This window comes from Mauremys reevesii, linkage group 12, assembly GCF_016161935.1.
Source record: "Mauremys reevesii isolate NIE-2019 linkage group 12, ASM1616193v1, whole genome shotgun sequence".
NCBI lineage: Eukaryota > Metazoa > Chordata > Testudines > Geoemydidae > Mauremys > Mauremys reevesii.
The window spans coordinates 45,649,133-45,905,959 of record NC_052634.1 but is presented as its reverse complement, the minus strand read 5'-3'; the positions used below and the strand labels follow the sequence as shown (position 1 = coordinate 45,905,959).

General features: G+C 53.9%; 2 long non-coding RNA genes, 30 other non-coding genes and 3 pseudogenes across 32 annotated transcripts; 13 read left to right on the top strand and 22 right to left on the bottom strand.

Moving 5' to 3' along the window:
- The first annotated feature begins 30,464 nt into the window (after window positions 1-30,464).
- Window positions 30,465-30,536, top strand: TRNAG-UCC. The gene has a single exon. It is a non-coding gene; the product is annotated as a tRNA-Gly (tRNA).
- A 1,930-nt stretch (window positions 30,537-32,466) lies between these two features.
- Window positions 32,467-32,539, bottom strand: TRNAV-AAC. Its single transcript has one exon. It is a non-coding gene; the product is annotated as a tRNA-Val (tRNA).
- A 13,863-nt stretch (window positions 32,540-46,402) lies between these two features.
- TRNAE-UUC lies at window positions 46,403-46,474 on the bottom strand. Its single transcript has one exon. It is a non-coding gene; the product is annotated as a tRNA-Glu (tRNA).
- Window positions 46,475-53,536: 7,062 nt separating this feature from the next.
- Window positions 53,537-53,610, top strand: TRNAT-AGU. Its single transcript has one exon. It is a non-coding gene; the product is annotated as a tRNA-Thr (tRNA).
- Window positions 53,611-66,144: 12,534 nt separating this feature from the next.
- Window positions 66,145-66,397, bottom strand: LOC120376483 (annotated as a pseudogene).
- A 17,043-nt stretch (window positions 66,398-83,440) lies between these two features.
- Window positions 83,441-83,512, bottom strand: TRNAC-GCA. Its single transcript has one exon. It is a non-coding gene; the product is annotated as a tRNA-Cys (tRNA).
- Window positions 83,513-84,757: 1,245 nt separating this feature from the next.
- TRNAS-AGA lies at window positions 84,758-84,839 on the top strand. Its single transcript has one exon. It is a non-coding gene; the product is annotated as a tRNA-Ser (tRNA).
- Window positions 84,840-100,200: 15,361 nt separating this feature from the next.
- LOC120376338 lies at window positions 100,201-100,390 on the bottom strand. The gene has a single exon (XR_005587224.1). It is a non-coding gene; the product is annotated as a U2 spliceosomal RNA (small nuclear RNA).
- Window positions 100,391-113,947: 13,557 nt separating this feature from the next.
- TRNAI-AAU lies at window positions 113,948-114,021 on the bottom strand. The gene has a single exon. It is a non-coding gene; the product is annotated as a tRNA-Ile (tRNA).
- An 11,449-nt stretch (window positions 114,022-125,470) lies between these two features.
- On the bottom strand, window positions 125,471-125,542 carry TRNAA-UGC. Its single transcript has one exon. It is a non-coding gene; the product is annotated as a tRNA-Ala (tRNA).
- A 1,616-nt stretch (window positions 125,543-127,158) lies between these two features.
- TRNAE-CUC lies at window positions 127,159-127,230 on the bottom strand. The gene has a single exon. It is a non-coding gene; the product is annotated as a tRNA-Glu (tRNA).
- Window positions 127,231-134,475: 7,245 nt separating this feature from the next.
- TRNAM-CAU lies at window positions 134,476-134,547 on the bottom strand. Its single transcript has one exon. It is a non-coding gene; the product is annotated as a tRNA-Met (tRNA).
- Window positions 134,548-140,123: 5,576 nt separating this feature from the next.
- Window positions 140,124-143,902, top strand: LOC120375789. Its single transcript, XR_005586776.1, has 4 exons — window positions 140,124-140,151; window positions 140,452-140,484; window positions 141,349-141,456; window positions 143,827-143,902. It is a non-coding gene; the product is annotated as an uncharacterized LOC120375789 (long non-coding RNA).
- Window positions 143,903-153,301: 9,399 nt separating this feature from the next.
- Window positions 153,302-160,149, top strand: LOC120375612 (annotated as a pseudogene).
- A 5,131-nt stretch (window positions 160,150-165,280) lies between these two features.
- TRNAI-AAU lies at window positions 165,281-165,354 on the bottom strand. Its single transcript has one exon. It is a non-coding gene; the product is annotated as a tRNA-Ile (tRNA).
- A 17,027-nt stretch (window positions 165,355-182,381) lies between these two features.
- On the bottom strand, window positions 182,382-182,454 carry TRNAA-CGC. The gene has a single exon. It is a non-coding gene; the product is annotated as a tRNA-Ala (tRNA).
- A 112-nt stretch (window positions 182,455-182,566) lies between these two features.
- Window positions 182,567-182,640, top strand: TRNAI-AAU. The gene has a single exon. It is a non-coding gene; the product is annotated as a tRNA-Ile (tRNA).
- A 2,561-nt stretch (window positions 182,641-185,201) lies between these two features.
- Window positions 185,202-185,274, bottom strand: TRNAA-CGC. The gene has a single exon. It is a non-coding gene; the product is annotated as a tRNA-Ala (tRNA).
- Window positions 185,275-185,386: 112 nt separating this feature from the next.
- On the top strand, window positions 185,387-185,460 carry TRNAI-AAU. The gene has a single exon. It is a non-coding gene; the product is annotated as a tRNA-Ile (tRNA).
- A 1,673-nt stretch (window positions 185,461-187,133) lies between these two features.
- TRNAQ-UUG lies at window positions 187,134-187,205 on the top strand. The gene has a single exon. It is a non-coding gene; the product is annotated as a tRNA-Gln (tRNA).
- A 1,011-nt stretch (window positions 187,206-188,216) lies between these two features.
- Window positions 188,217-188,289, bottom strand: TRNAR-UCG. The gene has a single exon. It is a non-coding gene; the product is annotated as a tRNA-Arg (tRNA).
- A 6,097-nt stretch (window positions 188,290-194,386) lies between these two features.
- Window positions 194,387-194,572, bottom strand: LOC120376414. Its single transcript, XR_005587294.1, has one exon. It is a non-coding gene; the product is annotated as a U2 spliceosomal RNA (small nuclear RNA).
- A 1,458-nt stretch (window positions 194,573-196,030) lies between these two features.
- LOC120376522 lies at window positions 196,031-196,224 on the bottom strand. The gene has a single exon (XR_005587383.1). It is a non-coding gene; the product is annotated as a U2 spliceosomal RNA (small nuclear RNA).
- A 2,322-nt stretch (window positions 196,225-198,546) lies between these two features.
- On the bottom strand, window positions 198,547-198,732 carry LOC120376448. The gene has a single exon (XR_005587325.1). It is a non-coding gene; the product is annotated as a U2 spliceosomal RNA (small nuclear RNA).
- Window positions 198,733-199,482: 750 nt separating this feature from the next.
- LOC120376138 lies at window positions 199,483-199,646 on the top strand. The gene has a single exon (XR_005587047.1). It is a non-coding gene; the product is annotated as a U1 spliceosomal RNA (small nuclear RNA).
- A 1,928-nt stretch (window positions 199,647-201,574) lies between these two features.
- LOC120376030 lies at window positions 201,575-201,690 on the bottom strand. The gene has a single exon (XR_005586955.1). It is a non-coding gene; the product is annotated as a U5 spliceosomal RNA (small nuclear RNA).
- A 3,678-nt stretch (window positions 201,691-205,368) lies between these two features.
- Window positions 205,369-205,532, top strand: LOC120376144. Its single transcript, XR_005587053.1, has one exon. It is a non-coding gene; the product is annotated as a U1 spliceosomal RNA (small nuclear RNA).
- A 1,629-nt stretch (window positions 205,533-207,161) lies between these two features.
- LOC120376089 lies at window positions 207,162-207,213 on the bottom strand (annotated as a pseudogene).
- A 908-nt stretch (window positions 207,214-208,121) lies between these two features.
- Window positions 208,122-208,195, top strand: TRNAN-GUU. The gene has a single exon. It is a non-coding gene; the product is annotated as a tRNA-Asn (tRNA).
- Window positions 208,196-208,954: 759 nt separating this feature from the next.
- On the bottom strand, window positions 208,955-209,026 carry TRNAM-CAU. The gene has a single exon. It is a non-coding gene; the product is annotated as a tRNA-Met (tRNA).
- A 4,788-nt stretch (window positions 209,027-213,814) lies between these two features.
- Window positions 213,815-213,888, top strand: TRNAN-GUU. The gene has a single exon. It is a non-coding gene; the product is annotated as a tRNA-Asn (tRNA).
- Window positions 213,889-214,655: 767 nt separating this feature from the next.
- Window positions 214,656-214,727, bottom strand: TRNAM-CAU. Its single transcript has one exon. It is a non-coding gene; the product is annotated as a tRNA-Met (tRNA).
- A 6,427-nt stretch (window positions 214,728-221,154) lies between these two features.
- TRNAS-CGA lies at window positions 221,155-221,225 on the bottom strand. Its single transcript has one exon. It is a non-coding gene; the product is annotated as a tRNA-Ser (tRNA).
- Window positions 221,226-222,740: 1,515 nt separating this feature from the next.
- Window positions 222,741-222,812, top strand: TRNAQ-CUG. Its single transcript has one exon. It is a non-coding gene; the product is annotated as a tRNA-Gln (tRNA).
- A 16,355-nt stretch (window positions 222,813-239,167) lies between these two features.
- Window positions 239,168-247,881, bottom strand: LOC120375790. The gene is made up of 3 exons (XR_005586777.1): window positions 247,843-247,881; window positions 242,331-242,412; window positions 239,168-239,194 (listed from the first exon to the last, which is right to left on the bottom strand). It is a non-coding gene; the product is annotated as an uncharacterized LOC120375790 (long non-coding RNA).
- Between the last annotated feature and the right edge of the window lie 8,946 nt (window positions 247,882-256,827).

Here is a 256,827-nt window from a genome sequence, read left to right as displayed (position 1 = left end):
TGCTTCCCGCAGTGCGAAGATGTAGCTAGTGACAGGGCATGGACCTTTGTTGCCCTTCCATTCTCCTGTTAAAGCAGCACCCCCCAGGGATCCCTCTGCCCGTGTGACTGGCCAGCAGGGGGCAGTGATAACTTTCTATCCACTTAGCAGACACAGTGAGGTGACTGTTGCTGGGGTAGGGGGTGGGGTGTCTGTGTGGGGAGATTGCAGCTGGAGCTGAAGGGGCACTGTGGGAGGGGGAGGCCTCTGGGTGACTGGGCAGGGGGTTCTGGAGGTTTGGGGGGGTGGGTTCTGATGTGCCCAGCCCTGAGGCTGTGGGTCCTGGAGGTGGGTAGCACTGGGGACTTGGTGCAGAACAGTGAGGGTGGGCGTCTCTTGGGGAGGCGGGGCAGGGGGCTGGAGGGAGCCTGGTGCTGTGCCAGGGGCTCAGTCGTGCCCAATGCACAGAACTGGGTGGGGGAGTGCCAGGCGCTAGGTCGGGATGCCCGGCAAGCAGAGGGAGGGGTCCCGTTGTAAAGCATCAGGGGGTCCCAGGCAAATGGCCTGGCAGGTCCTGCTGGAGGACAGGTGGGGTCCTAGGCAGGCAGTAGGGGAATCCTGGGCAGGCAGTGAGGGACTGAATTCCCAGTGAGGGGTCCCCTGGGGGGGTGGTCCCTGGCTGTTGGGGGCTCTTGGTGGGGGGAACCTTTAGGATTCCCAGCCTGCCAGTGATGGTCTGGTGGGGGTTCTCTGGCCAGTGGGGTGCTGAGGGGTATCTGGAGTCCCTGTTCAGGGATTTGGGGGTTGGGTCCCAGGGAATATCTGGTGGGACTCTGGCTGCGGGGTCTGGGTACTGGGGGTGTCTGGGGGGCCCTGGATGGAGGCTCTGGGGGCTGCTACTAACCATGCTCCTTCTCTCTGATCAGCTTGTGCCAGAATCCTGACTCCAAGCACATCCCAGCATTCCCCAGCCAGGCCCAGTCACCATGATAACTTTCTAGCCACTTATCAAACATCTTGAAAACTCCAGGACCTTCCAGTTCCATTGGGAAAATTTGTGCCCCGAGTCCTTATACTAGATCTTGGGGGTGCGGCAGGTGGGAAGGGGGCTAGAAATGCCACACAATGGTTTCTTCCACAGCATTCTGGACTCATTCATTCTGAAATCTGGTTTCATTGAGACCATTGTTAATCCAGAGTCACTGTATGGAAAGACAGAGAGTGATTCCAGATGGACAGTGGGGCAAATGAGATCAGCAGTTCTCCCTGGGAGGAGGGGCTCTCATTAGCTGCTCTCCCCAGAGAGCTAAAGGACGGAAGCTGCTCAAACGCTCTGTCCCTCTCTGCCCAGGATATTGGGGTTCAGCTTCCTGGGTCAGACGCTGCAGCCTCCATTGTGATCTGGGAGACCAGGCTTAGCAGCTGCTGCTCCCCCAGCGGGGCTCTGTGCTGGGATGTGACCTTAATTAAAGCTGCTTCTCTGCCTGGCCAAGGTGATGACTTGCTCCAGCTGGTCCTAGACCCTTGGGGCAGCCCTGGGCCCTGTTAATACAAATTCTACCACAGATTCCAGGTAACTGAAAGTCCTCTGGGAAAGTGCTGGGGACTGGCAAGAAAGTGACTCTGCACAAACAGCCTCTCCTCCCATTAGCAATTGCCAGGAGCAAATCCAGCCATGGGAGAGCAAAGCCCCCAGGAATGGGACTTTCCCAGCCAGAGGGACAGGGAGAGAGGACAGGGGAAGGAGAGACTGAAAGGGGCAGTGGGAGAAATCAGTCAGGGGGAGAGATTTCCAGCTCTCTAGTGCACCCAGACACATGTATTGCAGCATCCCTGGGCAGAACCACTTTCCAGTGATCAAGAAAAGGATCAGACAGAGGAAAAGCCAGTTCTTGACTCCATATTCCCCCTGCTGGGGTGTGACTGCCGTGGGGTCAGTGTCCGAGGGAATGCCCCACAGTGACTCCTTTGGTTCTGCTCTTTTCTAGCCTTGTGTTCAGAGACTTTGTTATGAAATTGGGGGATGGAGAAGGAAGGTTAAAAATCTCTCTGTGGGCTTAACCTGGCAGGAGGGACCAGCTCCACACTGTAATAAAGAGATTGAGCATTTTCCCAGGATGGCAGAATCTAGGATGTCTGTCTGCAGGGAAAGGGCCTGGGGGAATCATCCTGTGACATTAACTAAAGCCTGTTCTGTAACCCCCACAACTGCCCTTCTCACCCTCCCACGCTGCAGAATGACGTCCATGTTTCGCTCCAGCTGATTCCATCCTGCCATGGGACAGGGGAGAGAAATGGCTGCAGAGGAGGCTGTTCAGGTAGGGATTATCGGGGGGTAGCTGGTGGGTTCCTGCAGGAGGGAAAGGGACAGCAAATACACCGGAGATGGGAAGATTTGCACAGTCTGGTTTGGAGCAGGGCAGGAAATGCACAAGGTGGGGAAGGGAGGAGGACAGCTTATGACATTCCTGCTGGGGGGAGTTTAATAAATGGCCCAGATTCTAGGAACAGACCCATGAGATTAGGAGGTGGAAATACCCCAATTTGTGAAACAGAAAATAACCCTCCTACATGGGGCTAGGAAAACTGACCAGACTCCCAGTGCTGGAGCCTGACCTGACTAACCAGTGGCTGCTGTGAGATATGAAGGGGGCACCCACCAGTGAGGTTTAGGGGAGATTCCCCTCCCTTCATATCCAGCTCCTCACAATGGGGAGGGTGTTGGGCTTCCTACCAGGGAGCTCTCCCTGGTCCCTGCTAGGGGCTCCATCTCCTTTATCCGTCTGTGGCTAGTAGGAGTGTGATGGATCTGCTGGGAGAGAAAAGGGGCTTTCGCTTCATCCCCTTAACCTGGTGTTTCCAGGATGCTCTGAGTGGGGTGGAGGTGGGACTCTGACTGTGATCCACCCAGAGCTTGCATTTGATTGACTTCTCTCCCCCACAAATAGTGGGGCTGTGTGTGAGGCAGCAGGTACTGAGTGTTGGACTCTTGCTCTTTCAGGGGCCAGTGACCTTCAAGGAGGTGGCTGTGCATTTCTCCAGGGAAGAGTGGGCTCTGCTGGACCCTGCTCAGAGAGCCCTCTACAGAGACGTCATGCAGGAGAACTATGAGAATGTGACCTCGCTGGGTAAGGATTCCTGTCCCCTCAGTTCTTGGAAGGGGAAATGAAGAGATACGGTTCACGCCAGCCCCACAATGCCACCTCTGCTCTGTCCTGTCTCTGCATCACCCCAATATGCCAGGGACCCACACACTGCCACAGACCCTCCCCTGCTGCAGAACACAGGAACAGTATCGCACAGTGTCAAATATCTCCTGTTTGCATAAGTAAACTTCTTTGAGATGGGGCAACCACATCTGCATGCAGCGTTATGCTCCTACAAAGCACACGGGATCTTTATAGAGGAAGGTAAATACGCACACACACACACACACACACATGCCCTCTGCCAGAGCAGTTCATAGTTACCAGTCCCTTGTAGCTCGAGTCAATCTAATGGCCAATTACACTGAGCACGAGTGTGGGGCTGGGCTCTTGTCGGTCGCAATCCAATGCTCCGGGAGTGTGGCAAGATGAACCGAACTCCCATGGCCAAGCACCCTGGTTCTTATAGGGTTTTTTCCTTTGTTGAAGTCTATGGATTTTGCTGTATCAGTTTGTGATCGGTTACTTCTTAACTGGTGTAAACATTCCAGTGCACCTCTGAGAGGGTCAGCCTGTCCTTTGTTCTGATTTAATCAATTGTCCTCAGGGGTGCCAGCCTTTACCTCAGAGTTATCAATCTGCCCTTCATTATGGATGCGCGTTGATGATTCTTTGATGTCCTTTAAGTCTCTTGACTCCTTCTTCCTTGACTCTGTCTATAACAATGGCCTTTACACCTTCTCTTTTCCTGATGCATACATCCTCATTCACACAAACCCACTGAGAATACAAACAGTAGTATTTTATATCGAGCAAAAAGGCATTGCAAATGAAACCTCGCCTTCAATGTTTCTCTAATCTACTTAACATAGACACAATAGAGAATCCTGTGTCTTATTTACTAAACCTTAAAACAAAGACATATAGATTTAACTAGAGTGCCTAATTTGTAATACATAGAGGAAACCATAGTAGACAGTGTAACTTATCGTAAAACAAAAGGTGACCATAATCAGTCAGAAGGATTGTTCTGGTCTGTCATTCCTTTCTGCTATTCAAACAGGGTGGCTGACAGGATGAAATCAAATTATACATTAAATTCTCCCAGTACATTATAAAATCCAGCTCCTACAGCCGTATGCGAGATGTGGGCGTACCATAGATTTGTATACAGGCAATACGATATTTTCTGTCTTTTCTATCCCTTGCTTTATGATTCCCAACATTCCACTCGCTTTTTGCTGCTGCTGCACATTGAGTGGATGTTTTCAGAGAACTATCCATAGTGACTCCAAGATCTCTCTCTTGAGTGGAAACAGCTAATTTAGACCTCATCGTTTTATATGTCTAGTTGGGATTATGTTTCCCAATGGGCTGCACTATGTGCTATCCTGACATCTAGTACTGCTGAGATCCTGCATTCAGTACTATCCCTGCCCTTCCTGTTCCCTTTCTCCACTGAACCCCACCAGCCCATGGTTACTGTTCCCAGCTTCCCCAGGACTCTCTCATTGTCTCTGGACCTCTCCGTCAGCAAGAAGCAGAGCCAGGGAGACTTGCCCTCTCTCTGGAGTCTTGGATTTCTGGGACATGGATTTACTTTCTCTGTGTTTTGGGAGCCTCTTTGAAATTGAGTGTCTGTGACATTAACCACAGTGCAATCTGGAGTGTTGAACAGCTGTGTCCCCTCAGTTCCCCAGGCTGGGGTGACTTTTACACTGTTTTACTGTGAGAGCAGCCGCTCCTGGGCAGGTAACACACAGTCTCCAGCATGTAACTCGCTCCCAGCTGCACAGTATTTAGTGCTGCTAGTCAGCGACTCAGGAGTTACAGTGCAGCACAGGAAAACCCCAGAAAAGTCTCTATTCCCAGACTTCCCCCAGAAATGTGCATCTTTCCCTGTCCAGCACACCACTGAACAAGGCAAGCTCATATGAAGTCTGTCATTTCATCAGTGGAAACTGACATGCACCAGCCTTGTTATCCCATGTAGATGAGTGGACTCATCCCTGCGGCACCCCCTGCTGGTGACTTCTGGGAATTAGCTCATTCCAGCTCCAGCACACCCTCTGCAGGCCAGTGATCCGCCTGTCCTCTGGCCCCCCGTGTCCCTCTCTGGACCTGATACCCCTTTTACCTGGGGTGCTGCCCTCTGGCAGTAACCCCTCAGTCTTAGGGTCTCCCCTCCCCAGGGAACTCCCACCCTCTATGTTTATGTATTGGACTGTAATATAAAATCCAATCAAACAGTCCCCCTTTTCCCTCTAGTTATTCAATAGCTGCCCAGCCCAGGTGATGACTTTCTGCAGCTGGTACTAGCCCCTTGGGGCAGCCCTGGGCCCCGTTAATACAAATTCTACCAGAGTCCAGGTAACTGAAAGACCTCTAAGAAAGTGCTGGGGACTGGCAAGAAAGTGACTCTACACAAACAGCCTCTCCTCCCGTTAGCAATTGCCAGGAGCAAATCCAGCCCTGGGAGAGCAAAGCCCCCAGGAATGGGACTGTCCCAGCCAGAGGGGCAGGGAGACAGGACAGGGGAAGGAGAGACTGAAAGGGGCAGTTGGAGAAATGAGTGGGGGGAGAGATTTCCAGCTCTCTAGTCCACCCAGACACATGTATTGCAGCATCCCTGGGCAGAACCACTTTCCAGTGAACAAGCAAAGGATCAGACAGAGGAAAAGCTGGTTCTTGACTCCATATTCCCCCTGCTGGGGTGTGACTGCCGGGAGGTCAGTGTCCGAGGGAATCCCCCACAGTGACTCCTTTGGTTCTGCTCTTTTCTAGCCTTGTGTTCAGAGACTTTGTTATCCGATTGGGGGATGGAGAAGGAAGGTTAAAAATCTCTCTCTGGGTTTAGCCTGGCAGGAGGGGCCAGCTCCACACTGTAATAAAGAGATTGAGCATTTTCCCAGCATGGCAGAGTCTAGGATGTCTGTCTGCAGGGAAAGGGCCTGGGGGAATCATCCTGTGAAATTAACTAAAGCCTGTTCTGTAACCCCCACAACTGCCCTTCTCACCCTCCCAGGCTGCAGAATGACGTCCATGTTTCACTCCAGCTCATCCCATCCTGCCATGGGACAGGGGAGAGAAATGGCTGCAGAGGAGCCTGTTCAGGTAGGGATTATCGGGGGGTAGCTGGTGGGTTCCTGCAGGAGGGAGAGGGACAGCAAATACACCGGAGATGGGAAGATTTGCACAGTCTGGTTTGGAGCAGGGCAGGAAATGCACAGGGTGGGGAAGGGAGGAGGACAGCTTGTGACATTCCTGCTGGGGGGAGTTTAATGAGTGGCCCAGATTCTAGGAACAGACCCATGAGATTAGGAGGTAGAAATACCCTAATTTGTGAATCAGAAAATAACCCTCCTACATGGGGCTAGGAAAACTGACCAGACTCCCAGTGCTGGAGCCTGACCTGACTAACTAGTGGCTGCTGTGAGATATGAAGCGGACACCCACTAGTGAGGTTTAGGGGAGATTCCCCTCCTTTCGTATCCAGCTCTGCACAATGAGGAGGGTGTTGGGCTTCCTACCGGAGATCTCTCCCTGGTCCCTGCTAGGGGCTCCATCTCCTTTATCCGTCTGTGGCTAGTAGGAGTGTGATGGATCTGCTGGGAGAGAAAAGGGACTCTCTATTCGTCCCCTTAACCTGGTGTTTCCAGGATGCTCTGAGTGGGGTGGAGGTGGGACTCTGACTGTGATCCACCCAAAGCTTGCATTTGATTGGCTTCTCTCCCCCACAAATAGTGGGGCTGTGAGTGAGGCAGCAGGTACTGAGTGTTGGATTCTTGCTCTTTCAGAGGCCAGTGACCTTCAAGGAGGTGGCTGTGTATTTCTCCAGGGAAGAGTGGGCTCTGCTGGACTCTGCTCAGAGAGCCCTCTACAGAGACGTCATGCAGGAGAACTATGAGAATGTGACCTTGCTGGGTAAGGATTCCTGTCCCCTCAGTTCTTGGAAGGGGAAATGAAGAGATACGGTTCACGCCAGCCCCACAATGCCACCTCTGCTCTGCCCTGTCTCTGCATCACCCCAATATGCCAGTGACCCACACACTGCCACAGATCCTCCCCTGCTGCAGAACACAGGAACAGTATTGCACAGTGTCAAATATCTCCTGTGTTATGCTCCTACAAAGCACATGGGATCTTTATAGAGGAAGACACACACACACACACACACACACACACACACACACACACACACACACACACACACACACACACACACACACACACACACACACACACACACACACACACACACACACACACACACACACACTGCCAGAGCTGTTCATAGTTACCAGTCTGTTGTAGCTCGAGTCAATCTAATGGCCAATTACACTGAGCACGAGTGTGTGGCAAGATGAACCCAAACTCCCATGGCCAAGCACCCTGGTTCTTATAGGGTTTTTTCCTTTGTTGAAGTCTATGGATTTTGCTGTATCAGTTTGTGATCGGTTACTTCTTAACTGGTGTAAACATTCCAGTGCACCTCCGAGAGGGTCAGCCTGTCCTTTGTTCTGATTTAATCAATTGTCCTCAGGGGTGCCAGCCTTGACCTCAGGGTCATCAGTCTGCCCTTCATTATGGATGCGCCTTGATGATTCTTTGATGTCCTTTAAGTCTCTTGACTCCTTCTTCCTTGACTCTGGCTAATAACAATGGCCTTTACACCTTCTCTTTTCCTGATGCATACATCCTCATTCACACAAACCCACTGAGAATACAAACAGTAGTGTTTTATATCGAGCAAAAAGGCATTGCAAATGAAACCTTGCCTTCAATGTTTCTCTAATCTACTTAACATAGACACAATAGTGAATCCTGTCTTTTACTTACTAAACCTTAAAACAAAGACATGTAGATTTAACTAGAGTGCCTAATTTGTAATACATAGAGGAAACCATAGTAGACAGTGTAACTTATCCTAAAACAAAAGGTGAACATAATCAGTCAGGATTGTTCTGGTCTGTCATTCCTTTCTGCTATTCAAACAGGGTGGCTGACAGGATGAAATCAAATCGTACATTAAATTCTCTCAGTACATTATAAAATCCAGCTCCTACAGCCGTATTCGAGATGTGGGCGTACCATAGATTTATAGACAGGCAATATGATATTTTCTGTCTTATCTATCCCTTGCTTAATGATTCCCAAGATTCTGTTAATTTTTTGACTGCCGCTTCACATTGAGTGGATGTTTTCAGAGAACTATCCATGACTCCAAGATCTCTCTCTTGAGTGGAAACAGCTAATTTAGACCTCATCATTTTATATGTCTAGTTGGGATTATGTTTTCCAATGGGCTGCACTATGTGATATCCCTGCCCTTCCTGTTCCCTTTCTCCACTGAACCCCACCAGCCCATGCTTCCTGTTCCCAGCTTCTCCAGGACTCTCTCATTGTCTCTGGACCTCTCCGTCAGCAAGAAGCACTGGCAGGGAGACTTGCCCTCTCTCTGGAGTCTTGGATTTCTGGGACGTGGATTTACTTTCTCTGTGTTTTGGGAGCCTCTTTGAAATTGAGTGTCTGTGACATTAACCACAGTGCAATCTGGAGTGTTGAACAGCTGTGTCCCCTCAGTTCCCCAGGCTGGGGTGACTTTTACACTGTTTTACTGTGGGAGCAGCCACTCCTGGGCAGTTAACACACAGTCTTCAGCATGTAACTCGCTCCCAGCTACACAGTATTTAGTGCTGCTAGCCAGCGACTCATGAGTTACAGTGCAGCACAGGAAAACCCCAGAAAAGTCTCTGCTCCCAGACTTCCCCCAGAAATGTGCATCTTTCCCTGTCCAGCACACTACTGAACAAGGCAAGCTCATATGAAGTCTGTCATTTCATCAGTCGAAAATGACATGCACCAGCCTTGTTATCCCATGTGCATGAGTGGACTCACCCCTGCGGCACCCCCTGCTGGTGACTTCTGGGAATTAGCTCATTCCAGCTCCAGTGCACCCTCTGCAGGCTGGTGATCCGCCTGTCCCCTGGCCTCCAGTGTCCCTCTCTGGACCTGGTGCCCCTTTTACCTGGGGTGCTGCCCTCTGGCAGTAACCCCTCAGTCTTAGGGTCTCCCCTCCCCAGGGAACTCCCACCCACTATTCCCACCTCGGCTCAGTATAAGGCCAGTCATCGTCTAGCCCCACACCCTGGGGCAGGCTGCAGGATCAGCCACTCATCACTGGCAAGGAGGGTTTGGACCTGCTGCCTTTGCCTACCGCTGGGCTGCCCTCTGCCTATTGCCTTCTGCTAGGCCGCGGCCTGGGGCTTTCCAGGCTGGAGCTCCCCAGCTCCTCTGCCTTTCCCCAGCCCTGCTCCACTCAGGTACCCTGTGTCCAGCTCCCTGCAGCCAGGCCCATCTCCCTCTACAAACAGAGAGAGATTCTATCTGCCCCTGGCTTCTCTGCCTTTATAGGGCAGCTGAGTCTGTTTGGGGCGTGGCCCCAGCTGCAGCCACTTCCCCCAATCAGCCCAGCCTAAAAGCTGCTTTCTCCAGCCACAGCCCCCTCCCAGGGCTGTTTTTAACCCTTCAGACCAGAAGCAGGGGTCCCCCCTGTTACCGGGCCTGCTCTGCCTGCTTGGGCTGCCCTGCTGGCTGGAGTGCTCCCCCTTCTCTGGCTGCCTTGCTGGCTGGAGCTCCTTCTCCCTTCCTGGGCTGCTCCTGCTGGCTGGAGTGCACCTTCCCTGGACTGCTGCTGCTGCCACTACTGCTGAGTGGGTGAGTGAGGGGGGGGGCCTTGCTGGCCGGCCCCCACTCACCCCCCCCCTCTGGAGGGAGAAGCCAGGACCCCACCACCACCGCCACCACTCCAGCTACCACCTGTGGGGGGTCCTTCCTGCCTGACCATCGAGGCTGCTGGAGAAGGAGGAGCTGCTGCTGCTGCTGCTGCTGGAGCTGTGTTTGTCCTGGGGAGCTGCTAGAGCCTGGAGTAGGAGGAGGATTGAGAAGACCACCGGCTGCTGGGGAGCACACAGACCTCTAAAGACCACTGTGGAGGGGGCCTTACAGACTGAGTGACTCTCTAACTGTGCTCTAGTGGTGGGGGTTTAGACTGTGTTTGTGGGGGCACAGGGGGTGTGGCGTGGAGCCTGCCCCCTGGTCCATCTGTGTCCCCCCTCTAACCCCCACCACCATCGCTGCCCCCTCCACCACCCCCGCAGGCCGCCTACCATCTGCCTCAGTTCCTGCCTCTGGGACTCGGCTGCTCACCTGGCCTGCCACGCCCTGTTGCCACCGTTTGGGCCTCCAGCAGCAGCCGGCCACCTATCGACTGTGCACAAGTGTTCATGGGTGCACGCACCCCCCCTTCCCCTGGACTGGCCCCTTCCCCTCTGCAACAGGCCCCCCAGCTTTGCCCCTGGTTGCCTGCTCCGTGTGCCTCTCGTCGCCTTCCCCCCACCCCGCCCAGCTTCAGTTTGCTTGCCTGCCCCCCCCGTCTCCCTTTGCTGCTCTGTTTGTCCCGCCCCAGCCCTGAAGCCAGCCCCTCGGTCCCTCTGCCCCACTCCCAGCCTGGTTGCTCCCCTCCCTCCGTGGCCCCTTGCCCTGATTAACCCCTCCCCTCGTGCACCCATAGCCCCATCAGTGCGCTTGTGTTTCTCCCCTGTTTAAGTTTGCCCCCATTGCACTGCACACCCCCCCATTGCTTTTGTTTCCCCTCCCCTCCCCTAGTGCAGCTAGGGGAGCCGGGTTTCGATCCTGTGTCGGTGACCGACCCCCCCGGCCCAAGTCCTTGATAGTCCCGATATCTGCCCCCCCCTCCCCATTGTTGGCACCCTCCTCCCTGCCCACAGCCTAGCAGGGAGGAGTGGGTGACCTGTTCTTCCCCCCCCGTCCCCGTTCTCCGGTGTTTGCCCTCCCTCCCCACTCAGCATGGAGGGAGACGCGGCGGGTGGGATTCGCAGGACAACGCCTGTCCCCCTCCCTCGCCTGCTCCCCCCAACCGCCTCCCGGTCTCGACCTCAACCGCCGCTGCCGGACCACCTGCCACCGCTCCCGCTGAGGCGCCGGCAGCGGCGACCGACGGGGTGCCCTCTGCTGCTGCCACGTCCCTCGCCCCTTCCGCCTCTGGGGGAGCCCCCCCAGCCGGCGGAAAGGGCCAGGGCAAAAAGAAGGGAAAGGGCCCTGCTAGAAAGACTAAGCCCTCCATGGCGGAGCCTGCCACCGCTGCCGCGGCCCCGCCACCGGCCGCGGCGCCCCTCCCCGCTGTCCCCTCCACCAGCTCTGCGGGTGTCCCTCCCTCGGCCCCCAGAGCGTACGCTCAGGTGGCGGCGACGCCCCTGCCCGCCGCTACGTCATCTCCCCCGACCGCCGCCTCCGCTACCATCTACAGCGGCCGGGGCCCCTTCCCCACCTTGACCAGGAAGCACGGCGTCCGCTGCCTCCTGGTGCCCGCCTCGCCCCACGTGGAGACCTACGTGCGGGCGTTGGCGAGGGTGGTGGGGCCCACGGCCATCGTGGCGGCCTCCAAAATGTACGGCAAGGTGGTCTTCTTCCTTGCCTCGGAGGCCGCCGCACAGGAGGCGGTGGAGAAGGGCCTGGCGGTGGGGGGCGTGTTCGTCCCCCTGGAGCCGCTAGAGGACCTGGGGGTCCGTGTGGTCCTGACCTCCGTCCCTCCTTTCCTTCCCAATGCCGCCCTGTTACCCGCCCTCTCGACCCTAGGGAAGCCCATTTCCGTTGTGAGCCCTCTCCCCTTGGGCTGCAAAGACCCCGCCCTCCGTCACGTCCTCTCGTTCCACCGGCAGGTGTAGCTTCAGCTGCCGCCGGCGGCACGTGGCGGAGAGGCGCTCGAGGGGTCCTTCCTGGTCCCCTATCAGGGGGCCCAGTACTGGGTGCATTACGCCACGGGGGAGGCCTGGTGCTACCTCTGCCGGGCGACGGGGCACGTCCGGAGAGACTGCCCCTTGGCCCGGCTCAGAGGAGTTCTCGGGACCCCCGAGCCCCGGCAGGGTGCCGGCCCCGCCATCGCCGGTGCCCCTGACCGCCCGGTACCCAGAGCCGCCCCTCCTCCCCCTCGGTCCGTCACTGCTCCCGCTCAGGCCTCAGGGGTACGTTCTCCGGGGCGCCCAGATGGGCGGGAGAGCCCCGCCTCCGCTGCCTGCACTCTGGCGGGGCCTGTGGAGGAGGGTGCGGCAGGTGTACTGCCGGGCGTGGGAGGGGGCTCTCCCCAGGGGGACTCATCCCTCCCTCCTGTTGTTCCACCAGTGCCTCTCCCAGCCCCCAAACTGTCTTCCCTGCCCCCTGACCCAATCCCTGTTGACATGCCCGCGGGCGATGCCATGGAGGGCTGGACCTGGGTGGAGGGTAAGCGGGGTAAGCGGAAGGCTCGGGCTCAACTCGTGCCATCTGCTGTGGAAGCCCCCCGTAAGACCAGACGGGGGGCCGCAGGCACCGAGCCTTCCGCCATGCCCACGGGGACAACCCATCTGCCGACGACGGCTAGGGAAGACGTGGCAGCGCCGGAGGGTACCACCATCCCTCCTCCGCAGTCTCTCCCTGCGGAGGCCCCCGATGCAGCCCCTCCTGTTCCCTTGCCACCTGTGCCCCCCGCAATACCCGAGGTGAGCGTCGCCTCGGGCGCAAGTGGGGAGGACTCTGGGGTGGTGGGTGGTGAGCTCCCCTCCATCTTTGCGGAGATTGAGGCCCTGGGTCTGACCCCGGTCACCCCGGGGGAGGACGACCCTCTACCAATGGGCCTCGACCTGGCCGACCTCACCCCAGCTCCCCCTTCCCCATGCTCCACCATCCCTCCTGCTACGTCCGCTCCCGCCTCCGAGGGTCCCCTGGACTCCTCGACCTGCCCGGCTGCGGATGGCACCCTGCTGCTGGCCGCCGAGCCTGTTGAGGCGACGGCCGGTGCCTCGTGGCCGGGTGACAAGCTACTGGGGGTGTCCCTCGGTGGTGCGGGGCGATCGACTTCCTTCCCAGGTGGGGGCCCCCCTGAGGGTTCCACGTCTCCCCGTGCCGAGGCTGCTCTGCCTGCCATTGAGCCCGAGCCCGGTGTCACTGGGGACCCCCTCCTTACCCCTCAACCCCCCGTGCCTGGCCGCGAGGAGCCGCTTACCGATGGTCCTGCTCCTGCGGCCCAGGGTCCCATCACTGTCCCTCCCCCCAACACTGCTCCTGACCCCAGCCCTACCCCCTCCACCTCCTGTAATGTTATTGCCGCCCCTGGGGCTGTCTCCTTCCCTTTCCCGGAGGATGACTCCCAGGAGCGGCCTTTATGCTCTCAGTCCGGACCCACTAGGGGCTGTGCTCTTCCCTCCGCCCCCCCCCCCATTGAGCCAAGGTCCGGGGCGGACCAGGTGGCGCCGGTCCATCGGGCGCCATGTCGCGGGTCCGCCCCTTGTTTACCCATCCCAGCGGGCCACGGGGCTGCGCCAGAGGCCTCACTGGTGGACCCCCGGAGGCCAGTGACCCCGCCCCCCCATACGCTGCGAGAGGAGTTGCGGGAGTTCTTGGAGGACGTCCGGGGCTCCCGCAACAAGGTTGTGCTTGCTCTCCAGCGCTGGGGGGACTTCCACCGGATCCTCCTGGCCACGCGGGCCCTCATAGGGGAGGGCAAGGGGACCGGGAAGCAGAATGTCGCGGCTTACCACCGGGCGCGCGGCTTCCGTGACTCCCTGCTCGCCTTCGGGGTGGGCCACGGTTTGCTGCGCGGCCCAACGGGGTCCGTGAGCGCCCCTGCTGACGTGGATCCCCCCCAGCCCTCCTCATGGCAGTCATCACCTTTGCCACACTAAACACCCGGAGCTGTAGGGTGGGTTTCCGCAGGAGCCAGGTGCTCTCCTTCCTTCGGGAGGGGGGGTACTCCGTGGTTTTCCTGCAGGAGACCCACACGGATCCGGCCGCCGAAGCTAGCTGGCGGCTGGAGTGGGGGGACGGGGTCTCACCACCCGTCAGGCTGGAGTGGCTACCCTGTTCTCCCCCGACCTATGGCCAGAGGTGCTGGGGGTCGCCGAGGCTGTGCCGGGCCGCCTGCTGCACCTCCGGGTCCGCATGGCGGGGCTTGTGGTCAACCTCATCAACGTCTATGCCCCGACATCGGCCCCAGAGCGGCTGCAGTTCTATCGGCAGGCGTCCGCCTTCCTCAGCTCCCTGGATCCTCGCGACTGCCTGGTCCTGGGCGGGGACTTTAACACCGTCCTCGAGGAGCGGGACCGCTCGGGGACCGAGCATAGCCCGGCCGCCGCGGACGTCCTCAGGGAGATCGTCGCCCATCACTCCCTGGTGGACGTCTGGCGCGACCACCACCCGGACGACGCCTCCACGTACACCTATGTCTGGGTGGAAGCCCATCGGTCGTGCCACTCCCAGTTGGACCGCATCTATCTGTCCCGGTTCCATCTCTCACGGGCCCAGTCCTCCAGCATCCGGCCGGCCCCTTTTTCGGACCACCACCTCGTCACCGTGACGGCCTCTCTCTGCGCGGAGAGGCCGGGGCCGGCCTATTGGCACTTCAACAACAGCTTGCTGGAGGATGGGGGCTTCGTGGCGTCCTTCCGGGAGTTCTGGATGGCCTGGCGAGGGCAGCGGCGCGCCTTTCCCTCGGCGTGGCGGTGGTGGGATGTGGGGAAGGTGCGCGCCTGGCTCTTCTGCCGTGACTACACCCGGGGCGCCAGCCGACGGAGGGATGCGGCGATAGGGCAGTTGGAGCGGGAGGTCTTAGAGCTGGAGAGGCGTCTGGCCACCAGCCCCGAGGATCCATCCCTTTGTGGAGCGTGCCAGGAGAAGTGGGAGGAGCTCCGGGTCCTCGAAGACCATCGGGCCCGGGGCGCCTTTGTTCGATCCCGCATCCGCCTCCTTCGGGAGATGGATCGCGGCTCCCGCTTCTTCTACGCCCTGGAGAAACGGAGGGGGGCCAAGAAGCACGTCACCTGCCTCCTGGCGGAGGACGGCTCCCCCCTCACAGATCCGGCGGAGATGTGCGAGAGGGCCCGGACCTTCTACGCGCGCCTTTTCTCCCCGGATCCGACCGATCCTGCCACTTGCAAAGTGCTCTGGGACGGACTCCTGACGGTCAGCGCGGGCGACCGGGACCGGCTAGAGCTGCCTCTCACTCTGGCCGAGTTCTCGGAAGCCCTCCGTCGCATGCCCACCAATAAATCCCCGGGCATGGACGGGCTGACCGTGGAGTTCTACCGCATGTTCTGGGACGTCCTTGGCCCAGACCTAGTCACCGTCTGGGCCGAGTCCTTGCGGGGCGGGGTCCTCCCTTTTTCGTGCAGGCGAGCCGTGCTCGCTTTATTGCCGAAGAGGGGGGACCTCCGCGATTTACGGAATTGGCGTCCCATCTCGCTCCTCAGCACGGACTACAAGATCGTAGCCAAGGCCATCTCGCTGCAGCTGGGGGCCATGCTGGAGGACGTGATCCACCCAGACCAGACCTACACCGTCCCGGGCCGTAGCATCTTCGACAACCTGTATCTGGTCCGGGATCTCTTGGAGCTTGGGTGCAGGGATGGTCTGTCGTTCGCCCTCCTGTCCCTGGTTCAGGAGAAGGCGTTCGACAGGGTGGACCACGGGTATCTCCTGGGCACTCTGCAGGCGTTAGGCTTCGGGTCCCAGTTTGTGGGTTTTCTCCAGGTGCTGTATGCTTCTGCGGAGTGTCTGGTCAGGCTCAACTGGACCCTGACCGAGCCGGTCAGCTTCGGGCGGGGAGTGTGGCAGGGGTGCCCCCTCTCGGGCCAGCTGTACGCCCTGGCGATCGAGCCCTTCCTCTGTCTCCTCCGCAGGAGGTTGATGGGGTTGGTGCTTCGGGAGCCGGAGCTGCGGCTGGTCCTGTCAGCGTACGCCAACGATGTGCTCCTCGTGGTCCAGGACCCGGGCGACTTGGCGCGGGTGGAGGCCTGCCAGGCCGTGTACTCGGCGGCCTCCTCTGCCCGGGTCAACTGGGTCAAGAGCTCTGGCCTAGTGGTCGGGGACGGGTGGCAGGCGAGCTCCCTCCCACCCGCGCTTCAGGCCATCCGGTGGAGCGCGGGTCCACTGCTCTATCTCGGCGTTTACCTTTCTGCCACGCATCCCTCTCCGCCGGAGAACTGGCATGGTTTGCAGGGCAGGGTGGCGGAGCGGCTCCGGAAATGGACAGGACTCCTCCGGTGCCTTTCCCTCTGAGGGAGGGCACTGGTGCTCAATCAACTGGTCCTGTCCATGCTCTGGTACCGGCTCAACACCCTGGTCCCGGCCCCGGGGTTCCTGACCGACCTCCGGAAGGTGGTTCTGGAGTTCTTTTAGCCAGGACTGCACTGGGTCCCTGCAGGGGTGCTCCACCTACCCCTGGAGGAGGGCAGGCAGGGCCTGAAGTGCCTCCGCACTCAGGTCCACGTCTTCCGCCTCCAGGCACTGCAGAGGCTCCTTTATGGTGCGGGTAGTCCGGCGTGGAGAGCCCTGGCGCACGCCTTCCTGCGCCGCTTCCGAGGGCTCCGATACGACCGGCAGCTCCTTTATCTCGATCCGAGGGGTCTTTTGCGAGACCTCTCCGGGCTGCCGGTCTTCTACCAGGACCTCCTCCGGACCTGGAAGCTGTTCTCTGCGACCAGGTCCGTGGCGGCCACCGAGGGGCAGATCTCCTCACAGAGCCCCTGCTACACAACCCCCAGCTCCGTGTGCAGGTGGCGGAGTTCCCCGCGGTGCGCCAGAGGTTGGTCCTGGCGGAAGCTACCAGGGTCAGAGACCTCCTGGACTACGACCGTGGAGACTGGCTGGATCCCCTGACGCTCGCTCGGCGGATGGGGCTCTCCAGACCGTGTACTCCCCGGCGCGTACTTCAGGAGGTGAGGGCCGCTTTGCCGCCCGCTGCTCGGGCCTACCTCGACCGGGTCCTGCGTGAGGGCACGCCCCACTCCCCTCCCCGGGCCCTCCGGACCTTTTCATTGGGCCCCTGCCCCGTAGACCCGACCGCCCCCCCCGCCCCTTCTCCGCAAGCCGGCTGCACGATCTGCAGCCGGTCCGTTTTCAAACCGCGCCAAGGAAACAACTCTACGTGCTTGTGCTCCATACCGTTCACTTCCTCACCCTCGTGTCCCGCCCCGACACCAAGTGGCGGGACCTCTCACCACCTGTGGCGGGTGAGGAGCCCCGGTGGGCCAGCCTGTACTCCACCCTGGTCCCGAGGCCCGCCGGGGATATCAGCTTGCGGCTCCTTCACGGGGCCGTGAGCACGGGTGTGTACTTGGCGCGGTTCACCCCTGTCCCGGACACCTGCCCCTTCTGCGGCGTGAGGGAGACCCTGGCGCATGTTTACCTAGAGTGTGCCAGGTTGCAGCCCCTATACCGGCTCCTCACCGACATTCTGTTACGTTTCTGGCTGCACTTTTCCCCTCACCTCCTTATCCATGCACTCCCTATCCGTGGCCCCACAAAGTCGCGGGACCTCCTGGTCAACCTCCTCCTCGCCCTGGCTAAAAAGGCCATCCACGCGACCAGGGAGAGGCAGTTGGCCGACGGAGACTGCTGCGACTGTGGGGCTTGTTTCCGATCCCTCGTCCGCTTACGTCTCCGGGCGGAGTTCCTCTGGGCGGCGTCCGCTGGCTCCCTTGACGCCTTCGAGGAGCAGTGGGCGCTGTCCGGTGTTCTCTGCTCGGTGTCCCCGTCGGGATCCCTTCTTATGACCCTTTGACCACACTCCTGTCCCTGTTCTTTTATTAGTTGTCCCCCGCAATTAGTGGGTTTCTGAGGCCCTGTGGTACCTCCCCTTAGGCTGAGGGGGGGGGTTCCGTTAGCATGGGGCGGGCTTTGCCCGCCCCGTTTCCCGGAAACCCAATAGATACATCCCAAATGCAGTTTCCAACACACTTTAATCCAAACACACTAGTTGGATAAAACAATAAAACAAAATTGTTAATTACCAAAAAAAAAAAAGATTTTAAGTGACTACAGGTAACGAGTCATAAAAGTCAGAATTGTTTACAAAAGAAATGCAAGATAAACCTCAAATAAATGTGTTAGTCTCTAAGGTGCCACAAGTACTTCTGTTCTTTTTACAAACTAACGTGTAAGTCAGGGGTGGGTAAACTACGGCCCACAGGCCACATCCGGCCTGCAGGCCCAGCCTGCCCGGCCCCTGAGCTCCCAGCCGGGGAGGCTCCCCCCTCCCCTCACCTGTTGTCCCCTCGCCCCCGCTGTCCGCCTGCAGCCTCAACATGCCGTGCCACCAGCGCTCTGGCCCACGGTTCCTGGGCAGTGCTGCAGCGGTGGGGCTGCGAGCTCCTACTGCTCTGAGTGGCATGGTAAGGGGGCTGGTCTGTGCGTTCCTGAGGGACCTTGTGTCTAGCTCCGGCGGGTCGCATGGCTGTGGTAAGGGGGCCAGGGCCAGGGGGTTGGATAAGGGGCAGAGAGTCCTGGGGGGTGGTCAGGGGACGGTTGGGCAGACGGTCAGGGGATGGGGAACTGGGGGGTTGGATAGGCGTAGGAGTCCTGGGGTCTGTCGGGGGTGGGGGTGTGGATATGGGTTCATATCCAGGACCCCACCCCCGACCCAACCCCGCTGCTACCTGTCCCTTGACTGATCTGACCTCTATCCACCCCCCTGCCCACTGACAGACCCCTGGGACTCCCACACCTATCCAGCCCCCGTCCTCCCAGAACCTCCGCCCCATCCAACTGTCCCCTGACTGCCCCCCGGGCCTCCCTGCCCCGTATCTAACCCCCCGACCCCCTTACCATGCCGCTCAGAGCAGCGTGTCTGGCAGCCACATGGACCACGCAGAGCCAGACACTGCCCCGCAGGAGCGCACAGCCCCACCCCGCAGCAGCTCTGCCCACGCGGTGGTGTGGCTGTGGGGGAGGGACTAGCCTCCCTAGCCGGGAGCTCAGGGACCGGGCTGGATGTGGCCCGTGGGCCGTAGTTTGCCCACCCCGGTCAAGGGCATAAACCTATTGAGTCAGCAAGACCTGCAGGGGTATGTCTGTGTGCTGAGACCTCCAAGGCTTTTCCATGCCATGTGCTGTGAAGCTTGTGTTTGGGATACAGGAAGTACAACCCACATGGAAAAGGGAATATAAAGGGCAGCTGCATCATCTCCATTTTGTCTTCAGTCCCTCTTCCTACCTCTGGAGCAACTTCTCTACAAATTGAGCCTTGAACAAAGGACTGAATGACCCATCCAAGCTGTGGATGTTTTCCAGATGGACTTTCAAGCCAGCAACTCACCAATACTGCTAATAACCTGATATATAGATTTCTGAATGCATCTCACTGCTTTCCCATTTAACAACTTTTTTTTTGTCGTGTTGTGTCTTGCCTTTCCATGCTAAAGGATTGGCTGGCAGTGTGGTCTTTTGGGTAAGATCCAAACCTATAGTGATCTTGTAATGTGGCTGACCCTTTGGGGTCAGAAAAACATTTTGTATATGAGCAGAGTTTTTAAATAACCTCTCACTGTACGGGACCTACGTGCTGACTGGGAGTTGGAGAACTGGAATGCAATAAAGGGGGCCCTGTGATTTCTTTTTTCAGCTTCTTGATAACCCGTGTGTGGGATCAGAAGCACAGTTTGTGACTGGTCAGTGAGTTTAACTTCAGTGTTAACCACCAGTTTTAGGAGCATCGGCTCTCCCTTTTTCAGCCTGCCCTGACCTTGGCATTTTCAGTGTGGCCTGCCTCAGGCACACCGGCTCACACTAAGCACTGAAGTTAAATTAATAGAGTATTTTTTTTATGACAGTCTTGTGAAATCAACTGAACTCCTTTGTTTTCTTTCATCTGAGCAGGGTTTCCAGTTTCCAAACCTGATGTGATCTCCCAGTTGGAACAAGGGGAAGAGCCATGTGTCCCAGACCTCCAGGGTTCAGAGGAAAGAGAGATCCTGAGAGCTCCCTGCACAGGTGAGGAAAGATTAAACCAACTCAGAATCTGTAAGTGCCTGAAGGAAACATCTGGGATGCCCTACAAAGCCCTTGGAAGGTCTCTCAGTTCATTATTGTCCCTAGCAGGGGTCGTATCCTTAGGGTAAATATAGCTCATGGCTTCCTGTAGACCCTAGCAGACACCAGACAGTAGCTTCGTCCCTTCCCCCTGTGAATTAGGATGGGATGTGAAGGCTGAATTGATCCCCTCCTCTCTCCTGTTTGGGGGAAGAACTTGGGGGAGTTCAGTTCCTGATTTTTATTTGACCTCTCTCCAGTACTTGTATTGGTTTGGCCTTCCCCTTTCCATCCCTGTCTGAGGTTTCTGTCTCTATCACAGCAGCTGACGCAAGGGTTTGTGAGAAAGAGGAGCAGAATTCTCAGCAGGAAAATGTTGAGCAAGTGGATAAACACAGAGCATTATCACAAAGATCGAAAAGGAATGTGTCCAGGAGTCATGAGCAGGAAAAATCCCATGACATTCAGCACAGACCAGAAAGAGAGCAGGGAAACCAGCCAGGGGAGAAAGTGGGTAAATGTATTTCCTGTCAGGAAATTCAGAAGGACCTCAAGGAAACCACAACACAACAGGAAATCCTCAGTGGAAAGAGAAAAAATACATGCACTGAGTTTGGGAAAAACGTATGTGATTACTCCATCCTTATAAAGCATCAGAGAATCCACACAGGGAAGAGGCCCTATGAATGCAGTGAGTGTGGAAAATGCTTCCCTAGCAGCTCAGCCCTTTCTAAACATCAGAGAATCCACACAGGGAAGAGGCCCTATGAATGCAGTGAATGTGGGAAAAACTTCAACTGCAGTTGGAACCTTATTAGGCATCAAAGAATCCACACAGGGGAGAAGCCCTATGAATGCAGTGAGTGTGGGAAAAACTTCAATTGCATCTCAGGCCTTTGTCAACATCAGAGAATCCACACGGGTGAGAGGCCCTATGAATGCAGTGAGTGTGGGAAAACCTTCAGTCGCAGTTCACACCTTATTAGGCATCAGAGAATCCACACCGGTGAGAGACCCTATAAATGCAGTGAGTGCGGGAAAACCTTCTGTGGGCACTTAGCCCATGTTAGTCATCAAAGAATCTGCAAGGTAGATCAACAACATAAACACCTCTAGGGCTATCAATACTTTTTTTTTCTTTAATAATTTTCCTGATTCCCACATAGTAAATTTTAAAGCTGTTTGAACTGTTTGCAGCATGGTTATCCCTCAGTTTGACCAGATGAGTGGCCCATTTTTGCCTTTTGCAGTTTGCCCTGTTTTGAGGTGGACCCATTTGTCCTTTCTATCAACTCCATTATCCCATGAGTAATTTGAGTGTGCCCTTCCTATCAGGAACCAGAGAGCATCACATTTATACCATTCCTCCTATTGCAAAGTTATTGTTAGTCACCAGTGATAGATTGTATCATTGCCACTTGTTCTACGTTGCTCTGGGTTGTGCTGAAGAGCAGATATAATGGGAATTTTTCAAATTATAGTTAAATGAAGAGGAGCAGGGGCAGGAAAAAAAAGTGTAATTTCAGCCTCTGTGACACTGGAAGGAGATGGGGAGACGCAGAGATTCCCTCCTTCCCCATCACTGCAGAACTGTTACCTTTTGCCTGAGCCATGCAGAGGTTATCATCATCACATTCTATCCATCCACTTCTCAAAGTGTCCTGTGAGGAACAGTTCTCATCTGTCTGTGCTTGGAGATGATGCTTTGAGTTCTTTAATCCTATATCAGTGTCGCTATGACTGGAGATGAAAGTGTCAAAGATCTGGAAGGGGAATTCAAGTGGATCCCAAACAGTGTGCTCATTGGGAGTTGAAATCCCAGGTTCCATCTATTGGTAAAGCCACTTCTGGCAAGGTGTGAGTGGTTTTGTCTCCCATTATGGCAATGCTCGGATACTAAAAGTTTTGTAAATAACATAACTGGCTATTGAGACAGTGCTGAGTGAAGTATGTTTGAATGGATCAGAGGAGAATGTGATGGGAGAGTCTCTTGTCCTGATTCTGAATAATCAGATGTAACCTGCTCTGGAATTTCACTTCACACTTTCATTGCCATGTATTCTACCTCTCTGTGATGTGGGTTTCTATCTTTCCTAAAGGCTGTTTGGTCACTCAATTGGATATTAGTTCAGTTTAATAGGATGTAGCTCAGATTTATTGGAGAATTTAAGACAAATGACTATTTGTCAAAGTCATCATTTCTCACTTCAGCTTTGCTTTTTCCCCACCCGTCAATGATGACATGGAGAAAGTTGAAGTGCAGTTCTGTCTGCATTAGAGAACTCTCCAATTTACTGGACAGGCTAACAAAGAAACAGCAATGATTTAAAATTTCCACTTGGAAATGGTGAACAACAGCAGAACCCCAACTAACTGAAGGAAGTGCATATGATCATGGTGTAGTTCAATTGTTTAAGTCAATATTGTCCCAGATGATCTGGGGAGAGAATTCCATGGTAAGTGATTTTGAACTAGGCAAAATGCCCATGTATTTGGTTCAAAGCCTTTGTAACCCAGGTGCTACAGAAGATCTTTCCTAGCTCATCCTATGGTATCGGAGCTGCTGCCCTTCATGATGCAGACGTTGATTAAATAGAAGTGGGGTTTTTGTTGAATTTATCCTTTGTAGGTGCTAAAAATGTATATCGAATCAAATCAGTTTTGGAAATCTAATAGCTGCAGAAAAATAGCTATTTTTGAATAGAAACTCCAACTCTGGTCACTAATGAAGATTGTGATCCAGCGCCTTATCCAGTCCCTTGCCTGGAACTGTGCTATCTACACAGGGGATTAGGGCTGTGTAACTACATTGCTCAGTGGTGTGGATTTTTCACACATCGGAGTAATATAGTTAACCGATAAATGTGTTTAGTGTAGACCAGACAGTTCTCTCTTGTGTTTTATGCATTTACATCACTTCTCCTCTATCTTCTCTCACTTTGAAAGATTAAAAGTGTGACACGAGAGGTATTTTTCCTCATGATGCAAAGATTCCCACATAGGAGACCCCTTCCACCAACACATACTGCAGAAGATCCTGAGATATATGAACTCACAGAAAGTGAGTTAAAGAAAAGTGTAGATTCAAATGAAGTAAAAATCTTAGGCGAATCCACAGGTTCCATAGAGTCTCTATGGATAGAAATTTCATGCTCTAGTAAAAATATAACAGTAGGGATCTATTATCGACCACCTGACCAGGACAGTAATAGTGATGATGAAATGCTAAGGGAAATTAGAGAGGCTATCAAAATTAAGAACCCAATAATAGGGGGGGATTTCAATTATCCCCATATTGACTGGGAACATTTCACTTCAGGACGAAATGCAGAGATAAAATTTCTCGATACTTTAAATGACTGCTTCATGGAGCAGCTGGTACGGGAACCCACAAGGGGAGAGGCGACTCTAGATTTAATCCTGAGTGGAGCGCAGGAGCTGGTCCAAGAGGTAACTATAGCAGGACCGCTTGGAAATAGTGACCATAATACAATAGCATTCAACATCCCTGTGGTGGGAAGAACATCTCAACTGCCCAACACTGTGGCCTTTAATTTCAAAAGGGGGAACTATACAAAAATGAGGGGGTTAGTTAGACAAAAGTTAAAAGGTACAGTGACTAAAGTGAAATCCCTGCAAGTTGCATGGGCCCTTTTAAAAGACACCATAATAGAGGCCCAACTTCAATGTATACCCCAAATTAAGAAAAACAGTAAAAGAACTAAAAAAGAGCCACCGTGGCTTAACAACCATGTAAAAGAAGCAGTGAGAGATAAAAAGACTTCCTTTAAAAAGTGGAAGTCAAATCCCAGTGAGGCAAATAGAAAGAAGCACAAACACTGCCAACTTAAGTGCAAGAGTGTAATAAGAAAAGCCAAAGAGGAGTTTGAAGAACGGCTAGCCAAAAACTCCAAAGGTAATAACAAAATGTTTTTTAAGTACATCAGAAGCAGGAAGCCTGCTAAACAACCAGTGGGGCCCCTTGACGATGAAAATACAAAAGGAGCGCTTAAAGATGATAAAGTCATTGCGGAGAAACTAAATGGATTCTTTGCTTCAGTCTTCACGGCTGAGGATGTTAGGGAGATTCCCAAACCTGAGCTGGCTTTTGTAGGTGACAAATCTGAGGAACTGTCACAGATTGAAGTGTCACTAGAGGAGGTTTTGGAATTAATTGATAAACTCAACATTAACAAGTCACCAGGACCAGATGGCATTCACCCAAGAGTTCTGAAAGAACTCAAATGTGAAGTTGCGGAACTATTAACCAAGGTTTGTAACCTGTCCTTTAAATCGGCTTCGGTACCCAATGACTGGAAGTTAGCTAATGTAACGCCAATATTTAAAAAGGGCTCTAGGGGTGATCCTGGCAATTACAGACCTTAAAGTCTAACGTCGGTACCGGGCAAATTAGTTGAAACAATAGTAAAGAATAAAATTGTCAGACACATAGAAAAACATAAACTCTTGAGCAATAGTCAACATGGTTTCTGTAAAGGGAAATCGTGTCTTACTAATCTATTAGAGTTCTTTGAAGAGGTCAACAAACATGTGGACAAGGGGGATCCGGTAGACATAGTGTACTTAGATTTCCAGAAAGCCTTTGACAAGGTCCCTCACCAAAGGCTCTTACGTAAATTAAGCTGTCATGGGATAAAAGGGAAGGTCCTTTCATGGATTGAGAACTGGTTAAAGGACAGGGAACAAAGGGTAGGAATTAATGGTAAATTCTCAGAATGGAGAGGGGTAACTAGTGGTGTTCCCCAAGGGTCAGTCCTAGGACCAATCCTATTCAATTTATTCATAAATGATCTGGAGAAAGGGGTAAACAGTGAGGTGGCAAAGTTTGCAGATGACCCTAAACTACTCAAGATAGTTAAGACCAAAGCAGATTGTGAAGAACTTCAAAAAGATCTCACAAAACTAAGTGATTGGGCAACAAAATGGCAAATGAAATTTAATGTGGATAAATGTAAAGTAATGCACATTGGAAAAAATAACCCCAACTATACATACAACATGATGGGGGCTAATTTAGCTACAACGAGTCAGGAAAAGATCTTGGAGTTATCGTGGATAGTTCTCTGAAGATGTCCACGCAGTGTGCAGAGGCGGTCAAAAAGCAAACAGGATGTTAGGAATAATTAAAAAGGGATAGAGAATAAGACTGAGAATATATTATTGCCCTTATATAAATCCATGGTACGCCCACATCTCGAATACTGTGTACAGATGTGGTCTCCTCACCTCAAAAAGATATTCTAGCACTAGAAAAGGTTCAGAAAAGAGCAACTAAAATGATTAGGGGTTTAGAGAGGGTCCCATATGAGGAAAGATTAAAGAGGCTAGGACTCTTCAGTTTGGAAAAGAGGAGACTAAGGGGGGACATGATAGAGGTATATAAAATCATGAGTGATGTTGAGAAAGTGGATAAGGAAAAGTTATTTACTTATTCCCATAATACAAGAACTAGGGGTCACCAAATGAAATTAATAGGCAGCAGGTTTAAAACAAATAAAAGGAAGTTCTTCTTCACGCAGCGCACAGTCAACTTGTGGAACTCCTTACCTGAGGAGGTTGTGAAGGCTAGGACTATAACAATGTTTAAAAGGGGACTGGATAAATTCATGGTGGCTAAGTCCATAAATGGCTATTAGCCAGGATGGGTAAGAATGGTGTCCCTAGCCTCTGTTCGTCAGAGGATGGAGATGGATGGCAGGAGAGAGATCACTTGATCATTGCCTGTTAGGTTCACTCCCTCAGGGACACCTGGCATTGGCCACTGTCGGTAGACAGATACTGGGCTAGATGGACCTTTGGTCTGACCCGGTACGGCCTTTCTTATGTTCTTATGTTCTTAGAAGTGGTTGGGACAAACCACATCTTGAGCCAAGGTTCAGTTGTTGGCAATGGGCATTAGAAGAAAACTAACATATATGATAAGAATTTGTGATCTTTGAATATGTTTTTATCTATTAAAATGAGATTATTGGTGAAGTTATTGGTTAAAGAAGAAGAGACTAAATGTGTGATAATCTGAAGTATTTTGGAAAACTGAAAGTTGTTTTTTTTTTTTGTTTTGATAGTCGTACAGGAAATGGTGGCTAATCTTGAATAGTTAATTTGATTTAATTTACCCCCTGTAGTATAAAGAGTTCTGGTAGAAAACCTGACTCCAAAGGTTGGGGTGGGAGAATGTGTGTGAGAAAGTGTGTATAAGAGAATATTAGCCCAGTATAGATTTTAGTATTTTGTTTTCAAATAGAATTTATTTTGTTTAGTTTCTAAGTCAATTTCTATTCAAAGGAAAGCTACTCGAGGTGACAAGTTGTATAAGTTTTTACCCACTTAGACTGTAAGGGTCACTGTCTTCCCCACTTCTCTAATTTGCAAAGGAAAGGCCTGACATCTGTCACAGGATGTGTCCAGCAGGTAGGACAGCTGCACTCATCAACCATCAATATAAAGAATAAGACTGAAATCCATTGTCTTTCAGGTCAATAAGCCATCTAAAGGCTGGTCGATGTAGAAAAGCTCTGTTGGCATAGCCACATCTCTCAGGGGTGTGAAAAGTCCTCTCCACTGAGAGAAGTAGTTAATGTGACCTGAGCCCCAGTGTAGGCAGTGTTGGGTTGTCAGAAGAATATTTCCAGTGTTTGAAGTGTAGACACAGCCTTAACATCAATTCCAATTTTGACCCATCTCCCTATATGTGAGAAAGTTACTCGTATGGAGGGCTGAGCCTGCTGTCTGCTCACCTGGTTCCTCAGCTGTAGCTACAGCTCTTAGTGCCCATGAATGCAAAGACTGAGAGAAATGGAGAGTTCCAGCCATTGTCATTTTAGTATCTTATTGTTCCTCTCTCTGTTTTTTGTGCTGGCCTTTCTGTTCTATCAGGGGGTGACTGTATAGCTCAGTGCATCTGTGACAAAAGCTCATTGGTGCCAATTGGCAAAGGGGTCACTGTTCTTCACAAGCAACTCCTGTGTCAGACCTGACAAACTCCCCACAGCTAATACACTGCTTTTATGATAGTTATCCAGGAAGCATAGCAGTGAGATCTCTACTGAAAGCTTGTAAATTATTGATACTCCTACTCACTGCGAGAGGTGTGTCCAAGTCATAGTTAAGGGGTAATGTAAGTACATGGAAAATTATGCCCATATGGTATTGTTGTGAAAGTGAGTCACCCCAATCATAGGTCTTGGTGGGGACGGCCCATTCCAGTGGGAGGGAATTGGCACCTCTCCCTTGCTAGCCAGTTATGTGATGTATTGCTCCATTGTCAGCCTCTGCACCAACCTAGAAAAGCCAATGGAAAACCATCAAAGACCAATTATAGACATCAAAACCCTGTGGAAGTGACAAGGACAATATGAGAATGAGGAGATCGTCCTTTCTGTGAATAAAGACAAAAGACTGATTCAGTTCATAACAGGGTGGAGAAAAACACTCTGGGTCCGTTCACCAAGGAGATTCCTAATGACCAGTGGCGTTTCATGAAAGGCAGGGCCGTGGCGCCTAGGGACTAACAATCAGTGAAATTGACTGAAGTGTGAGGTGAGACTCTACTTAGATAGGAAAGCTAACTATTAAAAAGTGTAGGTTGCATTTTCTGATTTTGTTTAGTTGGTAACAGTTGGTTTCCATCACTCACATTTGTTTGTTTAAATCTCTATCGGTTGTTAAATAAATTTCTGCTTGTTTGATAACTATACTCAAGTGCGGTGTGAGATACAGTAGCAGTGGTCCACAGTAAAACTAGTAACCTGGGATATACCATTGCTTTGGGCAGAGAGAATCTGGGATTTCTCTGAGTATCTGGTGAGCCGGGCTGGACCCCAGAGGGGGACACATTGAAGGAACTCAGGGGTTAAGGTGGCTGCTGTAGCTCAGAGGAGGGTCCTTGAGTGCCTGATGGGCTGGGTGAGTTTGGTCACTAACATCCAGCTGCCAAATGCAAAACTCCCTCTTCCTAGTGGAAGGTGGCAACAAGGAAACTCGCAGCCCTCAGCTCCCTGAGAAGGGTTACAATGTGTCTCTATGTTGATTCACCTGTCAAATTCACACAGGGAAAGCTCCCTATAGCATAAAACTCTGCCATATGAAATCATGGAACATGTGCTCTTCACTCTGTGAAAGCATGTAAAGAATCCAAGCGCTGGAGGACAGGGTTTGGATCCAGAGTGACCTAGACAAATTGGAGGATTGGGCCAAAAGAAATCTGAGGAGGTTCAACAAGGAGAAGTGCAGAGTCCTGCACTGAGGAAGGAAGAATCCCCTGCACTGCTACAGCCTGGGGACCGACTGGCTAAGCAGCAGTTCTTCAGAAAAGGACCTGGGGATTACAGTGGATGAGAAGCTGGATATGAGTCAACAGTACCCCTGTTGCCAAGAAGGCTAACAGCTGATTGGGCTGCGTTAGTAGAAGCATTGCCAGCAGATTGAGGGAAGTTTGTTCATTTCAAACCTTCAGCTTATTCATTTCATGTGGTGACCCCTCCTAGTTCTTGTGTTATGAGAAGGAGTAAATAATACTCCCTTCCTTGGTCCTTTAAAAGATATTATGTGACCCCCTCCTCATTGTGTCTCGTGTCTTAGGACCAACATGCAGGGCTGCCTCCAGACCCCAGCGCGCCAAGCGCGAGCTTGGGGCAGCGTGCCGTGGGAGGGCGGCAGGCGGCTCTGGTGGACCTCCCGCAGACGTGCCTGCGGAGGGTCCGCTGGTCCCGCGGCTTTGGTGGAGCATCCGCAGGCACGTCTGCGGGAGGTCCACCGGAGCCGCTGAACGAGCGACCGCCAGAGCGTCCCCTGCGGCGTGCCGCCCTGCTTCAGGCAGCGGAAATCCTAGAGCCGCCCCTGCCAACATGGATACCAGGGGCGGCTCCAGGCCCCAGCACACCAAGCACATGCTTGGGGCAGCATGCCACGGGGGGCACGTCTGTGGGAGGTCCACCAGAGCCGCGAGACCGGCGACCAGCAGAGCGCCCCCCGCGGCGTGCCACCGTGCTTGGGGTGGCAAAATGGCTAAAGCCTGATGGATACAACAACACCGCAAACAACAAGGTTCCAAGTCAATGCACATGGGAGAAGCATCTTGTGTTTCATTCCTTATGTCCTAGTCCCATTGTGTGGCCATTTCCTTTTCTTCCTTTCTGTCAAAAGCTTTGGTGTTTTGCACAGAAACATTATTTCCCCAGGAGAGACTCAGGAGTGGGGGCTGCATTCCTGTACCAAACAGTCCCTAGAAGGGGGCAGACAAAGGCCTTTAGGACGAGGCGTCCGTCACTGTCAAAAATCATCTCCCTCCTGTGGTTCCGTGGGCAGCAGGAGCAGCCACAGCTCGGTGGCCCCTGGCAGCAGCACTCCTGGGGTGGCCGGAGCAGCAGCAGGCCCCCTGGGGCTCCCCCCCACCAGGGCAGCAGCTGGAGTGGCAGCAGGTTGTTAGGGCTTCTCCCCTGGTAGCTGGTGCTCATTATCCATCAAGTAAATCAAAACACTTCCCCCTGCAAGTGGAATTAGCCCAGGACCCTGAGAGTCAGCAGCTCTTACACCCCCCCCCCCCCCCGAGCTCTCTGGTCAGGTGTCCTAGCACCGGAAGCCTCCTGTTTAGATCCTCAAATAGCATTTTTGCACTGGGGGGGGGGGCTGAAATTTTGGACTGGACATTGTAGCTCCCCCGTTATTTTATTGAATTGCTTCAAAACAGCAAGTGTAGAAAGTCTCCGAAGTGCCAGGCTCTCTGCCATGGAAACAGCTGCTCCTGCTCTCCAGGAGTCTGTGCATTCCACCCAACAAAGTACAAACCTCTGAACTGAAGGGGGGTCAGACAGTGATGGTAACACAAATCTTCCGACTGTTAACCCAAGTCCCTTCCTTTCTTTAACCCAGGACGTGCCAGTCAACTGTTAGCCATGGTGTTATCTTCATCTTAAAATACCTCTCAGGACATTGAACAGAAGAAGTGAAACCTCCTCCCCCAAATGGCTCCCTGTTGAGGCGTTGTACCGTACCTGCCCGTGGAGACTGGTTTTATATCCTTAGAGCTTTTTCTCTTCAAACCCCTTATCCCAATCTATGGGCCACCTCCACATTTCAGAGTTTAGAATTTGCTCTCATCACCCTCATATGGCAGTTTCCATGTGAATTAGACAAAGTGAGTGGGGGAAGCTCCATGGCTACTGAAAACGGATGCTTTGGGTGAGGCCTGAACTCATAACCCCAGCAGTGCGCCTCCCTCACTAGCCAGGTGTGCCCCTGTAGGTGCTTCATAGACAAGCTTGGGAAGTAGGGTAGTTACCTGTGTCTGTGATTAACCACTTTGGTGACCTAATTGAGAGGCTGATGGTTCAAACCCAGGTGGAGATAGAGGTAGGTTTTTTTTTAGTGATGAGACTCCAGTACATTTTAACAGGTAGTAAAACGCCTCAATTCTGCTCTAGCCTCATTGGGCAAGCATAAGCAGCATTTTTGCCAGATGCATTGGTGGTATAGTGGTGAGCATAGCTGCCTTCCAAGCAGTTGACCTGGGTTCAATTCCCAGCCAATGCAGCGATGTGATGTTTTTGCTGCTGGGAATTGGTTTAATTTCAGTCACATTGTATCAGTTTAGCAATGGAAGGAGAGAATCAATGTCCTGCAGGTCATTCAACACACAATGGAGGAAGAAAGGGGCAGGACTATACAATGAGCAGGTGGAGTCATCCTGGTATTACAACATTTGGATTATTTTTTATTTTTTTCCCTTTACTTCCCTCTCCCTTTTAGACTCAGAGCCTTTAAGGTCAGAAGGGACCAGTGTGATCATCTAGTCCGACGTGTTGCACCTTATAGGCCAAAACACCCCACCCATCCACTCCTGTAATAGACCCGGGAGGGGAGGCAGCTCTGTGCACTGCCCCTACCCCAGGCAGCACATGGAGGCCCTCTGCTCCCCTCCCCCAATGGGTGTGCAGAGATGTGCCAGCAGCACTGAGGTGGCTCCCTGCCCACTCTGCCTCCGTCCCTCCATGCCACTCCCAGAAATGGCCGGCATGTCCCAGCATCCCCTGGGGCGGGGGGACTGTCTCCATGCACTGCCCCTGCCCCGAGTACCAACTCCGCAGCACCCATTGGCCAGGAACTGCAGCAAATTGGAGCTCTGGGGGCAGCGCCTGCAGGCAGTGGCGCACGGAGACCCCCTGGCCTCGCCCACCTAGGAGCTGCTGCCGCAGGGTTGTGTGTACCGGTCACTTTGGGAGCTGCACTGCCCGGGGTAAGCGCCACCCCTCCTGCACCCCAACCCCCTCCCCCAGCGCAGAGCCCGCACCCCGCACCCAAACTTCCTCCCAGAGCTTTGCTTGTCTTCCTTTCACCCAGAACCATCCTTCTCCTGGGCTGCAAGTAGCCATCCCTGGGAAGCCAAGAGGCAGGCACAGGATTCTGCCTCCCAGCAGCCAACCGCACCTCCCCAGGCTTTGCAGAACGAATGGTGACGCTCTACTAACCCCACTTAGCCGCATTGAGGCACTTAGCTTCTGCCCTGCCTTCCTCAGCTCGACTTTCCTCTTTTGCCCCATTCCCACCTCACTCCCTCCTTTGGCAAGTCACACAGAGGAGGCCAGCAGGAAGAGCCGTCCGCCATAGGCCAACCTCCAAGGGCAGAGGAGACCAAGCCACAAGGCTTCAAAGGGTGACTGGCCAAGGTCCTCTAGCTTTCCCATACTGATGCTAAGGCTTTTTCCCAGCTCATTTCACCACCCTCTATCCTGCAGGGGTTGGGGTTATCACAGGTGTTACCCAAAATTGGGCCAGCTAGTCAGTGTAGGGAGGACTAATGACCCAACAGAGTTTGGCAGAAAGCAGCACGTTTATTATACTGACAGCTAAGCTCAAAAGAAGAAGGGGGGGGGGGGGTGTCACACTCACACTTGCATACTCATGCTCCCAGGACAGGCATGGCACTGGAGATGTCAGGATTCTGCAAGGTAAGTGTCCCACAGCACAGCTATGGACGGTGCGATGAAGGTAAGTCTTCCTGAGGCACAATGAAATACAACGCAGAGAACCACTGGCCAGGCGGTCTGGGCAAAGGGCATTCACTGGAGGTACAAGCTTATGAGTGCTCTCCTGAGCACATGGCCCCTTCCCCTTTTAAGGGCCTGCACCTCATGGCCTGCGACTAGAGATGACTTGGCTGCATCCGGTTGGTCACACTCCACCTTGGGCAGTGTCCATGCTCTGGGTGTGTGATTGCTGCCTAATTAGAGTCCCAGACACCTTGTCTACCTGGGAGCTCTTCTGCTCTTCAACCAGAACATTCATCCCACAAGCATTCCAGGAGGGAGCGGGATGGGGAAAGCCACTTCACAGGCATTCAGAGAGGGAGAGGAGACAAAAGTGGGAGCGGGGGAAGTATAACAGACCTTTTGAGCATAGAAATCACTGCTGCTGCTACAACAGCAGGGACAGGCCAGTAGGAGCTGGGAAAATTAAGCCAGTGTGTTTCTGCCTGGTTTCGAACCAGGGACCTTTTGCGTGTTAGACAAACGTGATAACCACTACACTACAGAAACTCTATCACAGGGCTTTACCCCTCTCTTCATAAGTACAGAAGAATGGCCATACTGGGTCAGACCAAAAGTCCATCCAACCCCACATCCTATCTGCCAACAGTGGCCAATGCCAGGTACCCCAGAGGGACTGAACAGGTAATGATCAAGTGATTTCTCTCCTACCATCCATCTCAACCCTCTGACAAACAGAGGCTAGGGACACCATTCCTTACCCATCCTGGCTAATAGCAATTCATGGACTTATCCTCCATTAATTTATCTGCAAAAAGAAAGAGGAGTACTTGTGGCACCTTAGAGACTAACAAATTTATTTGAGCATAAGCTTTGCTGGGCTAAAACCCACTTCATTGGATACATGCAGTGGAAATACAGCAGGAAGATATATATATACACAGAGAACATGAAAAAAAATGGGTGTTGCCATACACACTATAACGAGAGTGAACAGTTAAGGTGAGTTATTATCAGCAGGAGAAAAAAACCTTTTGTAGTGATAATCAGGATGGCCCATTACCAACAGTTGACAGGAAGGTGTGAGTAACAGTAGGGGGACAAATAAATATGGGGAAATAGTTTGACTTTGTGTAATGACCCATCCACTCCCAGTCTTTATTCAAGCCTAATTTAATGGTGTCCAGTTTGCAAATTAATTCCAATTCAGCAGTCTCTCGTGGGAGTCTGTTGTTGAAGGTTTTTTGTTGTAATATTGCAACTTTTAGGTATGTAAATGCGTGACCAGGAGATTGAGGTGTTCTCCAACTGGTTTTTGAATGTTATAATTCTTGACATGTGATTTGTGTCCATTTATTATTTTACATGGAGACTGTCTGGTTTGGCCAATGTACATGGCAGAGGGGCATTGCTGGCACATGATGGCATATATCACATTGGTAGATATGCAGGTGAACGAGCCTCTGATAGTGTGGCTAATGTGATTAGGTCCTATGATGGTGTCCCCTGAATAGATATGTGGACAGAGATGGCAATGGGCTTTGTTGCATGGATAGGTTCCTGGGTTAGTGTTTTTGTTGTGTGGTTGCTGGTAAGTATTTGCTTCAGGTTGGGGGGGTTGTCTGTAAGCAAGGACTGGCCTGTCTCCCAAGATCTGTGAGAGTGAGGGATCATCCTTCAGGATAGGTTGTAGATCCTTGATGATGCCCTGGAGAGGTTTTAGTTGGAGGCTGAAGGTGACGGCTAGTGGTGTTCTGTTACTTTCTTTGTTGGGCCTGTCCTGTAGTAGGTGACTTCTGGGTACTCTTCTGGCTCTGTCAATCTGTTTCTTCACTTCAGCTGGTGGGTACTGTAGTTGTAAGAACGCTTGATAGAGATCTTATAGGTGTTTTTCTCTCTGAGGGTGTGGAGCATTTATGTTTGTATCTTAGAGCTTGGCTGTAGACAATGGATTGTGTGATGTGGTCTGGGTGAAAGCTGGAGGCATGTAGGTAAGTATAGCGGTCAGTATGTTTCTGGTATAGGGTGGTGTTTCTGTGACCATCGCTTATTAGCACAGTAGTGTCCAGGAAGTGGATCTCTTGTGTGGAATGGTCCAGGCTGAGGTTGACGGTGGGATGGAAATTGTTGAACTCATGGTGGAATTGTTCAAGGGTTTTCTTTTCCATGGGTCCAGATGATGAAGATGTCATCAGTGTAGGGCAAGTAGAGTAGGGGCATTAGGGGATGAGAGCTGAGGAAGCGTTGTTCTAAGTCAGCCATAGAAATGTTGGCATACTGTGGGACCATGCAGGTACCCATAGCAGTGCTGCTGACTTGAAGGTATGCATTGTCCCCAAATCTGAAATAGTTATGGGTGAGGACAAAGTCACAAAGTTCAGCCACCAGGTTTGCTGTGACATTATCGGGGATACTGTTCCTGAGGGCTTGTAGTCCATCTTTGTGTGGAACGTTGGTGTAGAGGGCTTCTCCCTCCATAGTGGCCAGGATGGTGTTTTCTGGAAGATCACCAATGGATTGTAGTTTCCTCAGGAAGTCAGTGGCGTCTCGAAGATAGCTGGGAGTGCTGGTAGCATAGGGCCTGAGAAGGGAGTCTACACAGCCAGACAATCCTGCTGTCAGGGTGCCATTGCCTGAGATGATGGGGCATCCAGGATTTCCAGGTTTATGGATCTTGGGTAGCAGATAGAATAACCCTGCTGCTTTTTTGGCCTGCTGCTTCTCTGTCTGAGAGGTTTTTGTCAGCCCTGGCACACAAAAAGGGCATCATTGCGAGTGCCCACGAAGGCAAGATGAATTTTTGCCTGCCTTGCTCAGCTTGACTTGCTTCCTCACCCCATTCCTGGCTTAGATCCTGGGTCGTCTGGTGGCTGAAGTTGGTCCATTGTCTCAAGCGGTGCCAGAGCCTGACACAGTGCCCCTGGGCAGCCTTTGCTCTGCACATGCCGGCCGTGCACATTTGCAAATACTTTAAAGCTCTTGTCAGTAAGTTCTGGGGACAGTTGCTCACCTTCAGAGGAAGCTCCCTAAAATTGGCCTGTCTCACCCAGTGGTACATTGACCTCTGTTCAGACTGAGCCGAAGGGGGGGGGACTCACTGCTGTGGCCGCCACTGCTGTGAGGGCGGCCACTGTTGCGGATGAAGCCATCCTGGAAGCACCTTCCACCTAGCCACCCACTGAAAATCCTGTAGGCTGTAAGGTGGGGGTAGAAGAACACTAGAGGGGGGGGGCCTCCCCCTTCCCCCACCATCGGCTATCTCATACCCGGCGCTGCACCCAGTGGGGTAAAAAGAAAATACGGCCATATCGGAAGAGTCAGTTGCATTCTTTGCGGTTGCCCCACCATTCCCCTCGGGCCTGACCTGACCGCCAGCTCAGCCACCACTGAAAATTGAAACACAAAACAGTAGAGCCGTATGAGGCTTCAAAGCCCACCAGGCCCAACCCCCCTTCTAATACAGCAGAAAAGCTGCACTTCTCCTGACTAGGTAGGGACGTCCTATGGCCCCACAAGAAGTGGAAGGCCATCGTGTTTGGTTTCAGCAGCACTCATGGAGCAGGGGGAAATACCTGGCTGCGGAAATTCCCCACAGATGGATCTTGAGCATGACAACCTTGTAGGTAATGACAAGGTCCACTTACGCCACCAGCTGAGCCATTCCTCACAGGCCAGCAACCATTTCTCCCAGTTCGCATTCCCCACCCAAACGCTAGAAGGCCCAGCCATCAACCTGCCCACTCTTGCAGCCCTCCTCTTCCGCCCTGACTGATAGGGGGGAGTATTGAGCCTCCCTCCCTTAGGCCCTTCAGCATCCCTGGGGAACACCAACACCGCCCAAGTGACTTTGGGCCAGTAGGTCAACCAATAGGACTGCCTCCTAGGCCAGGCTGCAGCCCAGCTTCAGGACTCAGAGAAAATGGAGCTCACATCCCTGCCTACAGGACTCCAGGCACGGCCAGGCTTCTGGATCAAACATCCCCTCTTGTGCTCAAGTCACAACAGCTAGCGGGCAAAAGACAGGCTTTCATGGCATTTGAGAAAGCAAGACAGAGCCTTGGATGACCCAGCAAAGTTTGTGGCACAGGAATTGTCCTCAGATCCCACTGAGACTTCAGCTCAGATTGCAGGATTCAAAGTCCCGAGTGCTGCCTTTACACCATGGAACCAATAGGAAACCCCCAGACCTCTGCTGAGCTCTGGGGTGGATGACCCTGTGTGGGCAGCCCTGCATTTGCTCACCAAGTTGTCATGCAGCAGTTTGCTGCAGCTCCCAGAGGCCTTTCTTAATCCAGACTTAGAGGCCAGTGGGCATGTGAGGAAGTTGCCCCTTCAGTCCCAGGCAGTACATGGCCCTTCCTAGGGAAGGCCAAGTCCTGGGGAAAAAAGGTGATGTCAAATAACACCCTGGAGAGACATCTTCTTTCTTTTTGTGGGGAATGGTTGCCTTTTCACCTGACCAGGGACTTGAACTCTGGATTCTCAGATTAAAAGTCTGATGCTCTACCAACTGAGCTAGTCAGGCTCACATTCACAAGTGACAAATTTCATGCATTAGAGAAACTAGTCATGAAAATGAGGGCAGGAAACAATACAGAAAACCTGCAACTCTCACTCTCTTAGCAGTCCTAGCCCCAGCCTGCTCCTCCATCTGGAGCACTGAGGCCTTTTTCTTTTTTTAGTTAACTATCAAATCCAGGAGAAAACACAGTTATACAAAGCAAAACGAAATCACAAACAGAAATGTCATTGGAAATACAAAACTAAAAAAGGAAAATGCAATTCCCATCACTTTATCGTGTCGGGGCCATTCCTGTATCGAGAGCACCCGCGAAGGTCCCTGTGTGCTCATGAGAAACCTGGAGGATCTCATACCACAGCCTGAAGATGAAACTCAACTGCTCCCAGGTGCCGCAGTAAAACCCTTTCCCTGCTGTGACCTTGCACTCCCTAGGATTTTATGAAAATATGCTAATGAGTGTGAATATAATAGGAGTACTTCTGGCATCCGAAGAAGTGAGCTGTAGCCCATGAAAGCTTATGCTGAAATAATTTTGTTAGTCTCTAAGGCCTGGTCTACACTAGGACTTTAATTCGAATTTAGCAGCATTAATTCAAATTAACCGTGTACCCGTCCACACCAGGAAGCCATTTAATTCAACCTAGAGGGCTCTTTAGTTCGAATTTGGTACTCCACCCCGACGAGGGGAGTAGCGCTAAATTCGACATGGCTATGTCGAATTAGGCTAGGTGTGGGTGCAAATCGAACTTACTAGCTCCGGGAGCTATCCCACACTGCACCACTCTGTTGACGCTCTGGACAGCAGTCCGAGCTTGGATGCTCTGACCAGCCACACAGGAAAAATCCCGGGAAAATTTGAATTCTTTTTCCTGTCTGGACAGTTAGAATCTCATTTCATGGTTGGACATCGGGGCGAGCTCAGCAGCACCGGCAGCGATGCAGAGCTCTCCAGCAGAGGAGTTCATGTAATCTCTGAATAGAAAGAGGGACCCAGCATAGACTGACCGGGAACTCTTGGATCTTATCGGTGTGTGGGGCGATGAGTCTGTGCTTTCGGAGCTGCGCTCCAAAAAACAGAATGCAAAGACCTATGAGAAGGTCTCTAAAGCCATGAGAGACAGAGGATACAGCCAGGATGCAACGCAGCGCCACGTGAAAATCAAGGACCCCAGACAAGGCTACCAAAAAATCAAAGCGGCAAACGGACGCTACGGAGCCTGCCACCACTGGCCCACCAGTGACCATGGACTCTGACGATGGGACAGTGTCGACGGCCAGTTCCTCGGCGATGTTCGCGGATGGGGAAGATGAGGAAGGGTTTGTGGAGGATGAGGCAGGCGACAGCGCTTACAACGCTGGTTTCCCCGACAGCCAGGATCTCTTCATCACCGTCACGGAGATCCCCTACCATCCGTCCCCGGCCGTTAACCCGGACCCTGAATCAGGGGAAGGAGCAGTCGGTAAGTGCTTTAACCATGTAAACTTTTATTCTTAATATAACAGGAATCTGAAGTATGTGAAAAGGAGGTCTCTCTATATATGGGGATAGAACAGAAATCCTCCTGGGAGATCTCCACGAAGCTCTCCTGGAGGTAATCGAAAAGCCTCCGCAGGAAGTTCCTGGGGAGAGCTGCCTTATTGGGTGCTCCGTGGTAGCACACTTTTCCGCGCGAGGCTTTCATGAGGTACTCAGGGAGCATTGCCTCCCCGAGCACGGCTGCATAGGGCCCTGGTTTGTGCTGGCTTTCATGCAGCATGCGCTCTCTATCTCCTTCAGTGACCGTCCTCAGGGTGATCTCGCTCGGAGACTCCTGCATCTAATTAGGGGAATTACTGTAATGTTACGCCTGGTCCAAAGTATTTTTAAAAAATCTCCGGACAGACAGCATAGCAGAGACTCAGCACGCTGCTGCGTGACAAGCGTAACGGAAAGCCAAAGAATCAAATGGACGCTCATGGAGGGAGGGGGGACTGAGGACGCAAGGTATCCCACAGTTCCTGCTGTCTCCGAAAAGCATTTGCATTCTTGGCTGAGCTCCAAATGCTTCTAGGGTCAAAAACTGTCCGCGGTGGGTCAGGGCATAGCTAGGCAATTTACGCAGCCCCCTACCCAGCCCCAGAAGTGAAAGGGAAAACAATCCTCTCTTGACTCTTTTACATGTCACCCTATCTTTACTGAATGCTGCAGATAGACACGATGGTGCAGCACTCAACACCAACATCCTTGCTCCCCCCATGCTATGGATGGCTGATGGTACAATATGGCTGGTATCCGTTCTCATCATCAGCCTATTGGCACATGGGGCAGTGCAAAAGGACTGGTAACCATGCTGACTACCTTCTGTCAGGTCCTCCAGTGTCAGGTGAACCTAATTTTTCATGGTAGATGGTGTAGTATGGCTGGTAACCATCGTCATCATAGCAAGAGGGGGCTGAGCTTCATCAGCCCCCACCCTTCATGTGTAAAGAAAAGATTCAATTGCCCCTGGACTAGCAGCAGGATGCTGGGCTCCTCTCCTCCACACTCCTTAATGTCCTATCTGGACTATCATAGCAACTGGAGGCTGCCTTCCACTCATTTCTCACTAACAAGTCACAGTGTCTTATTCCTGCATTCTTTATTACTTCATCACACAAGTGGGGGGACAATGCTATGGTAGCCCAGGAAGGCTGGGGAAGAATGGAATCAACAGGTGGGGTTGTTGCAGGAGCACACCCTGTGAATAGCATACAGCTCATAATCTATGCAGGATCTGACACAGAGCAGCTGTGCTCTCTGGTTCTCTGATACAGTGGTTCTCTAAAAGCAACAAAGAATCCTGTGGCACCTTATAGACTAATAGATGTTTTGCAGCATGAGCTTTCATGGGTGAATACCCACTTCTTTGGATGTGGTTCTCTAGTACACTTGCCCATATTCTAGGCAGGACTGATTCTATTTTTAGATACCAAAAAGAAGGGATTGACTCAGTGAGTCATTCCCAATTTTGGCTTTTGTGCCCCTGGCTAAGAGCAGCCAGGGGCACTTATGATAGCAGCAAATGGTGCAGTGCAAAAGGACTGGTAACCATGCCCATCTTATTACCAATTTATGGTATGGTTGATGGTACAATATGGCTGGTAACCATCTCTGCTGTCATGCAAAAGCAAGAGCATGCTGCTATGTAGCGCTGCTGGACCGCCTCTGTCAGCGGCATCTAGTACACATACGGTGACAGGCACAAAAGGCAAAACAGGATCCATGGTTTCCACGCTGTGGCGTCTGCCAGGGCAATCCAGGGAAAATGGGCTTGAAATGATTGTCTGCCGTAGCTTTCCCGGAGGAAGGGATGACTGACGACATTTACCCAGAACCACCCACGAAAATGGTTTTTGCCCCATCAGGCACTGGGATCTCAACCCAGAATTCACAGAGACAGACTAGACTGTGTTCATTGTTCGCAAAAATTTATCTTTGCAAGGAATTCACTCCCTTTTTCCCATCACACAGCTTCGACTGTCTCCAGACCTGCCACAGCATCCCCCTCACAGAGGCTGGCAAAGATTAGGCGGCGAAAGAAAAAGACATGGGACGAGATGTTTGCTGAACTTATGGGGTGCTCCTGAGACGAGGCAGACCAGCAGAGCCAGTGGAGGGAGACCCTCTCTCTGTACCAGCGCTCACACAGCGAACGGGAGGAGAGGTGGCATGAGGAAGACAAGCAGGCGACTCAAACGCTGCTTGGACTAATGAGGGAGCAAATGGACATGCTCCTGCGCCTTGTGCATGTTCTGCAGGACCTCAGGCAGGAGGACAGAGCTCCCCTGCAGTGTATCTGCAACCACCCTCCCCCGCCACAAAGTCCCATACCCCCCTCACCCAAAATAACCAGAAGGAGGGGCGCCAGAGGCCGTGTAAACTGTCACTGCACCCCAGCAGAGTGCTCAAGTACCCAAAAGCTCTCATAGCCTAAATTTTGAGAAGTCCTTTCCTTCCCGCCTCACCCAAGCCCCCATCCCAGTTTCATCCCCTAACTGTCTAGTTGATAATAAAAAATACTTTTCTGTTAATTACTGTTTCCGTCATGTTCTTTTAGAGGAGACTGTGTTTGAAGGGGGGGAAGGGGGTTGGTAATTTGACAGGACAATCACCTTTACCAGGGTACAGACATGGGGGCAGGATCAGCAGCACGTCACACACACACTGCAGTCAGTACGCACCCTGGTCGGTATGGGAGGTGGTTTGCAGGTTCTGTGTGGGTGGGGGGGTACGTGACTTTGTAGCGGGGGAAGGGGGTTACAGATCTCATGCAACGGTCCCTGTCCTGGACCACAGAGCCACGCAGCAGAGGAATCTGTATCCGTCCTCCCCCGCCAAAAGGCCACATAGCCCCCGCACACAGAGTCCCAAAAAGGAGGGATGGCAGGCTCCGTTGAAACATCCAGTCCGGCACTGCAGACCGCTCTGGGAGCAGGAGCCTGTTATTCCTCGAGTTTACAGGCGGTCTTTACATCACTGCACACCCTACCCAGCACAGTCCGTGTCCCAGTTTCAACCCTGTAACGCAAAGTCATCAATAAAGAAACCTTTGTAAAGTTACAGTGGAACATGTATTTTATTTTTAAACGTGTGTTGGAAGTTGGGGAAGCGGGGTGGGCGGGGTATGTAACTGCAGATGCTAGTCAACAGTCACTTGGTAAAGAAACAGGGGCAGGTTCAACTTCTCTGTAAAGAAACTGAACAGTCACAGGTCACGCTGCTCACTGCTCGCTGGTACTTGAAGAGTTCCTTGTCGCTGTGCAAGGCGCCTGCACAGAGCTTCACGAGCCAGGGCATTAGTGGGTAGGCTGGGTCCCCGACAATCACTATAGGCATCTGCACATCCCCAAGACTTATTTTGTGGTCCGGGAAGAAACTACCTTCCTGCAGGCGTCTAAACAGACCAGAGTTCCTGAAAACACGAACGTCATGAACTTTGCCTGGCCACCCGACGTTGATGTTAGTAAAACATCCCCCATGGTCCACCAATGCTCGCAGCACCATTGAAAAGTAGCCCTATTTCTCAGCAGCTGACTGTGGAAGAGGTGGACGATAAGGTGCGAGGAGTTGACAACGGCCATAACTGCAGCGGGATCCATGCTCAAAGTGCTGTGGCGCCCGCGCTGTCACTGAGCAGAAAAGTGCATGAACAGATTGCCCGCAGGCGCTTTCAGGGAGGGAGGGAGGGAGGGCGTGATTGACGGTTCAATGATGACAGTTACCCAAAGCCACCCTCGACACATTTTTCCCCCCAGCATGCATTGGGGGGAAATCCCAGAATTCCAATGGGCAGCGGGGAGTGCGGGAACTGTGGGATAGCTTCCCACAGTGCACCGCTTCCAAAGTCGACACTGGCCCCGTTACTGTGGACTCACACAGTCGAACTAGTGTATTTAGTGTGGATACACAACTTCGACTTCATAAGGTCGATTCCACAAATTCGAATTAAGTTGATTCGAAATAGTCTTGTAGTGTAGATGTACCCTAAGGTGCCACAAGTACTCCTGTTCTTTTTGCGGAAACAGACTAACATGGCTGCTACTCTGAAACCTGTGAATATAATGTAACTGGAACATGCTTCATGCAAAAGTCTCTTGTACAGTATCATTACAAAGCTTATTATCTATTCTGTGTGTTCATCCTATTTGTATGACTCGATCTTTCTTGTATCTGAAACTAGAAATATGAACTATAACTCTGAGGTCCTGTTGTAATGATGCAAAGTGTGGGCCATTAGTAGTGGTTTGGAATCTTGATGGCTCCCATTAACCAGGATAATTGACTGGAGATGGCTCTGTCCTGCACCATCTGTGAGTCAGACCAGGAAGAATGAAGGCTTGGGGGTCTCACAGGACATGTGACCATGTCACCTGGTACAGGAATCCATCTTAAACCTGGGGCTCTTCCCCAGGAGAGAGACAAAAAATTCCTGCCTTGTACCAAAGCTATATAAGGGGGTGGAACAGAAGAAAAGTGGCTGCAGTCATGAGACATCCCCTAGCTACCACCTGAGCTGGAACAAGGACTATACGAGGTGAAAAGATTGGGCCCAGACATGAAATAAGTCTAGTCTGCAAAAGAAGCTTATTGGAAGAGCTCTGAGGGTGAGATTTTATCTGTATTGAGTTTTGTACTGTATTAGGCTTACACTTGCATGTTTTTGGCTTATTTTGCTCTATGGAGAATACAAACTGCACAGAGAAGGAAAAGTTAATGCCTTGGAAAAGCCTCTGTGTGTTAGATGGGTGGGAGGGTGTCTAAAAACCACTTTCCTCTACTTTCTTTTCTCTGAATTCCTTTAGAAAATCCAAAGCAGGAAACAGAATCATTTCTTTCTCTGAGGCTTGAGCTTCGAGACTTTCAAATTATGAGACTGACATGCTGCCAACTGTGCTAAGAAGGCCCAGTGAAATGTTTAGGCTCAGTACATATAGGATCCTCCTACAGCAGTGACTGGGGCAGGGAAGGAGCCAGGGGTGTGCTGGAAAAAGCAGGGAGCTCTGCTGCCCACAGACCTGTCCTGGCGGCTTTCACAGGAGCAAATAAATCAATTCTCCCTGCCAGTGAATAATGTACTGGCTAATGGCAGCACAGGGGGGATGTTTCCAAGTTGTACACTCACTGCCACATGTTAAAACTCAATCTCCTTTCCCTATGCATTGGGCAAAGCAAGCTGGGGAAACTACATGGATAATGAACACCAGTGCTTCAGACAAGGCTTGAACTCATAACCCCAGCAGTAGCCCCCTTTATACCAACCAATTGCACCACTGCAGGTGCTTTTTAGAGCAAGCTGGGAAGCAGGCAGTGATCAGTCTCTGGGGTTCACACCTTTGCCTGGTAATTGAAAGGCTGATGCATCAAACCTAACTCAAGATGCAGCTTTTCAGTGATGAGACTCCAGGACATTTTAACAGGAAGAAAATCTCCTCGATTCTGGTTTAGTCCCATTTGACTCCTGCCCATCTTCTCCCCCCGCCTCCCCGCCCTGCCCCACCCCTTCTCTTTCTTTCCCCACTGGGGCTGTGCAGAGAGGAGCCCCAGTCAGTCTCTGTCACAGAGAGTCTGTATCCCATCAAGGGAGGGAGGGGTCGCTCCAAAACACTGATAATGGGGAGGGGAGGGGTGTCTGTGATTAGGAGGAGAAAGGATGGAGAACTAACAGTGGGGCCCAGAGAGATTCCCCCAGATTGGGGAGATCCCCTGCTGCCCCCCATCAGCCAGCTGTGGGAAGAACAACTTGGGATTGCTTGGGGAAGCCACCTTTAAAAACACAAGTGTAACATGCTAGTTACATTTTAATAAGACCAAAGCCTCCTCAAACCCACGGTCACAATCACTGCAATGATTTTGGCTTGATATTTTACCGGCCACAGACACAAAGTGAGTCAAATTACAGTTTCCGTTCGGAGTCAGTGCACACACAAGAATCCGGAGGCTTTTAATTCCTTAGGTTCTGCCGCCATTTCATTTCTGTCCTGTTCCAAGATTTATTGTTGTGCAAAGCAACGTTAGGCCCTTGGGAGTGTCCCCCCTGGTCCTGCCTGCTGCCCCGGTCAAGTTAAAAGAGCCGGAGGACCCCTGCCACCACCAGCACAAGGGGGCTAAGGCGGTTTCCTGCCCACCCTCGCTCCATGTGGCACGCCACTCCCGGAAGCGGCTGGCACGTCCCTGCGGCCCCTGGGGTGGGGGGTGGGGTCTCCACGTGCTGCCCCCGCCCCGAGAGCCAACTCTGAGAACTGTGGCAATGGGAGCTTCAGGGGTGGAGTCTGCGGGCAGCCATGCTCAGAGATGCCCCCTGCCCTCCCGCTTAGGGGCTGCTGCCAGAAGGGGGTGCGGGTTGCTTTCGGGAGATGCCCGAGGTAAAGGTTGCACCCCTCACCCTCTCCTGCACCCCCAACCCAGACCCCACACCTGCACCCAAACTCTCTCCAAGACCCTGCCCCCCACACACCCTGCTGCAGCACAATCCCCTGACTGATATCAGACCCTGCACCCAAACTCTCTCCTAGAGCCCAATCCCTCTCCCTCCCACACCCAAACTCCCCCCCAGAGCCTTACACAGCTGTGGGGTGGGGCAGGACTTAGTCCCATTCTGGGAACGACCAAAAATTATACAAACCTGCCTCCCGTGTCCAGCCCAACCTTCTGCTAACGCACCTCAGCCCACACCCGTGCAGGGTTTGAAGCTTCCATTGCTTAAATTCCAGGACACTGAGGGACTTCAGCTCCCCTTTGCCCAGAGGGAACCTTCACCCAACTCCCAGCCAGGTTCCTGTCCATGGGATCACTGTAGGGGGGCTGGGTCCCTCCGTGTCTTTTCTCTCTCTGTGACAGGCCAGGGTGCAATAACTGGGGCATCTGAGCACCCAGGACCTTCTGTGGGGCTGCCATTCCCCTTCCCCTTCTGTGGTCTCATCAGTCATTGACTCCAGCCTTTTTTCTATCCATCGTCAGCACCATCCCAAGCCAGCTGCACTCGCCTCAAAAAGACAAAGAGTCCTGTGGCACCTTACAGAGTAACAGACATATTGGAGCATAAGCTTTCTTGGGTGAATCCCCACTTTGTCAGATGAATGTCATGGAAATTTCCAGGGGCAGGTATAAATATGCAGGTAAGAATCAGTCTAGAGATAAGGCGGTTAGTTCAATCAGGGAGGATGAGGCCCTCTTCTAGCAGCTGAGGTGCGAACACCAAGGGAGGAGAAATTGCTTTTGTAGTTGGCTAGCCAGGCACAGAATTCCCACTCCATTCATCTGACGAAGTGGGGATTCACCCACGAAAGCTTATGCTCCTGTACGTCTGTTAGTCTATAAGGTGCCACAGGACTCTGTCGCTTTTTACACTGCTTGCATCCGAAGAAGTGGGTGTTCACCCACGAAAGCTCATGCTACAAAACATCTGTTAGTCTATAAGGTGCCACAGGATTCTTTGCTGCTTTTACAGATCCAGACTAACACAGCTACCCCTGTGGTACTCAAAAAGACAGTGTCCCCTGGTGGGTGTAAATCACTGACCTCTCTCCTCTCTGAGCACTGACTGCCCCTCTGTTTCCTTGCCTCTCAGTCTGAGCAGATGGGACCTTTCCCTCCAGTGCTGGAGGATTCGCCCTTCTCATCTACCCTTGTCCCAAGCAGCACAGCAGGTGGGAATCTTACATGTACTGAGGTGACTTAGGAGCAGAAACCGCCCCCGACCTTCCATGCAATTGGCACTTGCCCCTCACTGAGCAGGACTGAAACTCCTGCAGGGAGACTGCTGGGCCACATCCCCTCTGGGCATGAGCAAAGTAGCAGGGTGAAAAGAAGAACCTGGAGATGCTGGGGATTGAACCCAGGACCTTACACATGGAAAGCTTGTGCTCTACCGCTGCACTACATCCCCAGCTGGGCTGCTGGTTACACTCAGAGCTGTCCTATTCCCAGAGCATCCAGTGGCCTAAGAGCAGCATGGGGGACACATTCCCTCCTCTGAGGGCCAAACCTGCTGTCCTGGAGGTTGCTGGTTCTTAGGGTCACTGAGAACTGATAGAACTCCACTCATCTGGGATTTAACAAATTGTCTTCCATGGAGCAGGGCCAGATCCAGTATTTTTGGCACCCCAAGCGGAAAAAAAAATAAAAAAGCTGCAATCAACTGCAGCTCTACCACTGCCGCTTTTGGCCTCAAGTCCTTCCCTCTGAGAGGGACCAATTGCTGCTGAAGCCTCCCCTTTCCGTTGACCACCCCACAGACCTGCTTGCTGTGCTGGTGTCTGGAGCCAGCCCTGCCATGGAGACACTGGGAAGATGGGGGAATCAGGAAAATACCAGGGATTTGTTTATGTTGTAAGTGAAGAATAATTGAAGCAGTTTTAGTTTAAAGTCACTTTTCCCTGACTGGGAATTGAACCCAGGCCGTGGCAGTGAAAGTGCCAAATCCTAACCACTAGACCACTAGGGAGGTGATGATGCTGTTTTTCTTCTCACTTATGTTACACTTTCTTAGACTACTTTCTATCCAATTTCTGAAGCAGCTCCATTGTCCATTCCCTGAAGGGCTAAGAGCAGAAAGTGCAGGAATCCCTGTACTCAGGGTCACAACCTGAGACCAACCCAAGCCACTGAAACAAACTCAAATCATGCTTCCTCCAGCAGGATCACAAAGCAACACAAAGAAACCCCATCAGGAACAATCCTCCTCTGCCTTCATTTATCCCATCGCAACCCTCTCAGCAGCCGACTCTTGCAGGAAGGACACTGAGCTGATAGGAGCTCTGGCACAGAGACCAAGGGAGGGGTGTTGCACCCCCTCAGTGGGAGCTGATCACATTCTGACTCTGGAGGAGGAGGGAAAAGCGATGGCCACATGATGGGGCCAGTATGTACCACAACATGGTTGTTTTATGTGGGATAACTCTGAACATTGACTGATCTCCACTCCCTTGGATTTGAAGAGATGTTTAGTTGGGCACTTAGGAGTGTGGAAGGGTCCTGGACAGGTCTCTCAACTGGTAAACAATTACATCAAGCCTTTATACCGTTGTTTCAGACAATTTCTAGCAATAATACAGACAGTAAAAAGCAACAAATACATTTTGTTTATACATAAGCTTTTCTGCTATCTCACTAGAAAAACAAGACTGCAAGACTGCATATTGCAAGGTCGTAATAACTTTCACACAGTCTTACATTATCTTGCGATGGGCCCCTCCCCTTTCATCGCTCTGGGAAGTTCTGACAGCTGAGCCTGCTGCTCTGCTCCGGCAGCCAGGAGCAAATCACTGCCGTGGATGCTGCTCTCTCCCACCCTGCAAACACAGAGCAGGGTGGTGGGAACTTCCTTACAAAGCGGGGAGGGGCACCGGCATCTGAAAGTGACACCCCCATGACACCACTTCCCTCAAGGAGGCTCTTACCGTCTAAATAGGGACGTCTGTTTTCTAGTAAAATCAGGAAAAGGGAAGGAGAAAACTCGAAAGAGGTTCCTCCTGGCGCTCACGTCCGTGAACCCGAATACTCTCTCAGTCCTCAAAGAGAGACCTGGAGAAGGAGACTTGCTGAAGCAAAGCCACAGGGGTCTCTGAGGTTTCCCTGGCCCCTCGCCCCTGTCCTGCCTGGCTGATGTCAGCATCTCTCTGTGAGGTCACCACCTCCCTACCACCTTTGACCAATAGCCTGAGGTCCTGCAAAAGGCCTTTGTGATGTCACTGCCACACCCCTCCCTTGCTGTGCTAATGTCCTGCCCCTGGCCAGGCACTTTGGAGGTTTGAGCTACTCCCTGTGGATCACCCCACTCAAGAAGCATTCATTCTAGGAAGCAAGCCAGCTAGACAGGAAAACATCAGACGCTGCTCCCAATACTACACTCAGTTTTTTCAGAAATTAGTCGACTTTATGGCCAGAAGAGACCATTAGAGCATCTAATCTGACCCCCTGCATATCACAGGCCTCCTGTATGACACAAGAGCTACTTTTGGGGCAAACACATCCCAGAAAGGCATCTAGTCTTCATTAACTGATATCAAGAGATGGTGAATCCACCTCTTTCCTTGGTAGCTTGTTCCTGTGGTGAAACATCCTCGCTGTTGAATTTTTGTGTCTTAGTTGTAATATGAATTTTTCTCTTTTCACCTTCCAGCCATTGGGTCTTGTTATGTCTTTCTCCTGCTAAATTCAAGAGCCCTTTAATAGCCAATCTTTTCTCTCCATTAAGGGCCTTCAACACTTCAATGAAGTCACCTTTCAATCTTCTTTTGATATGCTAAACAGGTTGAGGTCTTTCAATAGCTCCCTAGAAGACATTTTTCTCCAGCCCTCAGAACATTTGGTGGCTCTTTGCTGCCCCAGCTCCAGTTTCACAACATCTTTTTCAAATGAGGACACCAAAACTGGAGGCAGTATTCCAGTATCAGTCTCACTGGTGGCGTGTCACCTCCTGTGACATTATTGACATAATCTGTAACTGTATAGATCACCGTTGCAACCACTGTTCTATATTTGCAGCCAATATTGTAGAAAGGTTGTTGTGTAAGGGGTCTATGGAGAGGTTCTGATTGGCTGATTATAATGATGCTATCTCTATATGTGTATCATTTTTGTAGTTGACGTTATGAATATTGGCTCTATGCTGCCCGTATTTCAAACTTGTGCTCTGCTTCTGGGGAACACCCCAGCCATACAAGTTGGTGTCAGTTCTGCCTAGCCTGCTTGATGGCCCATTAAGGACCATCAGCTACACAATTGACCCATTGAGAGAAGGCAAATACCGCTGGAGGGACTTTGCTACAAACTGAAGCTCTACAAAGGACTGAATGACCCATCCCAGCTATGGATGTACTCCAGAGACTTGATTTGGACCTGCAGATTTTGCTGCGGAAGCTGTGCGGCTCTGTTCATGATGGCCAAGAGATGGCGGGGAATTGTTGCCTTCTGTAGCTTCCACGGGAGCCCAGCACAGACAATCTGGAGAAAGTGTTGGAAGCTGTGAGGCTCTGTTCACGATGACCGAGAAATGGTGCGAAATGATTAGATGAAAATGTAGACAGAAAGAGGAGAGGACATTTGAAGTGGATTCAACATACCAGGAGACAGTTGGTGCACTGTGCTGCACCGTATGCTGGCAACATGGCTCTGCCGTAGCTTTCACGGAGGGAGGAGTGAGTGACGGCACACACCCAGAAACGCCTGTGAGAATATTTTTGCCCCATCATGTACTGGGAGCTTAACCCACAATTCCAATGGGTGGCAGAGACTGCGGGAATTGTGGGATAGCTACCACAGTGCAATGCTCTGCCACTCGATGCAGCCTCGGTACTGTGGACGCACTCCCCCGAATTCACACGCTTTAGTGGGGACACATAACATTGAATGTATGAACTCGATTCAGGAAATTCGAATAAAATAACTTTGGGGCACTTCGGCGGCGGGTCCCGGAGCGGAAGGACCCCCCCGCTGCCGAATTGCTGCCAAAGCGGAAGAATCTCCGGGGGCCCGGGTCCCACGAGAGTTTTCCGGGGCCCCCAGAGTTAGTGAAGGACCCCACTCCAGGAACCCCAAAAAACTCTTGTGGGGGCTCCTGCTGGGCCCAAGGCAAATTGCTCCACTTACCCTCCCCCCTGGGTGGCCCTGATGGGACCTGGAGCTACTGTTATTTCAGGACTCCTGTGAAACCCTCAGCTGGTTGGTTTGCACTCTGCTCTCATTGCTTCTCTCTCAGGACTCTCTCTCCTCCTGCGTCTCTGCTGCTCTCCTCTCCTAGACATTGAACCCAGCCCTTGCTGCTGCCAACGCCAACTGGCAGAACGGCCTATAAGTCCCCTGTCTGAGGGGAGGCCAATGCATGTGGGGGGCCATAAGCAATATGATAGTTTCTGTCTTATTCTCTAGCCCTTTCTTAATGATCCCCAAGATTCTCTTTGCTTTTTTGACCGTCGTTGCACACTGAGTTTTCAGAGAACTATCCCCAGTGACTCCAAGATCTCTCTTGAGTGGCAACAGCTATTTTTGGCCTCGACATTTTATATGTATAGTTGGGATTATGTTTTCCAATGTTCATCACTTTGCATTCATCAACAAATCTACCATTTTGTTGCCCTTTCACCCAGTTTTGTGAGCTCTTTTTGTAACTCTTTGCAGGCTGCTTTGGACTTAAATTTCCTGAGTAGTTTTGGATCATCTGCACATTTAGCCACCTCGCTGTTTACCCCTTTTTCCAGATCGTTTATGAATATGTTGAATAGCACTTGTCCCAGACCCCCTGGGGGACACCACTATTGACCTCTCTGCATTTTGAAACCTGACCATTTATTCCTACCTTGTAACTAGTTATTTATCCATGAGACGACCTTCCCTCTCCTCCCATGAGAGTGTAATAGAGCAGAATGGGGCTTCCTTGGGAGGGGGCGTGAATTGAGAATATATCAGGGGGTTGTGCACATTTACTGCCCTGGTGAAAAAGTGTGTCTGATACTCAGTCTTTGCTGCTCCTGCCAGCTGTGACTGCTGAGGACATTTTCCTTCTCTGCTCCAGGGTCTCTCTTCTGCCAGATTCTCAGCAAGTCAGGCCCCCTACAGACTATGGCAGAGCAGTTTGGTAATAGGCTGCAGGACTCAGCATGTAAGAATGTAGCTGCTGTAGCACCTTGACTGTCCATGGGCCAAATCCTGCAGCCCAGGATAACCTCCCACTGCTGGTGATGGGAATTGAGCCTTTGTAACTAGCTGCTGGTACCTGAGGTCTCAGCTACGGATTAAACTGGTGGCAAACACAGCTTCAGCCAAAGCAGTGAAGATGTAAGGGAAAGAGCAAAACTAGCCAGCCAGGTTTTTTTTTTTTTTTTTAAGTACATCAGAAGCAGGAAGCCTGCTAAACAACCAGTGGGGCCCCTTGACGATGAAAATACAAAAGGAGCGCTTAAAGATGATAAAGTCATTGCGGAGAAACTAAATGGATTCTTTGCTTCAGTCTTCACGGCTGAGGATGTTAGGGAGATTCCCAAACCTGAGCTGGCTTTTGTAGGTGACAAATCTGAGGAACTGTCACAGATTGAAGTGTCACTAGAGGAGGTTTTGGAATTAATTGATAAACTCAACATTAACAAGTCACCAGGACCAGATGGCATTCACCCAAGAGTTCTGAAAGAACTCAAATGTGAAGTTATGAACTATTAACCAAGGTTTGTAACCTGTCCTTTAAATCGCTTCGTACCCAATGACTGGAAGTTAGCTAATGTAACGCCAATATTTAAAAAGGGCTCTAGGGGTGATCCTGGCAATTACAGACCAGTAAGTCTAACGTCGGTACCGGGCAAATTAGTTGAAACAATAGTAAAGAATAAAATTGTCAGACACATAGAAAAACATAAACTCTTGAGCAATAGTCAACATGGTTTCTGTAAAGGGAAATCGTGTCTTACTAATCTATTAGAGTTCTTTGAAGAGGTCAACAAACATGTGGACAAGGGGATCCGGTAGACATAGTGTACTTAGATTTCCAGAAAGCCTTTGACAAGGTCCTCACCAAAGGCTCTTACGTAAATTAAGCTGTCATGGGATAAAAGGGAAGGTCCTTTCATGGATTGAGAACTGGTTAAAGGACAGGGAACAAAGGGTAGGAATTAATGGTAAATTCTCAGAATGGAGAGGGGTAACTAGTGGTGTTCCCCAAGGGTCAGTCCTAGGACCAATCCTATTCAATTTATTCATAAATGATCTGGAGAAAGGGTAAACAGTGAGGTGGCAAAGTTTGCAGATGACACTAAACTACTCAAGATAGTTAAGACTAAAGCAGATTGTGAAGAACTTCAAAAGATCTCACAAAACTAAGTGATTGGGCAACAAAATGGCAAATGAAATTTAATGTGGATAAATGTAAAGTAATGCACATTGGAAAAAATAACCCCAACTATACATACAACATGATGGGGGCTAATTTAGCTACAACGAGTCAGGAAAAAGATCTTGGAGTTATCGTGGATAGTTCTCTGAAGATGTCCACGCAGTGTGCAGAGGTGGTCAAAAAAGCAAACAGGATGTTAGGAATAATTAAAAAGGGGATAGAGAATAAGACTGAGAATATATTATTGCCCTTATATAAATCCATGGTACGCCCACATCTCGAATACTGTGTACAGATGTGGTCTCCTCACCTCAAAAAGATATTCTAGCACTAGAAAAGGTTCAGAAAAGAGCAACTAAAATGATTAGGGGTTTAGAGAGGGTCCCATATGAGGAAAGATTAAAGAGGCTAGGACTCTTCAGTTTGGAAAAGAGGAGACTAAGGGGGGACATGATAGAGGTATATAAAATCATGAGTGATGTTGAGAAAGTGGATAAGGAAAAGTTATTTACTTATTCCCATAATACAAGAACTAGGGGTCACCAAATGAAATTAATAGGCAGCAGGTTTAAAACAAATAAAAGGAAGTTCTTCTTCACGCAGCGCACAGTCAACTTGTGGAACTCCTTACCTGAGGAGGTTGTGAAGGCTAGGACTATAACAATGTTTAAAAGGGGACTGGATAAATTCATGGTGGCTAAGTCCATAAATGGCTATTAGCCAGGATGGGTAAGAATGGTGTCCCTAGCCTCTGTTCGTCAGAGGATGGAGATGGATGGCAGGAGAGAGATCACTTGATCATTGCCTGTTAGGTTCACTCCCTCAGGGGCACCTGGCATTGGCCACTGTCGGTAGACAGATACTGGGCTAGATGGACCTTTGGTCTGACCCGGTACGGCCTTTCTTATGTTCTTATGTTCTTATGAGCTGCTGCAGTCCCATCACCACAGCTGGAAGGGAGAAGAGGAAAAGCTCCCTAAAGTGCTGGGAGCAGCCCCGAGAAAAGGAAGTTTGTCAGTGAGATCAGTAGCAATAACTATGAAATGATAGAGTGCTTTGTCCTCTGTGCCAACATGGCTGAATTGTGTTACTTTACTGTGAGAATAAGCTTTAAAATATCCTGCTCTAATTTCAGGATGGGTCTGTAACCATAACTGGACTCTGTGGGAAGTGGCCTCTGGCTAGTGGCCTTTGGGCAGAGCTGGCTGAAGAGCCTTCCTACTCACCAGGAGATCCTGGCTTGGCCTGACAGTTCTTCCTTGCTGAACCTAGTTTGTCTGTCAGGCGCCTTTCTTTTATTTCTTCTAATGAAAAGAAAAGAAAAGACCTCACTGCACAATCCTTGTAAGTGCTTGTTCAAGACACAGAGACCCTTCCTTGCAGCTAAGTCTTGGAAAGTGTTAAGTGGTAAATCTGGAGCTGATGGAAAGGTTACCATGACTCAGAGTTGAGCTGAAGCTGCTGTGACTGGAACACAGAGCACTAATCAGTATCTGATCACAGCAGCTTGTGGGAGAAGCACATGTTAGAAGCCTTCTGTCAGCTCAGCTGTGGCTTTCTGTGCACTGAGCCAGCCTGCTCAAGGTCTGCAAGTCTTGAGGGAAATGGGGCACATTTTTACTTTGGAATTTGAAGGTGTAGTCTTGGACCATCAAGTGGAGTGGTTGCAAACAGCTTGCCGGAGAAGGCACCATGGCTTAGTAGGCTAAAGCACCTGTTTAGTAAACAGGAGATCCTGGGTTCAACTCCCAGTGGTGCCTTGTTCTATTGCTTTTGTCTCCTCTGCTCACATTTTCCTGTGTCTTCCTAGGAAACAGAAGAGACCTCTCTTGACAATCCAAGTAATTGCTTGTGAAGAAAAAGGCTTCTTTCCAACGGAGCATTGGAGAGAATCAAATCCTCAGTCTGGTGTTGATGAAAAGGCTATTGGCATTGGCAAGGAGGTTGCTTCCGCTGCAATTTGCTGTGACAGGAGACCCTGTGTTGTGCGGCCATGCAATTCACTGGGGATATCTGTGCACAGAGCCCCTTCTAGAGGGTTCTCTGCAGGGCTTGCAGGAAATGGAGAATTACTGTCCTTTCACTTTTCATGTTATTGTTGATGAAAAATGGAGCAGTTAGGGGAGAAGTCCCAGAGCGTGGCACCATGGCAGAGCTTGCCAAGAGAGCTGCTGGATAAAGAGCAGATTCAGGATCCAGCATCCAGTGCTGCCTTGCTGAACGTGCCTCCTCTTGTCCCTTTTTGATCAATCTTTTTTGTTAATGGAGAAGCTCGACTCTGGCTAGCCATACAAATGCTTGCAAAAGAAACGGGTCTTTTTGCTGACAACTGTCAAAAGGAGGCTTTGGATAAACATGGAAACAAGGTCAAGGTCACTGTAACTCATCTTGCATGTGCAGCTGTTGAAGCTACAAGGCAGGGCACTAAGCACAGTATTACCACGGCTGGTCACAGCAGGATCTCTGTGTGGTGGGATCCGTGGGGTACAATCCCAAACTGTGGAACTGCTCTGTCCTCTTCTCTCTCCAGCCTGGGCTGTGTCTTACAATGCTGCACTAGTGACAAGCAGCAAAACCCCCTCCATGTGCTGTGATCACTCAGCCACCAACATGCAGCAATGCACCCAACTAAGTTGCATGAATGCTCTATAAGCCACTCCTCAATTATACATAGAGAGATACCAGCATATCTCCCCAGCCCTCAGCCTTGCACCTCAGAAATGTACCATCTTACACTGCTCAAAACCTCTTGAAAAGTGCAAGCTCATTAATTAATTCACCACTTCCTCAAAAAGAAAGTGAACATGCACCAGCCTTTTTAATCTGAGCAGCTTTCCCAAGCACTTTGGACAATTTCACAAGTAAGTATAAAACATTAAAAGAAGTTTATTAACTACAGAAAGATAGATTGTAAGTGATTATAAGTGTTAGGCAGAGAGGTCAAAGCTGGTTATGTAAATGAAAATAGAATCTTAGTGTGACATTCTAGACCTTTCGGGGAGCGGCTGTAACCCCCATATTCCTCATTTTCATATAATCGTGATCTTACATATAGAGCATGACTTGTAAGGTATCAGGGGAAAGGATATGATCTGCTGAAAGTCATTTCTCTACCCATAGATGTATACCATTCATGCATATGAAGTTATGAGAATTGTGTAGTATGGTTGTCACTATGCTGTAAGCAGTGATGAGCTGCCAAAATATTAACAACCGGTTCCCTCCTTCTCACCTCACGAGGGGGTCGTGCCCCCCCGGGAGGTCATGCCCCATCCAACCCCCCATGTTTTTGACACCCCACCCAGGACCCCTGACCCATCCCCCCCTTTCCCTGTCCCCTGACTGCCCTTTGCAGCCCCATCCAACCCCTCCTCTCATTCTTGATGGCCCCCCAGGGACCCTGCCCCATCCAACCACCCCATCTCTCTGTCCCTGAGTGCCCCCACCACCTCATACAACCCCTGTTCCTTCCTGATTGCCCCCGGGATCCTTGCCCCATTCAATCCCCTGTTCCCTGCCCTCTGACCGCCCTGACCCTATCCACACCTCCACAGCCAACCAAATACCCCCTCCCTGCTCCCTGCCCCCTTACCACACTGCCTGGGACCGGGACCGGGTCCACTCCGCTGGGACCTCAACCGGCCCTGTGGGGCCCGACTCTCCAGGCCGGGCCGGCACCGGGGCCAGAGCCGCTCCGCCGGCACCGGGGCCGGAGCCGCTCCGCCGGCACCGGGCCGAGCCGCGCCCAACTCCCCGGGCTGGGCCTGAGCTGGGGGTGCTTGGCTGGGACCGGGCTGGGGCACTTGGCCAGGACCAGAGGGAGCCATTCTGCCCCCGCGCCCAGCTTACCTGCCTGCTGCTTTTTTCTGGTTTCCCATGAACATTTGATTTGCGGGAAGCAGAGGAGAAGGAGGGCGGAGCATTCAGGGGAGAGAGGGAGGTGAGCTGGGACTGGGCAGACAGCTGCCTGAGCCTTTGTTAAATTTAAAAGCTTTTTAGAACCGGTTGTCCCGGAACCACGGGTTCTAAAAAAGCTTCTAAATTTAACAACCGGTTCTTGTGAATGGGTGTGAACTGGCTGGAGCTCACCACTGGCTGTAAGTTGGGGGAATCAGCCATCACCTGAATGAGACCACACATGGGAAATTGCTCAACCTTGCTTGGAAAGACACATGGTGCTGAGCCCCCAATCCAACTGAAGTCTTCAGTGTCACAGTGACCCAAGGTGTGTGCACAGAATGGGGATGGTGTATGTGTGGGTGGGTGGATGGATGGATGGATGAATTGATTTCTGCATGTGTTTGTGTGGTTTTCTGCAAGGGTTTTGTGCGGGGGAGGTGTTATTACAGCTCTGGGGGTTGTGTTTGTGGCTGTGAAAATGTGTGTGTGTTCATGTGGCTGGATTTGTGCATGTGTTTGCATCTGTTAGTAGTTGTGTTGATTTTGGCTGGATTTATGTGGGTGTTTGTGTATATTAGCAATTGTGTGTGTGTGTGTGGCTGGATTCATGCATGTGTTCGTGTATGTTTGCAATTGTGTGTGTGTGTGTATGTGTGTGCGAATGCTCAGCTGCCCTCTGCCGGTGCAACAACCATTTCTCTATATGTCACAGCCCCCATACCGTCGACCCCGGTGGTGATTTCCCCATCTTACAAGGGCTGGCTGGCCTGACCCTTCTCCCCTCTGTGGAGTGTGGCGGGGGCTGCAGCTCACCCTCTGTGGGGCAGGAGGGCCCAGGTGTGGGGCACTGGGCTCTGATGCACCTGGAAAGCAGCTACGATGAGGTGGGGTAGGGCATGTGGTGTCTGTTCTGCGTTGCCTGGTGCTGGACCATTGCACAATCCCCAGCCACGCCGCACAGCGCGCCCCGAGAGGGGACAGGGGGCCAAGCAGATGATCCAGCCCGAGGGGGGAGAGGATGTGTGGTTGGGGGGAGGAAAAGCCTTGGGCTGCACTGGGGGAATGCAGAGCAGGGGTGACACCCCAGAAACCTGCAGCAAAGGGATGGACAGGTGGGGTGGGTGGATAGAAGAGGCAGCGGGACTAAAATCTAAAAGGGGAGTGTGGGGTCTAGTGGTCAGAACGGGGGAGGGGGGTTGGTGATCAGAATTCCTGGGTTCTATCTCCAGCCCTGGGAGGGGAGCGGGGTCCAGTCGTTAGGGTGTGTGTCGGGGGGGGAGCCAGGACTCCTGGGTTCTCTCCCTGGCTCTGACTCTCTCTTGTGCAATCCCTTGGCAGTTACCCAACTCACCAGCGTGTGGGAGCGAGGGGCTGGGGCCGGGTTGTGACACAGCCCAGAGTCCCATACTGCCCCTTTGTTACCCAACCCAGGGCAGGGTGGGGGATGGCCTGGGAGACCCGCTAAGAAAGGCGCTTCTGGTGGGTCTGTGTGTGGGTCACGCTGCCTCCTGCTGGATAGACCCCTCTAGGTCAGAACCAGTCTCAGCCTGGGTCAGACCCTGGGAGCCCAGCCCCCTCTGTCGCCATGGCCATGTCTATTGGTCTCCTGGAAAGGTCCATTCTCATGGGTAGCTGTCCAGTGGCAGTGAGTTCCACAGGCCTCGGCACAGGCTGTGTGGGGCAGGAGGTCCTTGTGTTGGGAGGAGTGGGAGTGAAATGTGTGCAGTTGTGTCTCTGAGCACAATTGCAAATATTCTGGTGTGTGTGTGTGATTGTGAGTGTGGCTGGGGGTGTGATTGTTTCTCTCTTTGGGGATTGGGCTAGCATGCCCCTCTGGGTGCGTTGTGTGTGAGTGTTCTTGGGATTGAGAGTCCCGTTGTGCGTCAATGTGTGTGTGTGTGTCACTTGCTGCAGGATACAAAATCCTTTGGTCACTATGCAGCAATCACTGCCCCAAGTGACTCCGGCGCAGGCACCCACAGCACGAACTCCCCACACCGGATTCTGTCCACACGCAGAGAATTCTCTCCGCCGGGCTCCTTCGGTTCCTCTCGCTGCTCCCCGTCCTGCCGCCAGACACTGCTCATCTGCATAGCCCCGCCCATGGACACGTGACACCTTCTGTCGTTTTGGTCTCCAGTGAATGAGTTGCCTGCGGGGAGTGAGCACGTCACCGCACGTCACAGCCCCAGCGCACGTCACAGCTGCCGGGCGGGGACTGTCTGCGAGCCCCGCGCTGGGGGCGGGGCTTCAGGGAGAGACCCAGCCCCATAGACAGCCTGGGGCAGGGAGATATTGGGGGAGGGGATGAGGGGAGAAGGGGGAAGGGAGAGACCCAGCCCCATAGACCTGCAGGAGCAGGGGATCTTGGGGTCAGGGGAGAAGGGGGTTGGCAGAGACCCAGCCTCGGGTGCAGGGGAAATGGGGTGGGGTGGAGGGAGACATGTCGGGTGGGGTGGGGTGTGTGAAATGTTGGTCCAGGAAAACTGAGTCACTCCCAGGACATCGTGTGCAGGGGCGAGCACAGGGGCAGGGAGAGAGCCCCAGCCCCACAGAGCCCCAGAGGGATATTTGGGGCAGGGGAGGGGATGGAGGGAGGAGAGACCCACCCTCATAGACCCGTCGAGGCAGCGGGCGAGGGGGCGGGGGAGGAGAGGGGAGGACAGAGAAGCCACCCATCTCCATAGACAGGAAATGAGGGGAGAAGGGGGAAGGGAGCGACCCAGCCCCATAGACCTGTAGGAGCAGGGAGATATAGGGGCAGGAGGAGAGAAGGGGTTGGCAGAGACCCAGCCCAGGGTGCAGGGAAATGGGCTGGTTTGGAGGGAGCTGGGGAGGAGAAGAGACACAGGGCAGGACACATGTTGGGACAGGGAAACTGACTCACTCCGAGTACATGCGGAGCAGGGCAGGGCGGAGGCAGATCATGCTGGTCCCAGGGTAATTTGGGGGGGTTCTGATTCCCCACTCAGCCGGGGGGCTCCCCTCTGGGCTGAGGAGCCCTGGGGTGGGGCGGGTGCAGGGGCTGGGTGTGTGTGTCAGGCTGGGGGAGCTGCCTGGGCAGAGCGGCTGGAACCCGGGGCGGCTCCAGGCACCAGCACACCAAGGGCATGGTGTGGGGGGGGGGCAAGCTGCAGGGGGCTCTGCTGGTCGCCGCGAGGGCAGCAGGCACCCCAGCCCCTCCCCCACTCTACCCCCCTCCCAGAGCTGGGGGAGAACCCAGGAGTCCTGGCTCCCAGCCCTGCCCCTCCCCCATATGTCCAGATGGCTCCATCCAACAGCTGCCCCACGAGTGGGGCGAGACGAGGCCAGGGAGAAGCAGGTGGGGAGGGCGCTGCCGGGCAGGGGTGGGGAGGCAGGGCCGCGACCCGAGACACGCGAGTTCGCGTCAGGAGCCGGAGGGGGCGGGGCCGGGGCTCTCTGGGGCGGGGCGGGATGAGGAGTTGCGCTGGGGGGGAGGTGTCAGGTTGACCCAGGGACCCGCCCTTACCTAGGCTGGAGAGAAGGAGGCGCCCCGGGGCAGGCTGGGAGTTGTAGTTCCTGGCTCGTCTCAGAGCGGAAGTGACGGAACGGGAGCTGAGACAACGCGCCCACTCCCGGTGCACTCTGGGAAGCGTAGTTCTCTCTCTCTCTCTCTCTCTCTCTCTGTCAAACACACGCGGCCTCTATTGGAGGAGGAGCCGTAACCCGTCACTTCGCCGCGCCCCTCCCCGCTCCCTGATTGGCGGAGAGAGCACGGGACAGAGACTCGGCGCGTGGGGGGAGGCCCCGTTTCCCTCGCCCCGAGGCTTCGCTGCCCCCGGCCCCCGGCGCGCGCTGCGACCCTTGGGATCCGGGCTGGGGGGGGCACAGGGCAGAGGCAGCGCGGAGTGAAAGGGCTTCACCCCCCCCCGAGCTGGGCCTGGGGGGGGGCAGCGGGGGGGGGCTGAGCTGCCTGGGAGCAGCCCCACAAGCGGCAGCCTGGGGCCGCGGGGCCCCTAAGCCCCCCCCAACCTGCCCCCCGCAGTGTCCCCCCCCCCGCTGTGACCCTCCCGCCAGCCCCACCCCCGGCGTCCCCTCCCCCACCCTGTCCACTCTGCCCGGCCTTGCCCTTCGCCCCCCCCGCCCTCCTCCCCCCCATCCCTGTCCTCAGCACCCTGCCCCCCCTCCGCGCCCCGACCTCCTCCTCCCGCCCCACCCCCGACCTCAGCACCCCACCCCCCTCCCCGTCCGCCCCAGCACCCCACCCTCCTTCTCCTCCCCATCCTCAGCACCCCGGCCCCCTTCCTCCTCCTCCCCCATCCCCATCCTCAGCACTCCTACCCTCCTCCCCTCTGTAGGGCCCCGACAGCCCCTTCAAGCCCCCGTGTCTCCCCTTCTGTTGTGACCCTCTCGCCAGCCCCACCCCCCTCTGTGGAGATCCCTCAGCCCCCAGCGTCCCCACCCCCAACCTGTACACTCTGCCTGGCCTTTCCCGTTGCCCTCCTCCTCCTCCCCTGCTCCCCCCATCCTCAGTGCCCCGACGCCGACCTCCTCCTCTCACCCCACCCCGATGACCTTCTCCTCCTCCTCCCCTGTCCTCAGCACCCCATCCCCCTTCCTCCTGCCCCTCCCCGTCCTCAGCGCCCTGCCCCTAATTGATTCCAGCCCATTTCCCCATTGCTGGGCCCCACTTTCCCATCCCCCCACTGCCCCAGTCCATCCCCAGGGTGGGGGGTTCCTCATCTCCAATCTCTGCTGCCCCCCAACCTGCCGGGTTCCCCTTTTCAGCCACTGTGGGGTCCTCCAACCCGCCCCCACCCATCCACTCTGGGCTCTAAATCCCACATTCCCACAATGCACCTTGGTAACCCCACCCTCCTCTATCCCTAATCCCCCTAGTCCCTTCCCTGGGATCCTCCTGGACACCCCAACCCACAGTCTGGCCCCCACATACACCCCAGTCACTCATCACACGCTGAGCTAGTACTTCAGGGGCCCCCACAGCCCCCCAAACTCCTCCATCCATGAGCCCCGTGGGCCTGTGGCCGGGAAGTGGGGGAAGCTCCCACTTTGGCTGGGCTGGGGGTGGGTGTTAATCTTTTCCTGGCTTGTGTGTGCTGAGCTCACAAAGGCTTTTTGCTCCCTCGGGGTGGGGGGTGGTTTTGGCTGAAGGTGACGTGGTTTGGTAGCCCTGTGGATGCTGCGTGGTGTCTGGAATGGGGTGTGTGTTCCCATCATGCCCCTTCCCCTCTGCCTGCAGAGCTGAGCACAGACAGGTCTGAGGAGCAGAGCAGCAGCTCTGGGAAGGAGAAGAGCAATATGAAGATGGAGTCTAAGACGAGGCCAGGTGACTTCTGTGGAGGGAGACATGCTGGACAGCGCCAAAGATTGGGGAGACAACCAGGTGTGAGCCCAGGGCTCAGATTTCTAATTGTAGCTGTGATGGCAGAATGGGAGGAGGGTTGAAGCCGGAGCCCTGGGGTGCGGGAGTAGCGAGAAGAGGAGCCTCGCCACCATTGCTTTTTCTTTTCCTTTTGTGTTGTGTTTCATACCAAGGGAAAAGAAGTCGCGGGGACGGAGTCCAGCCCCGAGGTGAGATGGAAAGTGAGCGAGAGCAGTAACCTCGTGAATCCTGTTGATGCCAGGCAAGACCTACCCAGCTGGGATGAGAGTAGCTGTCTCTATCGGTGAGAGAAGTATCTGGTTTGGGAAGGGCTCTGGTCACAGCCCCCCTGGCTCCAGGCAGGGACGTCCCGTTACCTGGGTGTGGGTTTCCGGACTAGCTGTGGCTTCAAGGGAGATGATGTTGCCATTTGCGGGGGCTGATCATCTCTCTGGCCCGGAGTGGTGTGTGCTCCCTAGCAGAAAGTTGGATCCATGAGGGTGACTCCCCCCGTTCTGAGTTTCTTTCTTCCTCCGAGGTTTCTCTCTCTGTGTTGGCCAACTTACACTCAAACTCTCTCTCTCCTTTCATGGACACCTGTCATATTCAGTTGCCTGCATCCTCTTCCTCTGCTCCCCCTCCCCCAGTCTCCTATGGGCTCAGCTGGGTCTATCTGCCCACGGGCAAGGTCTCTGCCATACTGGGAAGGATGTGTCCTGCCTGCCAGGATAAGGGGGTTGCTCCTCCCACCCCCTATCTTCGGGGAGACCTCATTGCTGTCCCTTAAGCTGCCAAACCTCCCCTGGAGCCCAACCCTGGAGGGGGGCACCTCACCTGAAAACCCTACGGCACCATGGGAGTGGTAGTGTCCACTGCCTCCATCTCCCACCAGCCAGGGTGGGCCCTCCTGCACCATAGGAGTGGTAGTGTCCACTGCCTCCATCTCCCACCAGCCACGACAGGCCCCACAGCACCATGGGAGTGGTCGTGTCTCCTGCTTCCATTTCCTGACAGCCGCTGCCAGGCCCAGCCCAGACTTCCCATTTCTGGTGTGAGTCTGGAAGCAGATGCTGCCATGAGGCAGTGCTGGGAAGGGTGGTGCTGGTGTCAGGAGAAAGCAGGAGGAGTAGGTGGGGTCTGTGCTACTGCGGGGAGGTGCTGCCCTTGCTGTGAAAAGGCCCCGCCCTTAGGGGAGATGTCATCTCCCGGCCCTGCCACGCTCTGCACCAGCCCCTGCTTGTCACGGGCTGGCTCCAGGCACCGGTGAAGCAAGCAGGTGCTTGGAGCGGCCAATTCAGAGGTGCGGCCCGTCCGGTATCGGGGCAGCACGTCTGGGTCTTTGGCAGAAATTCGGCGGCGGGTCCCTCATTCCTTGTCTTAGTCTTTGAGCTGCTGCCAAATGTCTACCGAAGAGGAAGGGAGGGAGGACTCGCCGCCGAACTGCCGTAGAAGAAGCAGTGTGGTTGAGCTGCCGCCGAAGAGCCACAGCTTTTTTTTTTCCCCCTCCTGCTTGGGGCGGCAGAAAAGCTGGAGCTGGCCCTGCACAGGAGAGCGCGTACCGGAGCAATTTAACTTCCATTCGCTGTTCCCTTCATAAGCATGGTCAAAACTCTCACAGGCTGGGCAGCAAGGAGCTGATGCAGTTTTTCTCACCCCAGTGGATATTGCAGCCCTTGGTATAGAGGTTTGTTCTTTAAACATGGGGTCAATCTCCTATGGGGTTGGGCCACAGGCGAGCCCCATGCCCCTTCCTGTGCTTCTAACCCTGCACGGTTCACCCTGCGTCCTCCCCCACGCCCCTAACCCTGTGCCCCCCTCTGGCACCCCTAACCTCTGCACCCCTAACCCTGTGCTCCCCCCTGCACTAACCCCTACATCCCCAACCTCTGGCACCCCAACCTCTGCACCCCTAACCCTGTGCTCCCCCCTACACACCCTCCTGCATCCCCCTCCTGCACCCCTCACCCTGCCTCCTAACCTATTCACCCCTAACCCCTGTGCCCACTCCTGTCCCCTAACCCCTGCGCTCCCCCTCTGGCACCCAACCCCTGAACCCCCTCTGGTGCCCCCAAGCTCTGCACCCCAAGCTCTGCACCCCTAACCCCTGCCTCCTCCCACACCCCTAATCCCTGCACTGAGACCCCTTTCCCCTAACCCCTGCACCCCCTCCTGTGCCCACTTGGGGAAACTGACTTGGATGCACGGAGTAGCTGGCATTGCTGCTCGCTCCCCCCGCCGCCCCTGAATACTGCTCTTCTGCACATGGCTAGGGGGCTGTGAGGGGGGAGCAAGGAGCGACATCAGGGCTCCCTGCATCCAGGTCACCTTCCCCACCTGGGCTGCTGCTCTCTGTCCTCCCCTTATGCAGCCCAGGTGGGGAAGGTGACCTGGATGCAGGGAGCCCTGATGTCGCTCCTTGCTCCCCCTCTCACAGCCCCCTAGGGGGGCATGGAGGAACATTGGGGGGAGCAGTATCCGCTCATCACCGCTCTCTACCCCTTCTCTTCCCCTCCCTCCCCGCATGTTCCTATGCCGGGAGGGAGCAGGCAGAAATCTGGGCACCACCCCAAGCAGCACTCCCCTGCCAGCCGGGAGCAGTTTCTGACTTTACACCAGCAGCACACGCCTCTCTGCTACCGTACAGCACTGCCCTTGACCATGGTACCCCTGGGCAATTCCCTGGTGGCACCCACCCCTAAGGCTGGCCCTGGCTATGGGCTTCAGAGGGAGTGACCAGACCAGGCGGCCATGGAGAGCTCCAGCCCCTGTTCTCCCCTCCCAGCTTCTAGCAATCAGAGACCAGGGACATGCTTCCATGCTGATGACAGGTACTGCTCGATAACGATCCAAAGTACATTCATATTCCTCATCTGAGTCAGATGCCACCAACCGAAGATTGATTTTCCTGTCTAGTGGTTCAGGTTCTGTAGTGTCTGCATCAGAGTGTTGCTCTTTGAGGACTTCTGACAACATGTTTCACACCTCGTCCCTCTTGGATTTTGGAAGGCGCTTCAGATTCTTAAACCTTGGGTCGAGCGCTGTAGCTATCTCTAGAAATCTCCCGTTGTACCTTCTTTGTGTTTTTTGTCAAATTTATAGTGAAAGTGTTCTTAAAGTGAACAACATGTGCTGGGGCATCACCCAAGACTGCCATAAAACGAAATATACGGCAGAATGCGGATAGAACCATGGAGCAGGAGACATACAGTTCTTCATCAAGGTCTTCAGTCACAAATTAACGCATTATTTTTTTAACAAGCGTTATCAGCATGGAAGCATGTCCTCTGGAATGGTGGTTGAAGTATGAAGGCATATGGATGTTAGCATATCTGGCACGTTAATACCTTGCAACGCTGGCTACAAAAGTGCCATGAGAGAGCCTGTTCTCACTTTTAGGTGACGTATATAAGACACGGGCAGCATTATCTCCAGTAAATGTAAACAAACTTGTTTGTCTTAGCGATTGGCTGAACAAGAAGTAGGACTGACTGGACTCTAAAGTTTTACATTGTTTTCTTTTTGAGTCCACTTATGCAACAAAAAAATCTACATATGCAAGTTGCACTTTAATGATAAAGAGATTGCACTGCAGTACTTTATATTTTACAGTGTAAATATTTGTAATAAAACTATATATAGTGAGCACTGTACACTTCGTATTCTGTGTTGTAATTGAAATCAATATATTGAAAATGTAGAAAAACAAAAATAAATTTAAATTGGTATTCTATTGTTTAACAATGTGATTAAAAGAGATTAATCGTGATTTTTTTAAAGTTAATTGTGTAAGTTAACTGCGATTAATTGACAGCCCTAGATTTGAATTTTTCTGTCACATGCAGGACAAGCTGGAATAGCTGTGTCTATTGGGTTTCCGGAAAACCCAAAGCCCGCCCCATGCTAACGCATCCCCCCCCCCCAGCGTAAGGGGAGGTTCCACAGGGCCTCAGAAACCCACTAATTGCGGGGGACAACTAATAAAAGAACAGGGACAGGAGTGCGGTCAAAGGGTCATAAGAAGGGAGCCTGACGGGGACACTGAGCAGAGAAGCAGAGAAGCAGCCTCCACTGCTCCTCGAAGGCGTCAAGGGAGCCAGCGGATGCCGCCCAGAGGAACTCTGCCCGGATACGTGAACGGACTAAGGATCGGAAACAAGCCCCACAGTCGCAGGAGCCTGGGGGGAATTGTGCTGTGAAATGGTTTCCTGTTCTGACATGTCCCCAATTGCCCTTTTTGCCCTAACAGGCTGCAGCGCAACATCCATGTTTTGCTCCAGCTCATTCCGTCCTCCCAGGGGCCGGGGAAGGGAAATGGCTGCGGTGGAGCCAGTTGAGGGAGGGATTAGCAGGGAGTTGCTGGCGGGTTCCCTTTGCGGGGAGAAAGGGCCGTAAATACATAGGGGGTGGGAACTTCCAGGAAGGTTGGTCTGGGTGGGAGAGGGCAGGAAATCCCCAGGGTGGGGGACAGGGTGTGACAAACCTGCTGGGATTTGTTTACTGTGAGGCTCCAGCATTTCTCATGTGGCCACCAGGGGCTTTTATTGTGGCCACAGCCTCCCGGGCTGTAACTGAGGGAGTGCGGTGGGGCTCAGGCTTCAGGCTTCTGCTCTGGGATGGTGGGCGGCAGGCTCAGTCAAGATACATGGAACGTAGGCTGGGTGGGGAGAAGTCTGTGTAACTCATCCAGTTATTGATATACATGTGACCTCAAATATTACCAATCTGTGTGTCCCCCCACACACAACCCCCCCCCCAACCAACCATCTCCCAAACAGACCCTCAGTCCGGAAAACATTCATCCCTCATATTGTTAAAAAGATTCAAAGGAAACAGAAGAATCCCAGCTTTTAAAACAATCCTCTAGCAAGACAAAGAAACTCACATCTGTAGACTCAGAAAACACTCCCAAGAAATTTTAACAATATGTTGTTATGAAGAAACCAAAGTGATAAAGAAACCTGATTTTTCAACTACTTTAAAAAAATCTTCTCAAATCAGCATCTTTAAACTGAAACTTTTTCTGCTTTTTAACCAGACAATTCTCCGCAGAAGGAGAGGCACTGGTCCTGGAGACACTGCAATACCAGGTCAATGCATGGGGTGGACAGAGCAAGCCCCTATTCCATCCCCTTGTTTCAAAAATCAATTTAATATACAGTCCTCAAATAAAGGACCTATCAGATACAACTTTAGATAATGTTTCTTCAAGGTTCCCAAGACACAGACCAGGTTTTCATCTCGAGGCCAAAAGACCAATAACATCAAGACAATTGATCACGGCCTTGGATAGGCCAAGAGACTACTCACCCCATCTGAGCTCAACGAGCCAACTGATAAGAACAGATTTAAATTTTATTAGAGAATATTTAAAATAAACGATACAAAGTGTTTGAAGCGTTAGTTATTGTGTCATTGGGGGTAACATACAGGTTGTGGGGGGATGTTAGCATTTTGGTGTTAGGCAGCATATACAGATACACAGTCTGTCATGTCCCCAATGCGGGGTATACGGTGAGAGAGTTCAAGGTACAGCCAGCAAGCAGTGAGGGCACATCACTCATACAAACAGGTTATGGATAGTCGTGGGCGTGAGTAAATGAGCGGACTGGGTAATGATGATAGGGTGCCCCTCACAGGGCAGAGTTCAGTGTGGTTGGTTCAGGGCTCAGGGGATAAAGTCCAACAGGGGAAGTTTACAGGTCTCTTCCCCCTTGCGGGTGCGTGGAGTCACGCCGGCTCACTCTTGGTATTGACGGTGGCCGGTGACGTGCTCTGTGTAAATGTCTCTGGACCACCGAATAGCGTCCGAGACCATTAGGCATCTCATGAGCCGCGCGTAGCGACGGCCCACCCCACAGGTCCGCAGCACGCGCTCATTAAGGGGGTCCCAGGCACCCAAGGCCCCAACGATCAGAGCGTCAGTGTAGACCTCGTAGCCCTTTGCTCGCAGGGTGTCAGCCAGGGGAGCGTACTTTTCGAGTTTGCAGGCTCGGGCTTGGCGGAAGGCCGTGGTCCTATTCTCGAACGGGACCGTCACGTCGACGAGGATGATCTTTTTCCGGTCCTCATCCGTGATGACGATGTCCGGGCGCAGCGGGCTGTCGGTGCCGGGGATGGCGCGATTGACAGCGATCTCTCCCAGGTGCGGGGCGATGGCCTTCACCAGGCGGTCCTGGACGGCGTTGTGGCGCAGCTGCCAGGCTCTGCCGTGGGGTCTACAGCTGCACAGGACGTGGGGCAAGGTCTCCATGGCATACCCGCACCTCTGGCAGCGTTTGTCCGGGTTCCCGTGGCGGATGGCTCCGTTGAGAGGGACGCAGTTCAGCCGGGCGCGGTGTATGAACCGCCAGTCGGCGAAACGGATGAAGCTGCCTGAGGGGAGGAAGTGGTTGCTGGAGTCCCACTTGCTGGTGACCTCAAAAGCCTTGCCCTGGTCCGGCTTTTTCTTCAGGGTGTCCACGTAGAGCGCGCGGGTGGCGGCCTTCAGCGACCTCTCCAGCATGCCTCTGGCTCCAGGGCTGACGATGGTGTTGTCCTCCGTCCCGATCTGCGGTATCAGGACTCCTGGCTCCCGCCGATCTTCGCTCCATACCCAGCGGCAGCCCAGTCGCTTTCCCAGTCGGCGGGTGGCGTTGCGGGCGCGGGACCACAGCGAGGCGACGTCGCCCCTGAACGGGCCGAATTCTCCATCCAGGGAGCCGCTCAGGAAGGTGGCCACGTCTTGGTCGGAGGGGGGGTCTGCCGATTCGCCTCGCGGTGGCAGCGCGCAGGGCGGTCGTCGCGATGTTCTTAACTGTGGCGTCCGGGCACGTCAGGAGGCGGAAGGCATGCGTGACGACCGCGATGTCGCAGAGGTCTCCCATGCGGGGGACGTTGGCGCCGCCGTGACGGTGGGCGATGTATACGAGCTCATTGCTGGCGTTCTGGGGTAGGGACAGCCACTTCTTCACCAGCTGCCAGATGTTGTTGTCCGCCTTGTTGAGGGGCACCTTTGCCACGGCGGATCCTCTCAGGACGAAGGCGATGCCGGGGATCAGGAAGGTGTTGAGGGCATTGATTTTCTGCCACGGCGTCAGCAGGGATGCGTCGATCTTGGCGGCGTCCTGCAGGATCTCCCGGATGGTGTCCTCGGGGGTCTGCCGGATGCGGAAGCCTGTCGGCATGCCGAGGTGCTGGTACGCCTGCCCCTCCGCCATGGGGACAACGGACTCGCCCTGGATAAGGAACTCCGTCGTCAGCACTGAGTCCCTCTTGTTCCCGTCAACGTGGAGGGACGCGCACTTCTTGGCGTTGAAGCGGAGTCCCGTCCAGTCTGCGGCTCTCCCAATGGTGTCGAGCATGCCCTGGAGTCTCTCGGGGTCGTCTGCGATCAGGACCAGGTCGTCCGCGTAGGCCAAGACGCTCACTCTCTCGCCATGTAGGTCGAAGCCGTCAGTGCTGTTGGAGATCGCCCGCAGGAGCGGCTCCATGGTGAGGTTGAAGACGATGGGGCTGAGGGGGCAGCCCTGCTTCACGCCACTGCGGATAGGGATCTCGGCGGTCTCTCCTTCCACCGAGCGGATGGTGGTGCTGCAGCCCTCGTAGAGTTCCCGGATCAGGCGAAGGAAGGTCTCCGGCATCCCGAACTCCCGTAGCGTGCTGAAGATGTGGTGGTGGGGGATGGACCCGAAGGCGTTGGCCAGGTCGAGCCATGCTACCGTGCACTGCTTCCGCTCCCTCCTGGTCGACTGGAGGACGGTCTGGAGCAGGAAGTTGTGCTCGTAGCACCCCTCCGACGGCATGAAGCCCTTCTGGGCCGGGCTGATGGCTCCCCCGGTCGTCGCCCACTCCGTGACCCTGGCTGCCAAGCAGCTGGCGTACAGTTTGTACATCGTGGAGCAGAGGGAGATGGGTCTCCAGTTGCTGGGGTCATCTCGCTCGCCCTTTTTGTGGATCAGGACGGTCATGGCCTTCTTCCAGGAGGTGGGCGACCGGCCGAAGCGCCGACACAGGTTAAAGATGCCGGAGAGCACGAGGCAGCCGGGGTCTCGCTTCTTGAGGAGGCTGTAGGGGATGCCATCTTTTCCGGGCGCGGTGTTTTTGGTTCTGGAGAGCTGCGCCGACACCTCTTTGGACGTGAAGTCGGCCTCTAGACCGTCTGTGTTGGCGACGCGGGGCAGCGGACGGAGGCACTCCGGGCGCTGCGCGTCGTTCCTGGGCGGAAGCAGAGGCTGAATGAGCTCCCCCTTCACATCTAGTGAGGAGCTGGGGGAAAGACTTCAGGAACAGACCGCGTTTGCATAGACACACCTACTCTGCCTAGCTATGCAGCATGATGGGGACACTTTCCCAAAATGACCAGTTTTGGCTGGTGGCAGGTTACAAATCACTTTAGGATTGAGTGGAATGAAATGTTGTTATCCTTCCTGCATGAGTGAAGGGCAGCAGAACATACCTAGTCGGTCCTGATGGAGGGGTAGGTGGGTGAGGAATAGCTTTCATTGGACTTCATAGAAGTGATTGAGAACGTCACCCTAAAACAGTGGTCCCCAAACATTTCACACTGTGCCCTCTTATCCAGTTGGGGAAGGGCAAAACCAGAGCTTGAGGCATTCAGCCCTGGGTGGTGGAGCTCAGACTTTTGGCTTCAGCCCCAGGCACTAATGCCAGCCCTGGCAACCCCATTAAAACAGGGTTATGACCCACTTTGGGGTCCTGACCCGCAGCTTCAGAACCACTGCTCTATGCTGAGGGGAGAGAGTTTTCCTGTGGGTGTAGTTAATCCACTTCCCCAAGAGGTGGCAGCTATGTCAGTGGGAGAAGCTATATCGGTGGGTGTGCAAGCTGTGGTGTTCACCACATTTAAGAAGTTTAATCAAACCCCATTTTTAAAACCACTTCTGGTCTGGGAATGGCAAAGGATCTCGAGGAAGCAGGGTCTGTCCTTCAAAGTCTTGGAGATCATGAGTCCATGGTCATCGGGGTATAGCTTAGTGGTACAGTGCTTGATGGTAGATCAAGTGATCCTTGATTCAAGCCCCAGTGTTCTCTTATAACCTTCTTTCTTTTTTTTTAAAAAAGGAAAACATTTTCATTTCCATTCTTCATTCTGTTCAGGGGCTCCACTATACAGGGGTGCTTGATATGAATGTAAACACTCAACATTTCACTGTCCAAATGCACAAAAACCTAGCAAAGCTGTCCATCAGCTGAAATCAGTTCCAATCCTCTAAGTGTCTAGTTTATGTTTTCATCAATTAAACAAAGGTATCATAGGAATGTACATTTGAAGATCCCTCTTCTCCAGGAGCTGTGCTGTGCAGAAGAACAAGAGCCACATCCAGCTACAGTTCAGGAGTCTGATGACCAAAGAGCCAATAAATGTTCTGAGGGATGGAGAAAAATGCCTTCTAGTGAGCTCAACCTGTTTCGCTTATCAAAAGAAGATTGAAAGGTGACTTCATTGAAGTGTTGAAGGGCCTTAATGGAGAGAAAAGGTTGTGTATTAAAGGGCTCTTTAATCTAGCAGAGAAAGGAATAACAAGACCCAGTGGCTGGAAGGTGAAAAGAGACAAATTCATATTACAACTAAGGCACAAATATTCAACAGCGAGGATGATTCACCACAGGAACAATCTACCAAGGAAAGTGGTGGATTCACCATCTCCTGATGTCATTTCATGAAGACTAGATGCCTTTCTGGAATGTGTTTGCTCCAAAAGTAGCTCTTGTGTCATACAGGAGGCCTGTGATATGCAGGGGTCAGATTAGATGCTCTAATGGTCTCTTCTGGCCATAAAGTCGACTAATTTCTCAAAAACTGAGTGTAGCATTGGGAGCAGCGTCTGATGTTTTCCTGTCTAGCCGGCTTGCTGCCTAGAACGAACGCTCCTTGAGTGGGGTGATCCACAGGGAGTAGCTCAAACCTCCCAAGTGCCTGGCCAGGGGCAGGACATTAGCCCAGCAAGGGAGGGGTGTGGCAGTGACATCACAAAGGCTTTTGCAGGACCTCAGACTATTGGTCAAAGGTGGTGGGGAGGTGGTGACCTCACAGAGAGATGCTGACATCAGCCAGGCAGGACAGGGGCGAGGGGCCAGGGAAACCTCAGAGACCCCTGTGGCTTTGCTTCAGCAAGTCTCCTTCTCCAGGTCTCTCTTTGAGGACTGAGAGAGTATTCGGGTTCACGGACGTGAGCGCCAGGAGGAACCTCTTTCGAGTTTTCTCCTTCCCTTTTCCTGATTTTACTAGAAAACAGCCGTCCCTGTTTAGAAGGTAAGAGCCTCCTTGAGGTTTGAAACCTGTTCAGTCTGATCCATCTGGTGATGAAATCTAAGCATGGAAAACACGAGCTTAAGGAGGCAGAATTTTATTCCGTACCTGGGATTTTGTCCCTTAAAATCACTGGGGACATTAGGGTTTGTTCTCTTTGTTTCACCTTTTCCTCCATCCATCCCTCCCTCCTTTCTCTTCGTCTCTTGCTTCTTTTGTCCTTTCTCCTGTTCCCCTCCCAACACCAGGAACAGTGTCGGAGTGTGTTTGAGGCGGGGCAGAAGAGGGGATGGGCAGCACTGGGGAGGGGAAGCTTGGGGGTGTTGGGGCGGGGCAGAGATGGGGATGGGCGGCACTGGGGAGGGGAGCTTGGGGGTGTTGGGGGCGGGGGCAGAAGAGGGGATGGGCGGCATCGGGAGGGGGAGCTCTGGGGGTTGAGCACGGGGCAGAGAGGGGATGGACGGCACTGGGGATTGGGAGCTTGGGGGTGTTTGGGGAGGGGTAGAGAGGGGATGGGCGGCACTTGGGGAGGGGGAGCTCGGGGTGTTTGAGTGTGGGAGCAGAAGAGGGGATGGGCGGCATCGAGGAGCTCTGGGGTGTTGGGGCGGGGGCAGAGAGGGGATGGGTGGCACTGGGGAGGGGGAGATCGGGGTGTTGGGGCGGGGTCAGAGAGGGGAGGGGCGGCACTGGGGAGGGGGAGCTCGGGGATGGGCGGCACTGGGGAGGGGCGCTGGGGGTGTTTGGGGCAGGGGCAGAGAGGGGATGGCGGCGCTGGGGAGGGGACCACGGGGTGGGGTTGGGGTGGGGACAGAGAGGGGATGGGCGGCACTGGGGAGGGGGAGCCTGGGGGTTGGGGGCGGGGCAGAGAGGGGAGGGGCGGCACTGGGGGTGGTGGAGCTTGGGGGTTGGGGCGGGGCAGAGAGGGGATGGGTGGCACTGGGGAGGGGGAGCTCTGGGGTGTTGGGGCGGGGCAGAGAGGGGATGGGCGGCACTGGGGAGGGAGAGCTCGAGCGGGTTGGGGGCGGGGCAGAGAGGGGATGGGCGGCACTGGGGAGGGGAGCTCGGGGGTGTTGGGGCGGGGCAGAGAGGGGATGGGCGGCAGTGGGGAGGGGTAGCTCGGGGGTGTTGGGGGCAGGGGCAGAGAGGGGATGGGCGGCACCGGGAGGGGGAGCCTGGGGGTGGGGTCGGGGCAGAGAGGGGATGGGCGGCAGTGGGGAGGGGAGCCTGGGGTTTGGGGCGGGGCGGAGGGGAGGGGCGGCACTGGGGTGGGGAGCTCGGGGAGGGTTGGGGCGGGGCAGAGAGGGGAGGCGGCACTGGGGTGGGGAGCTCAGGGGTTGGGGGCGGGGCAGGGAGGGGATGGGCGGCAGTGGGGAGGGAGCTCGGGGGTTGGGGCGGGGCAGAGACGGGGATGGGCGGCACTGGGGAGGGGAGCCTGGGGGTTGGGGGCGGGGCAGAGAGGGGAGGGGCGGCAGTGGGGAGGGGCAGAGAGGGGATGGGCGGCACTGGGGAGGGGAGCCTGGGGGTTGGGGCGGGGCAGAGAGGGGAGGGGCGGCATTGGGGAGGGGGAGCAGGGGTGTTGGGGGCGGGGCAGAGAGGGGATGGGCGGCACTGGGGAGGGGAGCTCGGGGGTTGGGGCGGGGTCAGAGAGGGGAGGGGCGGCATTGGGGAGGGGGAGCAGGGGGTTGGGGGCGGGGCAGAGAGGGGAGGGGCGGCACTGGGGAGGGGAGCTCAGGGGTTGGGGGCGGGGCAGAGAGGGGAGGGGCGGCACTGGGGAGGGGGAGCTCAGGGGTGTTAGGGGTGGGGGCAGAGAGGGGATGGGCGGCACTGGGGAGGGGGAGCTCAGGGGGTTGGGGGCGGGGCAGAGAGGGGAGGGGCGGCAGTGGGGAGGGGAGCTCAGGGGTTGGGCTGCTCAGGAGCCGCCTCGCGAACGCTTCAAGGCCACGTGACGCCCTCTCGAAACTCCGCCTCCCGAGACAGCCAATAGGAAGAGGAGGCAGAGCCCTGACCAATGGGAGCGCGAGAAGAAACCTTCCCCGCCCAGTTCCAGTGTGAGGTTGGGGGCTGCAGTGACCAGAGCCCCCAGCAGGGTGCAGGGGGGCTGCAGTGACCACAGCCCCCAGCAGGGTGCATCGGGGGGGGGGCTGCAGTGACCAGAGCCCCAGCAGGGTGCATCGGGGGCTGCAGTGACCAGAGCCCCAGCAGGGTGCAGCGGGGGCTGCAGTGACTAGAGCCCCAGCAGGGTGCAGCGGGGGCTGCAGTGACCAGAGCCCCAGCAGGGTGCAGCGGGGGCTGCAGTGACCAGAGCCCCAGCAGGGTGCAGCGGGGGCTGCAGTGACCAGAGCCCCAGCAGGGTGCAGCGGGGCTGCAGTGACCAGAGCCCCAGCAGGGTGCAGCGGGGGCTGCAGTGACTAGACCCCCCAGCAGGGTGCAGCGGGGGGGGGCTGCAGTGACCAGAGCCCCCAGCAGGGTGCAGCGGGGGGGGGGGGCTGCAGGGACTAGACCCCCCAGCAGGGTGCAGCGGGGGGGGCTGCAGTGACCAGACCCCCCAGCAGTGTGCATCGGGGGGGGGCTGCACTGACCAGACCCCCCAGCAGGGGGGCTGCCGGCCGGTGGGTTCCCTGCAGTCTGGTGCCATTCACAGGGAGACCCGCAATGGCCTGACCCCCCCACCCCTGTCCGAGCTCCCGCCCTGCCCCCAGCCCACTGCCTCTTGAGCAGCCCCCTGCGGTGTCACCACTACCCCCGGCTGTGTGTCCCCGCAGCTTCCCAGCCCCAGCTCCTCCGGTGGCCCCCACACTTCCTCCCTGCAGCCTGCCCCATTCCCCTGAGTCCCAGCTTCACCCCCGACATCTCTCCAACCCACCTCCCCATCGCAGCCTCTGCCCCCAGTGCCCGGCCCTGCTCCCCGGGGCTTGAGAGGCCCCCACCCCCGGCCGCTCCACTCCCCACAATGGGCAGCTGCTGGCGCTGAGGAAGGGGGGTCTGGGCCAGGCCAGGTGCTGGGCCGATCCTGGTGAAAGAGAGACGAGCCGGCAAGGCTGAGAGGCCCCTCCCTTGTCTGGGGGGGGGACAGGGGCTCCCACAATTTGGCCAGTGTCACCCTCCCCCATCCAGAGGAGACGTCCGCTCACAGCAGGCCGTGCTCCATCTACATCCCGCTGGGGGGAGCCCCCAGTCCAGCAGTGCCCCCCCCCCATCAGCAGCCAAGCCAGGAACCTGCCCCTTCTCCCCTGCGAGGGCTTCAGGACTCCCTGCCCCCGCAGCACCAGCCTCCCCCCATGTCCCCGGGGTGGGGTGGGGGAAGGGGGGATTCCTTCTTCCCATTGCCCAGACCCCACCCCCACCCCGGGCTGCCCAGACGGGAGCCAGGGGCTGCAGCAGTTGGCTGCTTCCCCAGGGCTACCAAGGAGCCGCCAGGAGAAGGGACGAGATTCTCCACGGCGCTGCAGCCGTTCACACTGGGACCCGCCTCACACGGGGGAAACTGAGGCACCAGGGAGGGCGAGATGGGCTGCACCAGCTCAGATTGGGAGTCTGTGGGAGAGCCAGGAATAGAACCCAGGAGTCCTGGCTCCATGGGCAGCTTGGGACTCCTCCACTTGGGGAGGATGGGCGGGCCCGGACTGTGGCCCTGCCCCAAGGCCTGCTGCCACTCAGCCGCCTCCTGCCAAAGCCCCGCCCACACGCCCCTTCAGCCCCGCCCACACGCCCCTTCCACCCCGCCCACACGCCCCTTCAGCCCCGCCCACATGCCCCCCTCAGGACCCCTTTGTTCCACTCCCCTGACCCCCCCCGCCCACCTCTCATGTCTCTTCCCCCGAGGCCCTGCCACTTGTGCCTCTTCGCCCCCACCCCAAGGCCCCCCCCGCCTGCCTCTCTGCCGTTTGCACCCCCGGCCTCTCCCCCCACGGCCCCATGTGGCCGGATGGAGCTTGGGAAAGGGCGAAGTGAGGATGGGGCCTTGCGGGGGAGAGGACGAGTGGGAGCAGGGCCTCTGGGTGGAGCACAGGCCAGGTGCCTCCCCGGGCCCCTTATACCCACCGCCCCTGCCTGGCTCCCGGCCTCCCCGGCTCTAACCACTAGACCCAGCGGCACTGGGACAATTTGTATAGCGGGAGGTGCTGAGAGCCAGTGAACAAACCTGTAAACCCTGCACAGGATGGAAACCACTTCAAGCCCGGGGGTGCACAAGACTGGCCCCCACTCCCTTCCCAGAGCCAGCGGTGGGACCCGGATACCCTGGCTCCCAACCCCCACTCTAACCACTAGCCTGCACTGCCCTCCCACAGCAGGGGAGAAGAACCAGGAGTCCTGGCTCCCAGCCCGGCTGTGGGTGGAGCAGGACGTACTGGCCATGGGCTCAGCTGGGCATCGCTTACCACCAGGCTGGATGGTATCCCAGTGCTGACCTCCAGCCCCACAGCTCTGCTGGTGCCCCTCACTCCCGACCCGCAGCCCCTGCTATCCCAGTCCTGACCTCCAGACTCACAGCTCTGCTGGTGCCCCTCACTCCTGACCCACAGCCCCCTGGTCTCCCTCCAGCTCTGCCGGTGCCCCTCACTCCCGACCCGCAGCCCCTCCTATCCCACTCCTGATCTCCAGACCCACAGCTCTGCTGGTGCCCCTCACTCCCGACCCGCAGCCCCCTGGATTCCTCGCTGAGCTCCCCAGTTACTGCGCTGCCGGTGCCCCTCACTCCCGACCCGCAGCCCCTGCCATCCCAGTCCTGACCTCCAGCCTCACAGCTCTGCTGGTGCCCCTCACTCCCGACCCGCAGCCCCTTAGGCGTCCACCAGCTCTGCTGGTGCCCCTCACTCCCGACCCGCAGACCCCTGGTCTCCCTCCTGCTCTGCCGGTGCCCCTCACTCCAAACTCGCAGCCCCTGCTATCCCAGTCCTGACCTCCAGACTCACAGTTCTGCTGCTGCCCCTCACTCCCGACCCGCAGCCCCTCCTATCCCAATCCTGATCTCCAGATCCACAGCTCTGCTGGTGCCCCTCACTCCCGACTTGCAGCGACTGGGCTTCCCGCAGAGCTCCCCAGTCACTGTGCTGCCGGTGCCCCTCACTCCCGACCCGCAGCCCCTACTATCCCAGTCCTGACCTCCAGACTCACAGCTCTGCTGGTGCCCCTCACTCCTGACCCACGGACCCCTGGGCTTCCTTCAGCTCTACTGGTGCCCCTCACTCCTGACCCGCAGCCCCTGCTATCCCAGTCCTGACCTCCAGACTCACAGTTCTGCTGCTGCCCCTCACTCCCGACCCGCAGCCCCTCCTATCCCAGTCCTGACCTCCAGACTCACAGCTCTGCCGGTGCCCCTCACTCCCGACCCGCAGCCCCTCCTATCCCAGTCCTGACCTCCAGACTCACAGCTCTGCCGGTGCCCCTCACTCCCGACCTGCAGCCCCTGCTATCCCAGTCCTGACCTGCAGACCCACAGCTCTGCTGGTGCCCCTCACTCCCGACCCGCAGCCCCTTAGGCGTCAACCAGCTCTGCTGGTGCCCCTCACTCCCGACCCTCATGGGTCACCCCTGGAGCAGGTTAAAGCTGCAGGTTGACAGTGGGGCTGCTGCCCCTGTGAACATCTGCTGTAGCACCGCATGGGCAGGACAGGGAGACCCAGTTATACCCCTCCCCTGCCCCAGCCTGTATCGGGGGATGGGAGCACTCACACCCTGGGGCCCCTGAGTTGGGACGGAGGGAGGCCCCCGTGCACCGGGGATGCTGTAAGGGCGAACAGGGGCACCCACCCACGCACCCGAGATCTTCTAGGGGGGGAAAGTGGCACCCACACACCCAGGATCTTGTAAGGGGGGACAAGGGCATCCACACTCCGGGATCCTCTGCAGAGGGACGGACACCCACACATCCAGGATCTTGTAGGGGGGCAGAGGTACCCGGACACCTGGGCGGGGGAAGGGGGCACCGAAACATCCGGGATCTTACCTGGGAGGACAGCGACGCCTGCAGCTCGACATGAGACGGGGGCGGGGGAAGCAGGAGCATTTCCCAGTTCCAGGCTGTCCCCGTCTGGCCAAGGCACAGAGCTCACAAGCAGAGTTTAAAGCTCCAGCTGCCAAGCAGCAAAATAAGCCGGGCTCCCTGGCTGGTGCCTTTGATCCCAGCGCCTGGGGAGACTGAGGCTGGCAGATCGCTTGAGCTCAGAAGTTCTGGGCTGCAGGGGGCTGTGCCGATCAGGTGTCCGCACTAAGTTCAGCATCAATATGGTGATCCCGGGGAAGCTTGGGGTCCCCAGGTTGCCTAAGGAGGGGTGAACCGGCCCAGGTCAGAAACGGAGCAGGTCAAAACTCCTGTGCTGATCAGTAGTGGGGTTGTGCCTGTGAATAGCCCCTGCAGCGTAGCCTGGGCAAGACAGTGAGACAAGGTCTCTTTTTAGACACCCCCCACAGAGCCTGGCTGGGGGGATGGGAGCACCCACACGCTGGGGATTCTGACTTGGGGGGAGGGATGCCCCCCCCTGCAACACGGGTCTTGAAAAGCGGAACAGTGACACCCACAGAGCCTGGATGGGAGCAGGGGAACCATACATGGGAGCTAGTTCATGGGGTGGGGGACACACCCATATGCTCCATTGCACCATTCTTAATGAGAAGAACGGGGGCATCCGCACAACACGGATCCTTAACGAGCTGGGGGACACCCACACACTCCACTATTAACCAGGAGGGACAGGGGCACCAGACACCCCCAGTAGCATGGAGAACACCCACATCCACCGGATCCCTCATGGGGGGTAAGACAGAGGGGATTGTAATGGGGCCCAGTGCACCCACGCACCAGGGATTGTTAAGGGTTGAAGGGACAGGGACACCCACACACACTGAGATCACGTCCTTGGAGGAACGCAAACCCTCCACAGAAGGACCTGGTCTGTTCCATGATGGCAGCCCAGCCTGGGTGAGTCAAAGTCTCCTTTTATACAGCCACGCCCCAGAGATCCTGACTAGGCGGAGAGAGACACCCACCCACCCGAGATCCTTAATGGTCTGGGTGCACCCACACACCAGGGATTCTTATGGGTGGGAGGAATGGAGACAGCCAGACACACTGAGATCACTTCCTCCCAGGAGCCTGGGCCAGACAGGGAGACACAGTCCCCCTTCACATATCTGCCAGACAACCTTCCTCCCACTCCCTCCACACAATGTTCTTATCTGGAGGTGAAGCCAGGGAAACCACATGGAGGACTCTTATCTGGGGAACTGGGGGGACCCACTTACCACCAGAGATTCTTAAGGGCAGGAGGAACAGGGACTCCCACCTCTGTAGCATGGGGGTGGGTCGCCTGCTGGGATCATCGGGGCATATTTCACCTCGTCAGTTCCCTGCCATTGCCTTGGGGGCCCCTTGTTCGCTGCCTCTGGCACCCAGTTTAGCCTCCTTCCTGAGGGCTGAAACGCTTTGATCTGTCTAAGGTCTGTGGGATCAATACGTGTCATGGTGTAATTCTGTGTTATTCGGGGTCAGACTAGCTGAGCTAATGGCCCCTTCTGCCCTTAAACGCCATGAAAACATTTCCCTGGTTTCTCCTTGCGCCTGACAGACACCACGGTGAGGGGCCCAAGAGAAGATCCTGGACACAGCGCTCTGGCTCTTACGTTACTTGGGGACGTCAGCGCTTTCCTAGCAAAGCTGCTGCTAAAGCGCTGGATTTGGGGAATGGTTCGGCTCCGATTCAGAGATCTGCCTGCGGGGTGTGAACCTGCCACGAGGAGCGGGAAACGCAACCAGCAACGGGAGGCGTTGGCTGAGCTCCAGGCTGCCCCCGTGTGGCCAAAGCTTAGAACTGAGCAGCTGAGTTTAAAGCTGGCGCTGGGAGGGACCTGAACACGCGGGGCACGAAGGCTCCTGCGTGTAACGCTTGTTGGGTGGGCAGCTGAGCGTAGCTGATTGCCGGGGTTCAGGGCTGCACCCCGGGGTGCTGAGCAGGTGTCTGTGCTCAGGTTGGCCTCGCTATGATGGTTTCTGGGAAGTTTGGGGCCACCAGTTCCCCCTAGGGAGAGGGGAGCCAGCCCAGGAAAGGAGGCCGGCAAAACTCTGGTACCAATTGGCAGTGGGACTGCCCCTGTGAAGAGCCGCTGCAGCCCCGCCAGGGAGAGCCGGTCTCTCTTTATGCAGCCCCCCCCGACCCCATTCCTCAGGACGAGGGTTGTGCTCAAAGATCTGTGCCCCGTGTTTTCACCTCCATGTGAAGCGCACAGTGCAAATAACCTTCAGTGCATCAGCTCAGTGCCAGGCTCCACTTCCACCCGCTCAGAGCGCAGCGCTCCCAGGCTGAGCCTGAAATTGGAAGCGGGAAACCTTGAAACCAGCCAGGCCCCGTGGCTGAGCCTGTGATCCCAGCGCCAGGGGAGGCTGAGGCAGGCGGGTCGCTTGAGCTCAGGAGTTCTGGGCTGCAGCAGGCTGTGCCGATCAGGTGTCCGCACTAAGTTCAGCATCAATATGGTAATCCCGGGGGAGCTTGGGGTCCCCAGGTTGCCTAAGGAGGGGTGAACCGGCCCAGGTCGGAAACAGAGTAGGTCAAAACTCCTGTGCCAATCAGTAGTGGGATCGTGCCTGTGAGTAGCCCCTGCAGCGTAGCCTGGGCAAGACAGTGAGACACGGTCTCTTTTTATACAGACACCCCCCGCAGAGCCTGGAGGGGGGCTGGGAGCACCCACACGCTGGGGATTCTGACTTGGGGGGAGGGATGCCCCCCTGCAACACAGATCTTGAAAAGGGGAACAGAGACACCCACAGAGCCTGGGGGTAGGCAGGGGAAACCACACACGGGAGCTAGTTCATGGGGTGGGGGACAGAGACACCCACCAGAGATCCTGGATGGGAGCACCCACAAGATGGGGATCTTGAACTGGGAGGAGGGAAGCACCATGTACCAGAGGTTCTGAAGGGGGAACAGGGACACCCACACACCAGGTGTCTTGCAGCAAGAGCTGCGGTCTTCATTTACACAGGGCAGTGATGGGGAATTAACTAAATCCCGTGTGGAGCTTGTTCCACTAGATGATTAGCCTCATTGAAGTACCCAGACCTTTTAACAATAAGAAGTGAAATGAAATGGCCACATGATGGCAACAGAACCTCAGAAACGTGTTAGTCTCTATGGTGCCACACGTACTCCTGTTCTTTTTGAGGATACAGACTAACACGGCTGCTCCTCTGAAACCGAAGAGATGAGAAGCCATGTTCTTGTTCAATGTGCATTGAAGCTGAAAAGGGAGATGTTTCCTCTTTGATTCCTAAGCCCCCAACTCTAATCCACTAAACAGCCCTTTCCTCCCACAGCCAGGACTAAAACCCAGGAGTCATAACTAGTGGCCCCCCTTAACCTTCTCTCTGTGAAGAAGAAGCTCTGAGACCCCTGGGCTGTCCCCTTGCCACCCTGCCTGGGCTGCACTTGAAACCCAATGGGGTTTCCTTGGGCAGTTCTGAATCTTGCTCCCAGGAAGGGTGTAATTTTAGGAGCAGGTTCCAAATAGTGCAATTAACCAGCCAGAAGGGGCAGCAGGTATCGGTGTAGGAGCCATTGAAATAATCACAGCAAAGTAGTTCAGGGAAACTGTTATTAATGAAGTGTGAGTGAAAGGTGAGAATCTGATGGTGTCAGTGTCACACTAGAGAGCGCTGAGATGGTTTTAAATTTGTCATCCAAACCCAGCCACCACCTAGCACATGGTTTAACCTCTTCTTCTCTTACCGTAGCTCCTTATCAGGGAAGGGGAGAGAGCAAACGAGCAATAGAAACAGAGACCTAGTGACCGGAGCAAACATTTCTTTGCTCCTTGCTTGGCTCTGTCAGTTATTTGGGTACAAACTCACCCCCACCCACTGTCTGGGCTGGGCTCAGTGGGCAGGAAGAGCTCAGCTGTCAGTGGGACTTGGGGAGCTCGGGACATTACTGTGAGCTGCTTGAACGTTTAATTGAAAACCACCTAAACACGGACACAAGGTCTAGGCTGCAGTAACTCATCTTGATCTGCGGCTGTTGAAGCTACAAGGCAGAGGACTAAGTACAACATTTAAACTTACGTTTGACCTCAGAGAATAAAACAAATCTGTCTGTGAAAAGAGGGGAGTCGAGTTCAATCCCTTGTCACCATCAGTGTGCAAACCAAGAACCTGTTGCTTTGTATTCCTGATGTGTCGCCCTCATGTGGCTATTCTCAGAGACTTTAAGGGCAGAAGGGACCATTATGATCATCTAGTCTGACCTCCTGCACAACGCAGGCCACAGAATCTCACCCACCCACTCCTGTAACAAACCCCTAACCTATGTCTGAGTAACCTTTTCTCTTTCAGTCCCTTTAATTAAAAAAATGTGTTTTTTCATAGAAACTATATTTTCCTTGTAGCGACACAGGGGCAGATTAATCTACAAAGGGAAGGTGACTCTAAGGCAGTTCTGGAGGAGAAGGGAACGTTTTCAGCATCACTAAATTATTTCATTGTGCCTCACAGAGAGAGAAAGAGAGAGAGAAAATAAACCTATTAATTTGAGCTACCAACACAGTTCACAGCATGAAATACACAATTTTGTGTTTGATGAGTTGTGTTCATTTACATAATATGATAATATGTATTAGGCAATGCATGAAAACCTCACTGCATTGAACAACCCACTTGATCTAGTCAATGTACTACAGAATATTTAAAGAAGTTAAGAAAGATGTGCTTATAAATTAACGTGTTGTGCCATTTACACATGCACAAGACACAGCAGAAACTGAATTATTTGAGCTACTAAAATTTCCACTTTCTCACAGCATTTTAGTTCTCAAGGTTGTTTTAATTTGCTTATTTTTTTGGAACTAGAAATGGGGAAAGAGCACATTGAAGTCAGTGGAATTACCGCAATGAGGGATTAGTCTCATTATTTGCCACTAACAAAACCTTTGTTAACACAGAGTTAACTTTGACTGTGACTATCTCTTACCTTCCAGAACATCGAGTTCAGTAAAACTCAGACTCTAGAAAAACAGGGAATACAGAGTGAGGGTACATGCCCAGATAACCTTAACTCTGCCCTCTAGAAGAGAATCCCTGATAGCATATGAGAACAAGGAAAGGTTTAGGGAAAAATTACAGCTATTTCCCAAGAGTTTGTTTCTTCTGTAATTAATTGATCCTGGCCCCATCCATTGATCCTGGCCTGGTGTCTGGCTGTGGAATTTACTATTTACTATTTTTATCCCAGCATATTTAAAGATGAAACTGCTTTACAAAAGCTCCTTTATTCTAGGTTATACAAACAGGTCACTTCCCAGCTATTTCAAGGAGATGGAATTTTCCTGACCCACAGGGAACTTAAACTAACATGCTCAAGATCACACATTCCTTAGGAGAAAACGAAGGGGAAAAAAACAAACCCCACCAAACCGTTGCTGTTTCTACCCAAATGATCAATGAGACCAGAAAGTGAGACTGTGCAATTAACTGTCTGGGACTACACTGACTCTGCAGTTACTTGGGTGCAGACACACCCAGCTCTACGGCTGGTAAACGTACAGAGACTCTGCTGCTGCTCATGAACTAGCAGCACATGACCTCTGAACAGCTGCCATTCGAATGTATCTGAAAGTCACAAGGAACAACGATCTGTGTTAAAGGAAGGCTGCCATTTACTAGAGCCCCAATTGATGCCGTGTGCACAAACAAAGGATTGAATGTGTAACAGGGAGTTTGGTAAATCTTGGATATTTTAGTTTGTAACAGGCTCCTGTCCACCTCCCGTAGAGTTTTCAGTCCCAATGGCAACTTACTTACCAAATGTAATACAGACTAGTCCATTGCTCCCAAGTGGATGTGGTTCTTGTTCTTCTGCACATTGTAGCCCATGGAGGCCAAGGACCTGCAAATGTGTCTTCATGTGCCTTTGTTTAATTGATGAAAACAAACCTAGACACTTAGAGGATTGGAACTGATTTCAGCTGGGGGACATGTTTGCTAGGTTTTTATGCATTTGCACAGGAAAACATTGAGTGTGTCCATTCATTTCAGGGATCCCTCTTCAGTGGAGCTCCTGAACATAATAGAAATAGATATGCAGTTTTTTTTTATTGAAGGACCAGGCTTATAAGAGGGCAGTTGGATTTGAACCAAGGGCCACTTGATCTGCAGTCAAACACTCTACCACTGAGCTATACCCCCATGACATTGGTATTGGCAAGTCTGTGATCTTAAGGATTTTGAAGGACGGGCTCTGCCTCAGAGAGCTCCTTTTCTATTCCCAGACCACAGGGGTTTAAAAAATGGGGTTTGATTAAACTTTATATACATATGTAGACACCACAGTTTGCACACCCACCAACATAGCTTCCCCCCACTGACATAGCTACCACCTCTCGGGGAGATGGGTTAACTGCACGGACGGGACAGCTCTCTCCCCTCCGCTTAGAGCAGCTTCATTATTTATGAATAGGTGGGAAATAACCTCCTGAATGGACAGGAACCAATGTATCAGATATTGCTGTGTCTGCATTCAATATGGGTATCTGGTCATATTGGGCTGGATTAGTGGGAGCATTGCAAGCAGATCGAGGGAAGTGATTATTCCCCTCTAGTCAGCACTGGTGAGGCCACATCTGGAGCATTGCGTCCAGTTTTCGCTTGCTCCTCTCCTCCCCCAAGGCCTCCTCGCACCTCTCCACCCTCTACCCCAAGGTCTGCCTGCTGCCCACACCTCTCTGCCCCCTCCCCTGAGACCTGCCCTGCCCACCATTTGCACCTCTCTACCCCTCCCCTCCCCTTCCCACCACCCACACCTCTCTGCCCCTGTCCTGAGACCTGACCTGCCCACCCCCTCACCTCTGTGACCTCTCCTCTGAAAACCACCCTGCTCACCACCCATGCCTTTCTGCCCCCTCCCCTAAGACCTGCCCTGCCCACCGCCCACACCTCTCTGCACCCTCCCCTGTCCTGCCCACCTCTCGAACCTCTCTGCCCCTCCCCTGAGACCCACCCTCTCCACCTCTTTCTTTGGTCATCTGTTGTTATTCCTTGAAACATCAAGGATGGAATAAAAAGCTGAGTTTACTCCAGGGTGAGGAAAGAAAGGAGCCACCAACCCCCTGGCAAAGCTCAGTGCCCCAGAGAAAACCTGCCCCCTGCTATCGCAATCACTGATGTACTGGGGATATGACGGAAAGGGACTGTCTGAATGATCAAGGCAGAAAATGGACAACAAGCTACAGCAACGTCATTAGCCACAAACACACTCTCCTCATGCTCCAGCCAGAAGGGAAAGGAGCAGGAATTCTTGCTGTTCAGCCATGGACACACTTACACAAGGGCACAGCAGAGTGTGTCTAGTGGAAGCTGGTTTGAGGAAACAACTGGAATTGATCACTCAGTGAGAACAGAACTAGAGTGCAGTGAGAGCCACATCTCCAGCAAGTAGTTGTGGCCAAGTGGTTAAGGCGATGGACTAGAAATCCATTGGGGTCCCCCTGCACAGGTTCAAATCCTGCCAACTGCAGAAAAGGCTATGGCTCTTTAGTTTCAGTGAAGCTGGGTATTGTCTCACTCTTAAGCTATGTCTACATGAAAGAGTAACATGGCTTTAGTTACAGTGTTTTAATTGAACAGCTGTTGCATGTCCACCCTATGCCCCTGTGTCACCAGAGCACATCCATGCTAGCATCTCTTGGATTGCCACAGAGAAAAGTGCACTGTGGGTAGCTATCCCACTGTGCTGCAGGGTGCTTTGGGAAGGGTTTGCAATGCCTCACAGGCTGGTACAGCATCACATGATGCAGGTTTCTATCCCATTGGTTCATGGGCATCCTGCTAGATTGCCAGCTGCTTTCCAACTGCAATGTGCGTGGTGGGGTCAGGGCCAGCTCCAGACCCCAGCGCACCAAGCGCGCGCTTGGGGCGGCGTCCCGCGGGAGGGCAGCAGGTGGCTCCGGTGGACCTCCCGCAGACGTGCCTGCGGAGGGTCTGCTGGTCCCACGGCTCTGGGGGAGCATCCGCAGGCATGCCTGCGGGAGGTCCACCAGAGCCGCGGGACCGGTAATTGCCAGAGCGCTCCCCCGCGGCGTGCCACCGTGCTTGGGGCAGCGCAAATCATAGAGCCGCCCCTGGGTGGGGTAGAGAGCGTGGGGGGGGGGGAAGAGACAGTGTGTGCGTTGCGGAAGAGTGAGTGCGTTGTCACACTGTCTCTAAGTTCAGACAGCTGCTGGAAGCAACCAGTCCTGAGGCAGGGGACAGCCCCAACATCAGCCCCCTTCTCTCCCTGGCTCAGCTCAGCACAGCACTCTCTGTCACACACACACACACACTGCTGCCTGCTTAGCTCTGTGTCAGGGGTGCTGGAAGAGGGGGTTTAGAGGGCCATGGCCCCACCACCCTTTACTGGCTGTTAGGACAAATGATGGAGTGGAGGGGAGGGAAAGGGGGCAGTCTTGGGGAAGAGGCATTCTGTGGGTGTGGCCTCAGGGGGAGAGGTGGTGTGAGTGGGGGTCCTTGGGGAAGGGGTGTCATGGGGGTGCCACAGTTCAAACAACGGTGCCCTCCCCCACTGTAAGGAAGCTCCTGCCACCTTGCTCTGTGTTGGCAGAGCGGGACAGAGCAGCATCCATGGCAGTGATTTGCTCCCTGGGGCTCTCGCAGGGGGGCTCTGGAGGTGATTTAAAGTGCCCGGGGCTCCAGCCGCTGCAGGGAGCCCTGGGCCCTTTAAATCACCAGCCTGGGAAGCCAGGCTGGGCTGGCACAGCGTAACGGCTCTTGCCGGTACCCCATACCAGAACATACTGGCTTACTTTCACCTCTGGAAGGTCCTCACGTGGATCAATAACTGGTTAAAAGATAGGAAACAAAGGGTAGGACTAAATGGTCAGTTTTCAGGATGGAAACAGGTAACTAGTGGTGTCTGTACTGGGACCAGTACTAGTCAACATATTCATAAATGGTCTGCTAAAAAGTGAGGTGACAAAATTTGCAGATGATCAAAAACTACTGGGAGCAGTGTCTGATGTTTTCCTGTCTAGCCGGCTTGCTTCCTAGAACGAACGCTCCTTGAGTGGGGTGATCCACAGGGAGTAGCTCAAACCTCCAAAGTGCCTGGCCAGGGGCAGGACATTAGCACAGCAAGGGAGGGGTGTGGCAGTGACATCACAAAGGCCTTTTACAGGACCTCAGACTATTGGTCAAAGGTGGTGGGGAGGTGGTGACCTCACAGAGAGATGCTGACATAAGCCAGGCAGGACAGGGGCGAGGGGCCAGGGAAACCTCAGAGACCCCTGTGGCTTTGCTTCAGCAAGTCTCCTTCTCCAGGTCTCTCTTTGAGGACTGAGAGGGTATTCGGGTTCACGGATGTGAGCGCCAGGAGGAACCTCTTTCGAGTTTTCTCCTTCCCTTTTCCTGATTTTACTAGAAAACAGCCGTCCCTGTTTAGAAGGTAAGAGCCTCCTCGAGGTTTGAAACCTGTTCAGTCTGATCCATCTGGTGACAGTTGAATTTTAGGCATGGAAAACACGAGCTTAAGGAGGCAGAATTTTATTCTGCACCTGGGATTTTGTCCCTTAGAACCACTGGGGACATTATTGTTTGTCCTTTTTGTTTCACCTTTTCCTTCATCCATCCCTTCCTCCTTTCTCTGTCTCTTGCTCCTTTCACCTGTTCCCCTCCCAACACCAAGAGTGGGGTGTGTGTATGTGTTGCTGGGGAGTGCTCTGCAGCTCCCACTCTGGGAGGTCCACCCAAAAATGTGGGGCTGAAATAGTGCTCGGGCAGTGATCCCCACCAGTGACCTGGGCCATCCTTTGGGCTCTCTGGTGAGAACCCTCAGCCTCCCGTCCTCAGTCTCTACCCTGATTGGCTGAGCAGGGGGTTATTGACAGGGAGGAGACTCAGGTCCTTGTTGTTCTCTTTTAAGACCAAGGAAATAAGTCATAACCAGTTCTATGTTTGATGAATTTTGCTGCTTCTCTGCATTAATGGTCTCTGAGCAGTTCATGATTCTCTCTAACATTGCAGTTCTCCTCAAATACTTGCTGAATAATTACTGTCACTGTTGTTGGTCTGGAGCTCATCTGAGAGCACTTTATTCAGGTCATTCAGTGTCTGAAATTCAAGATCCGATGGTTAGTTTGAAAATCAGGGCTCTTGGGTCCTATTCCCAACTCTGCCACTGACTGGCTGTGTGACCTAAGACAAGTCAATTTTCCTTTCTCAGCCTTAGCTTCTCCCTCGTTCAAGGAGGGATAATAATGATCCGCTCCTACCTACCTAAACACACTCACTCTTCCCCAACACACACACTGTCTCTCCCCACACACAAACAGTCTCCACACTGCAGTTGAAAAGCAGCTGGCAATCTAGTAGGATGCCCATGGAACATTACACCATGGGACCAGCTCATGCTGCTGTCTCTGTGCATCGGTGACCCTCACGGGGCCGGCTCATGTAAGGGATTGTTGGCCCCTTACTAAAACTTAGTGGGGGGTTTGGTTGGCTAGTTCCCAGTCCCAATAGAAGGGGGAAGGGCCAATGAGAAATCAGGACCCTGAGACTGACAGTCCCCAGGGGCAATGGGGAGAGGCCAAAGCTCCAAGTTAGCCGGACTGACAGGCCAGGCAGTGTAATGAGGGAGTCACCAGGCCAGGGGGTCCCATTCTCCGTGGGAGCTGGTCCAGAGGAAGGGAGCCAGTTCCTACCATGGATCTTTCCTTTCACACCTTAACATCAAGTGCCTCCTCTTGGGCCTCTGAATCCCTGCCACATTCCACGTGCCAGATGCCCCTTCCCCAGTACTGTCGTCACTCAGCTTTGCAGAGGAGCTTTCCTCCCAAGTCCCTGGCCCCTCTGGCACCATCTCCTCATTGCCCCTGCACTCAGGACTCTGAATCCTCCAATCTCAGTGGGACCTTGTGTTGGCTTGTGGTAAAGCCCAGGTGCTCACAGTGCTCAACTTCCCTGTCTCCAGCTGTGCAAGAGCAAATCTTTCCCCTCCTGCTGGGTGACTCGCCCACTAGGACCAGGTCATCATGGCCACAATGGGTTGAGGCTCTAAAACTTGTTACCCTGGTTGCTGATACCTGCAGTCCTGTGGTTTGACCAGACGCTTGGGATTCTCACAGCTTCACCTGATGCCTACAAGTTTGGCCATTTTGCTTGCAGCCACGTTACCTCTTGCCCACCTGGCACTTGAAGGAAGGAGGGCCAGGGCCAGGCTTCATAGTCAGGGCTAGGCAGGAGGGAAGCAGAGTCCCAGGTTGGAGCCCAACACACCTTTCCTGCTCAGGGCACCTAGAGCAGAGGCGGCTGGTGCTGACAGCTCCAAGGGAAGGCTTAAAAGCTACAGAGCAACTGAGGGCAGGGCCAAAGGAGGGGAGAACCATGCCTATGCGTGGCAAGCAGACAGCCACAAAGACACCCGGCCAGCCTGCTCCCTGCCCAGGGGCGGCTCCAGGCCCCAGCACGCCAAGCGCTTGAGGCGGCAAGCCACTGGGGGTGCTCTGCCGGTCGCCGCGAGGGCAGCAGGCAGGTTGCCTTCCGTGGCTTGCCTGCGGAGGGTCCGCTGGTCCCGTGACTTGGCAGACCTCCCGCAGACAAGCCACCGAAGGCAGCCTGCCTGCCGTGCTTGGGGCGGCAAAATGCCTAGAGCCGCCCCTGTCCTTGCCTTGCCAAACCCCCACTGAAGACGTGCTTAATCCACTTGCTGATCAGGAGGAAAACCTGTCAAAATCTGTGTGCGAGGGGAACTCACTTGGCTTGGAAGGGAGCGAGGAAATAGAGCGAGTGAAAAAAATAACCAGCGAGACAGAGAGTGAAAAGAACATGAAAGGCAGAGAAAGAAATAAAGGGAGAGAAAAAACATTAGAAAAAGAAGGAAAGAAAGGAAGAGCATGAAAGGGAGAGGGGAAAAAAGAAAGCAAGAACATACAAGCCAGAGAAGGAAAGGAATGAAAAAGAACGAATGAACCACAAGCGCTAGTTGAAGCTGGAATGGGACAGTCAGAGAAAGGACAGACTGACCCGTTAAGTAAGGTTACACCCCAGATTCTCCATGTTGGGGGAACAGGCCTCCCATTTCCGTCCTGGCCCTGCTTGGGTTGACCATCCATAGGTGCCTACTGGCACCTCCATGCTCCGTGGAGGGGGCAAGCCCCCCCATCCTCCCCTCTGGACACGGGCTCTCCCCAATCATGACTCCCTTCCTGCACACTCCTGGGAATGGGGGGGGGGGAAGGTGCGGGGAAGGCGTGTGCTGAGCAGCACCATGGGTGTCTCTCTCTGGGGTGAAGGAAGAGGATATTTTTTGTACCAGAAGGAAAGAGCAGGGGGCGGGGGCATTTGTGAAGCCGGGGCGCACACCAGAGAGAGGAACTGAACGCAGCCCAGCGTGAGCCCAGTGCCAGTTGGAGCCAAGACGCCCACACCTGGAGGACCATCTCCAGAACCTACCTTGATGGTGCCAGCCATCACCGCTCCCACATGGAGCTTCCCGCCTAGACCTCCCTGGACGAGGTGAGGTGGTGCATTGGCAAAGGGGGCTCTTTGAGAGAGAGAGAGAGAGAGTCTGTGTGTGTGTGTCTAATTTTGGAAAGTGAAGTCACAAACTGCCGGGGCTGGTTTCCTCTTGGTGTGAGGTTTTTGGGGGTTTTTTTGGTCATCTTCTTGTTTTAGAGCTAGGGCTGGGTGGCTTTTTGTGCTGCCATTGACGAAGGCAGCGGCACAAGCGGCTCAGGGTGGAGAATCGGGGAGGGGGAAGGGTGCACGGGAGGTCACAGGGATAAGAATCACATTTAGCCCTTGCACGGCAATGGTGGTGCACTCTCGCACTGCCACACCTTCTAGTATCACAACTACTTATCTGTACAACAGCAGCACCTACAGAGACCGGGGCAGAATCAAGGCCCCCATTGGGCCAGGCGCTGCCCAGACACAGCGAGAGACAGGCCCTGCCCCAGAGTTTACAGGCTCCACACCCAAAAAGTGGGAGGAGAAACAGAGGCCCAGTGTCACACAGCAGTGCTGAGAGTAGAACCCAGGAGTCCTGGCTCCTCCTGCTCTAACCACTAGACCCCACTCTGCTCCCAGAGTTGGGGACAGAACCCAGGAGTCCTGGCTCCCAAGAAGGGCAGCAATGGGGTCTAGTGGTTAGAGGAAAGGAAGATGGGTGTCAGGACTCCTAGGTTCCAGTCCCAGCGCTGGGGTTAGAGTGGAGTCTCGTACGTTAGCACAGGTGGGGCTGGGAGCCAGGACTCCTGGGTTCTTCCCATCCCGCACTGAACCATCTTGCACAGCAGGAGGGGGCTGGGCAGGAAGCGGTGATGGGGTGAAAGCTACCAAGAAATGCAAATCCTGGAAGGAGCCCGTGCCAGGTGGTACAGAAACAACGCCCCCCCCCTTTGCTGGCACTGGATTGTGCCACCTGTGCCCCCAATTCCACCCCCTGTGAGCCCTGGGGTGCAGGGAATAGCCATGGTGCTGGGCCCCCCATTGAATTGAAGTTTTCAGTGTCACAGTGACCCCAGGTGTGTGCACAGAATGGGGATGGTGGGTGGATGGATGGATTTCTGCATAAGTTTGTATGTGTTGTTTTCTGTAAAGGTTTTGTGTGGGGGGGAGGTGTTATTATAGCTGTGGGGGTTGTGTTTGTGACTATGCAAGTGTGTGTGTTCATGTGGCTGGATTTGTGCATGTGTTTGCATCTGTTAGCAGTTGTGTTGATGTTGGCTGGATTTGTGCAGGAGTTTGTGTATATTAGCAATTGTGTGTGTGTGTGGCTGGATTCATGCATGTGTTTGTGTATGTTTGCAAGTGTGTGTGTGTGTGTGTGTGTGTGCTCTGCTGCCCTCTTTTGGTGCAACAATCGTTTCTCCGTATGTCACAGCCCCCATACCATCGACCCCGGTGGTATTTCCCCATCTTACAAGGGCTGGTTGGCCTGACCCTTCTCCCCTCTGCGGAGTGTGGCGGGGGCTGCAGCTCACCCCCTGTGGGGCAGAAGTGCCAAGGTGCGGGGCGCTGGGTTCCGATGCACCTGGAGAGCAGCTCAGGTGAGGTGGGGCAGGGCGTGTGGTGTCCGTTCTGTGTTGCCTGGTGCTGGGCCATTGCACAATCCCCAGCCACGCCGCACAGCGCACCCCGAGAGGGGGCAGGGGGCCAAGCAGACGATCCAGCACGAGGGGGGAGAGGATGTGTGGTTGGGGGGAGGAAAAGCCTTGGGCTGCACTGGGGGAATGCAGAGCAGGGGTGACGCCCCAGAAACCTGCAGCAAAGGGATGGACAGGTGGGCTGGGTGGATAGAAGAGGCAGCGAGATTAAAATCTAAAAGGGGAGTGTGGGGTCTGGTGGTCAGAGCGGGGGTGGGGGGGAGGGTTGGTGGTCAGAATTCCTGGGTTCTATCTCCAGCCCTGGGAGGGGAGTGGGAGCCCGTGGTTAGGGGGTGTGTCAGGGGGAGAACCAGGACTCCTGGGTTCTCTCCCTGGCTCTGACTTTCTCTTGTGCAATCCCTCGGCAGTTACCCAACTCACCAGCATGTGGGAGCGAGGGGCTGGGGCCGGGTTGCAACATGGCCCAGAGTCCCGTACTGCCCCTTTGTTACCCAACCCGGGGCAGGGTGGGGGATGGCCTGGGAGACCCGCTAAGAAAGGCGCTTCTGGTGGGTTTGTCTGTGGGTCACACTGCCCCGGCTGGATAGACCCCTCTAGGTCAGAACCAGTCTCAGCCCGGGTCAGACCCCGGGAGCCCAGCCCCCTCTGTCGCTACGGCCATGTCTATTGGTCTCCTGGAAAGGTCCATTCTCATTGGTAGCTGTCCAGTGGCAGTGAGTTCCACAGGCCTCGGCACACGCTGTGTGGGGCAGGAGGTCCTTGTGTTGGGAGCAGTGGGAGTGAACTGTGTGCGGTTGTGTCTCTGAGCACGATTCTGAATAGTCTGGTGTGTGTGATTGTGAGTGTGGCTGGGGGTGTGATTGTTTCTCTCTTTGGGGGTTGGGCTAGCATGCCCCTCTGGGTGTGTTGTGTGTGAGTGTTTTTGGGATTGTGTGAGTCCCTTTGTGCGTCAATGTGTGTGTGTGTGTCACTTGCTGCAGGATACAAAATCCTGCAAAGCCACCACACACACACACACACACAGAGCAGGGCTCAGCCCCACCAGCAGGGGGCAGCAGGGACACACACGTCTCTCCTGGGCCAGCTTGGACAATTTCCCATCACGACCCGGCACAGTGCTGGTGCCCCCACACGGGGGTGGGCAGTAACCGGGCCAGGGGGAGGGGGAGCAGATGTGCTGGATTCAGAAGGAAGCACTTTGGGAAAATCAGTCAAGGCCCTTAGCAGAGCTGAGACACAGACCCAGTGACCCCTGCACCACCCTGGGAGGGGAGTGGGGTTGAGTGGTCAGAGCAGGGAGGCAGCTGGGCACCAGGACCCCTGAGTTCTATCCCTGGCTGTGGGAGTGGAGGGGGTCTAGAGCAGGGGGACTGGGAGCCAGGACTCCTGGGTTCCATACGGGGGACGGTTTTTTCCTGTGTTTCCCTCCCTAGAGATCCCAGCCCCATAGTAGAGAGTGAGTGGGAGCAGGGGAAGTTGCTCTCCTACTTCAGAAACATGATTCAAACCTCCCCAACCCCCCATTGTCTGTGACATCATGGAACCCCCCCCTCCTCAAGGCAGACAGTAGAAGCCCTGCCCCACCACAGAAGGGGGAGTCTAATTGCACCCACAACAAGCCCACTCACGGTTGCAAAGAAACCCCACTCAACCCTCTGCTAGGACAGGATCTCCTGCTCCCACCTCTTTCTTTTCACCATGAGCTGCTCCCCGCCAGGCACCACACCCCATTCACACACCTTTGGTCACTACGTAGCTCAGTGGCAATCACTGCCCCGAAGTGACTCCGGCGCAGGCACCCACAGCACGAACTCCCCACACCGGATTCTGTCCACACGCAGAGAATTCTCTCCGCCGGGCTCCTTCGGTTCCTCTCGCTGCTCTCCGTCCTGCCGCCAGACACTGCTCATCTGCATAGCCCCGCCCATGGACACGTGACACCTTCTGTCATTTTGGTCTCCAGTGAATGAGTTGCCTGCGGGGAGTGAGCCCGTCAGCGCACGTCACAGCCCCAGCGCACGTCACAGCCGCCGGGCGGGGATTGTCTGTGAGCCCCGCGCTGGGGGCGGGGCTTCAGGGAGAGACCCAGCCCCATAGACAGCCTGGGGCAGGGAGATATTGGGGGAAGGGATGAGGGGAGGGAGAGACCCAGCCCCATAGACCCATAGGGGCAGGAAATGAGGGGAGAAGGGGGGAGGGAGGGATCCAGCCCTATAGACCTGTAGGGGCAGAGGATCTTGGAGTCAGGAGGGGAGAAGGGAGATTGGCAGAGACCCAGCCTGGGGTGGAGGGAGACATGTCGGGGGGTGTGTGTGAAATGTTGGTCCAGGGAAACTGAGTCACTCCCAGGACATGCTGTGCAGGGTGGGAGTACAGGGGCAGGGAGAGAGCCCCAGCCCCACAGAGCCCCAGAGGGATATTGGGGGCAGGGGAAGGGAGGGAGGGGGGAGAGACCCAGCCCCATAGAGGCAGCGGGATATGGGGGGGCAGGAGAGGGGATGGCAGAGAAGACACCCATCTCCATAGGCCCCCAGAGGCAGGAAATGAGGGGAGAAGGGGGGAGGGAGGGATCCAGCCCTATAGACCTGTAGGGGCAGGGAGATATTGGGGTCAGGAGGGGAGAAGGGGGGTGGGCAGAGACCCAGCCTGGGGTGCAGTGGAAATGGGGTGGTTTGGAGAGAACTGGGGAGGAGAAGAGACACAGGGCAGGACACATGTTGGGACAGGGAAACTGACTCACTCCGAATACATGCGGAGCAGGGCAGGGCGGAGGCAGATCATGTTGGTCCCAGGGTAATTTCGGGGGGGGGGGGCTCTGATTCCCCACTCAGCCGGGGGGCTCCCCTCTGGGCGGCGGCGCCCGGGGGTGGGGCGGGTGCAGGGGCTGTGTGTGTGTGTCAGGCTGGGGAGCTGCCTGGGCAGAGGGGCTGGAACCAGGGGCGGCTCCAGGCACCAGCACACCCAGCGCGTGGTTGGGGGGGGCAAGCTGCAGGGGGGGCTCTGCTGGTCACCGCGAGGGCAGCAGGCACCCCAGCCCCTCCCCTCCCAGAGCTGGGGGAGAACCCAGGAGTCCTGGCTCCCAGCCCTGCCCCTCCCCCGTATTTCCATATGGCTCCATCCAACGAGACAAGGGCGAGTCCGCGTCAGGAGCCGGAGGGGGCGGGGCCGGGGCTCTCTGGGGGGCGGGGCGGGGATAAGGAGTTGCGTTGGGGGGGGGAGGTGTCAGGTTGACCCAGGGACGCGCCCTCACCTGGGCTGGAGAGGACGGAGGCGCCCCGGGGCAGGCTGGGAGTTGTAGTTCCTGGCTCGTCTCAGAGCGGAAGTGACGGAGGTTGCTCAGGCAACGCGCCCCCTCCCGGTGCACTCTGGGAAGCGTAGTTCTCTCTCTCTCTCTCTCACACGCGGCCTCTATTGGAGGAGGGGCCGTAACTCGTCACTTCGCCGCGCCCCTCCCCGCTCCCTGATTGGCGGAGAGAGCGCGGGACAGAGACTCGGCGCGTGGGGGGAGGCCCCGGTTCCCTCGCTCCGCGTGGGAGCCGGGCTGGGGGGGCGCAGGGCAGAGGCAGCGCGGTGTGAAAGGGCGTCCCCCCCCCCCCCCCGCTGGGCCTGGGGGGCAGCAGCGGGGGGGGGGCTGAGCTGCCTGGGAGCAGCCCCACAAGCGGCAGCCTGGGGCCACGGGGCCCCTGAGCCCCCCCCCAACCTGCCCCCGTAGCGTCCCCCCCCCCCGCTGTGACCCTCCCGCCAGCCCCGCCCCCGGTGTCCCCTCCCCACCCTGTCCGCTCTGCCCGGCCTTTCCCTTCGCCCCGTCCTCAGCACCCCCTTCCTCCCCTCAGTGCCCCGCCCCTAATTGCCTCCAGCCCATTTCCCCATGGCTGGGCCCCACTCTCCCATCCCCCCACTGCCCCAGTCCATCCCCAGGGTGTGAGGTTCCTCATCTCCAATCTCTGCTGCCCCCCAACCTGCCGGGTTCCCCTTTTCAGCCACTGTGGGGTCCTCCAACCCGCCCCACCCATCCACTCTGGGCTCTCTAAATCCCACATTCCCACAATGCACCTTGGTAACCCCACCCTCCTCTATCCCTAATCCCCCTAGTCCCTTCCCTTGGGTCCCCCTGGACACCCCAACCCACAGTCCGGCCCCCACATACATCCCAGTCCCTCATCACACGCTGAGCTAGTCCTTCATGGGCCCCCACAGCCCCCCAAACTCCTCCATCCAGGAGCCCCGTGGGCCTGTGGCCGGGAAGTGGGGGAAGCTCCCACTCTGATGCCCAGAACCCCCCTTATCACCCGCTAGCTCCTGGTATTCTGGCCAGTGTCCAACTTCCCCTTCGCTGTTGGTCCTCAAACCTCCTCCAAGCAACCCCCCCCCCCAGTCCCTTAAGCTGCCAAACTTCCCCTGGAGCCCAACCCTGGCAGGGGGGCACCCCACCTGAAAACCCCACAGCACCATGGGAGTGGTAGTGTCCACTGCCTCCATCTCCCACCAGCCAGGACGGTCCCCACAGCACCATGGGAGTGGTCGTGTCTCCTGCTTCCATTTCCTGACAGCCGCTGCCAGGCCCGGCCCGGCCCAGACTTCCCGTTTCTGGTGCGAGTCCGGAAGCAGATGCTGCCATGAGGCGGTGCTGGGAAGGGTGGTGCTGGTGTCAGGAGAAAGCAGGAGGAGTAGGTGGGGTCTGTGCTCCTGCGGGGAGGTGCTGCCCTTGCTGTGAAAAGGCCCCGCCGTTAGGGGAGATGTCATCTCCCTGCCCTGCCACGCTCTGCACCAGCCCCTGCTTGTCACGGGAGCAGGTCTGGCTCCAGGCACCAGTGTAGCAAGCAGGCGCTTGGAGCGGCCAATTCAAAGGGGCGGCCCGTCCGGTATCGGGGCAGCACGGCTGGGTCTTTGGTGGAAATTCGGCGGCAGGTCCCTCATTCCCTGTCTTAGTCTTTGAGCTGCCGCCGAATTGCTGCCAAAGAGGAAGGGGGGGAGGACTCGCCGCCGAACTGCCGCAGAAGCAGCAGTGTGGCTGAGCTGCCGCCGAAGAGCCACAGCTTGTCCTTTTTCTTTTTTTTCCTCCTGCTTCGGGCAGCTGAAAAGCTGGAGCTGGCCCTGCACAGGAGGAGCAGGCTCCAGTCTGCGGAGCTGCAGCAGGGAACCCCGCAGCAGGGAACGTGCAGCCCAACGCCTGTCAGGCACCCCCGTTCTCCATGCCCCTAATCCCTGCTGCCCCCCCCATCAGTTATAGAACAGGAGGCAACTTAACTTCTGCTCCCTGTTCCCGGTGGGACTCTAACAGAGCGCGAACCGGAGCCACTTAACTTCCATTCGCTGTTCTCTTTATAGACGCATAGTCAGAGCTCTCACAGGCTGGGCAGCAAGGAGCTGATGCCGTTTTTCTCACCCCAGTGGATATTGCAGCCCTTAGTATAGAGGTTTGTTCTTTAAACATGGGGTCAATCTCCTGTGGGGTTGGGCCACAGGAGAGCCCCGTGCCCCTTCCTGTGCTTCTAACCCTGCACTGTTCACCCTGCGTCCTCCCCCACGCCCCTAACCCTGTGTCCCCCTCTGGCACCCCTAACCTCTGCACCCATAACCCTGTGCTCCCTCCAGCACCCCTAACCCTACATCCCCAACTTCTGGTGCCCCTAACCCTGCACCCCCTCCAGCACCCTTACGGCCCGCACCCCGAACCCTGTGCCCCCTAAACCGCTAACTCTGTGCCCCCCAAACCCTAAACCTGTGACCTCTGGCACCCCAGTGCCCCGAACCCCTGCACCCCTAACCCCTGCCTCCTCCCGCACCCCTAATCCCTGCACTGTGCCCCCTCTTCCCCTAACCCCTGCACCTCCTCCTGTGCCCACTCAGGGAAACTGACCTGGATGCACAGAGTAGCTGCATTGCTGCTCGCTCCCCCCGCCGCCCCTGAACACTGCTCCTCCGCACATCGCTAGGGGGCTGTGAGGGGGGAGCAAGGAGCGACATCAGGGCTCCCTGCCTCCAGGTCACCTTCCCTACCTGGGCGGCTGCTCTTTGTCCTCCCCTTATGCAGCCCAGGTGGGGAAGGTGACCTGGAGGCAGGGAGCCCTGATGTCGCTCCTTGCTCCCCCCTCACAGCCCCCTAGGGGGGCACGGAGGAACATTGGGGGGAGCAGTAGCCGCTCATCACCGCTCTCTCCCCCTTCTCTTCCCCTCCCTCCCCCCATGTTCCTATGCCGGGAGGGAGCAGGGAGAAATCTGGGCACCACCCCAAGCAGCACTCCCCTGCCAGCCGGGAGCAGTTTCTGACTTTACACCGGCAGCACACACCTCTCTGCCACCGTACAGCACCGCCCTTGAGCATGGTACCCCTGGGCAATGCCCTGGTGGCATCCACCCCTAAGGCTGGCTCTGGCTACGGGCTGCAGAGGGAGTGAGCAGACCAGGCGGCCATGGAGAGGTCCAGCCCCTGTTCTCCCCTCCCAGCTTCTAGCAATCAGAGGCCAGGGACATGCTTCCATGCTGATGACAGGTACTGCTCGATAACGATCCAAAGTACATTCATATTCCTCATCTGAGTCAGATTCCAACCACCGAAGATTGATTGTCCTGTCTAGTGGTTCAGGTTCTGTAGTGTCTGTATCAGAGTGTTGCTCTTTGAGGACTTCTGACAACATGTTTCACACCTCGTCCCTCTTGGATTTTGGAAGGCTCTTCAGATTCTTAAACCTTGGGTTGAGCACTGTAGCTATCTCTAGAAATCTCACATTATACCTTCTTTGTGTTTTTTGTCAAATTTGCAGTGAAAGTGTTCTTAAAATGAACATGTGCTGGGTCATCACCCAAGACTGCCATAAAACGAAATATATGGCAGAATGCGGATAGAACCATGGAGTAGGAGACATACAGTTCTTCATCAAGGTCTTCAGTCACAAATTAATGCATTATTTTTTTAACGAGCGTTTTCAGCATGGAGCATGTCCTCTGGAATGGTGGTTGAAGTATGAAGGCATATGGATGTTAGCATATCTGGCATGTTAATACCTTGCAATGCTGGCTGCAAAAGTGCCACGAGAGAGCCTGTTCTCACTTTTAGGTGACGTATACAAGACACGGGCAGCATTATTCTAGTAAATGTAAACAAACCTGTTTGTCTCAGCAATTGGCTGAACAAGAAGTAGGACTGACTGGACTTGAAGTTTTACATTGTTTTCTTTTTGAGTGCACTTATGAACCAACAAAAAAATCTACCTATGCAAGTTGCACTTTAATGATAAAGAGATTGCACTACAGCACTTTATATTTTACAGTGTAAATATTTGTAATAAAACTATATATAGTGAGCACTGTACACTTCGTATTCTGTGTTGTAATTGAAATCAATCTAATTGAAAATGTAGAAAATCAAAAAATATAATAAATTTAAATTGATATTCTATTGTTTAACGGTGTGATTAAAACTGAGATTAATCATGATATTTTAAAGGTAATGGTGTAAGTTAACTGCGATTAATTGACAGCCCTACATTTGAATTTTTCTGTCCCATGCAGGACAAGCTGGAATATCCGTGTGCAGGGAAAGAGCCTGGGGGGAATTGTGCTGGGAAATTATTTCCTGTTCTGACATGTCCCCAGTTGCCCTTTTTGCCCTAACAGGCTGCAGCGCAACATCCATGTTTTGCTCCAGCTCATTCCGTCCTCCCAGGGGCCGGGGAAGGGAAATGGCTGCAGTGGAGCCAGTTGAGGGAGGGATTATCAGGGAGTTGCTGGCGGGTTCCCTTGGCGGGGAGAAAGGGCAGTAAATACATAGGGGGTGGGAACTTCCAGGGAGGTTGGTCTGGGTGGGAGAGGGCAGGAAATCCCCAGGGTGGGGGACAGGGTGTGACAAACCTGCTGGGATTTGTTTACTGTGAGGCTCCAGCATTTCTCAAATGTGGCCACCAGGGGCTTTTATTGTGGCCACAGCCTCCCGGGCTGTAATTGAGGGGGATTCGGGGGCAGCAAAGCAGCGGCTCATCCCCCCGACTGCCTGCAGGGGCTGGTCCCTACCCCCTTCCGGAGTCATAAACACTGCAGGAGCCAGCAACCAGCGGGAGTTCCCCTCCTCCCCACGTGCGGTGGGGCTCAGGCTTCAGGCTTCTGCTCTGGGATGGTGGGCGGCAGGCTCAGTCAAGATACATGGAACGTAGGCTGGGTGGGGAGAAGTCTGTGTAACTCATCCAGTTATTGATATACATGTGACCTCGAATATTGCCAATCTGTGTTCCCCCCCCACACACACACAACCCCCCCCCCCCAACCAACCATCCATCTCCCAAACAGACCCTCAGTCTGGAAAGCATTCATCCCTCATGTTGTTGAAAAAACTCAGCAAACAGAAGAATCTCAAAGAATCCTGTGGCACCTTATAGACTAACAGATGTTTTGCAGCATGAGCTTTCGTGGGTGAATACTGCTTGCACTGCTTGCATCCGAAGAAGTGGGTATTCACCCACGAAAGCTCATGCTGCAAAACATCTGTTAGTCTATAAGGTGCCACAGGATTCTTTGCTGCTTCTACAGAACCAGACTAACACGGCTACCCCTCTGATAGAAGAATCTCAGCTTTTAAAACAATTTTCCAGCAAGACAAAGAAACTCACAGCTGTAGACTCAGAAAACACTCCCAAGGAATTTTAACAATACATTGTTATGAAGAACTTAAGTGCTAAAGAAACCTGATTTTCCAACTAATTTAAAAAAAAAAATCTTCTCAAATCAGCATCTTTAGAGTGAATCTTATTCTGCTTTTTTAACCACACAATTCTCCCCAAAAGGAGAAGCACTGGTCCTGGAGACACTGCAATACCAGGTCAATGCATGGGGTGGTCAGAGCAAGCTCCTATTCCATCCCCTTGTTTCAAAAATCAATTTAATACACAGTCCTCAAATAAAGGACCTACCAGATATTACACTGATAAGAACAGACACTACACTTATCTTAGCCAGAAGGCCGAGAAGCGATGCTGTTAGTCTCGGACGTTAGGCAGCTGCTCTTCCCCCACTTCTTTCTACTTCAGCACGAGGAGCTCCCAGACACGCACCAAACACCATTCACGACACTTGATAACTAGGTAACTCAAAGTGATGATCACTTCCCCGAAATGACTCCACTGGAAGAATTCAAAGCAAGAGCCCTTAACACACAATTCTGTTCAAAGACAGAGAAGTCTTTCACCCTCCTTCCTCTTGCTGGTTTCCCTGTGCACGCCTAATTTGCATAAACCCACCCACTGACATGTGACTAACAATCTCTCACTGTTAACTCTTACAGCAAAACAGGCCAAAGAAAGCCTATGCAAGCGCTATACCGCAGCCCCACTGCTCTTTTCTGCTCCTTCTCAAACGTACAGTCATCAGGCACACATAAGATAGTTTTGCTCCATACCAGTCCAGTTCCTTGTCTAACCACTGCACACACATGGTATAACCCTACCCTGAGCTGATTCCCGACTTTTGCTCTCAATACAGGAAAACGAGAATTGAGAGAGAAGCTGTGCAGGGAAGTCTTCCTCAACTTGCACTCCACCCCCCAAGGGCCTTTCGGGCTCTTCTGTGGACTTCAGGTTCCATTTGATTGCCAAGGTTTATGGTCTTATTAATTAGCCATCTCCTAATGCAAGGATGCTACATGACAGACTAAAGATCGATTTTCCAAAAGAGCTGAGAAACAGAACTAAAGCTGAGCACGAGGTGTTACATTTCCATGAGCATCCAGAATCTGACTGTGCCCTGGCAAGTTCAATGCTTCCGAAAGAAATCAGAAAATAAGGAGCCCGTCAGGTCCCCCTGCTAGCTCCCAGAACTAGTCAATCTGCTGGGAAATAAGGAAAAGGTGATGAATAAAGAAGTCAGGAAATAACAAGGAAATGAAGAGGTTTGTCGAACGGGTTTCTGTCCGATATACCATCTTCTCAGCTACCAATCAAAGTTAAAGACCTAAAGTTGACCTATCGGCATAAGTACAGATGGTTGAATGGAAGTTAAAAGGAGCTGCTGTCACAAGTGTTAGGAGCCTGCAAGCAACATGCAGACCATTTAAAAATGCTGCAATTAGAGGCTGCGACAAAGTTCTTCCTCTACCTTGGTGGGTCCTGCGCTTATTGGCAGATTTGCTCACCTCAGTGATCTTCCCCTGTGGTGGAACCGGGTCAACTCCTCCTGGGTCTGATCAGGAGTTGGGAGGTTTGGGGGAACCCAGGCCTGCCCTCTACTCCGGGTTCCAGCCCAGGGCCCTGTGGATTGCAGCTGTCTATAGTGCCTCCTGTAACAGCTGCATGACAGCTACAACTCCCTGGGCTACTTCCCCATGTCCTCCTCCAACCACCTTCTTTATCCTCACCACAGGACCTTCCTCCTGGTGTCTGATAACGCTTGTACTCCTCAGTCCTCCAGCAGCATAGCATAGCACTCACACTCTCTCACTCTCACTCTCACTCTCACTCTCACTCTCTGCCTCTCAGCTCCTTGCGCCTCTTACTCCCAGCTCCTCACACACACACACCACAAACTGAAGTGACTCCTTTTTAAATCCAAGTGCCCTGAGTAGCTCTGCCTTGATTGGCTGCAGGTGTCTAATCAGCCTGTCAGGGGTGCGGAAAGCCCCAGGGCAGGTGCAAGGAAGTTTTGGGTCCTAGGTGAAACTTCCACCTTGCACCCTCCCACCCAGCTAACCGCGTCTGTCCGTTCCCCCACCCCCCGCAGCGAACACAGCCCCCCACCCGGGGAGCCCCCCTGCAGCAACTACTCCCCCCGTGGCAGCTACCCCTGCCTGGGGAGACTTCCTCCCCACCCCACCCCCTGCCACGGCAGCTTACCCTGCCTGGGGAGACCTCCTGCGGACATGGGTGGCAAGTTTGTAGACAGTTTGGTGGTGCCCAGAACCCGCCCCCCAACTCTGCCCCCCATCTCTGCTCCCACCTGCCTAATGCTCTGGGAGGGGCTCTGGAGGAGGTCTGGGGTGCAGATCCTGGGCTGGGGATTAGGGTGCAGGAGGGGTGCAGGCTTTGGGATGGAGTTTGGGTGGTGGGTGCCGGCTCTGGGCTGGGGCTGGGGTGGGTGTGCAGGTGGGGGTGAAGGGTGCAGGCTTTGGGACTGAGTTTGGGGTTGGGAAGGGGTATGTGGGAAGGGGGAGGGGGTGCACCTTGTGGCGAGGAGTTTGGGGATTGGTGGGAATCCAGGTGTGAGGGCTGTGGGGCTGAGGATGAGGGATTCATTATGCTGGAGGGGACTCAGGGCTGGGGCAGAGGATTAGTGTGCGGGGGGATGAGGGCTCTGGCTGGGGATGAGGGGTTCATCCTGCGGGGGCAGGGCTCAGGGCTGGGGCAGAGGATTAGGGTGCGGGGGGATGAGGGGTTCATGCTGCAGGGGGGTTCAGGGCTGGGGCTGAGGATTAGGGTGCAGGGGTGAGGGCTCTGGCTGGGGCAGAGGATTAGGGTGCAGGGGGATGAGGGGTTCATGCTGCGCGGGGGCGCTCAGGGCTGGGGCAGAGGATTAGGGTGGGGGGGGATGAGGGCTCTGGCTGGGGCAGAGGATTAGGGTGCGGGGGGATGAGGGGTTCATGCTGCGCAGGGGGGCTCAGGGCTGGGACTGAGGATTAGGGTGCAGGGGGATGACGGCTCTGGCTGGGCTGAGGATTAGGGTGCAGGGGGATGAGGGGTTCATGCTGTGCAGGGGGGCTCAGGGCTGGGGCAGAGGATTAGGGTGCAGGGGGATGAGGGCTCTGGCTGGGGATGAGGGTTTGGGGCATTGGGGAGGCTCAGGGCCGGGGGAGAGACCCAGCTCCAAATATTGCTGGAGCAGGGCCCCCAGTCCTGAATATTCCTGGAGCCCGGGCACCGCACACAGATATAACCTGCCCCCCCCCCGCCTGCGGAAGCTAAGCCTGCCTGGGGAGCCCGCCCCAGCTCACCTCGGCTCCACCCCCTCCACTGAGCACCCCGGCATCGCTCTAATTCTCCTCCCCGCCCAGGCTTGCGACGCCGATTGGAGGAGAATTAGAGTTGGGCTGTGTGCTCGGCGGAGGAGGCAGAGTGGAGGTGAGCTGGGGTGGGGAGCGGTTCCCCTGTGCGCCCCCAATCCCCCATTACTGGGGACAGCCCTCCCCGCGCGCCCCCCCCAGCTCACCTCCGCTCCACAGGGGGCTTTTAGACGCCTCCAACCACTAGGCGCCCTAGGTGGCCGCCTAGTTTGCCTAAATGGTTGCACGGGCCCTGGTGTTCACAAGCAGTGTGAAAAAGTGCAATTCCCGCTCACACTGCACAGGGGCAGCACAGCTCCGGGGTTCTCTGGAATCACACAATAATGCTGGCTTTGTTCCCACAGCATCTGGAGCTTTGCACAGTGAGACATGGGGGTGCTGCAGCACCCGCCGCACCCCTCGTTCCCGCACCTCTGCTTCTCTGCAGGGAACTTGTTATGCCACGAGGGGGGGCAGGGAGACTGTGCAGGAGACCCAGGCCCATGCGCTGAGCACTGCAGCTCCAGCGCTGTGTTCGGGATTCATTTCTGCTCTCTGATAAACTGCTCCAGGCTCCTCTGTCCAACTAATATTCGTCCAGGCTCCCCGGCGCTGTTAGTATGAGCTCAGATGGGGTGAGTAGTCTCTTGGTCTATCCAAGGCCGCGATCAAGTGTCTTGATGTTTTTGGTCTTTTGGCCTCGAGATGAAAACCTTGTCTGTGTCTTGGGAACCTTGAGGTAAAAAAATTATCTAAGTTGTATCTGTCCAGAGCTCTCGCCAGCCCTGCCCCAGGAGAGCTGGGCGCTCGCCCTGCTCTAGGAGAGCCAGGCAGGCCCTGAGCGGGGCGGCAAAGGGCACTAGACGGTGACCCTAGGCCAGTGGTGCCAGAACAATCTGTATAGTGGGGGGTGCTGAGCCACTGAACCAACTGTAACCCCTGGGTGTGATGGAAACCACGTCAAGCCAGGGGCTGCTGCAGCCCCCCCAGTAACAGCCCCTCTGCCCAGGCAGCTCCCCCAGCCTGACACACACACCCAGCCCCTGCACCCGCCCACCCCAGGGCTCCTCAGCCCAGAGGGGAGCCCCCCCCGGCTGAGTGGGGAATCAGAACCCCCCGAAATTACCCTGGGACCAGCATGATCTGCCTCCGCCCTGCCCTGCTCCGCATGTATTTGGAGTGAGTCAGTTTCCCTGTCCCAACATGTGTCCTGCCCTGTGTCTCTTCTCCTCCCCAGCTCCTTCCAAACCAGCCCATTTCTCCTGCACCCCAGGCTGGGTCTCTGCCAACCCCCCTTCTCCCCTCCTGCCCCCAATATCTCCCGGCTCCTACAGGTCTATAGGGCTGGATCCCTCCCTCCCCCCTTCTCCCCTCATTTCCTGCCTCTGGGGGTCTATGGAGATGGGTCTCTCCTCCCTCCATCCCCTCCCCTGCCCTCAATATCCCTCTGGGGCTCTGTGGGGCTGGGGCTCTGTCACTGCCTCCGTGCTCCCCCCTGCACCGCATGTCCTGGGAGTGACTCAGATTCCCTGGACCAACATTTCACCCCCACTCGTCTCTTCTCTCCCCCAGCTCCCTGCACCCCACCCCATTTCCCCTGCACCCCAGGCTGGGTCTCTGTCAACACCCTCTCCTCCCCTCCTGACCTCTATATCTCCCTGCCCCTACAGGTCTATGGGGCTGGGTCTCTCCCTCCCCCCGTCTCCCCCCTTCCCCCGATATCTCCCTGCCCCAGGCGGTCTATGGGGCTGGGTCTCTCCCGGAAGCCCCGCCCCCCCGCGCGGGGCTCCCAGACAAACCCCGCCCGGCGGCGGTGACGTGCGCTGGGGCTGTGACGTGCGCTGACGTGTTCACTCCCCGCAGGGGGCTCATTCACTTGAGACTAAAACGACAGAAGGTGTCACGTGTCCATGGGCGGGGTTATGCAGATGAGCAGTGTCTGGCGGCAGGACGCAGAGCAGCGAGAGGAACGAAGGAGCCCGGCGGAGAGACTTCTCTGCGTGTGGACAGAATCCGGTGTGGGGAGTTCGTGCTGTGGGTGCCTGCACCGGAGTCACTTCGGGGCAGTGATTCACACTGAGCTACATAGTGACCAAAGGCGTGTGAATGGGGTGTGGTGCCTGGCCGGGAGCAGCTCCTGGTGATAAGGTGCCCATCACTCCTGACCCGCAGCCCCTGCTATCCCAGTCCTGACCTGCAGAATCACAGCTTTGCCGGTGCCCTTCACTCCCGACCCGCAGCCCCTGTTATCCAGTCCTGACCTCCAGACCCACAGCTCTGCCGGTGCCCCTCACTCCCGACCCGCAGCCCCTGCTATCCCAGTCCTGACCTCCAGACCCACAGCTCTGTGGATGCCCCTCACTCCTGACCCACAGCCCCTGCTATCCCAGTCCTGACCTCCAGCCTCACAGCTCTTCTGGTGCCCCTCACTCCCGACCCGCAGCCTCTGATATCCCAGTCCTGACCTGCAGAATCACAGCTCTGCTGGTGCCCATCAATACTCCCGACCAGCAGCCCCTGTTATCCCAGTCCTGACCTCAAGACTCTGCTAATGCCCCTCACTCCCGACCCGCAGCCCCTGCAATCCCAGTCCTGACCTGCTGTGATGGAGTATGGGCTGTCTGTGTGGGGGTTGGGAGAGCCAGGGAGGATTTTAGGTGAGGGACAGGTATTCAGCCTGTACCATGAGCTAGGCGGGGGGAGGGGAGGTCAACACCTTTGCCCGGGGAGCTAGACAAAGCCAGGGAGCCGGCTGGAGGGGGTTGGGTCAGTTTCGGTTTGGGGCTTGGGGGGAAGAGTTCAGGGAATCCTATGCTGGGATCCCTGCACCCTGAACCCCAGAAGGACTCGATTGAGGGGTCCTGGTTGTGCTGTAGCCTGTATTCCTGTTGTCCAATAAACCTTCTGTTTTACTGGCTGGCTGAGAGTCACTGTGAGTCCCAGGAAGAGGGGTGCAGAGTCGGACTCCCCCACACTCTGTGACAACTGGTGGCAGCGGCGGGACCTACTGCACCCGTGGACGGCGCTTCCTGCAGTTAGTGACTGGAGAGCAGCAAAACGAAGGGGGAACTGATGGGGACCAGGTGGGCTGAAGAGACAGAAAGAGACGGTTTCAGGAGGCGATTCACCCCTGGGAGTGTGTGACCAGAGAGAAGGACTCTCCGTTCTCACTTTTGCAGTGGGGCAGGAGATTTTACCCCAAGAGCCTTTTCCCCAGCTGGCGAGAAGCAGAGAAACACCCAGGCTCCATGTAGCAACCCCCCTCACGCACAGGGACAGGCGCACACTTGGAAGAGGGAAACTGCTCCACACACTAGCCTGGGCAGCCGCCCATTTTCTTTGGCAAGTCAGAAATGGCAAAGGTGAGACTGGAAGCACCTGGGGCTCATGCCCCAGCCTTTGTGACGCCCAACCCCCAACTCCTTCCCGGGGCTCTAGCTGAAGCCAGAGCATTGGCCTGAGTGGCCAAGAAGAGGTTCCAGCCCTGAAGGGAGCAGGACGTTCAGCCCAAAGGTAAAACTGGACAAGCGCAACCACGAAGAGACTTGACCCCTCGATCGCCTGATCTGAAGTCAGATGCCTTATCCATTAGGCCACGTGGTCACACAGAAAAAGTCCCTCCAGGCACTTCTTTGGGAAAGGCCGACACTGACGCATCCGACGAAGTGGGGATTCACCCACGAAAGCTCATGCTCCAATAGGTCTGTTAATCTATAAGGTGCCACACGACTCTTTGCTGCTTTTGCAGACACTGTGTTTCTCAGGTCAGCTACTGAGGGGGGCCGAGACTCTCTGGGCACAAGAAGTCGAGTTCCCAGTGAGATGTGAGACTTAATTCTCTGGAGCCAGGTGCAGGGCTTTGGCAGGGAGGCTCAGGCATGGGGGATTGACGTGCAGCGGATGGACCGGCTGTCTAGGTGCAGAGATTTAGTCTCACTGAGGAGGAGGAGGAATCCTGCTGACAGGCAGTGGTCAGGGCCTGTGCAACCACTAGGCAGGGCCGCCCAGAGGATTCCGGGGGCCCGGGGTCTTCGGCGGCGGGGGGCCCCTTCCGTTCCGGGACCCGCCGCCAAAGTGCCCCGAAGACCCGCGGCGGGAGCCCCCTGCCGCCGAATTACTGCCGAAGTGGGACCCGCCGCCAAAGCGCAGCCCGGTCTTTGGCGGTAATTCGGTGGCGGGGGGGGTCCCCGCCGCGGGCCTTCGGGGCACTTCAGCGGCGGGTCCCGGAACAGAAGGGGCCCCCCGCCGCCGAAGACCGGGCTGTGCTTCGGCAGCGGCGGCGGCGGCGGGTCCCGCTTCCCCCGCCCCGGCCCCAGCCTCAGCCTCAGCCTCTTACCCGAGCGCGTCTCCGGCAGGGCCTGGGCTCCGTCCCGCTCAAAGCCGCGTGTGAGGGGGCGGGGCTGGGAGCCGGTGTGCTCAGGGGAGAAGGCGGAGTGGAGGTGAGCTGGGGAGGGGAGCTGCTGCAGGGGGGCTGCCCGGCTCTTCCTCTTGGCCCCCGCCCCTGCACTCACTGCATGGTACGTGGAGTGACCCAGCCCCAGCCTGGTCCATTCCCCTGGCTCCCAGCCACACCACCGGCGAGTGCTGTGGGGCGGTTCCCCTCCCAAGCTTGGGAGCCAGGGGAGCCGCGCCGGCGGGGGCCCCCGGCCTGCGTGGGGGGAAGCCGAGGGGGGCCGGGCCCAGGCCATCGTGGGACCAGGGGGGATGGCTACTTCCTGTGGGAAGTGGAGTGACCCAGCCCCAGCCTGCTCTGCTGCCCTGGCTCCCAGGCTTGTGTTGGTGTTGGCTGGATTTGTGCGGGTGTTTGTGTATATTAGCAATTGTGTGTGTGTGGCTGGATTCATGCATGTGTTCGTGTATGTTTGCAATTGTGTGTGTGTGCATGCTCTGCTGCCTTCTGCCGGCGCAACAACCGTTTCTCCATATGTCACAGCCCCATACCGTCGACCCTGATGGTGATTTCCCCATCTTAAAAGGGCTGGCTGGCCTGACCCTTCTCCCCTCTGTGGAGTGTGGCGGGGGCTGCAGCTCACCCCCTGTGGGGCAGGAGTGCCAAGGTGCGGGGCACTGGGCTCCAATGCACCTGGAGAGCAGCTCAGGTGAGGGCAGGGTGTGTGGTGTCCGTTCTGCATTGCCTGGTGCTGGGCCATTGCACAGTCCCCAGCCACGCCGCACAGCGCACCCCGAGAGGGGGCAGGGGGCCAAGCAGATGATCCAGCATGAGGGGATCATTCTCATTGGTAGCTATCCAGTGGCAGTGAGTTCCACAGGCCTTAGCACATGCTGTGTGGGGCAGGAGGTCCTTGTATTTGGAGCAGTGGGAGTGAACTGCGTGCAGTTGTGTCTCTGAGCACGATTGTGAATATTATGGTGTGTGTGGGGGGGAGTGATTGTTTCTCTCTTTGGGGGTTGAGCTAGCATGTCCCTCTGGGTGTGTTGTGTGTGAGTGTTCTTGGGATTGTGTGAGTCCCTTTGTGTGTGTGTCACTGGCTGCAGAATACAAAATCCTGCAAAGCCATTTCCTACTGGTTAGCCCAGCAACACACTGATACAAACAGTGTCACAGATGCGCGCACACACACACACACACACAGAGCGGGGCTCAGCCCCACCAGCAGGGGGCAGCAGGGACACACACATCTCTCCTGGGCCAGCTTGGACAATTTCCCATCACGACCCGGCACAGTGCTGGTGCCCCCACACGGGGGTGGGCAGTGACCAGGCGGGGGGGGGGGGGCAGATGTGCTGGATTCAGAAGGAAGCACTTTGGGAAAATCAGTCACGGCCCTTAGCAGAGCTGGGACACCGACCCAGTGACCCCTGCACCACCCTGGGAGGGGAGTGGGGTCGAGTGGTCAGAGCAGGGAGGGGGCTGCCGATCGCTGTGAGGGTGGCAGTCAGGCTGCCTGCAGGAGGTCCCCTGGTAATGCGGATTAGGCCGCATGCCTGCGGGAGCTCTGCCAGTCCTGCGGCTGCAGCGGCAATTCGGCGGTGGTTACGCCGAAGGCGAGAGGACCGGCAGACCTCCCACAGGCATGCCGCGGAATCCGCCTTACCAGAGGCCCTCCGGCAGGTGTTGGGATAGATCTGTATTACATTATATACTAATGTTAGATGTGTAGAAAGTGTGACTAGAAAGGAGCAGTGTGACGGTGCTGCCCGTGGGAGCCAGCTGAGGTCACTCAATCAGGGTGAACTGCAAACAAAATGGGGCAGACAAACCCCAAATGCTGGTGGTTATTCTAATACTTAGATTTACCAACCAGCACAAAACAGCTTCTGTAGCACCTCACTGGTTACTCAGAATCCAAACAACGCAGTTCCCATAAAGTGCCCAGCCTCAGGCCTCCATCCAGACACACACACGTCAGATATGATGACGATTCCTGAAAATCTGATCTCATTATATAAAAGAAAAGGTTCTTCCAATCCCAAAGGATCAGCCACATACCCAGGTTCAATTATAACTTAGATCTTACCCAGAATACACGCTATAGCCCATTCTTATTAACTAAGCTAAAATTTATTAAAAAAGAAAAGAGAGTGTTGGTTAAAAGATCAATATACAGACAGGCTTGAATTCAATTCTTGAAGTTCAGATGCATAGATGAGGTGAGCTTGTAGTTGCCAAAGTCCTTTTAGAAATAGTCCAGAGGTTACAGTCCAATGTCCATATTCAGGGTGACTCAGTCAGTGACTCAGGATCTCAATCCTTATGGCTTAAGGTTTCCCCTCTTGAAACCCAAAGCAGATCTGAGATGAAGCAGGATCATGTCCCAGGGTTCTTATACATTTCCAGCAGCCTTGCGCCTGAGAAAACAACAGGCTTAACTCCTTCTCCCAAACATCCTGGCAATTAGCACAGGGTAATTTACCCATTAAACAGTTCAGATCCAGGTTAGCACAACCTTCAAAGAGACACAGAGACAATAATACTATTTCACTCAAGTATCATCATAAATGTTAATATTCCTTTTCTGATCTTTGAATTAAAACTACAGCAATAGACAAGACTTGTTTGCTGACATCACAAGCCCTGAGCAAACATCTCCCCTTCTACCTCTAACAATGCAGACTTGCATTTCAAAGCTCTGTTCATTTATAGATCTTCCTAACCAGTCCTTAAGGTTCACCCATGGGTCAGGTCAGTGGGTGAGGTGAGTTAATTAACTCTTTCTGGCCCTGTCACCTTTCAATGAAATATTATATTACACTCATAACATCACAGGTCAGGAATAGGATAGCAGGGGCTGCGGGTCGGGAGTGAGGGGCACCATCAGAGCTGGAGGGAGTGCAGGGGGCTGCGGGTTGGGAGTGAGGGGCACCGTCAGAGCTGGAGGGAGCGCAGGGGGCTGCAGGTCGGGAGTGAGGGGCACCAGCAGAACTGTGAGTCTGGAGGTCAGGGCTGGGATAGCAGGGGCTGTGGGTCGGGAGTGAGGGGCACCGTCAGAGCTGGAGGGAGCGCAGGGGGCTGCAGGTCGGGAGTGAGGGGCACCAGCAGAGCTGTGAGTCTGGAGGTCAGGGCTGGGATAGCAGGGGCTGTGGGTCGGGAGTGAGGGGCACCGTCAGAGCTGGAGGGAGCGCACCAACACCTTCAGCTGGCACCTTTGCAGGGCAGGGCCCAGGCCATCTGTTGCCTGGAGACAGGGTGTCGGACATTCTCTGTGCAGACGGCATCACACAGTCCCTCTCGGGCTCTACAACAATCACACCCCCTTATCCCACCATCTAGAGCCTTGAGAAATGCATAGGGGAAACTGAGGCACACAGACAGTATTCAGAGAAAACATTAAGCACATTCCCACTTCGTAACACCTGTATACGACCAGTTACATACTTTGAAGGGTGTAAAATAATCAAATATTGTGCTAAATACAATGATACTCCAAACTGACCACCAAATTTAAGTTGCATGTTTTTCCCCTCAGGTGAGGGTTCTGGGGTGGGGCTGGGGATGAGGGGTTCACAGTGCAGGAGCGTGCTCGGTGCTGGGGGTGCAGGCTTTGGGGTGGGGCAGGGCTGAGGATGAGGAACTTGGGGTGCAGACAGGCTGCCCCAGGGCTAGGGCCAGAGAGGACTCCCCCCCACCACCACTGGCAGCAGCAAGCTCCAGGGGAGGGACCCCTCCTGCCCCCCATGGCACACACACTCTGCACATGCTCCTAGAGCCCCTCTCAGGTCCAGAAAGCTCACTCCCCTCCCCTACGATGGTTACTGGGTGGGGGTGGGGGTTGCCATCACAGGTGGCCTTCCATGTTGCTCCCCCTCACCATAACTTCACTGTGGATGGGGGATGGGGCTGCCCCTTGCCCAGCATGGGGCAGAAGTGGGGTAGGCAGGGTGGTGGCTATGGTGGGGGGGGGGGAGCAGGGTGTCATAAAATTCACCCAAGCCCCAGCTGCTTAGATCTAGGAAGCCTCCCTCTCCCATCCCCCCTGTGGCGGGTGGGTTGGTGGGTGCTGGGGGAGGGGGCATTGCCTTCACATGTGGCTTCCTGCCTCCCCTGTGCAGCCTGCTGCGCCTCACTGGGGGTAGGGGATGGGGGTTCCCCGTCCCCAGCGTGGGGCAGGAGTGAAGGGGCTGCAGGGTGGTGGCTGGGGGGGGGACAGGGAGAGCAAGTTGTCACAAAATACACCCAAGCCCCAGCTGCTCAGGTAGGTCTATGAACCCCCTCCCCCATCTCCCCTGTGGTGGGGAGGGGCACTGCCTTCACATGTGGCTTCCTGCCTCCCTGACCCCTGCTGCAGCCTGCTGCCCCTCACCACAGCCTCACTGGGGGACGGTGGGAGGGGATGGGGCTGCCCCCCCTTCCCCAGCGCTGGGCAGGAGTGGGGGCTGGGGCGGGGGTGGGGGCAGGGGGGGAATCATAGGGTCAAACACTCACGGAAGCCCCAGCAGCTGCTAAGGTGAGTGATGTCTGTCTCCTGGAAGGAAGTCCCCTTCGCGTCTCCTCCAGGTAGGGGCAGGGGAGGGGAGGGCTGCCAAGCATGGCACGGCCCCCTCCACTCCCCTCCCGCTCCTGAGGTGCTACAGCACCAGCAGCTTGCACTGCTCTTATGCTGTAGCCCTTAGGCGGCGGCAGCAGCAGCAGCAAGGGAGAGAGACGCGTGCTGCACACTCTTTACGTTCAGGCAGGGAAGCTCCCGGGCGGGGTGGAGGGGGGGAAGCTCCAGCCCTGGCGGCGGCGGCGGGGGGGGAACTGAGAGGCGGGGGCGGGGGGGGCGCTCCAAGCAGGGGAGAAACCTAGCCCCAAATATTGGTGGAGCAGAACCCCTGACTGTGCATATTCCTGGGGCTTTAGCCCCAGGAGCCCATATAAGTTGGTGCCCCTGGCCTCCACGAGTGCCGCACTCTGACCAGCTGAACCAGGCAAGCCACGGGAAGCTTCTCAAGGTCTTCCCCTGGTGTGGGCTTGGATGCGAAAAGCACCTGGCCGTTCATCAGCTGTTGCAAGAAGTGTGCAGAGTAGGAGTAGCGATGGGGCTGTAGCTTTCCACAGCATCTCAATTTGTGCAGCTTTCCATTCCCCTTTTCTGTGTAATGTCCCTCCCATGGGTTTCACTTGCGGAGCTGTACGACTCTGGCAGGGTGGCCATTTAGAAATCTTTCCCTTGCTTTTCTTTCTTCGCCTGGCCCCAGTGTTAGGACCGTTTGGGTGTTTCGGTGTGTGTGTTTTCCCATTTGGAGGCATTTGGAAGTTTGGAAGGGGAGCCGAAAGAGGCGTCTTTTTCACAAGCAAGTTGGCTTTCTGCACAGGTAGGGCCCTTGGCCGTAAAGCTTAGCTCCGTCAGTGCGTCTGCATGGGGTTCCTCCAGTGCCTCAAGAGCCCGTGCTAAACTCTCGGTGTGGGCATTTGGCTTGCGCCAGTCAGAGTGCGGTGCCTGCGTTTTCCCAGGGCCGGCTCCCGTGAGGGGCGCATAACTTGGGAGGAAAGGGGTAGAAGAGGAAGCAAGTGAAGCTGACTTTGAGTGGTGGTGCCCCTGGGCGGAGTGGTCCTCCTGCTCCTTCCTGTCGGAGGGGTGGGCTCGAGTGTGGGCTGTGGGGGTCTGGCTGTGGGCGGTGGGAGGATGGTGTCCAGGGAAGTCCCAAAGGTCACCCTGCGCCGGCGGAGTGTGAAGCCTCTCCCCTAGGTTGGGGTGCCGAGTATTAAGCCTTCCTCTGTGGCTTGGGCTGGGGAGCGTGATCCGGCGTCGGGTCCATTTGGGTGGAGCTGGCGGCCGGCAAGAATTCAGGCCATCAGGTCACCCCTCTGTGGACAATGGGGGCGAGCCGGCAGACCTGCGATTTTGGCTTCGCTGGGCGGGCAGCTCAAGCCTGGCCTCCTATGAGCCTGGAAGGCAGCTGGCCGGGCTCACCCGTCTCCTCCCCAGGACCAAGTTCCTTTCAGGCAGCAGGTGGAGCGAGGAGCCCAGGGAGGGGAGACCAAGGAGGTGTCCGGAGCCTCGTCCTGCCTGGTGCCCAGCAGGGCTCTTGCCCGCTCCCGGCCCACCTGGTTTTGGCCTCTGCCACCCCTAGCAGTCAGCCAAAAGAGCAGAAGTCACCCTCTCCCTCCTGCACCCCGAGTGGCCAGCATGGGGCTTGAACCCATGACCTTGGCGTTATTAGCACCACGCTCTAACCAGCTGAGCTAGCCAGCCTACAGGAAACCTTCCCTTGCCTGACCCTTTTGGAAGGAGTCACCGGCTGGCGCGGGGAACGATGTGGCCTCCGTTATCGAATGGATGGATCAAGACAGCACTTGTCAAGGTAGGGGAATTAGCTCAAGTGGTAGAGCGCTCACTTCGCATGCGAGAGGCAGCGGGATCAATGCCCGCATTCTCCAGCGGCAAGGCAGCCATGGGACCTTCTCTTGCCCTTCTTTTAGAAGCCATGGACAGTCAGCCGGCTCAGCTCCTCCAGTGGCCTCCATCCCTCTCCCCGCTTGGCCTCCCAAAAAGCCAGCCCTTGCGGAGCACAAAGCTCTTCCTCCCCGGCCCTTCTCCCCCTTGCGCTGACTGGGAGGCTGGAGACAGCTGGGGGAAGTTAGCTCAAATGGAAGAGCAGGGGAGAAGTAGTCAGACCCAGACACACATTCTCCAGCCTGCTCTGCTCTGCTTTGCTCTGCTGTGCTGGGCTCTAGTGGGGGACCTGCACCTTTCTTTCTGAGCTCTCACTGGAGCACAATCCCTTTCCTCCTCCCTCCCTGCTAGTCTACGCCAAGCTCATTGGCCAGGAGGGAGAGCCACTCAAATACAGAATTACTCACATCCCAGGGGTCCATGAAGGGAATGAGGAGATGGGCGGGGTGGCATGCGATACCAGCTCAGCTGAGACCGTGAGACCTCGCAGCCTCCTGATCTCAGGCAGCATGGCAGCCGTGAAGCAGAGCAGAGCACGCAGACAGCTTGGAGACAGCCAAAGCGGGGAAGGGCTGCGTTGGTCTGGAAGAGGGAGTCGGTGGCTGTCTATCCTGGCGGAGGCAGGGTCGTTTTGCTGTATGCTGGGCCAGGGGCCAGGGAGCCTGCTAGAGTTGCTGAGCTGGGCCTGCTCCTGGCTTTGCTTGGGTTAGAGGAAAGTGGTGAAGATAAGAACGGCCCTCCTGGGTGAGACCGATGGTCCATCTAGGCCACTATCACGTCTTCTGACAGTAACCGATGCCAGGCGCTTCAGAGGCAATGGCCAGAGCAGGCAATCGTCAAGTGATCTATCCCTGCGTTGTCTTCTGAAGTTTGGTGCTTGTTTCAGGGGCTAACTCTCAGCCCAGACACACTCCAGGGAGGGAGCGTTGGTGTTTGTGCCGAGGAGCGTGGCTGGGACTCGGACCCCCTTCCCCAGCTCTGGGTAGCACGCCCCCCCCCTCCCATTTCAGGCTGTGTTCTGCTTAAGGCCACAGTGCCCTTGCCTTTTTTTGCCCGGTGCCTGAGAGTCAGGCCAGCTGCGGGGAATTAGCTCAAGCGGCAGAGCACTCGCTTTGCATGCGAGAGGTAGTGAAGGACGCCGCCCGCATTCTCCGAGCCGGTCAACTAAGGGCTCCTGATGAGCGTGGTGGACGGGAGAGCCGGCCATCTGACTTTTGGCCTTGCTGCCCATAGCGGTCAGGCCGAAAAATCAAAAGCCATCCTCCCCAGGCCCACAGCCACCCAGGGGCTCCTCTGCACCAGGGCCGGCTTTAGGAAGCGCGGGGCTTGTACTCACCGGGTGGTGCTCCGAGTCTTCGGCGGCAGGTCCTTCACTCACTCCAGGTCTTTGGCGGCACTGAAGGACCCGCCGCCGAAGTGCCGCCGAAGACCCAGAGCGCCGCCAGGTGAGTAAAATTTAAAAAGGCGCCTCTAGCCAGGGAAGGGATTCTCCCTGGACGTGGGGCCCTCTTAGGCGTGGGGCCCGATTCGGAGGAATTTGTGGAATAGGCCTAAAGCCGGCCATGCTCTGCACCATCTTGCCTGAGCGAGTGGAAGTGGAGCCTGGAACTGAGCTGAGGCGCTGAGGGTTATTTGCTCTGCGCGCTTCACACGGAGGTGAAAACACGGGGCACAGATCTTTGAGCACAACCCTTGTCCTGAGGAATGGGGGGGGGGGGGCTGCACAAAGAGAGACCGGCGCACCCTGGCGGGGCGGCCGCGGCTCGTCCCACGGTCAGTCCCACTGGCAATTCGTACCAGAGTTTTGAAAGCCTCCTTTTCTGGCCTGGTTCCCCTCTCTTTAGGGAGACTGGCGGCCCCAAACTTCCCAGAAACCATCATAGCGAGGCCAACCTGAGCACAGACACCTGCTCAGCACCCCGGGGTGCAGCCCTGAACTCCGGCAATCAGCTACACTCAGCTGCCCACCCAACAAGCGTCACACGCAGGAGCCTTCGTGCCCCGCGTGTTCAGCTCCCTCCCAGCGCCAGCTTTAAACTCCGCTGCTCAGTTCTAAGCTTTGGCCGCACGGGGGCAGCCTGGAGCTCAGCCAACGCCTCCCGTTGCTGGTTGCGTTTCCCGCTCCTCGTGGCAGGTTCACACCCCGCAGGCAGATCTCTGAATCGGAGCCGAACCGTTCCCCAAATCCAGCGCTTTAGCAGCAGCTTTGCTAGGAAAGCGCTGACGTCCCCAAGTAAAGTAAGAGCCAGAGCGCTGTGTCCAGGATCTTCTATTGGGCCCCTCACCGTGGTGTCTGTCAGGCACAAGGAGAAACCAGGGAAATGTTTTCATGGCGTTTAAGGGCAGAAGGGGCCATTAGCTCAGCTAGTCTGACCCCCGAATAACACAGAATTACACCATGACACGTATTGATCCCACAGACCTTAGACAGATCAAAGCGTTTCAGCCCTCAGGAAGGAGGCCAAACTGGGTGCCAGAGGCAGCGAACAAGGGGCCCCCAAGGCAATGGCAGGGAACTGACGAGGTGAAATATGCCCCGATGATCCCAGCAGGCAACCCACCCCCATGCCACAGATGTGGGAGTCCCTGTTCCTCCTGCCCTTAAGAATCTCTGGTGGTAAGTGGGTCCCCCCAGTTCCCCAGATAAAAGTCCTCCATGTGATTTCCCTGGCTTCACCTCCAGATAAGAACATTGTGTGGAGGGGGTGGGAGGAAGGTTGTCTGGCAGATATGTAAAGGGGGACTGTGTCTCCCTGTCTGGCCCAGGCTCCTGGGAGGAAGTGATCTCAGTGTGTCTGGCTGTCTCCATTCCTCCCACCCATAAGAATCCCTGGTGTGTGGGTGCACCCAGACCATTAAGGATCTCTGGTGGGTGGGTGTCTCTCTCCCGCTAGTCAGGATCTCTGGGGCGTGGCTGTATAAAAAGAGACTTTGACTCACCCAGGCTGGGCTGTCATCATGGAACAGACCAGGTCCTTCTGTGGAGGTTTTGCGTTCCTCCAAGGACGTGATCTCAGTGTGTGTGGGTGTCCCTGGTCCTTCAACCCTTAACAATCCCTGGTGCGTGGGTGCGCTGGGCCCCATTACAATCCCCTCTGTCTTACTCATGAGGGATCCGGTGGCTGTGGGTGTTCTCCACACTACCGGGGGTGTCTGGTTCCCCTGTCCCACCTGGTTAATAGTGGAGTGTGTGGGTGTCCCCCCGCCTGTTAAGGATCTGTGTTGTGTGGATGCCCCCATTCTTCTCATTAAGAATGGTGCAACGGAGCATATGGGTGTGTCCCCCACCCCATGAACTAGCTCCCGTGTGTGGTTCCCCTGCCCCCATCCAGGCTCTGTGGTGTGTGGGTGTCACTGTTCCTCTTTTCAAGATCCGTGTTGCAGGGGGGCATCCCTCCCCCCAAGTCAGAATCCCCAGCATGTGGGTGCTCCCATCCCCCCATCCCGGCTCTGCGGGGGGGAGGAAGGTCTAAAAAGAGACCACGTCTCACTCAGGCTATGCTGCAGGGGCTATTCACAGGTGCAATCCCACTACTGATCAGCACAGGAGTTTTGACCTGCTCTGTTTCCGATCTGGGCCGGTTCACCCCTCCTTAGGCAACCTGCGGACCCCAAGCTTCCCCAGAATCACCATATTGATGCTGAACTTAGTGGGGACACCTGATCGGCACAGCCTCCTGCAGCCCAGAACTCCTGAGCTCAAGCGATCCACTGGCCTCAGCCTCCTCAGGAGTTGGGATCACAGGCACCAGCCATGGGGCCCGGCTTCTTTTGTGGCCTGGCAGCTGGAGCTTTAAACTCTGCTTGTGAGCTCTGCGCCTTGACCAGACGGGGACAGCCTGGAACTGGGAAATGCTACTTCTCCCCACCCCATCTCATGTCGAACTGCCGGCGCCGCTGTCGTCCCAGGTAAGATCCCGGATGTTTTGGTGCCCCCTTCCCCCGCCCAGGAGCCGAGGAACCTCTGCCCCCCATACAGACTCCTGGATGTGTGGGTGTCCGTCCCTCTGCAGAGGATCCCAGAGTGTGGATGCCCTTGTCCCCCCCTACAAGATCCTGGGTGTGTGGGTGCCACTCTCCCCCCCGTAGATCTCTGGTGGGTGGGTCCCCAGGGTGTGAGTGCTCCCATCCCCCGATACAGGCTGAGGGCGGGTATAACTGGCTCTCCCTGTCCTGCCCAGGCGGTGCTACAGCAGCTGCTCCCAGGGGCAGCAACCCCACTGTCACCCTGCAGCTTTAACCTGCTCCAGGGGTGACCTGCTTCACCCTCCTGTGGGAGCCTGGGACCCCAAACTTCCCAGAATCACCTGATTGATGCCGAGTTTAGCACAGACACTGGCTCAGCATGGCAGGGTGCTGCCCTGAGCCCTGACAATCAGCTTCCCTCCGCCTCCTGCTGCACAGCGAGGATCCCACGCGAGGGGCTTCGTGCCCAGTTCGTTCAGGAGCGTCCCAGGCTCCAGCTGTAAACTCTGCTGGTCAGTTCTGATCTTTGGCCACACGGGGGCGGCACTAACGGTCCCATCTAAACGCTGTTTGCGTTTGACCCTTCGGATCGCAGATTGTAACCGCGGGCAGATCTCTGAGTGCAGCCAGATCCCTCCCCAAACTGAACATTGAAGCAGCAACTCCCATTGGAAAGATCAGGATTTTTGCCTTTAAAAACAAGGGAAATATCTGCAGCGAGAGACTGAAGAAGCTCAATTGATTTCATTGACTCCATGAATGTTCCTCTGTGTCCCCCTAGGAGTCACGCCCCACATTTTGGGAACCACTGAACCCTACTGGCTAAGCAGGGGCTAGTGATGCCAAAGCCCAGGGAAAGGGAGAACAAGTGCGGGGCCCCCAGCACTGGAACCATGTGAAGTGGTTGCAGGAGAGGGGCAATGGCTGGTGGCCCAGGGAGTTAAGGGCAAAGGGGGGACAGGAGGGGGCAGGAGTTAGGGGTGAAGGAGGTGCAAGGGCTGGGAGTGCAGGAGCTAGCGGTAAAGGGGGAGGGGATCATCCAGGGGCAATGGGGAAGTGCCAAAGTACAAGCTTTGCCCAGGGCACCATTTCCCCTAATGCTGGTCTGAGCAAACAATTGGAAATGACCCTTCAGTGAGACCAGAACCATCGTGTAGAAAAGCCCCTTTGTTAAGTGGTGGTGGCTGAGGGCTTAGGGAGATGGGTTAAAAAGCAACAGGCATTTGTCTGTGGAGGTTTGATTCTTGCCTGCTGGGCAAGGCTGGGGTGTGGTGTCTCCATGGCTGTACTTTCAGTGTCTGATCTGCCACAGGGAGCCAAGTCTAGACATATTCAGAGGCTCTATGCCAGGGTTTCTCAAACTTCCTTTCACTATAACCCCTTTTTGCCAAAAAAACCCCCAACTTACTACCTGACCCTAGAAAGACGCACCAAGCCCCTCCACGCTGAGCACAGGCAGAGGAGACAAAGCCTGAGCCCTGCCCCAGTTAGGGGAGGGCAAAACCAGAGCTTGAGGGATTCAGCCCTGGGTGGTGGGGCTCAGACTTTTGGTTTCAGCCCCAGGCACCAACAAGTCTAATGCCAGCCCTGGCGACCCCATTAAAACAGGGTTATGACCCACTTTGGGGTCCTGACACACAGCTTGAGAACCACTGCTCGATGCTGAGGGGAGAGAGTTTTCCTGTGGGTGCAGTTAATCCACTTCCCAAGAGGTGGCAACTATGTCAGTGGGAGAAGCTATAGCACTGGGTGTTCAAGCTGTGGTGTTTGCCACATTTAAGAAGTTTAATCAAACCCAATTTTTAAAACCACCTGTGGTCTGGGAATGGCAAAGGAGCTTGATGAAGCAGGGTCTGTCCTTCAAAGTGCTGGACATCATGATTCCATACTCCTGTTGTCATGGGGGTATTGCTCAGTGTTAGAGTGCTTGACTGCAGTTTAAGTGCTGATCATGTGGTCCTCAGTTCAAACCCGCGTGTTCTCTTATAACCCTCTTTCTTTTTTTTAAAAAAAAAGGAAAACATTTTCATTTCCATTCTCCATTATGTTCAGGGGCTCCTCTATACAGGAGTGCTTGATATCAATGTAAACACTCAACATTTCGCTGTCCAAATGCATAAAAACCTAGCGAAGCTGTCCATCAGCTGAAATCAGTTCCAATCCTCAAAGTGTCAATTTATGTTTTCATCAGTTAAACAAAGGTATCATATGAAAGTACATTTGCAGATCCCTCTTCTCCAGGAGCTATGTTGTGCAGAAGAACAAGAACCACATACAGCTGTAGTTCAGGAGTCTGATGACCAAAGAGCCACGAAGTGTTCTGAGGGCTGGAGAAAAATGCTTTTTAGTGAGCTATTGAATGAGCTCAACCTGTTTAGCTTATCAAAAGAAGATTGAAAGGCGACTTCATTGAAGTGTTGAAGGGCCTTAATGGAGACAAAAGATTGGGTATTAAAGGGCTTTTTAGTCTAGCAGAGAAAGGCACAACAAGACCCAATGGCTGGAAGGTGAAAAGAGACAAATTCATATTAGAAATGACACAAATATTCAACAGTCAGGATGATTCACCACAGGAACAAGCTACCAAGGAAAGTGTTGGATTTGCCATCTCCTGATGTCATTTAATGAAGACTAGATGCCTTTCTGGAATGTGTTTGCCCCAAAAGTAGCTCTGGTGTCATACAGGAGGCCTGTGATATGGAGGGGGTCAGATTAGATGCTCTAGTGGTCTCTTCTGGCCACAAAGTCAACTAATTTCTGAAAAACTGAGTGTAGCATTGGGAGCAGCGTCTGATGTTTTCCTGTCTAGCCGGCTTGCTTCCTAGAACGAACGCTCCTTGAGTGGGGTGATCCACAGGGAGTAGCTCAAACCTCCACAGTGCCTGGCCAGGGGCAGGACATTAGCACAGCAAGGGAGGGGTGTGGCAGTGACATCACAAAGGCTTTTTGCAGGACCTCAGACTATTGGTCAAAGGTGGTGGGGAGGTGGTGACCTCACAGAGAGATGCTGACATCAGCCAGGCAGGATGGGGTGAGGGGCCAGGGAAACCTCAGATACCCCTGTGGCTTTGCTTCAGCAAGTCTCCTTCTCCAGGTCTCTCTTTGAGGACTGAGAGAGTATTCGGGTTCACGTACGTGAGTGCCAGGAGGAACCTCTTTCGAGTTTTCTCCTTCCCTTTTCCTGATTTTACTAGAAAACAGCCGTCCTTGTTTAGAAGGTAAGAGCCTCCTCGAGGTTTGAAACCTGTTCAGTCTGATCCATCTGGTGACCGTTGAATTCTAGGCATGGAAAACAGAAGCTTAAGGAGGCAGAATTTTATTGCGCATCTGGGATTTTGTCCCTTAGAATCACTGGGGTCATTAGGGTTTGTCCTTTTGGTTTCACCTTTTCCTCCATCCATCCTTCCCTCCTTTCTCTTTGTCTCTTGCTTCTTTTGTCCTTTCTCCTGTTCCCCTCCCAACACCAGGAGGGGTGTGCATATGTGTCTCAGGGGAGTGCTCTGCAGCTCCCACTGTGGGAGGTCCACACGAAAGTGTGGGGCTGAAATAGTGCTCAGGCAGTGATCCCCACCGGTGACCTGGGCCATCCTTTGGGCTCTCTGGTGAGAACCCTCAGCCTCCCGTCCTCAGTCTCTACCCTGATTGGCTGAGCAGGGGGTTATTGACAGGGAGGAGACTCAGGTCCTTGTTGTTCTCTTTTAAGCCCAAGGAAATAAGTCATAACCAGTCATATGTTTGATGGATTTTGCTGCTTCGCTGCATTAATGGTCTCTGAGCAGTTCATGATTCTCTCTAACATTGCAGTTCTCCTCAAATACTTGCTGAATATTTATTGTGCACTGTTGTTGGTCTGGAGCTCATCTAAGAGCACTTTATTCAGGTCATTCAGTGTCTGAAATTCAAGATCTGATGGTTAGTTTGAAAATCAGGGCTCTTGGGTCCTATTCCCAACTCTGCCACTGGCTGGCTGTGTGACCTAAGACAAGTCAATTCTCCTGTCTCAGCCTTAGCTTCTTCCTCTTTCAAGTAGGGATAATAATGATCCGCTCCTACCTACCTTACGGTGGGTGGGGATCCATTGGAGAGTGTCACTAGGAGTAGTGTGTAATATGAGGTGTCCTATCACATTTACTCTGAGCAGATTATGACATAATAGAATAGCTGAAATAGTCTATTTGATTTGTATTTTTTTATTTTGAAATTGTTAAGAGCAGCAACTACTTAGCTCAGACTGAAGCATCTTATCTAATGTTTGAGATCTAAGTGTCTCCTCTTTGTGTGCGACGAGACAATTTAACACACTGTGACAAACAGGAGATGCTTTTGTTTTGCAACAAAATATTTTTGCAAAGAACTTTCATCTCACTTGTTTTGATTTCGAGAAACAAACTGCCTGAGTCTGAAGGGGATTTTCTGACAGAAATGGTTTCAATGAAATTTCCCCACCATCTCGATTCCTGGGCTCTATCCCTTTCTCTGGGTTTTTTTGTCCATTAGAACAGGAGTCAGGGCTGTTGGCTTCTCTTTCTGGCTCTGTCACCACCTTGCTGTGTAGGCCCTTGGGAAGGTCACTTCCCTTCTTTGTACTTCAGGCGTCTCCCCATCTGTCCAATGAGAACAGGGACAGTTCTCGAACTCTGGGCAATCATTTTCGGCCGGGCCCCGGCAGGGATAACTAAAAATTTATATAGATATATATATATATGTATATATAAAAAAGACTTTCATTCCTTAGGAACCGGTTCCCTATAAAAAGTTCTGATTTAAGGGATGTGCCACAGTATGTATTTTTTGTACCAATAGCGTTACCATGCGTCCGTATTTTCCCAGGAGGAATTTTTAAATTTTAAAAATTCCTCCCAGACAGTGATTTAAGAACCAAAAAGCCTGACATGTCCAGGAAAACACGGGTCCATGTTAACCCTACCTAAAGTTCTTTTTTAAAAAGATGGGCCTGAACCAGAAACGAATTCCGTTTCACATGTGTGGGTCCCTGCCACTCCCTGGGGCTGTGCTAGGGTGACCAGATGTCCTGATTTTATAGGGACAGTCCCAATTTTTGGGACTTTTTCTTATATAGGATCCTAATAACCCCCACCCCCATCCCGATTTTTCAAACTTGCTGTCTGGTCACCCTACGGTGTGCACATGTGTGGGTTCCAGCTGCTCCCTGCCCCCCTCATTGAAGCAGGTGTGCAGGGTTACTGCCCTGGGAACTGCAGGGCACCAGTGGACATGGGGCTGGCTGGAGGCAGGGCAGGCGCTGACTGGAGGTAGGGTCTGGCTGCAGGCAGGGCAAGGGGTGTGGGGCTGGCTGGAGATGGGGTGTGCAGGACTGGCTGGCTTCAGGCAGGGGGGTGCAGCAGGGGTTGGCTGGAGACAGGGCAGGGGGTGCGGGGCCGGTGGTGTAGGGCTGGTGCAGGCAGGGGTGTGTGGGGCTGGCTGGCTTCAGGCAGGGCCGCAGGGGCATGTAGCAGGGATTGTCAGGGCTGGAGATGGGGTGTGCGGGACTGGCTGGCTTCAGGCAGGGGGGTGCAGCAGGGGTTGGCTGGAGACAGGGCAGGGGTGCGGGCCGGTGGTGTAGGGCTGGTGCGGGCAGGGGGTGTGGGAGCTGGCTGGCTTCAGGCAGGGGGGTGCAGCAGGGGTGGGCTGGAGACAGGGCACGGGGTGCAGGGCTGGCTGCAGGGGGTGCGGGGCTGGTGCAGGCAGGGGGTGCAGCAGGGGCTGGCTGTGAGCAGGAGGTGCAGAGCTGGCTGGAGACGGGCTGGCTGCGGGCAGGGCAGGGGGTGTGGGGCTGGCTGGAGAAGGGCTGGCTGCAGGCAGGGGTGTGGGGCTGGCTGGAGGCAGGGGCTGGGGCAGGCAGGGCAGGGGTGAGGGGCTGGAGGCAGGGCAGGGGTGCAGGGCTGGCTGGAGATGGGCTGGTGCAGGCAGGGGGTGTGAGGCTGGCTGTGGGCAGGGGCTGGTGCAGGCAGGGCAGGGGGTGTGGGGCTGGCTGGAGGCAGGGGCTGGGGCAGGCAGGGCAGGGGGTGAGGGGCTGGAGGCAGGGCAGGGGGTGCAGCAGGGGCTGGCTGCAGGCAGGGGTGCAGGTACAGAGGGTACAGCCCACCCTGTACGGTAAGTGCCCCTCCTCCTCCTCAGCACCGGGTAGCAGCAGCAGCCCGGGGCTTGGGGCTATTTAAAGGGCCCAGGGCTCCCATTTCCACTGCCCCGGCCCTTTAAATAGCTGTGGGAGCCCTGGGGAAGCGGCGGGCTCTGGGGCTATTTAAAGGGCTGGGGCGGTAGAAGCAATGGGAACCCTGGACTTTTTAAATAGCCCCCAGCGCCCTGCAGCCCTACCCCAGCCCTATCCCAGCCCCTGCTGGGAGCCCCAGGCCCTTTAAATTGCCCCCTGGGGAAGCTGGGCCACCCTGGTACAGCGCACCAGTTCTTGCCAGTACGCAGTACCAGGGCTTGGGCACGGGGCCCTCTTAGGGGTGGGGCCCAATTCAGGGGAATCGGGAGAATCGGCCTAAAGCTGGCCCTGTGTGGGGGTGGGGTGGGGTGGGGCAGGACTTGCTCCCATTCTGGGCACCACCAAAAATTATACAAACCTGCCGCCCCTGTCCAGCCCAACCTTCTGCTGACGCACCTCAGCCCACACCCCTGCAGGGTTTGAAGCTTCCATTGCTTAAACTCCAGGACACTGAGGGATTTCAGCTCCCCTTTGCCCAGAGGGAACCTTCACCCAACTCCCAGCCAGGTTCTTGTCCATGGGATCACTGTAGGGGGGCTGGGTCCCGCTGTGTCTTTTCTCTCTCTGTGACGGGCCAGGGTGCAATAACTGGGGCATCTGAGCACCCAGGACCTTCTGTGGGGCTGCCGTTCCCCTTCCCCTTCCCCGGTCTCATCAGTCATTGACTCCAACCTTTTTTCTATCCATCGTCAGCACCATCCCAAGCAAGCTGCACTCGCCTCAGAAAGAGAGTGTCCCCTGGTGGGTGTAAATCACTGACCTCTCTCCTCTCTGAGCACTGACTGCCCCTCTGTTTCCTGGCCTCTCAGTCTGTGCAGATGGGACCTTTCCCTCCAGTGCTGGAGGATTCGCCCTTCTCATCTACCCTTGTCCCAAGCAGCACAGCGGGTGGGAATCTTACACGTACTGAGGTGACTTAGGAGCAGAACCCCCCCAACCTTCCATGCAATTGGCACTTGCCCCTCACTGAGCAGGATTGAAACTCCTGCAGGGAGACTGCTGGGCCACATCCCCTCTGGGCATGAGCAAAGCAGCAGGGTGAAAAGAGCTTGGAGATGCTGAGGATTGAACCCAGGACCTCATACATGCAAAGCATGTGCTCTACCACTGAGCTACATCCTCAGATAGTCTTTGTTTGCTATAGGTTACACCAGGTGTAGGCAACCTATGGCACGTGTGCCGAAGGTGGCACACAAGCTGATTTTCAGTGGCACTCACACTGCCCAGGTCCTGGCCACCAGTCTTGGGGGCTCTGCATTTTAATTTAATTTTAAATGAAGCTTCTTAAACATTTTAAAAAACCTTATTTACTTTACATACAACAATAGTTAGTTATATATTAGAGACTTATAGAAAGAGACCTTCTAAAAACGTTAAAATGTATCACTGGCACGCGGAACCTTGAATTAGAGTGAATAAATGAAGACTCGGCACAGCACTTCTGAAAGGTTGCTGACCCCTGGGTTACACTCAGATCCCTCCTGTTTCCAGAGCACCCAGTGGCCTAAGAGCAGCATGGGGGACACATTCCCTGCTCTGAGGGCAAACCTGCTGTCCTGGAGGTTGCTGGTTCTTAGGGGTCACTTTGCAGCAGGGCCAGATTCGATGTGTGGGGCAGAGAGAGTGGGTGCCCTGGGCTCAGGGTGCAGAGATACACTCAGCCCTCTCCCCTGCATTGGGTGGGGGGCGCTGCCACCCCCTGCTGGAAGGTAATGGGAGGGGAGGGGCGCTGTGAGTTGCTCAGCACCTGACCCTGGTGGCAGCAGTGCTGTGGGGAGCTCCAGGTGTTTCTAGGATCTGCTATTACCACCTGCCTGTGAAGTCCAGCTTTCCCCAGCACATTCACTGCGTGCAATTGGGTCACTGTTTCCATGGCTGAACAGCAAAGAATCATTCCCAGTTTCCCTTCTATCGACAGCAGGATTAGCCTGTGTCAGTGGTTAATGAGGTGGATCTAGTGGTAGATTGTTATTCATTCCCAGCTTGACAATTCACACAGTCCCTTTCCCATGCAGATTCCCAGCACCTCAGTGATCCTGGTAGTGGGGGTTGGGTCCTGAGATTTTCATGGTTCTTTTCCCCTCCACCTGGAGTGAACTCAGCTTTTCCCCCATCCCAGACAATCCATGAAATAACAACAGGGGCATAAAGAACGAGGGGAGGGAACATCTCACGGCCAGGGCTGGATGTGCCCAGGGCCCCCTGCTTGTCCATTGTTTCCCTGGAATTTGGCCCCCTGCTTTGCACAAGGGACAGAGAAAGATCTTGCTGTTCTTGTGTCTGTGCAAGGAAAATTGTGCGTCTGTATGAAAGAGAGGAGGGAAATGGCCCCATGATTGGACAATAGCCTCAGGATTAAGACCTAAGGACTCAGGCTGAGAACTGATAGAACTGCACTCATCTGGGATTTAACAAATTGTCTTTCATGGAGCAGGGCCAGTTCCAGTGTTTTTGGCACCCCAAGCGGAAAAAAAAATAAAAAAGCTGCAATCAATGGCAGCTCTACCTCTGCCGCTTTTGGTGGCAATTCCTTCCCTCTGAGAGGGACTGAGAGGGCCGAATTGCCGCTGAAGCCTCCCCTTTCCATTGACCAGCCCAGGGACCTGCTTGCTGCGCTGGTGCCTGGAGCCGGCCCTACCATGGAGACGCTGGGAAGATGGGGGAATCTGGAAAATAACATGGATTTGTTTAATTTGCAAGTGAAGAATAATTGAAGCTTTTCTGGTTTAAAGCCACTTTTCCCTGACTGGGAATTGAACCCAGGCCTTGGCAGTGAGAGTGCCAAATCCTAACCACTAGACCACCAGGGAGGTGATGATGGTGTTGTTCTTCTCACTTATGCTACACTTTCTTAGGCTACTTTCTAGCCACTTTCTGAAACTGTTCCACTGTCCACTCCCTGAGGGGCTAAGAGCAGAGAACCCCTGTGCTCAGGGTCACCACCTCAGCCCAACCCAAGTCACTGAAACAAACTCAAATGATGCTTCCTCCAGCAGGATCACAGAGCCACACAAAAAAACCCCATGAGGAACAATCCTCCTCTGCCTTCATTTACCCCATCACAACCCTCTCAGCAGCCCGCTCTTGCGGGAAGGACACTGAGCTGATAGGAGCTCTGGCATAGAGACCAAGGGAGGGGTGTTGCTCCCCCTGGGTGTGAGCTGATCACATTCTGACTCTGTGTAACGGGGCTCTGAGCTTTGCCATCTTGTGAGTTCTGAGCACTGAGCCCCTCAGACCCTTCTGCTGGGAGCATGGGGATTGCACAACAGCTGCAAGCCCTTTTCCCGTCTCCTTGTCCTCCTCGGCTTCCCCAGACCTTCCCCACAAATGGTTCTATCAGGCGCTGGAGGGATCTAAGGACCTGCAGGTTTCCCTCACCCACCTCTTAAGGCAAACAGTGATTCCCTTCTCTGACACTCCTGGGCCTGGGCTTCTTTTGAGTTTTTCCCCAGGGGACCTGATTCCCTGTGAAAATGTGTGTGTGGCATGTGGGGAACTCAGACTCAGACTCTCCCCCACTAGATGAGTCCAACAGCACCTCCCCTTGGTGGGAGAATCCTAAATTCCACCCTTCCACCCTGGTTACTCTGACCAGCTGATGGCGACAGCATGTTAAATCAATCCCAGCTCTCTGGTCTAGAAAGCAGCATCTAACCAGCCTCGTGACAGCTCCGGTTTGCTCGCTGGAGACATAACGGACCAGGAAAGAAAGCAAATGTCAGACCGGGAACCTCAGCTCACAAATATACACCCTCAAGCTCCTTCTACACTGCAACTGGGCAGCTGACTGACTTTAAATCTAGCTAGCTCAGTTGGTAGAGCATGATGGTCTTTCAGGGTGTGAAAAACCCCAAAACCAGTATAATTAAGCTGACCTAAGCCGTGGTTAGATAGTGCTAAATGAAAGGAAAGATTGTTCTGTCAATGTAGCTATTACAGGAATGGAAAACCCCTCCAGTTACTGTAGCAACTGTCTACTCCACAGTGCTAGAGCAGTGTCATAGCAGCATTTTAAGTATAGCCAGCCTCACAGTGAGACCAGATCTGGCTCTGCGGACACTCAGGTACTAGCAACATACTAATGCCTCCATAGTTGGCAGGATTCAAACCTGTGTGAAGAGACCCCAATGGATTGCTAGTCTATAACCTTAACCACTCAGCGACCAGTACTTAATGTACAGTTACTTCACTACACCATGATTCTGTTCTCACAGAATTGTCACTTCAAATTGCTCAGACCAGCTCCCCCAGCACACTCACAGCTGCATTAGTGTAAGTGTGTCCATGGCTGAACAGCGAGAGTTCCTGCCCATTTCCCTTCCAGCTGGAGCAGGATGAGAGTGTGTTTGTGGTTAATGACATTGCTATAGGTTGTTGTTCATTCCCCACACTGACAATTCAGACAGTCCCTTTCCTATTCGAATCTCCACCATATCATTCCAACAGCCGGGGTCAGGATTTCTCTGGGGCACTGAAATGTTTCAGGGGGTTGGTGCATGAACTCAGCCTTGCATTCCATCCCTGATGTTTCATGGACTAGCAGCAGCAGCAGAAAGAGCTGAGCCAATATCTCACTGTCAGAGGTGAAGGTGGCCACGTCCCCTCTGTCTGACCATCGCCATTGCAAGAGAGAAGGTTTCAATGTTATCGAATGCCCTGGCTCAGACAAGAGACACAGGGAGGTTTTGATGTTCATGGAACTGTGCAAAGGAAATTGTGTCTCTGTGTGAAATTGAGGAGGGAAATGAAATGTTCACATGGTGGCCCAATGCCCTAATGAATGTGGGTGAAGGAGTCGGGCTGGAAAATGATTTTACAGGAGTTCGTATCAATTTATTGCCCTGATTAAAATCTATGGCTAAAAGGCAGCCACTGTTGTTAGTACTTGTACCTGTGTAGGGACACCCCAGTGGGTATCAAGTCCATTGCCTTAACCAGGGATAGTTGATTATTTTATCAAGATCTAAATTTCTTGGTCAAGATATAGTCAATGTCTAGACTCCAGAGAAAATAATACACTGATGATAATAAGAAGAATTTAGAAATAATTTGCAGTCACTATAGGCATAACTATGATGATTGTCTTGTGTTTCACTCTTTATATCTGGCACCACCACTGCCTTTCCCTTTAGTCTTGTAGTTTACCAAGGGTAAAACTAAACATCTCTTCAGATACAAGGGAGTGTTTGTGTTCATTCCTGTTAGCTACACAGGGGTTTCATGTAGCTGCTTTCAATCCTCTGGCTCTGCCCTGATAAGTAACATTTCAGGCTGTCACTGAACTGAAGGAGGGAGATATTTTTTTGACAGATTACGCCTCCTCTTAAAGGTGTTTGTCTGGCTGGCAGCCCTGGTTCCCAGGACTCTCCTGAGGAAAGAAAGTTTCTGTGCAAAATACTAAAACTTTTAACAGAGAGGAGGGAAAGGCGATGGCCACATGATGGGGCCAGTATGTACGACAACATGGTTCTTTTATGTGGGATGACTCTGAACACTGACTGATCTCCACTCCCTTGTGTTTGAAGAGATGTTGAGTTGTACACTTAGGAACCTATAAGGCTGAAGCAATGTTATGGGTGGTGACACTACGATTGAAGGGTTATTTAATGTTGTAGAAATTGTTAAAAACACTGAGCTTAAACTGGAACTGCCTGTTGTTAAAGGCTGGTTTCCCCACGTCAGTTCCATAAGCTCTGCTAGAAACACCCTGGGTTCTCTTCTGCCTCGGTGGGAACTGCAGGGAATCGTCCCCTGCTGCCCTTGGCGCCAGGCTGGTTTTTCTGGGGAGGGGACGTGGAATTGATTTGTTTGCTGTTGAGAAGGGAGCCGGGCCAGTTCTCAGGGAACGAGAACTCCCAGCATCTTCCCAGCCCAGCCCAGGCTGCGGCCCTGTCCCAGCCTCTGTTCCCCTGGGGGCCCTGCGTGTTTGACTCTAGAGCAGGCCGGGAGCAGCAGCTGAGGCAGAGGACAGCCTGGGCCGGGCAGATAAGAAGGAGTTTAGCAAGCGAAAAAGGTAAAATGGCAGTGGAGTATCACCTTGGACTCGACGGCATTTCCCCATTGGTCTGTCTGCTTGGGGGCAGGGACAATAACACGTCCTGCTGCATTCGTTATTTCAAAGGGCAGTTTAGGATTTTCATTCTCACACATGATGCACAAAGCAGGACTCAACCTTTGGTGTAAACTAAACAAGCTGCTCACAGATTCTGGCAGCCACAATGAGCATTTGGGTGAGAGCTCAGACCTGCCCCTGTCCCAGAGGGAGGGTGTCATCTGTGAGGGGACTGGACCACTGACCTACCTGCTCCTAACTCCCAAACGTTCAGTAACTCTATTGTCAGTGCCTGTGAGTGTTATTTAAACCATAAGAAAAACCACACTGGGCCAGACCAAAGGCCCATCTAGCTCTGAATCTTGTCTTCTGATAGTAGCCAATACCAGGTGCCCCAACAACCAGGCACCACTGGGAGTTGAACCCAGGATCTCCTGTTTACAAAACAGATGTTTTAAGCCAGGGTGCCTGTGGGTAGCTATAACACAGTGTCTGCCCACACCTGACTCCTTGCCATTGCCATCGCCACCGGGGCCTGACAAGTTTTGTTTTTGTTTGGATTCTGTAAAGCAGAGGAGCAGGTGAAGTTTTACTCCTAAGGTGGGTGTGTGATTCTTTGCACAGGTCTATGCTGCAAAATTAGGTCGGTTTAACTACATTACTCAGGGTTGTAAAAAAATTTACCCCCCCACAAGCAATGCAATTCTATCAACCTAACCCATGTGCAGATAGCGCTGTGTCAACAGGAGGGCTTCTTCCATCAACAGAGCTTGGGGAGGGACTTGGTTAGTGAAGACCCAGAGAACAGGTGGCCCATGACTCTTGCATGTGGGGATGCTGGGCATGAGCTCTGGAAGCTCCCTAGAAGTTAGTCCACCTCTTGCTTGCTCCTCTCCTCCCTCCTCCTTACCTGCTGCTCGTGCCTCTACACCCTCTGCCCCAAGGTCTGCCCACCACCCACACCTCTCTGCCCCTCCTGTGACACCCATCCTATCCACCACCCACACCTCTCTGCCCCATCCATGACACCCATCCTGCCTGCCATTCACGCCTCTCTGTCCCCTCCCCTGCCCAGCCCAGCCCACCCCACCCCACCGCTTGCACCTCTCTGCTCCCCCCCTGAGACCCGCTGTGCCCACCTCTTTCTTCATGCTGCTGTTGTTATTCCATGAATCATCAAGGATGGAATGAAAAGCTGAGTTTACTCAGGGTGAGGAAAGAAAAGAGCCACCAACCCCCTGGCAAAGCTCAGTGCCCCAGAGAAAACCTGCCCCCTGCTATCGCAATCACTGATGTGCTGGGGATCTGGCGGGAAAGGGACTGTCTGAATTAAGGCAGCCCCAGGGGATGGGGGGAGCTGGGGGGAGCACTGGGGGCGGGCAGGGAACTGACTCTGCACAAGCGGCCCCTCCTCAGCCCATCTCTGCCCCCCTGTGTCTGTGGCTCCCAGCGCTGCTGGCCCCACTGACATCCCCTCTCCCCCCCCCCCGGCTCTGGCTCCCCTCAGGAGTGGCCGATCCAGCTCCAGGAGAGCAGGTGCCCCCTGGGAACGGGACAGGGGCCAAGTGTCCCAGCCAGAGCGGGAAGGGGGCAGCCCAGGAGTTCTCAGATGGGGGGTTACAGCCCCTCGTGGGGGGGTGAGGTTATTATGTGGGGGTCACAAACCGCCCAGCTCTGCAGGCAGCAGCAGTGAGGGTGGCAATGGAGCAAAGTCTGCTGTGAAAAGTGATATTGACAAATGTCTTCACACCCCCAGTATTAAACAGGAACTATTTAAAAACCCTTTTCTGCTTATAACAATAATTCAATCACTGTGTGTTCTAGGCTGAATTTAAAAGTGGGGAGAAAAGTTAAACTCATTTTAAAGAACTGGGTTATAAATTAAGCATTTCAAATAACGTTAAATATGAAAAAAATTGTTTTGAATTGGTGGGGGGGGGTCGCACTCGGCACCTTGCTTTGTGCAAGGGGTCACCAGTGCCAAAAGTTTGAGCCCCCCTGGGTTACACAGGGAAAGAGCAAAGAGAGATCCTGAAACAGGCCTGCAGGGGAAATCCCTGGGGAGAGGGGTTCCCAGCTCACAGATCTTCCCCGCTCCAGTTACTGCCCCATCCCTGGGCTGTACCTCCAGTGCCGAGGCCATCACAGATCCCCTCTCTGCCCAGGGGGCTGGCACAGGTAGTTCCTTCGGCTGGGCCTCTGCCTCACTGAATAACTGCGTAAATTCACTGGTGCTCCTCCCCTCCCCCCGCTTCTCTCTGTGACCCTTCTGCCAGCTGGAGTCGGCAGCAACATGGCCCAGGGTTCAATATCTTGGGGATCCTTTTTAACAACACAACACAGAACCCGCTCGAGCCCCCACCCAGTAACCTGGGACCATCCCACACCACCCTGGGTGTCTCTAGGGGCAATACTTCCCCTGGCCAGCACCGAGTCTGAGGCCGTGTCTACACTACCAATGCCAACAATGGGTTCTGCTCGACAACAATCCACAGCAGTGCAGCCCGACACCCGTTCATTTTCATCCTCTGAGTCAGGAAACCCACAAAAGCCTCTTCTTTTGTGCTGGGGCAGGCAAAAATAAGGTGACACTAAATTATTCTGATTGGTAAAAGCAGGTTTAGGGGGTTGTGTATTTTTGAAAAAAAAATCAGTACTGATCCTTCTAACTAGCAGCATGAGATAAAGAAAAGAACCTGGACAAACCTTGTCAGTAACGGCTAATGTCGGTTTGTAGCTGGTGGAGCGAACAGTCTGAATGTGTGTGACCCGACCCCAGCCCCACATAGCGGTAGGGCTTGGCACTCTGTCTGTGCATTGGTGTGGTGGCTGAGTGGTTCACCAAGCAGTGACAATCCAAGCAGGTTCCCTGAGTCAGTTCTGCACCAAAAAAAAAATAAAAATTCTGTGCACAATATTTTCAAATTCTGCAAATTTTATTTGCCAATAAATAAATGTGGAGGCTCCAGCATGACAGTGGGGAGCAGAGGCTCCTGAAAGCACAGAGGTGGGAGATCACCTTGCAGCCCCCTCTCTTCTCCAGGGAAACAGACTCTGTGGTGAGGCTGCACCTCTCTGCTGCCTACTCCAGGAGCCCCCAAAAGACTCCCCAGAACTGCTCATGAGGGGTGCATGACCACTCCTGGGGCTTCCCTATCAGAAAGTCAGATCAGCTGGCCCCGGGCGATTTGAAAGGGCCTGGGGGCTCCTGCCACTACTACCGGCAGCACCGTGGGGCTAAAGCGGATTCCTGCCCACCCTCGCTCTGCACGGCGCACCACTCCCAGAAGCACCTGGCACGTCCCTGCGGGGTGTGTCTCTCACACGCTGCCCCTGCCCCAAGCACCAACTCTGCCATTGGAACTGCGGCAATGGGAGCTGCAGGGGTGGTGCCTGTGGGCAGTGGCCTCAGGAGATTCCCCCCGGCCTCCTCCATGTAGGAGTTGCTGCCAGATGTGGGTGCGGGTCACTTTCAGGAGCTTCCCAAGTTAAGGTGCCACACCCCAACACTCTGCCCCAGCCCAGATCCTGCACACACCCGAACTCCCTCCCTGAGTCTGCCACTGCCCCCCCCCACCCCAACCCCTGCCCCAGCCCAGAGCCTGCACCTCATGCACCCAAATTCCCTCCCAGAGCATGCACCCCTCCTGCATCCAAACTGCCTCCCCTGCCCTGCCCATCCCAGAACCGGCACCTCATGTACCCAAACTCCCTCCCAGAGCCTTAGGCAGAGATGGGGGGGGGGGGGGGGGGAGGGGCACGACTTGGACCCGTTCTGGGCATGACCAAAAGTTATATAAACCTGGCAACCCTGAGCTGGAGCCCTAGTCACTGCCCATCTCTCGCCCTCCAGGAGGGGACTCTGTGGGGCAGGGCTCTGCTGGGGCTTTCTTCCTTCCTTTGATCACCGTGGAAGGGTGAACAGGGAGAGAATTTGTTCTTCTTTTCTGAACACACGCAGGCAGCTGGATTATTTCCAGGGCTGTAATAAAAACCAAACTAGCAGAGGATGGTTTCGATCCATCGACCTCTGGGTTATGGGCCCAGCACGCTCCCGCTGCGCCACTCTGCTGGGGGGGGAGGGGGGGCTTCCTGCAGGATGTAGTCACAGCGCAGCTCCCAGCTGTGCCCAGGGGATTTAGACGCTTTAGCGGCAGGTGATTGACACGCGCTGGGTCCCACCCCCAGCGCTGAACTGACCCGCGCTCGCTGCATTCTCCGCCGGGGGCTCCTTGGTCCGATGGTTCAGCAGCACCAGCCCCGCCCCCGCTTTTCCCCTGGGGAGACCCGGCCCCTCTCCTGCCCCCTCCGGGCTGAGGCGGGTCCCAACCCCCCTGCGAGGGGCCCGGGGGCGGGGCCAGGCCCGGGGAGGAGCCGCCCCTTCCTGCCCCCCCCCGCCCGGCCCCGCCCCTGTGTGCGGCAGCGGGGCCATGGCCGGGGCCGGGAGCGCAGCGGGGCTGCTCCAGCCCTGCAGCCCGCGGGGCAGCGCGGTGGGGCGGGGCCCGGGGGCGGGGACACGCGTGGGGCGGACACGCTCCTGCCGGGAGGGCCGGGCCCGGCTGCCTGGTTCGCCCCTGCCCGGGGGTCCCCGCGCTCCCCGCGGCCGGAGCGGGGCTGCCCGGGGCTACGGGGGGCGAGTGGCCCGGGCGGGGCGGAGCCCGGGAGCTGCAGGGGGCCGGAGCGCGGCTCGGCTGCAGAGCTCGGAGCCCAGGCTGGGCCCGGGAGCGAGGGGAGGGGGGAATCGGGGGGCAGATTTGGGGTGTCAGAGCCGGGCTGGGGCGGGGAGCGGCTGGGGATGGGGACTGTGGGGCTGCTGGGAGTTTGGGGTGTGGCAGGGGTCAGGGCTGGGGACTGTGGGGAGTTGGGAATTTGGCGTGTGCTGGGGGTCAGGACTGGGGACCTGTGGGGCTGCTGGGAGTTTGGCGTGTGCTGGGGGTCAGGACTGGGGACCTGTGGGGCTGCTGGGAGTTTGGCGTGTGCTGGGGGTCAGGGCTGGGGGGGCCTGTGGGGCTGCTGGGAGTTTGGGGTGCGCTGGGGGGTTCAGGGCTGGGAGGCACTGGGGGGAGTGGGGAGTTAGGGGTGCGCTTGTGGGTTCAGGGCTGGGAGGCACTGGGAGTTGGGAGTTTGGGGTGCGCTGGGGTTCAGGGCTGGGGACTGTGGGGCTGCTGGGAGTTTGGGGTGCGCTGGGGGGTTCAGGGCTGGGAGGCACTGGGGGGAGTTGGGAGTTTGGGGTGCGCTGGGGGGTTCAGGGCTGGGGGGGCCTGTGGGGCTGCTGGGAGTTTGGGGTGTGCTGGGGGTTCAGGACTGGGGGGGCCTGTGGGGCTGCTGGGAGTTTGGGGTGTGCTGGGGGGTCAGGGCTGGGGGTTGGGGATGTTCGGGGGGCTCCATGTTCAGATCTGGCCCTGCGGGAGCTTTGGGGGCTGGCGCTGGGGAAAGTGGGGGACTGTCTGAAGTTGGCTGCTTGGGATGTGGGCGAGGCCCCGGGGAGCCAGGGGTTGGGCTGCACCCCTGTCCCTGCAGCCTGGGGCCCTGCGTTTCCTCTGGAAAAGCTGCTCCCTGTTTCACCAGCTCCTCTCAGTCTGAGTCCCAGGGACCCTGCCCAGGCATCTGCAGGGCAGGACGGGCCCTGAAATCTGGCAGCTGGGAGGTTTGCAGCAGTTTCTAACCCTCTCTCCCCTGCTTTTTCCAGGAGGTACCACAAAAGCATCCGACCCCCCTGGGAAAAGAGAGAGAAGCAGCCAAAGCCGAGGAGCAGCGGCAAAGCGAGGAGCTGCTGGTAGGTGCCCAGAGTCCCCCGCCACTGAGGTTTGCCTGGCATATGAATGACCTGGTGAATGCAGGGCCCACCCTGCCAGCCTCAGCCAGGGACCCATCCCCGCTGGAGCCCAGGGAGCCTGCAGGGTCAGACACGGGGGTAACATGATGCCCTTAGGGCACAGGGTCAGTCTGTGTTAGCCCAGAGCCCCTGCCCACGGGCTGTCTGGATGTCACAGTGACCAGGGATCCTTTCTAGCTCCTGGGGGGGATGGGGAGGAAGGAGATGAAACGTGGGCTGCAGAGATGGAGGATTTGGCTCAGTGCAAGTTGATGAGGTTTCGGGGAGAAGTGTCCCTCCTGTAGGTGATGTACAGCTCACCCCGGCCCTGATCCCGCCTCCCTTCCTGGGATAAATGAACTTCCCATCCCCCACCGCAAGAGATCTTGTGTTCTGGTAAATAACTCTGCCACCTGCCCCGAAGCGCATTTATGATTTTCCCCAGTTACCGAGCAGGTGAATTTCAGTGTTGATAAATGCAAAATAATGCACATTGGAAAAGATAATATCAAATGGACATAAAATGATGGGGTCTAAATTAGCTGTTACCACTCAAGAAAGAGATTTTGGAGTCACTGTGGATAGTTCTCTGGAAACATCCATGCAATGTGCAGCAGCAGTCAAAAAAGCAAACAGAATGTGGGGAATCATTAGGAAAGGGATAGACAATAAAACAGAAAACATCATATTGCCTGTATATACATCCATGGTATGTCCACACCTTGAATACTGCCTGCAGATCTGGTCACCCCATCTCAAAAAAAAAAAAAAAAAACCCATTGGAATTGGAAAAGGTTCAGAGAAGGCCAACAAAAATGATGAAGGGTGCGGAACAGCTTCCGTATGAGGAGAGATGAATAAGACTGAGGCTATGGCTACACGCCGCAGCTTTTAGCAACACGGCTGTGCCGCTACAGCCGTGCTGCTAACAGGCGCACAGAGTAGCTGCTGTTTGTTGGCAGGAGAGACGTGCCAGTGTAGACAAAGCCTGAGACTGTTCAGCTTGGACAAGAGACTACTTGGGGGGGAGGGGGAGGATATGGTAGAGGTCTATAAAATCGTGACTTGTGTGGTGAAAGTAAATAAGGAAGTGTTATTTACTCCTCATAACAGAAGAACTAGGGGTCACCCAGTGAAATGAATCGGCAGCAGGTTTAAAACAAACAAAAGGAAGTATTTCTTCACACAACACACAGTCAACCTGTGGAACTCCTTGCCAGAGGATGTTGTGAAGGCCAAGACACTAACAGGGTTAAAAAAAGAACTAGAGAAGTGCATGGAGGACAGGTCCATCAGTGGCTATTAGCCAGGGTGGGCAGGGATGGTGTCTGTAGCCTCTGTTTGCCAGAAGCTGGGAATGGGTGGCAGGGGATGGATCACTTGATGATTCCCTGCTCTGTTCATTCCCTCTGGGGCACCTGGCACTGGCCGCTGTCAGAAGACAGGATACTGGGCTAGATGGACCTTTGGTCTGATCCAGTCTGGCTGTTCTTATGTTCTATGTTCCCCTGTTACTGAGCCGCCCTCTCCCTGTTGCAGAAACAGACGGCAGCCGAGAGGCAGAAGATCGTCTGGGAGTGGCAGGAGCTGCGAGGGTTTCTGGAGGAGCAGGAGCAGCGGCTGCTGGCCCGGCTGGAAGAGCTAGAGAGAGCCATTGTCCAGCGAAGGGATGAGGGCGTCTGCAGCCTGTCCTGGGAGATTTCCCTGCTCAGCGAGAGGGGAGGAGAGAAGGGGCAGCAGCCGCTGAGCCAACCCCTGCAGGTCAGGCTGTCATTGCAATGATCATACGCAGCGTTTCTCTAGGCGCTTCTGAGCCCTGGACCCCAAAGCACTTTGCAGAGTGGGGTCAGGGGCATTATCCCTCTGGGACAAATGGGGAAAGTGAGGCAGAGGGAGGGGCAGAGCCCTGCCCAAGGTCACCCAGTGAGTCTGGCAGCGGCGCCACGGATGGGTCCTGGGAGTCCTGGATGCTGCAGCCCCAAGACCTTCTCTCCTGGAAATGTCTCTCTGCATTTGCTCTTGGAGGGTGAAATCCCCTCCCCCACCATGCTGAGGTCCCGAGCCAGGCCCCAAGGCCCCTCACACTGCAGGTTAATGGGTTTAGTGGGGCCAGGGGCCTTCTGGGTCTCTCGGCACTGGGGGGAATTTGATTCTCAATGCAGAGAAATATCTTCTGCCTGTAAAGTGCCCGGGGAGAAGATTCCCACAGTGGCGACCTGCCTGCAGGGATTGCTGGGGCTGCGTAGGGGAAAGTCCCTGAGGGGGGCAGCTGCTCTGGGAATGTAAACCTGAAATTCCCCTACTGCCCGAGGCCTCAGTGGTGACCCCTGCAGAGCAGGAGGCCTCCCCACCCAGGGACACTGCCCCTGACGGCCTCCTCTTTCTCCCCCTCTTTAGGGTGCTGGGAGCACTGGGGGCAGGTAAGTCCTGGGCTCCATTTCGCTCCCCCTCATGGGCCGTTAGGTTTGATAACTGCACTGAATAGGAAGCTGCCCCCTGCCCTGGGGGCGTGTGATTCTGGCTCCCCTAGTGGCTGACTCAGGTAGGAGAAGAGCCGGTTACTGTCTGATCGCTAATGAGGTCACAGCAGGGCTGCTAGACCCAGGGCCGATGGGACGGACCAGGCCTGTTTCCTGGACTGATGTGGCCACGTCACGTATTCCGAGGGCGCAGAATCTCAGCTCTCACATTTGTTAAAGTGAGTTGCTGGCCCTCAGCACCTCCCCAGTATAAACGGAGACAGCGTTGCCTTGCTGGGGCTGCCAGCAGCCTGAAGCCGTAGCTCTGAGAGCGTGAACTCTCCTGTCCCCTGGTAATGTCATCGGGGCGTCAACTGAAATAGCAACACTTTGATGTCAACATTGAACATTCCCTGGCTGATCACTCGAGCAGATGGAACGGGGAGGGGGCAGGAGTGAAACCTTTGCGGGGTGGGAATAGGGGGTTGCTGTAGGGAGGGAAAAACAGAGGAGAGACACAACAACAAGGAAGCAAGAGAGAAATGGAGAAAGGAGGGTGGGAAAGGCAGGAAACACAGGGAAGAACCAGCAGGGCCCTACAGTGTGTCCGGGAAGGGGCTGTTTTCCTCCTGAGTGACACTGAGTGTGACAGACAAAGACTTGGCAAAATACTAAGAACTAAAATTTTATTTCTGATGCGAAGGGCAGATTCTCCCCTTGTTCCTTGTACGTGGGTGTCCCATGGGGAGCAGTGGGTGTTCTGCTGTGAATGGAGCAGGGCACAGAGTCCTAACCTGATGCCCTGGGCCACTGGCTGTAACGGACAGGGCAGTGTGGCCCTCTCTGCGAATGAGCTGGACACCCCAGGGTTACTGCTTCAGCTGAAGGGTTGGGGGGTTTTGGCGTTAAAGGGCCCAGGCTCATTCCCTGCTGGAGCCCTGGGCTCTGTCTGTGGCCACTGTCAGCATGTAGGACCTGCCCACTCTCTGCTCTGTGTCTCCTCCCTTTCCACATAATCCCCGTGCTGGTGCCCCTTGTTACTGCAGTAACCCAGCCTAGGGGGTGGCTCTGCCCCCCACAGAACCAGAGCGTCCCTGAGAAAGCCCCTGAACAATGTCTCCGTTCCCTGCTCTAGTGTCTCCCCACTTCCCGTCTCTCTGGGGAGCACAGGGCTGAGGTGACTCACCCTGACAACGACCATCTCAGGCTGCAAAGCTCAGATCCAGGTTTCCTGGAGTTTGGGGGTTGCTGGGCTCAGGCCTATTTCTCACCCCTCCTTTCCCCAGCAGGGAGGACGGGACGTTTGGGAAGCCAGAGCCGTCGTTTGTGGAGCTGGAGAAGAGACTCAGCGATTTCTCTCTGCAAAGTGCCATGCTGCAGGAGGTGCTGCTGGGATTCAAAGGTGAATTGGAGTCTGGGGGTGGCGTCTCCTCTGGTTAGAGCGACCCTCGCCCTGGGGAGGAGTCGGGGACTCTAGTGATGTCACTGATCCTCGGCTCCATCTCACAGCCCAGCTCAGCGAGTCGCCCTTCCCCATGGAGCAGCCCTGTGGGGCTGGCTCTGTCTGCAGCGGCTGCGTTATCGGCCTCTGATCTCTGTCACCATCTCGTAGTTAACAGCAGTTCCATTAATACGCAATGGGGATTTCTCCATGAGTGCGAGGGCCTGAATCCTCACCTCTCCCATCTTCTCCTTCCCCTAGAGACGCTGCGACGGGGGCTGGGGAGCGACACAGGTACGTGTCTGTCTCTGACTGGCCATGGGGAGATTTCAGACCAATAACCATGTTAACGACGGGGGATCGCAGCCTCCAGCACCTGGAAGCTGTGTAACAATGGGAAGCAATGTTACTTTGTTCTTGCACCACTATATTTTCAACTGACTTGTCTCTTAAATATTTTAGCTCATCAATGTCACGTAAGCATTTAAAGTGTTTTACAGGTTTTTTAGTACTCATTTTTTTTGCCTTTGCTTTCTTTAATTATTGCATTTTTAACTGACTACATTAATTTTAAGAATTTTATTTTGCAGTTTTAATTGCAGTAATATTAATAGTGTTTTTAATTAAGTTTGCATAGTCTGATTTTAAAGCTTTTTTTTAAAGACTACTAAGGTCTTTGACAACTTTTCCTGTGTTTGAGTGGCTGCTTGATACTTTTTAAAAAAAAATACAAAGGCTGAGCATTTTTTAAAAACTATTTATTTGAAAGTTTGTTAGTATATTTAGTTTTAAAAAAAAATAGACTTTTTTTGTTGTGACTCTAAATTGGTAATGTATTCACATTTTTAACTTATAATTATTTTAGTGCACTATTTACCTCTTGTGACACAGGTTGTAGCTGATTTTTACACTTTAAATAAATAAAACAGCTATTAGCATCTAATTTGGTTAAAACAGCAATTATATATATATATATATATATATATATATATATTGTTTTTTTGCATAACCTGCACTACTTTAAGAATGCAACGTTTGTTTGGTTCTTTTAATTAATTTTTGCTCTAAACTTTTTTTTTATACTTACATTATGCCTTAAATTAATTTTATGCATTTAAGATAGAATCTTAATTTTTTTTTCTCCCCATACATTCCTAGCCATCCCGATGATGATTAATTTCTGGGAAACATCCTCAGCAGAATTATTTGAAGGTGTTGCACCAGACAGTAAAGGCGGCACAGAGGCAGTGGCTTGTGGGAAAGAGGGTAAGTTTCATTACTAATCCTGCTCTTCAAAAGAGGGTCTTTTAGAAAACTAGTTTAACTTAGAAGCACTGAGAGACTTTAAGAAAGTCACTAATCACGGGAGCAATGGGTCTCTTTGGAACATATTTTAACTGACAAGCCCTTAGAGCCTTTCTGAGAAACAGGATAGAACTATGGTCAAAATGAAGTGCAAATTAATAAACGTGCATCATGAGAAGAGGAAGGAGCACAAATTAAAATATAATGAAAACAAAGCCTCTCAGAAAGGAAATATATCAGTTTAGTAGCAGTGTTGCCATGTCAGGGGTGAGGTGGGAGATGATTTTCTCTCCCCCCCCCCCCCCATCTCTATGTAGGTGGCATAGTTAATTTTTTATTATTTTGTTTACTAATTAAATCCATGTCCCTAAGGCCAAATTTGGCCTAGGTAACTTTGTTGCCACGTTTTCTTGTTTACCAAGCACAGAGCTTAGTACTGGCGCTGAATGACATCATTAGCCCCCTTTTGTTTGGACTAATTTAATTTTCTGTCGTTGGTCGTCTTGCACCTGTGCATGGCCTTCATGGCTGAAAAGAATTTAGCCTGCTTTTCAACAACTTGCTGCTATAGGTTATTGTAAGATCTTATGAACTTTTGTCTTCTTTTTACAGTGAAGTAAGGCAGAGAGTTCAAAACGTGGGTGTTACTGGAATTAACAGTTCCCAGGGTTGGTCCATATATGCCATTGCACTGGGCTCATTCACGCTTTGTCCGGGTACCATGTAGCACTCTCTTCCCATGCGTAGTCAATGCCGATACAAACGAATGATCTAGGCTGGTGTTTCTCAGCTGGTGGTTTGTGACCCCCGGGGGCTCAGGAAAGGCAGTCAGGAGGCTGAGAGATGTTGAGTGTTTCATTATGATCTAAAGCAAAGAAAATCTCCCTCCTGCACTCCCCTGTTCATTGTGGTCAGTGTTCTCTGCCAGCCTCTAGAAATATACAAGTTATATATAGACTCAGCAGGGATACATGTTTTATTTTACTTTTAAGTAAATGTTCAGGGTCAGAAAAATTGACTGCCAATAAGTGGTACTTGCTTACTTATTTCAGCTGTGAAATGAGAGTTTGCAGCTGTGCACAGTAACCCTTTCATTGCCTGTATCCCAGCCAGCGAGACTGAAACCCTGCGGTGGTTAGTAGAAATGGGGACGAGGCAGAAAGTTTTGATTCAAACTGGCACTGAGTGCTGTCAGCGATCGCAGGAGAGCAAAGGAACCCAGGGATCGTTGGTCACTAAGTCTCCCAGGCAGAGGAAGGGATGGGGGGGAACAGAAGTCAGAAAATGAAGGAGAAATAAGTGAGGGATTGGGGGCGGAGGTCACAAGCTCCCAAACCTGCCCAAATCTGGTCATAGAGTCATAAAGTCTAAGGCCAGAAGGGACCCCTGGATCATCTGGTCTGACCTCCTGTCTAGCACTGGCTGCCAACACCCCCCAGCACCCGCCCACTAAACCCAACAGCTGGAGTGAGACCAAAGCCTTGCAGCCCCCAGGAGACTAGACTCTTACATGCCCCAGGCAGAGAATAGGAGGGACCGAGGTGCCCCAGTGCCCCAGACTCCTGCAGTGGCAGGGAAATGGTTAAGTGAGATATTTCTGGGTGATCCTAGTGAGTGCCCCACACCCCACGCTGCAGAGGAAGATGAAAACCCCTCCAGGTCACTCACAACCCGACCTGGGGGGAAAATTCCTTCCCCATCCCACCTATAGTGTCAGTTAGACCCTGAGCATGGGGGCAAGAACCAGCCAGCCAAGCCCCTTAGAGAGAGAGACTGAGTGATCAGTGCCACTTCACTGCCCTGGTCCACCCCGCCCAATATCCTGTCTTTTTCTCTGGCCATTACTGAAGCTTCAGAGGAAGGAGATTAAATAAACCCTGTCAAAATACACTGTGTGTGGGGGGGAAATCCCTTCCTGACCCCTACCAGTGTTGGCTGAAACCCTGAAGCATGAGGGTGAGGGACATAATACATAGAATGGAAGTGAGCCCCACTTAATGTTCCACTATTTGTCTCTATTGACAATGGCTTCTATCTTAACATCACCAGCAAACTTCATTTTATTTACCACGCCAGCATTGGGCAGACTTTGTCCTGTCCCTGCCTCCGCCTGGTCCCCACCATTGGGGGAGTTGCTCTCAGGGTTTTAAAACTAGCACAGTGGGTTTAGCACTGGTGGGAAGGGCCGGGTCTGGGCTGTGATAAAGTGATGGAATATTTTCCCAGCATGCGAGTCAGAAACATCTTGTGCAGGGAAAGGGCCGGGGAAGATCATGATGTGACAGGAACTAACTTCTGAAATCTTCCCTGTCACCCTTCTCACCCTGACAGGCGGCAGAGTAACACCCACCTTTGGCTCCAGATTGTCCCAGCGTCCCACGGGACAGGGAAGGGAACTGGCTGTAGTGGAGCCAGTTCAGGTAGTGATTATTGCGGGGTTGCTAGTGGGTTCCTGCTGGACGGGAGGGGCAGGAAATACTGAGGGCCTGGGATCTTTGGGGAGCTCAGTCTGGAGGTGGGATGGGGCAGGAAACACCCAGGGTGGAGAAAGGGAGGGGGACAAGGCATGAGACAAACTTGCTGGGAATTGTTTAACCCAAGTCCTGGATTCCGGGAACAGACCCATGGGCCTTGGGGGAGGAAATGACCCTATTTGTGGAATGGGGTTGTGTTGGGGGTGGGGGAACCCTGGACAGCGCTGGGGAAACGTATCAGATTCCCAGTGCAAGAACATGAACCTACTGGCCAGAGGCGGCTAGGAGATTCGAAGGAGGGGGTGGGAGGTTACCCACCAGTGGGGCTTAGAGTAGATAACCCCTCCCCTTCCTTCCAGCTGCTGGCAATGGGAAGCCTGTTGGGATTCCTACTGGGGAGCCGAGCCTGGAGCCTGCTGGGGGCCCCATCCCCCGTATCAGCCTCTGGCTTGTAGGTGTGTGATGGAGGAGAAGACCCTTCCCCCTCTGTCTGCTGAGGGGGATGAGGGGATCTCTAGCTCCCCTCCTGTTTTGCCTCCTGGCTGCTCTGAGCAGGGTGGGGGTGGGACCCTGCTGACTGTCTCTCTCTCAGAGCATCCATTTGATTGGCTCCTCTCCCCCATGAATAGTGGGGCTGTGAGTGGGGCAGCAGGTTGTGAGTGGGGGGCTCTTGCTCTTTCAGGGGCCAGTGACCTTCGAGGAGGTAGCTGTGTATTTCACCAGGGAAGAGTGGGCTCTGCTGGACCCTGCTCAGAGAGCCCTCTGCAGAGACGTCATGCAGGAGAACTATGAGAATGTGACCTCGCTGGGTAAGGATTCCCGTCCCCTCCATTCTTAGAAGGGGAAATGAAGAGTTAAGGTTCACGCCAGCCCCACAATGCCACCTCTGCTCTGCCCTGTCTCAGCAACAGCCCATTGAGTGCATTGAAATGGGGCAGACTAAGTCCCTCAGGGTTCACATGCACCTCCCTTCATATCACAGTCACAGCTCTGCCAAGCTGCTCCAACTCCTCCCGCCACCATCCAGTTACAGCTACAGCTGACCCAGTGCACACAGCTGGAGTTATGTGGAGAAATGCTGGGATTCCCATCTCTGAACACAACAGAAACAATGGCACGTTCCTAGTCCTTCATAGCTATATTGGAATAATAGATTTTATGGCCAGAAAGGGCTATTAGGTCATCTAGTCTGACCTCCCGTATAACCAGGTCATAGAATTTCACCCAGTTACTGCTGTACTGAGCTGAATACCTTGTATTGGACTCAATCCGCCCCCAGAAAGGCATCCACTGCGACTTGACGACTTCAAGAAATGGAGAAACCTCCACTTCCTTTGTTAGTTTCTTAACCTTTGCACCAGCCTTACTGAGCCATTCCCAGTGGGTAGTGCCAGCTGCAGGGCTGGGGCAGAGTTAAGGTTGCACTTTAGGGGTGGTGTGTGTATATTAACTCTTCCTCTTCTGGTTTTCAGAGGTTTAAGTTTAGCCACCACCCACCTAGTGGAAAGGCATGCAGCAGAACTGGGCAACCTGTGCTCGGTATTGATGTAGGTTATGGGCATTTAATTTCCTTATTTTCTAATAGACTTTTTCAGCACTCTGTGTCTGCATGAGAGATTTTGCCAGCATAACTATATCAATTAAGGATGTGGTTTTTTGCATCCCTAACAAACAGAGCTATGCTGACAAAACTTTGCAGTTCAGAAGAGGCCAGAGTCTGCAAGTGGATTTTAAAACACTTTAAAATATTGCTCTCAGCCCTGAAATTTTGGAATCAGGGGGAAACGTCTAAGAGGAACTCCTTCAGAATGCAAGCAAAACGCACAATACACCTAGTCTGAAAGTTAACAGTGGTACGGCTCTGACTCAGATGAATGAGTGGGTCAGAGGCAGTGGCCACAGCATGTCCTCTTGACCCAGCCAGTCAATGACTGTGAGAGTAGTGTGAGGTTCCTATTCAGGAGTTCTTGGGGGGTAGGGGGGGAAGGAGAGCAGGGAACAGTGGGAGTGGAGAAGATGATGGGGGAGCTAGTGCTTGTGGGGTGCCACAAGGTAGGGAAGGCTGAGTGTAGTGCGAGGAAAGAGATAGGGATGTGGAAGACTAGAGGGAATCAGGGAGGGATGGGTACCATGGAAGGAAGAGGAGGTGAGGAATCAGAGACAGAATCTCCTGGGAAAAGGGAGTGTGCTGGTTTGGGGGAGTGGGAGCCTGGGAATGGAGAAAAGGGGTGGAGGTCCCAGCAGTGGTGCTGTTGGAGCTGGGGGGATTGGGTAGGAGATCTGGGCTCCTTGGAAGTGGAAAAGACTGAGGATAGTGGGAAGGGGATGGGGAGTGTTTGCTCCAAGGAGCAGGAAGGATCTGGTGGCAGTGGGAAGGGAAGGTTTCAGGGAGGCAGATATTTGGGGCCCTCCACTGCGAATGCTTTTGCCATAGTCTCTAATGACCTCTCCCTAAGCAAAGCTCAGAACCAGTGCTCCATCCTTATTCTTCTTGACCCGTCAGCCGCCTTTAATACCACTGACCATGGTCGTCGTCTTGACATCTTGTCTGCTTCCTGGTTCTCCTACCTCTGTAACCACTTCTTCAGCGTGTCCTTAGGAAGCTCCTCCTCACCCCCACTCCACTCTTCTGTGGGGGTTCCACAGGGCTCAGTCCTTGGTCACTTCCTCTGCACTTTATCTCTGGGAAATCTCACCCCCAGACACACATTCAGCTACTGTCCGTATGCTGATGAATCACAGATCTACCGCTCTACTCCAGACCTGTCTCCTTCTGTCCAAACTGAAATCCCGGCCTCCCTCTGATAACTCCTCGTGGATGGCAGCCGTCAACTCAAGCTCAACAGCTCAAATGTTGATAACAGAGCTCTTAATCCCCCAAACCAGCCCTCATCTCCTTTCTTGCTGTTCATCTCAGAATTAGCTGATGAAATCTCAGAGCCTCTGGCAATATTTGTAAACTCAGATGACAGAAGAGGTCCCAGAAGACTGGAGAAGGGTTAACATAGTGCCCATCTTTACAAAGGGGAAAAAGGAGGAGCTGGGGAACTATAGACTAATCAGCCTGACCTCAATACCAGGGAAGCTACTAGAGCAATGTATAAAATATTCAATTTGCGAATACCCAGAGGATGAAGGGGTAATCGGTAGCAGCCAGCATGGATTTGTTAAGAACATAGCATGACAAACCAGCCCAATATCCTTCTTTGATAGGGTAACTGGTTTGGTGGCTAAAAAACCTGGACTTCAAAAAGGCGTTTGACAGTCCCATGAGTAAGCTGGAGAAATGCAGGCTCAACGGAACTCCCATTAAGTGGATATATAATTGGTTACACAACCGCAAGCAAAGAATAACTATTATTGGAATGATGTCAGATTGGAGGGATTTCTCAAATGGGGTTTCACAGGGATCTGTTTTGTGTCTGTTGCTATTTAGCGTCTTCATTAACGACCTGGATGTAGGAATAGAGAGCATACTGATCAAATTTGCAGACGACACAAAGCTGGGGGGGTTGTCAACACTTTGGAGGGTAGAGCAAAACTTCAAAGGGATCGTGATAAATTGGCAAACTGGGCTTTAGACGCCAATGAAATTGAACAAAGACAAGTGTAAGGTGATACACTTCGGGAAGAAAAACCCATTGCACAAATACTGACTGGGGGATAACTGGCATGGCAGCAGCACTGCTGAGAAGGATCTGGGAGTTGTGGTGGATCACAACCTCAACATGAAGTCAACAGCGTGATGGTAATGCAAAAAGAAGCAAATGCATTAAGAGAAGCATAGCATGTAAGTCACAGGGGGTGATAGTACTGCTCTACTCAGCACTGGTTAGGCCTCAGGGGGAGTCCTGGGTCCAGTTTTGGTCACCAGTGACTAGACAGGATGTAGAGAAACTGGAAAGAGTCGAGAGGCAAGTGACAAAGATGATCAAAGGGGTGGAACACAAGCCAGTGAGCAAAGGCTGATGGAACTGGGTGTGTTTAGTTTGGAAATGAGTTAATGGGGGGGATATGACAGTGGTTTTCAAATACTCGACAGGCCGTGTGAGCGTGTGTGGCCGTCCCTCCTGGTCTGTCCCAGGGCAGAGCTGCAAGGTCTCCAAGCCCAGGCCCTCAGGCAGGGTGGGGCAGCAAACAATGAGGGGCTTCGCCCAGGGCGAGCACCAAACAGTCTAGGGCTCAGGCAGGGGCAAGCACCAGTCTAGCGTCCTAGCTCGGCGGGCGGTCGACCAACACAGGCCTCCTGGCCGAAGGTGGGTGGCAGGAGGTAGGGGGACCCCGGCCCACCTGACTCCACCGGGACCCAGTCCTGGGCCCTAGCAGTGGCAGTGTAATCTGCCACTGGATCAGCGGGGATCCACCCACAACATCCTTACTTAGTGTCAGGCCAACACTCAGCCAGACGATGGTCTAGTTTCCCTGGGCTACTTCCTACAATCCCCAGGGTTTGGTACCTCTGGCCTCCGTTTCCCCGGGTCGGTGGTCTGTGGCAGCCCATCAGCTCGTTGGCACCTCGACTGGCTGGTGACCCTGGGAGCTTTGGCCAGTCCTCTGGCGGCCGCCCCAGCAGGTCCTCGGTGTCCCGCTCCGGCAGCGGGTGATAAGTGTCTGTCTCCCGCGGCAGCTCCAGCCCACCTGAGCTGCAGGGCCCCCTCCTTTTGTACTTCTGCTTCCTGTCCCGCCCCTCAGCTTCCGGAGGGGTGGAGGTGGCTTTCCTGGCTCTGTAGCCCAACGGGTGGGTTGTGGTCCCTGCTGGTCTTCCTCACTACAGGCTGCCATACAGAGGATGGAGAACAGTTCTCTCTTGTCACAGAGGGCAGGACAAGAAGCAGGGGGTTCAAACTACAGCACAGCAAATTTAGATTAAATCTCAGGAAAACTTCCTAACTGGAAGAACCGTAGGACAATGGAACAGATGCCTGGAGAGGTGGTGGAAGGTTATTCACTGGAGGTTTTCAAAAGGAGGCTGGTTTAGTCGCAGCAAATCCTGCACCTTGGCAGGGGTTTAGACTACATGACCTTTGTGGTCCCTTTTAACTCTGTGGTTCTAAGGGGAACCGGGTTGGCCTTTGGAAAAAGCTAAAGCGAGTGTGTCGCCCATTAAGGGTATGTCTGCACTGCGTCTGGAGCCTGCCTCGTTCCCCAGGAGTCCATGCTGACTCACTACAAATAACGGTGCAGGTGCTGTCGGTTGCGGCTGTAGCTTGGGTTCTAAAGCCAGGGGTTGAGGAGGGTGGGTGGGCTGGATGGTCTGAACTCCAAGCAGAGCCCTAACATCAAAGCAATGTCTCCACAGCCATTTTTAATGCACTAGCGCAAGACTCAGCCTGGAAGGCAGCTGACTTCCTGATGCACCTTAGACATACCCTAAAGAGGGCGGTCCCAAGGGAGACTGTATGAAGGTTGGGTCACCTAACTCCCTGTAAATCCATGACCCAGCCCCCTCCCTTGGCACCCTAGTGGGTCACAACTGAGGATGCCAAATTCAGGATGAACTGCTGAGAAATAGGGCAAACACAACCCCAAACTGGTAGATATTCTTTTATAAGTTTCAGAGTAGCAGTCATGTTAGTCTGTATCCTCAAAAAGAACAGGAGTACTTGTGGTACCTAAGAGACTAACACATTTATTTGAGCATAAGCATGCATCTGATAAAGTGGGCTGTAGCCCACAAAAGCTTATGCTCAAATAAGTGTGTTAGTCTCTTAGGTACCACAAGTACTCCTGTCCTTTTATAAGATAGACCAAACCAGCCACAAAAGTAAACTCCTGTTTCACCACACTGGCTAACAAGAAACATAAAGTCAGTTTTCAGGCATTCCAGTTCTTATATCACCACCAAAAATACTGGATTCAGAGCTGAGTGGTTCTTTACAACCAGTGTCATTAAATAATAGTTTCTTCTGATCCCAAAGGGCCAGCCACTCCCAGGTGAATATACAACTTAAATCTTACCCAAAAATGATGCTGGTTCCAGTCCTTTAGTATCTAATATCTAAAGGTTTATTCATAAAGAGAAAGAAAGGGGGGAGTTAAAATTGGCTAAGGGAATCAATTACATCCATAATGGCAAAGTTCTTGGTTCAGGCTTGTAGCAGTGATGGAATAAACTGTAGGTTCAAATCAAGTCTCTGGAGTACATCCACACCTTGCATGGGTCATTCAGTCCTTTACTCAGAGCTTGTCTGTAGCAAAGTTCCTCTGGAGGTAAGAAGCAGGATTGAAGACAAAATGGAGGTGTTTCCATGGCCTTTTATAGCTTTTGCCGTGTGAAAGGCATCCCATGGTTCTTACTGTGGAAAATTAGAGCAACAGGATGAAGTTTGGAGTCACATGGGCAAGTCACATGTTCATGCCCATTTTCCCTCAGTCATTGCAGGAAGCCATTACCTAGATTCCAGACAGCACATTTACATGACAGTCCACTCAGTGTAGATGGGCTTCTCCCATGATCCACTGTCAACCAAGTGTGTCTTGATGAACCACTTAATTTGAACAGTCCCTCCAAGATGCGCTAGCTAGCTACCTTGGGGGTAGCTTATAAGAAGCACACAGGATCTTTTTCAGGGGAAAAGGCAATACGTCGCATTTATTGAAAATACAACAATTATCATATGCATTCAATCACACACCACACACACACACATTGTCCCGCCAGTCGATGTTATAGTTACCAGTCCAAAGTCCAGATCAACCTAGTGGCCAGCTAGTTTGATCATGGGTAGGAGGAGCCGGGTTCTGTCAATTGCAACATGATCCTCTGGGGAAGTCTTGGCAGGATGAACCCAAAGTTTCATGGCAAGGCACCCTGGTTATATACTGATTTTCCTTCATTGGGACCAATGAGTTTTGCACCGTCATGTTGTAATCAGTTGTCGGATAGGGAGCAGGGCCAGGCTGTTTGGGAGGCACAGCCTTCCCTACCCTAAAGCTCATTCAGCAGTTTGAGGCTTGCAGAAGAGCCAAGCTGTTAGCTTTTCCATTAGGGCTCCCATCCCTTTCACTTCTCAAATGCCAAGTTATAGTCTGTATTTAATTTCAGTGCCATAGGGTGATTCGTGTCAGGGGAGGGGAGCTTCATTTAAAATTAGGCACTGGGGGAGGGATCACATGAGAAGAGCAATATCCTTCCCAACCCTACGAAGGGAGACCCCCCTCCCCTGCATTCCCTGAGGCTTCAGAGGGGTTAATTCAGTGGTTCTCAAACTTTTGTCCTGGTGACCCTTTCACACAGCAAACCTCTGAGTGTGATCCCCACTTACAAATGAAAACACTTTTTAATATATTTAACACTATTATAAATGCTGGAGGCAAAGCGGGGTTTGAGGTGGAGGCTGACAGCTTGCAACCCCCAGTAATAACCTCATGACCGCCTGAGGGGTCCCAACCCTCAGTTTGAGAAGCTCTGGGTTAATTTTATTTAGCACCCTTTGTCCATTCACATGCATGTGCTATTTTGAGCATTTCAGTTTTCACAACATAGGCTCATCCCAGATTCTGGACAAGCTCAAATGCTCAGTTTGTGGAGTATGTACATAAGCTATAGTAAAGACAAACCCACAGTAACCGTCTCCAGTTTGTGAGGGACCCCGTGGAGCCAGTCTCTAGGAAACAGATAAATGCATGGAGGTTAAGTCCATTAATGACTATTAGCTAGGATGGGTAAGGAATGGAGTCCCTAGCCTCTGTTTGTCAGAGGGTGGAGATGGATGGCAGGAGAGAGATCACTTGATCATTACCTGTTAGGTTCACTCCCTCTGGGGCACTTGGCATTGGCCATTGTCGGTAGACAGGATACTGGGCTGATGGACCTTTGGTTTGCCCCCAGTATGGCTGTTCTTATGTTCTAAGGTAAGTGAACCCAAAGTTATGCAGACAGATGTTAGTCAAGGAAGCCAGCAGAGTATCAGAAACCTGGAAAAATCTCTGCCTGGATGGGCTCAGGCATTTGGTCGCAAGCTGAGGTGGTTCAAAAGTTTTGGATTTTTTTTTTTAGCAGAATTTTTGTATTGTTTCTTTAAGCAATCAAACACAGCAAGCAGCAAATATTTGGCCACACACTTCTGAAACCCCAAACCATGTTCAGGTTTTGGCGGACTTATTTCAGCTTTTCAATTTAAAAAACCACAACAAAGTTTGAAGGAAAGCAGAAATTGTCCGTGATTTTTTTCTGCTTTTTAAAAACCCCTAGTTTTCGATCCAAAAAAATTTTTGATGGAAAATATTTGTCCAACCCTTTTAATGAGCTGTAGTGCCTTTTAGCACTAGCTGATGCTGAGAACCAGTGATACCTTGTAAAGAAGTTTTCTCAAAACTGGGTTTGTGCCGAGATGTGGAAAGTTCATTTTTCCCAGGGCTGCCCGTGAGGGGAGGAGCAAGTGGGGCAATTTGCCTCTGTAGGGGCCCCTATGAGAATATAGTGTTGTATAATATTGCAATTTTTTATGGAAGGGCCCCTGAAATTGCTTTGCCCCAGGCCCCCTGAATCCTCTGGGTGGCCCTGCCTGTCTCATCTTTAGAATCATCAGTCTGCCCTCCTCTGACATTTCAGTAGGGGTTTGTTGCAGCCTCCTGGCGCCCTTGCGTCTTTCTTCAGTTCATCCCTCGTACATCTGGTTCAGCGATGACCTTCACACTTACCTCTTAACATGTACATTCCTTATTCACACACAAACCAGAATTAATTTACACTGAACATTTTGAACAGGAACATCAATTTGCAACGCAAAAGAAAACAACCATGGCATTCTTTTGCTTATTTTAAAATGCTAAACCTGCAACAAATTGGTGACCCTCAAAGGTCTGTTACTGCCTTGAAATCAGTCCAGACACAGATTCTGGCTGATGTATCTCTACCTATTGGCCCATTAGCCATTCCTTTCTGTTATTCAAAAAGGGTGGCTGGCAGGATGTGCTCAGATCATACACCAATACACTTAATACATGCTACATAATTATTCTTTATTCTTCATTCCAAATTATATAAAATACAAACATAAAATCCCACCACTACATTTGGGGGAAGAGTTTGGGGGAGTTCAGTTCCTGATTTGTATTTGACCTCTCTCCAGCACTTGTATTGGTTTGGCCTTCCCCTTTCCATCCCTGTCTGAGGTTTCTGTCTCTGCCACAGCAGGTGATACAATGGTACGTGAGAAAGATGAGCAGAATTCTCAGCAGGGAAATGTTGAACAAGTGGATAAACACAGAGAATTATCGCAGAGATCGAAAAGGAATGTGTCCTGCAATCATGAGCCGGGAAACTCCTGTGAGATTCAGCACAGACCAGAAAGAGAGCAGGGAAACCATCCAGGGGAGAAAGTGGATAAATGTATTTCCTGTCGGGGAACTCAGACGGACCTCAACGAAACCACAACACAGCAGGAAATCCTCATGGGAAAGAGAAAAAATACATGCACTGAAGGTGGGAAGAATTTCTTTGACTACTCAGTCCTTATAAAGCATCAAAGAATCCACACAGGAGAAAGGCCCTTTGAATGCCGTGAGTGTGGGAAATGCTTCACTAAGAGCTCATCCCTTTCTGAACATCAGAGAATCCACACAGGGGAGAGGCCCTATGAATGCAGTGAGTGTGGGAAAACCTTCAATCACAGATCAGGCTTTTTCGCCATCTGAGAATCCACAGAGGAGTGGCCCTATGAATGCAGTGAGTGTGGGAAAAGCTTCAATCGCATCTCACTCCTTATTAGGCATCAGATAATCCACACACGAGACAGGCCCTATTAATGCATTGATTGTGGGAAAAGCTTCACTAAGAGCTCAGCCCTTTCTGAACATCACAGAATCCACACAGGGGAGAGGCTCTATGAATGCAGTGAGTGCGGGAAAACCTTCAATCACAGCTCACACCTTATTAGGCATCGGAGAATCCACACAGGGGAGAGGCCCTATGAATGCAGTGAGTGTGGGAAAAGCTTCACTAGCAGCTCAACCCTCTCCGAACATCAGAGAATCCACACAGGAGAGAGGCCCTATCAATGCAGTGAGTGGGAAAACCTTCAATCGCAGCTCAAACCTTTTACCCATCAGAGAATCCACACAGGAGAGAGGCCCTATCAATGCAGTGAGTGTGGGAAAACCTTCTCTTGGCTCTCAACTCATGTTAGCCATCAGAGAATCTGCCAAGGAGATCAACACTATAAAAGCCTCTAGGGCTATCAATACTTTATTTTTCTTTAATCATTTTCCTGATTCCCACACAGTAACTTTTGAAGCTGTTTGAACTGTTTGCAGCACCATTATCCCTCAGTTTGACCAGATGAGTGGCCCATTTTTGCCTTTTTACAGTTTGCCCTGTTTTGAGGTAGACCAGTTTGTCCTTTCTATCAACTCCATTGTCTCATGAGTAATTTGAGTGAGCCCTTTCCATAAGAAACAAGGGAGCATCACATTTATAGCATTCCTCCTATTGCAAAGTTATTGTTAGAGTCACCAGTGATTCAGATTGTATCATTGCCAGTTGTTCTCCCATTGCTCTGGGTTGTGCTGAAGAGCAGTTCTATTGGGAACTTTTCAAATTATATCTAAATGAAGAGGAGCAGGGGCAGGAAAAAGTGTCATTTCAGCCTCTGTGACACCGGAAGGATACGGGCGACTCAGAGATTCCCTCCTTCCCCATCACTGCAGAACGGTTACCTTTTGTCTGAGCCATGTATAGTTTACCTTCACATTCTATCCATCCACTTTTAAAAATGTCATGTGATGAAGCATTCTCCATTATCTGTACTTGGAGATGATGGTTTGACTTTAATCCTATATCAGAGTTGCTATGAGTGCAGAGGTAAGTGTCAAAGACCTGGGAGGGAATCCAAATGGATCCCAAACACAGTGTGATCATTGGGAGTTTAAATCTGAGTGAAGCAGGTTTGAATGGATCAGAGGAGAATGTGATGGGAGCATCTCTTGTCCTGATTCTGAATAATCAGATATAACCTGCTCTGGAATTTCACTTAACACTTCCATTGTCATGTATTCTGTCTCTCTGTGATGTGGGTTTCTATCTTTCCTGAAGGCTGTTTGGTCACCCAGTTGGATATTAGTTCAGTTTGATAGGATGTAGCTCAGATTTATTGGAGAATTTAAGACAAATGACCATTTTCTAAAGTCCTCATTTATGATTTCAGCTTTGCTTTTCCCCCATCCCTCCATGATGACAGGAGACAATTCAAGTGCAATTGTGTCAACAGGAGAGAACTGTCCAATTTACTGGACATACTAACAAAGACACAGCAGTGATTCTCCACTCAGAAATGGTTAACAACAGCAGAACCCCAACTAACTGAAGGAACTTCATATGATCACATTGTAGTTCAGTTGTTGAAGTCAATATTGTCTCAGATGATCTGGGGATAGAACTCCACATTAGGTGATTTTGAACTAGGCAAAATTCCCATGTATTTGGCTCCCAAATGATATGTACCCCAGGCCCAACAAAAGATCTCTCCTAGCTAATCCTGTGTTACAGGGAATGCTGCCCTTCTTGATGCAGATGTTGAGGAAATAGAAGTGGGCTTTTTGTTGAATTTATCCTTTGTAGGTGTTGAAAATGTGTATAAAATCACTGTTGGAAATCTAATAGCTGCAGAAAAATAGCTATTTTTGAATAGAATCTCCAGCACTGGTAACAAACAAAGATTATGATCCAGCCCTGTATCCAGTCCCTTGCCTGGAACTGTGCCACCAAATTAAAGAAAAGCTGAGCATGTTTCGGGAAGCCAGTGCTTACTAACACTGCTGAGATTTGGAGTGGTTTTGTAAAGGATTCTACTTCAGAGAAGTGTAAATTTACCCTAACCAAGGCCAAGGATTTGGAAAGAACTGGAGTGGAGAGAGCACACACTCAGTTCTTGGTTTCCACCCCAGTAAAGGAAGCTATGATGACCAACGGCCCAAGGAAAATTGTTTGTACAACTCCACTTACTAGTTCAGTGTCACTGGTTAAAGTTCCAGAGTACAGCCAAGGTTAGATTGAGAACAGTAACTAGGAGTCTGGACTCAAAAATCCAGAGGGCAGCTTAAAAATCATGAGATGTTTAAAAATGCTCCCTTTGGGGGTAATGTTATTACTTTCTTGGTTTTTTCTGAGACTCTTGGGCCATGTTTTCTGCCTGAACTTGAAGGCTAAAAATGGACTTTTTAAAATAAACAAATGGAAGGGAAGATTTTTGTATCCTCATTAGGCTCCTAGATTGGGGCCTCATTGTGTTGGGCACTGCAGATACCCCATCCAAGAGTGAGTGCACCAGTTGTGCCAAGCACTGCAGAGACCCTGACCAAGGGTGGGGGCCCTGATTCTGCCAGGTGTTATACAACTCAGAGTGAGAGAGAGAGAGTCCTTGCTGCCAACAGCTCACAGGTGAAATAGACAAAAGTGTGGGAGGGCAGTTCCCATTTTACAGATAGGGAAACTGAGGCCCGAAGAAGTGCTGTAATTTGTCCATGTTTGCACAGAAAATAATGGGACCAAACTGGGAACTAAATCCAAATTTTCTGAATCACAGCCTGGCCTTTAACCATGATCCAAGCGTCGTCGATTGCATGGCAGAGGCCTCAATGGAAATTTTCAGAATCTCCATCATTGGAGGGTTTTAAGAAGGGGTTATACAAACACCTGTCAGGGATGGCCTAGGGATACTTGGTCCTGACTCTCGGGGTCCCTCCCTGCCCCACCTTTCTATATGATTCAATGGATCATCCTATTTATAATGACCAAACTTTTCTCTCTGGAATTATCCATTAAATGTTTATTATCCCCCCTCTGTTGCCTGGGGTAGAATGGAAGAGGAGAAAAACCTGTCTCAACAGAGGATGCAAACGTCAGTTTGTTCTCTCTTCATGTTTTACAGAAGCTTAGAGAGAGGAAGACACATTACCTGCCTAAGGTGGTAGAGAGGACAGAGAGTTTATTTCATTTTGGGTTGTGAATATAAGTGGAAGAGTGGCTGTCACTACCACCCAATGTGGGGCTTTAATGCACGACCATGGGATTTAACGTGCTATGTGCTACCAACTGAGCTAGCCAGGTCTGAGTCTGTTCAGCTGCCCAGTCTCTATGTAGAAGGAGCCCTGAGGGTATTTATTTGCGAGCTGAGGTTCCCTTTCTGACATTCGCCTTTTTTCCTGATTATGTCTCCAGCGAGCAAACCGGAGCTGTCACAAGGCTGGTTAGATGCTGCTTTCTAGACCAGAGAGCTGGGGTTGATTTAGCATGCTGTCGCCATCAGCTGTCAGAGTAACCAGGGTGGGAGGGTGAAATTTAGGATTCTCCCACAAGGGAGAGGTGCTGTTAGACTCATCTAGTGGGAGAGTGTCTGAAAAAGCTTCTCAGCTCCCAGAGAGGGGGCAGACAAGCTGGTGCCACACACACATTTTCACAGGGAATCAGGCCCCCCTTGGGAAAAACTCAAAAGAAGCCCAGGCCCAGGAGTGTCAGAGAAGGGAATCACCGTTTGCCTTAAGAGGTGGGTGAGGGAAACCTGCAGGTCCTTAGATCCCTCCAGCGCCTGATAGAACCATTTGTGGGGAAGGGCCAGGGAAGTGGAGGCGGACAAGGAGAAGGAAAAAGGGCTTGCAGCTGTTGTGCAATCACCATGCTCCCAGCAGAAGGGTCCGGGGAGTTCAGCACTTTGGCTGCTGGTTGAGGACACAGAACTCACAAGATGGCAAAGCTCAGAGTCCCGAGTCAGAATGTGATCAGCTGACACCCAGGGGGAGCAACACCACTCCCTTGGTCTCTATGTCAGGGCTCCTATCAGCTCAGTGTCCTTCCTGCAAGAGTCGGCTGCTGAGAGGGTTGCGATGGGTTAAATGAAGGCAGAGGACAATTGTTCCTCATGGGTTTTCTTTGTGTTGCTCTGTGATCCTGCTGGAGGAAGCTGAAGCATGATTTGAGTTTGTTTCAGTGGCTTGGATTGGGCTCAGGTTGTGACCCTGAGTATAGGGGTTCCTGCACTTTCTGCTCTTAGCCCCTCAGGGAGTGGATAATGGAGCTGCTTCAGAAATTGGACAGAAAGTAGCCTAAGGAAGTGTAGCATAAGTGAGAAGAAGAACAACATCATCACTCCTTGGTGGTCTAGTGGTTTGGATTTGGCATTTTCACAGCAATGGTCTGGGTTCAATTCCAAGTCAGGGAAAAGTGACTTCACATCAGAAAACCTTCAATTATTTTTCACTTCCAATTTAAACAAATCCATGTTTTTTCCTGGTTCCCCCATCTTCTACATGATGTTGGGAAGGGCTTTGGAGACCATATAAAAATCAAAGCTTCCCATTGACTAGTAACAGAATATGGGCATGTTTCCCGTGTGCACCTGGAAGTCCAGGCTGCATGCCCTTTTACACAAATAGACGTGCAAATTATTCCCCCCACCCTTGCTAGCTAGCCTAACCAACATTATAATAACAATAATAGACATTCAGGTTGACCCAAGATGAATTTTTTTCCCAATTTTCTTGCTGAAACAAAACCAAAAAATCATTTTGGGTTAACCAAAATATTTCAGCAAATAAAATATTCAGCCAAAAATTTTCATCCCACTCTTGGAAGTAACTATCCCGGAGAAACTGATCATTAGCCTCTTCCATTCCTGAGGTCTAGCTGCTGAAGTGTTCTAAGCATGGACAATGGGCCTTTCACCTGTTGCCCACTGGTTACTACCTTGCTCAGGTAGCTACTGATGAAAGGGAATGTGATTTAGTCGCAGACCTACTTCTATCTCTCTGCCCAACTAGGGATGTTTGTTTCAAATTGCTTGTAAAAATACAATAAATGCATTTTGTTGGTATCTAAACCTGAGATCAAGATAAAACATTGTGATTGTAAGTCAGTGAGAAAATCTCTGCTGAGTTCTACAGAAGGAAGGTTTTCTCATCAGGCTCTCACACAAGATAAAAGTTCTGAAGGTTCTTAGAGCTTCCAGACACAGAGACCAGAGTTTTCAGAAGGTCTCGCACTCACCCCTAGAGCCAGAATTTCAGACGAACTCAGCTGCCATTTGGGCAACAAAAATGTTGGCCAGGTTTTCAGAAAGGCTGAACACACTGAGGGCTGAGCTATTTTGAAAACAAAAGGTGGTAGCAGTTTTTAACTCAATCATCAGAAATGCTGCAAGAGCTCCTCCAATTTGCCCATCTCACAAGGAGACAAAACACAGTCAAATCTCCCAACCAACAAAGCTCACATCTACTCCCCTTTTCCATGGATATTTGCCTGACAGCTCCCAGGGACCCATTCAACAAGACAGGAAATCCAAATTCAGTAAAGTCAAGGGAAAGTTTTTCACTGCAGGTTTCACTGACTGGGAAGGGTCATACAGAAAAGTTTGGTCATTTAATGCAAGACTACTAGGCTCTCCCTTATTCCATTCCTGTCTCTGACATTTCCTTTTTCTCAGGCACAGGGAGTGACTTATGTCTGGATTCTCTCTGTCTCCCATCAGGTGTTGAGATAGTGAGTGAGAAAGAGGAGGAGAATCCCCAGCAGGAAGATGCTGAGCAAGTAGAACCACATGGGACGTTATCAGGAAGACCCAAAGGAAATGTTTCTGGGAGTTGTGCACTGCCAGTAAAAGCAAAAGCCTGTGAGACTCAGCAGAGGCCAGAGGAAAATTTTAGTAGGCTCTCAGACCTTATTACACACGAGAGACTCAACTTGGAAGAGACACGCTACACATGCCATGAGTGTGGGAAAAGCTTCAATGGGAGTTCAGACCTTTTCACACATCAGGGAATCCACAGAGGAGAGAGACCCTACATGTGCTCTGAGTGTGGGAAAAGCTTCAGTCGGAGCTCACACCTTACCTCACATCAGATAATCCACACAGGTGAGAAACCTTATGGATGCGCTGAGTGCGGGAAACGCTTCAGTTGGCGCTCACATCTTATCAGACATCAGAGAATCCACACAGGAGAGATGCCCTGCACATGCTCTGAGTGTGGGAAAAGCTTTAATTGGCACTCACAGCTTATCACACATCGTAGAATCCACACAGGAGAGACGCCCTACACGTGCTCTGAGTGCAGGAAACACTTCAGTCGGGGCTCAAGCCTTATCACACATTTGAGAATCCACACAGGAGAAATGCCCTACACATGTGCCGAGTGCGGGAAAAGCTTCAATCAGAACTCGCACCTTATCACACATCAGAGAATCCATACAGGAGAGACGCCCTACACATGCTCCGAGTGCGGGAAAAGCTTCAGTCAGAGCTCTAGCCTGAGCAGACATCAGAGAATCCACACAGGAGAGAGACCCTACACATGCTCTGAGTGTGGGAAAACCTTCATTGAGCGCTCAGACCTTGTCAGACATCGCAGAATCCACAGTGGAGAGAGACCCTACACGTGCTCTGCATTTGGGAAAAGCTTCAATCAGAGGTCATTCCCTATTAGACATCAGAAAATCCAAATGGGAGAGAACTGTAAGAAATGCCTTGATTAGGGCTGGCCAAAGATTTGTTTTTTAAAAAAATCACATTTGCTAATTCCAATATAGTGATCTTTGCACCATCTTCACCGTGGTCTCTCAGCTCCCCCAGATGAGTTGCCTCCTTCTGCCTTTTACAGCTCATCCTTCTTTGGGGGTCAGTCCTGTGATCTTTTCTATCAACTCCTTTCCTTTTGACTCATAGGAGCGTGCCCCCCTCCAGCCAGGAATGTTCATCAGCTCCAGGTGGGGGAGAGAGGTTTGATTCCCAACAAGCAACACTGAGGCAAAAGCTACCTGTGCCTTCCATCCACTAGGGCTGCACATGGCGTTGGCTACTCAAGTTAGTGATCTTGGTGTAAAAAGACAGTTATAGTTGTAGAGTGGATGCAGCCCAGGGGCAGGGGTTGGCATTAGCTTTCCCCTTGACCTGACCTAAACTCCATCACTTTTCCTAGTCTAAACAAACCCTGAGCAGCACGGTTATACTGTTCCCCCATTTCACAGCAATTGTTAGTCATCAAGTTCCCCCTTTGGAAACAAATTGTTTCATTCCCAGTTGCTCTGATGTTGCTTCAGGTTGTGCTGGGGAGCAGATATTTTTCCTACCATTTTCCTCACTTAAAATATATTGAACTATAACGAAGAGCAGCAACAGGGCAGGGATAGGGGAAAATGTCATTTCACCCTCTGTAACAACAGAAGAAGATAGGGTAAGTCAGAGGATTCCGTTATTCCCCATCACCATCCCAATCCCTCTGTTGTTCAATCTGTTAGGTCTGGGAAGAGGATTCCTAGTAAATGACTTTTAACTAAGCACGATACCCTGCATTGGGCTTCCAAAGCAGTTGTGGCCAGGCCCTGCAGGAGGTTGCTCCTGAAGAGATCTCCTTCCTAATCAGGTGCATGTTGCCTTTTATTTGGGAAATGCAATTCCTATCTAGGTAGAGATGGGAAAATGGAAGTGATGTTTCTGTTCAGCTCACCCTGGGAGATGCTGCAAATATGTAGAAAATGAAATCCGTGTTGAATGTGACATAGCTGCAGAAAGAGACCTATTTTCCATAGATACCTGACATTTGGTGTTTTACAGGGATTCTAAACCGCACCTGAATTTAGTCCCTAATTTAAATCTGTGCCACCAGATTAAAGAAATGAAAGGGCATATTTGGGGGAGTTGTGCCTCACTATCGCTACTGATCTGTTGTGTGGTTGGTGAAGAATTCTACACCAGAGACGTGTAAAATTACTCCAAGTAAGGTCAAAGATTTGACAAGAACTCAGGTAGAAATTGCAGGTAGTGGTGGTTGATTTTCACCCCAGAGATGGAAGCTATGGTGACCTGTGGCCTAGGTAAACTATTTTTAGAACCCTGCTCCCTAGTTAAGTGACATTGGACACACTCCTAAAGGACGCCATGATTAAATTGGGCACAACTGTCTTTTACCATTTGGATCCAAAGTTTCATGAAGCACAGAAACAGCTGATTCCTTCAGAGTCATTCCATGCCTATGGGCCCCAATCTGGTTGTCTTGTCGGACAAGAAGCACTTCCGTGCTGGGCAAACGATGGTAGCCAATGAGGGAATGTATCAGATTCAAAGTTCAGATTGCAGGATACTTGAATGCTGAGTCCAGAGTCTCTGGTTTAGTCCAGGCCTGCACAACTCATAAAGCAGCGAGGGCAATATTGCTCCAAAGAAAACAGCTGAGGGTTGAAACCTCCCCGGTCCCATTAACACCCCCCTGTGCCGCTGAAATACCCCCCAAATGCCACGCAGCCCTCCCAAAACAACCCCCCCAGCACCGCCTGCCCCATGGAAACAAACCCTCCTTCCCAGCACTGCCCTGCCAAAACAGTGGTATTGCACCTTGGTAATATGTTATAGCAGGCCCCTAAGGTAGTGTAATTAAGGTAAAAGAAAAATGTCCTTTGCTAGAAGTAGAATAAGATCTTCCCCATGTTGTAATCAGTTGCCCTGTTGAATGAATGAGGTGGGACTGAGGAAGGTGTAGAAGGTCAGCCACTGACTCACCACTCACCTTCTCAGCCCCCGCTCACCTCCTCAGCCCTCCACTGCCGCCGGCTCACCCGCCCCACCACTGCCTTCCTGCTCGCCTCCTCAGCCCCCACAGCTCACCTGCCTGCCCGCCCGCCGCCTCAGCCCCCACCCCGCAGCTCACCTGACCCCACTGCCTGCCTGCTCGCCTCCTCAGCCCCCACGGCTCACCTGCCTACCCGCCCACCGCCTCAGCTCTCCTCCCCACCGCCAGCTCACCTGACCCCCACCAATGCCCTCCTGCTCGCCTCCTCAGACCCCACTCCCCGGCTCACCTGCTCCCCGCTCACCTCAGCTCCCCATCCCCGGCTCGCATATTCACCCCTGCCACTGCCCTTCCGCTCTCCTCCTCAGCCTCCCACCCCCGGGCAGTGATGAGCTGCCAAAATCTTAATAACCGGTTCCTCCTCACCCCACACCGGGTCATGGCCCACCCCGCCCCGGGACTTCTGCCCCATCCAACCCCCGCGTTCCTTGACACCCCCCCAGGACCCCTACCCCATCCACCCTTCCCTGTCCCCTGACTGCCCCCCGTCACCCCATCCAACCCCGTCTCTCATTCCTGATGGCCCCCCTGGGATCCTTGCCCCATCCAACCACCCCTTCTCCCTGTCCCGTGACCGCCCCGGGAACCCCTGCCCCTGATGGTTCGTGGGAAGCCTGGGAGGGCCGAGAAGCAAATGGTGGCTCAGGCCCAGGAGGCAGAGGGGAGGTGGGTGAGCTGGTGTGGGAGAGGTTCCCCTGTGCGCCCCGGGTTACCTGCTGCGGTGCGGGCGGCCCGCCTGCCCCAGCTCACCTTGTCTCTGTCTCCACCTTGCTGGACCTGAGCATGAAGCCGCCAAACCGCTCCTCTTCCCGCCAAGGCTTCCTGCGCGAACAGCTGATTTGCGGGAAGCAGGGGGGAGGGGGGAAAGTGGGACGGGGCATTCAGGGGGGAGGCAGAGTGGAGGTAAGCTGGGGCCAGCCGCCAGCTCACCTGCTCCCCAGCCACTGCCTGCCTGCTTGTCTCCTCAGGCCCTCTACCCCGCCGCCGGCTCACCTGTCCCCCCACCACTGCCCACCCGCTCACCTCCTCCACCCCCCGCCCTTCCTCACCAGCTATTGTGTCATACAGGAGACCTGTGCTATGTAGGGGGTCAGATTAGATGCTCTAATGGTCTTTTGTGGCCATAAAGTCGACTAATTTCTGAAAAACTGCATGTAGCATTGGGAGCAGCGTCTGATGTTTTCTGGTCTATCCAGCTTCCTTCCTAGAACGAATGTTCCTTGAGTGGGGTGATCCACAGGGAGTAGCTCAAACCTCCACAGATTTGGGGTTCATAGGAATGGAGCAACTCCTTTGATTGTCCAACAGGTACATTCCTAGGGGTTAAAGCAAAGAAACAGTGAAAGTATATGGCAATAAAGATTGTTTTCTGTGTGTTTTAAGGCAGGCATTGGTCCCTTGGAAGGGAGGTGGAAGGATGCCATATCTTATACTAACATGCCAACTTTTCCTAAACTTAAGGCTGGATCAGTGGGCCCGTAGCGGTCAGGCCGAAAAATCAAAAGCCATCCTCCCCAGGCCCACAGCCACCCAGGGGCTCCTCTGCACCATCTGGCCTCCACGAGTGCCTCACTCTGACCAGCTGAACCAGGAAAGCCACGGGAAGCTTCTCGAGGTCTTTCCTGGTGTGGGCTTGGATGCGAAAGCACCTGGCCGTTCATCAGCTGTTGCAAGAAGTGTGCAGAGTAGGAGTAGCGATGGGGCTGTACCTTTCCACAGCATCTCAATTTGGGCAGCTTTCCATTCCCCTTTTCTGTTTAATGTCCCTCCCATGGGTTTCACTTGCGGAGCTGTATGACTCTGGCAGGGTGGCCATTTAGAAATCTTTTCCTTGCTTTTCTTTCTTCGCCTGGCCCCAGCGTTAGGACCGTTTGGGTGTTTCAGTGTGTGTGTTTTCCCATTTGGAGGCATTTGGAAGTTTGGAAGGGGAGCCGAAAGAGGCGTCTTTTTCACAAGAAAGTTGGCTTTCTGCACTGGTAGGGCCCTTGGCCGTAAAGCTTAGCTCCGTCAGTGCGTCTGCATGGGGTTCCTCCAGTGCCTCAAGAGCCCGTGCTAAACTCTCGGTGTGGGCGTTTGGCGTCCGCCAGTCAGAGTGCGGTGCCTGCGTCTTCCCAGGGCCGGCTCCCGTGAGGCGCGCATAAATTGGGAGGAAAGGGGTAGAAGAGAAAGCAAGTGAAGCTGACTTCGAGTGGTGGTGCCCCTGGGTGGAGTGGTCCTCCTGCTCCTTCCTGTCGGAGGGGTGGGCTTGGGGGGTCTGGCTGAGGGTGGTGGGAGGATGGTGTCCAGGGAAGTCCCAATGGTCACCCTGCGCCGGCGGAGTGTGAAGCCTCTCCCCTAGGTTGGGGTGCCGAGAATTAAGCCTTCCTCTGTGGCTTGGGCTGGGGAGCGTGATCCGGCATCGGGTCCATTTGGGTGGAGCTGGCGGCCGGCAAGAATTCGGGCCATCAGGTCAACCCTCTGTGGAAATGGGGGTGAGCCGGCAGGCCTGCGATTTTGGCTTCGCAGGCGGGCAGCTCAAGCCTGGCCTCCTGTGAGCCTGGAAGGCAGCCGGCCGGGCTCACCCGTCTCCAAGTTCCTTTCAGGCAGCAGGTGGAGCGAGGAGCCCAGGGAGGGGAGCCCAAGGAGGTGTCAGGAGCTTGGTCCTGCCCCGGCGCCTGCGCCCAGCAGGGCTCTTGCCCGCTCCCGGCCCACCTGGTTTTGGCCTCTGCCACCCCTAGCAGTCAGCCAAAAGAACATAAGTCACCCTTTCCCTCCCGCAGTGGCCAGCATGGGGCTTGAACCCATGACTTTGGTGTTATTAGCACCACGCTCTAACGAACTGAGCTAACCAGCCAATGCCAAGCCCTCTCTTGCCTGACCCTTTTGGAAGGAGTCACTGGCTGGCGCCGGGAACGATGTGGCCTCCGTTATTGAATGGATGGATCGAGATGCCACCTGCCAAGGTAGGGAATTAGCTCAAGTGGTAGAGCGCCGCTTGCATGCGCGAGGCAGCGGGATCAATGCCTGCTTTCTCCAGCAGCACGGCAACTGCGGGACCTTCTCTTGCCCTTCTTTTAGAAGCCATGGACAGTCAGCTGGCTCAGCTCCTCCAGTGGCCTCCATCCCTCTCCCCGCTTGGCCTCCCAAAAATCCAGCCCTTGCGGAGCACAAAGCTCCTCCTCCCTGGCCCTTCTCCCCCTTGCCCACAGCCACCCAGGGGCTCCTCTGCACCATCTTGCCTGAGCCGGTGGAAGTGGAGCCTGGAACTGAGCTGATGCACTGAGGGTTATTTGCACTGTGCGCTTCACACAGAGGTAAAAACACGGGGCACAGATCTTTGAGCACAACCCTCGTCCTGAGGAATGGGGCGGGGGCTGCATAAAGAGAGACCGGCTCTCCCTGGCAGCGCTACAGTGGCTCTTCAGAGGGGCAGTCCCACGGCCAGTTAGTTCCAGAGTTTTGCCAGCCTCCTTTCCTTGGCTGACCTGGCTCCCCTCTCTCTAGGGGAACTGGCAGCCCCAAACTTCCCAGAAACCATCATAGCAAGGCCAACCTGAGCACAGACACCTGCTCAGCACCCCGGGGTTCAGCCCTGAACTCCCGCAATCAGCTACACTCAGCTGCCCACCCAACAAGCGTTACACGCAGGAGCCTTCGTGCCCCACGTGTTCAGGTCCCTCCCAGCGCCAGCTTCAAACTCCGCTGCTCAGTTCTAAGCTTTGGCCACACGGGGGCAGCCTGGAGCTCAACCAACGCCTCCGGTTACTGGTTGCGTTTCCCGCTCCTCGTGGCAGGTTCACACCCCGCAGGCAGATCTCTGAATCGGAGCCGAACCATTCCCCAAATCCAGCGCTTTAGCAGCAGCTTTGCTAGGAAAGCGCTGACGTCCCCAAGTAAAGTAAGAGCCAGAGCGCTGTGTCCAGGATCTTCTATCGGGCCCCTCACCGTGGTGTCTGTCAGGCGCAAGGAGAAACCAGGGAAATGTTTTCATGGCGTTTAAGGGCAGAAGGGGCCATTAGCTCAGCTAGTCTGACCCCCGAATAACACAGAATTACACCATGACACACACTGATCCCACAGACCTTAGATAGATCAAAGCGTTTCAGCTCTCAGGAAGGAGGCTAAACTGGGTGCCAGAGGCAGCGAACAAGGGGCCCCCAAGGCAATGGCAGGGAAGTGACGAGGTGAAATATGCCCAGATGATCCCAGCAGGTGACCCACCCCCATGCTACAGAGGTGGGAGTCCCTGTTCCTCCTGCCCTTAAGAATCTCTGGTGGTAAGTGGGTCCCCCCAGTTCCCCAGATAAGAATCCTCCATGTGGTTTCCCTGGCTTCACCTCCAGATAATAACATTGTGTGGAGGGAGTGGGAGGAAGGTTGTCTGGCAGATATGTAAAGGGGGACTGTGTCTCCCTGTCTGGCCCAGGCTCCTGGGAGGAAGTGATCTCAGTGTGTCTGGCTGTCTCCATTCCTCCCACCCATAAGAATCCCTGGTGTGTGGGTGCACCCTAGACCATTAAGGATCTCTGGTGGGAGGGTTTCTCTCTCACCCTAGTCAGGATCTCTTGGGCGTGCCTGTATAAAAGGAGACTTTGACTCACCCATGCTGGGCTGCCATCATGGGACAGACCAGGTCCTTCTGTGGAGGGTTTGCATCCCTCCAAGGACGTGATCTCAGTGTGTGTGGGTGTCCCTGTCCCTTCAACCCTTAAAAATCCCTGGTGTGTGGGTGCACTGGCCCCATTACAATCCCCTCTGTCTTACCCCCCATGAGGTATCTGGTGGATGTGGGGGTTCTCCATGCTACTGGGGGTGTCTGGTGCCCCTGTCCCTCCTGGTTAATAGTGGAGTGTGTGGGTGTCCCCCAGCTCGTTAAGGATCCGTGTTGTGTGGATGCCCCTGTTCTTCTCATTAAGAATGGTGCAATGGAGCATATGGGTGTGTCCCCCACCCCATGAACTAGCTCCCGTGTGTGGTTCCCCTGCCCACATCCAGGCTCTGTGGTGTGTGGGTGTCGCTGTTCCTCTTTTCAAGATCTGTGTTGCTTGGGTGTGTCCCTCCCCCCAAGTCAGATTCCCCAGCGTGTGGGTGCTCCCATCCCCCCAGCCAGGCTCTGCGGGGGGGGGGGGGGGGCTGTCTAAAAAGAGACTGTGTCTCACTGTCTTGCCCAGGCTACGCTGCAGGGGCTATTCACAGGTGCGATCCCACTACTGATCAGCAGAGGAGTTTTGACCTGCTCCATTTCCAACCTGGGCCGGTTCACCCCTCCTTAGGCAACCTGGGGACCCCAAGCTTCCCTGGGATCACCATAGTGATGCTGAACTTAATGCGGACACCCGATCGGCACAGCCCCCTGCAGCACAGAACGCCTGAGCTCAAGCGATCCCCCGGCCTCAGCCTCCCCAGGAGCTGGGATCACAGGCACCAGCCACGGAGCCCGGCTTGTTTTGTGGCCTGGCAGCTGGAGCTTTAAACTCTGCTTGGGAGCTCTGTGCCTTGGCCAGACGGGTACAGCCTGGAACTGGGAAATGCTCCTTCTCCCCTCGCCCCCATCTCATGTCGAGCTGCAGGCGCCGCTGTCCTCCCAGGTAAGATCCCGGATGTTTCGGTGCCCCCTTTCCCCGCCCAGGTGTCTGGGTACCTCTGCCCCCCAGACAGAATCCTGGATGTGTGGGTGTCCGTCCCTCTGCAGAGGATCCCGGAGTGTGGATGCCCTTGTCCCCCACCACAACATCCTGGGTGTGTGGGTGCCACTCTCCCCCCCAGTAGATCTCTGGTGGGTGGGTCCCCAGGGTGTGAGTGCTCCCATCCCCCGATACAGGCTGGGGACGGGGTATAACTGGCTCTCCCTGTCCTGCCCAGGCAGTGCTACAGCAGCTGTTCACAGGGGCAGCAACCCCACTGTCAGCCTGCAGCTTTAACCTGCTCCAGGGGTGACCTGCTTCACCCTCCTGTGGGAGCCTGGGGATCCCGAACTGCCCAGAATCACCTGATTGATGCCGCACTTAGCACAGACACCAGCTCAGCCTGGCAGAGAGCTGCCCTGAGCCCTGACAACCAGCTTCCCTCCGCCTCCTGCTGCACAGCGAGGATCCCACGCGAGAGGCTTCGTGCCCAGTTTGCTCAGGAGCGTCCCAGGCTCCAGCTGTAAACTCTGCTGGTCAGTTCTGATCTTTGGCCACACGGGGGCGGCACTAACGGTCCCATCTAAACGCTGTTTGTGTTCGACCCTTCGGATCGCAGATTGTAACCCGCGGGCAGATCTCTGAGTGCAGCCAGATCCCTCCCCAAACTGAACATTGAAGCAGCAGCTCCCGTTGGAAAGATCAGGATTTTTGCCTTTAAAAACAAGGAAAATGTCTACAGCGAGAGACTGAAGAAGCTCAATTGATTTCATTGACTCCATGAATGTTCCTCTGTGTCCCCCTAGGAGTCATGCCCCACTTTTTGGGAACCACTGAACCCTACTCGCTAAGCAGGGACTAGTGATGCCAAAGCCCAGGGAAAGGGAGAACAAGTGCGGGCCCCCCAGCACTGGAGCCATGTGAAGGGGCTGCAGGAGAGGGGCAATGGCTGGTGGCCCAGGGAGTTAAGGGCAAAGGGGGCACAGGAGGGGCAGGAGTTAGGGGTGAAGGAGGTGCAAGGGTTGGGAGCACAGGAGCTAGCAGTAAAGGGGAGTGGGGATCGTCCAGGGCAATGGGGAAGTGCCAAAGTACAAGCTTTGCCCAGGGCACCATTTCCCCTAATGCTGGTCTGAGCAAACAATTGGAAATGACCCTTCAGTGAGACCAGAACCATCGTGTAGAAAAGCCCCTTTGTTAAGTGGTGGTGGCTGAGGGCTTAGGGAGATGGGTTAGAAAGCAACAGGCATTTGTCTGTGGAGGTTTGATTCTTGCCTGCTAGGCAAGGCTGGTGTGTGGCGTCTCCATGGCTGTACTTCCAGTGTCTGATCTGCCACAGGAGCCAAGTCTAGACATATTCAGAGGCTCTATGCCAGGGTTTCTCAAACTTCCTTTAACTGCAACCCCTTTCTACCAAAAAAACCCCAACTTACTACCTGACCCTAGAAAGACGCACCAAGCCCCTCTACACTGAGCACAGGCAGAGGAGACAAAGCCTGAGCCCTGCCCCAGTTAGGGAGGGCAAAACCAGAGTTTGAGGGATTCAGCCCCAGGCACCAACAAGTCTAATGGCAGCCCTGGCAACCCCATTAAAACAGGGTTATGACCCACTTTGGGGTCCTGCCCACAGCTTGAGAACCACTGCTCTATGCTGATGGGAGAGAGTTTTCCTGGGGGTGTAGTTAATCCACTTCCCCAGGAGGTGGCAGCTATGTCAGTGGGAGAAGCTATATCGGTGGGTGTGCAAGCTGTGGTGTTTGCCACATTTAAGAAGTTTAATCAAACCCCATTTTAAAACCTCATGTGGTCTGGGAATGGCAAAGGACCTCGATGAAGCAGGGTCTGTCCTTCAAAGTGCTGGAGATCATGATTCCATAGTTCTGTTGTCATGGGGATATTGCTCAGTGTTAGAGTGCTTGACTGCAGTTCAAATAGTCCTCAGTTCAAACCTGCGTGTTCTCTTATAACCCTCTTTCTTTTTTTAAAAAAAAAGGAAAACATTTTCATTTCCATTCTCCATTATGTTCAGGGGCTCCTCTATACAGGAGTGCTTGATATGAATGTAAACACTCAACATTTCGCTGTCCAAATGCATAAAAACCTAGCAAAGCTGTCCATCAGCTGAAATCGGTTTCAATCCTCAAAGTGTCAAATTATGTTTTCATCAGTTAAACAAAGCTATCATATGAATGTACATTTGCAGATACCTCTTCTCCAGGAGCTATGTTGTGCAGAAGAACAAGAGCCACATCCAGCTGCAGTTCAGGAATCTGATGACCAAAGAGCCAATAAATGTTCTGAGGGCTGAAGAAAAATGCCTTCTACTGAGCTTTTGAAGGAGCTCAACCTGTTTCGCTTATCAAAAGAAGATTGAAAGGTGACTTCATTGAAGTGTTGAAGGGCCTTAATGGAGAGAAAAGATTGGGTATGAAAGGGCTCTTGAATCTAGCAGAGAAAGGCATAACAAAACCCAATGGCTGGAAGGTGAAAAGAGACAAATTCATATTACAACTAAGGCACAAATATTCAACACCGAGGATGATTCACCACAGGAACAAGCTACCAAGGAAAGTGGTGGATTCTCCATCTCTTGATGTCAGTTAATGAAGACTAGACGCCTTTCTGGAATGTGTTGCCCCCAAAAGTAGCTCTTGTGTCATACAGGAGGCCTGTGATATGCAGGGGGGTCAGATTAGATGCTCTAATGGTCTCTTCTGGTCATAAAGTCGACTAATTTCTGAAAAACTGAGTGTAGCATTGGGAGCAGTGTCTGATGTTTTCCTGTCTAGCCGGCTTGCTTCCTAGAACGAACGCTCCTTGAGTGGGGTGATCCACAGGGAGTAGCTCAAACCTCCAAAGTGCCTGGCCAGGGGCAGGACATTAGCACAGCAAGGGAGGGGTGTGGCACTGACATCACAAAGGCCTTTTGCAGGACCTCAGACTATTGGTCAAAGGTGGTGGGGAGGTGGTGACCTCACAGAGAGATGCTGACATCAGCCAGGCAGGACAGGGGCGAGGGGCCAGGGAAACCTCAGAGACCCCTGTGGCTTTGCTTCAGCAAGTCTCCTTCTCCAGGTCTCTCTTTGAGGAATGAGGGAGTATTCGGGTTCACGGACGTGAGCGCCAGGAGGAACCTCTTTCGAGTTTTCTCCTTCCCTTTTAGAGATTTTACTAGAAAACAGCCGTTCCTGTTTAGAAGGTAAGAGCCTCCTTGAGGTTTGAAACCTGTTCTGTCTGATCCATCTGGTGACAGTTGAATTCTAGGCACGGAAAACACGAGCTTAAGGAGGCAGAATTTTATTCCGCACCTGGGATTTTGTCCCTTAAAATCACTGGGGACATTAGGGTTTGTTCTTTTTGTTTCACCTTTTCCTCCATCCATCCCTCCCTCCTTTCTCTTCGTCTCTTGCTTCTTTTGTCCTTTCTCCTGTTCCCCTCCCAAAACCAGGAGCAGTGTCGGGTGTGTTTGGGGCGGGGCAGAGAGGGGATGGGCGGCACTGGGGAGGGGGAGCTTGGGGTGTTGGGGAGGGGGCAGAAGAGGGGATGGGCGGCATCGGGGAGGGGGAGCTCTGGGGTTGGGCACGGGGGCAGAGAGGGGGATGGGCGGCACTGGGGGAGGGGGATCTCGGGGGGGTGTTTGGGGCTGGGGCAGAAGAGGGGGATGGGCGGCACTGGGGAGGGGAGCTCGGGGTGTGTTTGGGGGCGGGGTAGAGAGGGGATGGGCGGCACTGGGGAGGGGGACCTCGGGGGTGTTTGGGGCTGGGACAGAAGAGGGGATGGGCGGCACTGGGGAGGCGGAGCTCGGGGTGTGTTTGGGGGCGGGGTAGAGAGGGGATGGGCGGCACTGGGGAGGGGAGCCTGGGGTGTTGGAGCAGGGGCAGAAGAGGGGATAGGCAGCATTGGGGAGCTGGGGGTGTTTGGGGGCGGGGGCAGAGGGGATGGGCGGCACTGGGGAGGGGGCCTCGGGGTGTTTGGGGCTGGGGCAGAAGAGGGGATGGGCGGCACTGGGGAGGGGAGCCTGGGGGTGGTTGGGGGCGGGGGCAGAAGAGGGGATGGGCGGCACTGGGGAGGAGGAGCTCAGGGAGGTGTTTGGGGATGGGGGCAGAGAGGGGAAAGGGAGGTCGGGGGTGTTGGGGCAGGGGCAGAAGAGGGGATGGGAGGCACTTGGGGAAAGGGAGCTCAGGGAGGTGTTGGGGCGGGGCAGAGAGGGGTTGGGCGGCACTGGGGAGGGGGAGCTCGGAGGGTGTTAGGGGAAGAAGAGGGGTGGGTGGCACTGGGGAGGGGGAGCCTGGGGGTGTTTGGGGTGGGGGCAGAAGAGGGGATGGGCAGCACTGGGGAGGCGGAGCTTGGGGGTGTTTGGGGTGGGGGCAGAAGAGGGGATGGGCGGCACTGGGTGAGGGGAGCCTGGGGGTGTTAGGGGTGGGGGCAGAAGAGGGGATGGGCGGCACTGGGGAGGGGGAGCCTGGGGGTGTTAGGGGCGGGGCAGAGACGGGGATGGGCGGCACTGGGGAGGGGGAGCCTGGGGGTGTTTGGGGCGGGGCAGAAGAGGGGATGGGCGGCACTGGGGAGGGGGAGCTCAGGGGGTGTTGGGGACGGGGCAGAAGAGGGGATGGGCGGCACTGGAGAAGGGGTTGGGGGCAGGGGCAGAGAGGGGATGGGCGGCACTGGGGAGGGGAGCCTGGGGGTGTTGGGTGGGGCAGAAGAGGGGATGGGTGGCACTGGGGAGGGGGAGCCTGGGGGTGTTGGGGGCAGGGCAGAGAGGGGATGGGCGGCACTGGGGAGGGGAGCTGGGGGTGTTTGGGGTGGGGGCAGAAGAGGGGATGGGCGGCACTGGGGAGGGGGAGCCTGGGGGTGTTTGGGGTGGGGCAGAAGAGGGGATGGGCAGCACTGGGGAGGGGGAGCTCAGGGGTGTTAGGGGCAGGGGCAGAGAGGGGATGGGCGGCACTGGGGAGGGGGAGCCTGGGGTGTTTGGGGGTGGGGGCAGAGAGGGGATGGGCGGCACTGGGGAGGGGAGCCTGGGGGTGTTTGGGGGTGGGGCAGAGAGGGGATGGGCGGCACTGGGGAGGGGGAGCTCGGGAGGTGTTTGAGTGCGGGAGCAGAAGAGGGGATGGGTGGCATCGGGGAGCCTGGGGGTGTTGGGGCAGGGTCAGAGAGGGGATGGGCGGCACCGGGGAGGGGGAGCTGGGGGTTGGGGGCGGGGTCAGAGAGGGGAGGGGCGGCACTGGGGAGGGGAGCCTGGGGGTGTTTGGGGCAGGGGCAGAGAGGGGATGGGCGGCACTGGGGAGGGGACCACGGGGTGGGGTTGGGGTGGGGACAGAGAGGGGATGGGCAGCACTGGGGAGGGGAGCTCAGGGGTGTTTGGGGCAGGGGCAGAGTGGGGATGGGCGGCACTGGGCGAGGGGAGCCTGGGGGTGTTTAGGGGCGGGGGCAGAGAGGGGATGGGCGGCATTGGGGAGGGGGAGCCTGGGGGTGTGGGCTGGGGCAGAGAGGGGATGGGCGGCGCTGGGGAGGGGGAGCCTGGGGGTTGGGGGCGGGGGCAGAGAGGGGATGGGCGGCACTGGGGAGGGGGGGGGGGGTTTGGGGCGGGGCAGAGAGGGGATGGGCGGCACTGGGGAGGGGAGCCTGGGGGTTGGGGTGGGGCAGAGAGGGGATGGGCGGCAGTGGGGAGGGGGAGCTGGGGGTTGGGGGCAGAGAGGGGGTGGGCGGCACTGGGCGAGGGGAGCCTGGGGGTTAGGGGGGCAGAGAGGGATGGGCGGCACTGGGGAGGGGGAGCTCGGGGGTTGGGGGCAGGGAGGGGATGGGCGGCACTGGGGAGGGGGAGCCTGGGGGTTGGGGGCGGGGCAGAGGGGATGGGCGGCACTGGGGGAGGGGAGCCTGGGGGTTGGGGCGGGGCAGGAGGGGATGGGCGGCACTGGGGAGGGGAGCCTGGGGGTTGGGGCGGGGCAGAGAGGGGATGGGCGGCACTGGGGAGGGGAGCTTGGGGGTTGGGGGCGGGGAGGAGGGGATGGGCGGCAGTGGGGAGGGAAGCTCAGGGGGTTGGGGCGGGGCAGAGGGGATGGGCGGCACTGGGGAGGGGAGCTCGGGGGTTGGGGCAGGGCAGGGAGGGGATGGGCGGCACTGGGGAGGGGAGCCTGGGGGGGTTGGGGCAGGGAGGGGGATGGGCGGCACTGGGGAGGGGAGCCTGGGGGTTGGGGCGGGGCAGGGAGGGGGATGGGCGGCACTGGGGGAGGGGGAGCTCGGGGGGTTGGGGGCGGGGCAGGGAGGGGATGGGCGGCAGTGGGGAGGGAGCTGGGGGGTTGGGGCGGGGCAGGAGGGGAGGGGCGGCAGTGGGGAGGGGGAGCTCGGGGTTGGGCTGCTCAGGAGCCGCCTCGCGAACGCTTCAAGGCCACGTGACGCCCTCTCGGAAACTCCGCCTCCCGAGACAGCCAATAGGAAGAGGAGGCAGAGCCCTGACCAATGGGAGCGGGCGAAGAAACCAGAGCCCCACCCCACCGCTGCAGTGACCAGTGCCCCAGCAGGGTGCATCGGGGCTGCAGTGACCAGAGCCCCCAGCAGGGTGCATCGGGGGCTGCAGTGACCAGAGCCCCAGCAGGGTGCATCGGGGGCTGCAGTGTCCAGAGCCCCCCAGCAGGGTGCATCGGGGGCTGCAGTGTCCAGAGCCCCAGCAGGGTGCATCGGGGGGCTGCAGTGACCAGAGCCCCAGCAGGGTGCATCGGGGGCTGCAGTGACCAGAGCCCCCAGCAGGGTGCATGGGGGGTGGCTGCAGTGACCAGAGCCCCAGCAGTGTGCATCGGGGCTGCAGTGAGCAGAGCCCCAGCAGGGTGCATCGGGGGGGCTGCAGTGACCAGAGCCCCAGCAGGGTGCATCGGGGGTCTGCAGTGACCAGAGCCCCAGCAGGGTGCATCGGGGGTCTGCAGTGACCAGAGCCCCAGCAGGGTGCATCGGGGGGGTCTGCAGTGACCAGAGCCCCCAGCAGGGTGCATCGGGGGTCTGTAGTGACCAGAGCCCCAGCAGGGTGCATCGGGGGGCTGCAGTGACCAGAGCCCCAGCAGGGTGCATCGGGGGCTGCAGTGACCAGAGCCCCAGCAGGGTGCAGGGGGGGCTGCAGTGACCAGAGCCCCAGCAGGGTGCATCGGGGGTCTGCAGTGACCAGAGCCCCAGCAGGGTGCATCGGGGGCTGCAGTGACCAGAGCCCCAGCAGTGTGCATCGGGGCTGCAGTGACCAGAGCCCCCCGCAGGGTGCATCGGGGGGGGCTGCAGTGACCAGATCCCCCAGCAGGGTGCAGCGAGGGGGGGGACTGCAGTGACCAGAGCCCCCAGCAGTTTGCATCGGGGGCTGCAGTGACCAGAGCCCCAGCAGTGTGCATCGGGGGCTGCAGTGACCAGAGCCCCAGCAGGGTGCATCGGGGGCTGCAGTGACTAGTCCCCAGCAGGGTGCAGCGGGGTCTGCACTGACCAGACCCCAGCAGGGGCTGCCGGCCGTGGGGTTCCTGCAGTCTGGTGCCATTCACAGGAGACCCGCAATAGCCTGACCCCACCCCTGTCCGAGCTCCCGCCCTGCCCCCAGCCCACTGCCTCTTGAGCAGCCCCTGCGGTGTCACCGCTACCCCGGCTGTGTCCCCGCAGCTTCCCAGCCCCAGCTACCTCCGGTGGCCCCCCCACACTTCCTCCCTGCAGCCTGCCCCCTTCCCCTGAGTCCCAGCTTCACCCCCGACATCTCGCCAACCCACCTCCCCATTGCAGCCTCTGCCCCAGTGCCCCAGCCCTGCTCCCCGGGGCTTGAGAGGCCCCACCCCGGCCGCTCCACTCCCCACAATGGGCAGCTGCTGGCGCTGAGGAAGGGGGGTCTGGGCCAGGCCAGGTGCTGGGCCGATCCTGGTGAAAGAGAGACGAGCCGGCAAGGCTGAGAGGCCCCTCCCTTGTCTGGGGGGGGGGGACAGGGGCTCCCACAATTTGGCCAGTGTCACCCTACCCCATCCAGAGGAGACGTCCGCTCCCAGCAGGCCGTGCTCCATCTCCACCCCGCAGGGGGGAGCCCCCAGTCCAGCAGTGCCCCCCACCCCCCCCCCAACAGCAGCCCAGCCGGGAACCAGCCCCGTCTCCCCAGCGAGGGCGGCAGGACTCCCTGCCCCCGCAGCACCAGCCTCCCCCCATGTCCCCGGGGTGGGGTGGGGGAAGGGGGGATTCCTTCTTCCCATTGCCCAGATCCCACCCCCACCCCGGGCTGCCCAGACGGGAGCCAGGGGCTGCAGCAGTTGGCTGCTTCCCCAGGGCTCCCAAGGAGCCGCCAGGAGAAGGCACGAGATTCTCCACGGCGCTGCAGCCATTCACACTGGGACCCGTCTCACACGGGGGAAACTGAGGCACCAGGGAGGGCGAGAAGGGCTGCACCAGCTCAGATTGGGAGTCTGGGGGAGAGCCAGGAATAGAACCCAGGAGTCCTGGCTCCATGGGCAGCTTGGGACTCCTCCACTTGGGGAGGCTGGGCGGGCCCGGACTGTGGCCCTGCCCCAAGGCCTGCTGCCACTCAGCCTCCTCCTGCCAAAGCCCCGCCCACACGCCCCCTCCACCCCGCCCACACGCCCCTTCAGCCCCGCCCACACGCCCCTTCAGCCCCGCCCACACGCCCTCAGGACCCCTTTGTTCCACTCCCTGACCCCGCCCACCTCTCACGTCTCTTCCCCCGAGGCCCTGCCACTTGTGCCACAACGCCCCCAACCCAAGGCCTCCCCCGCCGTCCTCTCTGCCGGTTGCACCCCCGGCCTCACCCCCCACCGCCCCCTGTGGCCGGAAGGAGCTTGGGGAACGGCAAAGTGAGGATGGGGCCTTGCGGGAGAGGACGAGTGGGAGCAGGGCCTCTGGGTGGAGCACGGCCAGGTGCCTCCCAGGCCCCTTATACCCACCGCCCCTGCCTGGCTCCCGGCCTCCCGGCTCTAACCACTAGACCCAGCGGCACTGGGACAATTTGTATAGTGGGAGGTGCTGAGAGCCAGTGAACAAAACTGTAAACCCTGCACAGGATGGAAACCACTTCAAGCCAGGGGCACAAGACTGGCCCCATTCCCTTCCCAGAGCCAGCGGTGGGACCCGGATACCCTGGCTCCCAACCCCCCACTCTAACCACTAGCCTGCACTGCCCTCCCACAGCTGGGGAGAAGAACCAGGAGTCCTGACTCCCAGCCCGGCCGTGGGTGGAGCAGGACGTACTGGCCATGGGCTCAGCTGGGCATCACTTACCATTAGGCTGGATGGTATCCCAGTGCTGACCTCCAGCCCCACAGCTCTGCTGGTGCCCCTCACTCCCGACCCGCAGCCCCTTGGTTCCCCCCAGCTCTGCTGGTGCCCCTCACTCCCGACCTGCAGCCCCTCCTATCCCAATCCTGATCTCCACACCCACAGCTCTGCTGGTGCCCCTCACTCCCGACCCGCAGCCCCTGCTTTCCCAGACCTGACCTCCAGACTCACAGCTCTGCTGGTGCTCCTCACTCCCGACCCGCAGCCCCCTGGATTTCCCGCTGAGCTCCCCAATTACTGCGCTGCCAGTGCCCCTCACTCCCGACCCGCAGCACCTGCTTTCCCAGTGCCGACCTCCAGACTCACAGCTCTGTGGGTGCCCCTCACTCCCGACCCGCAGCCCCCTGGATTTCCCGCTGAGCTCCCCAATTACTGCGCTGCCAGTGCCCCTCACTCCCGACCCGCAGCCCCTACTATCCCAGTCCTGACCTCCAGACTCACAGCTCTGCTGGTGCTCCTCACTCCCGACCCACAGCCCCCTCGATTCCTCGCTGAGCTCCCCAGTTACTGCGCTGCTGGTGCCCCTCACTCCCGACCCGCAGCCCCTTAGTCGACAACCCGCACTGACGGTGCCCCTCACTCCCGACCCGCAGCCCCTGCTATCCCAGTCCTGACCTCCAGACTCTCAGCTCTGCTGGTGCCCCTCACTCCCGACCCGCATGGGTCACCCCAGGAGCAGGTTAAAGCTGCAGGTTGACAGTGGGGTTGCTGCCCCTGTGAACAGCTGCTGTAGCACCGCATGGGCAGGACAGGGAGACCCAGTTATACCCCTCCCCCCACAGCCTGTATCGGGGGATGGGAGCACTCACACCCTGGGGCCCCTGAGTTGGGACGGAGGGAGGCCCCCGTGCACCAGGGATGCTGTAAGGGCGAACAGGGGCACCCACCCACCAGAGATCTTCTAGGGGGGGAGAGTGGCACCCACACACCCAGGATCTTGTAGGGGGGGACAAGGGCATCCACACTCCGGGATCCTCTGCAGAGGGACAGACACCCACACACCCAGGATTCTGTATGGGGGGCAGAGGTACCCGGACACCTGGGTGGGGGAAGGGGGCACCGAAACATCCGGGATCTTACATGGCAGGACAGCGGCGGCTGCACCCTGACATGAGATGGGGGTGGGGGAAGCAAGAGCATTTCCCAGTTCCAGGCTGTCCCCGTCTGGCCAAGGCACAGAGCTCTAGCTGCCAAGCTGCAAAACAAGCCGGGCTCCGTGGCTGGTGCCTGTGATCCCAGCTCATGGGGAGGCTGAGGCTGGTGGATCGCTTGAGCTCAGGAGTTCTGGGCTGCAGGGGGCTGTGCCGATCAGGTGTCTGTACTAAGTTCAGCATCAATATGGTGATCCCAGGGAAGCTTGGGGTCCCCAGGTTGCCTAAGGAGGGGTGAACCGGCCCAGGTCAGAAACGGAGCAGGTCAAAACTCCCCTGGTGATCAGTAGTGGGATCGCACCTGTGAATAGCCCCTACAGCGTAGCCTGGGTGAGACACAGTGTCTTTTTATACATACACCCCCCGCAGAGCCTGGCGGGGGGGATGGGAGCACCCACACGCTGGGGATTCTGACTTGGGGGGAGGGACGCCCCCCTGCACACGGATCTTGAAAAGGGGAACAGAGACACCCACACACCACAGAGGCTGGATGGGGGCAGGGGAACCACACACAGGAGCCAGTTCATGGGGTGGGGGACACACCCATATGCTCCATTGCACCATTCTTAATGAGAAGAACGGGGGCATCCACACAACATGGATCCTTAATGGGCGGGGGGACACCCACACACTCCATTAACCAGGAGGGACAGGGGCACCAGACACCCCCGGTAGCGTGGAGAACACCCACAGCCACCGGATCCCTCATGGGGGGTAAGACAGAGGGGATTGTAATGGGGCCCAGCGCACCCACACACCAGGGATTGTTAAGGGTTGAAGGGACAGGGACACCCACACACACTGAGATCACGTCCTTGGAGGAAAGCAAAACCTCCACAGAAGGACCTGGTCTCTTCTATGATGGCAGCCCAGCCTGGGTGAGTCAAAGTCTCTTTTTATACAGGCACGCCCCAGAGATCCTGACTAGGGGGAGAGAGACACCCACCCACCAGAGATCCTTAATGGTCTAGGGTGCACCCACACACCAGGGATTCTTATGGGTGGGAGGAATGGAGACAGCCAGACACACTGAGATCACTTCCTCCCAGGAGCCTGGGCCAGACAGGGAGACACAGTCCCCCTTTACATATCTGCCATAAAACCTTCCTCCCACTCCCTCCACACAATGTTCTTATCTGGAGGTGAAGCCAGGGAAACCACATGGAGGATTCTTCTCTCGGGAACTGGGGGGACCCACTTACCACCAGAGATTCTTAAGGGCAGGAGGGACAGGGACTCCCACCTCTGTGGCATGGGGGTGGGTCGCCTGCTGGGATCATCTGGGCATATTTCACCTCGTCAGCTCCCTGCCATTGCCTTGGGGGCCCCTTGTTCGCTGCCTCTGGCACCCAGTTTAGCCTCCTTCCTGAGGCTGAAACGCTTTGATCTATCTAAGGTCTGTGGGATCAGTGTGTGTCATGGTGTAATTCTGTGTTATTCGGGGATCAGACTAGCTGAGCTAATGGCCCCTTCTGCCCTTAAACGCCATGAAAACATTTCCCTGGTTTCTCCTTGCGCCTGACAGACACCACGGTGAGGGGCCCAAGAGAAGCTCCTGGACACAGCGCTCTGGCTCTTACGTTACTTGGGGACGTCAGCGCTTTCCTAGCAAAGCTGCTGCTAAAGCGCTGGATTTGGGGAACGGTTCGGCTCCGATTCAGAGATCTGCCTGCGGGTGTGAACCTGCCACGAGGAGCGGGAAACGCAACCAGCAACGGGAGGCGTTGGATGAGCTCCAGGCTGCCCCCGTGTGGCCAATGCTTAGAACTGAGCAGCGGAGTTTGAAGCTGGCGCTGGGAGGGACCTGAACACGCGGGGCACGAAGGCTCCTGCGTGTAACGCTTGTTGGGTGGGCAGCTGAGCGTAGCTGATTGCCGGAGTTCAGGGCTGCACCCCGGGGTGCTGAGCAGGTGTCTGTGCTCAGGTTGGCCTCGCTATGATGGTTTCTGGGAAGTTTGGGGCCGTCAGTCTCCCTAAAGAGAGGGGAACCAGGCCAGAAAAGGAGGCATTCAAAACTCTGGTACGAATTGCCAGTGGCACTGACCCTGTGAAGAGCCGCTGCAGCCCCGCCAGGGAGAGCCGGTCTCTCTTTGTGCAGCCCCCTCCATTCCTCAGGACAAGGGTTGTGCTCAAAGATCTGTGCCCCGTGTTTTTACCTCCGTGTGAAGCGTGCAGAGCAAATAACCCTCAGCACCTCAGCTCAGTTCCAGGCTCCACTTCCACTCACTCAGGCAAGATGGTGCAGAGCAGGGCTGGCTTTAGGCCTATTCCACCAATTCCTCCGAATCAGGCCCCGCACCTAAGAGGGCCCCACGTCCAGTGAGAATCCCTTCCCTGGCTAGAGGCGCCTTTTTAAATTTTACTCACCTGGCGGCGCTCTGGGTCTTCGACGGCACTTCGGCGGTGGGTCCTTCAGTGCCGCCAAAGACCTGGAGTGAGCGAAGGACCTGCCGCCGAAGACTCGGAGCACCACCCGGTGAGTACAAGCCCCGCACTTCCTAAAGCCGGCCCTGGTGCAGAGGAGCCCCTGGGTGGCTGTGGGCCTGGGGAGGATGGCTTTTGATTTTTCGGCCTGACCGCTACGGGCAGCAAGGCCAAAATTCAGATGGCCGGCTCTCCCGTCCACCACGCTCATCAGGAGCCCTTAGTCGACAGGCTCGGAGAATGCGGGCGGCATCCCCCACTACCTCTCGCATGCAAAGCGAGCGCTCTGCTGCTTGAGCTAATTCCCCGCAGCTGGCCTGACTCTCAGGCACCGGGCAAAAAAAGGCAAGGGCTCTGTGGCCTTAAGCAGAACACAGCCTGAAATGGGGAGGGGGGGCGCTACCCAGAGCTGGGGAAGGGGGTCCGAGTCCCAGCCACGCTCCTCGGCACAAACACCAACGCTCCCTCCCTGGAGTGTGTCTGGGCTGAGAGTTAGCCCCTGATACAAGCACCAAACTTCAGAAGACAATGCAGGGATAGATCACTTGACGATTGCCTGCTCTGGCCATTGCCTCTGAAGCGCCTGGCATCGGTTACTGTCAGAAGACGGGATAGTGGCCTAGATGGACCATCGGTCTCACCCAGGAGGGCCGTTCTTATCTTCACCACTTTCCTCTAACCCAAGCAAAGCCAGGAGCAGGCCCAGCTCAGCAACTCTGGCAGGCTCCATGGCCCCTGGCCCAGCATACAGCAAAACGACCCTGCCTCCACCAGGATAGACAGCCACCGACTCCCTCTTCCAGACCAACGCAGCCCTTCCCCGCTTTGGCTGTCTCCAAGCTGTCTGCGTGCTCTGCTCTGCTCCACGGCTGCCATGCTGCCTGAGATCAGGAGGCTGCGAGGTCTCACGGTCTCAGCTGAGCTGGTATCGCGTGCCACCCCGCTCATCTCCTCATTCCCTTCATGGACCCCTGGGATGTGAGTAATTCTGTATTTGAGTGGCTCTCCCTCCCGGCCAATGAGCTTGGCGTAGACTAGCAGGGAGGGAGGAGGAAAGGGATTGTGCTCCAGTGAGAGCTCAGAAAGAAAGGTGCAGGTCCCCCACTAGAGCCCAGCCCAGCAGAGCCCAGCAGGCTGGAGAATGTGTGTCTGGGTCTGATTACTTCTCCCCTGCTCTTCCATTTGAGCTAACTTCCCCCAGCTGTCTCCAGCCTCCCAGTCAGCGCAAGGGGGAGAAGGGCCGGGGTGGAAGAGCTTTGTGCTCCGCAAGGGCTGGCTTTTTTGGAGGCCAAGCGGGGAGAGGGATGGAGGCCACTGGAGGAGCTGAGCCGGCTGACTGTCCATGGCTTCTAAAAGGAGGGCAAGAGAAGATCCCGCGGCTGCCTTGCCGCTGGAGAATGCGGGCATTGATCCCGCTGCCTCTCGCATGCGAAGCGAGCGCTCTACCACTTGAGCTAATTCCCCTACCTTAGCAGGTGGTGTCTTGATCCAGTCATTCGATAACGGAGGCCACATCGTTCCCCGCGCCAGCCGGTGACTCCTTCCAAAACGGTCAGGCAAGGCAGGGCACCCCGTAGGCCGGCTAGCTCAGCTGGTTAGAGCGTGGTGCTAATAACGCCAAGGTCATGGGCTCAAACCCCATGCTGGCCACTCCGGGTGCAGGAGGGAGAGGGTGACTTCTGCTCTTTTGGCTGACTGCTAGGGGTGGCAGAGGCCAAAACCAGGTGGGCCAGGAGCGGGCAAGAGCCCTGCTGGGCGCCGGGCAGGACGAGGCTCCGGACACCTCCTTGGTCTCCCCTCCCTGGGCTCCTCGCTCCACCTGCTGCCTGAAAGGAACTTGGGCCCGGGGAAGAGACGGGTGAGCCCGGCCGGCTGCCTTCCAGGCTCATAGAAGGCCAGGCTTGAGCTGCCCGCCCGCGAAGCCAAAATCGCAGGCCTGCCGGCTCACCCCCATTTCCACAGAGGGTTGACCTGATGGCCCGAATTCTTGCCGGCCACCAGCTCCACCCAAATGGACCCGACGCCGGATCATGCTCCCCAGCCCAAGCCACAGAGGAAGGCTTAATACTCGGCACCCCAACCTAGGGGAGAGGCTTCACACTCCGCCGGCGCAGGGTGACCTTTGGGACTTCCCTGGACACCATCCTCCCACCGCCCACAGCCAGACCCCCCAAGCCCACACTCGAGCCCACACCTCCGACAGGAAGGAGCAGGAGGACCACTCCGCCCAGGGGCACCACCACTCAAAGTCAGCTTCACTTGCTTCCTCTTCTACCCCTTTCCTCCCAAGTTATGCGCGCCTCACGGGAGCCAGCCCTGGGAAGACGCAGGCACGGCACTCTGACTGGCGGAAGCCAAACGCCCACTCCGAGAGTTTAGCACCGGCTCTTGAGGCACTGGAGGAACCCCATGCAGACGCACTGACGGAGCTAAGCTTTACGGCCAAGGGCCCTACCTGTGCAGAAAGCCAACTTGCTTGTGAAAAAGACGCCTCTTTCGGCTCCCCTTCCAAACTTCCAAATGCCTCCAAATGGGAAAACACACACACTGAAACACCCAAACGGTCCTAACGCTGGGGCCAGGTGAAAAAGAAAAGCAAGGAAAAGATTTCTAAATGGCCACCCTGCCAGAGTCGTACAGCTCCGCAAGTGAAACCCGTGGGAGGGACATTACACAGAAAAGGGGAATGGAAAGCTGCCCAAATTGAGATGCTGTGGAAAGCTACAGCCCCATCGCTACTCCTACTCTGCACACTTCTTGCAACAGCTGATGAACGGCCAGGTGCTTTTCGCATCCAAGCCCACACCAGGGAAAGACCTTGAGAAGCTTCCCGTGGCTTGCCTGGTTCAGCTGGTCAGAGTGTGGCACTCGTGGAGGCAAGATGGTGCAGAGGAGCCCCTGGGTGGCTGTGGGCCTGGGGAGGATGGCTTTTGATTTTTCGGCCTGACCGCTACGGGCAGCCAGGCCAAAAGTCAGATGGCCGGCTCTCCCGTCCACCAGGCTCATCAGGAGCCCTTAGTCGACAGGCTCGGAGAATGCGGGCGGCGTCCTTCACTACCTCTCGCATGCAAAGCGAGCGCTCTGCCGCTTGAGCTAATTCCCTGCAGCTGGCCTGACTCTCAGGCACCGGGCAAAAAAAGGCAAGGGCTCTGTGGCCTTAAGCAGAACACAGCCTGAAATGAGGGGAAGGGGGGCGTGCTACCCAGAGCTGGGGAAGGGGGTCCAAGTCCCAGCCACGCTCCTCGGCACAAACACCAACGCTCCTTCCCTGGAGTGTGTCTGGGCTGAGAGTTAGCCCCTGAAACAAGCACCAAGCTTCAGAAGACAACGCAGGGATAGATCACTTGACGATTGCCTGCTCTGGCCATTGCCTCTGAAGCGCCTGGCATCGGTTACTGTCAGAAGACGGGATAGTGGCCTAGATGGACCATCGGTCTCACCCAGGAGGGCCGTTCTTATCTTCACCACTTTCCTCTAACCCAAGCAAAGCCAGAAGCAGGCCCAGCTCAGCAACTCTAGCAGACTCCCTGGCCTCTGGCCCAGCATACAGCAAAACGACCCTGCCTCCGCCAGGATAGACAGCCACCGACTCCCTCTTCCAGACCAACGCAGCCCTTCCCCGCTTTGGCTGTCTCCAAGCTGTCTGCGTGCTCTGCTCTGCTCCACGGCTGCCATGCTGCCTGAGATCAGGAGGCTGCGAGGTCTCACGGTCTCAGCTGAGCTGGTATCGCATGCCACCCCGCCCATCTCCTCATTCTCTTCATGGACCCCTGGGATGTGAGTAATTCTGTATTTGAGTGGCTCTCCCTCCCGGCCAATGAGCTTGGCGTAGACTAGCAGGGAGGGAGGAGGAAAGGGATTGTGCTCCAGTGAGAGCTCAGAAAGAAAGGTGCAGGTCCCCCACTAGAGCCCAGCACAGCAGAGCAAAGCAGAGCAGAGCAGAGCAGAGCAGGCTGGAGAATGTGTGTCTGGGTCTGACTACTTCTCCCATGCTCTCCCATTTGAGCTAACTTCCCCCAGCTGTCGCCAGCCTCCCAGTCAGCGCAAGGGGGAGAAGGGCCGGGGTGGAAGAGCTTTGTGCTCCGCAAGGGCTGGCCTTTTGGGAGGCCAAGCGGGGAGAGTGATGGAGGCCACTGGAGGAGCTGAGCCGGCTGACTGTCCATGGCTTCTAAAAGAAGGGCAAGAGAAGGTCCCCGCGGCTGCCTTGCCGCTGGAGAATGCGGGCATTGATCCCGCTGCCTCTCGCATGCGAAGCGAGCGCTCTACCACTTGAGCTAATTCCCCTACCTTGGCAGGTGGTGTCTTGATCCATCCATTCGATAACGGAGGCCACATCGTTCCCCGCGCCAGCCGGTGACTCCTTCCAAAAGGGTCAGGCAAGGCAGGGCTTCCCATAGGCCGGCTAGCTCAGCTGGTTAGAGTGTGGTGCTAATAATGCCAAGGTCATGGGTTCAAGCCCCATGCTGGCCACTGCGAGAGGGAGAGGGAGAGGGTGATTTCTGCTCTTTTGGCTGACTGCTAGGGGTGGCAGAGGCCAAAACCAGGTGGGCCGGGAGCGGGCAAGAGCCCTGCTGGGCACCGGGCAGGACGAGGCTCCGGACACCTCCTTGGTCTCCCTCCCTGGGCCTCGCTCCACCTGCTGCCTGAAAGGAACTTGGGCCCGGGGAGGAGACGGGTGAGCCCGGCCGGCTGCCTTCCAGGCTCATAGGAGGCCAGGCTTGAGCTGCCCGCCCGCGAAGCCAAAATCGCAGGCCTGCCAGCTCACCCCCATTGTCCACAGAGGGTTGACCTGATGGCCCGAATTCTTGCCGGCCGCCAGCTCCACCCAAATGGACCCGACGCCGGATCACGCTTCCCAGCCCAAGCCACAGAGGAAGGCTTAACACTCGGCACCCCAACCTAGGGGAGAGGCTTCACACTCCGCCGGCGCAGGGTGACCTTTGGGACTTCCCTGGACACCATCCTCCCACCACCCTCAGCCAGACCCCCCAAGCCCACACTCGAGCCCACACCTCCGACAGGAAGGAGCAGGAGGACCACTCCGCCCAGGGGCACCACCACTCGAAGTCAGCTTCACTTGCTTCCTCTTCTACCCCTTTCCTCCCAATTTATGCGCGCCTCACGGGAGCCGGCCCTGGGAAGACGCAGGCACGGCACTCTGACTGGCGCAAGCCAAACGCCCACACCGAGAGTTTAGCACGGGCTCTTGAGGCACTGGAGGAACCCCATGCAGACGCACTGACTGAGCTAAGCTTTACGGCCAAGGGCCCTACCTGTGCAGAAAGCCAACTTGCTTGTGAAAAAGACTCCTCGTTCGGCTCCCCTTCCAAACTTCCAAATGCCTCCAAATGGGAAAACACACACACTGAAACACCCAAACGGTCCTAACGCTGGGGCCAGGCGAAAAAGAAAAGCAAGGAAAAGATTTCTAAATGGCCACCCTGCCAGAGTCGTACAGCTCCGCAAGTGAAACCCGTGGGAGGGACATTACACAGAAAAGGGGAATGGAAAGCTGCCCAAATTGAGATGCTGTGGAAAGCTACAGCCCCATCGCTACTCCTACTCTGCACACTTCTTGCAACAGCTGATTAACGGCCAGGTGCTTTTCGCATCCAAGCCCACACCAGGGGAAGACCATGAGAAGCTTCCCGTGGCTTGCCTGGTTCAGCTGGTCAGAGTGCAGCACTCGTGGAGGCCATGGGCACCAACTTATATGGGCTCCTGGGGCAGTCGTGCAAACACCACAACATTAAAGAAACCAACAGTGCCACAGCACTTGCCTGTGGGATTTCCACAAGAGCATCCAGGCAGGGGAGCCAGTCAGCGTGTGACTGTACGATCGGATCAAGCGACAGCTGCCCGAGTTCCAGGAGATGAGGCTGCAGCTGGCCAACATGAGCAGGAGCACTGAGTGAAGGGAGGGGCAGCCTCCCCTGACATTTTTGCAGCCTGCAGGGAATGGAGACAAAGCAGGGGGATACAGGGACTCAGGGCAGGCCCCACGGATCCGGTAGTGCAGGACTATAGTCGCTGGAGGAGGAGAGAGAGTCCTGTGAGAGGAAGCTGCTGGTGGGAAGCAATAAGTGCAGAGTGCAAACCAGCCAGCTGAGAGTCATTGGTGTCTAGAAAACAAAACAGTAGCGGGTCCCATGGTGTAATGGGCAGCACTCAGGACTTTGAATCCTGGAATCTGAGTTCAAATCTCAGTGGGACCTCTTGGGCATATGTTGGTTTGCTGCAAAGCCTTGGAGCTTAAGGTGCTTGATTACTCTCTCCCTGGCTGAGCTAGAGTGAGGTTTTTTCTCCTCCTCCTGGGTCACTGGTGCCCATTGGAGATGGGTCTCTGGTCCAGCTGGCCGCTAGAGGGTGGGGTCCTAGACCTTAACAGTCTGGCTAGAGATTCCTGCGGGTTGACCTGATGTTGGGTTTCTCACTGCTTCACCTGATGCCCACAACTTTGGTCCCTGTAGCTGCAGCTCTTCCTCTTGCCCACATGGCATTTAAAGGAAGCAGGGCCAGGGCCAGGCCTCCCAGGCTGGAGCCCAGCCCCTCTCCTCCTCTGGGCACCTGGAGCAGAGGCATATGGTGCTGACGGCTCCAAGGGAAGGCTTAAAAGCCACAGAGCAACCGAGGTCAGGGCTAGAGGAGGGCAGGACCATGCCTATGTGTGGCCTTCAGACAGGCACAAAAACACCCAGCCAGCCTGCTCCCTGCCATGCCAAACCCCCACTGAAGACCACCCACAGATCAGCATGCGGGGCGGCTGCTGATGCTCTGTGGCCAACATCAGAAGATGGTAGGAAAGCAGGGCCAGCCCCCCTGGTGGGGCCTCTTACCATTCCCACTCAAGGTGCTCACTTTGGCAGTGGGGCAGGAGATTTTACCCCAAGAGGCTTTTCCCCAGCTGGCGACAAGCAGAGAAACACCCAGGCTCCCAAGGGGCTATGTAGCAACCCCCCTCCAGCACAGGGACAGGCGCACACTTGGAAGAGGGAAACAGCTCCACACGCTAGCCCGGGCAGCTGCCCATTTTCTCTGGCAAGTCAGGAATGGCAAAGGCGAGACTGGAAGCACCTGGGACTCATGCCCCAGCCTTTGTGACACCCAACCCCCAACTCCTTCCCGGGGCTCTAGCTGAAGCCAGAGCATTGGCCTGAGCAGCCAAGAAGAGGTTCCAGCCCTGAAGGGAGCAGGACTTTCAGCACAAAGGTAAAACTGCACAAGCACAACCACGAAGGGACTTGAACCCTCAATTACCTGATCCGAAGTCAGGCGCCTTCTCCATTAGGCCACGTGGTCACATAGAAAAAGGCCCTCCAGGCACTTCTTTGGAAAAGGCCGACACTGACGCATCCGACGAAGTGAGGATTCACCCACGAAAGCTCATGCTCCAATACGTCTGTTAGTCTATAAGATGCCACACGACTCTGCTGCTTTTGCAGACACTGTGTTTCTCAGGTCAGCTACTGAGCGGGGCTGAGACTCTCTGGGCACAAGAAGTCGAGTTCCCAGTGAGACGTGAGATTTAATTCTCTGGAGCCAGGTGCAGGGCTTTGGCAGGGAGGCTCAGGCATGGGGGGTTGTGGTGCAGCGGACGGACCCGCTGTCTAGGTACAGAGATTTAGTCGCACTGAGGAGGAGGAGGAGGAATCCTGCTGACAGGCAGTGGCCAGGGCTGGTGCAACCACTAGGCAAACTAGTCGGCCGCCCAGGGTGCCAAGTGGTTGGGGCACCATAAAGCGCACTCAGGGGGGGCGGGGGAGTGGAGGTGAGCTGTGGCAGGGGCTGGGGGAGGTGCGGGGGGAGGGCTGCCCGCAGCAAGTAATGGGGGGCGGGAGTGTGTGGGCAGGGGGACCGCACCCTGTCCCAGCTCACCTCTGCTCTGTCTTCTCCCCTGAGCACGCCGCCCCCGCTCTAATTCTCCTCCCCTCCCAGGCTTGCTGCACTAAACAGCTGATTGGCACCGCAAGCCTGGGAGGCGGGAGAAGTGGAGCGGCGCCGGTGTGCTCAGGGGAGAAGGCGGAGCGGAGGTGAGCTGGGGTGGGGAGCTGCTGCAGTGGGGGCAGCCCGGCTCTTCCCCATGGCCCCGCCCTCCTCTGCCCCAGCCCCACCCGCCCCCTCCGCCCCTGCACTCACTGCATGGTACGTGGAGTGACACAGCCCCAGCCTGGTCCACTCCCCTGGCTCCCAGCCACGCTGCCGGCGAGTGCTGTGGGGCGGTTCCCCCCCCCCAAGCTTGGGAGCCAGGGGAGCAGAGCAGGCTGGGGCCCCAGGCCTGCGTGGGGGGAAGCAGAGGGGGGCTGGTCCCAGGCCTCTGTGGGGGACGGGGGGGCTGGCTACTTCCTGCAGGAAGTGGAGTGACCCAGCCCCAGCCTGCTCTGCTCCCCTGGCTCCCAGGCTTGTGTTGGTGTTGGCTGGATTTGTGCAGGTGTTTGTGTATATTAGCAATTGTGTGTGTGTGGCTGGATTCATGCATGTGTTTGTGTATGTTTGCAATTGTGTGTGTGTGTGTACGTGTGTGTGTATGCTCTGCTGCCTTCTGCCGGCGCGACAACTGTTTCTCTGTATGTCACAGCCCCCATACCGTCGACCTCGATGGTGATTTCCCCATCTTACAATGGCTGGCTGGCCTAACACGTCTCCCCTCTGTGGAGTGTGGCGGGGCTGCAGCTCACCCCCTGTGGGGCAGTAGGGCCAAGGTGCGGGGTGCTGGGCTCCAATGCACCCGGAGAGCAGCTCAGGTGAGGCGGGCAGGGTGTGTGGTGTCCGTTCTGCATTGTCTGGTGCTGGGCCATTGCACAATCCCCAGCCACGCCGCACAGCGCGCCCCGAGAGGGAGTGGGGGGCCAAGCAGATGATCCAGCACGAGGGGATCATTCTCATTGGTAGCTGTCCAGTGGCAGTGAGTTCCACAGGCCTCAGCACACGCTGTGTGGGGCAGGAGGTCCTTGTGTTGGGAGCAGTGGGAGTGAACTGTGTGCAGTTGTGTCTGTGAGCACGATTGCAAATATTATGGTGTGGGGGGGTGATTGTGAGTGCGGCTGGGGATGTGATTGTTGCTGTCTTTGGGGTTGGGCTAGCATGTCCCTCTGGGTGTGTTGTGTGTGAGTGTTCTTGGGATTGTGTGAGTCCCTTTGTGCGTCAGTGTGCGTGTGTGTGTGTCAGTCAGTCACTCACTCACTTGCTGCAGGATACAAAATCCTGCAAAGCCATTTCCTACTGGTTAGCCCAGCAACACACTGATACAAACAGTGTCACAGTCTCTCTCTCTCTCTCACCCCCCAACCCCCCCCCCCGCAGAGCGAGGCTCAGCCCCACCAGCAGGGGGCAGCAGGGACACACACGTCTCTCCTGGGCCAGCTTGGGCAATTTCCCATCACGACCCGGCACAGTGCTGGTGCCCCCACATGGGGCGGGGCTCTGGGGGCGGGCACAGCAGGGGGCGGGGCTTTGGGGGAAGGGGCGGGCCGGGCTTTGGGGCGGGCACAGCGGGGCCTGGGGCTTTGGGGAAGGGGCGGGCGGGGCTTTGGGGCGGGCACAGCGGGGGCTCGGGCTTTGGGGAAGGGGCGGGCGGGGCTTTGGGGCGGGCACAGCGGGGCCTGGGGCTTTGGGGAAGGGGTGGGCGGGGCTTTGGGGGCGGGCACAGTGGGGCGGGGCTTTGGGGAAGGGGCGGGGCCGGGCTCTGGGGGGGGCACAGCGGGGGGCTCGGGGAAGGCTGGGGCGGGTCTGTCTGCGGGGCTTTGGAGCCGGGCTCACCCGGGGAGGGGGCGGGGATGGGGGCAGCGGGAGTCGGGGGGGGACACGTAGGGGCGCCGGGAACACGTGGATCCAGCGCCCGGGCAGAGCCAGACCCGCCCCCACCCCCACCAGCCGCTTTGTGCCGGGGGGTGAAAGAGGCGAAGCGGCGCAGCACGTTCCTGCGCGGGGCAGCGTCACACCCTGCACCGGGGGGGCTCTCTGGGGGGCGGGGCTGGGGAGTTGCATTGGGGAGGTGTCAGGTTGACCCAGGGACCCGCCCTCACCTGGGCTGGAGAGGAGGAGGCGCCCCGGGGCAGGCTGGGAGTTGTAGTTCCTGGCTCGTCTCAGAGCGGAAGTGACGGGCAGGTTGCTCAGACAACGCGCCCCCTCCCGGTGCGCTCTGGGAAGCGTAGTTCTCTCTCTCTCCAACGGGCAGAAGCAGCGCGGAGTGAAAGGGCTTCACCCCTCCCCCCCCGCTGTGACCCTCCTGCCAGCCCCGCCCCCAGCGTCCCCTCCCCACCCTGTCCGCTCTGCCCGGCCTTTCCCTTCGCCCCGCCACCCTGCCCCTTCCTCCTCCTCTCACCCCACCCCTTCCTCCTCCTCCTCCCTCTCCCACCCCCAGCGCCCCGCCCCTAATTGCCTCCAGCCCATTTCTCCATGGCTGGGCCCCACGTTCCCATCCCCCCACTGCCCCAGTCCATCCCCAGGGTGGGGGGTTCCTCATCTCCAATCTCTGCTGCCCCCCAACCTGCCGGGTTCCCCTTTTCAGCCACCGTGGGGTCCTCCAACCCGCCCCCACCCATCCACTCTGGGCTCTAAATCCCACATTCCCACAATGCACCTTGGTATCCCCACCCTCCTCTATCCCTAATCCCCCTAGTCCCTTCCCTGGGGTCCCCCTGGACACCCCAGCCCACAGTCCGGCCCCCACATACATCCCAGTCACTCATCACACGCTGAGCTAGTCCTTCAGGGGCCCCTCCAGCCCCCCAAACTCCTCCATCCATGAGCCCCGTGGGCCTGTGGCTGGGAAGTGAGGGAAGCTCCCACTTTGGCTGGGCTGGGGGTGGGTGTTGATCTTTTCCTGGCTTGTGTGTGCTGAGCTCACAAAGGCTTTTTGCTCCCTCTGTCCTGCCCTTATGCAGCCCAGGTGGGGAAGGTGACCTGGATGCAGGGAGCCCTGATGTCGCTCCTTGCTCCCCCTCACAGCCCCCTAGGGGGGCCCGGAGGAACATTGGGGGAGCAGTAGCCGCTCATCACCGCTATCTCCCCCTTCTCTTCCCCTCCCTCCCCCCATGCTCCTATGCCGGGAGGGAGCAGGGAGAAATCTGGGCACCACCCCAAGCAGCACTCCCCTGCCAGCCGGGAGCAGTTTCTGACTTTACACCAGCAGCACACACCTCTCTGCTACCGTACAGCACCGCCCTTGAGCATGGTACCCCTGGGCAATTCCCTGGTGGCACCCACCCCTAAGGCTGGCCCTGGCTACGGGCTTCAGAGGGAGTGACCAGACCAGGCGGCCATGGAGAGGTCCAGCCCCTGTTCTCCCCTCCCAGCTTCTAGCAATCAGAGGCCAGGGACATGCTTCCATGCTGATGACAGGTACTGCTCGATAACGAGCCAAAGTACATTCATATTCCTCATCTGAGTCAGATGCCACCCACTGAAGATTGATTGTCCTGTCTAGTGGTTCAAGTTCTGTAGTGTCTGCATCAGAGTGTTGCTCTTTGAGGACTTCTGACAACATGTTTCACACCTCGTCCCTCTTGGATTTTGGAAGGCTCTTCAGATTCTTAAACCTTGGCTCGAGCGCTGTAGCTATCTCTAGAAATCTCCGTTGTACCTTCTTTGTGTTTTTTGTCAAATTTATAGTGAAAGTGTTCTTAAAGTGAACAACATGTGCTGGGTCATCACCCACCACTGCTATAAAACAAAATATATGGCAGAATGTGGATAAAACCATGGAGCAGAAGACATACAGTTCTTCATCAAGGTCTTCAGTCACAAATTAACACATTATTTTCTTAACGAGCGTTATCAGCATGGAAGCATGTCCTCTGGAATGGTGGTTGAAGTATGAAGGCATATGGATGTTAGCATATCTGACACGTTAATACCTTGCAATGCTGGCTGCAAAAGTGCCATGAGAGAGCCTGTTCTCACTTTTAGGTGACGTATACAAGACACGGGCAGCATTATCTCCAGTAAATGTAAAGAAACTTGTTTGTCTCAGCAATTGGCTGAACAAGAAGTAGGACTGACTGGACTCTAAAGTTTTACATTGTTTTCTTTTTGAGTGCACTTATGCAACAACAACAAAAATCTACATATGCAAGTTGTACTTTAATGATAAAGAGATTGCACTACAGTACTTTATATTTTACAGTGTAAATATTTGTAATAAAACTATATATAGTGAGCACTGTACACTTCGTATTCTGTGTTGTAATTGAAATCAATATATTTGAATATGTAGAAAAACAAAAAAAATTAAATTAGTATTCTATTGTTTAACGGTGCGATTAAAACAGATTAATCATGATTTTTTTAAAGTTAATTGTGTAAGTTATCTGCGATTAATTGACAGCCCTAGATTTGAATGTTTCTGTCCCATGCAGGACGAGCTGGAATATCTGTGTGCAGGGAAAGAGCCTGGGGGGAATTGTGCTGGGAAATTATTTCCTGTTCTGACATGTCCCCAGTTGCCCTTTTTGCCCTAACAGGCTGCAGCGCAACATCCATGTTTTGCTCCAGCTCATTTGGTCCTCCCAGGGGCCGGGGAAGGGAAATGGCTGCAGTGGAGCCAGTTGAGGGAGGGATTAGCAGGGAGTTGCTGGCAGGTTCCCTTGGCGGGGAGAAAGGGCAGTAAATACATAGGGGGTGGGAACTTCCAGGAAGGTTGGTCTGGGTGGGAGAGGGCAGGAAATCCCCAGGGTGGGGGACAGGGTGTGACAAACCTGCTGGGATTTGTTTACTGTGAGGCTCCAGCATTTCTCAAATGTGGCCACCAGGGGCTTTAATTGTGGCCACAGCGTCCTGGGCTGTAATTGAGGGGGAGTCGGGGGCAGCAAAGCAGCGACTAGTCCCCTGGGCTGCCTGCAGGGGCTGGTCCCTACCCCCTTCCGGAGTCATAAACACTGCAGGAGCAGGCAACCAGTGGGAGTTCCCCTCCTCCCCACGTGCGGTGGGGCTCAGGCTTCAGGCTTCTGCTCTGGGATGGTGGGCGGCAGGCTCAGTCAAGATACATGGAACGTAGGCTGGGTGGAGAGAAGTCTGTGTAACTCATCCAGTTATTGATATACATGTGACCTCGAATATTACCAATCTGTGTGCCCCCCCCACACACACACACAACCCCCCCCCCCAACCAACCATCTCCCAAACAGACCCTCAGTCCGGAAAACATTCATCCCTCGTGTTGTTGAAAAGACTCACAGCAAATAGAAGAATTTCAGTTTTTAAAACAATCCTCTAGCAAGACAAAGAAACTCACAGCTGTAGACTCAGAAAACACTCCCAAGAAATTTTAACAATATGTTGTTATGAAGAAAGTGCTAAAGATACCTGATTTTTCAACTACTTTAAAAAAAATCTTCTCAAATCAGCATCTTTAGAGTGAAACTTTTTCTGCTTTTCTAACCAGACAATTCTCCCCAGAAGGAGAAGCACTGGTCCTGGAGACACTGCAATACCAGGTCAATGCATGGGGTGGACAGAGCAAGCTCCTATTCCAACCCCTTGTTTCAAAAATCAAAAATAATATACAGTCCTCAAATAAAGGACCTATCAGATATTAAACTGATAAGAACAGATTTAAATTTTATTAGAGAATATTTAAAGTAAACGATACAAAGTGTTTGAAACGTCAGTTATTGTGTCATTGGGGGTAACATACAGGTTGTGGGGGGATGTTAGCATTTTGGTGTTAGGCAGCATATACATATACACAGTCTGTCATGTCCCCAATGCGGGGTATACGGTGGGTGAGTTCAAGGTACAGCCAGTAAGCAGTGAGGGCACATCACTCATACAAACAGGTTATGGATAGTCGTGGGCATGAATAAATGAGCGGACTGGGTAATGGTGATAGGGTGCCCCTCACATGGCAGAGTTCAGTTTGGTTGGTTCAGGGCTCAGGAGATAAAGTCTAACAGAGGAAGTTTACAGGTCTCTTCCCCCTTGCGGGTGCGTGGAGTCACGCCGGCTCACTCTTGGTATTGACGGTGGCCGGTGACGTGCTCTGTGTAAATGTCTCTGGACCACCGAATAGCGTCCGAGACCATTAGGCATCTCATGAGCCGCGCGTAGCGACGGCCAACCCCACAAGTCCGCAGCACGCGCTCATTAAGGGGGTCCCAGGCGCCCAAGGCCCCAACGATCAGAGCGTCGGTGTAGACCTCGTAGCTCTTTGCTCGCAGGGTGTCAGCCAGGGGAGCGTACTTTTCGAGTTTGCGGGCTCGGGCTTGGCGGAAGGCCGTGATCCTATTCTCCAACGGGATCGCTACCATTGATCTTAGCTCAAAGAGCCGAGAAGCAATGCTCAGGCTTTGCGCACGCACACCCCTGCCCCCACCGCTTTCTACCTCGCCGGGGCGAGCACTCAGCCACGCAATGAACACCGTATCGAGGTAACTCTAAGTGAGGCTCACTTCCCTAAAATTACTCCAGTGGAAGAATTCAAAGCAAGAACCCTTGACACACAATTCTGTTAAAAAAAGAAAGAAAGAAAAAGAGACAGTTCCTGTACGCTCCTCCTTTCCACAAAAACCCACCCACTGACCTGCTGCCCCCAAGCGCCGCATACCCCCACACACTTTTTTTTTCTTTAATTATTTTCCTTGAGTCACGCTAGGAATGTGACTCAAAGGATCACAACCTTCCTCCTCTTCTGCTCCTATGAACTAGCCCTCGTCTGGGCAAAACATTTACAGAGACTGTTTCCTAGGTTAAGAGGGTGGCATTTTTCCAATGGGAAAAGGGATGGAAATTTTCTCTTCTGTGGGAGACGAGGAAAGAACAGGCCAAACCATGCCATTAATTCTGGAAGGTATACTAAAGAGAGCAGTTTAAGAACCTACACAGAATAGACTAAGAAAGCAGCTGTTTAACTGACCTACAAACAACGACAAAGTAAAATCTGCAAGAGCAGCCTTTCAACTCAGAGGCTTAATCATAAGATGTAACTAATAACTGATGAAAGAGTCACAGATGACTCGAAACCATACTCTTAGTACAAACCAAATGGTAACACAGACAACACGACTTTTCTTCGCTGCTCTTCAACCACGATATTCTCCCCATAGGGAGGCCCACCGTTCCTGGAGGTTCAGTGCCGCAATAACGGGGCGCTGTGTGCAGTGGATGGAGGAAGCTGCTATTCCGTCTCCCTATTCCAAAAAATCAGTGTAATAGCTAGTCCTGAGATAGAGGAAGTATCAGTTATTAAAGTGATAAGAACAGATTTAAAACTGTGATTCCAGCGAATGTTAAAATGATCTAAACTACAGGTTAATAAAAGTATTTCTAGTCCTCTGCACAGAACGCTTAAATTATCCCCAAATCGCAAGTTTGGGTTTAAAAAGTCATAAACGGCACATCATCCAGTATCTGACACTTGGTGAAATCTAAGTCTAGAACGTACAACCATTTTGGGGGTTGTGCTCTGCTTCTCAACAGTCTGCCCTGAGGTTGCCACTCACAGTCACGAGCTACTCCAGACGGCTCAAGCCCCTCCCTCTCATGGATCAGTAACTGGTTAGCAGATAGGAAAGAAAGGGTAGGAATCAAGAGTCAGTTTTTACAACTGAAAGGGGTAAATAGCAGGCTTCCAAAGTATGAGACGAGACTACAGACATTAGGGCTTGTCAGCTTAGACAAGAGATGACTAAGATCCCTATAGGATACAGCACCGGTTCTCAACCAGGCGTCTGCCAAAGGAAACCTGGGCTCGACCCACCTCCGCGGGCCACCAAGCCTGCCTGCCTGGTTTGCAGCAGGGGAGGGGCACAACAAAAAATTGCAGCATCACTGCAGAACACAAGAGAGAGCTGTCCCCCTGCCATCATCGGTAAGGGTTGCCTCCCAGCCACAAACAGGCAGCAGCTAGTCAAGGAAACACACACCACCGCTCTGTTCAAGGCGCAAAAGTCCGACCCCCATTCTGCTTTCTTCCCACGACATGAGATAACAATCTCACAAAACTGAGGCGGAAACGCATAATGGTTACTCTCTAGGAAAAGCTGTGCTTGTACTTTTGCTTTTACTTTTGCTTTTGCTTTTCGGGAGCGGGGAAGCAGAGGGAGACAAAAGATTTATACCATCTGAAGAGAAACCAGAGCAACCTGCAGAGGCACTGCCAGGGAAGGCGCCTTCCGCTCAACTCAGAGTAACTACACCGACAGCCCCACTAAACCTCTCCCTTTTAGAGGAAATTTAATTGAACCGATTTAAATGCCAAATTGGCTCATGGGAACCGGGGACATTGGGAGCAAAACCAGCCCCTTGAGCAGCGACTCGCTTCGCTGCACGCAATGCACCGTGGGTATGGAAATGAGAGTTCCCCGCCGGCCTCCAGCGCTCAAAGGAGTCTTTTCTCAGGGCTGCGTTCCCCAGCTGGGCGGAGATTGGGATGCGGGGGAGGGGGAAAGCTGCTCTCCTGAGACAGTCCCGCTGACGCCCAGGCGCATGGCGGAGGAGCCGGGCGGGAAGCCAGAGGGCAATCAGGCCCCGCTGGGTTAGCAGGCTTAAAACCCAGGAGCAGACGCACACACCTTGCAAAGGAGCAGGAGCCGGGATCGCGAGAAAGTGTCAACGTAGGGGAGGGGTAGCTCGGGGGCTTGAGCATTAGCCTGCTAAACCCAGGGTTGCAAGCTCAACCCCGGAGGGGGGCCCTTTAGTGGGGGATCGGTCCTGCAGTGAGCAGCAGGTTGAACCTCCTGGCAGCCTCTGACTTTACTAAGATGTTGGGTTTTTTTTTCATTTGTTTGTTTGTTTGTGTTTAAAAGTGTAGGCCCCCGAGTTTAGGCGTAGAAGTTTCTGGTGGTCAGGGAATAACGTACAGATTGTTGAGGGGGTGCAAAATTCAGTTTAAGATCAGGTGGCGTAAGGAATACATCATCTGCCATAGCCCCGATTGGGAGTAAAAGGTTAACGGGTCAACGTACAGACACTGAGATAGGAGGGTAGGTTGTTCATATGACGGCTATGTTCAGGTGTGGAGTATAACGAGTGGATACGATGATGGGGCTGGGTTGACCCTCATTTGGTGAGATTTAACATTCAGTGAGTTTACGGTTCGAGTTCATACGGTCCAATGGAAAACGTCTCTCGGTCATTGAGATTGTATCTGCCAGCCGGGGTGCGACCCCGGCATTGTACCTGCTGCTTGGTCTGCCTCTGCTACAAAGTAGCTTACCTGAGATCCTTGGGGTTCGGTGAGCTGCAGCTAACCTGACCTGATGCACGGGAGCAGCTTTAAACAGCGCCGTCTCTGCCTGTGCGTGCAAACAAAACAACCAACCAACCAACCATCTCCCCAACAGCCCGGAAAGCCTTCATCCCTCATACTAACGGTTGAAAAGACTACGCAGAAAAAGGATCCCAGCTCCTTAAACAATCCTCTAGCAAGACAAAGAACCTCACATATCTATCGACAGCCTCACAAAACATTAGACCCCAAGAAAACATAACAATATTTTATTGTAAAGAAGACAAGGGTTTCCAATCTGTTTTCAACAACTCGAACAAATCTGCTCTAAAGGGGCATCATTACAGTAAAATTCTTTCTGCTTTTCTAACCAGAAGATTCTCCCCAGAAGGAGAAGCACCACCGGTCCTGGAGGCACTGCAATACCAGGTCAATGCATGGGGTGGACAGAGCAAGCTCCTATTCCAGCCCCCTGTTTCAAAAATCAGTTTAATATACAGTCCTCAAATAAAGGACATATCAGATATTCAACTGATAAGAACAGATTTAAAGTTTATTAGAGAATATTTGAAAATGAACGATACAAAGTGTTTGAAGAGTCAGTTATCGTGTCATTGGTAGTAACATACAGGTTGTAGGGGGATATTAGCATTTTGGTATTGGACAGCATAGATTTAAATGTTTATTAGAAAATGTTTAAGAATAGATAATACAGAGAGCTTGTAACATCAGTTACTGGTCATCAGGGGTGACATACAGAGTATGGGGGGATGCTAGTACTTTGGTATTGGACAGCACATAACTTATACAGTGTGCAATGTCCCCAATGTGGGGTATACTGTGGGTGAGTTCAAGATACAGTCAGCAAGCAGTGAGGGTACATCACGCATACAACAGTTAAAGACAGTCGTAGGTATAAATAAGCAAGCCAGGTAATGGGGCTAGAATGACCCTCACATGGCAAAGTTAAGGTCTGTCGCACTCGATCTGAGCACTACACCCCATCTGAGCTCAAAGAGCTGAGCACGCAAGAGCGGCGGCCCGGGCGGGCAGGGGGAGGGGCCCGAGCGGAGGGGCGGAGCCGCGTGAGCAGGTATGCAGATCTGTGTGCGAGCAGAGCATCGTGGGAGCGGACGCAGGCTGCCAGGCAGGGCCCGACTTTGGCACCGGGAGCTCGGCGTGGGGAAGGGACGGTCTCCGGGGGCCACGTCGGGGCAGCTGTCGGCAGTGGGGGCCGGTGTGGGCGAGGCCGGCGGTGGGGCGCGCGGTCCGCCCGTGTGTTATAAGTGCGGGGCGAGCGAGGGCGGGCGGCCGGGCAGCAGGAACTCATACTTACCTGGCAGGGGAGATACCATGATCATGAAGGTGGTTTTCCCAGGGTGAGGCTCATCCATTGCACTGCGGGTGTGCTGACCCCTGCGATTTCCCCAAATGCGGGAGACTCGACTGCATAATTTGTGGTAGTGGGGGACTGCGTTCGCGCTCTCCCCTGGTGATTGGTTTGAACAACAGACAACCGATAGTGGGCTGTTTAGGCTTAGTGCACTGCAAAGCAGATTTTCAGGAAAACAGCTGTTATTCTGGGCCTTTGGGAGTGCTCTTTTCCACAGGCCCTGTACTTCTAAGTATCTTTGTCACACGTTCCTCCTTGTAAGCAAAGCTCAGCTCTGAAACTTTACTTGGGTCTCTCTGTGTTCTTGGCTTTCCCTAGTCTTTTGCAGCTGATCTGCTCTCTAGTCTGCTTTTGGGGGGCTTGGACCGGTGCCTTCCTTGGCTCTAAGGGGAGCTGCCTGCCTGCCTGCCTGCTCTGCTTCTTTCCCTGCTTGTAGCTTCTTGCCTGGCCCTTCTTCTCGGGCTCTTCCTCTTTTGACGGGAGGACGGCCTGTCCAAAACGCCTGTCCCACCGGTCTCCTCGTCCAACAGGCAGCCTCGCCCCCTGCCCTGGGGCCGCTTTGGCTTTCGCTGTCTGTTCCTGTCTCTTGGTGGCCACCCTGTCTGTGCTACGGAGACTAGGCTGTCACAACCCCATGCTGGAGGAGGGCTTTCCGTTGCTTGAGGCCCACCCACCGCCTCCCCGAATGCCCTTTAGCTACGCTGCGGGTTAGGCGGCGTGGCCGTGTCGCCCAGGAGCGGGTTTTCCCTTTTGCACACCTCTGACGGACGGAGCTGTTTTGACTTAACTGTTCAGCACGCACCGACCCTCGGGCCTGGGCTGCACGGGGAACGTAAATCGGCGCGGCTACATCAGTCCGCGCCTTGGTCGGAAGAATTCTTCCGTCGACCTAGCTCCCGCCTTTCGGGGAGGTGGATGGCCGGCACCAACGAGGAAAACCCTCTCCAGGACCCTTCTCCGGGAACAGTGCCCTTCCTTTTGGGGAGATTATGCTGCTTTAAAAAAGAGAAATTGTTTAACTGCCTTTCTCTGAGGCAAGGTTGACTTTGTATTGCTTCCCTCGTGGCTCCTTATAGCAGTTGTGTTCTGAAATCTTTAGGGTTTGACTTCATTTATGATGAAATCTTGCTGTAACTTTATTCTAATTTTCAATGAGTAACTAGACCTGAGCTGTTTGGTGTGTTAGTGGAGGATTGTTTAAAAACCTGGGATTCCACTTTCGGCTGCCTTTCCATTACATTTCCTCTGAAAGCCCACCGTAAGCCTCCACTTCCTACATAACTCTCTCAAACCTGCAGTCATCAGGCATACAGAAGATGCTCACAGTTTCACTCCATACGAGTCCAGTTCCTTGCTGTTTCCTGTCTAACCACTGCACACATATGGTATCCCCTCCCTACCCGGAGCTGCTTCCTGGCTTTTGCGCTCAGGACAGGAAAACGAGAATGGAGAGGTAAGCTGTGCAGGGAACTCTTCCTCAGCTCGCACTCCACCCCCCAAGGGCCTTTCGAGGTCTTCTACGGACTTCAGGTTTCATTTGATTTCCAAGGTTTATGGGCTCATTAATTAGCCATCTCTCCTAATGCAGGGATCCTACGGGTCAGACCAAAGATGGATGGCCCAAAAGAGCTAAGAAACAGAAATAAAGCTGAGCGCTAGGCGTTACATTCAGATGAGCATCCAGAAGCTGACTGTGCCCTGGCATGTTCAACGCTGCCCAAAAGAAGGAGCTCGTCAGGTAGCACCCAAATCTGGTGGCTAGTCGGTCTGCTGGGAAATAAGGAAAAGGAAAAGAATTAAAGGAGTCAGGCAATAACAAGGAAATGAAAAGGTTTGTCAAACGGGTTCTGTCTGATTGACCGTCTTCCTAGCTACCCATCCAAGTTAAAGACCTAGCCCAGTATCCTGTCTGCTGACAGCGGCCAATGCCAGGTGCCCCCTACTATACTTTTTTCATACTATAGAAAAGCTTCAGCCAGTGACACCAGCTCAGGGAGCACTCTTCTGTTTTTCTCACAGCAGGCAACAGCCTTGCCAAAGCAAAGCCTTAAAAAATTGGGTACAAACTCATCAACATTCCTCGCCACGGAAATCTTTAGTAAAAGGCGAAAGATTTATACGAACTGAAGAGAAAGCAGAGTATGTAGAACTCGTGGCAGAGGCGCTGCCGGGGCAACCGCCTACGCTCCCAAAAGTCAGGGTGACTACTCTCCCAGCCCCCTACACCGCTAGCTTTCAGAGGAAATGGAATTGAACCGATTGGCAGCCCGAGTTGGATCATCGAAACCGGGGACACAGGGAGCAAAACCAGCCCCTCGACCAGGGACTCGCTTCGCTGCACGCAATGCACTGTGACTATGCAAATAAGATGCTCCGGCCGTCTCCGGCACTCAAAGGAGTCTTTTCTCCGGGCTGCCTCTGCTCCTTCCCCGGCTGGGCGGAGATTGGGATGGGGCAGCTGCTCTCCTGAGACAGTCCCGCTGATGCTCAGGCGCATGGAGGACGGAGCCCGGACGAGAAGCCAGAGGGCACTTGGCCCACAGCTAAAACCCGGAGCAAACGCACACACTTTGCAAAGTAACAGGAGCCGGGATCTCGCACATGAGATTCTATCTGCCGGCCGGGGTGCGACCCCGCGTTGTACCTGCCGCTTGGTCTGCCTCTGCTGCAAAGTAGTTCGCCTCGCTCAGATCCTTGGGGTTCGCTGAGCTGCAGCTCACCTTGATACACGGGAACAGCTTCAAATCATGGACTATCAGGGTTGGAAGGGACCTCAGGAGGTCATCTAGTCCAACCCAATCCCCAACTAAATCATCCCAGCCAGGGCTTTGTCAAGGCTGACCTTAAAAACCTCTCAGGAAGGAGATTCCACCACCTCCCTAGGGAACCCATTCCAGTGCTTCACCACCCTCCTAGTGAAAAAGGGTTTTCCTACGATCCAACCTAAACCTTCCCCACCGCAACTTGGGACCATTGCTCCTCGTTCTGTCATCTGGTGCCCCTGAGAACAGTCTAGATCCATCCTCTTTGGAACCCCCTTTCAGGTAGTTGAAAGCAGCGATCAACTCCCCCCTCATTCTTCTCTTCTGCAGACTAAACAATCCCAGTTCCCTCAGCCTCTCCTCATAAATCATGTCTTCCAGCCCCCTAATCACTTTTGTTGCCCTATGCTGGACTCTTTTCAGTTTTTCCACATCCTTCTTGCAGTGTGGGGCCCAAAACCGGACACGGTACTCCAGATGAGGCCTCATCAACGTCGAAGAGAAGGGAACAACCACATCCCTCGATCTGCTGGCAATGCCCCTACGTATACAGTCCAAAATGCCGTTAGCCTTCTTGGCAACAAGGGCACGCTGTCGACTCATATCCAGCTTCTCTTCCACTGTAACCTCTAGGTCCTTTTCTGCAGAACTGCTGCCTAGCCATTCGGTCCCTAGTCTGGAGCAGTGCACGGGATTCTTCCGTCCTAAGTGCAGGACTGGGCACTTGTCCTTGTTGAACCTCATCAGGTTTCTTTCAGCCCAATCCTCCAATTTGTCTAGGTCCCTCTGTAGCCTATCCGTACCCTCCAGCGTATCGACCGCTCCTCCCAGTTTAGCGTCATCTGCAAACTTGCTGAGAGTGCAGTCCACGCCATCCTCCAGATCCTTAACGAAGATATTGTACACAACCGGCCCCAGGACCGAGCCTTGGGGCACGCCGCTTGAGACCGGCTGCCAATTAGACGTGGAGCCATTGATCACTACCCGTTGAGCCCGAGGACCTAGCCAGCTTATAGTCCACCTTATAGTCCATTCATCCAGCCCAAACTTCTTGAACTTGCCGACAAGAATACTGTGGGAGACCGTATCAAAAACTTTGCTAAAGTCAAGGAAGAACACATCCATTGCTTTTCCCTCATCCACAGACCCAGTTCTCTCCTCACAGAAGGCAATTAGGTTAGTCAGGCATGACTTGCCCTTGCTGAATCCATGCTGACCGCTCCTGATCACTTGCCTCTCCTCTAAGTGCTTCAGAATTGATTCCTTGAGGACCTGCTCCATGATTTTTCCAGGGACTGAGGTGAGGCTGACTGGCCTGTAGTTCCCCGGATCCTCCTTCTTTCTTCCCTCTTTTAAAGATGGGCACTACATTAGCCTTTTCCCAGTCATTTGGGACCTCCCCCAATGGCCATGAATTTTCAAAGATAATGACCAGTGGCTCTGCAATCACACCCGCCAACTCCTTTAGCACCCTCGGATGCAGCGCATCCCCCATGGATTTGTGCTTATCCAGCTTTTCTAAATAGTCCCGAAGCACTTCTTTCTCCACAGAGGGCTGGTCACCTCCTCTCCATGCTGTGCTGCCCAGAGCAGCAGTCTGGGAGCTGATTTTGTTCGTGAAGACAAAATCACGAAGGGGGAGGGTGGGGAAGCATTGAGTACATTAGCTTTTTCCACATCCTCTGTCACTAGGTCGCCTCCCTCATTCTGTAAGGGGCCCACACTTTCCTTGACTTTCTTCTTGTTGCTAACCTCCCTGAAGAAACCCTTCTTGTTGTTACTCTTAACATCTCTTGCTAGCTGCAACTCCAAGCGTGAGTTGCCCTTCCTGATTTCACTCCTGCGTGCCTGAGCAATATTTTTATACTCCTCCCTGGTCATTTGTCCAATCTTCCACTTCTTCAAACGCTGCCTGCCAGTGCACTCAGCCTCACTTGGCAGGTAACAAAGGGATCGAGTGGCCGTCCAGTTTCTGGAGAGTGGCTGACAACACCCGACCTTCTGCCCTGAGGAGAAACTGACGTGAGACAAGGCAGGGGAGGTCACTCTTGTATTGGACCAACTTCCGGTGGGGAGAGAGCGAGAGAGAAGCGAAATGCAAGCTGCACTCTTTCCCCAGCAGCAGGTGGGCCACGTCGTCTCTCTGATGGCCTGGCTTCCCGGGACGGGACCCGCTACAACTTAGATAATTTTTTACCTCAAGGTTCCCAAGACACAGACAAGGTTTTCATCTCGAGGCCAAAAGACCAAAAACATCAAGACACTTGATCACGGCCAAGCACTTGGATAGGCCAAGATTTAAAAGTTTATTAGAAAATATTTGAAAATGAACGATACAGAGAGTTGAAATGTCAGATATTGGTCATCGGGGGTGACATACAGAGTATAGGGCAATTTTAGTTTTAAATGTTTATTAGAAAATGTTTAAGAATAGATAATACAGAGAGTTTGTAACATCAGAAACTGGACATCAGGGCTGACATACAGAGTATAGGGGGATGCTAGTACTTTGGTATTGGACAGCACATAACTTATACAGTGTGCAATGTCCCCAATGTGGGGTATACTGTGGGTGAGTTCAAGATACAGTCAGCAAGCAGTGAGGGTACATCACGCATACAACAGTTAAAGACAGTCGTAGGTATAAATAAGCAAGCCAGGTAATGGGGCTAGAATGACCCTCACATGGCAAAGTTAAGGTCTGTCGCACTCGATCTGAGCACTACACCCCATCTGAGCTCAAAGAGCTGAGCACGCAAGAGCGGTGGCCCGGGCGGGCAGGGGGAGGGGCCCGAGCGGAGGGGCGGAGCCGCGTGAGCAGGTATGCAGATCTGTGTGCGAGCAGAGCATCGTGGGAGCGGACGCAGGCTGCCAGGCAGGGCCCGACTTTGGCACCGGGAGCTCGGCGTGGGGAAGGGACGGTCTCCGGGGGCCACGTCGGGGCAGCTGTCGGCAGTGGGGGCCGGTGTGGGCGAGGCCGGCGGTGGGGGCGCGGCGGTCCGCCCCGTGTGTTATAAGTGCGGGGCGAGCGAGGGCGGGCGGCCGGGCAGCAGGAACTCATACTTACCTGGCAGGGGAGATACCATGATCATGAAGGTGGTTTTCCCAGGGTGAGGCTCATCCATTGCACTGCGGGTGTGCTGACCCCTGCAATTTCCCCAAATGCGGGAAACTTGACTGCATAATTTGTGGTAGTGGGGGACTGCGTTCGCGCTCTCCCCTGGTGATTGGTTTGAACAACAGACAACCGATAGTGGGCTGTTTAGGCTTAGTGCACTGCAAAGCAGATTTTCAGGAAAACAGCTGTTATTCTGGGCCTTTGGGAGTGCTCTTTTCCACAGGCCCTGTACTTCTAAGTATCTTTGTCACACGTTCCTCCTTGTAAGCAAAGCTCAGCTCTGAAACTTTACTTGGGTCTCTCTGTGTTCTTGGCTTTCCCTAGTCTTTTGCAGCTGATCTGCTCTCTAGTCTGCTTTTGGGGGGCTTGGACCGGTGCCTTCCTTGGCTCTAAGGGGAGCTGCCTGCCTGCCTGCTCTGCTTCTTTCCCTGCTTGTAGCTTCTTGCCTGGCCCTTCTTCTCGGGCTCTTCCTCTTTTGACGGGAGGACGGCCTGTCCAAAACGCCTGTCCCACCCGGTCTCCTCGTTCAACAGGCAGCCTGGCCCCCTGCCCTGGGGCCGCTTTGGCTTTCGCTGTCTGTTCCTGTCTCTTGGTGGCCACCCTGTCTGTGCTACGGAGACTAGGCTGTCACAACCCCATGCTGGAGGAGGGCTTTCCGTTGCTTGAGGCCCACCCACCGCCTCCCCGAATGCCCTTTAGCTACGCTGCGGGTTAGGGCGGCGTGGCCGTGTCGCCCAGCAGCGGGTTTTCCCTTTTGCACACCTCTGACGGACGGAGCTGTTTTGACTTAACTGTTCAGCACGCACCGACCCTCGGGCCTGGGCTGCACGGGGAACGTAAATCGACGCGGCTACATCAGTCCGCGCCTTGGTCGGAAGAATTCTTCCGTCGACCTAGCTCCCGCCTTTCGGGCAGGTGGATGGCCGGCACCAACGAGGAAAACCCTCTCCGGGACCCTTCTCCGGGAACAGGACCCTTCCGTTTGGGGAGATTATGCTGCTTTAAAAAAAGAGAAATTGTTTAACTGCCTTTCTCTGAGGCAAGGTTGACTTTGTATTGCTTCCCTCGTGGTTCCTTATAGCAGTTGTGTTCTGAAATCTTTAGGGTTTGACTTCATTTATGATGAAATCTTGCTGTGACTTTATTCTAATTTTCAATGAGTAACTAGACCTGAGCTGTTTGGTGTCTTAGTGAAGGATTGTTTAAAAACCTAGGATTCCATTTTCGGCTGCCTTTCCATTACATTTCCTCTGAAAGCCACCGAAAGCCTCCACTTCCCACATAACTCTCTCAAACCTGCAGTCATCAGGCATACAGAAGATGCTTACAGTTTCACTCCATACGAGTCCAGTTCCTTGCTGTTTCCTGTCTAACCACTGCACACATATGGTATCCCCTCCCTACCCGGAGCTGCTTCCTGGCTTTTGCGCTCAGGACAGGAAAATGAGAATGGAGAGGTAAGCTGTGCAGGAAACTCTTCCTCAGCTCGCACTCCACCCCCCAAGGGCCTTTCGAGGTCTTCTACAGACTTCAGGTTTCATTTGATTTCCAAGGTTTATAGGCTCATTAATTAGCTATCTCTCCTAATGCAGGGATCCTACGAGTCAGACCAAAGATCAATGGCCCAAAAGAGCTAAGAAACAGAAATAAAGGTGAGAGCTAGGCGTTACATTCAGATGAGCATCCAGAATCTGACTGTGCCCTGGCATGTTCAACGCTGCCGAAAAGAAGGAGCTCGTCATGGAAATCTTTAGTAAAAGGCAAAAGATTTATACAAACTGAAGAGAAAGCAGAGTATGTAGAACACGCGGCAGAGGCGCTGCCGGGGCAACCGCCTATGCTCCCAAAAGTCAGGGTGACTACTCTCCCAGCCCGTGGCCTTTTGGGGCTGATGTCATTTGCATGGTTACACCCACCCCGGATTGCATGATGGGAGTGCTTGTCCAAACGGTCATTTCAGCTGCTGCGGGTTCCCCAGTCTCTTTGTTATTGGGGCAGGAGTAATCCAGTGTATTTTCCTGTTGATTTTGGATCAAGGACAGAGTAACTGTACCTGGCATTTGAGGCCTGAGAGCGTCACCCTCGCCTGAAAAGTACTCACCATTTAGGGGTATGGGTTCCTAACGGCAGCACGTGGAGGGAAGTAGAAATGGATGTTTGTTGGTCTCTTGTAGGTGCTGCTGATCTCCTTTCTGCTGTCCCTGCTGTGGAAAGACAGAGGCAGAGGTGGTTTTGAATCTCTTCAAATTGTTGTGAGTGCTGCAGTTGCTCACCCTAAGCTTATGCCGTTAGATCTCTTTCACGGTGTATTTTGGTCTTGAGAGGTAAAAGGTGTGTTGTTAGGGAGTGAGGTAGCAAACGTTAGTTGCAGAGGTGGTGCATGTGCCACAGAAATCTTGTGCCCGCCCCTGCCCCTGCTCCCGTTCAAGAGTCCAGTATTTGCATAAACCCACCCACTGACCTGTGACTAACAATCTTGCTCTGCTAACTCTTCCAGCAAAACAGGCCAAAGAAAGTGTATGCGAGCCCTGTACCACAGCCCCGGTGCTCTTTTCGGTTCCTTCCCACAGAACTTTCCCTCCATAGCAGTCCAGTTCCTTGCTGTTGCTTGGCCAACCACTGCATGCATGTGCTATACCGTATGCCCTGAGCTGATTCCCAGCTTTTGTGCTCAATACAGCCTTGCCTGTCCATGTCTCTGTGGCGCAATGGGTCAGCGCGTTCGGCTGTTAACCGAAAGGATGGTGGTTCGAGCCCACCCAGGGACGACGCTAAGCCCGTGCTACTTCCTTGCTTGCCTGTGGGGGGGAGCCTCAAAGGTCCCATTTTGCTGCCTCAGTGCTTTCAGCCGGTGGTCCAAAGAGCAGGCTGGATGCCATTCAGAAACCCATCTGCCAGCAGCCATGCCGGAGGCTCAGGTTTAATCCTCAAAGCCGAGCACAAAAACTTTCAGCCGGGAACGTTTCGCTCCCTTCCCGCCTCCGCCCAAGCGGCAAGGGAGAAGCGAAGTAGACAGGCCGGCTCAAAGACGCCTCCCTCCCACTTCCCTGTACGTTGTGCAAAGCTCTTGGCCTGCCTCATGCCTCGTCAGGAAAGCGCGGCCATGCGGCCCAAGCCTGAGTCACGTCCGCGGCCTGGCCCGCCCCGCCCCGGCTGACAGCGCGCAGAGCCACGCGAGTCAATGGCAGGTCGAGTCGGGAGCCTGGGCTCTTTCCCCTGACAGCCACACACACAGCGCTGCCCAGCGCCCCGAGAGCCTCCCTCGTGTTCTCCCGCAGCAGCCGCCTGCCGGTGTGGGTGGGAAAAGGGGACCAGGAAGCACTGCAGCCTCATTCCAGGACAGGAGGCCCTCGCCACGCCCAGGCCTGCCTCTTGCCTTCAGCCCAGGCAGCCAGAGGTGCCAGGGAGCTCCCTGGTAGGCCGCCGCTTTGCCTCAGCCATCTCTTGCCTCATGGCCTAGGCTCTTGGGGCTCTGCTAGTCACCGGCTCGCTTGAAGGCCCAGAGGGAAAAGAAACAAGCGCACGTGTAGCAGAGGATGGTTTCGATCCATCGACCTCTGGGTTATGGGCCCAGCACGCTCCCGCTGCGCCACTCTGCTGTTTCTTCACACTCTCCCCCCTGCCACCTAGCTGCCACTATCCGGATTAGTGCCTTACACGCCCTCGCTCTGGCAGGCAGATGCGAAGGCTGCTAGGCAGCTGCCCTGGTCACAGGATTTTACAGCTAGCTTCTACAGGGTAAAAAGGATCTAGTTGGGGTTTGGACCCCATTGGGAGCTGGGTAGCTGAGTGCCGGAGACGGGAGCACTTCTTAAACTGTTTTCAGTTACGCTTGTGGGGGACGAGGTTCAGCCTTGGATCCGTGTCTGCAGCAGGCAAGCACCTCTGGCTCAATCGCCCCCCGCCGTATTAGCAGACTAAAACGCGGCGCAACTCCACCAGAGAGGTCCTTTGGGGCCATCTGCCTGTCCCAAGTCAGGGTAAAGGAGGAGGGTTGGGCGTGGGGCTAGCAACTCCACCCTGTAAAAATCAGCTTGCTACAGAAACGCCAACAATAGAGTTAACAGACTTTTAGCCTGGAAAAAGAAGGGTCTTCAACTCGAAGATGCATGACGCTGGGTGGTGAAAGCTGCGAGGAAGCCACTAAGCCGATCACCCTTCTTGCAGCCAGGAGGATTACCATCGGCACATGGAACGTGAGGACCATGTACGAGTCAGGAAAGATGGCGCAGGTTGCAGCAGAGATGAGGAGCAACAACCTGACCCTACTAGGCATTAGCGAGACAAGATGGACGCAAGCTGGACAGAGACGACTGTTGACAGGAGAGCTGTTGCTGTATTCAGGACATGAAGAGAGCGACGCACACCACACACAGGGAGTAGGCTTCATGTTGTCCAAGCAGGCACAGAGAGCACTGATTGGTTGGGAGGCACATGGTCCCAGGATCATCACAGCATCCTTCAGAACTAAAATGAAGAGGACTAAGATGAATGTTGTTCAGTGCTACGCTCCAACCAATGACAGTGAAGAGGAGGACAAAGACTACTTTTACAACAGACTCCAGAAAATATTAGAGACTCTCCCAGACAAAGACATTACCATCCTTATGGGAGACTTTAATGCCAAAATTGGACCTGATAACACAGGATACGAACAAGTCATGGGGACCCATGCTCTGGAAGAGATGAGTGAGAATGGAGAGAGATTTGTGGATCTGTGTGCACTTAACAATCTGGTCATAGGAGGCAGCATCTTTCCTCACAAGCGGATCCACAAGAGTACCTGGGTATCGCCAGCAGGCATGACAGAAAACCAGATCGACCATGTCTGCATTAGCAAGAAATTCAGAAGATCCTTGCAGGACGTTAGAGTTAGAAGAGGAGCAGACGTGGCGTCCGACCATCACTTAGTGGTGGCCAGATTGAAGCTGAAGCTGAAGAAGAACTGGATAGACGCGTCAGACAGAAGAGCGAAGTACAACGTCAACCTTCTGAAGGACCATAAGACCAAGGAAGATTTTGGATTGACGCTGAAGAATAAGTTTTCAGTACTACAGGATCGGTCTGAGGAAGAGGAAGACAGTGTACTCAACAGATGGCAGAAAGTGAGAGACACACTTAGGTCAGCATGCCAGGAAGTGCTTGGAATTAAGAAACACCAGCAGAAAGAGTGGATCACAGCAGAGTCCTTGACAAAGATAGAAGACAGAAAGAAGAAGAAGGCAGCAGTCAACAACAGCAGGACTAGAGCAGCAAAGGCCAAAGCTCAAAAGAGTATGCTGAAGCCCACAGAGCAGTGAAGAGGAATATTAGGAAGGACAAGAGAGATTATGTGGATGGACTGGCAGCAGAAGCAGAGCAGGCAGCATACAGCGGTAACATGAAACAGCTGTACGATACTACCAAGCGACTGTTTGGAAAGTTCAGCAAGCCAGAACGTCCCGTTAAAGACACGCAGGAAAGTCTATAACAGGAATAGAACTACAGATGAACAGATGGGCGGAGCACTTTGAGGAACTCCTGAACAGACCAGCACCACCAAATCCACCAGACATCGACCCAGCCAACGAGGACCTCCCAATCAATTGCGATAAACCAACCAGAGACGAGATCAGAAAAGCCATCACCATGATGAAGAACAGGAAGGCGGCTGGACCTGATGATATCCCAGCAGAGGCCCTGAAAGCAGACCTGGATGCCTCAGTGGAAATGCTGTACCCCTCTTTGAGAAAATATGGAAGAAGACGTGATTCCGGCTGACTGGAAAGAGGGATATCTCATCAAAATCCCCAAGAAAGGAGACCTCAGCAACTGTGCCAACTATAGAGGAATCACACTCCTGTCGGTGCCAGGAAGGTCTTCAACCGAGTCCTCTTAGAGAGAATGAAGGATGCCGTCGATCCACAGCTACGAGATAAACAGGCAGGTTTCCGGCAGAACAGATCATGCACGGACCAGATAGCAACGCGCTCCGCATCATAGTCGAGCAGTCTATGGAGTGGAACTCCTCGTTGTACATCAACTTTGTTGACTATGAGAAAGCATTCGATAGCGTGGATCGAGAGACCCTCTGGAAGCTCCTTCGGCACTATGGCATCCCAGCAAAGGTGGTCAACCTGATCAAGAATTCATACGACGGCATACACTGTAGAGTGATCCATGGAGGGCAGCTCACAAACAGCTTCCAGGTGCGAACCGGAGTCAGACAAGGATGCTTGTTGTCACCACTTCTCTTCCTTCTCGTCATCGATTGGATTATGAAGACATCCACTTACAAGCGTAGGAATGGAATCCAATGGTCATTGTGGACCCAGCTTGATGACCTGGACTTTGCCGACGACCTTGCACTCCTTTCGCACAGTAAACAGCAGATGCAAGAGAAGACCAACGTAGTGGCAGCCACGTCATCACAGGTTGGCCTCAACATCCACAAGGACAAGACCAAGATCCTTAGGATCAATTCCATCAGCAACGACCCAGTCACACTGAATGGAAGCCCCCTGGAAGAAGTGCAGTCCTTCACCTACCTAGGTAGCATCATCGACCAGCAGGGTGGCACAGACGCAGACATCAAAGTAAGGATTGGTAAGGCAAGAGCAGCCTTCTTACAGCTCAAGAACATCTGGAGCTCCAGAGAGCTGTCTTTGGCAATAAAGATTCGACTGTTCAACTCCAACGTGAAATCAGTCTTACTGTATGGAGCTGAAACCTAGAGGACAACCAAAACAACCACCAGGAAGATCCAGACCTTCATTAATAGCTGCCTCAGAAGGATTCTCCAGATCCGCTGGCCAGACACCATCAGTAACATCCACCTCTTGGAGAGGACCCATCAACTCCCAGCAGAGGAAGAAATTAGAAGGAGAAGGTGGAGCTGGATAGGACATACACTACGCAAGCAGCCAACCAACATCACCAGACAGGCACTGCAGTGGAACCCCCAAGGCAAGCGGAAAAGAGGCCGCCCAAGAAATACCTGGCGACGCGACCTTCAGGTTGATAGCAAAAACATGGGCTATACCTGGAACCAGCTAGAGCGAATGGCCCAGGATAGAAGACTATGGAGATCTGTTGTTGGCGGCCCATACCCCGGTTGGGGTGACGGGCATGAATGATGAATGAAAACGCGGTGCGAACGCACACGCCTTGCAAAGAGGAGCCAGGATCTCGAACAAAAGTCAGCATTTTATTAAGATGAGGTTCAAAGAAAAAAAAAGTGTACGGTACAGAGTTTCGGCGTAGAAGTTTCTGGTGCTCAGGGAACAACGTACAGCTTACCCAAGGGGTACAAAGTTCGGTTTAAAATGGGGTGGCGTAAGGAATACATAATCTGCAATAGCCCTGACTGGGGGTAAAAGGTTAATGTACAGACACTGAGTTAGGAGGGTATGTTGTCCATATGAGGGCTACCTTCGGGTGTGGAGTATAACGAGCGGCTACGACGATGAGGATGGATTGACCCGCGTTAGGTGAGTTTTAACGTTCGGTGTTTGGGAATCTTTGCCACAATCTAGTTGAAGCAGGGTCAGTATGAAGTCTACCCTGCCATCTGTTGGTGATCTGTCGTCAAGGCCTTTTGGGGCTGATGCATTTGCATGGTTACACCCACCCCGGATTGCATGATGGGAGTGCTTGTCCAAACGGTCATTTCAGCTGCTGCGGGTTCCCCAGTCTCTTTGTTATTGGGGCAGGAGTAATCCAGTGTATTTTCCTGTTGATTTTGGATCAAGGACAGAGTAACTGTACCTGGCATTTGAGGCCTGAGAGCGTCACCCTCGCCTGAAAAGTACTCACCATTTAGGGGTATGGGTTCCTAACGGCAGCGCGTGGAGGGAGGTAGAAATGGATGTTTGTTGGTCTCTTGCAGGTGCTGCTGATGTCCTTTCTGCTGTCCCTGCTGTGGAAAGACAGAGGCAGAGATGGTTTTGAATCTCTTCAAATTGTTGTGAGTGCTGCAGTTGCTCACCCTAAGCTTATGCCGTTAGATCTCTTTCACGGTGTATTTTGGTCCTGAGAGGTAAAAGGTGTGTTGTTAGGGAGTGAGGTAGCAAACGTTAGTTGCAGAGGTGGTGTATGTGCCACAGAAATCTTGTGCCCGCCCCTGCCCCTGCTCCCATTCAAGAGTCCAGTATTTGCATAAACCCACCCACTGACCTGTGACTAACAATCTTGCTCTGCTAACTCTTCCAGCAAAACAGGCCAAAGAAATTGTATGCGAGCGCTGTACCACAGCCCCGGTGCTCTTTTCGGTTCCTTCCCACAGAACTTTCCCTCCATAGCAGTCCAGTTCCTTGCTGTTGCTTGGCCAACCACTGCATGCATGTGCTATACCGTATGCCCTGAGCTGATTCCCAGCTTTTGTGCTCAATACAGCCTTGCCTGTCCATGTCTCTGCGGCGCAATGGGTCAGCGCGTTCAGCTGTTAACCGAAAGGATGGTGGTTCGAGCCCACCCAGGGACGATGCTAAGCCCGTGCTACTTCCTTGCTTCCCTGAGGCCTGTGGGGGGGGAGCCTCAAATGTCCCATTTTGCTGCCTCAGTGCTTTCAGCCGGTGGTCCAAAGAGCAGGCTGGATGCCATTCAGAAACCCATCTGCCAGCAGCCATGCCGGAGGCTCAGGCTTAATCCTCAAAGCCGAGCACAAAAACTTTCAGCCGGGAACGTTTCGCTCCCTTCCCGCCTCCGCCCAAGCGGCAAGGGAGAAGCGAAGGAGACAGGCCGGCTCAAAGACGCCTCCCTCCCACTTCCCTGTACGCTGTGCAAAGCTCTTGGCCTGCCTCATGCCTCGTCAGGAAAGCGCGGCCATGCGGCCGAAGCCTGAGTCACGTCCGCGGCCTGGCCCGCCCCGCCCCGGCTGACAGCGCGCAGAGCCACGCGAGTCAATGGCAGGTCGAGTCGGGAGCCTGGGCTCTTTCCCCTGACAGCCACACACACAGCGCTGCCCAGCGCCCCGAGAGCCTCCCTCGTGTTCTCCCGCAGCAGCCGCCTGCCGGTGTGGGTGGGAAAAGGGGACCAGGAAGCACTGCAGCCTCATTCCAGGACAGGAGGCCCTCGCCACGCCCAGGCCTGCCTCTTGCCTTCAGCCCAGGCAGCCAGAGGTGCCAGGGAGCTCCCTGGCAGGCCGCCGCTTTGCCTCAGCCACCTCTTGCCTCATGGCCTAGGCTCTTGGGGCTCTGCTGGTCACCGGCTCGCTTGAAGGCCCAGAGGGAAAAGAAACAAGCGCACGTGTAGCAGAGGATGGTTTCGATCCATCGACCTCTGGGTTATGGGCCCAGCACGCTCCCGCTGCGCCACTCTGCTGTTTCGTCACACTCTCCCCCTGCCACCTAGCTGCCACTATCCGGATTAGTGCCTTACACGCCCTCGCTCTGGCAGGCAGATGCGCAGGCTGCTAGGCAGCTGCCCTGGTCACAGGATTTTACAGCTAGCTTCTACAGGGTAAAAAGGATCTAGTTGGGGTTTGGACCCCATTGGGAGCTGGGTAGCTGAGTGCCGGAGACGGGAGCACTTCTTAAACTGTTTTCAGTTACGCTTGTGGGGGACGAGGTTCAGCCTTGGATCCGTGTCTGCAGCAGGCAAGCACCTCTGGCTCAATCGCCCCCCGCCGTATTAGCAGACTAAAACGCGGCGCGAACGCACACGCCTTGCAAAGAGGAGCCGGGATCTCGAACAAAAGTCAGCATTTTATTAAGATGAGGTTCAAAGAAAAAAAAAGTGTACGGTACAGAGTTTCGGCGTAGAAGTTTCTGGTGCTCAGGGAACAACGTACAGCTTACCCAAGGGGTACAAAGTTCGGTTTAAAATGGGGTGGCGTAAGGAATACATAATCTGCAATAGCCCTGACTGGGGGTAAAAGGTTAACGTACAGACACTGAGTTAGGAGGGTATGTTGTCCATATGAGGGCTACCTTCGGGTGTGGAGTATAACGAGCGGCTACGACGATGAGGATGGATTGACCCGCGTTAGGTGAGTTTTAACGTTCGGTGTTTGGGAATCTTTGCCACAATCTAGTTGAAGCAGGGTCAGTATGAAGTCTACCCTGCCATCTGTTGGTGATCTGTCGTCAAGGCCTTTTGGAGCTGATGTCATTTGCATGGTTACACCCACCCCGGATTGCATGATGGGAGTGCTTGTCCAAACGGTCATTTCAGCTGCTGCGGGTTCCCCAGTCTCTTTGTTATTGGGGCAGGAGTAATCCAGTGTATTTTCCTGTTGATTTTGGATCAAGGACAGAGTAACTGTACCTGGCATTTGAGGCCTGAGAGCGTCACCCTCGCCTGAAAAGTACTCACCATTTAGGGGTATGGGTTCCTAACGGCAGCGCGTGGAGGGAAGTAGAAATGGATGTTTGTTGGTCTCTTGCAGGTGCTGCTGATGTCCTTTCTGCTGTCCCTGCTGTGGAAAGACAGAGGCAGAGGTGGTTTTGAATCTCTTCAAATTGTTGTGAGTGCTGCAGTTGCTCACCCTAAGCTTATGCCGTTAGATCTCTTTCACGGTGTATTTTGGTCCTGAGAGGTAAAAGGTGTGTTGTTAGGGAGTGAGGTAGCAAACGTTAGTTGCAGAGGTGGTGCATGTGCCACAGAAATCTTGTTCCCGCCCCTGCCCCTGCTCCCGTTCAAGAGTCCAGTATTTGCATAAACCCACCCACTGACCTGTGACTAACAATCTTGCTCTGCTAACTCTTCCAGAAAAACTTTTCTGCCAGGTTCTCATTCCAAAATATATTCCTATGAACTTAAGCTTTTAAATAGCATCAGAGTCCACCTCCTTCAGTATAACTCAATTTTTCACTTATCTGTCTAAGATTTTAAGTGTACGCTTTAACACATTATTTGTAAGAGGATAATAATTAATTCTATTTTTCAACTAAAGAGAGAAGAAAACCATAAAATGTGCATTTAGAGAGTTCAGAAGAATCTCATGATGTTAAACACATATATTTTTTTTCAATCTCTCTTAAATTGCTTTTCTTTGGAACCCATGTCCCTTGTCTAATGATTTTTATGTAGGTTCGGGTGTGTCCCGAAATCATGAACTGCTAAGTACCGTTCTACTGTTTTTGATTCATATGACCAGGGTTACTACATTTTATTACTGCTGCCCTATTAAGAAAGAGTTTGGGGATCCCACAACAGCCAAAATCACCTTTTGGACAAGCACCCCCATCATGCAATGTGGGGTGGGTGTGACCATGCACATCAGCAACAAAAGGCCTTTACAACACATCACCAACAGATGGCAGGGTAGAGTTCATTCTGACCCTGCTTACATCCTCCCCCCAGCCAAGAATTGGTGATCCTGATAAATCACACTCGCTATTATACCAACTGACTGGTATTGAATGCTGATGTTATTGCTAGCAAAAGTAGCCACCCATCTCTGCCCTGTAGCATCCAGCTTAGCCCTTGTTAACACAGAAGTCAGTGGATTGTTCTCTGTCCATACCTGAAACTGAGCACTGGACAAGTAGTCTGGAAATTTCTCAGTGATGGCCCATTTCAAGGCCAAGAACTGCAGCTGGTGGATGGGATAGCGAGTTTCGCTATCAGACAGTCCTCAGCTGGCAAAGGCTACAGATTTACATTTACCTTCCACTTCCTGGTAGGAGACTGCTCCCAGACCCTCCAAACTGGCATCAGCATGCAGGATAAACAGTCTGTTGGGTCAGCAAGGACTAGGACTGGCACATGAATCAGGCAAATAATGATTTCCCATAAAGCCCTGTCACATCTCTCATCCCGCCATGTCCCCAATGGAGAGGAGAGGAGCCCCTCCCCTGTCCCAGGCCAGGCACACCAGATCTTTGGGGGGGGAGGTGTCCATGTCCCAGCCTAGGTGTGCTGGAGCTGCTGGAGAGAGAAGTTCCTTTCTCAGCCCGAGCCCACCAGAGTTGATGTTTCAGTGGGGGAGAGGTATCTCTCACCTGGTTTTTAGATGCTCTGATGAGAGGGAGCAGGAGGAAGATTTTTCTTCTCCTTGCATTTCAAACCCTTCACCCCGCCCCCAACCATTTTCTGCTCTAGCCTGATCTCTCTTTCATGTCTCCCGGGCTGTTCTTAGCCATAGACAGCCACGTAGGGCACCGCTAGGTTTGGGGGCACGGCTCTCCTGGGAGCCTGGACAGATGGGAAGCAGTGGAGCAGGCTGCTGGATCCTAGAGAGAGCTGAATGCAGCACAGTCTGAGGGAGGGGATTGGCTGCTGGGGTCTCTGGGAAGGGAAGGGGGGAGGGGTTGAGGAAGGAGCTCACCTGTGAGTGTGACTCTTTTCCCCCTGGCTGAGGTGAGGTGAGGCAGGCTCTGCAGCTCTGGAACCAGTATCCTTGTCCCCCATAACATCCATTCTTCTCCCGCCCTGCCCCATGGAGCACCCCCTCCTTTTTCCTCTGTCCCCAGGAGCATCCCTCTCTCTCTCCTCCCTCCCCTCCATCAGGGCTGGGTTGGGTGAGGTGCTGGGGGGTAGGTGGGGGGAGGAGGCTGACTGGCTGCCTGCTGAGGAATGACAGTGAAAGTAACTCACTTCCTGGGCAGTGAGCCAGGATTGGAATGTCACACAGGGCTGGGCTGGGGTTAGCCAGATGTGTGAAAAATCAGGACAGGGGGTTGGGGTAGGGTGAGCAGATATCCCTATTTTATAGGGCCAGGCCCAATTTTGGGGTCTTTTTCTTATATAGGCTCCTTTTACCCCCACCCCACCCCTGTCCTGATTTTTCACACTTGCTGTCTGGTCACTCTAGGTGGGGGTAATTGGTGCCTATATAAGACAAAGCCCCAAATATCGGGACTGGCCCTATAAAATCAGGACATCTGGATCTGGTCACCCTAGCTGGGGAGCGCCTCTCCCCCGGGCTGGCAGTTGCCAGTGATCCATCTCATCCGGGGGGAGCTCCACAGGGCAGGATGAGCTGCTGTGGCTCCATGGGTGACCTGTCCCTGAGATCAGATGCTGTGCTAACTTCACCATGGTCCGTAAGGCTGGTGGTAGTGCCCATTGGCGTGTGATTGGACCTGAGGGTTTGCTGCTGCTGTTGCCACTTTGCACCCCAAGAGGTGGATTTTGGGGTCTACTGCAGCTGTTGGACCAGCAGGCTTGGGGGTGAGCCAAGCATGAAAGTAGTACTGTGTTGCCATTTAGATTGTCATTTAACAACTTAGTTTGCCAAAAATTCTTGCTAACAATCCTGAATCCAATTTCAGTATTTAAAGAAAAAAAATCAATATCTTAGCCAAAAACAGAAAATTAAGTTGTTGACAATTATTAGTGACAGGTTTGGTTTGAGGCAGGGAGTGGGCCAGTTTTCATCAGAGAAACAAAAAATGTCGACTGACTTTCCCATAGCCTGTTACTCCTGATAAGAGCCCTCCAGCAGCTGTAATATGCTCATCTCCTTACTAGCGTATAAAGCAGGGGTTGGCAACCTACGGCACACGCGCCAAAGGTGGCAGGTGAGCTGATTTTTGATGGTACGCAGCGGCAGGCTGAGCGGCTCATCCCATCACTGCTCTGGGGTACCGGCTGCTGCCCTATTGCCAGCTGGGATACCGGCCGTCGGCCCCACTCAGCACCTGCTGCTGACCTGGGGACCCCCAAGGAACCCCAGGCTGGCAGCAGGCTGAGCAGGCCGGCTGAACCACTCAACCTGCTGTCAGCCTGGGGTTCCATTCACTCAGCCGGCAGCGGGCTGAGTGGGCTGGTGGCTGGCTGAGCAGGGCCGGTGGAGGGCTGAGTGGCTCGGTCTGCTGCCAGTCTGGGGTGCCGGCAGCACTCAGCCTGCTGCTACTCCGGGGTTCCGGCTGCTGGCCCCTTGCCAGTCAGGAGCCCAGCCGCCGGCCCCTGTCTGCCTTCTGCCAGCCTGGGTGAGCAGAATCCCAGGCTGGTAGTGGGCTGAGGGGGGTTGGCAGCCGGGATCCTGGCTGGCAGGAGTTGGTGGTCAGAACCCCAGACCAGCAGTGGGCTGAGCAGGGCCTGGGATCCTTGTCTAGGGTTCCAGCCACCAGCCCCACTCAGCCCGCACCCGGTCTGGGGTTTCATTTACTCAGCTGGCAGTGGCCTGAGCAGGACCGGTGGCCAGGACCTCAGATAATAACAATAGTTTATTATATAATCTAGACATAGAGAGAGACCTTCTACAAACGTTAAAATGTATTACTGGCACGAGAAACCTTAAATTACAGTGAACTTGGCACACCACTTCTGAAAGGTTGCCGACCCCTGGTATAGACTGACCATATGTTGTACTAAGATTCTCCTGCTTTTTTTTCCCTGTGAGTCAGTATAGCTTTTGCCAGCCCAGAAGTTGGGCAGCCAATGTTTTACGTTTTCACAATATTTTCTCCAACTTTCATAAAGTAAATACATAGTTAATATGAGTTAAAAAGGCCAGGGACACTTCCTTGTGAAGAATCTGTACAGCAGATCATGCTAGAGCTGTGAAAATGTCAGTTTTTGATGGAACTTTAGAGGCAGTGATTTATCATGTATTTTATCATGTGAATGTGCTGCTATTGCTAATGTCTTTCCAAACAAAAATAAGGCACAATAGGACTTCTGTAACATTTCTGTGCTACCTTAATCTAGATGAGATGATTCTGTGCTGACTTCATTTTGGTCACTTTGTGCTTTACCTAGCAGTAAAACTAGGGTTATATTTTCCCACTGTTTGGAAACCCAGCTTATTAAACTGATTTTGCAGCCAAAAAAGCCAGAAAGATTGCTTTTAATTAAAAACAAATCTTTGTTTCAATACCTCTTCATATAAAATTTCCAATAACATTTTGACAAATTAAAAAAATTATATTATTTGCATCATTCTGTCAAATCAGAATTTTTTTTATAGTGCTACTTCTTTAGTGCTAGACCATCAGCATTACAGTGTGCTTAGTTAAGTAAAACTGGTTTTAATAACGTGAATGTGGCAAGTTTTCCAATACTGTATGCTTATGTTTGTGTTGCTAAGAGCAGAACAGGCACAGGGGCACCAGTTTAATAATCTCACCTAGGGCACCATAAATCCTAAGGATGGCCCTGCTGGTGAGTGCGGATCTCCCTCAGCCTCCCCCGCAATGCTGGTCAGTTTTATTGTCACTGTGATAGTCGGTGCTTTCCTTCAGGGTCGGCCCTAGAGGGGTCTGTGACAAATCCCCCCTTTCCTCCCCAGGCCCTGCCCCCACCCCACCCCTTCCCCCAAGTCCCCACCTCTGTCCCATCTCTTCCCAGCTTGCACCTTCCTGCCCCATTCCTCTCCCTCCCCCACCTCCTCCAGTCCCTGCTCCTCCCCCTCCCTGCCCAGTGCCTCCTGCACCCCACTGAACAGCTGATCACTGGCAAGTGGAAGTCACTGAAGGGGAAGAGGAGGAGCTTGTCAGCAAGGCCTGTAGTGGCGGGGCGGGGGGAGCTGGCTGCCAGTGGGCGCTGAGCACCTATTTTTCCTCTGTTGGTTCTGCAGCCCCGTAGCTCCCATGGAGTCGCTGACTTGGCTCCTGTCACACTCTAGAGAGAAGAGAAGAACCAGGGCTATGGCTGATCTATGGGGCACCAGGTGAGTGGCAGAGGCTTCAGATGCTGAGAGTTTGCCCGACCCCTCAGGGACACAGTGTGAGGTGGTGTCCCAGGGATCTCTATGAAAGGAGCAGAACAGGATTTACTTGGGGTGGGGAGAGAATTGAGAGTGTCTCGGGGGTTGTACAGAGGTATTGCCCCAGTGAGACACCTGCTAAAACACAGGCTTCGCTGTGAGCAGGATTCAAACCCGCCTACTGGATTTCGACTCCAACACCTTAACCACTCGGCCATCACAGCTGTTAGCACAAAATTGCCCAATGCCAGAGAAACTGGTAAAGAATCACAATGCCCAGGCGTGAAGTCATCTGAACTACAGAATTCCCACCGCAAACCTGGCTCCCAAAGCACAGGGGGTATTGGGGGTTTGTTCTCTTTGCTTAGCCATGTGCAGTCGCACAGAGAGCACGTTTAAAAGTCTCCCTTCCCACAGAGCGGGAAGGGGAAATGATTCTCAACTTGAAGCCTGATGTAGGGTGACCAGACGTCCCGATTTCATCGGGATTGTCCCGATATTTCCCTGTTTGTCCCACGTCCTGACCGATGTTTGGTCGGGACACTGGACAAACAAACAATTTTGCCCTCTGCTCCGGCACACAGGCAGAGCCTGGAGGGACACTCGCCCCCCCAACTCCACCCCCTCTTTCCCCCATTGGATCCCTCCCCAAATCCCCACCCTGGCCCTGCCCCCAGCCCCACCCCCTCACTGCCCCATTGGATCCCTCCCCAAATCCTCGCCCTGGCCCTGCCTCATCCTCAAGCAGGCGGCATCCTCCTCCCTCCCAGGTTTGCACACAGGCCATGGCCATGGCCAGGAGCGCAGCACGGAGGCTGCTCCAGCCCTGGAGCCTGCAGGGCAGCGCAGTGGGGCTGGGGGCAGTGCGGAGCGGACAGTACCCATGTGGGTGGGGGGCGGAGACATATGTGGGGCAGACACGCTCCTGCCGGGAGGACCCGGGCCCGGCTGCCTGGTTCGCCCCTTGCCCGGGAGCTGCAGGAGGGACCTGGAGCGCAGATCGGCCGCAGAGCTCGGAGCCCAGGCTGGGCCCAGGAGCGAGGGGATGGGGGAGCAGGGGGTGTATCGTGGGTCGGAGCCGAGAGTTGGGTGGAGACGGGGCTGTGCCGCTGCCACCTGGCGGTGTGGGGGGAGCCTCCGGCTTTTTTTTTTTTTGCTCCGCCCTCCGCGTCCCAATATTTCATCTTTGACATCTGGTCACCCCAGCCTGGTGTGAATGAGGATGTCTGGACCAAGGGGCCAGGGACTGGCCTTTGCTAGAGAAACCACTGTCAAGTTTGAGCCAATTAGGACAAGTCAGCAAATAAGAACAACCTCAGGTCTCAGTAACTGCTGCAGGTAGCAAAGTCCTACAGGGAGCAGTTTCTGGCACTACACCTGCACAGCTCTGCTCCCCGGCTCTTCTCGGGCTCCTGCTCTCTCCTTAGCTCCGCCCCACTCTGGCCCAGGCAGTTCCAGCTCCCACAGAGGATGGGACCCCCTGGCCTGGTGACTCCCTCATTACACTGCCTGGCCTGTCAGTGCGGCGAGCTTGGAGCTTTGGCCTCTCCCCATTGCCCCTGGGGACTGTCAGTCTCAGGGTCCTGATTTCCCATTGGCCCTTCCCCCCTCTACTGGTGCTGGGAACTAGCCAACCCCCCCCCCACACACACACACTAAGTTTTAGTAAAGGGCCAAGAGCCCCTTACACAAGCCAGCCCCATGAGGGTCACTGATGTGCAGAGAAGGCAGCATGAGCTGGTCCCATGGTGTAACGGGCAGCACTCAGGACTCTGAATCCTGCAATCTGAGTTCAAATCTCAGTGGGACCTTGTGTTGGCTTGTGGTAAAGCCCTGGAGCTCCCAGTGCTCAACTTCCCTGTCTCCCGCTGTGCAAGAGCAAATCTTTCCCCTCCTGCTGGGTGACTCACCCCTCCTAGAGTCTGGCTGGGGTGGCCACAATGGGTTGGGGCTCTAGAACTTGCTACCCTGGTGGTTGGGATTCTTGCTGCTTCACCTGGTGCCCACACATTTGGCCCTTGTGCTTCCTACCACACTTTTCCTTGGGCCCACATGGCGCTTGAAGAAAGGAGGGCCAGGGCCGGGATTGATAGTCAGGGCTTGGCAGGAGGGAGGAAGATTCCCAGGCTGGAGCCCCACACACCTTCCCTCCCACTCTGGGCACCTAGAGTAGGGGCGGCCCAGCTCTGTCTGCTGGACACCTCGGCAGAGTAGGTGAGTTCATGTAAATACAGTCTGGTCCCAAAGCCTCCCCCAACCCTGGCTCATCACTAGCTGCCAGGGGAGAGCTCATCCACACCTTGCTTCCAAATCGTCATTTGAAATTCTGAGGTTGGCCACACATTGCCGAAGCCAATGCACCGACATTGTCAGCAAACACAACAGCTGGGGGAGGAAACCCGGCTTTGTCCAGACTTTTCAAACCTATTTTACTTTCTGAGGTACAAGTATTTTTCATATGTTGGATCTGCTTTTAAAGTGTGTGTTAACGTTTCAATTGCCATTCAGATTTGCAACCAGTGACAACACTGGCAGCGCTGCATGTAACTACCTGACCACTGGGGGGTGTTGGGGAAATTCGGAGGAGGGGGTGCACAGCCCCCTGGCTGGGGGGCGTACAGGGAATGCCCAGTTTCACTGAATTGAGTCTCCTACTGCAGCACCTCAGTAGGTTACATCAGAGAGGAGCTGCAGTGTCTAGGCAGTGGGACGCCTGTGCCTTTAAGAGCCCAGCCCTGGGAAGCCCATGCTGAGAGGTGCTGCCTGTGGGAGGGGAAATAGAAAAGCCCCTCTGCTCCCCCCACCCTGTTTTTGCAAACACTGGAGTCTCAGCTCCCCCCGGGGTAACTGTTACCCCTCTGCCCCTGCCTGTGTCGGGGTTTCACCCTCTGGCAGCGCCTCCCCCTGGGCTTAACCCGGCTCCTTCCCCCCTCCCTGACTTTGCCCTTCAGCCCCTCTCCTAACTCTGCCTCCAGCTGCTTGACCCCACCAGTCACGTTCCACCCCCTGCTCAGACCCTGGCCACCCCCCTCCTCTGATTTGCCCCCCTTTGCCCCTCTTTAATCTCTGTAAAAAATAGGGAGATCTGGGTCCCATTCTCTGGTGAGGGGGGGCTGGGCACCTGGCCCCTGCCTGCCCAATGCTCAAAGCGCCCCACGATCTTGCGGATGTTTGCCGAGTGCTGCAGGGTCACTTGCAGGGAGAGAGAGACATGCGGTTAGGAGGTGATGCAGCCAAGGATGCCTCACCCAACACTGAGATGCAGCCACCTCTGGGGTGAGTTGCACAAGTCAGCAAATGAATCTGGAACAGGAAATGCACTGAAAGGACCAAGGCCGCTGCAGGAGGTGGAGAAAACCAGAAAAAGCAGGAGCCCTGGATCCCAGCCCTGCCCCTCCCTCACTCTACGCACTAACCCCCCTCCCCTCCCCTCCCAGAGCTGGGGGGCAAACCCAGGAGTCCAGGTCCAAAGCCTTACCCACCCCTATATTCCATCCAACAGCTGCTCCCCCAATTGCAGGTCAGCGCTATGGGGCACACCAGGGCCTGCCTGTTTACACAGGATGGGCAACACCAGTGCCTTGGGGGAGAGATGATGCTAAGGGAGAAGCAGGCAGCAGACACCCTCACAACAGAGAAAGAAGTGCTAGGGGGCGCCGTGCTGCAAGGAGAGAGGGGGGTTGGCAGGGAACGGGAAGGCTCACTGTGGGGGAGAGAAGAGACCTGGTGAGTGCGAATCTCCCTCAGCCTCCCCCTCAATGCTGGTCAGTTTTATTGTCACTGTGATAGCGTTTCCCTGCAGGGCCGGCCCTAAAGGGGTGCAGGGCCCAGGACAAATCCCCCCCTTCCCACCCCAGGCCCTGCCCCCACTCCCCCCCTTCCCCCAAGCCCTCACCGCTGTCCCATCTCTTCCCAGCTGGCATCTTCCTGCCCCATTCCCCTCCCTCCCCCACCGCTTACTGTCCCTTCCCCTCCCCACCCAGCCCCTCCTGCACCCCACTGAACAGCTGATCACTGGCAAGTAGGAGGTGCTGAAGGGGAAGAGGAGCTTGTCAGCAAGGCCTGTAGTGGGTGGGGGGGGCTGGCTGCCAGTGGGCACTGAGCACCTATTTTTTCTCTGTTGGTTCTGCAGCCCCCATGGCTTCGCTGACTTGGCTCCTTTCACACTCTAGAGAGAGGAGCAGAACCAGGGCTATGGCTGATCTATGGGGCACCAGGTGAGTGGCAGAGGCTTCAGGTGCTGAGAGTTTGCCTGACCCCTCAGGGACACAGTGTGAGGTGGTGTCCCAGGGATCTCTATGAAAGGAGCAGAACAGGATTTATTTGGGGTGGGGAAAGAATTGAGAGTGTCTCAGGGGGTTGTACAGAGGTATTGTCCGGGTGAGAGACTGGCTAAAACACAGGCGTTGCTGCAGAGGGGAACCCTGTTGGACTTCAACTCCAACACCTTAACCACTTGGCCATCACAACTGTAAGCAGAAAACTGCCCCAATGCTAGAGAAACTGGTAAAGAATCACAATGTCCAGCCTTGAAGTCATCTGAACTACAGAATTCCCACTGCAAACCTGGCTCCCAAAGCACAGGGGGGATTGGGGGTTTGTTCTCTTTGCTTAGCCATGTGCAGTAGCTCATGCTCCAATACGTCTGTTAGTCTATAAGGTGCCACAGGACTCTTTGCTGCTTTTACAGATCCAGACTAACACGGCCCCTCTGATACTCCTAGTGACACTCTCCAATGGATCACCGTCCTCCACCCACCGTGAGGCAGGCAGGAGCGGATCATTATTATCCCTACTTGAAAGAGGGAGAAGCTAAGGCTGAGAAAGGAGAATTGACTAGTCTCAGGTCACCCAGCCAGCCAGGGGCAGCGTTGGGAATAGGACCCAAGAGCTCTGATTTTCAAACTAACCATCAGATCTTGAATTTCAAACACTGAACGACCTGAATAAAGTGCTCTCAGATGAGCTCCAGACCAACAACAGTTCACAGTAATTATTCAGCAAGTATTTGAGGAGAACTGCAATGTTAGAATCATGAACTCCTCAGAGACCATTAAAGCAGCGAAGCAGCAAAATTTGTCACACATATAACAGGTTCTGACTTATTTCCTTGGTCTTAAAAGAGAACAACAAGGACCTGAGTCTCCTCCCTGTCAATAACCCCCTGCTCAGCCAATCAGGGTAGAGACAGGACAGGAGGCTGAGGGTTCTCACCAGAGAGACCAAAGGATGGCCCAGGCCACTGGTGGGGATCACTGCCCGAGCACTATTTCAGCCCCACATCTTTGGGTGGACCTCCCAGAGTGGGAGCTGCAGAGCACTCCCTCGCAACACACACACACACACACACACACACACACACACACACACACACACACACACACACACACACACACACACACACACACACACACACACACACACACACACACACACACACACCGCTCCTGCTGTTGGGAGGGGAATAGGTGAAAGGACAAAAGAAGCAAGAGAAAAAGAGAAAGGAGGGAGGGATGGATGGAGGAAAAGGTGAAACAAAAAGGACAAACCCTAACGTCCCCAGTGATTTTAAGGGACAAAATCCCAGGTGCGGAATAAAATTCTGCCTCCTTAAGTTCATGTTTTCCATGCCTAGAATTCAACTGTCACCAGATGGATCAGACTGAACAGGTTTCAAATCTCGAGGAGGCTCTTACCTTCTAAACAGGGATGGCTGTTTTCTAGTAAAATCAGGAAAAGGGAAGGAGAAAACTCGAAAGAGGTTCCTCCTGGCTCTCAGTCCTCAAAGAGAGACCTGGAGAAGGAGACTGGCTGAAGCAAAGCCACAGGGGTCTCTGAGGTTTCCCTGGCCCCTTGCCCCTGTCCTGTCTGGCTGATGTCAGCATCTCTCTGTGAGGTCACCACCTCCCAACCACCTTTGACCAATAGTCTGAGGTCCTGTAAAAGGACTTTGTGATGTCACTGTCACACCCCTCCCTTGCTGTGCTAATGTCCTGCCCCTGGCCAGGCACTTTGGAGGTTTGCGTTACTCCCTGTGGATCACCCCACTCAAGGAGCGTTCGTTCTAGGCAGCAAGCCAGCTAGAGAGGAAAACATCAGACGCTGCTCCCAGTGCTACACTCAGTTTTTCAGAAATTAGTCGACTTTATGGCCAGAAGAGACCATTAGAGCATCTAATCTGACCCCCTGCATATCACAGGCCTCCTGTATGACACAAGAGCTACTTTTGGGGCAAACATTCCAGAAAGGCATCTAGTCTTCATTAAATGACATCAGGAAATGGCAAATCCACCAATTTCCTTGGTAGCTTGTTCCTGTGGTGAATCATCCTCACTGTTGACTATTTGTGCCTTATTTGTAATATGAATCCTTGGTCTGGCTCCCAGCCCCTCTCCAAGGGTTGCAGCTGTCTGGAGGTGCTGCCTTCCACGCCTTCCTCAGTCACACCTCATTCATTCAACAGGGCAATTGATTACCAAGTGGGGGGGAAGATCTTATTCTACTTCTAGTAAAAAGACATTTTTCTTTTACCTTAATTATACTACCTTAGGGGCCCGCTATAACATACTACCAAGGTTCAATATAAAGTGATATACAAGTTATACAAAAATGCATAATGCAGAGATTTATCTACAACTGCATTGATTGACTGCGGTGTGCAGTAATATAGGGATCCCTGGGTCTTTGAATGCGGCTTGCTCCGTCGGGGGGGGGCGAGCCGGGGGGAGCGGCGAGTCGGAGGCGGGCGGATGGGTAAAGAGGCGAGCAGTGAGGCAGCAGGGATTCTAGGGGCGGGCATGGGGTTTCTGGCAGGGGAGGAAAGAGGTGAAAAGAGGTGAGTGGTGGGTGGGGGACTGACTAGGAGGGCTGCAGCAAGCCAGCGGGGGGCTAGGGGTTGAAGAGGGGTGTGATGGTGGGGCCGAGCGGGGGGGTGGGGGGGTGGGTGGGTCCTATTTTACCTCTGTGATCTGGTCACCCCATGCGCGCTATTTCTTTCCCCCTCTACAGGCTTCCACATACCATCAGTGCCTTGCTAGCGGGCCATGCACCGTGAGAGATCTCTTCTCTTTGTGTGTGACTGAGTGTTTCCCTTGTGCGTGAATTTATTCAACAAAATCTTGAGTTTCGTAATGGCTACCATGAGTGAAAAGAAAAAGAGAATCAGAGCACAGCGTTTTCAACACTGAATGGACGAATAAATACGTACATACTGAGAATGATACGGTTACTAAAGTAAGCTTTCAAATTTCTAAGGAAATTGCTGCTCCTGGGAAATGCTTCACAGAAGGCAAGTTTTTAAAAAAGTGCATCTTGATTGCTGTATCTGAGTTATGTCCAGAAAAGAGGAGAATATTTGAGAATGTCAGTCTATCACGCATGACTGTACAGAGAAGAATAGCTGACATTTCTACCAATCTAAGTGATCAGTTAAAGCAGAGAGTCAGTGAATTGTGCTTTTACTCCCTAGCTATGGAGGAAAGCACCGCTTTAAAAGACACCGCCCAACTTCTTATTTTTATTAGAGGTATTGATAATAACTTTGCAATTTCTGAAGAACTTGCTGGCATGTGCTCCATGACGGGTCACACAACCGGAAAAGAAATCTCCAGTGAAGTGATAAAGTCCATGAATGATAAGTCGGGATTAGATTTCACAAGCTTGGTGGCCATTTGTACTGAGGGTGCTCCAGCTATGTGTGGAAAAAATGTTGGTGCAGTTGTTATTCTTGAAGAATTTATTGGGAGACAAATAACCAAACATCACTGCATTTACATCAGCAGGTTTTGTGTAGCAAAGTCTTAAAATCTGAGCATGTCATGTCAGTGGTAGTTTCCATGTTAAACTACATCCGTTCTAGAGGACTAAAAACATAGGACATTTAGAGCCTTTCTTGAAGGGGTAGACGCCGAGTGCAGCGACTTGATCTACCATACGGAAGTGAGGTGGTTGAGTCAAGGAAAAGTGCTCCGCCGTTTCATTGCTTTGAAAGAGGAGGTAGCAAAATTCCTAGAAAATGGGCCAGTAAAATTCCCAGAGCTTGAAAATGAGTCCTGGAATCAAGATCTCTTTTTCTTTTGTGATATTACAGCCACCTGAATGATCTCAACATTCACCTTCAGGGAAAAAATCAACTTCTATTTCAAATGTGCGCAGCAGTGATAGCTTTCAAAATGAAACTGAATTTTTTCAGAAGTCAGCTGTCAAAAGGTGAAATGTGTCACTTGTGAACAGCATATCCCTCAGCACAAACCTGCCGAATTAGGAGAAAAATATGCAAAGCACATTAATCTTTTGATTGAAGAATCTGACAGAAGACTTACTTTGTCTAAAGAAGACGTCCAGATGAAGCTGATTGAAGATCCCTTTTCTGTGGATCCAGAGGAAGTGCCACTAGATTTGCAGTTGGAGGTTACTGAATTTCCATGTTCGGCAGTTTACCGAAATAAGCACAGAGAAAGCAGCCTGCGGGACTTCTACAAAAGTCTGGACAATGAAAAATACAAAAATCTTATCGAAGTTGCACTGAAAACATTCAGCATTTTTGGAAGCGCTTTCATACGTGAACATTTTCCATCATGAACATGAATAAAAACAAGCAACGTTCTTCTCTGACTGATGACCATTTGGAAAACATTATGAAAATATCCACTTCAAATATGACCCCCGAATACGACAAGCTTGTTGCCGAAGAGAGATGTACTATCTCTCATTAAATTTGCAAGGGAATTATGAAAAGTACAAATGTTTTCTTTCAATGAAACAGGTGTTTTTCAGTTTTACATAATTCATAAAAAAATTAAAATAATTTAAAAAATTGTTTGCTTTAATTGAAAAATTCTTAATAAAGTATCACCCCCCGCCCCCAACCTTCCCTTTCGCCCACAGCTGTTTCAGCGGTCGGTGCTAGGAAGGAGGGTTTGTTTCCGTGGGGCTGGGCAGTGCTAGGGGGGAGTGTTTCTGTGGGCCGAGTGACACTGGGTGGGGTGTTTCTGTGGAGCCGGGCGGTTTCAGCCCTCAGCTGTTTTCTTTGGAGCAATATGGCCCTCGCTGCTTTATGAGTTGTGCAGGCCTGATGTGTAGGGCGTTTCTCTTGTGTGGATTCTCTGATGTCTGATAAGGTCTGAGCTCCGACTGAAGCTTTTCCCGCACTCAGGGCATGGGTAGCGCGTCGCTCGGGTGTGGATTCTCTGATGTGCGTTAAGGGTAGAGCGCTGGCTGAAGCTTTTCCCACACTCGAGCACGTGTAGGGCTTCTCCTGTGTGGATTCTCTGATGTCTGATCAGGTATGAGCTCCAGCGGAAGCTTTTCCCGCACTCAGAGCATGTGTGGGGCGTCTCTCCGTTGTGGATTCTCTGATGGGTGATCAGGGCAGAGATGTCACTGAAGCTTTTCCCACACTCAGAGCATATGTCGCGCCTCTCCGTGTGGATTCTGCGATGTGTATGAGGTGTGAGCGCCGATTGAAGCTTCTCCCACACTCAGCGCATGCGTAGGGCTTCTCCCCTGTGTGGATTCTCTGGTGTGTGATAAGGTTTGAGCTTCTATTGAAGCTTTTCCCACACTCAGAGCACGTGTGGGGCATCTCACCTGTGTGGATTCTACAATGTCTGATAAGGTTTGAGCGCCGATCAAAGCTTTTCCCACACTCGACGCATGTGTGGGGCGTCTCCCCTGTGTGGGTTCTACGATGTCTGAGAAGGTGTGGGCGGTCATTGAAGCTTTTCCCGCACTCAGCGCATGTGTGGGGCGTCTCTCCAGTGTGGATTTTCTGATGTCTGATAAGTTTTGAGCGCCTATTGAACCTTTTCCCACACTCAGCGCATGTGTGGGGCGTCTCCCCTGCATGGATTCTCTGATGTGTGATAAGGGCTGAGCTCTCATTGAAGCTTTCCCCGCACTCATGGCACATGTAGCGTGTCTCTTCCAAGTTGATTCTGTCGCATGTTATAAGGTCTGAGTGGCTACTGAAGTTTTCCTTTGGCCTCTCTTGAGTCTCACAAGAATTGGCTTTTTCTTGGAGTGCACAACTCCCAGAAACGTTCCCTTTGGATCTTCCTGATAACGTTCCATGTGGTTCTCCTTGCTCAGCATCTTCCTGCTGGGGTTTCTGCTCCTCATTCTCACTCCCCATCACATCACCTGATGGGAGACAGAGAGAATCCAGACATAGGTCACTCCCGGAACTGGAAAGAAAGGAAATCTCAGAGAGAGAGATGGATAAAGGAGGAACCAAAATATGTGTGGGAGAGATCAAACCTATCAGGAGCTGATTTTCCCCACACCCTTCCCCAGAGGAGAAAGGAAGGGATCAGTTTTGGTCTGCATCTCACCAGAACACTCAGGGGAAAGCGAGATCGGGGAGGGACCTGCTGCCAGTTGTCAGTCAGAATAGAAGGGAAGCCATGAGTGACATCTGCCATAATGATTCCACATCTGCAGGGAACAATCATGAACTTGGAGAGCTCACAAGATCTTTGTAGGGCATCCCAAATGTTTCTTGCATTCCCAGACTGTGCGGCCTGCGGGCAAGAGGCGGGGTAGGGCTGTTGGGCTCAGCCCCCTGCCTGGAGGGGGGGCACTGAGGAGGGAAGTGCTGGGCACGAGGCAGAGCCAGTAAGTGCCGAGCGAGGGGAGGGGCGCCTGGCCTGGGCTTGAGCTGCAGCTGGAGGGGGGTGTGTGTGTGTGTGTGTGTGTGTGTGTGTGTGTGTGTGTGTGTGTGTGTGTGTGTGTGTGTGTGTGTGTGTGTGTGTGTGTGTGTGCGCGCGCGACCTGCCCTGCCCCGACTGCTGCCCCCTTCCCTGGTCCAGGGACCTCCCCCCTGCCCCCCGGCTCCCTGCGGCCCCTGTGTTTGTGTGTTGGACAGTCACATCCAATCCCTTCACACTGCCCCCCTTTCCCCCTCCCCTTAGTTCATGGGGGGATGAGTCATAAAAACATTAAAATAGTTTAAAAAATTGTTTGCTTTAATTGAAAAATTCTTAATAAAGTACCTCCCCCCCAACCCTTCCTTTTTGGCCCACAGCTTTTTTGACGGGGCAGTGCTGGGGAAGGAGGGTTTGTTTCCACCGGGCAGGTGGCGCGGGAGGGGGTTATGTGTTTTGGGGCTGGGCAGCGCTGAGGGTTTTTGGCAAGGCCGGGGGGGAGGGTGTTGGCCCTCAGCCGTTTTCTTTGGAGTAATATGGCCCTCGCCGCTTTACAAGTTGTGCAGGCCTGCATAAGGTTTCTCACCCGTGTGCATTCTCCGATGTCTGATAAGGCTCGAGCGCTGATTGAAGCGTTTCCCGCACTCCGAGCACGTGTAAGGTTTCTCTCCAGTGTGGATTCTCCTATGTCTGATAACGGATGAGTGCAGACTAAAGCTTTTCCCGCACTCATGGCATCCATAAGGTTTCTCACCAATGTGGATTCTCCTATGTCTGATAAGGTTTGAGCTCCGACTGAAGCGTTTCCCACACTCATGGCATGTATAGCGTGTCTCTTCCAAGTTGATTCTCTTGCGTGTAAGAAGGTCTGAGTGGCTACTGTAGTTTTCCGCTGGCCTGTGCTGACTCTCACAGGCTTTTGTTTTTTCTGGGAGTGCACAACTCCTGGACTCATTCTCTTTTGATCTTCCTGATAACGTCCCATGGGGTAATACTTGCTCAGTATCTTCCTGCTGGGGTTTCTCCCCATTCTCACTCACCATCCCAACACCTGATGAGAGACAGAGAGAATCCAGACATAGGTCACTCCGTGCACCGGAGAGAAAGGAAGTCTAAGAATGGGGAATGGGGAAAGGGATGAACAAACCAAAATATGTGCGGGAGAGATCAAACCTATCAGGAGCTGATTATCCACAAACCTTTCCCCAGAGAAGAGAGAGGAAGGGATCAGTTCTGGGTCCTCATTGCACCAGAATTCTCAGGGGAAAGCGAGATCAGGGAGGGACCTCCTGCTAGTTGTGAGTCAGGGTAGAGGGGAGCCATGAGTGACATCTGCCTAATGATTCCACATTTGCAGGGAACAATCCTGAACTGGAATGACTGGAAGTTAGCTAATGTAACGCCAATATTTAAAAAGGGCTCTAGGGGTGATCCTGGCAATTACAGACCGGTAAGTCTAACGTCGGTACCGGGCAAATTAGTTGAAACAATAGTAAAGAATAAAATTGTCAGACACATAGAAAAACAAACTCTTGAGCAATAGTCAACATGGTTTCTGTAAAGGGAAATCGTGTCTTACTAATCTATTAGAGTTCTTTGAAGGGGTCAACAAACATGTGGACAGGGGGATCCGGTGGACATAGTGTACTTAGATTTCCAGAAAGCCTTTGACAAGGTCCCTCACCAAAGGCTCTTACGTAAATTAAGCTGTCATGGGATAAAAGGAAAGGTCCTTTCATGGATTGAGAACTGGTTAAAGGACAGGGAACAAAGGGTAGGAATTAATGGTAAATTCTCAGAATGGAGAGGGGTAACTAGTGGTGTTCCCAAGGGTCAGTCCTAGGACCAATCCTATTCAATTTATTCATAAATGATCTGGAGAAAGGGGTAAACAGTGAGGTGGCAAAGTTTGCAGATGATACTAAACTACTCAAGATAGTTAAGACCAAAGCAGATTGTGAAGAACTTCAAAGATCTCACAAAACTAAGTGATTGGGCAACAAAATGGCAAATGAAATTTAATGTGGATAAATGTAAAGTAATGCACATTGGAAAAAATAACCCCAACTATACATACAACATGATGGGGGCTAATTTAGCTACAACGAGTCAGGAAAAGATCTTGGAGTCATCGTGGATAGTTCTCTGACGCAGTGTGCAGAGGCGGTCAAAAAAGCAAACAGGATGTTAGGAATCATTAAAAAGGGGATAGAGAATAAGACTGAGAATATATTATTGCCCTTATATAAATCCATGGTACGCCCACATCTCGAATACTGTGTACAGATGTGGTCTCCTCACCTCAAAAAAGATATTCTAGCACTAGAAAAGGTTCAGAAAAGAGCAACTAAAATGATTAGGGGTTTAGAGAGGGTCCCATATGAGGAAAGATTAAAGAGGCTAGGACTCTTCAGTTTGGAAAAGAGAAGACTAAGGGGGGACATGATAGAGGTATATAAAATCATGAGTGATGTTGAGAAAGTGGATAAGGAAAAGTTATTTACTTATTCCCATAATACAAGAACTAGGGGTCACCAAATGAAATTAATAGGCAGCAGGTTTAAAACAAATAAAAGGAAGTTCTTCTTCACGCAGCGCACAGTCAACTTGTGGAACTCCTTACCTGAGGAGGTTGTGAAGGCAGATACTGGGCTAGATGGACCTTTGGTCTGACCCGGTACGGCCTTTCTTATGTTCTTATGTTCTTATGAACTTGGAGAGCTCACAAGGTCTTTGTAGGGCATCCCAAATGTTTCCTCTATTCACGGACAGTTTTTGACTTGGCTTAACCAATTCCTCACCTGTGCAGGCAGCTCTCAGGAACACTTTTTTCTCAGAGCCCTGGAGGTCTGGGACCCACGGCTCTTCCCCTCGTTCAAATTGCGAGATCACATCAGGTTTGGAATTTGGAAACCCTACTCCAGGCAAAGAAAACAAGGGAGGTCAGTGGAATTTGTGGGATACTTGTCACAAAGAATAGTCCATGGTTTTAACCCCAGCTCATTTTTAAGCAGTAACGTCCCAAGGCCAGCTTCCTTGGCTCAAAGTGGCAGGAGAGTTATTATTATTATAAATCACATTCATTACTTTAGTGCCTAAGGGCCAGCTAACAGTGGGTCCCCATTGTGCCAGGCAAAGTACAAACAGAGAATAGTAGATGGCCCATTGCCTGAAGAATTTACAGTCTAAATAGAGAAGACAGACACAGAATGGGGGAAGGGGTAGAACCCCCCAGCAGAGTGAACTATGTGAAGGCAGAGGGACAGATCTGATGAACACAGGCATAGATCTTGAGACTATCGTATTTAATGTTATGACTAGGGCCAGTGTTTTCCAGAAATTGCCGCTATAAATGCATTTTTCCCCCCAAATTACTCTTCATTTCTGGAATCACCCTTCGTATCTGGAATTTCTGATCAGAGGGTGGGTGGGGCATGCAGGGTCTCAACCCCCCAGATTTCTGCCCAGAGACACCAGACTCCTCCCCAAGGCGCAGGGCAGAGGCTGGCTGTGGTTGAGACTTGCTGCCAATTTCTTCCCTCTTCATACAAGTCTGGGATCAGCAAAACCACCATGGAGCTTCCCCTGGGTGGGGGGGGGCCCTTGGCAATGGGATGTCGGGCTCCCTCATCAGGCTGCAGAGTGGATGGCGCTCGCACCTGCTCTCGGCTGCGTCCACAGCACCTCTCCCCTGCTCCTCTCCCCTGCACACAGCTGGTTCATGTCCCGTCTCCCCAGCACACAGCCGGCTCCAGGCTCTCAATGCCCAGTGTCTGGGCCCCACCTCCCCCACACAGCTGGCTCCTGTCCCCTTCCCCCAATGCATTTTCATGTTATAAAGGATTATATATTGCTCATGCTTGTCAATTACTCTGTTTTCATTGCCAGCAAACACTGGCCCTACTTATGACTGTTATCTGTATCTTTGAGCCATAGAATACTTCATAGACCATGATGCTGAGATGGGCCAGATGATAGTGGGGAGGGCTGGGATGGGTTTCCTGTGCAATCTGGTGTCACTAAGGGGTGATGAATGCCAGATCCTAAAGCTGGTTACGCAGACCTCCATCTTCTGAAGCTTTGCCCTATGAAGAAAGGGGCAGGGACTGATTTTACCTCTTTCAGGAGACTGAAGAAGACAGACTTTTTGGGGAGAAACAGCTGAGTTTGAGCTGATTGAGGGGGATATTTTGGGCTACAAACTGACATGACCTGATAACCCAGAGGTCAGCTTTTAAGGAAGGATTTAATACACTTCGGAAACAACCAGTGATTCCAAAGATGACTGATGAGGGGGCAATGATAAATATGCATTTAGCTGCTTTTCTTGTTTTATATCTTTTCCCCAGAAGACACACTGACACTGTCATGGACCCATAGGATCGGTGCAATGCCCTGGCTTTGAAACAGTCCTTGGGAGGTGCCCCTTGAGTGCACTAGACCCCCAACGGGTCCCACTCTTCCACAAGGATAGGCCATGTAGCTTCAGCACCTGAGACTGAGCCTCTGGCTTCAACACTCCTATTTCAACCTGTGAGCTCTGCCAGCAGGTCCCAGCTGAACGACATTCCTGTACACAGACTGTTCCTCAGTCAATGCACAGAGCAAGTTTTTGCTGTGACACTGGGCAGACTTTTAAAACATAGCAGGGTTTATTAGTCAACTAAAACACAGCATTGGAAAGTCCTTAGGACAGGGAAGCGAAGAAGACAATACAGTCCATACTGGCCAATGCCCTTGAGCCATGCTGCAGCAGAAAATGCTTTGGTTTCCTTTCACTGTGCCTGTTCATTTGTCTTCGCTCTGGTAGAGCTCCCTGCGCCTGCGAGCCCAGTTCTTCCTGCTCCCAAGAACGTAACGAGTCCGTGTATACTTCACTCAGCCAAGGGGAGATCCTCCCATGGACAGGTGACAATTAGTCCCTTGTCTCTGTCGGGTATTCCATTGATGTAGGTTGGCCCCAGCCAGTCCTTAATGACCCATTCATATCACCCCATGACAGATACATGACAAAACACCTCATGTCTCCTGCTCTTTCTAATCATAGCAATACCAATCACAGAGGGAAACTGAGGTGTGTATTGGCATCATACAAGTATCACCAAAATTCCCACCTCTCTCACACACACACTGCTCACAGCCCTTGGAGAGAAAGCAAAGCACAGGAACTGGAGGTTAGTCCAGCAAACACAGTGGAGGACAAGCTGTAATCCTCACACCCTGGTCAAAAAGGAGAGGCATGTGGGTCCCTACGCATAGAGAGGGGCTGGCTAGAGGCCTGATACCTGAGAGGGCCATTCCTTGCGCATCACATGGAGGCAGATCAAAGGCTTAGCTACTCCATAACTGTGAAATTGCAAAAGCACACCCGTGATCGATTTAGTGGGTGAAGTAAACACCTGCTAAATCGACTTCAGATCGCTCTCCAGTCGACCCCTGTACTCTATCTAGATGAGAGGAGTAAAGTAAGTTGACCCCCTGCAGCATACGCCCTGTGGTAACTCAATCTAAGGTACGCTGACTCCAGCTACTTTATTCACGTAGCTGGAGTTGCGCAGCGTAGGTCGACTGACTGCGGTAGTGTAAACATAGCCAAAGCTTGCTACAGTTAAGGGCCTTATATTAGGTGGAGGCTTTGTGGGAGTAGTTATGCTGAAGTCTGGGATTTATCTGAATAGGCCTAAGGAGAGAATCCCAAGTCAGATATTTTGCACCCTGATTCTGAGAGACTAACGAGTAACCACAAACAGGTGCAATACGCCACAGGATTCTGAAAGTGGGGGTGGGCTTTAGCAACTAGGTTGCTATGCAGTATCTCAGCAGTTGGACGCATTCATATATTGGAATTATTAATAACTAAGTGATGTAAATCATGAGTATTAATGCTTGATGCTAAATTATGGACTTCCCAAAGGCCACATATGGGTTGGGGCAGCTATTGACATTATTGTAATCAGAGTAAAGGAGCAGATATGGTATATAGCCATCCTATTACCATAATAAAGTGGATAAATTACCTTTCCTAGTGACCATCTTTTCATTTTGTTGGGTCCCTGAGATAGGGTCAACGGAAGCAGGGCCTCCCTTCTGATGGGCTCCCTTGCCCCTCGATCTTTGTTTCCAACGGTGACCATAACTTGTAAGTATGCACAGGGCAAGACCCTCTTTACTATCTAGTCTAATTGTTACGTGTATTGAGCCTTGCCTATGACTTCAATTATAACTGTCTGTATTAAATCACGTTTCTGTGTGTTTCACCAAATTTCATCCCCTCAATACACTGTGAGTGGCCATGTACAAGGACAAGCTGTACCCCAATACGTAATCTTATATAAAAATTTTACAGGCTACACCACCACCCTGTGACATCATCAATAAAGTGCCCATTTGTGCCTGGGTAGCGGCCCCGCGATGGGAGGGAGGATGCAGCAAGGACTCCGGATCGGTGGCCAGGGTCGCTGTGCATAGAGATGGGGAGGTTATATGGGGAGGGGGGTAATGAGCAGGAGAGGGAAGTCAAGAGTTAAAATAATAATATTTAGGAAAAAAATTTATAATGAAGCGAAACTGAACAGAAATAAAACCGGAGTGTAGGCTCTAAAGCCTGGGTAGGGATTCGGGGTTAAAGGTCTGGGATTCCCCATAGCTCCAGATCCCTAAACCTCTCCTCCCTCCCACTGACCCACCCAACCCACGTCCTGGGTGCCCTTCCTCCACACTCCCCTCCTCTTCGTCCCATTACTCTCAGCCGGCACCACCTCCTGGCACCTTGGGAACTACTTGCCTTTCCTCCTCGTCTCGCACAACCTCATCCCTCCCTGCTGCTTCTTAGCTCTAACCCTGCACACACCCTCCCCATGTCCTGGCACCCCAGAATTATCTACTCCCCCCTTCTCCGCTCCCAGAGCTCTGTTCTTCCTTCACCCATGGAGTCCTGAATGGCAACATTATACGCTCTCCTATCAAAAACAACAAGGAGTCCAGTGGTGGCACCTTAAAGACTAACGGATTTATTTGGGCATCAGCTTTCGTGGGTAAAAAACTTCACTTCTTTAGCTGCATCTCCTATCAAAAGAGGAGCTCATCTGCCTGTCACACAAGCCAGGCATGAGTCACACACCTATTTACTTTAGAATTCTACAGTCAGCATATTTTCCTATTGAAAAGGCATCAAAGCTACAGTTATTAATGTAGTTGCTAATGTAGCCAATAAGGATACATTTAATGCAATTTTAAAATGACTGACAGCACCAAAAAAGGCTCATGTCCAAAAATGATACTTATGTATGGGAGATAAGGCAAAAAAGGGGGGGCAAGGAAACTTGTCAAAACTTCTATGACAAATAAAGGTATAAAGTTATCACTACTCGGGTTCTTCAGAGACCCCACAGCTTCTAATAACCCAGGGGACAGGACTCCTCACCCAGCAAGACCACCGTCTCATAGTTCTCCTGCATGACATCCCTGTAGAGGGCTCTCTGAGCGGGGTCCAGCAGAGCCCATTCCTCTCTGGTGAAATACACAGCCACCTCCTTGAAGGTCACTGGCCCCTGAAAGAGAAAGAGTCCAACACTCAGTACCTGCTGCCCCACTCACAGTCCCATTATTCACAGAACAGCAGCACCAGGTAAATGGAAGCTCCGCAACGCACATGTTAACAGAGTCCCACCCCACCTTGTCTAGAGCATTCAGGAGGCATCAGAGGGTAGAAAGAGAAAAAGTTTGTGTCTCCCAGCTGACAGACGGAGGCAGGGTCTTCACATTTATCACATACCTACTAGCCAGAACTTTATATAGGAGATGGGGCTGTTTCTGGACCCTGCTGGTGTCTCCCTGGTAGGAATGCCAACATTCTCCAAATAAAATATATGGAAGAAAGGGGAAGTCAATAGTAAAGAGTGTAAGTGAGAAGGTCAGAATTGTAGAAAACTGGCTATAAGAAATCAATGGAAATACGAAGGAAGTTTTTAAAAGTATATTAAGTACAAAATTAATCCTAACAAAGGTAGTGGTAAATTACTACATTAAATTTCCAAATGGCAGAATTATCAAAAATAATGCTGAAGAGGTAAAAGTCCTCAATAAATATTTCTCCCCTGGATTTGGAGAAAAACAGATGCTGTAACTCATATCATAAGATGTTGACGACGACCCTCTTTCCATTCCAACAAGAACTCACGAGGACGTTAAACAGCAGCTATTAAAGTTAGACACGTTTAAATCAGCAGGTCCAGATAACTTGTATCCAAGAGTTTTAAAAGGCTTGGTGGAGCGGGTACCCATAGCGGTGCCTCTGTGTGCCAACATCTTTATGGCTGACTTATAACAACGCTTCCTTAGCTCTCGTTCCCTAACGCCCCTACTCTACTTACATTACACTGATGACATCTTCATCATCTGGACCCATAGAAAGGAAGCCCTTGAGGAATTACACCATCTTTTCAATAATTTCCATCCCACCATCAACCTCAGCCTAAAGCAATCCACACAAGCAGTCCATTTCCTAGACACTACTGTGCTAATAAGCGATGCTCACATAAACGCCACCCTATACCAGAAACCCACTGACTGCTATACTTACCTACATGCCTCCAGCTTCCATCCGCGACACACCACACAATCCATTGCCTACAGCCAAGCTCTAAGATACAACCACATTTGCTCCAATCCCTCAGACAGAGACAAACACCTACAAGATCTCTATCGAGCATTCTTACAAGTACACTACCCACCTGCTGAAGTGAAGAAACAGATTGACAGAGCCAGAAGAGTACCCAGAAGTCACCAACTACAGGACAGGCCCAATAAAGAAAACAACAGAACACCACTAGCCATCACCTACAGCCCCCAACTAAAACCTCTCCAGCGCATCATCAAAGATCTACAACCTATCCTTAAAGATGATCCCTCACTCTCACAGATCTTGGGAGACAGGCCAGTCCTCGCTTACAGACAGCCCCCAAACCTGAAGCAAATACTCACCAGCAACCGCACACCATACAACATAAACACTAACCCAGGAACCTATCCTTGCAACAAAGCCCGATGCCAGCTCTGTCCACATATCTATTCAAGTGACACCATCATAGAACCTAATCACATCAGCCACGCCATCAGGGGCTCGTTCACCTGCACATCTACCAACGTGATATATGCCATCATGTGCCAGCAATGCCCCTCTGCCATGTACATTGGCCAAACCGGACAGTCTCTACGCAAAAGACTAAATGGACACAAATCTGACATCAGGAATCATAACATTCAAAAACCAGTGGGAGAACACTTCAACCTCTCTAACCACTCAGTGACAGACTTGAAGGTGGCAATTTTGCAACAAAAATACTTCAAAAACAGACTCCAAAGAGAGACTGCTGAACTCGAATTAATATGCAAATTAGATACAATTAACTTAGGTTCAAACAGAGACCGGGAATGGTTGGGTCATTACACTAATTGAATCTATTTCCTTATGTTAAGTTCTCCTCACACCTTCTATGGGTCATCTCAATTATCACTTCAAAAGTTTTTTTCCTCCTGCTGATGATAGCTCATCTCAATTGATTAGACTCTTCCAGTTGGTATACATACTTCCACCTTTTCATGTTCTCTGTATGTATAAATATCTCCTGTCTGTGTGTTCCATTCTATGCATCCGAAGAAATGAGCTGTAGCTCACGAAAGCTTATGCTCAAATAAATTTGTTAGCCTCTAAGGTGCCACAAGTACTCCTGTTCTTTTTGCGGATACAGACTAACACGGCTGCTACTCTGAAACCTGTATGACATGTGTAATCCTGTGAATAATAGATAGGGATGGGTATACTAACAGTATGGGTATTTCTATTACTTAATAAGGGTTGGGAGGGTATTGTAATGGATGTAGGTGTGTACATACTAACTGAGATAAAAGAAGAGTGATGTAACTAATCCAGTGCTTACTCAACAATTGGGTTGAGGGGAACAAGTATTGCAATAAAGAAGCCTGTACTCGTATCTGCCTCCGGGTCAACCTGCTCCTTTATTCTTCTAACAATAATCACTTCAAATCGATCTTTCTGCAGTTAATAAACTCATTTTATGCTTTATCTTAGCCAGTATTAAGTATTTTGAATGAAGTGTCTGGGGAAAATCTGAGCTTGGTTAGCACAAGCTTGTTGTGCATATCTTTCCCATATTGAGGGGAAGGCGAATTATATTAATGAGATTACATTATAGAGATCCCTGTGCACTATAAGATGGTATAATTCTGGATTTCTACTACAGCAAGTGTGCAAGGTTGGGGAGCTGGGAAATTGGCTGTTGTCTCTATCTGTCCTTGAGTGGCTTAGGTAAAGCACTCAGGTAGCTTAGTTGGGTGTATGGCGCCACCTGCTGTCATGCTGGGTGATAACAGGGCCTGGAGAGGCTGACAATCTCCAGCAAAGCAGTGTGAGAAGGGCCAGCCCAGCTTGAGGATTAGAGGGCACAGCAGTTCCCAGAAGCCCCCCAGACCGCACCCTAGGGGTGACAACCCATCATACCCTACATTACACAAGTCTCAGCGGGTTTGTCACATCCTGTCCCCTCCCTTTCTCCACCCTCAATATTTCCTGCCTCCCACCACCTCCAGCAGCTCCCACCCCCCTATGCATTTACTGCTCCTCTCCCTCCAAGCAGAGCCCACCATCAGCTCATGATAATCTCTTACCTGAGCCAGCTCCACTGCAGCCATTTCCTGCCCCCTGGGAGGATGGGATGATCTGGATCAAACGTGGACGTTAGTCTGTAGCCTGTCAGGGCGAGAAGGGCGATGTGAGAGAATTCAGATGGGGTTTTCATCCATTCCACAAGCAGATCCTCCCCAGGATTTTTCCCTGCTAATGGACATTCTAGGTTCTGCCACACTGTGAAGAACAGAGTGACCTTATTCCAGTACAGGCCTGGCCCCCACCCACCAGGGTGTAACCCTCTGAGAAATCGTGAAACCCTCCCAGTAACAGACTCTTTTACACTTATCAAGTTTGTGGACAATACCAAGCTGGGAGGGGTAGCAAGTGGTTGGGAGGATAGGATTAAAATTCAAAATGATCTCGACAAACTGGAGAAATGGTCTGAAGTAAATATCAATAGGGACACCTGCAAAATACACTGCTTACGAAGGAACAATCAGTTGCACACATACAAAATGGGAAATGACTGCGTAGGAAGGAGTGCTGCAGAAAGGGATCCCGGGGTCATAGTGGATCACAAGCTAAATATGAGTCAACAGTGTAACTCTGTTGCAAAAAAAGAAATCATCATTCTGGGATGTATTAGCAGGAGTACTGTAAGTGAGACATGAGAAATAATTCTTCTGCTCTATTTCACACTGATTAGGCCACAATTGGAGTACTGTGTCCAGTTGTGGGTGCCACATTTCAGGAAAGATGTGGATAAATTGGAGAAAGTCCAGAGGAGAGCAAGAAAAATGATTAAAAGTCTAGAAAACATGACCTATGATGGAAGATTGAAAACACTGGGTTTGTTTAGTCTGGAGAAGAGAAGACTGAGAGGGGACATGGTAATAGTTTTCAAGTACATAAAAGGTTGTTACAAAGATGCGGGAGAAAAATTGTTCTTCTTAACCTCTGAGGGTAGGATTAGAAGCAATGGCTTTAAATTGCAGCAAGGGTGGTTTAGGATGGAGATTGGGGAAAAAACTCCCTAACTGTCAGAGTGGTTAAACACTGGAATAAATTGCGTAGGAAGGTTGTGGAATCTCCATCATTGGGGATTTTTAAGAGCAGGCTGGACAAACACCTCTCAGGCATGGTCTAGATAATACTTAGTCCTGCCTTGAGTGCAGGGGACTGGACTGGTGACCTCTCGAGGTCCCTTCCAGTTCTATGATTCTATGAACCAAAGACCAGAGAAGAGCAGAATCAAAGGAGTCACTTTGGGGGATTCTCCCTGTCATTGTCCCCAAGGCAGCTGTCTCGGGTTTACAAAGTTGTTGGATGCTCCAGCCTTTATACAGTCTCTCCTGGGAGTGTCCCTTTCATGGGCTGGGCCTAGTTTTAGCTCTTGGCAAGTGACCCTGGGGGCTCTGAGACTGGGCCTTCTTGCCACAGCACATCTTGTTTCTTTCTGTGCCTCCCAGCGAGTCCAAATGAGTAGATATTCCTCATACAGTGAACATAAAAATGGCCGACTGCATCAGAGCACTGGTCCATCTAGCTCAGTGGCCAATGCCAGGTGCTTCAGAGGGAAAGAACAGACAAATCATCAAGTGATCCATCCCCTGCCACCCATTCCCAGCTTCTGGCAAAGAGGCGAGACACACCATCTCTGCCCATCCTGCCTCTGACACTGGCAGATGAGGTGTTAGCTCTTGCAAAAGCCCCCATGTCTTAATTGAACATGGACAAACACATAGCTGGAATCAGTCTGACTCACCTGTGTTAGTATGGTTAAAAGAGGTATTAGAATTGTAAGAATGTGTTTAGACTTTATTGAATGCTTGTGAGTTGGTGTCTGGGTTAGTATCTGACTAGTTGCAGGGGGCTGGACTAGATGACTTCCTGAGGTCCCTTCCAACCCTGATATTCTATGACTGGCAGTAACCTGGAAGAGAAATAACTGAAGCAAGTTAAGAAGAGAGCGGCATCGGGCATTGCTGGGGGTAAAACATTAAATGGAAAGAACTGACTATGCAAAAAGGAACATCGCAAACTATCAGTGCCCCAGACCCCCGCCCAACTGAACCCACCCCAGCCAGGCATATCAAGCTGGGTCCCTGAAAAATCGCCCAGCCCATCTGGCAGTGAACGCTGCGTGTTCCAGGCGGAGCTATGGTGCGTGCGTCTGCTCTGCTGACATGCTGCCTTGGTACAGAAGGTGCCACGGCCACAGGGAGCAGAGACATGGACTCCTACAAAACACAATCCCAGATACACCTCCAATGCTGCCTCCCCCCCCCCGCCTCCCATCTCTTCCCCCACCTCCACATGGCCATTCTCAGCCCATTCCTAACAGTTCCTCCCAGCCTTCAGCACTATAAATAAATAAAACATGGTGTTACAAAAGGTAGATTGTGCCAGAGAAATGTGATCTGGACGTCAATAAGGCTTTTGATACAGTTCCACATGGGAAACTATTCGTTAAATTGGAGAAGATGGGGATTAATATGAGAACCGAAAGGTCAATAAAGAATTGGTTAAAGGGGGGTCTACAAGGGGGTCATATTGAACGGTGAGTTGTCAGGCTGGAGGGAGTTACTAGTGGAGTTCCTCAGATCAGTCTTGGAATCAATCTTACTCAACACTTTTATTAGTGATCTTGGCACAAGAAGTGGGAGTGGGGCACAGAGCCGGGAGGGATTGCCACTATGGAGGAGGACAGGAAAATCATAAAAGAAAATCTGCACATCCTTGAAAGCTGGAGTAATAGAAATGGGATGAAAATTAATAGTGCACAAATTCTAGTTGTTAGTCCCCAAGTGCAGAATTTTGCAATAAGCTGGGGATTTATCAACTGGAAGTGACAGAGGAGGAGAATGACCTGGGTGTATTGGTTGATCACAGGATAATTATGAGCTGTCAACGTGATGCGGCCGTGAAATAGGTTAATGCCGTCCTAGAATACATCAGGCGAGGTATTTCCAGCAGACACATGAAAGAGTTAGTACTGTTGTACAAGGCACTGATGAGACCTCATCTGAAATACACCTCTACCTTCTGGCCTTAAAGTCTGTGAGTCTATAAACTGTGCCTTGCGTTGCACAGACACTGATGGAGATCAGGGCCCCATCGTGCTGCACACAGCAGAGACCCTGACTGAGATCAGCCACCCCCACTGTGCTGGGCACGGCACAGACAGAGAGGGACAGTCCTTGCCCCAAAGAGATCACAATCCAAGTAGACAATGGGTAGGAGGAAAACAGAGAGGCTTGGTGCCTTCCCCAAGGCCACCAAGCAGGTCAGGGACAGAGCCAGGAACAGACCCTGGTAACTCCAGAGCCCCATCACCCGCAGCTTGGAAAGGTCCCCAGACCCCATAGTATTAGGCTGCAGGAACAGGTGGTTTGTCCATGGATGCACAGGCTGTCTTGGCAGGGCAGCTCAGCGGCAGTCCCTGCACACAGCTGGGGGTGGGGGTCATGGGTAACGAGAAGTCAGTGTCCAGTGCTGTGGGGCTGTGCTCCTGGCTCATACTTCACTGCTGCCCCTCCCTTGCCAGCTGCACTGTTCAGCCAGCCCCAGGCCTCAGTGAGATCACTGCCTCCCGCCCCCCCCACACACACACCAAACCTTCAAACCGGGACATGGTGCACCAGTGCCAGAGTGCACTAGTGTAAATTCTGTCTAGACTAAGGGTTTGCACCAGTGCCTAACACACCAGTGTGGCAGAGCCCTTCAGTGCCCAAACCAGCAGTACGGTGGCACTAGAACTGGGATTTAGTTTTAGCTCTGTCACGGACAGCCTGGGTGACCTTGGACACATCAATGTTTCTCCTCCCACCTTTAATCTATTTACCCAGCTGCCCACTCACTGGGGTCTCCTCTCTCTCCAGAGCTGCTCACCACTACAGTCTGTGTGGGTGTCCCCAGAGCTAAGGCAGTTCAGCTCTGGAATAGTCTAACAAGGGGGGCTGGGGAGTCTCTTTCCCTGGAAGTTTTTAAGAACAAGTAGGACAAAGCTCTGTCAGAGACAATCTACATAGACTTGGTCCTGCCTCGGCAGAGAGAGCTGGACTTGATGACATCTTGAGGTCCTGTCCAGCTCTACATTTCTATGATGCTATGAAATAGATACGTATAAAACACACCATACAGAGTAAAACCCACCACAACATAATGTCAGGCAATTCGAGGGGGGGGGGGAGGAGGGGAACAACCCACACTCCACAGCATAAAATGACAATACAAAAGGGGAAAAAAGCAAAACAATGCAAACTAACACACCCTAGGAGAAAAGTACACAAGGGAAAAGAGCTCAGCTCAAACTAACACAACACAGGCACCAAACAAGCTGAGGCAAAACAATGCACCATAAAACTGCTACACAACATGGTGCATCACAGTTCCAAATGGCACCAAGCAAAACAGCTCAGCGTAGAACAGGACACTGCACAAAAGAGAATTATTTCAGTGTAGGCCTGGAAGGGATCTTGAGAGGGCGTCTACTCCAGCCCCCTGTGATGAGGCAGAACCAAGTATCCCTAGACATTCCCAGACTGGTGTATCTCTAACCTGGTCTTAGAAACCTCCATGAAGGAAATGCCACAGCCTCCCTTGGAAGCCAATGCAAGGCAGACACAGCCCAAAACAAGCTGTACACACACACGCTGGGCTTAGGGTTAAGGGGAGAGGCAAGAATTCAAACAATCTGGGTTCAGTTCCCAGTTTTGCCCCAAATTCTCCATGGAAACTTGAGCAAATTACTTCAGCTCTTGGAGCATCAGTTTCCCCATCTGTAAAATGGAGAGTCGCCTCCCAGCATTGGCCTATTTAGCCTCTGAGCTTTTTGTGGCAAGGCCTCTCTGTCCCTGTGGGCACGTCCACACTGCAGTCAGACACCGGCGGCTGGCCCGTGCCCGCTGACTTGGTCTCACACGGCTCAGGCTGTGGGGCTGTTTAATGGTGGTGTTGATGTTCCGGCTGGGGCTGCAGCCCAAGGTCTGGCACCCTCCCACCTCGCAGGGTCCTACTGCCTGGCTCCAGCCTGAGCCCAGACATCTACCCGGCAATTAACCAGCCCCTTCGCCTGAGCCCTGTGAGCCTGAGGCAGCTGCCATGGGCCAGCTGGGGGGTTTAACGGCAAGGTAGAGATACCCTGGGTGTCTGTGCAGCACCTGTCACAATGGGGACCCTGACCTTGGTCAGTGTCTGTGCAGAGCCCTGCAGAACAGGGGCCTGACCTCAGTCGGGGGCTCTGAAACTCCCGGCATTACAGGATCCCGGATTTTGTTTAGGGCCCCTGCAGCGCCTGGCAAAATGTGGGGCCAGGAGCTCTGTCAGGGTCTGTGCAGTGCCCACTACAGTGGTGGGGCGTGATCTGGGTCGGGGTCATTCCAATGCCAGACCCAACGGGGACACAGATCTCAGTCGAGGTCTCTGAAGTGCCCAGCACAATGGAGGCAGCAGTTTGGGCCACAGTCGTGCACTGCCTGGCACAAGGAGGGCCGTGATCTCGGTCCAGGTCTCAGTTTTACCTGGCACAACAGTGGGGTCTGATCTCACCTGGGGTCTCTGCAGCGCCTGGCAGAACAGGGCCACGCTCAGTCCGATAAGAGCCCTGATCTCAGTCAGACACCTGGAGAGAAAAGTAGGAAGATTTTCGAGAATTTGATATCAGTATTTCGGAACTGAGGAGAAAAATGGGGCACAAACAATATATTTGCCAATATAAGGGACAAGCATCATGTGGGGAGATTTTATGTCACCATTCAACCATGTAAGAGAAAAGAGGGGAAATTTGGGGCGATTATACAGCGATATTGAATCAACAACAGAATGGGATGGATTCTTCTTGCCTCACATTCCCATGGCCGGCAGGGAGCCCTGGGTGATGTGGCTTTCACAGGGGAAAGGAGGGGGCTGGAGTCAGAAGGTCATTGGCTGTGGGGAGGGGCTGGCAGTGGGGTCTGGGAATGTGACTAGCGGGTGATGGAGGAGGCACGGGGCGGGGGCACTGCTGGGTTGGGCAGGGTGGGGGAGGGGGAGTAGCTGGACTGGGAAACCTGGGGCTGGGCCGTCTCCACTTGTTGCCCCCCCATTCCTGGCCCTTCCCAGGCCCTGTTGCCAGCAGAGAGAGGCCCCCACCCCCCAGCCCAGCCCAGCGGTGTCCCTGTCTCAGGGCCCCCCCAGCCTCTGCCCATTCACCTCTGCCCAGCTCAGGGATCACTCGGGGGAACCATTTCCCACCCGCACAAGGACAAATCCCTGCAGGGGAAATGGGGGAAACCCCCAAACCCGAGCTCTGAACTGGCCACTGGCGAAGGGGAGAGAAAATGGGGCACAATCGGGGGGGGGGCAGGGAACTTCTCAGGGGTTGGGGAGGGGGTCACCCTGGGGCTGCTCGTGGCTCTCTAGGGAGAAAGGGGGCGGGGCGGGGGCGGGGTCCCCACGGGGCAGCGGTAAATCCGAGGGGTCTCAGCCCCCTTTCTCCCCCGCTCCTCGGGGTCACTGGCTCCCGGCCATGTCCGGGCTGCACCGACACTTCCCCGCCCCTTTCCCAGCCCACGCCGGGACCCCAGTGGGGCCGGACCCCGCGGGGCCCCAGGGCGGAGCCGGGCCGGGCCGGGCCCCGGGTGGGTGGGGGCCACTGGGCTCGCGCCGGGACCTGGAGGCTGCAGCTCCGCAGCGAGGGCGGGGCCGGGCACGGGGGGGTTAATGAAGGTCTCTCCCGCCGCGATCTGCGCATGCCCAGAGCCCCAGCGGCACAAACCTTCTCCGGCCCGGGAGAGGCTCCAACGGCTCCGCACGAGCCAGGCAGAACCGCAGCGACCCAGACGCGCGTTCGCGCTCCGGCTCCGCCTCCCTGGTCGACGTCACTTCCGCTCCAGGGAGAGTCCGGAACTACATCTCCCAGCCTGCCCCGGGGCCGCGTCCGCCCTCCCCAGCCCAGGTAAGTGAGGGGTCAGCAGCTGGAACTGCGCATGCTCCGTGCGAGCCCCGCTGGGGGCGGGAGAACAAAGCTGCTGCTGCCGCCGCCTCCGTGCGAGCCGGTGAGTGAGAGACCCCGGGGGGGGCGGGCACGTGACTCTGCCCCGGGGAACCTGGGAGAAGCCTCGGAGCCGCCTCGGCCCCGGGAGCTGCAGCAGGATCCGCCCCGCCCCCCCGCTGCGGCGCGGGGGGCGGAGCCTGGACCCCGGGGTCCCTGTGCGGGGGAGAAGCCGGAGTTGGGAGGGGGACGCGGGGGACGCGGGGGTGAATTGGCTCCTGTCCCTGTGGGCGCCTCTCGCCCCCGGCACAGAGTCTCTCCGGTTCTGCCCCGTTTCTCTCTCGGGGTCTCGCTCGGGCTGTAACATCCGGGGAGATTCGCCCCCCCCCCGATCCGCTCTCTCGGCTCCCCGGTGCCCCCCCCCCCGGTCTCTCCATGAGTCTCCAATGTCCATTTAAAATCTCCCCGATGGGGGGTCCCCCCCCCCCGTTTTACCTGCAGCGATTTGTCCTTGTCCGGGTGGGAAATTGTTGCCCTGGGTCAGTCCCCAGCACGTGGCTGCCCCTGGGGGGGGGGGGGGGGTGAGATGCCGGTTCTCTGCCGGGGCGGGGGCGGGAGGGGCACGTGTCCCCAGGGGGGGCTGCCCGGACCCCGGTTTCCCAGTTACTGCCCCCAACTACCACCACAGCCCCCAGTCACCTGCCCATCCCCCACTGCTGCCCCCTTCCCTCCTCCAGGGACCTGCCAGCTCCCCCCCCCCCCTTTGCCCTCTTAAAGCAGCTCCTCAAAGGGCTCCCTGCTGCCTGTGGGGGTGGGGGGAGCCATCACTTTGTGTATATGTATTGGATAGTAATATAAAATCCAGTCCAACAGTCCCACTTTTTCCTCTAGTTATGTAGCAGTAATATAAAATCCCCTCAGATTTTGGTGGTGGTCATAGAATTGGTAGGGACCTCCGGCAGTATCTAGTCCAACCCTCTGCCCAAAGCAGGACCAATCCCCAACTAAATCCTCCAACAGCTTTTTACCACAGATTTCTAAATGGCCCCCTCAAGGATTGAGCTCACAACCCCGGGTTTAGCAGGCCAATGCTCCAACCACTGAGCTATCCTTCTCCCCTCTCTCATGTATCAACTGTGTAGTTTCTGACACGTATTCTCTGCAAATCTCAAAGATTGATAAAAATTATCCTAAACCCCACTTTTTCTCCAATTGTCTCTTTCTAAATGACTATGGCCTGAGATTTTTCCCTGTCTCTCTAAATATAAAATACTAAGAAAATCTCAAATTTACACCTTTTCTCAGATTCCTGAACATGGATATAAAATGTTGGCAAATGTTCCCCATTTTCTCTCTATTCAGTTATCAGATATTGATGTGAAACACTCAGATTTTACCTCGTATCAACAACTGATATAAAATCCCTCTGATTTTCCACTTTCCTCTCTAAACGTATTTAATACCCATCAAATCCAGAGGCCTCCCCCTGTTTGGGGGATCAGTGGTTCCCAGCTGGTAACAGGAGAGTCGGTTGGACCCTTGTCTTTTCTCCAGCTGGCACTGGGTGAGGAGGTCACTCTGAGTGCAGCGTGGGTCCAGAAGTATCCCAAAGCCCAGGACAAATGGTCTCTGGGAGGGGTTGCTTCCCGCAGTGCGAAGATGTAGCTAGTGACAGGGCATGGACCTTTCTTGCCCTCCAGGCCTTCCATTCTCCTGTTAAAGCAGCACCCCCCAGGGATCCCTCTGCCTGTGTGACTGGCCAGCAGGGGGCAGTGATACCTCACTGTGTCTGCTAAGTGGATAGAAAGTTAACACTGTTGCTGGGGTAGGGGATGGGGTGTCTGTGTGGGGAGATTGCAGCTGGAGCTGAAGGGGCATTGTGGGAGGGGGAGGCCTCTGGGTGACTGGGCAGGGGGTACCCTAATCAAATTGGTGGGTTCTGGAAGTTTGGGGGGGGGGGTTCTGATGTGCCCAGCCCTGAGGCTGTGGGACCTGGAGGTGGGTATCGCTGGGGACTGGTGGGTGCAGAGCAGTGAGGGTGGGCGTCTCTTGGGGAGGCGGGGCAGGGGGCTGGAGGGAGCCTGGTGCTGTGCCAGGGGCTCAGTCATGCCCAATGCACAGAACTGGGTGGGGGAGTCCCAGGCGCTAGGTCGGGATGCCAGGCAAGCAGAGGGAGGGGTCCCATTGTAAAGCATCAGGGGGTCCCAGGCAAACGGCCTGGCAGGTCCTGCTGGAGGACAGGTGGGGGTCCTAGGCAGGCAGTAGGGGAATCCTGGGCAGGCAGTGAGGGGCTGAATTCCCAGTGAGGGGTCCCCTGGGGGGGGGGGTCCCTGGCTGTTGGGGGCTCTTGGTGGGGGGAACCTTTAGGATTCCCAGCCTGCCAGTGATGGTCTGGTGGGGCTTCTCTGGCCAGTGGGGTGCTGAGGGGTATCTGGAGTCCCTGTTCAGGGACTTGGGGGTTGGGTCCTAGGGAATATCTGGTGGGACCCTGGCTGCGGGGTCTGGGCTCTGGGTACTGGGGGTGTCTGGAGGCCCCTGGATGGAGGCTCTGGGGGCTGCTACTAACCATGCTCCTTCTATCTCATTCAGCTTGTGCCAGAATCCTGACTCCAAGTACATCCCAGCATTCCCCAGCCAGGCCCAGTCACCATGATAACTTTCTAGCCACTTATCAAACATCTTGAAAACTCCAGGACCTTCCAGTTCCATTGGGAAAATTTGTGCCCCGAGTCCTTATACTAGATCTTGGGGGGTGCGGCAGGTGGGAAGGGGGCTAGAAATGCCACACGATGGTCTCTTCCACAGCATTCTGGACTCATTCATTCTGAAACCTGGTTTCATTGAGACCATTGTTAATCCAGAGTCACTGCATGGAAAGACAGGGAGTGACTCCAGATGGACAGTAGGGCAAATGAGATCAGCAATTCTCCCTGTGAGGAGGAGCTCTCATTAGCTGCTCTCCCCAGAGAGCTAAAGGAGGGAAGCTGCTCAAACGCTCTGTCCCTCTCTGCTCAGGATATTGGGGTTCAGCTTCCTGGGTCGGATGCTGCAGCCTCCATTGTGATCTGGGAGACCAGGCTTAGCAGCTGCTGCTCCCCCAGCAGGGTTCTGTGCTGGGATGTGACCTTAATTAAAGCTTCTTCTCTGCCCGGCCCAGGGGATGACTTTCTGCAGCTGGTACTAGCCCCCTAGGGCAGCTCTGGGCCCTGTTAATACAAATTCTGAGCTACGGACTCCGGGTTATTGAAAGACCTCAGGGAAAGTGCTGGGGACTGGCAAGAAAGTGACTCTGCACAAACAGCCCCTCATCATTTCTCCTCCCATTAGCAATTGCCAGGAGCAAATCCAGCCGTGGGAGAGCAAAGCCCCCAGGAATGGGACTGTCCCAGCCATAGGGGCAGGGAGAGAGGACAGGGGAAGCAGAGACTGAAAGGGGCAGTGGGAGAAATGAGTGGGCGGGGGGAGAGATTTCCAGCTCTCTAGTCCACCCAGACACATGTATTGCAGCATCCCTGGGCAGAACCACTTTCCAGTGAACAAGAAAAGGATCAGACAGAGGAAAAGCCAGTTCCTGACTCCATATTCCCCCTGCTGGGGTGTGACTGCCATGGGGTCAGTGTCTGAGGGAATCCCCCACAGTGACTCCTTCGGTTCTGCTCTTTTCTAGCCTTGTGTTCAGAGACTTTGTTACGGGATCAGGGGAGGCAGAAGGGAGGTTAAAAATGTCTCTGTGGGCTTAGCCTGGCAGGAGGGGCCAGGTCTACACTGTAATAAAGAGATCAAGCATGTTCTCAGCATGGCAGAGTCTACGATGTCTGTCTGGAGGGAAAGGGCCTGGGGGACTCGTGATGTGAAATTAACTAAAGCCTGTTCTGAAACCTCCACAACTGCCCTTCTTGCCCTGCCAGGGCTGCAGAATGACGTCCATGTTTTTCTCCAGCTCATCCCATCCTCCCATGACACAGGGAAGAGAAATGGCTGCAGTGGAGCCAGCTCAGGTAGCGATTATTTTTTTGATGGGGGGGTTTGGTGTGTTCCTACAGGAGGGAGAGGCACAGCAAATACACCGGAGATGGGCAGGTTTGCACAGTCTGGTTTGGAGGTTGGAGCAGGACAGGAAATGCACAGGGTGGAGAAAGGGAGGGCAGGGTGTGACAAATCTGCTGGGAGTTGTTTAATAAGTGGCCTAGATTCTGGGAACAGACCCATGAGGTTCGGAGGTGGAAATGCTCTAGTTTGTGGAGCAGAAAATAACCTACGTGAATGGGGCTGGGAAAACTGACCAGACTCACAGTGCTGGAGCCTGACCCGACTAACCAGTGGCTGCTGTGAGATATGAAGGGGGCACCCACCAGTGAGGGTTAGGGGAGATTCCCCTCCCTTCATATCCAGCTCCTCACAATGAGGAGGGTGTTGGGCTTCCTACCAGGGATCTCTCCCTGGTCCCTGCTAGGGCCTCCCTCTCCTCTATCAGTCTGTGGCTAGTAGGTGTGTGATGGATCTGCTGGGAGAGATAAGGGGCTCTCTCTTTGTCCCCTCACTCTGATATTTCCTGGATGCTCTGAGCAGGGTGGGGGTGGGACTTTGTTGACTGCAATCCACCCAGGGCTTCCCTTTGATGGGCTCCTCTCCCCACAAATAGTGGGGCTGTGAATGGGGCAGCAGGTACTGAGTGTTGGACTCTTGCTCTTTCAGGGGCCAGTAACCTTCGAGGAGGTGGCTGTGTATTTCACCAGTGAAGAGTGGGCTCTGCTGGACCCCACTCAGAGAGCCCTCTACTGGGATGTCATGCAGGAGAACTATGAGAATGTGACCTCACTGGGTAAGGGTTACTGTCCCCTCGGTTCTTGGAAGGGGAAGTGGAGAGAGAAGGTTTACGCCAGCCCCACAATGCCACCTCTACTCTGCCCTGTTTCAGCATCACCCCAATATGCCAGTGACACACACACTACCAGAGACCCTCCCCTGCTGCAGAACACTTTGGGAACGGAGCACAGGAGCCGTATCGCACAATGTCAAATATCTCCTGTTTGCTCAAGTAAAACTGAGGTTTAAGTGCAGCATAATCAACAGAAGCTTCCTAGGGGTCACCAGATGAAATTAATAGGCAGCAGGTTTAAAGAAAATAAAAGGAAGTAGTTCTTCACGCAGCGCACAGTCAACTTGTGGAACTCCTTACCTGAGGAGGTTGTGAAGGCTAGGACTATAACAGCGTTTAAAAGAGAACTGGATAAATTCATGGTGGTTAAGTCCATCAATGGCTATTAGACAGGATGGGTAAGGAATGGGATCCCTAGCCTCTGTTTGTCAGAGGGTGGAGATGGATGGCAGGAGAGAGATCACTTGATCATTGCCTGTAAGGTTCACTCCCTCAGGGGCACCTGGCATTGGCCACTGTCGGTAGACAGAATACTGGGCTAGATGGACCTTTGGATCTGACCCGGTACGGCCGTTCTTATGTTATGTATGTATGTGGGCATGTGGTGCAAGGAGCTCCTGGCCCTCAGAGACCGTGTGGAGGCTTTGGAGGCCAGGGTGTTGGAACTGGAGGAGCTAAGGGGGGCAGAGAAGTATGTTGATGAGGCTTTCCGGGACACTATAGAATTGTCCCAACTCCGGTCAGACGGCCCCCCACATTGTTGAGGAGGATGGAAGGCCCAGGGAATGAGAGCAGTCAACGGGAGCAGAGGGAAAACTTCTCATAGTTGGGACCCTCACCCCAACAGTATCTGGAAGAACCTCTTGCACTGAGGTTACCTCACCGGGGGAGGGATCTCCACTCATTAAGAAAAGACAGCTGTTAGTAATGGGAGATTTGATCATTAGAAACAAGGATATCTGGGTTTGTGATGACCAGGAGAACCGTATGGTGACTTGCCTGCCTGGTGCGTAGGTTGCGGATTTCTCAAGGCATCTAAATAGATTTATATGTAGTGCTGGGGAGGAGCCAGTGGTCATGGTACATGTAGATACCAATGACATAGGGAAGGGTAGGTGAGACGTCCTGGAGGCCAAATTTAATCTGCTAGGAAAGAGACTGAAATCCAGGACCTCTATGGTGGCATTCTCAGAAATGCTCCCAGTTCCACACGCAGGGCCAAGTAGGCAGGCAGAGCTTTGGAGTCTCAATGCGTGGATGAGATGATGGTGTAGAGAGATGGGGTTTAGATTTATTAGGAACTGGGGAAACTTTGGGGATGGGGGAGCCTATACAGGAAGGATGGGCTCCACCTAAACCAAAGTGGATCCAGACTGCTGGCACTTAACATTAAAAAGGTTGCAGAGCAGTTTTTAAACTAGGAGATGCGGGGAAAGCCAATGGCTGCAGAGGAGCACGTGGATTGGACAGAGACTTCTCTTAGAGGAGAGTGTAGTGATAGAGATTTTTCTAGTTTTAGTCAGGAAGAGAGGCTGGAAGAGGATAAAGTAGGGGCCAGATCAGCCGAGAAGCATTCACGCACAAAAGAATCTAACACATCAGAAAAGGGCAGACAAATAAACAGTGACAAGTTTTTAAAGTGCGTGTACACAAATGCTAGAAGTGTAAATAATAAGATGGGTGAATTAGAGTGCCTCGTGTTAAAAGAGGATATTGACATAATAGGCATCACAGAAACCTAGTGGAGTGAGGATAATCAATGGGACACAATCATTCCAGGGTACAAAATATATCGGAAGGACAGAGCAGGTCATACTCAGGGTGGGGGGAGGGGAGTGGCACTGTATGTTAAAGAAAATGTAGACTCAAATGAAGTAAAAATCTTAAATGAAACCGCATGTTCCATAGAATCTCTCTGGATAGTAATTCCAAGCTCTAATAAGAATATAACAATAAGGATCTATTATCGACCACCTGTCAAAGACAGTGATAGTGAGGATGAAATGCGAAGGGAAATTAGAGAGGCTATCAAAATAAAGAACTCCATAATAGTGGGAGATTTCAATTATTCCCATATTGAGTGGGTACGTCACCTCAGGACAAAATGCAGAGACAAAATTTCTCGATACTTCAAATGACTGTTTCTTGGAGCAGCTGGTACAAGAACCCGCAAGGGGAGAAGCAACTCTCCATTTAGTCCTGAGTGGAGCGCAGGATCTTGTCCAAGAGGTAACTATAACAGGACCGCTTGGAAATAGTGATCATAATATAACCAAATTTAACATTCCTGTGGTGGGAAGAACAGCTCAACACTGTGGCATTTAATTTCAGAAAGGAGAACTATACAAAAATGAGGGGGTTAGTTAAACAGAAATTAAAAGGTACAGTGACTAGAGTGAAATCCCTGCAAGCTGCATGGACACTTTTCAAAGACACAATATTAGAGGCCCAACTTAAATATATACCCCAAATTAAAAAAACACAGCATAAGAACTAAAAAGAGCCACTGTGGCTTGGCTTAACCATGTAAAAGAAGCAGTGAGAGATAAAAAGTCATCTTTTAAAAAGTGGAAGTCAAATCCTAGTGAGGTGTATATAGAAGGGAGCATAAGTACTGCCAAATTAAGTGTAAAAATGTAATAAGAAAAGCCAAAAAGGAGTTTGAGGAACAGCTAGCCAAAAA